Source organism: Eubalaena glacialis, chromosome 1 (genome assembly GCF_028564815.1).
Source record: "Eubalaena glacialis isolate mEubGla1 chromosome 1, mEubGla1.1.hap2.+ XY, whole genome shotgun sequence".
NCBI classification, from domain to species: Eukaryota; Metazoa; Chordata; class Mammalia; order Artiodactyla; family Balaenidae; genus Eubalaena; species Eubalaena glacialis.
The window spans coordinates 185,720,167-185,970,535 of NC_083716.1; the positions used below are offsets into that span (position 1 = coordinate 185,720,167).

The following is a 250,369-nucleotide window of genomic DNA, read 5'->3' on the forward strand; positions in this document are numbered from 1 at the left end:
TTCCTACTTTGTCTGCATTTCCAGCTGCCCTGCTTGCCAACAGCCTGTTTGTATGGAGGTTTGCATAATACTTATTACAAAGAAAGGCGGCTTTCTGGCATCATTAGAATAACAAGGGTTAGAGATTATTTGCCATGGATAAGGTTCCTTTGTATTTCATCTTGTGAATTTTTATCTTCAGAAGATTTTATTATATGATTTTTAATGCTAATATAAGATAAAATGTCATTTTGTAGTTATTGGATCAATAAAGTTCTTGCAAAAGAACAGTTGCTGAATGACAAAGGGAAAAGTTTATTTCATTAGCCAGCTCCGGAGCTGTTATTTCACAAGTATTGTTATTAAGTGAGTTCTAAATGGGAAAAGAGACATAGCAGGGAGCCATCAGAATACAGATTGGAAACTTTGAATTATGTACCTATTATTGTTTTGGTTTAAAGAAAAGTCATCAATTTTTCCAGCAATGCCTATAGTTAAAATATGTTTTAATTTCACTAGGTTTTTATTACGTTAACTGGAAATATATGCACACAAACGTTCTTGTCTATACAATTCTTTCTGTTCCCGTGTCCTCTAAGGAGGATAGGGTGTTAATTTTATGGTATAAAAAAGAGGATCCAAAGAATTGGATCTGCCAAGTCCTGGCTTAAACAAATGAAATTTCCACTGAACAGAAGGAAGAGCTATCTGGCCAAACACTGAGACTCCAGAATCAAAGACTTGTTCATCTGGAGGAGTGTCATGCATCCAACTTTCACCCCCAATTTTGGGTGGTTCATGATGTTATATAAACTCTCACCCACATAAGGAATAATGGTGTGGGGATTCTTGAGGAAAAGCCAAATTAGCAGCTTTGTGCTTTCCGTTTTGAGGCTGAATTCATGCACAGCTGATAACATTCAAATCTCATCTCATGTGAAGAGAGAGGAGACAATGAATTGTTGTTGCTTTGAGCAGGACACTGTTTCATTTCGTGGATGCAAATTTTTTGGCTCTTTGATGCAGCTGAAGATTCTGCTTATTATAAATGGAAAACAGTCTGTCATGCTTTGGCACTTGCATTGACACGCACAATATCAGAGTGTACTAGGAGAAGATATTTTATTTTGTTTCAGCTAACTTACTTCATGGACACACTTAAAACACTGTACCTACAACAGGAATGTCAAAAGCCTCAGATGGCAATTTCTAGTAAGGCATGGTCATGAATAAAAATAAACAAAGTGGAACAAGATGCAATATTTTTTCCTTCCTTCATTTGGAATTCAAATAGTCTAAATTTTTGGATTTGGCTGTTTTTAGATTTACACTTATGAATGAAAAGCCGGTTTTAAATAAGATCTGTTCACAACCGGATTACTGAGCCCCAGCTACAATAAAATATTGATAATTTGTGCAGTGTTCTAAAGAAGTACATAAATTCTGGTTTTGGCAGTTTGGACTTAGTCACTGAGAGGGGAGACACCCACTTCTCCACTTACACCTGATGATGATTTATACCTGATTATATCTGCTTTAAAATGTTGGGAAAACGATCCTGGATTTTGACTCTTCTCTCCTCAGTATTATTTTGACTGCTAGAGCCAGCCTATATCTTTAAGTTTAAAGTTTCAATTGGGGTGCAGCCCAGAGGCTCTAGAGGATTCTCACTTAAGTTTCGTAGGTTAGATGAGGTTAGAACCTGATTCTGACTGGTCCATAACAAGAAAGAATAATCAGGCGACAAATAACATCTTTCTCTTTTGACATTCCCCGACCCATCTCTCCAAAAAAAAAAAAAAAAAAAAAGAGAGAGACAAAACAAGCTAGGCTTATCTTTGCTTACCTCTGACAACAATTCAAGAAATATTGAGTGTGACTATGTCTTAAGTGCTGGGACTATGATGACGAACAGGGCTGTCACAGATTCTGCTGATAAGGATCTCTCCCTCTAGCCAGGAGACAGATGCTCACATGTGCGATTCCAATGCAACTATTAAGGGACGTGACATGGTCAGCTCAGGTGCTGACAGGGCACATAGCAGGAACATCTACACTGGACTTGAAGGGTCAGAAGGCTTCCTGGGAAGGCTGTGTCTCCAAAGGACCTGGAAGGATAAGCAGGAGTTAAGCCACATGAAGTTGGGTAGAATAGAGTAAGGGAGTTCTGGGAAGGAGGACTGGAGAGAAGTAAGAGCATGATAGGGTAAAACCTGAAGTTTAAGTATCGCTTTATAGGGGCATTGGAAGGGATGAACAGAGACTGGGAATGGAAGCATAGGTACTAAAGGACCTTGTGTGCTACTTGAAGAAATTTAAGGGTGAAGTGGTTAGGAGGTTCTTGCAATAATTTATTTTAAGCCTGTGTCTTAACTATAAGTGATGGTTAGCATTATTGAATGAAATAGCTAAATTTTCCTGCTTCTTTTTCCAAATACTTTAGATATTGTAGAATATGCAAAGATTCAAATGTCAGGATTCCTATGGTAAATTTCTCCTGGAATTGAATGTAAAAAAAACTTTACCATCAAATGTTTATACAACCTTTTATCAGAAAATAAAAACTGGAAAAAATAATTTTGCCTTATAGGAAGCTCAGAACACATTTTGAGTTGCATTCCTTCAAGGTATCGAGTATATATTCTTTAAAATTTCTTTTGGTCATTTTCATTTTCTTGTTGAAAAGTGTTTTTATATTGCTAACTGTCCAGAATTTACTCTAGAAGTAAACAGGTATAAATCATGTATATATCTCAAAATAGAAACATCAGGTCCATTTCCTAAGTTTTTCATTTTTAACCAATACTTTTGGTTCATACTTTCATAAGGGGAATTTTTGATCAAGACAAAAATGTTAACAGAAAGGATAATCACACTGAAGTCTTTGAAATTAAAGTATAACCAAAAGAATAACTGAATAGCTAATTATTCTTCACTGTTGTGGGGATTACTAGATAGTCAATAGCCTAGAAGAATATGTAGGTAGGTAAATGGATGGGTGGATGGATGGATAGATGATAGATAGATAAACAGATAGATAGACAGATACACAGCTATCCGAACTATAACGTGAATATCAGCATAACGCTTTATCCCAACATTTGAGCTCTAGGTGTGTATGTATACAAATATATGATATATATAAGGTATATATATAAGATATATATATCAGATATACGTATAAACCTTATGCTTGATATAGAAATCAAATATATCAGGAACTTTATATGACTTCTTTGGTCATCACCATGGATATATGTATATCCCATCCTGCTCCCCAAAGGATTAACATCTACTGGCATGCAACAGGTAAAGCAAACCAGTAATTCCCAGCCCCCAACAACCCCAAACCAAAAATTCAGCCAAGCTGGAGTTACTCAGTTTTCCTGGGTCTCTCTGATGTACACATGTTATTAAACTTCTGTTTGATTTTCTCCTGTTAAAAAAAACTCAACCAAGCTGACAAAAAGGGATGGGAGATCCCACTAAATTAACAAGAAAGAGATAGAGTGAGACAAGAATTTGTTACCTGGTCCTGCTGGCCCTCTTTGGACATAAGTAGGTTTTACTCTTTAGCTTCAAATGGGAATAGCAATTTGGCAAGATATGCACAATACTTGAAACTGGACGAAAAGGACAGGAGAATTAAGAGACTATGAATTCCCTAGGATGCTGTATATATAAGCTTTTAATAGGTTTCTGTCAAAATTTTTAAGAAAATTAAGAGATTAAATTTTTTCATTAAATTGAATACACAGCACAAGAAAAATATGCCAACTTTTTACTTAGCCACACATTTCACATCTTCAGTTAATATCCAGTAACTTTTTAATACCAACTTGAATATATTAAGTTTAAATATTTTTATTATTTGTAGACAGGCTTTACAGCAACATAATTAATGCCTCCCCTTCATCAAAAATCTATAATGAATATTCTTTCAACTAAAGATTTTACCCTAACATGACAAGACTACGTTTAAAATCTGAAAACAAATGCCTCTCTTATACATGTTTATTTTTTAAAGGAACTAAAATGATGATCCTCTTTTCTGAATAATATATTTCAGAAAGGCATAGAACATTCTTCAATATTACAGTGATAATTATAAGGATAGAATTTATCTTATGTCATCCTATTATATACTTTTTCTACCCCAAGATCTTACTAAATGTATCCCCCTGAGTTTAATTTCAAGTCTTTGAAAAAGATATAGTCTTAAGAAATTAGAAAGGAATTTAAGCTCCAATTCAGAAAACATCATTTTCCTACATGGAAATAGTTGGAAATCACATACTCACACCATCCTTTAATTTAATATTCAAAAGAAACAACATCTGAAAGAGAAACAGTGGGCAGAAGGCAGTGTGATGACAAATTACAGTAAGCAATACAATTACCCTTAGTCTTCATAGAGTACTTTCCATTTTCCAGATCTTTACAAGACATGAAATGAAAACCTTCAGTTGCCCAAGAGGTAGATGATGAACCCATTTGCCAAATGGGAAACTGAGGCACTACTATGCCTTCCCACAGGTTGTAAAAATGGTCAGCAACAGAATCAAGATTAGAAGCAGGAGGAGCCAGATGCAGCTGTATACACGTGGCTGCCCAAAACATGTCAACGGAAGGACAGGAATACTGTTGGTCCACCCCTGCGGCTATGCTCTATCTTGCTCTGTGACACACACAGCTGATGGAAGTTTCAAACTCCATTTAAGGCTAACAGCACATCTATTCTCTAATGTCAAACCCATGAGATCAACAGGAGGAATGATTATTTGCAGTGCCATCCTCAGACTCAGGAATGTAGGCTATGTTGAAACTACATAGAATGTATTTCAATAAATGAGATCAAGACATGAAAAGCAAAATTAAAGGACATCTTATGCAATAATGAAAATTACAATTTTAGTTCAACATTTCTACTCTTATTCTACAGAGATGTTTATGCGTACAATTAAAAATAGATTATCAAACAATTGGATTTGAAATAAAACACATCTGCATGCTGATGTGAGACTTGATCTGCATGCTCTCAAATTAGGAGGGAATAAACATAGTATAATTTGACTGTGTTTTATACTGAACACATCTCTTTTGAGAATACAGAAATGTATCCTTATTCACTGCTAATGATTTACTGAGCTCTTCAAATACATTAAAGCACTAAAGAAAATTTGATTATTTCACCGAGCAGTGGTATTCCAAAAAAGCAATACGGCCAGAATGGAGGTACACTTGGTGGGGGATGCTTGGTTGGGGATGCTTGGTGGGAGATGCAGGAAAATAAACAGCAGTACTGTTGTCCTTTAGGCTCATAAGAATGACGCCCATTGGTGCCAACCCCGCAGTTACTGTGTGAGTAGCCAGTACATTAGGGACACGCTAACATAGATGACACTCAGCAGGATCCAGTTTATTCTTGTGATGGGCGGCCTGTGGTTACCTGTCACGTGGAGGATGACATTGGAAGAGAAAATGCCACTAGAGTTTTGGGCCCGAGCCACATAGAGGCCCGCATCTGCCTCGCATACCTTTGGAATGAACACCGAATGTCTTGTCTCCTTGTGTAAAACATGCAAGTGCCCATCTGCAGACAATTTCTGGCCCTTCTTGTACCTGAAGCAGAGAGTCAGTTTTTAAAGTCAGGATCACTGTTTATTCACATCATTTCCAAGTTCTAATAAGCACTGCAATTCGGCCCATCACCACTGCAATATTCTCTAGCATTAGCAGGAACTCTGCAGCAACCACAAATTCCAGTGGGGTTGTTTATCCTTCAAGCAGAGGTTGGCAACTGGTAGCCATAGACGTGCTTGATGGGCTCAGACTGTGTTTTTTAAAAAGTGAATTTTTGGACATTTACCAATTAGAATATTGCATATGAAAATTCAGATATCCAACTCCTCTTAAAAAAACTGGGCCATCTGGTCACACTGGGCCACCATTTGCTCATGGCAACAATTACCTCAAATGGGAAATGGTACCTTCTATTTGACCTGTGTCATTCTTTTAGCCGCTATGAAACAGCAGCTTGTGACTCCTTGAAATCTATGGGAGCAAGATTCATCTTCCCATCAGACTCATCCCGCAAGATCCACAGGAGAATACCAATGTGCAGCTTTAGAGGAAGGTACTTACATAGCACTTCCTGGCGAGATGAGTTCATTTAGTTTTTGTGAATTAATTTCATTAGAAGAAAACAATTTCTAATTATAAAAGGCATTTATTCAATTGGATTATTACTGTTAATGACACGTTTCTAAGAGTTTCCTACGAATATGAGCACTTAGCTGCATCATTTTACAAAGCAAGTAATTTGTTTATTTTGTATACTCTAGATTCTTGTTTATTTATTTATCCCCATGTTCTTCCACACAAGAAGTGGTGGCAAACCTGAACCATTTTCTATTCCCATTGCCTAAGTGATAATTTTGCATTTTTCTGAGTGTCCTAAGAATGATTCCCTGATAGTTTGCCAGTTGTTAACGGAGCAAAATTGTTGTCAATTCGAGGGCAAGATATTTTTTCACAATACTGCAGCAGTTCTTCAACAGTAAATACTAATCAAGTCATTTTTTGTGTGGACCAAAACAAGAAACACTTCAGACAACATTTTTCTTTGCCGTGAACTAATATTTAATAATGAATTAAATGATGATATTAAATAATAAATTTACTGATATTTAAACTCATAAATACAAAATTCCTGATCTGTAAAAAACATGCAATTGTAAAAACAACAAAATAAGATGAAAAGCATAAATGGCTGCACAGTAAACCCAAGTGCAATTTCTTTTAATAATCTGAGAAACGAACATTTTCTCATAAACTCTTTAGAGAGCTGATCCACACTTCAAGTACCATCAACAGGCACACACAATAACTGAAAGAGTTAATTTAATGTTTACTGAAATAGTATGATAAATAAATGCTATTTTACTTAGTTTATAAGTATAAACTCATGCTCACGTATTTGTAACTTTGTCCTCAAATAAATATACTTAAGGTTGAAAAATTTCTAAACGTTTAAAAGTAACCCACATATTAAGAAAGTTAGAACTGCTTTTATGATAACAGTGATATAAAACCTGTGTTCTGCCGTTTACTTTTATTAAAACAAATTGGCTAAAAATAGTGATGTGTCTAGAGTAAAACCACATTGTTCACAGCTCAGTTATTACGTCACCTTTCAAAAATGGCTTTATTACCTGTCACTAGAAGCAACTGTGAAAGAAATATTTTTATTCCATCTTTCACACTGAAGAAATGTATAAAAAGAAATCTTAGTGAGATAAACAAATATTACAAAAGTGGCATGTGTGACTCTGTTGGAAGAGGGAAAAGATGGAATGAGTAAATGACAGAAAAGGGAAAAACCCAAGTGCTTATGTTTTTTAATTGAATACCAGATGTTAATGTATGTCATGCTTATGTAGGAATAAACAATAGGGAAGAAGTTCAAGCACAACCTTTAGAAATGCGGAATGTTAAACTGAAACCAAAGAATAGCGCAACTAAGTTGCAGTGCTTTTGGAGTTGGTTAAATCATTATTTTATATGGTTACCTTTTCTTTAAGGGTATCAGCCATGCGGCTACAAAAATGAGAGTTGGGGGTTGGATGTGAGATTGAATCATGCAGCGTTGCAGTGACCTAGAATATTAATCAGCTATCCCTAAACCTTTAAGTTAGTGCACACAGAATGATTTGCTCAGTGATTCAATTTGTTTCTGTTTATGGCTTGTCATTATAGGCTACCCACCATGTCAGTGTAGGCTCTGGAAATCCTGTTACTTCAACTTCCAAAGTCACTGGAGAACCTTCCATGACAGTTACATTAGACAAGAGCCTGGAGAAATTAGGGGCCTGGCCAGCTAGGCTGACCACGCTGTTCTTTGCTGAGGTACCTTTAATCTCTTCTCTGGGAATCATTTGCCTCTGACAGGCCTGGCTGGGGCCTGGCTGAAACCCGAGGCCCGAGCATGCATCCTGGGAAGCATGCAGCCTACTTCGGGTTTTAGTGACGTTATTATCAGCATGCGTTTTCTCCGGTGTTTCTAGCAAACTTCCCTGAGCCTGGGGGTGCTGTTGCAAAGCTCGCGCATGCACTTCACTGCACATGCTCTCTGGAGGTTTAACACTGATTCTGTGGAAGTCAGTACTCTCTTCCAGAAATCCTCGGGATGTTAATGGGGGCTCAGCTTGGAACTGGGGGGAAGGCTTCTCAAAATGACTTGAAAATGTTTCTCTCTTATCATTGCAAGCATCAGCAAAAGCAGCAGGTGGTGGAAGGCCAGACTCCGGGGCCTCCCCTGGACCACTGGCCCCTGTCTGCATCCCGTGGCCGCTTAGATGCCGGCGGAGGGACGGGAGGGCACCCGCCTCCAGCTCCATGTCGGATGGAGAGAGGAGGGAATTGGGGCTTCCCGGGAGCGGAGGCAGGGAGACGTCCTCGGGCGAGACACACTCATATTCTTCTCCTGAAAGCACATCCACGGGCAGGAGCAGGCCTTGGACAGCACCCTCTTTGCCGGGGACCAGCTGCTTCACTTCCCGTGGAAGCTGACCCTCTCCTGCTCCATTGACCACCAAGTCGTCCGCTGGCTTGGCCTGCTCCTTCAAAATGGAAAAGGCAAAGCTTCCAGTTAGTGGTTGAGTTTTCTTTTTCCAGATCTCAAAAGTCAACTTCAGAGAGACAACTTGAGAAGACCTGCAGTGAGTGACAGCTGGGGCCCTGGCTCTGGCCTTACAGAACTTGAAACTGTTTGTCTGCTTAAGCTCAGCACAGCCCTGTCCCATGACTAAGGAATCGGTGTAAACCGACCTCCAGCCTCTGAGTGCGAGGTGACAGACCTTGCGACATAGAAGAGAGAAAGCCCTGGTTCTTATCGCTCATGATGCGGTCTGGACTGGATCCATGTCTTGCCAATCATGATCTGAGGAGTCTTCCTCTGCCAGCAAATTCTGGTTTGGTTTATTTATCTGTCTACACTTCACAGGATTCGTGGTTCCCAAATATCAGATGTTCCCTTTTAGGTGATCCTCAGACCCTCCTAGAATAACCCTCCTTTTTTCTCAGGAAAGCCATTCTTTTTTTTTTTTAATTATTGTGGTAAAATATACACAACCTAAAATTTACCATTTTAACCATTTTTTAAGTGTACAGTTCAGTGGCATTAAGGACATTCACGGTGTCGTGAAACCAACACCATTGTCCATCTCCAGAATCTTTTCATCTTTCCAAACTGAAACTCTGTGCCCATTAAACACTAACTTCCCCTTCTCCCATCCCCCAGTCCCTTCTACTTTCTGTCTCTATGAATTTGACAACTGTAGGTATCTCATATAGAGAAAGCCATTTTTAATGACTGGTTTTATTTTCTAAAAGCCCCTTAGTTTTATTCTTACAATGAAAAATATCTATTGAGCACCTATTGTATACTAGGTACCGTGCTAGGCATTGGAGAGATAAATGGTGAGTAAAAGTAAATATAATCCTTCCCTCTTGGAGATGACAGCCTAGCAGGGAGGTAGATATTAAGGGAACAATCCCATGTTGTGGCCTTTCACAGGAGAACACACCAACATACAGTAGAGGAACACTTGCCACTTGTCTTTCTGTCCCATGTGGAGCATAGCTCATGCTAGGAGACTGGGAAAAACAGTGATCCATCTCACACTGTTCTAGTATTTCTCTCCACTCACTGACGTCCATCTCTGGTTTGAAAAGAGGTTCAAATAACCCTTCTGGCATAGACTCAAAAGAATATTGAAGCTGAAAGGGATATCATTGATCCCAACCTACATGTTTTATATCCACTTCATTCTTTGCCTTTCCTCAGCATTTTGGGCACATTTTTACTTAATTAACAATTACTGGTTTTTGTCCTGTGGCTACTACTTGCACATGAGAAAGTCATGTCTTGCCTTGATTTTGAGTTCTTCATTTGAGCCCATAGTCCTGTTCTGGACATATACTTTACAAGTGATTTTTGAGAAATAAATGTGTTTTCAGGTTGAAGATTAGAAGCAAACCAAAACAATGTTCCTTCTACTATCCCACAGATATGACTTACCCTCAGAGAAAGCATAATCCTAGCGGAGAGAAAGTGGTTTCCTTCAGCCATTTAGTAGAAGTTTAAACCCTGGGTCTAAAGCCAGAAGTTCTTAAAAGTTTTTCTCATTAAAAAAATTACTAATGGGATAAAATATTTGCAAATGATGTGATCAACAAGGGCTCATACAACTCAACAACAACAACAACAAAAATCTCCCAATTGAAAAATAGGCAGAAGACCTTAATAGACATTTCTCCAAAGAAGACATACAGATGGCCAATAAGCACATGAAAAGATGCTCAACATTGTTAATTATTAGAGAAATGCAAATCAAAACTACAATGAGGTATCACCTCACACCAGTCAGAAGGGCCATCATTAAAAAGTCTACAAGTAATAAATGCTGGAGAGGGTGTGGAGAAAAAGGGAACCCTCCTACACTGTTGGTAGGAATGTAAGTTGGTGTAGCCACTATGGAGAACAGTATGGAGGTTCCTCAGAAAACTAAAAATAGAATTACCATATCATCCAGCAATCCCACTCCTGGGCATATAACCAGACAAAACTCTAATTCAAAAAGGTGCATGCACCCCTATGTTCATTGCAGCACTATTTACAATAGCCAAGACACAGAAACAACCTAAATGTCCAGCGACAGATGAATGGATAGATAAGATGTGGTACATATATATACAATGGAATACTACTCAGCCATAAAAAAGAACGAAATAAAGCCATTTGCAACAACATGAATGGACCTAGAAATTATCATACTAAGTGAGGTAAGTCAGAAGGAGAAGGACAAATACCACATGATATCACTTATATGTGGAATCTAAAATATGGCACAAATGAACTTATCTATGAAATGGAAACAGACTCACAGATATAGAGAACAGACTTATGGTTGCCAAGGGGGAGGGAGCTGGGGGGGAGGGATGGAATGGGAGGTTGGGGTTAGCAGACATAGGCTATTATATATAGAATGGATAAACAACAAGGTCCTACTGTATAGCATAGGAAACTATATTCAATATCCTATGATAAACCAGAATGGAAAAGAATCTAAAAAAAAAAGAATGTATATATATGTATAACTGAATCACTTTGCTGTATACCAGAAATTAATGCAACATTGTAAATCAAATATACTTCAATAAAAAAATTATTAAATAAACACATATTCCATAGGGAAGGCCCCTCCTTCTTTTGGTTTTCCTACCACAGCTGAGTGCCTCTCCTTCCAGCTCTCCCTGAATGTAGAATGTTTCTTTTCCTTTTCTCAGGGACTTTGATCCTACAACCTCCTGTTCAGTCTAAGGATCTCCTCTATGCCATTCTGACAGCCTCTGTTTGAACACTTTTTCTGAATGGGTGCTTTCTTTGAAAAGAAGTTTATGCTTTATTTGTGTTAAGAATAACTTCCTGTATTTATCACAGATCTGTCTTCCCTCAGTATCCTCCAATACATCAGAATTGGCCTCTTGGGATGACACAGAAGATGTTCGACTGCTCTCCTCTTTTAACAGCCTTTTGACTATTTAGAGAATTGGTCCTGCAACCTCCAGGTCTTATTCTGCCTTAATTCCTGGAACTTTCTTCATTCTGGTCACCTTCGGAGGTTCCACTTTAATGAGCTACAAACTCCTTCATGGGAGGGCAGGGACATTTGTTGATCTGAGGGTCATGCAGGGGCAGGCAACTCCTCAATGACTTCTATGGGTAACATAGGCCCCTCTGGAAAAGAATGATGTTTAAAAATTGAAAATTTGTAACAGGCTTAGGAGAAATTTGGATAAAAGTCTGGGCTAGTCTCCCTACTCCTCACTCGCTCCTGGGGAGGAAGTGACTTACCTAATTGTGGGTTTGGAAGAAGAGACTGAGCCTGCCCAGCTCTGTCTCTTTGAGCCCCTCTCTTTTGGATGTGCCTTCCCTCAAGTGGGTGCATCCACACTGGCTCTAATGCATGAAAAACCTCTGTAAGGGAAGCCTGTGTTGTCTAGCTGTGCACCCAAGTGGCTGGGTAGACAAGTCTGTCTCAATCAGAGATGAAGTTTTGGGAAACCCACTAGAAAAGTCCAAGCCCTGTCCTCCAGTCCAGCTTTTACTGGTTACTGATTCCTGACTCCTGTGTCTCACTTTCAAATGGTGCTAAACTCAAGAAGGTAATCCAAGGATATTACTTTTTTTCACTCCCTAATTCCTGAAGTAGAAAAATACTTTCCACCAAAAATACACTACCAGATAACTTCCACTGACAATAAGAGAGAGTTTTCTCAAATCTTTTTCTAGAAACATTTCAACTTATGTTTATTTCCAGAATTTACTTACTTTTCAGGTGGAAAGTAATCAGTGGAATCATCATCTCCTTGATCTATATGATATGCTTTTATGAAAGTGACTTTATTAGTTCTTTGTTTGTTTTTATAAGAATCACATGGGACTATTGATTCACAAAGTTTTTAATCAACTAAAATGTCCTATTTCCTCTGTCTATTGATACCACTGATAAAAGTGTTGAACACTGCAGAGTTTAGGACAAAGCCAACTGTCTCCCCAGGGCAAGGCAAACTGTCTTCCAGGTTGACACTGATGAACTATTTAACACGCTTGGGCACAATTATAACCTGACCAAACGCCCATTCAATTCACATTTCTCCACTTACCTTAAGAGACATATCGTGAGTGTGTTTATCAAATGACTTCCTGAAATCACAATAAATTTTGTCTATGGCACCAACCTAGAGTTTTCTATTAAATAATCATCTCAGAAAGCAAAATAAGGTGAATTTAACACAAGTTTTTCTGAGTAAATCCATGTTGGCTTTTGGCACTTCTGTCTTTATTCTCAAATGCAAATAAGCGTTCAGTTTTTAAGTCACTATGGAATTTTACAAAAATCACTTTTAGAACTCATTGAGCTATAGTTTCCTGGATATACTAGTTTTCCTTTATGAAAATGGTTTCCAAACATTCACATATACCAACTATCTTTTATATTTCTCCACCATAAAGCCATTTTTTGCTATTAGCAGAAAAAAAGTGTGTGTGTGTGTGTTTCCAGAAAGGGGTAGATAAATCTGTGTATCTCAGCACAGACAGGGAATATTTGCATCAATCTGATGAGTTCTGGCAAAGTGTCTGGGAAACTGATTTAACTCACCAAAACATAGCTCATTCTCAATTTCTTTCTCTCATAGCCTTGGCTGCTCTGTCTTTGTTGATTCCTTTTTCTTTTCCCACCTTCTAAAAACATGAATGATGTGTAATCTTGTCTTTAAGTTCTCTAATCTTCTCTATATACTTTTCCACTCAAAGATCTCACCCACTTTCATATCTAATGATCATTAACTTTTAATTAATCCTAAATCTATAGCCTTAGATCATATCTCTGTCAGGATTTCTGAACTTTCATTTCCACTGATGGACATAATCACTTGACTCTACAATCATTGCCCTGTAGGCAAACAAAATGAGCATCTGGAAGAGAAAATATAATGATACTCTACATCCATTGAACTAAGTGTGTAGCACCAGTTCTCCAAGTCTGTAGGGTGGGGAGCCATGTTTGTGGTAAATTTAAGGGAATTCCACAAGACTTTATCTTCTAAAATATCTCCACAATAGGTAATCTTATCTTGGGGCAAATAAGATTTAATGAAGGTAAGTGGGAAGTGGATAAAGAAAGATATTGAACATAGGGCTTGGTCTATGAAAGGCTTTTTTGGGGAAGGCTCTTGGAAGGGGATTTGGGCAGTCAAGGGGTGACTTGGTACCTTTAAGTACTTGGGGAGGACAAGGTAAGAGAGAAGAGAACAGAAAGGTGGTGAAGAACACTTTTGCCCTTCCCATTATTTTCCAAAGCAAATGTCTCAAGAACATCTTAACTCCGCCTACCAGGTGATCGGGATTACTGGCAGAGGGCCCAGGGACTGTCCTCACGCACTTTGATAAGAGCACTCCACTGAATTGTTTGCTATGAAAGCACTTCCATGCTACTACTTTATTAATCACTGTGTAATAGATGAATGGAAAGAGGGAAAAAATTGGGCATGGGAATCTACAGTATCATTACAAAACAGCTTATTTATATGCAGCAGTTTCTTGGAGCTCCTTTTTGGTCTTGTGAAAAAAGTTACATGGCTGAAATTCAGGAGAATTGGGCTGCCTGCCCAGTTCTGACACTACTTCCTGTGAATTTTGGAGGGCAAAATATTTAATCTCTTTGGGCCTCAGTTTCCTCAACTGTAAAATGAGATTTGATCAGATGATTGTTAAATCTCTTCTAGCACTAGAATTCTGTAACTCTAAATGCTGGTATCATAAGCCTTACATAGTTCTGTGATTTTAGGCAAGGCTTTTAATACTCTGTGCCTCTGTTTAACCTTAGGGGTTTTTAGATATTCCGGTGGATTCAGCTTCAGTGCTCACCTTAGGGAATAAAACACCATCACTAATCTGTTAGCAGTGCAATGGGCACTGCATTTACTGAATTGCCTAATTCTACCAACTGTATTTTTTGAGTCAGAAAAATGAGAAGCACTTTACTATCTCCAGGAGAAAATCCTGTGATGAACATATTCTTGTAATAGTTTGGTGGAATTGTTCTTTCTGACTCAAATAATTTTCTGAGGAAGAACAATACCATTTAAGGGTATTAAAATTGAATGCAGTCATTCCCACATAAGCTTTTCACTTGGTGCTTCTTGCTATCTGCCCACATGGTGTTTCATGAACTTGTTACAGCTGACCTATAATATAAATGATAGAGACAATAAGAGGGTAAACGTGGTTGAGCTGTTTAAAAGTGAAGATTACTGCTGCCCTTTCATTTTGCCAATTGCACTAGAACATATACATGAAATGAGGTCAATGAGAGATCTTAGTGTAATTATGGATTTTCACTTTTATCTTAAATATCTGATGATCTATCATGTCTTTTAATTTACATTAAAGTAAAAGTGATTTCTCAATGAAAGAAAATCTTGCTTTTTTATTTAAAGGAATCTGTTTCTGTAATTTTTTCTAAGAAAAATAAATAAAAACAAGAAAGCCATTTTACTAAGTATAAATGAGTGTGTTTGCTTTGGCAGCAATAACTTTTGTTTCTAATCTTACTAAATGTTTGTGGTTGACAATGTAGAAAAGTGTGCAGAATTAAAAAAATAAATAATATGTTGGCGGATTTAGTATCTCTTATAACTTAGTTAAGAAAATGTGATGCATTTAATGTTATTCTTTATTATTTCGACTAGTTAGTCTCAGTCAAGGTTGATTTTGCTCCCCAGGGGCCATTTGATAGTTTCTATAGACATTTTTGGTTGTCACAACTGGGTGGAGAGCGGGTACTGCCGGCATCTAGTCCAGAGGCCAGAAGTGCTGCTAAACATCCTACAATGCACAGGACAGCACCCGCAACAAAGGATTCTTTGGGCCAAAATGTCAGTAGTACTGAGGTTGAGTAATCCTGGTTTAGACAATCAGAGTAACCAAAGATCATTTGATATAAGACTAAAGTCCAACAAGATGATCAAGGTGTGGCAGCTTTCCTTTGCCTCAGAGACGAATCAGGGTTTAAATGCTACAAGGCCATCCCACGTAAACGTCAGCTTGCTTAATTAATGGTACTTGCTGCCTGGTGGTTGTATAATTACACTAGACCTTGACATAGATTTAACCTGCAGAAAAGGACCTATAAAGAAGCTCTTAAGTACTGTATTTAGTTTAAGAAAAGGTAAGTCTTTCTCCATGAGATGACTGCAACAAGTGGGGAGAATTTTTTTAAACTCTCATGTCACAAAAAGTATATTTTATTTTATTTGGGAGCAGTTGAGAATAATGTCGACTCTGCTTGCTCTTTCAGTTCCTTGGGCTCTCACAAACATTGGAAGCAAAAGACTTGGCAAAGCATAAAGTCAAGAGCTAATTATAGTCCAGCAGCTATGAATAGATAGTGAGCAACTTATACCGAAAACCCATCATGATGTGATTTAAATAATGCTTTTGAAATGTATATGCATTTTGTGAATATTTGCAGTTCTTGCTACATGCTTAATTTATCTGTAATGCATAGGCTTTAAAATAATTTAACATTTCTCTAAATACTTTAGTATTTATATTTCAGTTGCATTCTATGTTTTAGTACATATGAAATATCATCTTAGAGGTAGATTCTATGGGAACAAGATACAATCTATCAATAATTTCATGTATTAAGGTTTTCCAGGGGTAGTGTAAAACAACAAAGTCATAACTTGGTGGTATGATAAAGAGGGAGAAGTAAAATTTGAAGTTGGGATTGAAAGGCAGCTAAAGATGGGAGAAATAAAAATAGTTTGGGGAGATGGTATGGTGTTTGAATGGCTGTCCCAATGCCACTGTGAAATGCTATGGCTCCAGTATTCAGTGGGAGGGACTCAGAGGGAAAGAGCACAGGTGAGAGACAAAGGACTAAGTAAGGGGTAGAAAAGAAGGGAAGAGGACACTCACATTTCATTTACACTGGAAGATTCAGATAGATAATAAGGCTTCAATTCATTTTTTTTTCAATGCACAATGACTCTAACCTCTAAACAAAAGTAATGAATATCTGAGGGTACATAGTTTTCTTTACCTTATTCCTTCCTTTATTGAATATTGTCTGCTCATTTCTCGCTGGTTCTTTTAGTAGGTCAATGCAATCATCGTGGAAGCCTTCCAAATTCAGGTTCATCTTTAAAACGTTTCCCTGATGTACAAAGTGAAGGTTAGTGAGAGCCCGGGCCAGGAAAGTCGGGGGAGCAGTGCCACACAATAACCACTTGGAAGAAAACATAGGCCACTCGCAATCTTTCAGTAAATGTATTCCTCAAGAGACTGGCGTACTCCCATGTTGTGATTTATAAAATTATCTCTTCAAGCTCACAGTTCCCTTCCTACCTCACTCCTTTGATAAAGGTCATTGCCGGTAAAAATTGGTTGTTCAAAGGCCCAGCCGGAAAAAAGTCACTGTTATAATAGGATGCACCTACAGGAGCATTCTCTAGAGAGGAAAATCATTGTGCGTGGCAGTTTAAACCATTGGAAAAATCTAGGGGAGCAGCCATGAGGCGGAAATGACTGAAGATTCTGATGGAGAACAAAGTAGGAAATTCAGAGTATTTAGACAAGCAAAATGTTTGGGAGACTCATGAAAAGAGGAAGGTAATATTATTGAGTATGGTAAAGAAAAAAAACAATTGAGAACAAAGGATGCTTTGTGGGTGGTGATATTTTGCACCTGCAGTTCATGGGGCTCCCCTTTAGTCATGGAAGTAGAGGGTGTTTGCTAACTGCTGAGGAGCCAGTGTAACAGCTTCGAAGACTTTGTGAAGGTGAAAGGAGCCACAGGTACACCAAGTGACAGGACACCAGTTTAGGATGAGGTTATAGGGCAACAGAAGATACTCTATACCACCTGGAATATAGGCATTAGATGGGCCTTAAAGAAACAGGCAGGCTTCTCAAAGTGTACATGTTACACCAACTTGGAAGATTTGGGGAAACATTTACTGGGGAGATTCAGCTTTTACTCCCAACTCTAAAACTTAAACTGGTTTGTATTACTGGATAAATTACTCTGCTTTAGTACACACTTGATACCTAATTCCAAAGTGGAACGTAAATTGGTACAACCACTATGGAGAACAGTATAGAGGTTCCTTAAAAAACTAAAATTAGAGCTACCATATGATCTAGCAATCCCACTCCTGGGCATATATCCAGAGAAAACTATAATTCAAAAAGATACATGCACCCCAAATGTTCATTGCAGCACTATTTACAATAGCCAAGACATGGAAGCAACCTAAATGTCTACCGATGAATGAATGGATAAAGAAGATGTGGTACATATATACAATGGAATATTACTCAGCCACAAAAAAGAATGAAATAACGCCATTTGCAACACTAAGAGAAGTAAGCCAGACAGAGAAAGACAAATATCATATGATATTACTTATATGTGGAATCTTAAAATGAACTTATTTATAAAATAGAAAGAGGCTCACAAGCATGGAAAACAAACTTATGGTTACCAAAGGGGAAAGGGGGGTGGGGAGAGGGATAAATTCGGAAGTTGGGATTAACATATACACACTACTATATATAAAATAGATAACCAACAAGGACCTGCTGTATAGCACAGGGAACTATACTCAATATTTTGTAACAACATATAAGGGAAAAGAATCTGAAAAGGAATACACACACACACACACATTCAGTTATATATATATAACTGAATCACTGTGTTGTACACCTGAAACTAACATGATATTGTAAATCAACTGAACTTCAATAAAAAAAATAAAAATAAAATAAAATAAACCAAATTGGCAGTTGTGGAAGGGGTACTAGATTTTGAATTATAACTAAGTTCATATTGCAGACCCACCACTACTGATTGTGGGTCCCCAGGCAAAGCACTTTTACCCTCTCTGAACTTCACTCTAAAACAAAGAAAACAACATCTACCTTATTACCATCAAAAGGTTGTTTGGAAATCACTGAGGTAATATTTATGAAAATCCTTTGTAAATCTCAAAATGCTATACAAATAGAAAGGATTATTATCACTGTCTCAGCCTTGACAGGTTTCTGGGTCTGCTTTTTAATAACCCCTTGCAAAAGAGAGCCACAGAATCAACCTTAAAAACATAAAAACCAGACATTTATGCTCTCATAGAAACACTTGTAAAGTGTTAGCAAGCATCACCTGACAGGCTTTTGTTTAGGCTGTAACTTGTAAGGGCAATGTATTTTTTTGTTTTGTTTTGTTTTTTAATTTAAAAAATTTTTTTTAAACATCTTTATTGGAGTATAATTGCTTTACAATGGTGTGTTAGTTTCTGCTTTATAACAAAGTGAATCAGCTATACATATACATATATCCCCATATCTCTGATGCCCACTTCTCTTGCCAAAGAGGCCATTCCTCATTTTTATGTCCACCCAAGCCAAACTTTTTTGAGCTATTGAATGATTTTTTTTTTCTGTGCCAATCCTTTGAGCATTTAATACAAATGCCAAAACCCTTTCTGGAGAACCTGTTTTAGGCAAAGCATAGTGTTAAATGTTGTGTGGGATGCTAAACTGAATGGGGTTTCCTCAGGTATAATCAAGGAGAGAGGCTGGGATGATCATGGTAGTTATATGTGATGATTATGGCAGGAAGGAACACAGGGGCTATAGCACAGCGATCCCCAAGCTTTTTGGTACCAGGGACCGGTTTCGTGGAAGACAATTTTTCCACGGACTGGGGGGTGGGGGATAGTTTTGGGATGATTCAAGCGCATTACATTTATTGTGCACTTTATTTCTATTTATTATTACATTGTAATACTTAATGAAATAATTATGCGACTCACCATAATGCAGAATCAGTGGGAGGCCTGAGCTTGTTGTCACTGGCCACTCACTGATAGGGTTTTGATATGAGTCTGCAAACAATTGATTTATTATGGTCTCTGTGCAGTCAAACCTCTCTGCTAATGATAATCTGTATTTGCAGCCGCTCCCCAGCGCTAGCATCACCGCCTCAGCTCCACCTCAGATCATCAGGCATTAGATTCTCATAAGAAGCGCACAACCTAGATCCCTCGCATGCACAGTTCACAGTAGGATTTGCGCTCCTATGAGAATCTCGTGCCGCTGATCTGACAGGAGGCGGAGCTCAGGTGGTAATGCGAGCGACGGGAAGGGAAGTGGCTGTAACTACAGATGAAGCTTCGCTTGCTCGCCTGCACTCACTCCTGCTGTGCGGCCCGGTTCCCCTGCTATAGCAGATCAGAGAGGAAGTGACACAGCTAAGGAAGGAATTGTGGAGGAGGCAGTATTTGGGTCTGGCTTTGAGAGATGAACAATTTAGGTCAGAGAGATAGAAGGCCATGCACATGAAGTACAGTGGCCCGCCCTTACCCATAGAGAATATGTTCCAAGACCCCCAGTGGATGCCCGAAACCATAGATAGTACCAAACATTATATATATGTACTATGTTTTTTTCCTATACATACATACTTACGATAAAGTTTAATCTATAAATTAGGTTGAGTAAGAGATTAATTAAAATAACTAATAATAAAATAGGATAAGTATAGCAATATACTGTAATAAAAGTTACATGAATATGGTCTCTCACAATTTAAAACTTATGAATTGTTTATTTTTGGAATTTTTCATCTAATATTTTCAGACTGAGGTTGTCTTCAGGTAATTGAAACTGAGGAAAGCAAAACTGTAGATAAGCGGGAACGACTGTAAAAGTTTAGAAGCAGGAGACCTGGGAATGTGGGGTAGGAGACCAGTGAGATAGGAACCTACAATGAATGTAGAAGCACAGTGGTTTGGAAAGACTATCCGCCCCAGAACATTGGAAGGCCTTGAGTCCGAACTTTTTCTGGTAAACAAGGAAGAGTTTGTAGTGAAGTGTTTTGAATGTAAAAATGACACTAGCAGGGTCATCTAGCACGAGTGAATAATTAGGAGGCTCCTGACTAGCAAAGAAGAGAATCCAAGTGATAGGTTGGGAATGAGAAAGAGAGGGTGCAATCCTGACCTCAGGGGTGTAGAAGGAAGGGGGAAAGTGGAAGGGGGCAGAGGGAGTAGAAACAGCTTTCATTAAGAATAGCCATGAAGGTGAAAAACTGGAAAGGGCTATCACTTTAAGAGAGTCGATTTTGTTAAGTGGAGCTCACTTGGAGATGTACAGCATAAATGGGAGGGATGCTGTAGATGACAGCAAAGAGTCAGAGGAAGCAGTCATTTTCAGGCTGCGTATCAGAAGTCAGGAGAAGAAACACATCCTCAGGGGGTGGGGTGAAGGTGGGGAGGAAACGATTAATGCTGAAAAAGATAATATAAAATATATGGTGCATTCATACATTACTGGTGGCATTATAATTGTAAAACATCTATGAAAAGCAAATAATTTTTGCGTAGGTAATAATACAAAAGAAAGAAAAAAGCTTCATGTACAAAGATGTTCACTACAGTGTTATTGAAAATGGTAAAAAATTTGAAAAATCTAGATTCTCAACCAAAGGAAAAGATAATTTGATTGGGTGCCCACTGAATTAAAAGCTTAGCAAACCATTTAGGGACTTCCCTCATGGTGCAGTGGTTGGGAGTCTGCCTGCCAATGCAGGGGACACAGGTTCGAGCCCTGGTCCGGGAGGATCCCACGTGCTGCGGAGCAACTGGGCCCATGTGCCACAACTACTGAGCCTGCACTCTAGAGCCCACGAGCCACAACTACTGAGCCCATGCACCTGGAGCCCATGCTCCACAGCAAGAGAAGCCACTGCAATGAGAAGACCGTGCACCAAAACGGAGAGTAGCCCCTGCTCACCGCAACTAGAGAAAGCCAGCACGCAGCAACGAAGACGCAACACAGCTATAAATAAATAAATAAATAAATAAATAAGCTTAGCAAACCATTTTGAATGGAATGTCACTCAAATTTATGACATGGAAATTCATACAGAAAAAATAGTTGCTGAAAATAAATATAATTCTGCTCCAAGCTGCAAGAGCACCATTATGTCTCAATACCAACAGCAATCACAACAATAATCATAGGTGTCTTCACATTCAATCCTCAGGGCTATCCTGTGATTAGCTTCCTCTATTTCCTCCATCTTATGGATCAGGAAACTGAGACTCAGGGCCATTAAGGAATTTACCCCAATTCATTCACAAATCCAATAATTTGGAGAGCTGGTATTCCTAGGGGGCTGTGTTTTATTCTAGAGCCTGTGCTCTTGATTACCTTGCCATTCTCTCCATCCTAAACAACCGGTTCTTTCAGCCAGTTGTGAAAACAGCACTAATGAAACCAGTTTTGACACAACATAGACAAAAACAATATATACATACATATATATGTATATATATACACACGCACACACATATATATATATACATACATTTCTCTCTTTTAACCGGATTTTACCTAGACATAGTCATAAACATATTTCCTCTCTATTTTTTTTACCATCAATTTATTTATTCCATGAAAGATGCCAGTGATTAGTTTAATATTTCCATGAAGCTAAATGTTCAATGACTATAATACCTGAAGATTAGTTTTATTTTCTCCAGGGCCACAATTTGGAGGAGAAAAAATAACTTATGTTCATTATTTATCAGCGAAAACGTAAAACTACTTAATATAGACTTTGATTTTAATGGCACACATTTATCCTTTAGGATATGATCCATGAAAATATAAACAAGACACCTTAATTGTTTAGTCCTTATTCTCAGCAATATTTTTCTCTGCAGTGATAGAAAAGAAACAGAATTAATTATCAGAAACAACCATATAATTATGTTAGAAAGCTTTGAAACAAATGTGCACATTATGTCCCTTGAGAATTTCCATTAGAACATCTTTGTACCAGAAGACACTTGATAAACACATTTTTATTTATATCACTTAAAAATACATATTCTGGTAAGAAGAAATTACCTTTTTTTCTTTAAGCTCTGTGAGAGAGCTACATAATTCAGTAACAGATTCAAGAACCTCTTTGTGTTTGGCCACTATTTTCTCAGCATATTTCTGCCCTTCTTCAAAACCTGGGGAGGAGAAGGGTTAAATCTATTTTTAAAGGTCAATCCTTAGCAGAAAAAAAAATCCCAGGCATTAATTGATCTCCCTTGTGTCCAGCACAAGGGCTGGTAAATAGTAAGTGCTTACTAAATACTTGCTGAACAGATAAATAAATAAAGGCATTATTGGAAAAACCAAGTATTCTAGAAAAATGGTTACATTTGCTGTGCCATGTCCCTCTTATGTAACCTAAATAATGTTGCTACATTACTATTCTTAAAGCTCCATTCTAACCAGTTTTCTCCTTTTCAGAACATTCAGTGGTTCTTCACTACCTAGAAAAGTATACATTCAAGGCCCTCCATAATATGGTTTTAACCTGCCTCTCTCAAAGGTATGTCACCCTAATTCTCTCACATATTTAATCTCTGGCCAAACTGAACCAGCAACTTTTCTCTCAAAACCCCCATAGCCACTGAGTATTCTTTTCTGTACTGGGAATGCCCACCCCATAACCCCATCTCTGCTTGACAAATCCTACCCACTCTCCAAGGTCTACCTGAAATGCCAACGTCTTTGTAAAAATGTTCTTAATCTTTCCCAACTGGATTTTACCTCTTCCTATTGGGATAATGATACAAATATCTATCACGTAGTGAGTGCTTATTATTTGCCTGTGGCTAGGCACTTTATATGCATTAGCTCACATAATCCTTCTCTGGTAGGTTCTACTGCATTTTCCAAATGAGGAATGCAAGGCTCAACAGAGCCTTTTCAGGTGACCCAGACAGTAATTGGAGGAGGAGGGATTTAAACTTGGACTACTGGACTCCACAGTTCAGACTAAACTAGTATTATACATTGTTATGGGCTGAATTGTGTCCCTCTCAAAATTAATATGTTGAAGACTCAACCCCCAGTATCTCAGAATATAACCATACTTGGAGATGAGGTCTTTAAAGAGTGATAAAGTTAAAAAGAGGCCATTATTAGGGTGGGGTCCCAATCCAATATGACTGGTGTCCTTATAAGAAGGAGAGACACCAGCAAACGAGGGGTGCTTGTGCACAGAGGCATGTCCATATGAAGAGGCAGCAAGAGAAGAGAAGCCTCAGTAGAAACCAACTCTGTGAGCACCTTAATCTTGGACCTCTAGCCTCCAGAACTGTGAGGAAATAACTTTTTGTTGTTTAAGCCACCCAGTCTGTGGTATTTTGTTATGGCAGCTCTAGAAAACTAATACACACATTTTATACCTTTCTCACTGCATTTACCATATTGTGATTTCTAGGTATAGACTGTGGATTCTTGAATGATGGAACTAGGTCTTATATGTCTTTATATCAATCACAGCTCCGAGTACATAATAGGTACTCAAATTTTTTTTGAGATAAATTTATTTGCATTAAAATTCTGGGTTCAATAATGCTACAAGAATTGATATACTATTTATAAATTATCTTACCTGATGCAAATTCTAAAAAATGCATAACTTCCATACTGAACAGATGAAGACTCATGCCATTCATTTATTTATTCAGTGATTCATTTATTCAGCAAATATTTGTTAAGCACTTAGTATATGCCATAATGCAGTGAACTCCCTTTTCTCAAGGAGCTTACACTCTAGTAAGGAGAGCCAGACAACAGACAAATAACCATACAATATGTCAGTTGGTGATCAGGGCCTGGAATACAAACAAAGCAGGATGTGGGATCTTGCATGATGGGAGGGTAATGTAACTTTTATGGTGTCATGTGAGTACTTCCCGTGTGCTGAAGTTGAGTGGCACTGAAACATAGTGATTAAATATACTTCCCTTACCCTCAAGGAGCTTATGGTCAGTTGAGAAGACAGACAAATGAAAAGGTAATTATGCTACAGTGTGAAAAATACAATAACAGAGGGAAACATAAACCATCTTATAGGAGCAGAGTGCCTCCAGAATTTTTTAGTACACTTATACGGTAACTATAGTAGGAATGAAACATCACATTACTTTTCTTTAATTTTTCAATCTATATTTTATTGTTTTTATGTTTCTACCCTTTTCTCTGGAAAATCATTAATAATTCATTCTCAGTAATGTAATGTTAGGGAGTGCAGTATATATTGTTCCACAAAATTTTTATGTCTATCCATGGATAGTGCTTCATGTAATAAGAGAAAATATCCATCTGACAGCAGCTGTGGACAGCCAAATGAAGCACCTGTTGCTACCTTCCTTTGGGGCTAGATTTGCCCTGTCACTAGGAATTACTCTTGGCCTTGTAGTTAACAATGTCAGGGAATTCATGAAACTTATTCCTTTGCACCCTCAAGGACTGTCAACCCCCAGGGGCCTTTTAAATGGGGGCCTCCCTCAGATAGAAAGACTTCTCAGACTGACAAAGTCATGGATAAGAGGAAAGCACAACCAGTGAGATGGTCGTTTGAGTTCTCCCATTTATTCCACAAGTGAGAGGAAGACAAAGGAAAATCTTCCAGCTCTTTCTTATATCCACAAACCATAACCCTCATAGAAAAGAGAGGGCTATAGACCTCAGTCTTAGCTTTCTACCTACTTTAAGTATAATATTATGGGAGTTTTGTATGTTTTTTGAGGACTCACCCTAGTGGAAATTAGATTTTTTTCTCTACATAAGCTGAGTATTGTTCTGGTTTTATTACCCTGAAGATGAACAACAGGAATGGGGGAGAAGGCAGAATTTAGAAGGAGGGTTTACAAATGGTCATTAAAAATCCACAGGCTTGGGCTTCCCTGGTGGCACAGTGGTTGAGAATCCGCCTGCCAATGCAGGGGACACGGGTTCGAGCCCTGGTTTGGGAAGATCCCACATGCCGCGGAGCAACTAGGCCCGTGAGCCACAACTACTGAGCCTGTGCGTCTGGAGCCTGTGCTCCGCCACAGGAGAGGCTGCGACAGTGAGAGGCCTGCGCACCGTGATGAAGAGTGGCCCCCGCTTGCCACAACTAGAGAAAGCCCTCGCACAGAAATGAAGACCCAACACAGCCATTAAAAAAAAAAAAAAAAAAAAAAAAAAATCCACAGGCTTCATCTTCTACAGCCAGGAGTTCCTTCCTCTATTCACTACTGTTCACTTTTGCTCTTATCTTTAAACTTTCCCTTGAATAGGTTGGCGTAGTAAGGACCCTGAGGGCTTGCCATGCTCTGCTTTCTGCTGGATTAGGTTCACTAGAGATGTGTTCAATAGTGAATCAGTGGGTATCTTAAAAGAGACCTCACCATATAAATGCTGAGCCAGGTCACTGATTTCCTGAATCCTTTCTTCTTGTTGAGGCACTGAAGGTGTGATAAACTTTTTGAACTGCTGAAGGAGAATCTCCACAGCTTCCTTGGTCTTGCACTCTGTGGAATATTTTCCAACTCTTACAACTGTGGCACTTGCATCTTCATACCAAAAGTGACACTAAATTAAAATGGGACAAAGCATAGATTAAAGAGACACCATCCTTCCAAAGTTCTTCATTTTGACCACTGAAATATCAAATTTCAATTTCCTCAAACTTTATATTCACATTAGTGTGAACTCTTTAAGTCCTAAGAAAGAAAACATCAGAAGGTGATCATATAATTTTGCACTTGGAAATTTGAGTCAGGTAAGAAAGCAGAAGTATGGAAATCACTCTAATTTTCCTGCCTTCTTAGATTTGCCTGAAGCATACTTCCTAAGAGGAATGCTGCAGACTTAGAAGAATAGACAGTCTAAAAAAGCATATGGGAGGAGCTTCAAGACGGCGGAAGAGTAAGACTCGGAGATCACCTTCCTCCCCACAAATACATCAGAAATACATGTACATGTGGAACAACTCCTACAGAACACCTACTGAATGCTGGCAGAAGACCTCAGACCTCCCAAAAGGAAAGAAACTCCCCACGTACCTGGGTGGGAAAAAGAAAAAAGAAAAAACAGAGACAAAAGAATAGGGACGGGACCTGCACCAGTGGGAGGGAGCTGTGAAGGAGGAAAGGTTTCCACACACTACGAAGCCCCTTCGCGCGTGGAGACTGCGGGTGGCAGAGGGGGGAAGCTTCGGAGCCACGGAGGCGAGCGCAGCCACAGGGGTGCGGAAGGCAAAGCGGAGAGATTCCCGCACAGAGGCTCGGTGCCGACCAGCACTCACCAGCCCGAGAGGCTTGTCTGCTCACCCGCCGGGGCGGGCGGGGGCTGGGAGCTGAGGCTCGGGCTTCGGTCGGAGCGCAGGGAGAGGACTGGGGTTGGCGGCGTGAACACAGCCTGAAGGGGCTGGTGCGCCACAGCTAGCCGGGAGGGAGTCCGGGAAAAGGTCTGGAGCTGCCGAACAGGCAAGAGACTTCTTCTTGCCTCTTTGTTTCCTGGTGCGCGAGGAGAGGGGATTCAGAGCGTCGCTTTAAGGAGCTCCAGAGACGGGCGTGAGCCGCGGCAGCGCGGACCCCAGAGACGGGCATGGGACGCTAAGGCTGCTGCTGCCGCCACCAAGAAGCCTGTGTGCAAGCACAGGTCACTCTCCACACCTCCCCTCCCGGGAGCCTGTGCAGCCCGCCACTGCCAGGGTCCCGTGATCCAGGGACAACTTCCCCTGGAGAACACACGGCGCGCCTCAGGCTGCTGCAACGTCACGCCGGCTTCTGCCGCTGCAGGCTCGCCCCACATCCGTACACCTCCCTCCCCCCAGCCTGAGTGACCCAGAGCCCCCGAATCAGCTGCTCCTTTAACCCCGTCCTGTCTGAGCGTGAGCGAAGAACAGACGCCCTCAGGCGACCTACACGCAGAGGTGGGGCCAAATCCAAAGCTGAACCCCAGGAACTGTGCGAACAAAGAAGAGAAAGAGAAATTTCTCCCAGCAGCCTCAGGAGCAGAGGATTAAATCTCCACAGTCAACTTGATGTACGCTGCATCTGTGGAATACCTGAATAGACAACGAATCATCTCAAATTGAGGAGGTGGACTTTGGGAGCAAGGATATATATTTTTTTCCCCCTTTTTCTCCTTTTGTGAGTGTGTATGTGTATGCTTCTGTGTGTGATTTTGTCTGTATAGCTTTGCTTTTACCATTTGTCCTAGGGTTCTGTCTGTCCGTTTTTTGTTTGTTTGTTTTTTTAGTATAGTTTTTAGCACTTGTTATCATTGGTGGATTTGTTTCTTGGTTTGGTTGCTCTCTTCTTTCTTTCTTTTTTTTTTATTACTTAAAATTTATTTTCTTTAATAATTATTTTTTATTTTAATAACTTTTTAATTTTATTTTATCTTTTGTTCTTTTTTTTCTCCCTTTTATTCTGAGCCGTGTGGATGAAAGGCTCTTGGTGCTCCAGCCAGGCATCAGGGCTGTGCCTCTGAGGTGGGAGAGCCAACTTCAGAACACTGGTCCACAAGAGACCTCCCAGCTCCACGTAATATCAAACGGCGAAAATCTCCCAGAGATCTTCATCTCAACGCCAAGACCCAGCTCCACGCAACGACCAGCAAGCTCCAGAACAGGACACCCTATGCCAAACAACTAGCAAGACAGGAACACAACCACACCCATTAGCAGAGAGGCTGCCTAAAATCATAATAAGGCCACAGACACCCCAAAACACACCACCGGACATGGACCTGCCCACCAGAAAGACAAGATCCAGCCTCATCCACCAGAACACAGGCACTAGTCCCCTCCACCAGGAAGCCTACACAACCCACTGAACCAACCTTAGCCACTGGGGGCAGACACCAAAAACAATGGGAACTACGAACTTGCAGCCTGCGAGAAGGAGACCCCAAACACAGTAAGTTAAGCAAAATGAGAAGACAGAGAAACACACAGCAGATGAAGGAGCAAGGCAAAAACCCACCAGACCTAACAAATGAAGAGGAAATAGGCAGTCTACCTGAAAAAGAATTCAGAATAATGATAGTAAAGATGATCCAAAATCTTGGAAATAGAATGGAGAAAATACAAGAAACGTTTAACAAGGACCTAGAAGAACTAAAGAGCAAACAAACAGTGATGAACAACACAATAAATGAAATTAAAAATTCTCTAGAAGGGATCAATAGCAGAATAACTGAGGCAGAAGAACGGATAAGTGACCTGGAAGATAAAATAGTGGAAATAACTACCACAGAGCAGAATAAAGAAAAGAGAATGAAAAGAATTGAGGACAGTCTCAGAGACCTCTGGGACAACATTAAACACACCAACATTCGAATTATAGGGGTCCCAGAAGAAGAAAAGAAAAAGAAAGGGACTGAGAAAATATTTGAAGAGATTATAGTTGAAAACTTCCCTAATATGGGAAAGGAAATAGTTAATCAAGTCCAGGAACCACAGAGAGTCCCATACAGGATAAATCCAAGGAGAAAAATGCCAAGACACATATTAATCAACCTATCAAAAATTAAATACAAAGAAAACATATTAAAAGCAGCAAGGGAAAAACAACAAATAACATACAAGGGAATCCCTATAAGGTTAACAGCTGATCTTTCAGCAGAAACTCTGCAAGCCAGAAGGGAGTGGCAGGACATATTTAAAGTGATGAAGGGGAAAAACCTACAACCAAGATTACTCTACCCAGCAAGGATCTCATTCAGATTTGACAGAGAAATTAAAACCTTTACAGCCAAGCAAAAGCCAAGAGAATTCAGCACCACCAAACCAGCTTTACAACAAATGCTAAAGGAAATTCTCTAGGCAGGAAACACAAGAGAAGGAAAAGACCTACAATAACAAACCCAAAACAATTAAGAAAATGGTAATAGGAACACACATATCTATAATTACCTTAAATGTAAATGGATTAAATGCTCCAACCAAAAGACATAGACTGGCTGAATGGATACAAAAACAAGACCCATATATATGCTGTCTACAAGAGACCCACTTCAGACCTAGAGACACATACAGACTGAAAGTGAGGGGATGGAAAAAGATATTCCATGCATATGGAAATCAAAAGAAAGCTGGAGTAGCAAGTATCATAACAGACAAAATAAACTTTAAAATAAAGACTATTACAAGAGACAAGGACACTACATAATGATCAAGGGATCGATCCAAGAAGAAGGTATAACAATTGTAAATATTTATGCACCCAACATAGGAGCCCCTCAACACATAAGGCAAATACTAACAGCCATAAAAGGGGAAATCAACAGTAACACAATCACAGTAGGGGACTTTAACACCCCACTTTCACCAACGGACAATCATCCAAAATGAAAATAAATAAGGAAACACAAGCTTTAAATGATACATTAAACAAGATAGACTTAATTGATATTTATAGGACATTCCATCCAAAAACAACAGATCAGGAACAAGGCAAGGAACAAGGCAAGGTTGCCCACTCTCACCACTATTATTCAACATAGTTTTGGAAGTTTTAGCCACAGCAATCAGAGAAGAAAAAGAAATAAAAGGAATCCAAATTGGAAAAGAGGAAGTAAAGCTGTCACTGTTTGCAGATGACATGATACTATACATAGAGAATCCTAAGGATGCTACCAGAAAACTACTAGAGCTAATCAATGAATTTAGTAAAGTAACAGTATACAAAATTAATGCACAGAAATCTCTTATATTCCTATACACTAATGAAGAAAAATCTGAAAGAGAAATTAAGAAAACACTCCATTTACCACTGCAACAAAAAGAATAAAATATCTAGGAATAAACCTACCTAAGGGGACAAAAGACCTGTATGCAGAAAATTATAAGACACTGATGAAAGAAATTAAAGATGATACAGATAGATGGAGAGATATACCATGTTCTTGGATTGGAAAAATCAACATTGTGAAAATGACTCTACTACCCAAAGCAATCTACAGATTCAATGCAATACCTATCAAACTACCACTGGCATTTTTCACAGAACTAGAACAAAAAATTTCACAATTTGTATGGAAACACAATAGTCAAAGCAATCTTGAGAAAGAAAAATGGAGCTGGAGGAATCAGGCTCCCTGATTTCAGACTATACTACAAAGCTACAGTAATCAAGACAGTATGGTACCGGCACAGAAACAGAAACATAGATCAATGGAACAGGATAGAAAGCCCAGAGATAAATCCACACACATATGGTCACCTTATCTTTGATAAAGGAGGCAAGCATATACTGTGGAGAAAAGACAGCCTCTTCAGTAAGTGGTGTTGGGAAAACTGGACAGCTACATGTAAAAGAATGAAATTAGAACACTCCCTAACACCATACACAAAAATAAACTCAAATGGATTAAAGACCTAAATGTAAGGCCAGACACTATCAAACTCTTAGAGGAAAACATAGGCAGAACAGTCTATGACATAAATCACAGCAAGATCCTTTTTGACCCACCTCCTAGAGAAATGGAAATAAAAACAAAAATAAACAAATGGGACCTAATGAAACTTAAAAGCTTTTGCACAGCAAAGGAAATCATAAATAAGACAAAAAGACAACCCTCAGAATGGGAGAAAATATTTGCAAATGAAGCAACTGACAAAGGATTAATCTCCAAAATTTACAAGCAGCTCATGTAGCTCAATATCAAAAAAACAAACAACCCAATCCAAAAATGGGCAGAAGACCTAAATAGACATTTCTCCAAAGAAGATATACAGATTGCCAACAAACACATGAAAGAATGCTCAACATCATTAATCGTTAGAGAAATGCAAATCAAAACTATAATGAGATATCATTTCATACCGGTCAGAATGGCCATCATCAAAAAATCTACAAACAATAAATGCTGGAGAGGGTGTGGAGAAAGGGAACCCTCTTGCACTGTTGGTGGGAATGTAAATTGATATAGCCACTATGGAGAACAGTATGGAGGGTCCTTAAAAAACTAAAAATAGAACTACCATATGACCCAGCAATCCCACTACTGGGCATATACCCTGAGAAAACCATAATTCAAAAAGAGTCATGTACCACAATGTTCATTGCATCTCTATTTACAATAGCCAGGATATGGAAGCAATCTAAGTGTCCATCAACAGATGAATGGACAAAGAAGATGTGGCACATATATACAATGGAATATTACTCAGCCATAAAAAGAAACGAAATGGAGGTATTTGTAGTGAGGTGGATGGAGTTAGAGTCTGTCATACAGAGTGAAGTAAGTCAGAAAGAGAAAAACAAATACCATATGCTAACACATATATATGGAATCTAAGAAAAAAATTAAAAACTGGTCATGAAGAACCTAGTGGCAAGATGGGAATAAAGACGCAGACCTACTAGAGAATGGACTTGAGGATATGGGGAGGGGGAAGGGTAAGCTGGGACAAAGTGAGAGAGTGGCATGGACATATATACACTACCAAATGTAAAATAGATAGCTAGTGGGAAGCAGCCATGTGGCACGGCGAGATCAGCTCCGTGTTTTGTGACCACCTAGAGGGGTGAGATAGGGAGGGTGGGAGGGAGGGAGACGCAAGAGGGAAGAGATATGGGGATATATGTATATGTATAACTGATTCACTTTGTTATAAAGCAGAAACTAACACACCATTGTAAAGCAATTATACTCCAATAAAGATGTTAAAAATAAATAAATAAAATAAAAATAAAAAGCATATGGCACTAAAAAGAATCCAAATATCAGCTAAAGGAAAGAAAAAAGCTCAAACACACAAAATCCAGCCTAAGTAATTGAAATCATTTACAATACATGGATAAAGTATTGCCCAAATAACACTAATAAATAACTTCTCTTTTAATAAGATTTAGTCTATAGATTGAGGAAATATCATTTGAAGAAGAGCATTTGACCTTTTCTTGATAGAAGACAGTCATATTTTCAAAGCACAGTGGAGAATTGAGAGTTTCTCACTGAAAATAAATAACTGTGATGGAAGAAGTGTCTGACCAAGGCTAGAAACACTTATGCTGAGTGAGAAATAGAAACACATGACTCTGTTAGGAGCTGGCTTTAAATAAGTGCCACAGAAGTACAGCGAACCTATACATCAGATATAGAAGAATGATCATTTCAATCCTCCTTAATGTGGTATTAAATCTAAAAGCTCTATTGCATTAGTGGGAGAGACATTTTGTATCTCAGAAGAATGGACTACAAAGAACGCTCAAGAACTTCAAGTGTAGAGCTTCTTCACTATGAAGTATGCCAATAATAACTAACTTGCTACATTTCATGTAATTTGTGCCTACTTTGCCATTTATCCTCTTGACAAAAATGAAATATCAATAACAATTTTTGTACCTGAAAAATCCAAGTATCACCTTTCTCTCTAAACATTTTCAAATTCTGTGAAAAAAATGTCATTTTTGAGTGTTTTAGCAGATAGCCAGCAGTGAACATAATTCCATAATGGTTAAACATATCTTGAGTTGATGAGTTTATGGAGAAATGAGAACCTCTCATATGTTGCTGGTAAAAAGAGTAAATTAGTAAAATCTTTCCAAAGAGCAATTGGACAATACAATCAAAACCTTGTAACATGCATCCCCTTTTGTCCAGCAATTCTGCTTTAGGAAATTATCCTAAGGATATAATCATGAAAAGAGGCATGATGCATGAATTTAATGACAATAATAGCCAATGCAGCATTGTTTTAAAGCAGCTGAGTAATTTTTAAAAACAACATTACAACACAGATAACATTACAACAATAAGAGGATACCTCTTCTATCAACTCCTGGAGATGCTCAGTCAGGTCCAAATTCTTCCTGTAATCTGTCACAACTTTGTCAAACTCATCCACATTTTTCTGCAAATCCCTCATGGCTTCCAAAAGGACATTCACTTTATTATTTGGATAATTTAAGAAAAAAGTTTTATTCTCAACTTTTCCCATTTTCCTTTTCAAAGCCTGTGCAAAAAAAAAATATTTAATGACATTCAATTTTTATTTATGAGGCTAGTTAGTGATTAAATATTGAGGGAAAAACTTGGAAAAACTTTTGTAGCTTCCTCCATTTAATATGTTAAAATCATAATTATTAAAATGCATTTTGGAAAGAATAGGTTTTCTTTCAGATAGTTTATTGATTCAGCAGCAAACATAGAGAAAATTTACTGCATATCAGGATCTATTCCATAGTTTGAGAATGCTACTAATGATTTTAAAAAAGACAGTGATCATAAAATCAAATATTTTATTGTCCTCAGTTAGCTCACTGTCTCCTGAGAAAGGCACTCAAATAATCTAGCCAGTATAAGTGATAAGGGGATGCAGGAACAGGGGAGGAAGCTCCTGACATAGGTGGGTACAAAGAAAGAAAGAGGGATATACAAGAGGGGGATGTGTGTGTGTGTGTATATGTGTGTGTGTGTGTGTGTGTGTGTGAGAGAGAGAGAGAGTGGAAGGGGAGAGGCTGGGTAGATTTGGCAGAAATCATTTTGGAGCTGCTTCAAGAGATATATCAATTAATTATGTATTTTACATGAAGTAACCAATTGTTATAAAAATTAAAGATGATCTTTTCAGTCCTAATGCTATAAAAAAGCCCAAGGGTTAGGCATCTAGAATTGAAATGCAAAATAATTTTGTAATAATTGTAGTAGCACACACACACACACGTACTTTCTCATTACCTGTAGTTTTTCAGCATACATATCTACTTGTTGAATTTGATATTTGAGAGCTTTTAGATTTCGAGCTTTTTCATTTTTCTTAGTGTAATTAAACTTCAAATTGTTGAATTTCTTTTTGATGTCTTTGAATGAGTCTTTGAGCTGCAGTTCAATAAAAAGAAACAGGTGATTTCCTTAAAATGAGAACACTAATATTCACTTGAAATAAATCAAGATATCTACACTTCAAAATATTCATAACCTTCGAAATGTATCCAGAGTGATTTTCAGTAGAAGACAGGTCTGCTAAGTGAATATATAATGTGAATTTAAACATATCCCCCAAATATAGGTAATTATAAATTGTTCTTAGTATTTTTTGATTTGTAATTTATAATTAGGATTACAGTTATAGAATATCCTTTGGCCTTCAAAAAAGAAAGTTTTTAACATATGATAGATTTTAAACAACTCTAATTTTCTTATTTGTATTTATTTATTTGACATCATTTTACAACTCATTCTGTTCTCTGTGTGCTAATATTTGTTCCATATTCCAATGCTCTTATAGCCATCATGAATAAATTTATTAAGCCTCCAAGGAGCTGTCCATGTTGCAGAGGTCAATGGAGTGTTGACATTTAGACCAACGAGGACATTAGTGGGGTGGAAGAGGAGACCCAGTATGACAGTCAGTAGGAAAAGGACTGTATTTGTCCAAATCCAATTAAAAATTATTTTTCATGGGCAGTTTCCAGAAGAGATTTACTTCTTAGATATAAGCCATTAACTTCAGAGGTCCTTAAAAAATGGAATGTAAGGTGACAGTTGTTGCCTGTGGTGGCAATGCTAACTTGTATATAAACAGAGTGTATGGCTATACACTGAAAACGGGGCATAGATGATGACTTTCTTAAGAACAAACAGTCCAACTTTACCAGTGAGCCAAAATTCTAAGCAGTCTAGTTCCATTAACAACAACGCTTTCTGTGCCCTTCTACAGATTCAAGAAGGATAAACATATTGACAGGCAACTTACTCTGTATTATCAGCAAAGAGAAGTACAGAGAAAATATAAACCGTCTCACATTATACGGAAGCATTTAACAGCCAAGAATAAACAATGTCATGGTTGATAAATTTGAGCTATGACAAGAAAAGTCAGGAAGACATTAAAATTCTTTTCAGTGACAGCAAGTAAATTATTTGGGAGGGAATAAAGGCTGGGCACATGCTGGATTTTAAACTTATAATGCAGAAAAACATATCTGCCCTAGAAAATGCTTGCTTTCTCAAAATGCTTATTTCAAATTCTGCATATTGTAAAAACAGAACCTTGACCTTATCTTTAACACTTTCTGAAGACAACAATCTATAAAGCCCTAGCCTATTTGCATACATGGAAATTATTATACTGATGCAATTTTTGCATTTGCCACAACTATACTTCATCAGTGTTGTTTATTTTATATGATAAATGAAATTGTTGAGCATTAGCTTTAAATTATAAGCACAGAGACCATGTAAAATATTTAAATTGATAAATCAGTAATATTATAAAGGAGTGGAAAGAACTGTAACTTCAAAATTTGAAAATGATTTCTCTATTAGAACTCAGAAAAATATTTAAAAGATAATATTCAGTTGGTATATTTATGAAATAAACAATTAATATTTAAATTTTTTGACATTTGATGTTTTAATATGCATGTATTTGTTATTAGTGGGAAAGGACAAATGAAGTTGATTTGATGGGATTAAGATACGGACTTCATCCTTAGTTAATCACATAAAACTTTGGCAGGAACTTTTTTCCCTTGAAGTCATAATCTGCAACAATAGGTGCAATAACTACCACATCTGAGGAAACCAGAGATTTTTGTATTAAAAAACATGTCCTCAATAGGGAGTTATTGTTTAATGAATACAGAGTTTCTGTTTGGGATGGTGAAAAAGTTCTGGAAATGAATAGTGGTGATGGTAGTGCAACAATGTGAACGTACGTAATATCACTTAACTGTACTCTTAAAATGGTTAAGATGGTAAATTTTATGGTATGTGTCTTTTACTACAGCTAAAAATACAATTTTTATTTTTAATAAAAATAAGGTAAAATAAAATGAAAGGAAAAAATACATCCAGTCACTAACATGTATCCACTGGAAAATAAAATTTTATATTCTTTTTTCCCCCTTACTGTAACATGACATATATTATAAACTTCAGTCTAAAGAAAGGAAGAGGGGCTCTGTCATCAACCAGATAACCACTGGGTTACACCCGCTTGTTTAAATGGGAAAAAATCAACATCTATTTGAAAACTATATGATAAATGAAGAAAGGCTGAGCCTTAACACTTTAATTCTAAGCCGTGACATTTAAAGTCTACTTTGGATTAAGAAATTTAAGACTGATAAATGATGAGTGCAAACTTATTTCTGTTTGCCTCAGAATGTAGGCACTTCCACTGACGATGATTTATAAAGCCAAAGATGTTCATGGCGATATGGGTATGTGAAATGGGATCAGTTTCTTTCTGACACATGAGCTCCTTTGACAAGTTGCTGGCACTTTTCTCTTTTGGTCCCACTGGAAATCCATTTTAAATCCTGTACCTTTCCCAGCTCAAATTCAGGACTATGCAGACACAAGTGGAAGGCAGCAAGCATGAACTACCTTCAGCAATCAGATTTTCAGAAAAAATCCAGCCATGCCTAATTTTCTTACCTGCACATTCCAATACGAAAACTTAACTTCCCATCTAATCTCCGCATAACTTGTGATCATATTTTTAAAGGAACTGAGTGCCATGGTTGCTCGGCTGTGGTATCATTGTTCACGCAGCTGTCTCTAACTTTAGTTAGCTTGTCAACAATGGGGAATGGTGTAGATGGCCAAGACAACTGCTCAACTGGAGCACAGAAGCAGGAAAAAACACCCAAAGCTTGGGGCAAGAAAAAGTTTACCCTATTCGAAATCTTTAAATGTTGTTATAATTCATACTGATAAAATTTCTGAAAGTCTTAAGATAATCAAGAGAAAGATATTTTTTCAAATGAACAGGGCAATTTTCCTATCTTTCCATATGTTCAGCTCCTACATATTTGCTGTGGAAGAAGCGGACTAATTTAATACAGCTATAATTAGAAAAAAAAAAATCATTAAGACTTTAAAACTGCAGTTCTTCTGAAACTAGCATAATGAGCATCTTCACCAAATTTCCCAGGAAGCAGTAAGCCTCTCTCAGGGTTAGGCATAAACAGAAACTTCTTAGAGAAGAAGCAGAGGGAACAAGACAGACAACAAGGGGGCTGGCTTGCTATTTTTAGTCTCGAGGAAGCCGGTTGAGGCAACTTCGGCACAAGAATGTATTATCTGTGAGTCTGTTGCTGGCAAGGCCAATTTAAGTGAGGGACATGAGACATTTCAAAACTAAGAAAATGTATTTAAAACAAGAGCTTTTCATTAGAACTATGGCACACAATTGTCCAGAAGCAAAAGTACAAAACAAATAGTCCATTTCTCTTAATGTCCCTTTCACGAGTTTAATTTCTTGCCCACCATTTTGCCTACTCCAGAAAAAAAAGCTTTCTGATTCTCATTTTCAGTAACAGAAAGAAGGCTGCAATGCTATCACTTCCCAGGGATGCCTGTATTTGAAATGAAGGGACCCAAATACTCATAACTTAACCTGAATGATTTGCTACAATTATTAACGGTAGAATATTTAGGCTTAGTGCTGGAGAGATTTTGGGACAAGACTTTCTTGGCCTCCATCTGTTCAGCAACCACATGGCTGTCTTCCCGTGCTTACCATCAGTCTTGTAGAAGCAGGAAATGGGGCTGCTTGGAAGGAGAAGACAATTGCTCCATTTTAAATTGCAGGTGGCAGCATATCTCAGTAATAGCTATTTTATCCACTCCGCAAGTTTTGTTTGTTCATAATATATTTACGTTTCATTTTCTGGACACGATAACCATGATTTTAAACTTTAGCTTTCTATCTTCTTCAGTAAGAAGAGTCATTTTGCAGATGTTACACACAAAACTTCTAACAGATTCTAACCCTATGGGATGGACATTTTCAGAACAAATTATAATCTTTCCTATCCTCTTACATATACCAATGAAACAGACTCACAGTGGGGCCTGGTAATGAGCAGTTGTGACTGTGAAGTCCCCTGGGCTTTAAGTTGCCTAGACTCTTAGTTTCCTGAGGACTTTCCTGTTCTTATGGCCTGGCACACAGTAGTCATATTTGTTGAATGATGATAATTTAGTTTTTTTCTTAAAATGATGAATTAAGGTCATCAATCTGGAAAACAGTAATTATCTGTACTATACCATAGTGCTGCCTCATCTATACCCTCTTTTTCTGCTTCCTTTCTTACTAGATGGTGGTTGTCCACAGTTATTTTGTCAATAGCAAAGCACTATACAATATCAGGAGGTTTAATGTTATTGGTTGTGTATTTGTCTAAGGCAGCAGCATTCCCCTATTCTACAATAATTTATTGCTGCTAATCTGCCTTATCTCCCTGGAACTTAGATGACCGTTTTATCCAAATTGACGAAAGAACAAAAGAATCTGTGTGACTAGAACAAGAGACTCTAACATATGGAATATATATATATATGTATATATACACACATACATATTTCTGTTTCCTTCCTGATGGGTAAGATGTTGCTACAGTGTAGAAATTTCAGGCTGAAGTAATATAATTATATGAAAGCTCCATTTACAAAATTTATTTTGGGAAAATGAATAGCAACCCAATTCTGTCATTACTATTCTTTTCATCAAAGTAATTGTTCGTGACCCATAATGAGACTCCAGTGACAAATTTCCATTAACATCATGTAAATGTAAAGGTAATTTTTTTGGTCAGGTTGCAAGAAGAAAACATGCTCGATATTAACTTATTACATTTCTAAAGAATAAGGAACTGGTGATGCTCTGTCATGCAATATAGCAGAGAATATCTATAATGCTTTGTGTATTAAAAGCTTATTTATATTGCCAGGCAAGAAAATGTACAGTGAGATTCAACATTCATGCATACAAATATATCTTTGTGTGAAATGAATGGGAAAAAACTCCACAAAATCTGACAGTCTGAAGGCTGTGTTTCCTAGTACACATGGAGAAAATGAGGTTTTACAATTAACTAACTATGTCTTATATAGTATATAAAATTAGAAAATAATAATATTTTACCCAAAAAGAATCAAGGCACAAAACCACGGTTCTTTGTCGTTAAGGAATATCACATCACATTAAAAAAAAAAATCACATTTAGAATACCTCCCTTTATTTTACCTTGAGATACTGAGTCCTTTTCTTTTTTTTTCTGTTATTTTTTGCTGCGCGGCTTGCGGGATCTTAGTTCCCCAGCCAGGGATTAAACCCAGGCAACAGCAGTGAAAGCCCTGAGTCCTAACCACTGGACCACCAGGGAACTCCTGAGTCCTTTTCTAAGGGCCTTTAGTGCAATTAAAACCATGCAATAAAGTAATTTTAGTTGAAATAACCAAATGAACTGTGCTATTATATCAGATCATACAAAGAGCTTGTAACGAGTATGTTAGAAAACAAAGATAGAAGAAGAAAGCATAGTGAAAGGATACATTAACATCAGACCATGCAGTGGTTGAATGGGTTCAAACATTAACTGAATGGTGAAGTCTGAGTTTAGCAGGTGACAAGCTGGTGCCCAGTAAAAGTTGGTCCCCAATAAATGAGCCTCTGGTCCAAAGCTGACTCCCTGAAACCCCACAGTCCTGCAGCACACTGCTCAAGTGAAAACTGTATACTCCTCAGTTTCCTCATCTGGAAAATGGAAGTCCTCCAAAACCAATTTCAGCTCAGATCAGTGAACTTCCAAGAAGCACTTTAAATGCACTGGATGCAAAATAATGCATTTCAAAATCAACTGAAAAAATCAAATGCTATGCTTGGTCTAGTTCCCTGGTGGGCTATCTGACTTTATTTTTTTATACAAAAAAAATTAGTGTAACATAAGCTTTTAATTTTACATAATTTTTAAGCACTTATACCAAATACTAATAATGATAATAATAATTAAAATATCAAATATTATTACAACTTAGAATCTGGCTCTGACATTCACAATACAAACTAGACCACACATCTCTTTATTTTATTAACGGGCACTGAAAATATTTCTTTGGATTATTTTCCCATTAAGCTTGTAGTTGGAAAATCCAGGCTGTGCATGATATACTGTGACATGCCTTGTATATCTCTACGAGGAAGGAAAAGGGAAAAGGGCCAAAATTTGTCAAAGATCCTTTGAATATGAAACTGTGACTTATATCAAACATTAGTTGGATTTGAAGTAGAAGCAAATGGGAAGAATCACTCTCTTAATACTTAAGATCATTTTAAAGTGATATTTGATTCCTAAGTGAAACCTGCACGTATCTGGTTTCTGGTTCCTGTTACAGTAAAGACAATCCTGGCGTGTCCCTACTATGACTGGAAGGGCCATCTGTCTTCCCAGCCTGCTGGCTCCCAGCAAAGGCTCATCACGAGGCAGCCCTGTAAACAGAACCACTGTGGAAAGGGCCTGAACAGGGAGACCCAGCTCCATAAAGGCCACCATGCTTCAGGAAGAGGGAAACTGAGACATAGGCAGCTGGGAATAGCCCTTAGCCTGCTCTCTTGTGCTTTCAATAAAATATGGTTGAACGTCACAGCAGAGAGAGAGAGATCTTCAGCAAGAAAAGTTTACAAAGAAAAAAAAAAAGGAAGAAGCGGAAGAAAAAGAAGAAAGAAAACAACTTTGGGGAAAGATAGTAAACAAAATTATTTCCATGGCCGTGAATCTAAATTTTATAGCCTGAGGAGAATTAAGATTGTTTTCCTTAAAGTGATCTGGCTGAAGTGTTGCTAACTGCAGTACAGGAACCGGAAGAGGCCGTTCTACTACACAGAGGGCAGGCTACACTAGGGGTTTAACACTGAGCGAATTAATGAGTCTCTCGCCCACAGTGACTCCTGAAACACAGACTCAGAGCAGAAACTCTACAGTCCTGTGGCACACTCAACTGAAAACCCTCCATGATGCTGCTTCCTGTTTCCCTCCCGCTGAATGGGATCCAAGCAGCCTCTCCTGCTCTCGCCCTCTTGCTTTCCTTCCAGCCACGCTCCTTTCCTGCACTTCTCTGTGGGCTATGAAAGGGCTAGACCACTTTCTAAGTTTAGTTACTCAATCTTAAGTCCATGCTCTAATGTTGTTTGATAATATTTGATACTCACTGGTCCTAAATTGTGTAAAGAGGGCATAAACAGAAAAATCAAGAAGGTTCACCACGTCTTTTTCCCTCCGCTCACCTTCCTAATGGGTTTGTGATTAATGAACTTAGAAACGTCTTGCTCTAAACAGAGATAAATCTGGAATTGTGGTGCCTTTTGTTCTGCTGTCAGTTCCAGTAAGGAACCAGGACCCTCACTAACCTATATTTTTCTCCTAGAACAAGTAAACCTTTAGATGGAAAGTTTAACTATGGGAGGGTGTGGCTCTAGTTCAGTATGTGTCTGGGGGTTGGGGGTTGGGTAGAATTGAGGAAGAGGAGGTGGAATTAACTGTGTACGGAGGAGGGGCATGGACTAGGAGGATACCTATCACCTGTTATTTCTTTTTCTCTAGGCGTTGTTTTGCCAGAGAAGCCACTCAGTTTGAGTAAATATGAAACCAGCCACTTGACTTTGGTGATAATACTTTGTAGCCTCTGAGGCAACAAGCCTGCTCCCCTTAGCACCCCCTTCATCATGAGTCAGTGGTACTTAAATAGCATCTCAGCAGGCGGGAGCTGGCTGAACCGGGGTGCTATCACTCTGCACTGACGATGTGTATCCACTCAAGCAAAACAACTGCTGTGAGGGTTTGGGGTGGGTGGGGAGGAGCAAACAAAAAACCCTAATACTACATTCTAGGTTCTTCCATGCGTTGACAACATACTGACCTCAAAAAGTTTGGGAGCTTAAAGTTTACTAAATCTTTCTGAACCCTGAGGCCATTGCTTGGTGGATTAAAGGTCAAGGGTAAAAAGAAAGTCTCCTGATTCACTGTGTGTGTGTGTGTGTGAGTATGTGTGCGTGTGTGTGTATGTATGCATGTGTGTGTATATGTGTGCGTGTTCGTGTGTGCGTGTGTGTGTATGTCGGCGTGTGCGCGCGTGTGCGTGTGTGCGTGTGTGTGCACGTGCGTGTGTGTATGTGTGCGTGTGTGTATGTGCACGTGTGTGTGCACGCGCACGTGTGCGTGCGTGTGTGCGCACACGTGCGTGTGTGTGTGCGTGCGTGTGTGTCTGTGTGTGCGTGTGTGCGTGTGTGTTCTCACCTCGCTCATCTCACCCCTTGCGGTACAGAACTCCAGGCTGTGGGTCAGGGCCCGCTCGTGGTCCTCAGCCTGGGCACGCCAGTTCAGACTGTCCCCCTCAAGGATGTCCAGCTGCTGCTGCAGGTTCTTTGCAGAGACGTTAGAGCAGTTCTAAAAATGAAAGAGAAGTGGAAGTGATGAAGGGAATTGGCAAAACAGCAATGAGAACAACATGCTATTTACCTGCCTTGTGAAACTCATAAATGACATAAAAAAATAGGCTCCTGATTTGTTTTACCTTAAGCTTCTTTGAATATAATGATTTCAGAAAGAAGCCAGACACCCAACACCCAATGTTGGGAAAGACAAACCCTTACATTTCCAGTCTTGAAACTTCAGTTTTGAAGATTTGCTCATCACACCCAACGCCTCAGAGACAATATTCATTATAAGGTATAATTTTTACTTCAAAAGGCATAAAATATGCATTAGAAACATTTGGCTTCTGCACTATAATTTTCCTGTCAACTTGAGCGTAACCTCAGGTTTATTATGCAAGTGCTCCAACCTTCACTCAGCGCAGAGGGCTGCCGAGGCCAAGGCCAAATGCGGACTGGAGAACAACTTACGTTATTTGTGCAAAGTGAGACGTCTTACTTGTTTTTTTTCTTTTAAAATAAATTTACTAATAAAACAAAACTCTTTAAAAAGAAAGGTCTTTCTTGGGAAAAACATTCTGTTAACAGCAACAGATATCTTGTATTTCTATGTCTTTCAGTTAAGAAAATACATTAGATCCATTGAATTCCATATAGTTTAGTGGATATCTTCAATGAACTTTGAAATAAAATTGGCCATTATGATTTTTATTAATGTTATATATACTGGATAGAATTAACATAATCTTTTCTTCCCTCAAATTAAGAATTTGGAGAAGGAGTTTTTTTAAAATCAGAGCCCAATGTGTTATTTAGGGAAATTTAATCTGGAATTATTTCCATCTCTTTTAGGGTCCTTTGGTAAGGTCAGTCCAGTGGAATAAAGCAGATCCAGTGATGAGTGCCCAGATCCCTGGGTGGAGCCAGGGTTCTTGGGCTTTTCTACCCTGGGGTTTTATGGATAAAGCGGCTTCTCTGGGATAAGGCTCTTCACCTATAAAATGAGGGTCCTGGGCCTGACGATCTCTCAGCTACGTTTTGGATCTGATGTGCTAAAGCAGCATTATCCAACAGAAATACAATGTGAGCCACATAAATAATTTTAAATTTCTTAGTAGTCATATTAAAAAGAAAAAAAGAAACAGTGGAAATTAATTTTCATAATATAGTTTGTTTAACCGAACACATACCCAAACATGTAACCAAATATAAAAAAACATTAATAAGGTTTTTTTCATATTAAGTCTTTGAAATCAAGTGTGTATCTCACACTTAGAGCATATCTCAATTGTTGCTAAATTTCTGTCAGAAATACTTGATCTGTACTTAAATCTCATAGAGTTTAGTAGACTCACATACCCAAATTGTTCCCAATATACTTAAAAGTTTTACAATTTGGGGTATCAGTTTTAAATTTAAATTAATTAAAGTTAAATAAAATTAAAAGTTTAGTCCCTTAATTGCATTAGGCATATTTCAAATGTGAAAAACTAACTGCCATTATAGATAGTACACCTCTATGATTTTTTTAAATTAGCATGAGAATAGATGTATCAAACAAGGCTTTTAAAATCAGATTTTTCTCCTGAAAATTTTTTTCTCTGGACGTGGTAGAAACTTACCACAAATAAGCAGCCCAATGGTTTAATATATTTTTTAATTTAACATATACCAGGCAATCTGCCTGGTTTCTTTCATACTACAGGCCAACTGAGAGCTATATTAGGTATAAATGATGGTGTTCTAAGTTGCTTACAGGCCGCTGAACTGACGAGATGACGTCCACCCCCAAGGAAAGAGCCAGTTTATACAGATGGTCTATGTGTGCCTGCTTTTCCCGAGAGCGACTGAGGAGAACCTGGACTTCGTGAGCGTCATCCATTTCCTTTGGCTGTTGTAGAAACTCCAGTTCTCTTGATCTGAAGAGTCGTCCCAGCTGAAATTTAGGCCATTAACAATTAACCTTCATATTTTTACGAAGACAGATTTTTAAAAGTGAGGTATAGTTGATGTACAATATTATATAACTGACAGGTGTACAATATAGTGATTCACAATTTTTAAAGGTTATACTCCATTTATAGTTATTATAAAATATTGGCTATATTCCCTAAATTGTACAATATAACCTTGTAGCTTATTGTACACCTAATAGTTTGTACCTCTTAATCTGCTACCTCTGTACTGCCCCTCCCCCCTTCCCTCTCCCCACTGGTCACCACTAGTTCTCTATATCTGTGAGTCTGCTTCTTTTTTGTTGTAGTCACTACGTTGTATTTTTCAGATTCCACATGTAAGTGATATCATACAGTATTTGTCTTTCTCAAAGATAGCTTTTTTTTAAAAAAAACTTATTTCCTATAACATATTTAACTAGCAGGTCAACACTGACAAGCCCATCTAAAATTATTAGTATTATAGACAAATAAGTGTTACAATGCTGCAATTCAATAGGGTAAAATTGAGGGACTAACACTGTCAGTTCTATTAAAGAAGAAAACACTGTTTGCTCACAGCCTAAAACTTTAGCAAGATGAGGCCTGCGATCTGAGTAAACTCAGAGGCTATTTTCAAGGGATTTCAATAAGTCTCCATTTTCTGTTAATAGAGGCTAAGGACTATGAAGTTTTACTGAGCACTCTACTGATACTTGAGATATAAAAAACATTGTTTTCTTCCCTCAAAGAGCTTACACTTGAGTTAGGGGAACAAAAGTAATTAAGAATCAAGGTGTTAAAAATGACAGATGTGTGGAATAAACAATAAGAGTTCGAGGAATTTTGAAGAGAGAAAAATCACTCCAAGGGAGGTGGATTGTTGGATGGAGGGACAGGGCCTAGACGGTAGAGAGGAGACAGAAGGACCTGTCAGATAATGGCAGCCCAAGAGTCAAGGCTTGGAATTAGGGATGTGGACGCCATTTTGAGGGACCAAGGAGAGCTCAGTTTGGCTGGAACATCGGGCAGGATGGGGCCCAGTGAGAGGAAAGTCAGGGGCCAGACTGAGGAAAGCTTCTAATATCAGAATAAGCAATCTGGCCTTTATTTATTACACTATCATTTATTTTTAATTTCATACTTTAAAACTGAGAGTCTTCCAAACATCCATGATAAGTCTTACCTCTTCTCTTACTTGGTGGAACTGGACAATCTTAGACAGGATCTCCTCGTAATCTTGGATTCTCTCTTCCTGGTTTTGATGGAGGTGAATTAGGTCCTTCAGCTGTTGAGACTTCTCCTTCACAGGGGCTCCTTTGCCACTTAACTCTTCTGACTCTTTTATAATGTATTGAACCTCATCATTCAGTTGCTAAAAAGTTGTAAGCAATAAAAGAAATACAGCTTTTAGAGAGCTTTTTACTTTACAACTGACTATATGAAGATCTCAATAACAAATCACTCTCTTATTTGTTAACAAATACTTATTGTGAGCCTCACCCCCATCCCTGCAAATCCAGGCATTGTGCATGATGCTAGGGATCTATTATTCCATCCTCACCTTCTCAGAATTTTTTTAAAAAATTAATTTAAATTAATTAAATTAAAAAATTTAAAAAACACAAAGAAGTGTTTCAAAGTTAGGTGGCGAAATGGAAAGTCATATACTTCTATGACATATCAAATATTCTGGTCATCTGTTAAGTAAATATATTCTAGATACTCTATGAGGCTGTGACCATCTGTGATATTTAATACAACCAGAATCAGGTGGTATGATAAGAACACCAAAAGAAGACAAGCATAAAAATATATTGGGGGAATTATTTGTCCTCTGTGATAAAGGAATGATCAGAATGAACCACCAGCTGAGCAGCACGGTAGCTATGCTGCTTTAAAAGCAGTCATCCCAGAATCCACAAATAGCCACCACTTGTAGGGAGGGATAAGCCACCTTCTTTTTACCCAGAACTGCTCAGATAGCCCTTATAGGAATCTAGATCCTGGTGCACAGCTTAAAGAGGAAGCTGCTATAATTTCAGGGCTGGATTTTATGTCAAGGATAACAGTAATGGAAATGATTTAGGCTAAGGAGATAACTTGCAGAAGAGTGACCTAGTAAGGGTCTTCATGTTGAAATCAAGTACGTGGGCATCAAATATACGCACATCACAGGGACAGAGCTAAAGAAGCTTGACAACAGTTCCTGATTTAGAGGAATTTACACACATACACTTACTCATGTGCAGGGGCATGTGCACACACGAAATGCAGATACATATGATACAGAGTATAACAAAGAAACCAACAGATAGGCTAGAAAAATTTTCTAAGAGTTTGGAGGAAAGAGTTCACTGTGGGCCACAATGGTGTGTGTGCTTTTTGTGAGTGCGGGGTCGTTATATATTGCATTAGTTTTGTCTTAAAGGAACATAAGTTAGATATTCCCTAAAGGAATCTTCAAACTTCTGTTTCGGGGTTTCTTTAAAGCCAATACTTGCAAAGTAGTGACAAACAGAAACACAGGTATCTTAACTTTGCAGCAAAGAACAAGAATCCAGGCAGGAGGATAACGTGATTGGCAAACTTTTTCGGCAGCTGTGTCAAGCTCAGGAATGGCAAGAGGTGGGGGGGTATGGAATGCACTAGCAATCAGGGCCTGGGAACATGACCCATGGTTTTTTCTCTCACATCCTGAGGGCTCTCTGAGAGGGAGAAAGGGAGAGCACAGCAAAATTCTTGGAATGGTGGTAGGAGCCTGGGGTGCCAGTGGGTGGGCACAATGACATCACAGTGATAATTTCAGGGACAGAGGACAGCAGAACCTCTGTGTCAGAGATTGCCCATCCTTGTTTTGAGATGTCTGAATCGAAAACATGTCTATACCCCTTAGGAAAAGAGTTAGAGTACATATATATGATAAATACATTAATAAGGAACTAATTTAAATTAAAATAATCTAAGATAAGAATATATTAAGGACCTTTGGTAGCCCGAATGTTTGTGTATCATCAAATATAGCACATTGCACTTAAACAGGAAGAAAAATGTGTTTTTAAAGTGGATTTTTAGACAAGCAATGCTTTTGTTTTTTAAAAATTGTAATTCATCAGACTGTAAAAATTAATTAGGTGAGCATCGACTGAACAGTTTTTAATACTTTTTCATTCACCCAAGGCCATCAATTTGTTTCTTCACCTGGAACTGAGGTTTCATTTCGTTCCATTTTTTTTGTAGACCTAAAATGGTCTGGAGACTCCCTCCAAGGTCAAGTGCAGACACAGGCATAAGTGCTTCCTGAAGAAGTTTTAAGTTGTGAGTAGTCTGAAATAGACATTAGATAGTTATGCATACGTACCACCAGCAAATACGTCATAATCATTCCAGTGATGACATGGTGTGTCATCAAACTTTTCAATGACCATGAAAGCACTCACTACCTAGAGTGAGCTTGTGGTTCTAAACCACCAATGAGCAAAAGCACAGGCCCTCTTTATATTGTGGTAAAATATTAACAAAATCTACCATTTGAACCATTTTTAAGTGTGCAACTTAGTGGCATTAGTACATTCATACTGGTGTGCCACCATTACCACCAACCATCACCAGAACTTTCTCATCTTCCCAAACAGAAACTCCGTATTGGTTAAACTCTAACTCCCATTTCACCCTCCCCTCAGCCCCTGGTATCCTCTATTCTGCTTTCTGTCTCTATGAATTTGACTACTCGAGGTTCCTCACATAAGTGGAATCACAATATTTATCCTTTTGTGTTCGTCTGATTTCACTTATGTTTCCAAGGTCCCTCCATGTTGCAGCATGTGTCAGAATTTCCTTCCCTTTTAAGTCTGAATACTACCCATTTGCCTGTTCCCTCACCTTTCTAAGTTGCTCTTTGAACGCTCCCCACTGCTGTTTCGTGGGCTTGCTTGCAGTGGCTTTAAGTTGCCAGGCTATCCGAAGGCGGCTGAGTTCTTCCCTTTCTGCCTTCTGGCTTTCCATAGTGTTCTCCATAATGTGTACTTCATTTTTCACATTTAATATTTCATTTGCTTTTGCCTGTGAAATTAATAATTGTATAATGGCTTTTCTTTCCCAAGAAATACAACATTTTGCATACAACTATTTGAGGAGGCAAACGCTTCATCATAGCCAAAGCAGAACACAGTTCTGATATCAAGACAAGTCTGAAAAGTCTGTGCACAGGCACAGCTGGGCTCTCAGAACCCATAATCTATGCTTGGATGTCAGCTCCCGAGTTCTTCATGACCCCACTGGTGTTTGAGTCCTCTCCTTTAGGATCTGTTCATTTCCTGGGGCTTAAAGGGTGACTGAATGAGCACAGGGGTCCAGAAATTTTGAAGTTGAGATTATTTTAATGCATAAGTTTTGAAGTGGATTCCACCTTTTATTTTAACACACATTAGAATATGTCAATATCTGAGTATCAGGGACCATGAGGGGGCAGATCGTTCTGGGTCTGTGTTTCTTTCTAAGCTATCCCATTGTATATATTGGGTGGGCCAAAAAGTCCCTTTGGTTTTTAAGTAAAAATAAAAGACACATTTTTCATTTTCACCAAGAACGTTATTGAACAACGTAATCACCCTTTTGGTCCACTACCTTCTGCCATCTTTCAGGGAGCTTCATAATTCCATCTTCCCAAAACTTTTTATCTTTTTGAGCAAAGAACTGTTCCAGGTGCCTTTTACAGTCTTTGAGGGAATTGAAATTTTTTCCATTAAGAGAATTTTGTAAACACCAAAATAAATGGAAATCCGAAGGTGCAATGCCTGGTGAATATGGCGGACGAATCAGAACTTCCCAGCCAAACTGTAACAGTTTTTGCCTGGTCATCAAAGAAACATGTGGTCTTGTGTTATCCTGATGGAAGATTATGCATTTTCTGTTGACTAATTCTGGATGCTTTTCGTCAAGTGCCGCTTTCAGTTGGTCTAATTGGGAGCAGTACTTGTTGGAATTAATTGTTTGGTTTTCCAGAAGGAGCTCATAATGGAGGACTCCCTTCCAATCCCACCATAGACACAACATCACCTTTTTTGGATGAAGACCAGCCTTTGGTATGGTTCATCTCGCTTGCCCCATGATCTCTTCTGTTGCACATTATTGTACAGTATCCACTTTTCATCACCCGTAAAAATTTGTTTTAAAAATGGAACGTTTTTGTTATGTTTAAGTAGAGAACCGCATGAGGAAATACAGTCAAGAAGGTTTTTTTCACTTAACTTATGTGGAACCCAAACATCAAAGCGATTAACATAACCAAGTTGGTGCAAATGATTTTCAACCCTTGATTTGGATATTTTGAGTATGTCGGCTATCTCCCATGTGGTATAACCTTGATTGTTCTCAACTAATGTCTAGATTTGATCGCTATCAACTTCAACTGGTCTACCCAAACATGGTGCAGCGTCCAGCGAGAAATCTCCAGCATGAAACTTCGCAGAACACTTTTGACACGTTCCATCGGTCACAGCACCTTCTCCATACACTGCACAAATCTTTTTTTGCGTTTCAGTTGCGTTTTTACCTTTCTTGAAATAATAAAGCATAATATGCCGAAAATGTTGCTTTTTTTCTTCCATCTTCAGTATTAAAATGGCTACACAAAAATTCACCAATTTTGATGTCTTTTTTTAAATGACGCTGATATGACAGCTGTCATATACAATCTAACAAAATTGTTTCAAATGAAGTTAAAGACAACTAAGTGCTTCTATAGCCGTCTTACAGAAAAAACCGAACAAACCTTTTGGCCAACTCAATACTACAATTATTTAAAATTTTCCTTGTGAGCAGTTCCTCAAGTTACTCCGTTTTGTGAGAACTGAAATGTACCTCTATATACAGTTGTCCCTCGGTATTCACAGCAGCAGGGTGGGAGGGGGGGACTAGTTCCAGGACTCACTGCGGATACCAAAACCAGTGGATGCTCAAGTCCCATGGTTGGCCCTCCATATCCGCAGGTTTCAACCAACTGTGGATGGTGTACTATGTTTAGCTCTGAGGTTGGTTGAATCCAGGGATTTGGAAGCTGTGGATATGGAGGGCCAACTGTATCTCTATATTTGTATCTCTATTGTGCACCAGAAGAACAATATCTAAATTCCAAGACTTCTCTTCCCAACTTTCGTATGTTCTAGATATCTGATTTGAAATCCTTTAAACAATGATTTTAAACTACTGGAAATTCAATCAGAGGCAGAAGGATAAGCGAGGTAAAGAGTAAGACAATGGGCCTTTTTTATGTCAAACATAAAAAAATGCAGAAGAATATTTGTTTTGCAAAACAGTAATTTTTACTTTGATGGCCAGCTTTTCTCAGTAAATCCTTGAATTTCTAAGGAGCAATTGCACATGAATTTCTACAATGGCAATGACAGCTGGGTATCTAAAAGTCAAGGGACCTTTTAGATTATAGTCAGAAGATAGTGCCATGAATAGTAACAGGATATTTTAAATCACAGGCCATCTTATTTTAAAATTATTTTCAATGACATTAATATTGCACATTTATATTTTTATATTAATGTAGACATTATAAAGTGTTGTTTAATTGAAAAAATACCTGCAGGTGCTAAATGTGACTTCTCCTATGAATTTGGGGATCTAGTAGTAAAATGATGTATTCTATAATTATGATGAACAAGACACACATATTATGAAAGGTATTAGACAGCCACAGCAGGCGCTAAAGCAAATCATATTTTTATCTATGCTATAAATAAAGATAGGGTATCTTTCACATATTATTAAGAAAATATTAATCAAAATGTTATATAATACACAATTTAATGTAAACTTGGAATTTGCAGCATGTCAATGACAACTACAATAGGAAGAGTATATGCTCTGAATGAAGCCTAGAAAAGAGAGCTATGGTAGGATTTGTTGATGCCTAGCTAGCAGAATTCAGGAAGACTGATTATGCATTTGGCAAACAAATATTTTGGCCACTCAGAAAGATTAAATAATTTGCCTGAGGTCTAGTTAGTAAACACACTACTCATTCTACTTCTGTATAAGGTCATTGGAAAATTTGCCATAATCTAGTCTAAACAGGGCACTAAATTATCCATTTTCCATGTAAATTCACGCACAATGAGTGGTCTTCTGACATCTTGCTTTTCAGATATCTTGATAACTGGAAGGCAGTATTCCATGTAGCATTCTTGGTATTTGCCACTATAAATTAGTAAATTGGCACTTTCATCAAGATGTCTGCCAGATTTCTGCCCTAAATCAGTTTTTCTGATTGTGATGATTTTTAGATGAACTGAAAAAATTTTCAATTTCAAGTTTGAAAATCTGAGCCTCGGCAACCCAATCAAGAGCAGAACACTCAGTGGAAAATGCCAGCTGGACTTCTTCCTTCTTAATAACCAAACTGGTTACCACATTTCAGCAATAATGTTTGTTTAAAAGCCTAATGGTCCGAAAGGTATGAAGAGAATAAAAATTGTGTTATACTGGCTTTACCAAATGGCTTTACCATTCATATCTCAGAATGTCACTGAACCAATAAAGTTAAGCATTATGTGGACCTTAATTCTTATCAATAAGGAGGAATTTATTTATCATATGACAGTGGTAAGGACCTTGGGGTAAAGTAGCCATGTTTATAATGTCAAGATACAAGACCACCAAGGTATGTAGTAAAATACACACTGTTGCTGAAAACTCTAAATGGACGTTTGAATATCATGAAACCTAAGTTTATTTAGACAAAGATACAAAAGATAATTTTGAATGGATTCCTGCTACAGATCTTAGATGAAAATCTGACTGTACAATCTTAAACATTCTAAATAAGTAATAAAGGACTTCTGTTTCTGGGTAGGATGGAGTAGCTAGTGGCAGAGCAGTGCTTCTGCCTAGAACAACTAGAAAAGCTGGAATAAATGCAGAAAGCATCTATTTGAAGGCAAAAAGAACTAAAGAGGCCAAGCCTCCAGAGAAGGACGAACCTGAGAGTGGTGAGCTCACCTGTCACCTCTCCTACCCCAGTCAGGGGCATTTCCCAATTCTGTATGCCGACAGGAGGCTGATCGTGAGGCTTTACTGGGGAACAGAGAAAACAATAGAACTTTGGACAGACTGTAGTGGGGATGGGGGTTCAAGCACACAGCTCATCTTCATCTCAGAACATTCACAAAATACTGGGGCTGAACAGGGCAGTGGATTAAAAAACCCAAGCAAAAGCCTCTGAAAAGCAGAGTGGAAGTTTTTCAGCTATCTCCCAAGACTCCCCAAATTGGAGACCTGCCAGGGGGAGAGACCTCAGAGGATGCACCAAGCTCTAACTTGAAAATGCTGAGAGCCCAAGGTCAACAGAATAGATGGAGCATTGACAGGACTGTACTCCGGACTCAACTCCACCAGCTCCTGATTGGCTTAAGTGATCTTCAACCAACACCCACCTAAGGAAAGAAGATAACACCATCTGGAAATCCTACAATTTTTTTATACATAATGCTTGGCATTTGATAGATATTCGCTCATCATCCCAAGATAGGACGACACAGCTGGAAACCGAGAGAAAAAGTAGACAATAGAAACAATTCCAGATCCAGATGTTGGACTTAGCTGACAAACACTTTAAAATACCCATGATTAATATGGTCACGAAAGTATAGGAAAGATGGAGAAAGAGAGGATAAAAAAGAGAATTTCACTGGCAATATAAATCTAATAAAAAAGAACCAACTGGAAATTCCAAAACTGAAAAATATAATTTCTCAAAAGGAAGTTAGTAAGAAAAAGGATAGACCAAAAAAAGTGCAGTTTGCAAATATGTAAACTCCCTTATGAGTGCAAATTGGAGAAGTACACAATGAAGAGTTGGGTATAAAGATATACTGAAAAAGAATAAAAATCTTAAAGATAGATAGATATGTTCTAAATGTTCCAAGTAAAAAATAACAATTTTTTTTTACAGTAAAGCACCAATATAACATAAGAACATAGGCAAAATACTCAGCAAGTTTCCTCTGATGCATATGGATAGTATTAGATACATTAGAATTATTTAATGCATATTTTGTTTCCATATAGATTTAAGAAGACTGGTCTTTAAACAACAAAGTTTGAAACAATGAAGATAAAGAGGAAATTGTAGCTCAAAGTAGATGAGGGTAGTTAGAGCCCAACTCTTCCAAATGAATTCAGGCTCCAGACTGAGATTCATCACATGTCAGAGTACTGAGAAAATTGCAGATGTCAGTCATCTTTGCAAATCTCCAGAAAATAGGAGAAGGGCCAGAAAATTAGAGAAAGGAAAATGCCCTGATTTTCAAATGGGGGAAAAGATGGCCTATGTGATTTACCTGTCAGTAAGCTTTACATTGAAAACCAGGGCAATAAAGTCATCATTGATCAAGCAGATTGGGAGCACTTTGGAAAGAACCCTATGATCACTAGGAGTCAAACTAATTTTTGCCAAATTATATTATACAATTGATAGGATACTAGGTAGATAGACCCTCCTTTGAGCAGTGTCTTCCATTATAGACTTAAGAAAAAGTGGTTAAAATAAAGTACTATTGGGAATGTCCATGACTGTTTAAAAGACTGGTTAATCAATTGACTGCTTAATGGACTGGGGTAGCAATCTGCCCCTCAGACACTTTTATTAAAGATCTAATTGCAGCCACAAGAGGCTTACTTATTAATATACAGAATTAAACCCAGGAGAGATGGCTAATGCAATAGATAGCAGGCTCAAAATTAGTTTAACAAGATGGACTCATGAGTCAAAACTAACAAAGTGATATAAAATAGGAATAAATATAAAGGTTCACATTTGTATGTAAAAGATAAATAGCGACATGGATATAAAATGCGAGAGACCTAGCTTGGCAGGAACTGCAATAAAAATGTAATGCAATTGCAGTTTTCCCATCACAGGCTTAATATGAACCAACAAAGTGAAATTATTGCTAAAAGTGCTAGTACAATCTTAGGTCTCATTAGTAAAGAATGATGTACACTTTGTACTCTGTGTTGAAGTTGTACTTTACTTCTTGTTTACATGTTATGAATGATATTGACAAATCATGGAAAATTCTGGGAGGGAGGATTAGGATGAAGAAAGAGAGAAAGCTACCTCCTAAATGATAGAAAGGATTTATATCTAGTTCACTGCAGAAAAGACTCAAATTAGATTTTGCAACTGTTTTCAAGGTTTGAAAAACTTTCGTGTGTAAGAGAAATGAAATATGCATACATTTTTTTCCCCTGTGGAGCTACAGAGGGTTAGAATCAGATATGAAGACAGATTCGACTTAACATTAAAAAAAAAAACCTTCCTAGCAGCTGGCATTTTCTAACAGTTTCGTAAGGAAGATACTTGAGATATTGAAGGAGAGGTGGATTAACCATCTTTCAAGAATTCTGTGGAGAACTTTATATGGGCCTGAGGTTGATATAACGATTCTAGGATACTTTACAGATATAACTTAACAACTAAAGTTTAGGGTACATTTCTAAATATAATGGAGCTTTGCTATGAAAAGATCTGGTATTGTAAGAAATTCTTCGAAATGAAGATTCATCCTAGATGTTTTCTTTTGCCTCTGGAAATCTTGTAAGGATCTTGTTGCATGCTTTCAACCTAACTCAGAACTTCTGGGTGATCTTCTGAGGACTCTATGTAATAATAATAATGTTACATTTGGATTATAGTCACTCTTTCTTGTTAATAGATAAAACAGCCTTCATGTGATAAACTCACAAGAGGTCTAGGAGCAAAGAAGCACATAAATGCTGGGCTTCAGCACTATTCTAGGTTGAATGGAGCTAAAAAGAACTTCCTAAACTAGCACGGCTGAATAACAGACAACTGAACTTTTAAATTTATGATTCTGACTTTGAAAAGTGATCCTTGAAGAAGGTGTGACTCATTTAATGTTATTCTCACCATATTTATTAAATTAAGGAACTTGAGCCCGAGGTCTTGAGCTAAAAAGCTCCTCTTTAAAAACAGCTGCCACTGCTTCTCCACTGAGTCAGAGAGACGCTCAACTTCAGCATCACCCTCTTCCTTTCGCAGGATATCAGTTTGGTAAAACTCCTTTAGGCCCCGACATTGCTCCTCTACCTTAAAAAAAAAAAAAAAAGAATATAAATGAAAGTTAAGAACACTTAAAAACATTTTTAAAGAGAAAAATACTAGATTCCAATAAAAGCCTATACAAAACTTAATTGGAACCTACATTTCAGAATTCTTTAAATAATTATTAAATATTGTCAACTTACTGAAAAGACATGAAAATCTATTCAGGTTGTTGACAGATCAGACTGACTGCCACTGGGTAGTAACTTGACCTGACAAGTTTATTATCCAGAAGCCCTGTTTACTGTAGCCAAAATCATATTTATGTATTATATATGTGTATGTTTTGCAATTGGAGACAGCTTATGTCAAAGACCAATGTGGTTCCATTTAAAGCTGAGTTTTATAATTCAGGAGAAAGATAAACATATACAATCAAGGAATACAAATCAGAAAGAAATGTAAGTCAGTAAAAAGTTATTCATAATTAGTAAATCACAATTTGCTTCTCATCAGTGATAAACCAGAACAAAAGAGTACAAATAATTATGAATTTTCTGTACATGTATTAATATTAAACTGCCTCCATGAGCAAATCTAACTGAGGTTCATTACTTCACCTCCCTAGAATTATATTTTCTCATTTGCTAACCAAGGTAAGCAATACTAGATTATTTTAAATCACTCTCTTTGGACAGAGCTTATATAAAATCAAATGTGCCTGCAGAACTAGATCATTCAACTGGGTATTGTAGAAATGGTAGAAAGTTTTTGACACAAGTTTTTATGCATTTTGAATAATACTTAATGGCCAATAGGATAAGACTCAAAGAGCTCATAACTACTGAAAGCAATATAAACGGCATAGAAATTTCAGGCAATGGTTAGTCACTATATTTTCAAGATTTCAATATCATTCTTAATTTAATGAGCGCTGCAAAGGGCACTTAGAAACAGAAGTTGTCTCCTCTTTTTCCATATTCCATTTATTCATGACTCTGTTTTCCTGATGCTTGTTTCCTCAGCCCAGGATGATCTTTCCTCAGTTTTCTGCTCCTACTTAATCCTTCATGAGACAGTTAAAATACTACCTCCTCCATGGAGTCTCCTAAGATTCCGTAGTAAGAATTAAGCAGCTATTTCCTTGGGTTCCCAAAGATAATTCTGGGAGAAAGAGAACCATAAACAGATTATTACAACACAAAGGCAAGTACGCCCACAGTGTTCTGGGCACACTGAGGAGGGACCACCAGCTCTACATAAAGTAAACAGGCAAGAATTTCCCAAAGGAAGCGACATTTGATCTGTGTCTTTCAGAATTGTCCAGGGTGACAGGGAACAGGAGAAGGGGGCCCCAGATGGAAGTAATAACGAGTGTGAAGGCACAAGTGTGAAACACTGACTGGTTCAGAGCACGATAAATGATCTTGGTGTGGGTGACATCCAGATAGCACAAGCTGAGTGGTAAGAAAGAAGTGAGAGTGATCATAGTGTTGGCATAAAGCCGTCAGTAGGTTTCAACTTGTTTGCTACTATACTCAACACAATGTGACACACTCTTGCTAGTTTGAAACAACTGACAGCTATCACAATGACTCGGAATCAGCATGACAGCCATCAGTACTTCAATGGGATAGTATGCTACAGGCGGGGGTGTCAATATCATGGGCTGTCGGTTATGTGAAATTCTTAAAACATAAACTTTAATTCATCCTCCTTTTCCAACTGCTCAAAAAAGCCTCCTTGAATGTAAGTGAGCATGATGTCATTATAGGAATTCCCTTGAATCTGGACTAGTTTCTTTTTTAAGTGAATTAATGATCAACTTTAATACATTACCCATTTTGGGGTAAAAGTTATAACTTGCTTCATAAATTACATTTGTCATATAACCTGAATTTCAGGAAGTGACATGATCAGATTTGCTTTAGAATGACCATTTTCTGAAAGGCATAAAGGGGAGAATTATAGGAGACAGAGAGAACAGGCAGATACAATTTCTTTAAGCTGGGCAAGGGATGATGAGGACCTGAACTGAGAAGGTGATGGTACAAATGAAGAAGGGGAATTCAGAAATCTCTTAGGTTGTCTCTAAAGACAGACATGGGATAGCATGGCCTTTGATGTTTGAAAAAACAAAAGGGAGGAGATTGGGAATTAAACTTCAGCTCTGATGTTTACTACCTGTTTGGTCTTACATACTTAACTTCTCAGAGCCTCAGTTTCCCTCATTTGCAAAGTAGGGATAATAGTAAATAAACATAGGGATATTATAAGGATGAAATGAGATCAGGAATGAAAAGTTCAGGGCCTAGTACAAAAATAAGTGCTCATTAAGAAAGGGATCGGAACAGACTTTGAGCTTCTACATAGGACTTCTGAAAGACAGTGGGGTCATTAATCCAATGCCAAAATACAGAAGGAAACACGTTTGAGGAAAAGATAACCAGTTGTGTTTTGTTGAGCTTCAGGAAGCTACAGAATACATAGGTAATTAGTATGATTGGAAGTTGAAAGCATTGGCCTGGAGCTCAGAAGAGCTGGGGTTGAGGAACCAGTTTTGAGTTACTGGTGAATTGAAACTATAGGTGTGTTTGTGGGAGGGCGGGTGATTTTTGTAGGGAACGTGTATAGAATGTACAAAAGAGGGAGCACAGGCAAGAACTCTGTAACCCACCACACTTCAGGAACAGAGAACTGAATCAGGAAAAAGAACAGATAAAGAAGTAGACAGGATAATTTCACTTATGTGAAATATCCAAATAAAGCAAATCTATAGGGACAGAAAGCAGATTAGTGCTTGCCTGAGGCTGGGGGCAGGGGGGAGGGAAGTGGAAACCAGGATTGACGAAGAGCATTCCCCAGGCCTCTTTTTGGGGTGATGGAAATATACCAAAACTGGAGTGCAGTGATGGTTACACAACTCTATAAATATACCAAAAATCATTACATCCTAAAATAGGCGGATTTTATGCTATGTAAATTATACCTCAATAAATCTGTTTTTCTTTAAAGTCAAAGGAGGTGAATGTGAGCAACTGGGTTAAATAAATATGGCAGAGGGATTAAGTGGGATAAAGACTGACCGTTTCACCTGTCAACTGGTAAGTAGTAAGTATAAGCTCATAAGAATGGAGTGAAGAGGTGCAAACGGCAGGATTGAAAAGGGGATAAACCAAATGGCTGTGGGTGAGGATTAGGGAGGATCAGCAAGAAGAGGAAAGAAATGTCATCTTCCCATCCCAAGAGTGCAGTTGTGAATGGAAGGAAAATTACAGAGTGGTAGCCTTAGTGAGGGCAAGACTATTTGGGCAGAACTGTAGACCAAAGAGAAGGAAGCAACGGAAAAAGCAAAGTTATAAAATTAGAGGATGGATGCTGAAGCTAGATTCTGAAGGATGTAGGAGCAGACAGGGAGGGACTGATGGCTGATTAGTACAGCACACATGCAGAAACTCCACTTCATTGGTGACAGTGGAGGAAGGGTGAATATGTCAGTGGGTTTGGAAGCTGAAGGAAGTCAAGGCAGTTAAGCTCAATGGACTCATTTTTTTCAGTCACATAGAAGGTAAGGGCGTAAGCTGACATTTAGGCATGGAAACTGCAGTAAGAAGTTTGCGACTCACTACTGAATGGGCACCAACTAGAGAGCATATGGGGGTCTCAGCTGAGCCAAAGACCCATAAATTTGTAAGAGCACCAATCAGCACAATTGTATGATTTTCCACAGGAGTGTCTGGAAGCTTGGAAAGAGAAGCTGAGTAAACAGAGTGTTGGAGTGATCTAGTATTGGGAGTTGGCAAGTCAGGGTAGAAGGCAGGGAGTTGAGGGCATGGGGAATGGAATGGAATTGAATAAGCACAAGCTGGTGAGAAAAGAGAGAAAGCCTGAAGGGGTAGGAGATTGACAGACTGAGAGCACTGCCAAGGTGAGGACACGAGGCTCTGCCAGGTAAGAAAATAGATTAAGTGAAAGCTGGGAAGATGAAAGGACATGAGGTCCTTCTGGGAAGGTTCTGTTTGCAAAGCTAAGGTTCCAGCCCTAGTCCCAAAACTCCTAGTCCCAGAGGCCAGAGGGGGCCATGGAAGTAGGCGCTGAGCTAGAAGCTAAGAAGGTACATTTTTGGCAATGAAGATGCAGAAAACCAAGCACTACTTTGTACCTTCTCCACCATTTCAAGTTGAGATAAAAATGTTCATCGAGGGACTTCCCTGGTGGCGCAGTGGTTAAGCATCCGCCTGCCAAGGCAGGGAACACGGGTTCGAGCCCTGGTCCAGGAAGATCCCACATGCTGCGGAGCAGCTAAGCCCGTGCGCCACAACTACTGAGCCTGCACTCTAGAGCCCACGAGCCACAACTACTGAGCCCACGTGCCACAACTACTGAAGCCCGCATGCCTAGAGCCCGTGCTCCGCAACAAGAGAAGCCACCACAATGAGAAGCCTGCGGGCAGCAACGAAGACCCAACACAGCCACAAATAAATCAACTAAATTTTTAAAAAAAGATTCTTTCTTTTTTTAAAAAAATGTTCATTGACAGAACAACCTGTCAGCTGTAATACCTCTGCCTAACCCTGAGAGTTCCAGGATAAGAAAAAATTAAAAAAAAAAAATCCAGAATAAAGAAAGATGTGGAAAAGGAGGCAGTGGTTCCCTGAGATTTCCAGGGCCTGGGCGTGGCCTTCCTCCAGAGTGGTGAGAACTCAGACTCTTAGAGAACCAGAGCTGGCAGAGGAATGTGGGCAGGCAGGATGTGGTCGTGCGAGGTAAGGGTGAGAGTGTTGGGAGGATGGTGGGAGAATGCTACCTAACTTGGGTTGGCTTTACCCCTGAGTGAGCCTTGATGGCTCTACCTCCCACTCAACCAGCAGCCCCTCCCTGAAAGGAGAGTGAACCATGCGCGCCTGGGTGCATTGGGACCAGAGTTAAATGAGGTGGGACTCCAGCGCTTTGCTATGACTGATGTCACCTTCAAGAACCTGGGACCTTTGAGAGATGGAATTCTAGTCTACCAGAGGGAATTTTATAGATTATTTAGTACAAATCAGTCAAAGCAATGCCTCAGAAAAAGCTCTCAGAGGAAAATTACTAAAAAGCATCAAACAAGACAGATCTGAGACTGGACCCAACAGCCTATAATTTCCAATTGTGTGGATTTTAAATAAATCACACAAATTGCTTAGGTATTCAAAGAGATTCATGACTTATTTTTAAATAATTTTGTTTTATGTTTAGGATATTGTAAATATTTGTAGGCCATAGTAAAAAGGGTTTCAACACAGACACTTTGCTTATTTGTCTGTATCTACACATACACACTTGTATTATGTTTTTAGTAAAATAACTTACTCTTTGAGCCTGTGTATGGTGCCTTGGAGAATAAAGGAGCTATAAGTGAGTACATGCACTGGGGTGGAGGATCTGGAACTACCCACGACGGTTCTATCCCCTTAGAAAGCAGGAAGATGGGCAGAGGCCATGCTGCCAAAGAGGTCAGCCCATAGGTACCGTACCTCCTCTGATGACTTTAGAAATGCCACATAAGTTTGCAGAACTTGTGACCTGGAGCTGATGCTTTGGCCAAGTATGTTTAATTCTTCCTCTAGCCACTTAGCTTTAGAAGAAAGCGATGCCACTTCATCAGGTTCAAAATCATTTTTCTCTGTCAAGAGTTTTGCAGCTGCTTCTGATTCATGTGATGTCTCCTATGAAAACAAGGCATAGGAGGTCAGAAGCTGACAGGGGAATCATGAACACTCACATTCCAATACCTTCTGTACAGCCATCTATTACGATTATTAATTGAACTTGTACCAAAACTCTCCTCAACGAAAAAGGCACGTATTTTAAAATTCGGAAAAAAAAGGCACCGTAAAATGAAAACCACCTCAAATTATTCTTTCAGTCTATCAGCTACATGTCTTATTTAGAACATTCTATTTTCTGTGTCACAAATAGAAGAAAGTTTGTTTAGTAAGAAAGGTTGTAAAACACATTGGCAGAAATGTTTAAAATAATTTGAATAAAATAATTATACATGATGATTGCTTTATGAAATTTACCAGTAGCTCTAGAAAATCCTTAAACTAATTTTGTTATATAAGAGATGACAAGTTTATAGAAATTGTTTACTCATTTTTTAATTTACAAAAAAATGCCATATCAAGTATACAGTCTTCTTAAAGTCTCCATCTACAGCAGTTTTTAAATAAGTGTAGGGAAAATGGTACAGATGAGGTGTGAATAACCTAAAGAGTCAGCGAATTTGACTTGCTAGGGTTGCTCTCCTACGTTTTCTTTTGAGTGCAATTTTTGGCACGTGAAATCTAACCACTGATTCAATGGATGAGTAGGTATTGTAGGCACTATTTACACAACTGCCACAGAGCTGTGTAAAATTGCACGTGAGACCAAGCTAAGATTCAAGCAAACGTGAAAGACAGAAGATCCACTCTCATTTAGAGCAAGGAGGGATTGCTGTCCTACTTGTATTTAACATGCTTCCCAGGTACTCCAGTGAATGAAGGTAATTTTAATTTACAGGCGCTGCTCCCAGAGAGCACTCTGGGAAGGAGGAAATGGAGGAGTTTCTCCCCTTGAAATTTCCTCCTTCCCTCTAAAATTTTTTAAATAAAAAAATGAAGGGACTTCCCTGGTGGCACAGTGGTGAAGAATCTGCCTGCCAATGCAGGGGACACGGGTTTGATCCCTGGTCTGGGAAGATCCCACATGCTGCGGAGCAACTAAGCCCATGTGCCACAACTACTGAGCCTGTGCTCTAGAGCCCGCAAGCCACAACTACTGAGCCCGCGTGCCACAACTACTGAAGCCCTTGCTCCTAGAGCCCGTGCTCTGCAACAAGAGAAGCCACTGTAACGAGAGGCCCGCGCACTGCAACGAAGAGTAGCCTCCGCTCGCCGCAACTAGAGAAAGCCCGTGCACCACAACGAAGACCCAATGCAGCCAAAAATAATAAATAAATAAATTTATAAAAAAAGAAAAAAGTACTTCTCTAAATAAAATATATGAGGCTTTCTTTTTAAAAAAAAATGAAATTGAGTTCAGGCATGCATTTCATTTTAGACATTTTAAAAAATGAATTAAAAACAGCCCATTAATAATTGGTTCATCTGTGAGTTTCAGGTGGCAGTGCTGTCTGTGAAGGAGACTCTTGGATAAATTAGGAGTTTTGGATTAACATATACGCACTACTATATATAAAATAGATAATCAACAAGGACCTACTGTATAGCACAGGGAATTCTACTCAATATTCTGTAGTACCTATATGGAAGAAGAATCTGAGAAAGAATGGATATATGTATATGTATAACTGAATCACTTTGCTGTACACCTGAAACTAACACAACACTGTAAATCAACTGTAGCCCAATATAAAATAAAAATTAAATTAAAAAAAAAGAAATGATGGAGTAGCGAGGCCGTTTCCTAGAGGCCTGGGCACTTGCCTCGCCTTCCTAACCACCTGCTGGGGCAGGCAGGGACTTCGTGCAGGTTTGGAGCTGCTAGCAGGAATATCTGAACCTAAGTCCCATGTGAAAGCGGTGAGAGGGTGCTAGAGAAGGTGCCAGGCAGAGGAGGGGGCAGTTTCTGTCTCTAAACATTGGGTGTGCAAACAAGATTGTGATTGTTTTGCCTCCTGGAATCTAGCACTGTTGCATGTTGCTCTTGGTAATTTTCTCTTGCAACTTAACTCTAGCAGAAAATCACAAATAGCCTTGGAGAGGCGCTCTCCCTGCCTCAAGGAGCTGCTAACATCTCCTAGGCTAGGAAAGAGGGCCAAATGAGTGTTTAGCACCAGGCTGTAATGCTGAGCTTCCCTGAGCTCAAACGCCCTAATAAATGCACCTGTAAATATAAATAATTTAGATACACAAAATGGTAGGCGTTTTTAAGTCATTATCTGCCAGAAGACTAATTTAGAATTGCAGCCCTCAAGGGACCTAGGATTAAGTTTTATAGCTACTGAAAATAAAGAAAAATCATATTTACAAAACCATAACCATAATAATAACTCTCATTTTATTTACCTTAGCTTGTTTATCTAGTTCCAGATATGTACTCAAAATCTTCTCTGATTCCGAAAGGCTGGAACCGACATCCATTGCATTAGAAATTACTGGGCTGATTTTCTGAATGGACATTTCCACCTTTAGGAATAAAGAATATATTGCACCCTTAGTAATATATATTGGCATATATGTATGCAAATGTGTAGAGGAGATAAATATTACTCTCTATATTCCCATTATACTTTAAATGTATATCAATTTTAATCTAAAAATAGCTTAATATTTCAGAATTTCATACTTAAATTCATAATGCTGCTCTTCATATGAGGTAATACTACTGACTCACCAATAGAGGATATATGTTTACAGATATTTCTTTTATTAACAGCGATGAGATGTAGGCAATAATCCACATTCTCTAAGAATTTATTATCTATATTACCTAGAAAGGATAATTCACTTGTCAACACATCAATAGAGATGAATTTTTCTGGTGTATTAAGTCATGATCATACACTGTACACTGAAAGGGGCCCAATTTACAGGTATATTTTGAAGCAGAGATCCAGCATAGGTATTAGATCACTTTATGGATTACTATATTTAGGGCTGAGGGGCCCCGGGGCAGCACCACATGCTGTACATGTGATAACAAAACACAGAAACACGCTTAGGCATTTAATTGATGAACGTGGGGTCTATGATTTGATCTTCAATACCCATGAATTAGTGAATATAGTGAGCTTTAAAGGGTTCTATTCAATTCAAGTTACTGCCTTGCTCTGACTAGAGTTCATACTTCCCAAAGTCAAATTGGCTCTGACTTAGCAGTAGCCACACAAGCAACAACAGCTGTTTGAGTTTCTACTGTGTTTTCCACCACCAACAAATTCGCTTGAATCTCAAGCTCCAGGGAATGCAGCACTACAGCTGCCGCCATGTTTGTAATCTCCCTGGACCCAAGCATCAGAACAAGGTTCAAATTCCCATCTCTGGATCAATAACAGGCGAGGAGGCAATTTAGATGGAGACTTGGTTATTTAATGACCTCTCCTGTGAAGTCTATTAATTCTACTTGTGTAAGTCAGGTATATAAGTCCATTGTAGCAAATGAAAAAACATCATTGAAAATTTGAGACCCAGCCTTTACAACATGGTTCATTAGCATTAATGTAGTTGAGATATTACTAGTTTTTGCTATAACCCCATCTACAGACAAGTAATTTTTTTTAATTAATTTATTTTATTTATTATTTTTTTTTGGCTGCCTGGGGTCTTCATTGCTGCACGCGGGCTTTCTCTAGTTGTGGCGAGCAGGGGCTTCTCTTCATTGCGGTGCACGGGCTTCTCATTGTCGTGGCTTCTCTTGTTGTGGAGCACGGGCTCTAGGCTCTCGGGCTTCAGTAGTTGTGGCACGAGGGCTCAGTAGTTGTGGCTCACGGGCTTAGTTGCTCCGAGGCATGTGGGATCTTCCCAGACGAGGGCTTGAACCCGTGTCCCCTACGTTGGCAGGCGGATTCTTAACCACTGAGCCACCAGGGAAGCCCCCAGACAAGTAACTTTTTATTTAGTCAAATAGTAGCTGCCTGGCTTTATCCCTCTTTGAAAATGGGAAATAAAATTCTTCAAACCACTATATTCACTACAATATTCCACTATATTGTAGAAAGGATTTTCACACATATGGTTTTATTCAGAGTAGCCATGTCCTTTGCACTGTCTTGGTTCAATAAATTATGATAATGGCAATTTATTCCTGGAACCCCTAAAACTCAACATTTTTGGTATCTATCTGCTGTTCTTGTGTTGTGTGGTGCCATGTTAACCAAAATGTGCATATTGGAACCATGCACAGAACCATGTAAATCAAGGAGGACACAATCGCAATATACACATGGTTCAATTAACACAGTTCTGTGCAAAGTGAGAACTGCCTTTGTGTAAACATGTTCTGGGCTGGGAGGCACGGAGGATGACACTTCTAGTTTTGGCAACCTGGGGCAGGGATGGTTGATGAGCAGTAGTGAATTACAACTTCATCCTGTTTGAATATAAAGCCTAATGTGGGATGAAGAGAATCCTAAGGAGACACACCCCTATCCTCCCACTGTGCCCACATGCTGCAGTTCCCATACCATCATCTATTATCACCAGGTAAGGAGATGCATCTAAATAGTAGCTTATGCATTAGATAACCAACAAGGATCTACTGTATAGCACAGGGAAGACATTTAGGCTCTCTATACACTCCACATTATGTAAAAACCTTTAATGGAAAAGAATCTGAAAAAGAGTATATATACATATATATAAAACTGAATCGCTGTGCCATACACCTGAAATTTACATATCATAAGTCAACTGTACGTCAATGAAAAAATAAAAATAAAAAAACTTATGCAAACCAAGAAATAAATAGTAGCTTAAGGAGGACACATTTTATGAAATTACCTTTCTTAAATAGCCCTCCACTGAGGCTGTTAATTGCTGTCTATTAAGAGCAAATTCCCTGTGCGCTGAACACTGTTCAGTCAGATGATCAACTCGCCTCTTGATGCATCCCATCATCTCATGGACACCGGTCACCCGAGAGCTGAATGGAACAAGCCAGCTGTTAGTTCATTCCACCCTCATAGAGAGGCCCCAGGAACAGGGAACATTTGAAAATGAACCTTTCATGATAAGTATGACTTGATAAAAGTTATTAAGCTTCAGGCTTTAGGATAATAGAAGTTAAGAAGCTGTAGTCCTGGTACAGCAGAGAGCAAAACCAAATTATGTTGTTTTGTTTAAGTCAGTCAGTCCCGAGGGAAAAGATGAGTTATGGGTTTTTGTAACCAGGTCTGGTCTACTCTTCTAAAGGTTCACTTTTTATTATTTCTTTAAGACATTCTGAGAAGCTTATGGCAAAAAACACAGTATGTTTGCCAAGAGTTTTCCTGGGGGTGTTATTTAAAAGCTTCATTTATCTAAAGATGCTCTTTGAATAGAAATGTAGATCAGCCAATTAACAAAACACTGAATGATCCAATAGGGTAAAGTATTTATGTAACACTAAGGTCCTTGTTCTGGATACTTATGAATGCTCAAGGCTGTAATCATTAGGTGAAAACCAAGGTATCACCAACAATGAGGAATCTGAGGTACTTGTTCATAAAAAGAAACCAAGCCTCACATTGTCATTTTGTACCTGTGCTGGCCTCATGAGAAAAAGAAAAGTGACATGACAGCTCATAAAATGAAAATGTCTTTAAAACAACAAATGAACTTTGAGTTGGACCCCATTTGCTGTGGTCTAAAGACACATTAGCAAGTCTCCTAACCATTTCCAACATAGGCTTACTAGCAATGCAAGACAATGAAAGGACATTGCTGATGCAGTGAGCACTTTAAAATTTTTCAACCTATCCCTGAGATAGAGCCTCTCCCAGCATATAAGAAGTTGAAGTCTTTAATTTCCTATCAGTCATTTCCTTCCAATACTCATAAAGATGAGCTGATAACTCTTACATTTAATTACCCAGAGCTTTAAAAGATCTTGGAACAAGATACAGATTTCAGTAGTTTTACCTCAAAAAATTAATTTATGACTCTGTAAAAATGAATTGAATTAGTAACGAAATGAGGGCAGGATCCCAACTGCCTGAGAGGGAACGTGACTTCACAGGAATGACAATGAGGCTGCCAAAGAGTTTAGAGGTCATCAGGCAGCTTGGGAATCTTGTTGAATGCACATAGGATTCAAGTGTGCCCTGTGGGACCACCGGAGTCCCAGAGAAGTTTAACTGGAGGGGAAATCTTATTCCTGACGCCTAAGGTCCCACAGACGTTACACTTGAAACAACTTGTTTCACATTTTAATAACTCAGAGACCGTGAAGAGTATAATCAAGAAATCAGGAGAGTTTAGCAAATAATCCTTGTACTTATATCCACAAATTCTGTAAAAATATTATATTGGTAACAGTAATCATATTTTAACTACATTTTAGACTTTGCATGCTAAAAAGGCACTTAAAAGCCCAGTTGTCCTATATATTATGGTTTTTCCATAGAACATGCAAATTTGGAATGAGAAAGATAAATAAAAAAGAAAAGGTGAATAAGCACTGTGGAAAATAGGTACAGAGAATAAAGCTTGTCAAAATAAATGGGTAAACATTTTCTAAAAATAATCCACTTACTGTGACAAGGAACCATTTTTAATGTTTTTTGTTTTGTTTTGTTTTTTATTTATTTATTTTTGGCTGTGTTGGGTCTTCATTTCTGTGCGAGGGCTTTCTCTAGTTGTGGCAAGCGGGGGCCACTCTTCATCGCGTTGCGCGGGCCTTCTCACTATCGCGGCCTCTCTTGTTGCGGAGCACAGGCTCCAGACGCGCAGGCTCAGTAGTTGTGGCGCACGGGCCCAGTTGCTCCGCGGCATGTGGGATCTTCCCAGACCAGGGCTCGAACCCGTGTCCCCTGCATTAGCAGGCAGATTCTCAACCACTGCGCCACCAGGGAAGCCACATTTTTAATGTTTTAAGTAATCTCTTCTAATTCTCATAACTACCCGATGGTCTGGCTGTAACTGTTATCTCTGTTTTGCAGATGAGCAAAGTGAGTACAGAAATGCTCAGTAACTTTCCCAGGTCACATTTATTAAATGGCAGGGTTGGGATTTGAACCTATTCATCTGATCCCAGAGTCCATACTCTTTACCACCTCATAGTACTTTTTCTGGGTCCATGACACATGAAGGGGGGTGGGGGGGAAGTATTCTAAAATTTCACTTTCCTTTGAACTCAGTGTTGATGGAAACAGGATTAGCCCGGCTGGCATGCTCTTTTGAAATTGGTTGGCTTCTCTAGGTAATGAAATGTCTGTCTGTAGTTTGCAAAGTGACCACTTGAGGGGCACGATATCTTGTTCAAATTCACATCTTGAAGGCCCCTCCAGCACAGAAAATGGAAACGGGGAGACAAAAACAAATCAAGCATTCCTTCCGTAAAAATATTGCTCTCTAGCAACTCACAATTTTAATTTAGATGAATCACAACGAGCCAAATAGGATCTCTCGCTGTCTTTGGATGGATCATTCATTTTTAATTTTCCAATGACCTAGGAGATCAGTCTTATTTTGTGGTGATTTATGCCTTATCCTGTATATCTATTGCATTATAAATTAAGGGAAAATACAACATTCTTTTCATTCATTTATCCTCTGTAGCCCTGAGCACATAGCCTTGTAAGAAGTAGATCAATGCATATTTTCAAATTAAATAAAGTACACTTTGATCAATATTTAAGGGAAGACAAGACACAGATTTAAGGAACAAGAACATATGCACAGATAGTTACTGTATTAAAAATGTCACTAGTAACAGTTTCTAATTGTTTTTAAACAAAGATGACTTTGCCCTTTGCCCAGTTATAGGAGTTTTAGGCTATCCAAAGACTGCCCAATTTCTTCTTTGATGGTTTAGGATTCATAGTTAGGTTGACTGATACTTCCCTCCGGTGTTTCAAGCCTTATAGGGACAGACTGAATTGCCTGTCCCATGTGCATTCCCTTCTTATTTGCGGCTTAGACCCCTTCCTTAGTACAAGAAGTTCTCAATTATCTTGCTTACCCTAGCCAGCTCCTATTTTCCTCTGTCCTCAGCTAGATCATCTCTGTCTGATCAGGTATTAATCCCTTCCTTCTACCTGATTACCAGTTGGAGTATATCTGTCACACTCCTAACCCCAGGGCCGCTCCCTCTCCATTCCTCCTTGGTGAAAACCTAGTCTGCAGGTTACAACCAGCACTATTCTATCATTTTCAGTTGGAAACTTGAAACACTGATTCCAGACATTTCTTCTGAACGTTCCAAAACATTTTAAAACATGTATAGCATGCATATTGCCAATTTCCTCAGAGCCTGAAATGCAGATGGTTTGATCAAAGGAAAAATATGACCTCACACTCTGCCAGCAATTCTTACATGAACTGAAAATAAATTAATAGAATTCCATCAGCCACCCAGAAATGAGTCCTATTACTTCACAGTAATATTAAATAAATGATGGGACAAGAACTGGGGGCGGATAACAGAAACTTGGTTGACGGGAGTGCCCGGGCATTTTGTTCTGACTCTGAAGCCACATTGCTCATGTGCTGCCTGATGGGGTGGGAGAGGAGCTGCCAGTGGACCAGCTTTCTAGGCCTAACAATCTGTGGCTCTGTAACTTGCATTGGAAACACTGCTTGATCTTTGGGCTGTCTGTCTATGAATGGATTAGATGGTTCCTGCCTGTAGTATGAGCATGGGGTACATCAGATTATTCCTGACATTGACTTTGACTTCTTCAAGCATCACAGATACTCTGGAGTGACAGACTGTGAAGGTTTCTTTAGACATTTGTTAGAAACTCCATCATGGGAGTATTTTCTCCCCTATTCATTGAGCCAGGAGAGGGGAGGGAAGGGGGAAAGAAAAATGATTGATTTTTTTTTCCCTCCCAGAGAGCAGAGACATATTGACTTCTGGCTCAAAAATAGACTGTTACATTTGCTGTATGGAAGCGGTTGCCCTGTCTTTGCATCTGTTACAAACTAGGGCTGGGGGAAGAGAGTAAATCCCAATGTTAATGTGTTCTAATGATTTTTTCCTGAGAGCAGCAAGTTGCTTTCAAACCTTTCATAAATTACTATTGGCGGCCCATCTGGATTAGGAGCTGAACCAGATGCTAAGCACACGCCAGCTCACTCTATCTCATCAGGAATCAGTTGATCATATTTTTCTTTCTGTCTATGGACAAATTATACTTTGAAAATGGGAAAAAACATCTTCCTTATCTCTTGACAGGAACGCTTCATGTTTATCATCTCTATTTTGGAGGAAACAATCGCCACTATCTAGTTTTCATCCCTACTTTGAAGAAATGCCATTCGAACTGTGGAAGTGATATGTATGTTTTTACAATAATTTTTTTCTGACTTAAGTTGTACACATTGAGAATCACTGCCCACCAAACATATCACACCCACATGTATCTCTTGTATACACATGACAATAAAGAAACAGCAAGTAGTAAGTGGGGCTGAAACTACAGGGTTCCTGGGTTCTGGTCCAGATCCATGCAGAGATGCCCACATGTTCCATTCCTATGAGGCCAGAGAGACCAAAACATATCCTACATGAAGGGTCCCATAGCTGGGATTCTCCCTGAAATCAGTAACAGGGATGGGATTCTCCCTCTTGTAAAAGGAGTTTGAAAAACGCTATAGCCCACTGCTGCTGAAGCCAAGGAATCAGACATAGCAGAGCAGTCAGGAACCCACACTGCTCCCCAACCTGGATTTCTGGCTGCACCTCTGAGAGCCCCAGTAGCTCCATGGGAGCTCGGGTGACCCTGATCAAATAGCAGAAGACTGATTCTGGACAGGAGACCCTGTGAGTTCAGGTGGAAGTCATTGCAAAGCTGCTAAGGAGGAAAGAAGAAAGAGGACAGAACAAAGCAAGGACAATAAAGCTGAAGAACAAGCACTTCCCATCCAGAAGGACAATCTAAAATTTCAAAACACATGAGGAAAATGAATCCTAAGAAAAGACACTCAACAACCAAGAGCTAAATGTACTCTACCGGAAATGAAAATAAGTAGAGCAATCTGAAAGTGACTTTATAAATATGTCTCACATCAACAGAAAGATAAAGGAAAAATGAATACCCATAATAAAGAAACAAGAAACTCTGAAGCAAAAGCAGTCAGAAATGAAACAAAATTGGATAGAAAAAAGAATGAGTTAGGAATCCTAGAAATGAAAACAAACAAAAGAATTCAATGGCTGAAAACAAAGGGAAAATTAACAAAAGAGAAAAATCAATATGAGGTATTCATTGGGAATGCAATGCAAAGAGATAAAGGAATGAAAAATATGAAAGACAGTTCAGACATCTAAGAAAGACTGGGCGCCTCCAACATTCTTCTACTGGGAGTTACAGGAGGAGAGAAAAGAGAGAAAAAGAAAATCAATATTTAAATTGCTGAACATTTTCCCTGATTGATGACATAAATCCTCAGATAAAAGGGGCACAGTAAGAGCTAACCAGACAAATATTCTCATTTGAGGTAATTTAGAGGATATAAAAATACATTTTAATGTATTTCCTTCCAAAAAGTTTTTCTCTTGGCAGTCCTTTCCACCCCTTCCCCTCCAAAGTTAGTAAGATGCCATATACGTGATTTGGATCCTACTTTATCCTCTTAACATTTTATTGTGAGGATACTCTCTGTCTTCAGATATTCCTCAAAGACACTCTTCTGCTATTGGCTTAGATTATTCCATACTGTGCTTGCCCTTAAACTATTGAAACAGTTTCCTATTTTCTGAAAATATTTAGGTGTTTTTCAGGTTTGCACTATTATAAACAACACTGTAATGAGCAGTTTATTCATATATTTGTCCACTCACATCTCTTCCTCTCTTCCTTCTGGTGTTCTTTCCTCTCTAAGCCCTCTCATTGGAGAGTACTCCCCCTCAGCTGTCCAAGGCACAGATTTCTGCCCCTTTAGTCAGGCTTCCTCTGTAGACCCTGCAGTTTCAGACCTTCTTACTCTGGGATCCTTGCTATTTCACATCACATCATCAGTATCATAAATGAATAAATTCATATTGCAATGAGTGACTCCTAGATATTTTACAAGAACCTAATCTAATTAGTCCTACATTTAATAGAAAGGGTAAACTTTGGGTGCATTCTATACTAAGAGTTTCAGAATTATACAAGCCTTAACAATGGTAACAGATCCAGATTGCAATTATGACGTTTACTCACTCCCTAAAGAGAACAACTTAATACAGACATGAAAATATTTGGAAAGTGGCTGAGTTAACACTGTCATAACTCAACTTCGCAATTTTCTAAATTTCAGTATCTGATATTTACCATCTAAATATATCATCAAACTCTTTAAAAGAAAGTTATTTTAAGTTCTTAAATGCTTGGTAGAATTCCTAGAAAATGTGACAGTAGATGACTCTGATACAAAGGGATTTCTGATTTTGCTTCTTTGTTTTGTTTTATGTTGTTGGAGGGTGGGGATTATTCTTGTTTGTTTTCCACGTAAGATCTTTTAAAGTATTTTTGCTATGACATAAACTTTCCTTTATGCCACACCAGCCCCTTAACATTTCAAATCAAGTCACCTAGTATGTAAATACTGAGATAAGGAGCATAAAAGAGGTTTCCTACATGGTTGACCTTGAGGGCTGACCTCAAGCTGAAGTCATGGTCTGGATGGGGAGATGATGCTGTCACAAGTCAAACAACTAAGAAATGAGTCAGAACACCACAGAGTAAAAAGTGAGATAGAGCTGACAAACACAAAGGAATTAAAAAACTATTGTGTGGTAGGTATTGATTAGGTTCATCCTGGCTGGAAGATGTAGACCCTTCACCCATCTTAGATTATCAAATTCAACAATGGTCTTCTCAAGTCTCACTCCTTCACTTGACCCATCCTGGTCACAGGAGCTTGGGATTGTGTCTCTCTTCTCTGAAGAGGTGGCCCTAACACCCACTGTCCCAGGGCTTCCTCAGACCTAGATCACACTCCTTTGACATGTCATTCCCTTACTGGCCGTTAATAAGGTTCTGAAGACTCAGGGCCAGGTTTATGTATCTTTGACTATCCTTGAAGCCCAGTGCTGGTATGTCATATGGATGCTCAATAATGTTTTAAATAAACAGAAAGAAAGAAAAACTTTGCAGGGAAGGTGAGACCTGAGTTGAAATTAGAGGATAGATGGAGCACATTTTAAGTGTGTTAGAATAAAAAAAAAATCCACATTCACTAAGTGGTCAGGCTCCTTCCTAATGACTGAAGTTGAAAGAAAGGAGACAGAGCTAGCAACCTAACATAGCAGTTCAGACCTGCACTCACTCTACCCCTTACCACTGTGGGGCAGGTAGTAGGTAAGTTATTTGAGCCTCTCTGAGCCCCAGCTTCCACACCTGCAAAACAGGGACAATGGTAATAGAAGTATCTGTATAACAGGGTGGCTTGAGGATAAAATTTGTTAATGTAGATAAAGCACACAAGCGTTGCCTTTATTGCCAACGAGCATTTGGACATAGTCTAACTTCCACCTAACTATTTTATCTTGTCTTATGCCTTTTCCCCTTGTCACCCTCTCCTCCACCCACACTGTACTTCTTTCTGCTACACCTTTGCTGTTGTTCTGCCAGGTCCACTCATCTCCCAGCCATTTGCATGGTAGGTCCTTCTCCTTAATCTTTCCCTGACTACAGTGTCTAAAATGGTCCCCTCCCCACAGTCACTCTCTATCCCATTTCACTTTTTATTTTTTTCATAGTTCTCATTGCTGTGTAAGAGCATCTCATCTGTTGATTTATTTGTTGGTTGACTGTTTCTTCCCACCAGAATATAAACAGCATGAGGGCAGGCACTTCACCTATCACATTAAGTCACTCTCTATCCCATTTCATTTTTTTTTTCATAGTTCTCATTGCTGTGTAAGAGCATCTCATCTGTTGATTTATTTGTTGGTTGACTGTTTCTTCCCACCAGAATATAAACAGCATGAGGGCAGGCACTTCACCTATCACATTAGATGCTTGGGAGCACCTGATCTACAAAGACACTCACTAATATTTTGGGAATGAGCAAATGAATGACTGAATGAACCATGCTCTGTCTAAAGTTCATTATCATTCACAATATTAACCAGGGTAAGTAGTGGTAGTCAACATAAATGAAAATCGTGAAAAGAGAATGCAAAATCCCAACTTACCCCTGTTTCTATTTCTCTGTAAAATATGAAAATATGAAGAATCAACATTAAGTAAATAACAATAAATGTTAGAGCAAAAGGGCAATACTTAAGGTTATATGAAAGCAAAGTATTCAGTCAGGATGAGGTTTATAAGCTTAAGTTCACCACAACAAGGTAGAATGAAAACTGGAACAGTCTTTTATGCAGGAACAGAAATTGAGTCAATGCTGAAGCAAGTTTACCTGTAAATCTTAAATTAATTTTAGCGACAGGAAAAGCCAAATGAATACTTTATAAGGTAGCCTGGTCTTAGTGAGTGTTTCTATGTTTTTGAGTTTTGCATCTTTTTGAATTATAGTTTTGTCTGGATATATGCCCAGGAGTGAGATTGCTGGATCATATGGTAGCTTTTGTTTTAGTTTTTTAAGGAACCTCCATACTGTTCTCCATAGTGGCTGCATCAATTTACATTCCCACCAACAGTGTAGGAGGGTTCCCTTTTCTCCACATCCTCTCCAGCATTTGTTATTTGTAGACTTTTAAAATGATGGCTTTCTGAATGGTGTGAGGTGGTACCTAATTGGAGTTTTGATTTGTATTTCTCTAATAATTAGCGATGTTGAACATCTTTTCATGTGCCTGTTGGCCATCTGTATGTCTTCTTTGGAAAAATGTCTATCTAGGTCTTCTGCCCATTTTTTGATTGGGTTGTTTGTTTTTTTTGTTATTGAGTTGTATGAGCTGTTTGTATATTTTGGAAATTAAGCCCTTGTTGGTCTCATTATTTGCAAACATTTTTTCCCAGTTCATAGGTTGTCTTTTGTTTATGGTTTCCTTGTTTTTGAGTTCTGAATTGGTAGCTCACTGAGAAACACAAAAAAGGAGGTTCCTAGTTTTTGTCCAATTATGGAAAACTTAACCCTCACACAAGGTCTCCAGCCCAGCACTTCCAATCACCACAGCTTCCTGTGGTTTAATAAATGCAGTATTCTGCTTGGCAGCAGGGTACCTTTGGGCTACCTTTACACTCGGTGCTCAGAGATGATGCCAAGCAAGGCCTAAGAGGAGGTGAGGGGGCCAGAATCCAGAGCTTTCAACCTCACTGTAAGCCTGGTTTGACCATTATCAGATCCCATGATAGGTAACTTGCATCATAACTAAATGCAAACGAATGCGCTAAAATGCCTTTGATGTTAAAGTGTACTTAGGTTATGTCACAGATATCACACTCTGAAAAGATAATAAACAATTTAACAATGACTCAGAATTATCACCTGAGCATTAGGGAGGAAATAGAAGGGCAAGGAAACATGTAAATAACCATCATTTATTTTGTGAGGCTGCTCCAATTTCAAAGGTATTTGATTCCAGGATAGAAAAACAGTGTGGATCTGTTCCTAAAATAATGACAAAGCTCTCAGATTTACTGGGAAGCTTCATCTTAGATAAATGTGAACTTCTGAAGTCCTATTTTATTAACTAACGGGAAAAAAATTAGATCTAAGGGTCTCTGAAATTCCTATCTGCCCCAGTACTAAATTTTGCCTTTATTACCTCAAGATAAATGTTTATCTGCTCTATTTCTAATATAACCTTCCCCAGTTAGTGAAAATGAATATGATTTGGTACAGCTGACTCTGCCGTAGTCATTTGAAACAACCATGTAACTCTTAGTATTTTGCTTTTAAAATTCTTTGTATAGAAGGTAAATAAATAAGTGAACCAATTATTTATCGGGCGCTCTCTATATGCCAGAGTGGTGTTATCGCATTTGATTAAAACATCCTCTATAAAATGCATACTTCCATTTTACCGATGAGGAAACTGAGGTTCAGAGAAGTTAAAAGTCATGGCATTATTTTGGCTCTCAGAATGCATGAAATAAAACTCCTTTGAGGGGCTTCCCTGGTGGCACAGTGGTTGAGGGTCTGCCTGCCGATGCGGGGGACACGGGTTCGAGCCCTGGTCTGGGAGGATCCCGCGTGCCGCGGAGCAGCTGGGCCCGTGGGCCACAATTGCTGAGCCTGCGCGTCTGGAGCCTGTGCTCCGCGGCAAGGGAGGCCGCGATAGTGAGAGGCCCACGCACCGCGATGAGGAGTGGCCCCCGCTTGCCGCAATTGGAGAAAGCCCTCGCTTTCTCCAACACAGCCAAAAATAAATAAATAAACAAATAAATTAATTAAAAAAAAAAAAAAACTCCTTTGATACTAAGTCCTAAGCTTCTTATCCACACCAGTTTTCAAATGTCTGATAGTAGGAATTTTAGTATTTTGTGTCCTAGTAGTGTGGCTGGCATTCAGAAGTCTAGGAAGCCATTGTGATGTTCAGTAACACATACTTTTCTCTGTGGAATTTATGTTTATTTCCATTGCCATTATTCTAAACTCCACCTTCACTCCAGCTGTGGCTGCAACTTGAAATCTCCTTCTGCTTCTCTCCCATGGTGGTGACCCAGGTCGTTGAACAGATAAATCATTAGATGAGGAAGGGAAGCAAGTCCCAAATGGAATGCATGGGATTGAGGTCAGTAACTATGTGTGGCTCTGGTTTGCGACTGAGATTCTAATGCGTTTCAATTCAGCTTCTAATGGATTTCTATTCTACATCTACCCTCTAAATCAAAAATGTCCTTTGCCCAGTAACAATTGCACTTTACCTTCAGTTCCTCCTGCAAAATGGAAATAGTATTGATTTGTAAAATACTGTGAAATCTCAGGGCAACCAAACACCTTGGAACTACTATGAACGCTCATATATCTAGGATGTTGACAGAAACCACACTGCTAATTTTTTTTTTTAATCCAGTTACCTACCATTAATTCAAGTTTCTTGAAATGGTCCCTAACTATTACTTCTTCTATTAAGACTCAGTCTGCAACCTGAAGAACAGAACTATAGATGTCCCTTTGAAAAACAATATATATGTAAAATTTAAGACTAGAAAGAGCAAAGAAGGCAAAAAGAATGAGACTAGCTAAGTAAATAAACATGTCGACCATTACAAAATGGATGGCCAAAAAGAATCACTAGAATCCTGAAAATAGACTGTAAGGTAAAATAAAAGCACTTCTCTTATATTTAAGTATTGAAAATAAAGCATTATTGATTAGAACAAACAGGATAGAGTTTAGCAGTAATAACTTGTGACCAGCTTTCCTACTCTTAAGACTTAAGCATGAAAACTGAATACGGAACTTCAGTTTCTGGTCAAGAAGCAGGGACTGGATTTATCCTCATGCCTTAAACAACTCAGACATTGAAGGACACGTAGCACAGGACAGTGATCCCTGAGAGAAGAGAAATGAATGAGGTGAGCCTTACGACAGCATCAGCCTGCTGCCTGGGAGGTAATTTCCAGACCAAAGCTCAGGGAAGTGGAACAAAACAGAGTCCAAAGGATGTACTGTTTTGAAGATACAGAGATCAGACTTAGGGCAGGCCAAGGCACCTAGAATTCCTGGGGCAGCGTATTGGTGGCAGGTCTTCAGATCTGGGGAGAGGTCTTTGGCTGCTTTCTGATACACTCACGCATGAAAGGAAACTGTCTAAGGTCAGGGAAAGCACCACAAGTAAAGAGTGGCCTGAACAGAGAAATAGTATGTATCTGTGCTTTGAGACCTACTTACTAAACTGACATGAGACCATTCCCCAATGACAACTGGAGACCTCACCACTTAATCCATCATCACATGACTCAGATCAATGTCAAACAGGTACACTGAGTCCAGGCACCACAAGTCCAGGCACCCCACAGGATATCTTCTGCCTGATCCAAGACTCTTATACATTCTAGAAGACTGGACCTGTAGCAGGGGAGGGGAGGAAGGAGTTCTCATACCCATAGGGTCCAGACATGAGCACACTGGTTCTCCTAGAGCCGAGTGGACACACCATTACCCGATGCATGATGTGGAGCCAAAGTAAGGAAACTTAGTAACTACAGCTATTGTTAGTTTTCCAAAGGTGAGAATTATTTGCCCTTTTCATAGCCTCAGCTTTTTAGCTCCTGCTGGAATATCTTGGATTATTTCTGATCGTGACTTTGCATGGTCCCATAGCAACCATCACAAGCCCTGGTTCAATGTATCTGTCTGGACTCAGATTATCTTCTGAAAAGAAAATTCCCTAAACCCAAACTTACCAAATCAACACTTGTAAACATGTCTAAAATAGAGCAGAATGAGGGTTTAAACAGAAATAAAATAATTTTTACCACATTTGACCTACTTCATTGTTCCTCAAATTGAATGTCTTCGAGTTTCAAGGGGATTGTGGATATGGAAGATAAAAACAGGGCTTACCCCATTTGCAGAATTTTTTTTGTCTCTCTCTGTCAAAACATAAGCCCTGCCATCATTTCTGCCTAGTCAGTATCTGTTCCATCATCTGCTCTTTCTGTCGTCTCCATTTTGTCTTCCAATCCCTATGCTTGATCATACGTTCTCACTGCATTCTCTTTCTGCTTCTCAAGGTCCTTCTCTCTCCTCATTCCCACCCATCTCTAAGATATATCACAGTATATCACACTGATATACTCACTGAATGTGCTCATAAAAACAACCCACCCTAGCACACTGGTTAAGAGCAGGTGGTCTAGGGTGCACTCGACCATTAATCTGGATCCATGCACTTGAATTCAAATTCTGGCTCTGCCACTAACTAACCAGCGGCATGACCTTTTGCAAGTTACTTAACCTCTCTGTGTCTCAGTTGCTTGTAAAAAGAGAACGTTAATAGTATATTCTATGACTTGTAGAGTTGCTGTGAGGATTAATGGGATAATGCTTCTAAAGCTGTTGAGACAGTGCCAGGCATGTGGTGGGCTCTCAATTTTTTAAAATGTAATTATTATTAATTAATAATAATGTCATCTTTTACTTAGGTTTTTGCTTGGTGAGCCATCAAGCTCATAAATGAAAGGGAATTCTAGAACATTATTTTTTCCAGAAAGGAAAAAAGGTACAGAGTAGACTCAAGGCTTACGAATTAAAAGGGAGGAAGAAATCCCACGGAGATGCTAGGATATAAAAAGTATACAGAAGGAAAGTTCTGTCTCTTCTTTTGTTCTTTCCCTCCTCCCTCCTCAGAAACTCATAGAAAGAAAGCTTTAGCATCTTCATGTCCTCAGGTCAGAATATAGCCTCACTTCTGGATGAGCAATGCTGTGTTCAGAATTACTGTTGACCAAATTTCAATAGAACCTTTTAAGCCATGTCATAATGCAGTGAAACATCAGAAGTAGGGGAAAAAATCATGCAACTTATTTTTTCACAGACTGTGGAAACTGTGAAAAAGCTTGTCACACTGAGGAAGAAATAGACTTCACTTACCTGCAGGAGCCTAGTTCGTTGATTAAGGCTTGTCCCTCTTGCAAAGCATCAGCTGTGCAGTCTTTAATTTCTCTGTGTAATTCCTCATGCCTCGCTGCCAAGACAGGAAGACTTAAACCCTCTGATTTAAGGAGCTTAAGGTAAGCTTCAACTCTTCCAAGTACATCAAATGCCTGCCAAAGAAAACATACTTTCATTTTCTGCTCATCTAGTTTAAAGTCTACATCAATGTGCACACACAATACTAGAGATTAAACCAGCCTGTTCAATTTATTGGTTTGATCATAACCAAAAACAACAATCTGAGTCTTAGAAAACAGCTGTAGAGCTTTAAGGCTCCATTTAGGGAAACTGATCGTAGTTTAGTTCAGCACAGATAAATGTCAACCCCATAAAATTACCAAAATGGTTTACACTGAGAATGTACCTATACAACACAGTTATAACTATATAAAATTTGGAGAGCCAGGTTTATTTTTTGCACATTCTGTACTGGATACAACTAACGGATGAGATGTTTTAAAAATATTATGCAGACTTTCATAACCTGAATATCTCTGTAATATTCTTTTAAAAAATTCCCAATAAATTGCACTTTGAATCTGAAACACCATGGGGAAGTATTCAAAAAATTGTGGGGCTTTTGTCCTTTGCCTTTCTGGGTAAAAGATCTGCTTGCTCCATCCAAGGCATCCGTCTGTCTATAGAGAAGATTGGAATTTGGTTCTGAAACAGTGCAAAGACTAAGACCAAGGTAATATTTAGCTTCTGACATGTAAAACAGGATTATGCAGGAAAAAACATCACCTTGCAAACCAAGATACTGTCTTGAGAGAAGATTTTTGAAATTCTTTATTTTCTTCCTTTATTAGCAGAGGTATGGGGGATTAAGCTTATAGAATTAACATAGAGTAGAGAGGAGCTATCCTTTTGGCCATTAAGGCCTAGTTGGCATTAAGAAGGGGGAATATATGATATAAAAGCAGTAAAAGAGGACTGTGGCAATATGAGGAAAAAAGAGATCAGAGTGCCATGGTCTTCATAGGTCTCCTGATAGCCCATCTGTGAACTTGCGCCTGGAGAGCAGGAGATGAGTTAGGTAAGTTGAAGAGAAGGTGAACAGCAAGGGAGCTCTTGCCACATTGCCCTCTGGCTGTACTGGAAGAAGCCACCTTACAGGGTGTTCCACACCACTCTGAAGAACAGTCCTATCCCAGGAAGCTTGACTGGGCCACAGTCAGCAGGGGCCTGAAGCCTAGCCTTCCTGGGTTGTTACAGTGGAAGCCAGTGAGCTCAGCAGGGGGCCACCAGGTGAACTAGGAAGACCCCACAGTGAGAGCAACGGTCTCGTGAGTCCACTACCACTGAAAACTGAGAGAGACCAGAGAGGGGAGCAAGGCTGGGTTGATGCTGAGGGAACACAGTTTAAGCCAAATGTAGAGATTACAGCCGTGGACCTGTGTAACAGCACCCATACCTCTGCACCTGGCCACTTTGAAGGGAGTGAGTTGTTTTTTTTTTTTTTAATTTATTGAAGTATAGTTGATTTACAATGTTGTGTCAATTTCTGCTGTTCAGCAAAGTGATTCAGTTTTATATATATATATATATGGTTTATCACAGGATATTGAATATAGTTCCCTGTGTATATAGTAAGAACTTGTTTATCCGTACTATACACAAGTTTGCATCTGCTAATCCCAAACTGCCAATCCTTCCCTCTTCCACCCCCCTTGCCCCTTGGTAACCACAAGTCTATTCTCTATGTCTTTGAGTCTGTTTCTGTCTCATAGATAAGTTCATTTGTGTCGTATTTTAGATTCCACATATAAGTGATATCATATGATATTTGTCTTTCTCTTTCTTACTTACTTCACTTAGTATGATAATCTCTAGGTCTATCTACATTGTTGTAAATGGCATTATTTCATTCTTTTTTATGGCTGAGTAATATTCCATTGTATATATGTGCCACATCTTCTTTATGAATTCATCTGTCGATGGATATTTAGGTTGTTTCCATGACCTGGCTATTGTAAATAGTGCTGCTATGAACATTGGGGTGCAAGTATCTTTTCAAATTATAGTTTTGTCTGGATATATGCCCAGGAGTGAGATTGCTGCATCATATGGCAACTCTATTTTTAGTTTTGTAAGGAACCTCCATACTGTTGTCCATAGTGGCTGTACCAATTTACATTCCCACCAACATTAGGAGGGTTCCCTTTTCTCCACACCAAAGGGAGTGAGTTTTAATGGCAGAATTGGAACTGGACAAAATTTGAATTTACAAAATGAAATCTTTCAGATACTGTCATATGACTTATATGTTGATATTCTGTTTTCCCACCAATGTCCTCATGTCTTCTGAATCTGCATTTACTGAGAGTGTATAAAGCAAATTCATTCCCATTTATTTAGTAGATGATAGGAAGCAATACAAATAATCACTACAGTTTAATGAGAACTATGTGCTTCTTCTCTACTTCGTGTTTCACAATTACTTTTCATTTCGTCAATAAATATTTCTGATCGACTGCTGAGTTCCAGGCATATTGTTCTTAAGAGCCATGGGAGGGAGCAAGAAATTATCCCCTTTATATGACTGAGGAAACTGTGTCTCAGAGAAGTTAAATAAATTTCACCAAGTCACACTTGTGCTGAGGGACAGATTTGGTATTTGTATTCAATCTGTCTGGCCCCGAGGGCTCTGCTCTTAAATCCTGGGCTCTGGTGCCACGTAGCAAAGGATTTCTATGGCAGGCTTATGAGAGAGGGGCATTTCCAAGAAGACCATTAATCTTAGGTGGAAAAGGTAGGATTTAAAAACTTACTTTTTGTAAATAGTGTCTACTTTTCCTTCTTACAGGTGAGAAAGGATACAGAGAAAGATTGAGCTATTTCTCTTATGTTTATAGGACTGTAAAAGAAAGATAGCTTTATTAAAGAAACTTTGAACCTGAAGAACTCTTCCTTATCTGATCCTTTTTCTTTCCTGCAGTTGGCAACAGAGCCAAATGTCTCAAGATGCTGATGTTAGAAAAGATGATTTGAATTGCTTCCTGGATCTTTCCATAACACACTGAAACACCACTAAAGATGATTTGAATTGCTTCCTGGATCTTTCCATAACACACTGAAACACCACTAGGCAATAACCACTGTTTCTGGAATTTTGTTTTATATTTTTAATTTTATTGCTTATTTTGAATAAATTGGAGTCCCTTGTTAATCAAGGGTTAGTTTTAAAGTCAGTGCCTAAAGCAAAAATCTGGTGTAGTCAAAATAATCATGAACTCCCTTAAATCATGCTTAAAGTTTAATATATGCTTATAGTAATACATACTCACACTTAGGACTGAGAGCCACCGAGCTAGGATAAAGGAAGAAATAAGGATAAATCTACACTTAGATGTCAGGACATTCACTTCATTCTTTCTTTAAGATAATTCTCAAGTTCTTACTGTGAATGGGGAAGGGATATAGACTTCAAAAGTGCTTTTTCTTGCCTGTAAGTTTAAGTCCATTCTATCTTAATATTAAGCCATTATAACCTTAATAAGTATCATGTTTATTGTTGAGAATTAAAGAAGGAAAACATGAAAGTAACAAGGGCACGATGGTGGAAATGTAGTAAGTACTCAGAAAATATTTGCTGGTTCTTACTCTAAATCTTGATTGATCAGACACATCTTTGAAAAATCACTGAGAAGACACGGCCACCTGCTGCCTGTCACTCATCCTATGTGGCTTTTTCTCCTTGTGTCCCCACTGAACAGCTGTTACCCTCAGATCCTTGGCCACTGGTCTCATCTTCATAGGAGTTAGATTCTAAAGCCACTTGTACATTAAACGCATGTGTGATGTGACTCCACCCTATTCCTGAAGGTTATCATAAAAGTATCATTTCCTAATGGCACGGGAATAAATTGAAGAGCTAAACATTCACTAGAAGGAGGAGGTGGTAGATCAAGGACCAGTATAGCCCATAACTTAGAATTAAAATAGCCAGATTTTCTTCCAGAGTTTTTTCTCAGAAAGATCAAAGTGTCAGGAAAGAATTTATGAATTGCTCTATGTATCACACTTAATAGAACTATAGCAGTAGAAAGGAGGTGAGTGATTTCTTTCCTTCATTAGCTCAACGAATATATTTACAAAGATCTACTATAGGTAAGATGGGCTGGATGCTGTAAGAGAGCTTATTCCTTACCCTTAATCCTAAATTAACCCTAATGGGAATAATCTACAGACACAGATACAGTTTAATTTCTTAATTTTAAGAGGAGACCTCTTTCAAGATTATACTGTCTGCGATTGTCTGAATCATATGCAAAGCTCGTTTCTCTTATTCCCACATAGAAAATGATCTAAGTATCATTGTTCTCACTTAATCTACCCCCAGAATAGAACTGAGTGCTTGTGTATTTACCAGATCCGTAAGGAACCTGATATACTGGATCCAGTCTGGAAAGAATCTCTTTGTTGCACACATGGTACAGAACAGGTTATTTCCAGCAAGAACACTGTGACCTCCACATAAACGCCTTTGGAATTAATATTTTACATTTAGGTTTTTTTCCTTCACATCCCCTCTTTCTTCAAACCTTGCGTGAAGGTCAAATAGAGGTTTTATGAGTGGACTGGAATAAACAAGCATATAGGCACAAGGATAATAATTTTTCCCTCTGGGTTCTAGCTCTTCTTGACTATTTTATATGGCACCACTCAGTTCTCAAGCAGACAAGGAGGAGACGAATCAGCTCTTTTGGCGCTGGTTTGGGAAAGAGTAAGGAGTTGCTTAGGTTTTGTGTTCTAAGATGCTAATAAATATCTTTCCTTTTTCCCTTGTTAAGCACAGGATCCCAAGCAGGCTGTACCAAATCAAACAGAGATGATATCAAGACTTGGCACATTTGATTCCTTTAAAAATATCTATGAGATTAATACGTTTAGCAGGAACCATGAATCATGCAGCATAATTCTTATATCGTGCTGTTTCACAAAGATGTTTAATAAGTAATATTGTTTACTTCTTGACTAATTTGAAGAGAAACAACATTAAAAGAAAGAAAACAAAAACCACTGTAGAACCCTGAACATTTCCTTTCATGAATCCCAAGGCTGGAGAATGAGTTTGGTCAGAACCTTTATAATTAGCAAGGATGCAAAACTTAACTCAGCTTCTAAATAGAGCACTGAACTCCACTATCTGCAGAGATTCAATTTTCCTCTGGGTTTAGTTTTTTAAAAGACCAAAAGCTTCAGTGTCTTTTCCTAAATATTACCTGAGATAACTTCTGGTGGCTCCCAGTTTGGCAAGCTGATTCCTAATTCAGGTCCTGTCCAAGCTTTCAAATGCCATGAAGACGGGGGCAACAGGGTGATGTAATTTTCATCTCCTGATAACTTGCTGCCTCCTACTACTGGTCTGGCTTATTCCTTGCCTCTTTAAAGTTGTTGCATCTGGGCCCCAGAACTCCCTCCGTGTTACAAGTGTTACAAGGTTGATCAGTGATGTTACTGAGAGGTGTTTAAAATCACAAGTATCTAAAGCAGGGTTTTACCTCACAATTTGAAAAGCTAAAAAAAAACACTGGACCAGAAGGCATTTGGGATTGAAAGTGGAGTGTATCTGAAGCCTTTGATTAACAAGGAATTGGAGGAACTTTATATATTGACCATTTCTTACTTTTTCTTAGATGAGTCCATCTTAGAGATATATAAACTAGACCCATAAGTAGAACTTTAGTCAGCTAGTCACTTTATAATTTCTGGTTTTCTTTTATCTAAATTGACCTAAATGGTTTTAGGATGATCTTGGGAATATTAACATGGAATACGTCCATTTGCAATGTGCAAAGCACTTTTTTTTCATTTATTCAACAAATGTTTATTGAAATCTGTGGAGCAGGTGTGAAAATGAACAAAAGCATTGAGGTCATGTTAGAGTGGCGACTGCAGTATTAAATGCATATATAATGACAAATAATGGCTAGCACATAGGAGTGCTTGGCCATTCCATGCACTAGTCATGTATTAACTCATTTAGATAAAGCAAGGACTCTGTGAGGCACATATAATTGTTATTTCTATTTTACAGATTAGAAAGCCAGATGCACAGGAAAGTTAAGTAACTGCCCAAGGTCACAGAACTAATAAATATCTGAGACCAGATTTATACCTAGGCAGCCTGGCTCCAAAATCCATTATATTATGTTACAAAAGTGTCACCCTAGCAAATGTTTCTATATATTCACTTAATACTCCACAATTCCATTTATTTATTTACACTCCAATTCTCCCCTGCAAAGATTCTGTACATTTATCACTGATTTTAAGAACTTTCATCACTTTCATTACTGAATGTTCCCCGAAGTAGAATTGTTAGACCATTTTATTTATTTTTATTTTTATTTTTTTTCCTGTTGGGTGATACAGTTGATTGAAAGGCAAACTCGCTTTCTCCAGGAGTTCACTTACATGGAGGTAGCTGCCTAAGAATATCTCTTCCCCATGACAAACCAAGGCAATCAAACCATACCCAAAAGCAGAAACCCAACAGAATAAGGCTATCGGCATTGTCAGATGACACTCAGAGCAGGACAAAAAATTATAAAGCTATATGATGATTGTCTCTTCAGCACTGCATTTGGCCACATACTTGTTTATTAAACTTTTTTTTTCTTTTTAGACTAGCTAAAGAAAATACTCTCGAGTAGGGTTAGTTCTTAAAGCAACAAACAGAAAAAAATACGTATGTGGGGTTTCCCTGGTGGCGCAGTGGTTGAGAATCTGCCTGCTAATGCAGGGCACACGGGTTCGAGCCCTGGTCTGGGAAGATCCCACGTGCCGCGGAGCAACTAGGCCCGTGAGCCACAGCTACTGAGCCTGCGCGTCTGGAGCCTGTGCTCCGCAACAAGAGAGGCCGCCATAGTGAAGAGGCCCGCGCACCGCGATGAAGAGTGGCCCCCGCTTGCCGCAACTAGAGGAAGCCCTCGCACAGAAACGAAGACCCAACACAGCCAAAAATAAATATACAAATAAATAAATAAGAATACGACTCTTGCCAAAAACTGTCCTTTAAAAAAAAAAAAAAAAGTCTGTGTATATAGTAAAATCAAAGAATGACAGCACATCAGAGCTGGCGAGGACCTTGAGCCCTGGTCCTCATCCGTGTCATCTGCCGCTCTGAGCACAGGTCTCTCAAGGTCACCCCGTCAAGGTGTTAGACCATTTTAGAAAAGAGTAAACTCAAGCTCAAAATGTAAATTGATTCGTCACATAGCCAATCATTTATTCATTCATTCAACAAAATGTTTTGAACACTAGGTGTCATACAAAGATGATTAAGACAATCTCTCTCTAAGGAGCACAGAGAAATACTATGGGAATAATAAGAAATAAGCAATTAATGCTGCGTGAAGACCTCTCAGAGGAGGTGATACGGGTGATGACAAGTCTCTTTCTACATCACTACCCTCCTTCTCAGATATGACACAGAGATTGAACTTGAAATTTGTGTTCCTGTTTATTAAAGTAATTAAGCTCTTCTCTTTCAAAATGATCTAATCCCAACTACCTTGGATCAATATAATCTCTTATGAACAATATAATGTAGTTAGTTGGCCTTGAAACTCCACAGTTTCTAATACTCCACTGCTTTAACTCGTTCAAATAATTATTGAGCATCTACTACCTGGAAGACACTGTTCTAGGTGTTCTGGTGAACACAAAGTAAAATTCACATGTTACTTACCCTGAAGGAATTTTAATTTAGCAAAGGGAAGTAAATCTACCCAGAAATATCTGTAATATAAGGAAGAATATATTTACTGCCAATGGAGGGGAGCAACAGTCTGAAATTATGCACAGAAGGGAAACCAATTAATACATTCATACCTTAGAATTCAGTTGATAGCTTTATTGTGAAAGATATTCATGAGTGAGTGACAACAAAACTGAGTGTCTTGATGATAAGACTATTAAATGTAGACTGAGTTGTGGGCTTTCATGAGAAATGTAAGATGTTACAGATATTCCTTGATTTTGATATTTTTTTCTATTTTAGATAGATATTTAATAATCGTATGTTAATAGTTTAGCCATCTTTATCAAATGTTTACTGTGGTTTAAATAGCCTGTCCCTCGAAGTGAGAGCGTGGCATTGACATATATACATTACCAAATGTAAAACAGATAGCTAGTGGGAAGCAGCTGCACAGCACAGGGAGATCAGCTTGGTGCTTTGTGACCACCTAGAGGGGCAGGATAGGGAGGGTGGGAGGGAGACGCAAGAGGGAGGAGATATGGGGGTATATGTACACATATAGCTGATTCACTTTGTTATACAGCAGAAACTAACACAACATTGTAAAGCAATTATACTCCAATAAAGACATTAAATAAATAAATAAATAAATAGCCTGTCCCTGAGCTCGAAAACCACGAGTTTTAAAACCATCCTCAGAGGGAGCACAGGAGCAGATTAAATTAAGATATCATCTGCGTCTACAGGAGGAGGTTTGCCTCATGATGATTTTTGCAAGACCTTAATATCTCTGCATATTTAAGGACAGGTTTAGCATAAGATAGAAACTTCCTAGCATGCTATTCAAGACCGTTCCTGACCCCTTGCCTCTTCTACCACTTTTTGCCTCTCACCACTCCCAGCTTATACCCTACGCTCCTGGCAAAATAAATTACCTGAGGTTCCCCAAACAACATTGTACCATGTAGCCTTCCCCTAATCCCTTCTTGCCCAGCCTTCCAAATTTAGCTCACTGGTCCCTCCTCTAAGAGAAGCCTTGCTTGACACTTTCCCTGGGTCTGGTTAAGGGTCTCTTCTGTTGTTCCCTAATGCTCTAGGCTTACTCCATCATGGCTTTTCCCACAGCACACAACACTTCTGTTTCCTTGTCTCTCCTCTAAACAAGGCTGATGGGGTCTTAAAGGCAAGGATTGTATCTTTCACTGCTTTAGCTCAAGTACCCGTATGACGCATGACAACATACTAGCTGAAGGCAAATGTGGAAGAAGGGAGGGAATAAAAGCAAGTTGCTTTTCTAAGAGAAACGGAAGTTGTTCTGGAAGTGAGAAATCGGAGACAGGCTGCTTAAGAATTATGAAACTGAAAGTAATTATACTTTCCTTGATGTCTAGTGACAATTAGCTTAATTTCTTGAATTCATTTCTGTCACTTCAACAAATTCCTTCTGGATAATATTTTTTGGATCTTCTACTTGGACAGGTTTCTTCTTTCAATCTGTAGTACAACTGGACCATTTTAGTTAATTGTTTCTCACATCTTGGCTAAAATGTATCTATTTTGAAAAAGGTAGAATAGTGTGTATATAAATTTTTAAAAATGTACCAAACTCAGAGCTTAATTATTTTGTTTTTGTCTGAAACAATAATGTTGCTGTAGGCATTACTGTTTTGTATCACTGTAAATATCTTGAAAAAGCAACATCATCTTTTTAAAAGACATCAACTTTTCAGCAGTGATGGCAGAAGCAGTAGAAGCCATAAAAATTATTATATTTCAAAGTGCTTCCGTTATGTTCCTCTGGCTGCCCCAACTTTTGCTTCACCTGTGCTTTCAGGCCGATCACCCAAGAACCAGACCATGTAGTTTTGACCTCGGTCTCCCCTGCTTGCTTTCCCCAATGAAATCATATGGCTGGGAATGGAAAGCATGGGAATGAAACTTCGTGACCCATCAGTCATGTTTTACAGCTTTAGGTTCAATCATCGTTGTCATATAAATACAGGCTCATACTGTTCTGCTCTTGAAATATATTATATATATTTATCTCTGATTCAAACCACATTCCCTAAACAATGATAAATAGATTTTGGGTTATCAATACATATTAACCAGAGCTTCTTTTTTGTGAATGTGCTAGAAATATAATAAATGAGATCATCTATAATCATGAAAGATGAAAATTTGAGGGGATCAAGATGAGTTATGATAACAGGTGCTATGTTCGCATTTCATGCATGTCCTCATAACTCTTAGCAACATCTGGTAACCAGAGAAACTCTTCTCCAATCAGCTATCATCCAGTGTTGACAATCAACCCATACTTGTATTTGTGGCTAAGTAATTTAGCAAATAGGTTCACCGAACGCAGCATATAACTCTAAAATGAAAAGGGAGTATCTCGGGTTCTTTGAGTTACATGGCTCAATCTCCACTTGAATCTGGTTTATGAAAAGCATCAGCAGCATTCAGTAAAGTTCCAGGATACAAAATTAACACAGATAAATCTGTTGCTTTTCTATACACTAATAATGAACTATCAGAAAGAGAAAGCAAGAAAACAATCTCATTTAAAATCACATCAAAAAGAATAAAATACCTAGGAATAAACTTAACCAAGGAGGTGAAAGACCTATACTCTGAAAACTACGAAACATTGATAAAGGAAAATTAAGATGTTACAAAGAAATGGAAAGACATTCCATTTTCTTGGATTGGAAGAATTAATATTATTAAAATGTCTATACTACCCAAAGCAATCTACAGATTTAATGCAATCAATACTCACGACATTTTTCACAGAACTAGAACAAATAATCCTAAAATTTATATGAAACCACAAAAGACCCTGAATTGCCAAAGCAATCTTGAGAAAAAAGAACAAAGCTGGAAATATCATGCTCCCTGACTTCGGACTACATGTTACAAAGCTGCGTAATCAAAACAGCATGATACTAGCACAAAAACAGATACATAGATCAATGGAACAGAATAGAGAGCCCAGAAATAAACCCACACACTGATGGTCAATTAATCTACAACAATGGAGGCAAGAATATACAGTGGATAAAAGACAGTCTCTTTAATAAGTGGTGCTGGGAAAACTAAACAGCTACACGCAAAAGAATGAGATTAGAACATTTCCTCACACCATATACAAAAATAAAATCAAAATGGATTAAAGACCTAAATGTATGACCTGAAACCATAAAACTCCTGGAAGAGAACATAGGTAGAACACTCTTTGACATAAATCATAGCAATATTTTTTTGGATCTGTCTCCAAAGGCAAAGGAAACAAAAGCAAAAATAAACAAATTGGGACCTAATTAAACTTAAAAACTTTTACACAGAAAAGGAAACCATTGACAATAGAAAAAGACAACTTACTGAATGAGAGAAAATATTTGGAAATGATATGATCGATACGAGGTTAATATCCAAAGTATATAAACAGCTGATATAATTCAACATCAAAATAATCTGATAATAAATGGGCAGAAGACCTGAATATACATTTTTCCAAAGAAGACATACAGATGGCCAACAGGCACATGAAAAGATGCTCAACATCACTAATCATCAGAGAAATGCAAATCAAAACTACAATGAGATATCACCTCACACCTGTTCAAATGGCCATCATCAAAAAGGCCACAAATAACAAAAGTTGGTGAGGATGTGGAGAAAAGGGAACCCTCCTACACTGTTGGTGGGAATGTAAATTGATACAGCCACTATGGAAAACAGTATGGAGGTTCCTCAAAAAACTAAAAATAGAACTACCACATGATCCAGCAGTCCCACTCCTGGGTATATATCCAAAGAAAATAAAACACTGTTTTGAAAAAATTCATGCACCCTAATGTTCATAGCAGCATTATTTACAATATCCAAGATATGGAAGCAACTTAAGTGTCCATCAACAGATGAATGGATCAAGAAGATATGGTATGTATATACAATGGAATACTACTCAGCCATAAAAAGAATGAAAGTCTGCCATTTACATCAATGTAGATGGACGTAGAGAGTACTATACTTAGTGAAATAAGTCAGAGAGAGAAGGACAAATACTCTATGTTATCACTTATATGTGGAATCTAAAATATAAAGCAAAGGAATGTATATAACAAAACAGAAGCAGACTCACAGATACAGAGAAAAAAACCAATGGTTACCAGTGGGGAGATGGAGGGGGACTGGCAAGATAGGAATATGAAATTAAGAGATACAAACTACTACGTATAAAACAGATAAGCAATAAGGATATATTGTACAGCACAGGGAAATATAGCCATTGTTTTGTAATAACTTTAAATGTAGTATAATCTACAAAAACGTTGAATCACTATGTTGTACACCTGAAAATAATATAATGTTGTAAATCAACTATACTTCAATTTAAAAAAAAGAAAAAGAAAAGCATCAGTAGCAACACTACTCCTGAGGTCCTGTGTGCTAACATCGCCACCTATTGCTCATTCCAGGTACAAACCGTCACACCTCAAGCCAAAGACTAGACATTCTCTAGGTAAGAAACAGACTCTTGAGCCTTGGGTAATCATTAACCCCTAGCAGGATTAAAAGGTAATCAATTTCACTCCTGAAACTACAGAGTAAAGGCAGTGGGCACTCTTGCCAATGTGGACAATTAGGTGATAATTATATTTTATTGAATTTCACATATTGGAATTACATTGGCTTATCGATTTTTTTTGTATGTTTTGTTCTCTGCTATATCCCCAGCATTTAGAACAGTGCCTGACACATAGTAGTTGCTCAATAAATATTTATTAAATAAATGAATCTGTAAAGAAAAAGGGTAATTATTCTCATAAATTTGCCACACTACTTATTTAGCAACTTCAATTTAAAAAATTATTGTGACTTTTTTCTAGTAAATAACAATGTCCCTAGATATTGATAGAATTGGTAGAGAGAGAGGGACAGGTGACAATAAAAGGAAAGAAGGGGAAAAGAGGAGGGTTTCCAGATGATTGCAACAGAAAATACCAGAAACATATGATAAAAATCTGGATGAAAAAGAAATAAATATGATATGGAAGGCTTACTAACAGTAGTCCATTCTGCAGATGAGATTATGACATTCATTTCTTTTTATTTTAACAAAATTTTAAAAAGTTAAAGGTTATCTTAAAAATCATATGTTTTACATTTTACTGAGCAAAAACACTCAAGCTGTTACATTCACTAATTCATATATTACCCATGGCACTAACATTTTTTCACACTGGTATTTGACACAGAAATTGAAGGATATTGACCTAGCTTTAACAAATTTGGAACAAGACGTTGTTTGCTAAAAAATGATTCCATTTATCAAGAGTGAAATTGGTTTTCGAGGTACGTTTCTTTTTTTAAAGCCCTGATGCTCTCTTTTTTTTTCACAGTGCTAACATCCCTATTTGCATGTGTGGGGTGAGTCTCCACTGCTCCTACCCATCTTACTGGTGTGTCAAGAATGCCTGACTCTGACCCCTCTTTATCTGGGCCATTCTCAGTGTTGGATTTGCAACCTTGAGGGTTGAAGGAACATCTTCCTCTGAGACAAAGAGCAGGCTTGCTTACTGTTTGCTATAAAACAGCCAATTGCCCAAGTTTAGGATTCTTTCCCTGCAGCGGTGCCCTCATCCATTGGGGTCCATCTGCATCGCCCCCTGGGGAACTGGGACTTGGGGAACTGATGTGACATGTGACACTCTGGTTACCTCTTTTGCTTTGAGTAATAAAGTCTTTCAAAACTGAGTCAGAAGTCACATGTCTTCTGTGAGCATCCATGAACGGTAGCAAGTTAATATGTCAGCTGGAAGGTTGGGTGAAAAGTCTCAGACCCCTCACAGCTGTTGGCAGCATGGCTTCATCAAGGATGTAGACTATCACAATCAGAAAAACCCAGCGCCCTCAAGGCACAATAAAGTGAATTCTCAAAAGGAAAGTTCAGTGCTTCGGAGATAAATTGAAGATGTAAACTAAAAATACTCCTTCACTAGTGAAAACAAAACTTTCAGACTAGAAAAAAATATTTTAAGGGATTTTGAATTTATATTAATACCTTAAATCCAGTGCTTTATTTTTTTTTTAATTTATTGATTTATTTATTTTTATTTTTGGCTGTGTTGGGTCTTTGTTGCTGCGTGCGGGCTTTCTCTAGTTGCGGCGAGCGGGGGCTACTCTTCGTTGCAGTGTGCGGGCTTCTCATTGCGGTGGCTTCTCTTGTTGCGGAGCACGGGCTCTAGGCGCGTGGGCTTCAGTAGTTGAGGCTCGTGGGGCTCAGTAGTTGTGGCTCATGGGCTCTAGAGCGCAGGCTCTGTAGCTTTGGCGCACGGGCTTAGTTGCTCCGTGGCATGTGGGATCTTCCCAGACCAGGGCTCGAACCCGTGTCCCCTGCATTGGCAGGCGGATTCTTAACCACCGCACCACCAGGGAAGGCCCTCCAGTGCTTTATTTTAACTAGGGTTATTTATGAGTGTTATGCCCAGAATGGGGTAAAATGGTAATTTTATAAAATTTGGAGATTCTACAATATAAATCAAAAAGAAAAATGCCATTTACAAGCCTTGAGAAGAATTTCCTTCTTTAATTTAAACGGATTTATTTACTATATTATTTCATCATTTATTGCTTCTTAATAATATGGTAAATAACTCATTTCAAGAGTCATGATTTAAACATCTGCTTTCCAAACTCCAGCTTCCATTTTTGCTGAGGTAAAAGTAGCCATCATCTTTCAAACTGAATTCTTAGATTTGGAGTTGGAAATTATTTCCCTGATGCTTTGAAAAGGGAAAATAAATTCTAAACCTTTCTAAGTACTACTTGGTTATAAAGAATTTTATAGTATGGATAAGTCCCAACTGAACTAATTATAATTTGAATGCCATGGGCATTCAAATGATGAAATGGGATCTAGAAGTCAAGTCTTTAGGGTTAAGAAACAGGATTTGTTAGGATTTGACCTTAATTACTGTATAAGCTTGAAAAAGTAACCACTCCGTTCTTCAATTTTTTAAAAATTACTATTGCAAGAGATATCATTCTTCCTCCCTCAAGGCCCAAGAATAATGTAAGAAGAAAAATTTCCCTGGCAAGCTACCAGAAAATGACAGCAGAGAAAGCAAGAGTGAGGGAGTGAGAATGAGAGAGAGAGAGAAAAATTCTCCATTTTGCAGGACTATAAAGTATAGGGCTTATGCTAGAAGCATTTTACCATAGCAACATGTTCTATAACTGTTTTCCTTAGAAACAGCATTAACTAACTGGAAGGTGACCCACTCATTTTGTAGAATGAGAGTGTAATGTAAGTTTAAAAATCTCTTATTCAAAAACAGGACTATTGAAGAGAAATTTAACCAGCACTTACCATTTACTTAGCTCAACAGCTCCAGAAATTATGTGTTTCTTCTCTTAAAACAAAGAAATCCCAAACAACAATAATTTGACAAATATTTCTTTGACATGTTTTTTTTTTCTACCATAATTCTAGCACCTCTCTTTTGGAACTTTACTATTCATGCTTTCCAAGTTTCCTATTAGTAAAAAATTCAAAATTAAGTAACAATTTTGATACCTACCAGGACACTGTATTCAGATTGCTGATGTTATGACTTTAAATCACAATATACCTACCCTCCGTGGGTTCCCCATTAATTTTCTGTCACAGTGCCCAGTTTTACGTCAGTGAAATTTAAGGTATGAATTCCAATAAGGCAGTTTGAAGGTGTATGTTCGATTGGGAAAGGCAGAAATTTTTTCAAACATTATCGCCATCCTCAGATACTCAAGTGATGTGAACACATGAACATTACCATGCAGTAAGAGCCACCTGCTACAATCAATCTTAAATGAAAATAGAGCACTTCTCCCACTCACGATGGCCTGGAAACAGTCCAAAGCAAGATCTCCCTTTGGCTGATTTACAAAGTGTGTGCAGAGAGATAAATTAGGAGTTTGGGAGTAACATATACCCACTACTATATATAAAACAGATAACCAACAAGGACCTACTGTATAGCACAGGTAATTATACTCAATATTTTTTAATAACCTATAAGGGAAAATAATCTGAAAAAAAAGATATATATGTATGTATAACTGAATCACTCTGCTGTACACCTGAAACTAACACAACATTGTAAATCAACTATACTCCAATTAAAAAATAAAAGGCAAACCAAGGCAGGGCAGTCAACCAGAGCCTTATGGTTTGCATGCCAAAAGCCTGCAATATTTATGTATCTTTACCTAATAAATGAAAGAGGATTTTTAAAAAGAGAAAGTTTTTTTGGTAAAAGTTTCAAGGGTTTTTTTGGTTTTTTCAAGGGTTTTTTTTCAAATTATTTGTCAAATATATCAAGGTTATATCAATATAACCTTGATATATTTTATGATAATTCCATTCCTCCAGGAGAAACACTACCATGTTGGCACAAATGTCCACCTCAAACAGAACAATGAGAGCTCTAAGATAAAATTCTCCTGTTTTTTGGTTTTTTTTTCAGTGACCTTTTACACGTCAAAGCACAGAATCTCTTAGTTTTGAGTACAAAATAATGGCCAGAGTAGGAATATATTTTAAAAGCTCCTTTTTGCTGCTATCAATTTTGAAACTCTAAGTGGAGTCGAGATTTCTGTGACGTGTTCCAGCCTGTTGAAGTCATGGGTCTCTTACTGGTTTGCCCTGATGACCTAAAATTACCAGCTTCACCTCACACTGACCTTGTTTGCGCTGTTAAAAAAGCCATTTGCCTTTTTTAACCAGGTTTTCCTTTCCACCATGAGCCGACCAAATTCCTCTTGAAGCCAAGTCAGTTTCTGGTTAGAGAGCTGTAGGTGTTCTTTCTCCACATCCTCCTTGGAGAGCAGAATCCCCAGTGCCTCTCTCTTCAGCTTCTCCACTGCAGAATTCCATTCCTGCAAGAGATCACGCTTCAGTTTATTTTACACATCCTCCCCTTTGGAATCTCTGGTAAGACTCAGAGGACATTTACATGTGTTGAATGTATCAGCAACCTGTCATTATTTTCAAATCATAAAGGAGTCAATGCTACATTCCAGGTTTGAGTATCAAGACGTAGGTAAAAAAAGAAAGAGACGGGTTTCCCTGGTGGCGCAGTGGTTGAGAATCCGCCTGCCAATGCAGGGGACACGGGTTCGAGCCCTGGTCTGGGAAGATCCCACATGCCGCGGAGCAACTGGGCCCGTGCGCCACAACTACTGAGCCTGCGCGTCTGGGGCCTGTGCTCCGCAACAAGAGAGGCCGCGATAGTGAGAGGCCCGCGCACCGCGATGAAGAGTGGCCCCCGCTTGCCGCAACTAGAGAAAGCCCTCGCACAGAAACTAAGACCCAACACAGCCAAAAATAAAAAATTAATTAATTAATTAATTAATTAAAAAAAAAAAAAGACAGAAAAGAGGCTAAAAAGGGAGAGGGGATGATAGTAGAAAGGGGCAGGTCAATTGGGATGTGTGACTGATGCAGGGTCTGGTTGCCCTGAATTCAGGTCACTTGCCATTTCCCTTAACAATACCTGAAAATATACCCAAAATATGGTCATCAGTGTTTTTCAATCTCTAACTCATTTTAACCTATTTTTATTCTTTTAAGTATAAAAACATTTCTCTCCTACAATTTAGTCTCACTGGCAATGTGGGCAAATATGCACAAGAAAGGAAGGGAAATCTCATAGTCTATGGTTGTTTGTGCATCTGCCTACACTTAGAACTGAAATTAAGACCTGTTACTCTGCACAAAGTTAATAGCTGTTATTGTGCAGTATTCTCTCCTTCCTGACCCCAGTTTCACCTCTCAATGTTTCACTATTAATGATTTATAAACATTTCAACAAAGGAAAAGAGGTAGTTTTTTACTTTCTATTGCATGAGGGTGAAAAACAGTAAATAGAGAAGAAAGAAAATAATAAGAGTTGAAGTAAATCAAACATATTAACATTCCATTTATTTGAAGGGAAATTCAAATTTCTTGCAAAAGAACTGAAGACAGATCTAGTTTCATAAAATAATGCTTATCTCTCACATAGGAGTCTTGTTAGCAAATTTTCTGGTACCCATCTCAGCTGAGACTGAGCAGTGAGCATATGCTGCTTGTTAAAGCATCAGAAATTTATCACCAAATTTAAAATATCACAGTCTGACTCCATCCTGGCTTGCTCCCCAGTGCAAAATGTCCTATTATTAAGTTACATTTGTTACATTATATTGTACAAAATAATACAATTTGAGTGCAATTTACCGCTATCATTTCCATTCATTTATTTCCCAAGACAACTAAATACTGTGTACCTGGGACCATGCTAGGATAGATGTCTTGGGGAATATAAAGAAAGAATAAAATATAGTTCTTTCCTTTAACAATACATAAACTGTTATTTTATGTGATTTTATATATACTGCATTATGAAGTGTATTAAATACATGCTGTTTCTACAAACACACAAATACACGTACATACAAAATGGTAGCATTTCAAATCACAGTTGGTATATGCTGAAAATAGAAATTGTACATATTATTTTATGGACATCATAGAACTTGTTCTAGTAATTGTGTAAGAGAAAAATATTTTGATCAATGGATGCAAGAATAAGTATGGTAGATTAAGGCATTGGCATTTTTTTGAGCACCAGTTATGAGCTTATGTTTTGTAAGTATAACCCTCACAAACTTAGGTTAGATGTTATTGTTTTCCTAGTATTTACACAGGCTCAGAGAGGTATGTTATTCAAGGTTACATATCCAGTAAGTGGCAGAACTAGGACTATTCACAGGTTTGTATACAATGCTACATTCCAGGGAACTGAGGGTACAGAGACTCCAGAATCTCCAAATTTCTCAGTGAGTGCAAAAGCAATACTCTTAGGCATGAAGATGGGCTACGTGAGTTCTCAAGATCCTTCATTTCTTAAACAGCTATTTGCCCCCATTTAAGGACTGCTAATATGTGCCATGACATTATTTCATAAAGCACTGTAAATATCCCTCCCACTTAAAAACCACTACTTTAACCTTATCGGGAAAAAGCAAATATTTCTAAAGCAGTTAGCATAATTTCTGGCATACATAACAGGCACTCACTAAATATTAGTCCCACTTTTCTTCCCGTCAGTTTTATCATGGTTCATTAGTGCCCCTAAATTTGTTCATTATTTATGGGAATTCCTGTTTCCCAGTTCTAAAATAACAACAGTGGAAGCCTTCTCCAAATGTACTGGTCAGTGTTATGTACTGATCAATAATATGAGATAAGCAAAATAAAGCAGGTTTCTTTACTGTAGTACTTCTTAGAACTTTTACTGTGTTAACATGCGCTGAGACTCCTAGAGGAAAACGTGGTGTGAAACGTTTTGGACAAACTCCTTTGACCAAGAAACCATTTGTTTGCTAATCATCTCAGGGGACCAATGCTCCGGTTGGAACAATGCTGAGAAACACTACAGCTGTGGCTAAAAGGACCTGAACCAGCTACGGGTTCATTTGCTTTCACAAGTCTTTGTTTCTTTTTTTTGTTTTGTCCCAATCCCTCCAGCTACCCAGTTAGTCCATTTCCTGTCTTTTGGATCCATTCTCTCAATTTCTGTCTGTTAAGATCTGTGGGGCATTAATCCTCAATGAACTCAAGTAAGAAATGCTCAATAAAAAATGAATAACAAACAAACACAGGACAAGAGAGAATATAAATCGGTGAAATCACTTTTATATTCCTTGTGCTAGAGCATTAGATCATTCCTTTTTTTTTTAGTTCAATTTAACTGCTTTACTCCATAATATGAATGTACCGTGACTTCTTTATCCAGTCCCTTGCTATTTAATTCGTTTTCAGCTAGTATTTTGCTGTTACAAAAAAGATTTTGTTAAACATCAAAAAAAAAAAAAAAAAAAAGAAATGCTCAATATGTGAAGACATAGAGTAAAGCAGGTAATTCTTTCAAAAAATTGGCATTGACCAGAATCTTCTGTGCTCGTTAGAGGAAGAACACTTAACAAATATGGAGAAGCTAGGGGAGGCCCAGAGAGCTGGGGGAAGGAAAGTGGAGAGGAGGTTAGGATATGGAGAGATAGGTTACAGCCATTACGTGCTCAGTCTGGACAAAACTAAACTCTACGGTGTTGGTATCTTAACTGTCTGCAAGAACGTACGGGTTGATTCTTCTTCCTGTATGCTAGCACTGTGCTAAATGCTTTACATATAGTATCTCACTTAATCTTCACCACACCCCTACAAGGTAGGAACTATTATTATCCTCATTTTACAGATGGGGTAACTGAGGCTCAGAAGGGTTAAGAACTTTCCCAAGGTCTCAACACTAGTAGGTGAAAGAGCCAGAACTCAAATTCAGGTAGTTTGAATCTAGAACCTGCTTTCTCAACCAGTATCCTGGCCTCAGCTCTGCAGAGAGGTGATAAACAGTGCTTTTTACACCACGGAAAGATTAAACACATTAACTTAGAATTACAGAGGTGAAACTTCCATAAGTTCTGGATAAGACCTGAAACTGATAAAAGTCCTTATATGACCCTGGGATTTTCTGATTTGAAATTAGAAGCCTTATTATTTCTAAATAAACACAATGCCTTACATATATAACTGAGAATTTACAGCCAAACTCAAGCTATATTTTGCTTAGCAACTGGACCAAAATAATAAAGTTCTTCTCTATGAATAAGAAGAGAAATACTTGTTCTCTAACAGAGTTCATAAATCTGCCTTTAGTATAAATTTTGCAAACAACATTAAAGAGAGACTTCTGGAGTAGAGCCAAGTCTTTGAAAACCCACTGTAACCTTGTGCTTCATAATGTGTTATATAAAGTGGGCTGTGACCTTCCAAGGAAACTGTAAAGGACCATTTTGTGCCTCCTATCTTTTCTTATTCTCCATCCCCAGTCTTTTTAATTACATTTTCACAAGAACTCTGTGGGCAGTAAATGAAGCTGGGTCCACTCAATACTTCTATGCAATCTTCTCAGAAAATTGGTTCTGTTTTCTTTGGGCGATCTATAGGCAGTTTCTGATGCGCTTCCATACTGTTCTGATGATGTTATTTCCCCAGCCATTTTTCTTAGGGGATGCTTCGCCTATTTTATTTTTGAGACAAAACTTTCCAGAGTCATCTGACTCCAGCATGCTATTTTAAAAACTTAGTTGTCCCTGTTGTCCAGGCTGGAGGAGCCCAACAGAGAAAATCTTGGTCCTTTTTCTCTAAGCCATTGCTGCCTGCCTGCTAAGTATTAAACCTCTGACTGGGTTTCAGTCACTTTGCAATAAAATATTTCCAGTACTTGTCCCCACCAGCAGAAAGCCAAAGTCTGCCACTTCCTTGGCTTTTCAGTTTGACAGATGGACCTGTGTATCTCTGAGCCAATAAAGATGTGGGGCACTGTGTGTTCCTGGGCTTAGGGTGTGTCCACAGGTCACTCCATTACTTTCCTTCTTCACTCACAGTAGTAACCCTTTTAAACTGTGCCTTACAGTATTCCATTTGCTGAGGAAATGGAGCTTCTCTTGCATCCCTTGATTGTAAGGGTACTTTTAAGAGGATTAGCACTGATAGACAAGAAGGCGAAAATGGTTTCTTCTCCCCCCACCCGTTTTTTTTTTAACAGTCCCAGGTTAGCTTTTCAAATAAAATTATGGATTGGTATAAAAATTATCCAGCCATTCAATTTAAAAAGTAAAAAAATATTAGCTACTCCAATGGAAAAGAAACAAAATACTCCCAATTTGTTTAGTAAGCTTTTATTCACTTGCAAACTTCCCTGATGAAGAGGATGGGGTGGGTTTAAATGACCCAGTACCACGTGGTAAATTATTTTCCTTATAAATTTGACTTCAGAATATAATTTTTAAGTGGGAGAAGATGGACAAGAAACAATAGGGAACATATTTATAAACTGCTAAGAAACTATCAGGTGTGGAGATGACTGGCCCAAATCACATGTGGCAGAAGCATGTGTCCGGCGCATGTGTAGGCCCCGTGCCATGGCCGCTTCGGAGGACATCTCATTAGATACAGCTCATTTCTCGTTCAGTCTTTTAAGTCTACAGTCCCATTTGGTTCAGCACCGAGGAGAATTAACTCACTGACAACAAATCATAGAATTTTACGTGACTGCATTAACAGATGGGACAAACAAAATAAACCTGGTGATTTTAATCAGAGAATATCTGAAAGTCTGCTTTGAGCAGAAATTTTTTGAGAAGAAATGTTTACGCTTTTGGAGAGTGGCAGTGAGCCCTTGAAAAGTGAAAGTCTCTGATCATGCCGAGCTGGATGGCCAGCTGGGCCACAGTTACTTCTCATGCTCCTTTCCCAGGCATTTCTCGCCGACATACACAAAAGCAAGGGTCATCTCACTCTTGGATGAGTACTGAGTTCAGTGTCCACAGGCCATCTGAACTCTGCCCTCACTGTGGTGTATTTCAGCAGAGACACAGACAGACTGCAAACAGGGAAGAACTGTGATTTTGTGTATCACCTAGAGATGAAAGAATTGTGGTGTTTCGCCTCCCGGCCATAAGGCAGAAATCATAGCTACTGAATCAAGGAGAGCCTGTGGGCAAGAGCAGAGAAATGGAAATACACTTTTTACTCCAAACTTAGTAAGTGGCCTCCGGCAGGGCATTTTGCTTTCCTGAGCCTTACTTCTCTGCAGTGCAGAAAGAGCCACCACCATTTCACATATGCTTCAGCTTCTCTAGTGAATCAGATGTAAATTCAACGGTGAATTGGCTGTGCTTCAAATTCCTGGATTTAAGGCCCTACTAAAATTTGGGTTTTTAGTTATATTTTCCATAATTACCCTACTGGATTTGGGACTGACAGTTTACAGCAGAAATGACAGATGTCACCAAAGCAATCTTTGAATAATAGTTGCTGCTTTCTTTTTTCTCAGTCCATGCAAATATTCCAAAAGATGCAGGAAAAAACAGGGCTTGGAAGCTTCTTGTTTCCTTTATTCTGTTCAGTGCTTGGCCACCAAGTGCAGCCTGTGGGTCAGCCACACAGAGCAGGGTGCTTGTTGCTAATACTGAAGCAAAAGGATGTGTGGCAGAATAAACTTTTTAAATCAAATAAAATCATAACAAATTACACTCATAAGCAAGTCTTCAAAATAACGTTTGGAGCAGAAATACATTTATTTCTTCTTCCTTGGTTCAACACAGTTTTTAGATAAAAATTTAATTACACAGGAAGTCGGGAAGAAATTGTCCCAAGATTTGTGTTTTCTGAGAATCATTATTTTTTCTTTAGTGTCTTGTCCTTATTTTTCTTAGATTTTTGTTCCTCTTAATCACATTTTCTTCAAGTTGATTAAGTAAGGAGTAGAGCCAGATTGGGGGCTATTGATGTTTCCAATTTTTAAATCAAAAGTAATAAAGTCTAGCTGGCCAAATTATTTTCATCTAACACAATTTTCCTACAATCAGAGTGTGCCACTGGCCGACTAGGTGATTGCAGTTTATATTAATGTCTTCAAAAGACTTACTTGTTAATTTTCTAGCGAATCTGTTGGAGATATCTTCAGGATCTCAACATGTAATTCAACCATGGGGAGAATTACTAGGTTTTGATGATCACTTCTTATGAAGATTTCCCTAAATCAAGCAGATTAAGTTGGGAAGCGGGTATCCATATATTTTACCCACAGGGAACATCAGATATAGATAAGAACAATGGGAGAGGATTAACCAAGATGGAGGAGTAGAAGGACGTGCTCTCACTCCCTCTTGCGAGAGCACCAGAATCACAACTGGCTGCTGGACAATCATCGACAGGAAGACACTGGACTTCAACAAGGAGGATACCCCATGTCCAAGGACAGAGGAGAAGCCACAGTGAGACGGTAGGAGGGGCGCAATCAGAGTAAAATCAAATCCTATAACTGCTGGGTGGGTGACTCACAGACTGGCGAGCACTTATACCACAGAAGTCCACCCACTGAAGTGAACGTTCTGAGCCCCACGTCAGGCTTCCCAACCTGGGGGTCCGGCAACGGGAGGAGGAATTCATAGAGAATCAGACTTTGAAGCCTAGTGGGAATTGATTGCAGGACTTCGACAGGACTGGGGGAAACCGAGACCCCACTCTTGGAGGGTGCACACAAAATAGTGTGTGCATCGGGAACCAGGGGAAGGAGCAGTGACCCTGGGGGAGACTGAACCAGACATAACTGCTGATGTTGGGGGGTCTCCTGCAGAGGCGGGGGCTGGCTCTGTTTCACCGTGGGGACAAGGACACTGGCAGCGGAGGTTCTGGGAAGTACTCCTTGGCGTGAGCCCTCCCAGAGTCTGCCATTAGCCCCACCAAAGAGCCTGGGTAGGCTCCAGTGTTGGGTTGCCTCAGGCAAAACAACCAACAGGGAGGGAACCCAGCCCCACCCATCAACAGTCAAGTGGATTAAAGTTTTACAGAGCTCTGACAGCCACAGCAACAGTCAGCTCTACCCACCTCCAGAGCCTCCCATCAAGCCTCTTAGATAGCCTCAACCACCAGAGGGCAGACAGCAGAAGCAAGAAAAACTACAGTCCTGCAGCCTGTGGAACAGAAACCACATTTACAGAAAGATAGACAAGATGAAAAGGCAGAGGGCTATATACTAGATGAAGGAACAAGAAAAAACCCCAGAAAAACAACTAAATGAAGTGGAGATAGGCAACCTTCCAGAAAAAGAATTCAGAATAATGATAGTGAAGATGATCCAGGACCTTGGAATAAGAATGGAGGCAAAGATTGAGAAGATGCAAGAAATGATTAACAAAGACCTAGAAGAATTAAAGAACAAACAAACAGAGATGAACAATACAATAACTGAAATGAAAACTACACTAGAAGGAATCAATAGCAGAATAACTGAGGCAGAAGAACAGATAAGTGACCTGGAAGACAGAATGGTGGAATTCACTGCTGCAGAACAGACTAAAGAAAAAAGAATGAAAAGAAATGAAGACAGCCTAAGAGACCTCTGGGACAACATTAAACGCAACAACATTCACATTATAGGGGTCCCAGAAGGAGAAGAGAGAGAGAAAGGACCAGAGAAAATATTTGAAGAGATTATAGTCGAAAACTTCCCTAACATGGGAAAGGAAATAGCCACCCAAGTCCAGGAAGCGCAGAGAGTCCCATACAGGATAAACCCAAGGAGAAGCACGCCGAGACACAGAGTAATCAAATTGGCAAAAATTAAAGACAAAGAAAAATTATTGAAAGCAGCAAGGGAAAAATGACAAATAACATACAAGGGAACTCCCATAAGGTTAACAGCTGATTTCTCAGCAGAAACTCTACAAGCCAGAAGGGAGGGGCATGATATACTTAAGGTGATGAAGGGGAGGAACCTACAACCAAGATTACTCTACCCGGCAAGGATCTCATTTAGATTTGATGGAGAAATCAAAAGCTTTACAGACAAGCAAAAGCTAAGAGAATTCAGCACCACCAAACCAGCTCTACAACAAATGTTAAAGGAACTTCTCTAAGTGGGAAACACAAGAGAAGAAAAGGACCTACAAAAACAAATCCAAAACAATTAAGAAAATGGTCATAGGAACATACATATCGATAATTACCTTAAACGTGAATGGATTAAATGCTCCAGCCAAAAGACACAGGCTTGCTGAATGGATACAAAAACAAGACCCATATATATGCTGTCTACAAGAGACCCACTTTAGACCTAGGGACACATACAGACTGAAAGTGAGGGGATGGAAAAAGATATTCCATGCAAATGGAAATCAAAAGAAAGCTGGAGTAGCTATACTCATATCAGATAAAATAGACTTTAAAATAAAGAATGTTACAAGAGACAAGGAAGGACACTACATAATGATCAAGGGATCAATCCAAGAAGAAGATATAACAATTATAAATATATATGCACCCAACATAGGAGCACCTCATTACATAAGGCAACTGCTAACAGCTATAAAAGAGGAAATTGACAGTAACACAATAATAGTGGGGGACTTTAACACCTCACTTACACCAATGGACAGATCATCCAAAATGAAAATAAATAAGGAAACAGAACCTTTAAATGACACAATAGACCAGATAGATTTAATTGATATTTATAGGACATTCCATCCAAAAACAGCAGATTACACGTTCTTCTCAAGTGCGCACGGAACATTCTCCAGGATAGATCACATCTTGGGTCACAAATCAAGCCTCAGTAAATTTAAGAAAATTGAAATCATATCAAGCATCTTTTCTGACCACAACGCTATGAGATTAGAAATGAATTACAGGGGAAAAAACGTAAAAAACACAAACACATGGAGGCTAAACAATACGTTACTAAATAACCAAGAGATCACTGAAGAAATCAAAGAGGAAATCAAAAAATACCTAGAGACAAATGACAATGAAAACACGACGATCCAAAACCTATGGGATGCAGCAAAAGCAGTTCTAAGAGGGAAGTTTATACCTATACAAGCCTACCTCAAGAAACAAGAAAAATCTCAAGTAAACAATCTAACCTTACACCTAAAGAAACTAGAGAAAGAAGAACAAACAAAACCCAAAGTTAGCAGAAGGAAAGAAATCATAAATATCAGAGCAGAAATAAATGAAATAGAAACAAAGAAAACAATAGCAAAGATCAATAAAACTAAAAGCTGGTTCTTTGAGAAGATAAACAAAATTGATAAACCATTAGCCAGACTCATCAAGAAAAAGAGGGAGAGGACTCAAATCAATAAAATCAGAAATGAAAAAGGAGAAGTTACAACAGACACCGCAGAAATACAAAGCATCCTAAGAGACTACTACAAGCAACTTTATGCCAATAAAATAGACAACCTGGAAGAAATGGACAAATTCTTAGAAAGGTATAACCTTCCAAGACTGAACCAGGAAGAAGCAGAAAATATGAACAGACCAATCACAAGTAATGAAATTGAAACTGTGATGAAAAATCTTCCAACAAACAAAAGTCCAGGACCAGATGACTTCACAGGTGAATTCTATCAAACATTTAGAGAAGAGCTAACACCTATCCTTCTCAAACTCTTCCAAAACATTGCAGAGGAAGGAACACTCCCAAACTCATTCTATGAGGCCACCATCACCCTGATACCAAAACCAGACAAAGACAGTACAAAAAAAAAGAAAATTACAGACCAATATCACTGATGAATATAGATGCAAAAATCCTCAACAAAATACTAGCAAACAGAATCCAACAACACATTAAAAGGATCATACACCATGATCAAGTGGGATTTATCCCAGGGATGCAAGGATTCTTCAATATACGCAAATCAATCAGTGTGATACAACCACAAATTGAAGAATAAAAACCATATGATCATCTCAATAGATGCAGAAAAAGCTTTTGACAAAATTCAACACCCATTTATGATAAAAACTCTCCAGAAAGTGGGCATAGAGGGAACCTACCTCAACATAATAAAGGCCATATATGACAAACCCACAGCAAACATCATTCTCAATGGTGAAAAACTGAAAGCATTTCCTCTAAGATCAGGAACGAGACAAGGATGTCCACTCTCACCACTATTATTCAACATAGTTCTGGAAGTCCTAACCAGGGCAATCAGAGAAGAAAAAGAAATAAAAGGAATACAAATTGGAAAAGAAGCAGTAAAACTGTCACTGTTTGCAGATGACATGATACTATACATAGAGAATCCTAAAACTGCCACCAGAAAACTACTAGAGCTAATTAATGAATATGGTAAAGTTGCAGGATACAAAATTAATGCACAGAAATCTCTTGCATTCCTATACACTAATGATGAAAAATCTGAAAGCGAAATTATGGAAACACTCCCATTTACCATTGCAACAAAAAGAATAAAATACCTAGGAATAAACCTACCTAGGGAGACAAAAGACCTGTATGCAGAAAACTATAAGACACTGATGAAAGAAATTAAAGATGATACCAACAGATGGAGAGATATACCATGTTCTTGGATTGGAAGAATCAACATTGTGAAAATGACTATACTACCCAAAGCAATCTACAGATTCAATGCAATCCCTATCAAATTACCAATGGCATTTTTTATGGAGCTAGAACAAATCATCTTAAAATTTGTATGGAGACACAAAAGACCCCGAATAGCCAAAGCAGTCTTGAGGGAAAAAAACGGAGCTGGAGGAATCAGACTCCCTGACTTCAGACTATACTACAAAGCTACAGTAATCAAGACAATATGGTACTGGCACAAAAACAGAAACATAGATCAATGGAACAAGATAGAAAGCCCAGAGATAAACCCACGCACCTATGGTCAACTAATCTATGACAAAGGAGGCAAAGATATACAATGGAGAAAAGACAGTCTCTTCAATAAGTGGTGCTGGGAAAACTGGACAGCTACATGTAAAAGAATGAAATTAGAATACTCCCTAACACCATACACAAAAATAAACTCAAAATGGATTAGAGACCTAAATGTAAGACTGGACACTATAAAACTCTTAGAGGAAAACATAGGAAGAACACTCTTTGACATAAATCACAGCAAGATCTTTTTTGATCCACCTCCTAGAGTAATGGGAATAAAAACAAAAATAAACAAATGGGACCTAATGAAACTTCAAAGCTTTTGCACAGCAAAGGAAACCATAAACAAGACGAAAAGACAACCCTCAGAATGGGAGAAAATATTCGCAAACGAATCAACGGACAAAGGATTAATCTCCAAAATATATAAACAGCTCATGCAGCTCAATATTAAAGAAACAAACACCCCAATCCAAAAATGGGCAGAAGACCTAAATAGACATTTCTCCAAAGAAGACATACAGACGGCCACGAAGCACATGAAAAGATGCTCAACATCACTAATTATTAGAGAAATGCAAATCAAAACTACAATGAGGTATCACCTCACACCACTTAGAATGGGCATCATCAGAAAATCTACAAACAACAAATGCTGGAGAGGGTGTGGAGAAAAGGGAACCCTCTTGCACTGTTGGTGGGAATGTAAATTGATACAGCCACTATGGAGAACAATATGGAGGTTCCTTAAAAAACTAAAAATAGAATTACCCTATGACCCAGCAGTCCCACTACTGGGCATATACCCAGAGAAAACCGTAATTCAAAAAGACACATGCACCCGAATGTTCATTGCAGCACTATTTACAATAGCCAGGTCATGGAAGCAACCTAAATGCCCATCAACAGACGAATGGATAAAGAAGTTGTGGTACATATATACAATGGAATATTACTCAGCCATAAAAAGGAACGAAATTGAGTCATTTGTTGAGACGTGGATGGATCTAGAGACTGTCATACAGAGTGAAGTAAGTCAGAAAGAGAAAAACAAATATCGTATATTAACGCATGTATGTGGAACCTAGAAAAATGGTACAGATGAACCGGTTTGCAGGGCAGAAGTTGAGACACAGATGTAGAGAACAGACATATGGACACCAAGGGGGGAAAACCGCGGTGGGGTGGGGATGGTGGTGTGCTGAATTGGGCGATTGGGATTGACATGTATACACTGATGTGTATAAAACTGATGACTAATAAGAACCTGCAGTATAAACAAACAAACAAAACAACTAATACTAAACTTTCATTGGGTTATTTGTATGGAAATATGTTAATATAAATGTTTCAGACATTACATGAAATTTCTAAAAATCTTATATGTTCTGGTATAATGTTATAAGTCATAATCCTAGTTATTATTTTAAAATGTATATCTCAGAAATAACTAATTTTCTTGTCAACTGCATTATTATGAACTTTCATCAAATCTTTAACCGTGGTTATTTTTAAGTCTTTTGTCATTTACAGACAGTTCTGGGTGTACTCTGATGCTTTTGTAAATATGTTCCTATAAAAGGGTTTCATCTTCAGGAAATTCATGGAAAAGACTCTGACAAGTACAGGTTTCTGGTACCTGACTGTACTGCTGAACTGAATGAATAAGCATTTTCAGAACTCTAATGAAAAACTGATTAGCTCATAAAAGTGCTAACAAAAGATCAAGATGGAAAAAAAAAAATAATTACATGGGACTGAGTGAACTGATGAGGATGAGTATAATTTTTGTGACTTTCTGTTTGAATTTAAAAAAAGAAAAAATCCCACAAGGACTCAGAGGCAAAGAATATACAAATCAATTTTCACTGCAAAGTAAAGGAGCTGTTACAGTGGAGGATTACTGGACTGAATGTCAATATTATGACATAGTATGAGTGTGTTTCATGTTTGGTAATTGCAATCATTGTTGCTTTTGTTGTAGTCATCCATGTACAATGCTTGGTGTCAGTCTATTTATCTCTTGTAAAAATAAAATACAGTGTGTGTGGAAAAAAAAAAAAAAAGGGTACATGATAGGAAGATAAAGGTAAATCCTATCATCCCATAAAGCACAAATAATCCCAAACATCTCCAACGGCACATGACTGAAGAAAAATAGTCTGGTGCCATACCAAATAATTCCTTAAGACACGAAATAAGCAAACAAACACTGTGACCAAACACTCTGCTGGCTGTTGTATTTGGCTTTGTTTGAAGAAGCAGAGCCCAACTCAAGCTGGTTCAAGTTAAGGGAGGATTATTTTATGGATGAATAGGAAGCAATAAGAAGGCTAGGATACAAGAGAAATGTGACTAGTTCTCATTGAGATGAGCTATATGTGTGAAATACACATTGGATTTCAGAAAGTCAGTATAAAAAAAAGAATGTAAAGTATTTTATTTTCATATTGATGACATGTTGATATGATAATATTTTAGATATACTGGCTTAAATAAAATGTATTATTCAAATGAAAAAAAAATAGATAAGAACAATGACTTTTAGTTGTTATGTACAAGATCAATGTAAGAAAACCAATAACATTCCTAGATAGCAACAATAGCCAATTATCTTTTCTAATAAAGATCCCATTTATAAGAGCAATAAACATTATGAGGCAGTCATTTGTTCAACTATGTATTTGGCAGGTCTAGTCTATGCCAAGCATTCTTCTAAATACGCCATCTACGCCAGTGAATTTAGCTCCAGTGTTAGTGATGGTGGTGGTCCACCACGTATTTTATTTTGTTTATAACCAATAAACATGGTAAGTCAGTACATTGTCTGGTTAGTTTGAAGACGACCACACTGTAGAACAGAGACAAGTAGAGCAGGTTAGGGGACTCTCAGGTGCCACGCAGGGCAGGAATTGTGTGCAGTATTAAATATGGTGGTCAGGGTGGGCTTTTTGAGTAGTGAGATTTGAGCAAAGATGGGCAGGAAGTGAGGGGATGAGCCAAGAGGATCTCTGGAGAAAGAATTTTCCAGGTTGAGGGCACAGCTAGAGTAAAGGCTCCCAGGTGGGAGTTTTCCTGCTGGGGTGGAGGAACAGCAAGGACACAGCGCGGTAGAGCTGAGTGTCCCACGGAGGAAGCAGGAGGAGAAGCAGTAAGAGGGGCACGGTGGGGCCAGAGTGGGAGGATCCAGAGGCAGGGCCTTGTAAACACTGAAGTCTTTTATTCTGAGAGAAGTGTGAAGCTGTTGGAAGGTCTGGCGCATAGGGTCTGACATAACTTTAAAAAAAACAAAAATAAAAGCACAGGGCTGTTGTTTGAGAATACTTTGCTGGTGGAGGGGTGCAGGGATGCATGCACAGTGATTCCTGAGGAAGCTACTGCAATTAGCCAGGAAAGATGGAGGTAGGTCATTCCCCAGGACAGCAGTGGAGATCATGAGAAATGATAGGATATTCTGGATCTACTTAGATGACACAGCCCAGGTGATTTCCTATGAGTAAGAGGAAGAAGAATCAAGACTCTTTTGACCTGAGTAACTGGATGGATTGAGTTGCCCTTAACTGAGATATGAAGAACTAGGCAGAAGAGATTTTGAGTGGGAAGAAGAAGAATTCAGTTTCTGACATCCTCTTGAGCCTGTCTCTCTGGAAAGGCTGTGCTTAAGCTCCTGAAGTCAGTACCCACGACCCACTTCTACACACACACACACACACACACACACACACACTCTCACAAACTCACATTCCATTAGCAAATACCCTCACAGATTCCTCCCAAATATGCCCTAAGTCTTTTAGACTAGAACAGTCTATTTAAAGGACTATGAAGAATAAAGGCTTCAAGTTGCCTATAAGGAAAATAAGATCCCAAACCTAAAGTAGCAAGAAGAAACTAAATACCCAGCAGTTTCAAATACATTTTTAAATGCACAGACATGCGTGTAACATACACAGCCAGTGGTTCTTCTTGTTTCTGGAATGCAGAAGCAAAATGACTACAAAAGCCAGCTACCATGAGGTGATGCTGCACCTCAATCCCAGGTAGTAGGAATGTCTCAAAGAAATGGTGTGAAGCCAGTAACATATTCAACACACTCAGTTTTCAAAAGTACTGCATAGTGATAGGTAAGAAGTGACAGTACTTTTCAAAATGTGAGGGTTCGGGTAAAACATACTGGTGACATCAAACAATTTCCCTTTACTGTTTCTTGTGATAATTCATACAAAGTGAGAGGTGTCTAACCCTTTCTGATTACTCCCTAAAAGCCCCCTTGTGAGCAGTTCCTTTATGTCTTTCTCAGTCTGGGTTCTCAGGGGCTTACTGAATATGTGAAGAAAAAACTTTGTCTCTTTATCACTTAGATGTGGAGTAAAAATGTCAAACTCATAGAAACAGAGTAGAAAAGTGATTGCCAGGGGCTGGGGGGTGGAGGAAATAAGGAGACATTGGTAGGAGAGTACAAACTTTCATCTATAAGATGAATAAGTTCTGAGGATCTAATGTAAAATGTGGTGATTAGAGTTAACGCTGTGCTATATAATTGAAATTTCTAAGGGAATACACTGTACTATATAACTGAAATTTACATATCCACAAAGATAAATATGTGAGGTGATAGATGTGTTAATTAACTAGATGGAGGGGAATCCTTTCACAACATATACGTATATGAGATCATTACGATAAACACTCCAAATAGCTTACAATTTTGTGTCAATTATACCTCAATAAAACTGAAAAAAGAAAAAGTTTAAATCTCTGGATTCATGATGCAGGGAATCCCTGTATACAACTACCAGGTTTACAAAGAATCCAAACAACCTGCATCACCCTTTCTGTGCCTGTACTCCCCATCAACACCCTGTTACCATCATGCGAGTGTGCAAGTGTGCAGCTTCAGAAGAGAAAGTACCGTGGTGCTTTGTCCTTAACAGTAGGTGCAACTCAGAGGCAGTGTTGGCTTTGGCCACTCTGCAGATCACTTTACTTTTCAACATTACCTGAAATTGCATTCTTGTGTTTGGGTTAATAAAACGTTCACTTCCAAAAATCGGCGGTGGGGTGGTGGAAAAGAAAAGAGAAAAGAAAAACAAAAGTTAAGGATGGTTAAGAAGTTGGCAGACATTCACACATTAGTGTGAATAGATTGCTTTCCTCTTAACACTTGAGAACTGCAGCATTGCGTCCACCATCATGAAGTTTTGCCCATTATTTCTCTGTTGCCTCAGAATCGGGAGAGTTCCCATAGAACTGTGTTTAGTTTGTAGTCTCGATGATGATCATGCAGTAGATAGAGAGACTCATGACTTCCTAGCCAAACTGAATGTCACTTATGAACAGCAATTTAGAAGTCCAGCCAGGGCTGACTCAGGGTAATATTTTGCTGCCAGGTTCCTGTCCAATGGAGTCATCCACTGACCCAACTAACACTAGCTGCGTTTAACTCATGTCCCAGACCCATCTACTGGGTGTTACAGGGAATCCAGAAATGAATACATCATGGCCCTTGTTTTTGAGAATCTCACAGCTGTGGGGAAATCAGACATGTGAACGACTGAAATGCCAGGAAGGCATTAATTGCTTTAATTGAGCAATAAGCAACACTCTAAGAAGGGAAAGACAAGTACTGGAGAGATCAACAACCATTTCAGAGAAGGAATCTGGACCAACGTTGAGCCTATAGGTCATCAACTAAAATCACTTCCTAGGCTGAAGTGGATACATAGAGCTTTAGACAGACCCTCTCTGCCCAATGTACTGACCTCAAAATATTATCCAGACATCCTGAATGTGGGTGCTTTGTCTTGCTTCTTAGCCAGTTTCTGTCGGGTCCAATCTTGAACTATATACCAAATTCTGTCCACGGCTTCTGTTTCTGCTTAGATTTTCTGCCTCAATTGCTAACACTTTGCCCTGACTTCTACTCCTCCTCCTCTTTGGTAACCAAATTGTGACCTCAGGCTTGCCTGATTTTTGGCTTTATTCTTCCCATGTCAACTCTAAGATTATAATTAGCAACTAACTTTGAAAAAGAAGAGGAAGAAAATAGGGGAAAAGAGATTCTCTGTGAGGGGTCCAACTAACCCAAGTCTCAGAGGTGAGAAAGTCTGTGGTACGCATGGGAGTGATAAGCAGACCAAGAAAGCTTAGATTCATGGAGACGTACAGGCTGGGGGGCAGGCAAAGGGCAGGTCATGGGGGGTTTTAATAAAAGTCACAAGAGTCTGTATTTTATTTTGTATCCAAAGGGCATTTTAGGAGATGCTTGAGAAAAAACTGGCCTAGTCTCAGCTTGTCCAAAAGTAACTTTGATGATGTCATAAATGATTAACTGCAAAACAGAAAGACTGGAGGCCCAGATGCCAGTTAGGCATGTGGCAGGATAATTTATTGTGTTCTTCCTATATTGTCCTATCTGCCCTGTTTCAAGAAGAAAGTCAATTATTTTCTATGCCCCTCTTGCCTTAGTGAAGTTTATATTAAGACCAAAAGCAGAACTTATCTGCAAGTCATTTTCCCTCCTGCCTTTTGCAAAAAGACTAAGTCAAATAAAGACATTATGAGAGATGTGGTAAAGGACAAGGAGATAAAGGTGAGGGCCATACGAAGACAGGGAGATCTGGCTGGCGCCGGAGAGAAGGCTGGATGTGAGGTGAGGCGTGTGGAGGAGATGCAGGGTCCTCTCAGGGCAGTGCCATGAAGACATGCACGGCTTCCCTGGGGACGGCTGTGTATTCCCTCCAGGGAGACTGGAAGTCAGACCAGCCTGGCACCTCAAACAGGCACAGAAGCAGCAGAGCCACTGAAACTGCGGCCTCCATACAGGCTGAGACAATGATTGCCTCAGAGGGAAGCCGAGTGAACTGATGACCACAGTGGCTTCCCCAGTGCTGTGGTGCTGTGTGGACCCAGGAACATTTACAGAACGCTGGAAAGGGGCTCCAACAATGACAGATTGAATGTGTTGCCAGTCATACGATGGGAGCTCAGAATCAGGCTTATGTTGACTAAAAAACCGTTTTTTAAACAAGCCAGCAATATTTCATACAAATATTATAGTTTGTAGGCTCAGATTCATAGTACTACACAATGTAATTGTAGTAGACCTAGTGAAAGATTCTGAGAAACTAAAGTAGGGCCTGGGAGGAGAAGGCAAGAAGGAGATAGAGGTAACAACTGACTAAATTTGAGAGATGATCTGAAGTGAGGGGAGAGGAAGAGTAATGTGACTTTGAGGTCTCTAATCTGGGTGACTGAAGGGCTGCAATTTCTTTAGCTAAGAAAGAAAAATGGGGGAAGGCTTGGAGGAGAAAATAATAATTTTAGTTGAGTTAAAGTGCTGCTAAGAAATCTATAAGTCAATCTTCCACAGGAACTTCTAAAAAGAAGACTGGAGTTGAGAAAAGATGTAAGAGTTGGAGATCTTTAAGTCTAGAAATCATTAAGATAAAACCTATATTATCACTGTGGGACTGGATAACTCCACATGAGCAAAGTATGAAATGAGAAGAGAAAAGAGCCAAAAGTTAAGCATTTCATGTAAAGGGAGACTGGAGGAAGAGATGGCATTGAAAGAGATTTAGAAGGAGCCAGGAACCATCAGACAGATGGGAGAACCAGAGAAGGTGGTGTCTCAGAGGCCAAGTGCACAGAGAGCTTCAAGTCATCTGTTACTTGAGAAAGAGCAGCTTCTCCTAATGCAGGTAAAGGATTAGTGGGTGGGGAGGCCAGGGAGGCAGAAAATGAAGTAGTTGTATTCATTTCCTAGGGTTCTTGTAACAAAGTAAAGTTGACCCTTGAACAACATGGGTTTGAACTGCAAGGGTCCACTTATACACAGGTTTTTTTTAATACATATACTACTATGTTTATGATTTGTGGTTGGTTGACTCTGTGGATGGGGAAACCATGGATATGGAAGGCTGACTATGAGATTTGAGCATCCACAGATTTTGGTATCTGTGGGGGGTCTTGGAAGAACCAATGCCCCAAGAATACTGAGGGACATCTGTACAAAAGTCAGTGGCCTGAACAACAGAAATTTATCCTCTCACAGTCCTCTGATTTAGATTTTAGAAGTCTAAAATCAAGGTATCAACAGTGTTGTTTCCTTCTTGGGGCTGTGAGGATATAACCTGTTCCAAGCACCTCTCTTGGCCTTGTAGATGGCTGTCTTCTCCCTTTGTCTCTTCACATCATCTTCCCCTATGGGTGTCTGCCTCTGTGTTCAAATTTCCCCTTTTTATAAGTCATACTGAATTAGGGTACACTCTGATGACCCCATCTTAACTAATTACATCTGCAACAACACTATTTCCAAATAAGATCACATTCTGAGACACTGGGGGTTAGGACTTTAACATATAAATGTTGGTAGACACAATTCAACCTATTAGTCATGAAAAAGGTAGAATAGTGTCTTAAGGGTTGAGAAGCAGTGTTTATGTTTTCTATTTTATGAGAGACTAAATGAGGTATTAAGAATGAAGAGAGAGGGGCTTCCCTGGTGGTGCAGTGGTTAAGAATCGCCTGCCAATGCAGGGGACACGGGTTTGATCCCTGGTCCGGGAATATCCCACATGCTGCAGAGCAGCTAAGTCCGTGCGCTACAACTACTGAGCCTGTGCTCTAGAGCCCACGAGCCACAACTACTGAGCCCACGTGCCACAACTACTGAAGCCCACGCACCTAGAGCCCATGCTCCACAAGAGAAGCCACCGCAATGAGAAGCCCGCGCACCACAACGAAAAGTAGCCCCCGCTCACCACAACTAGAGAAAGCCCGCGAGCAGCAACGAAGACCCAATGCAGCCAAAAATAAATAAATACATAACTAACTAAATAAATAAATAAATTTATTAAAAAAAAGAATGAAGAGAGATACAAAATGAAGAGATGGAAAAGGTAGGACTTAGAAGAATGGATGAAGGCTTAAATTTGGAAAAGAGGGGAATGGGAAACACACTGGGAGAAGAAAAGTGAAAAAGAGCCAAAAAAGGACAGAGAAGAAAAGAGTCAAGTTATTTCGCTTTGAATGACTAAGTGACTGTGAAGTTAGGTTCAAGCCTGGTTGAGAATTTTAAAAGAGCCTGAAAGTTTTGTACTGGTTGTTATGGGGACAAAATAGGGAATTAATGGCTGATAAAGAAAAGAATTTGTAAGGCTAACTGATAATAGATCATTTGCTTTTTAAATAGATCTAATCAGAAAAAGTGTGCTAATTGTTTCATCTTCTTTGAGAAGTAGGAAGAAACAGAGAAAATGGGTGATTGAGTTTACTCACAAATAGCCTTGGTCCATGCTGAATCGTACAAGGAGGGAAACCAGGAAAAGGTGAAAGGAAAGGGGGGTGGGATGAGAGCACTTTTGGGTGATACCATGGAAACATGTGTGGCCACAGGAGTGGAAAACTGAAGTAAAGGCCTTTGGAGTAATGAATGTCACAGAAATCTAAGGCCACTGCACTGAATGCCACCAAATGCATGCTAAAGAGTAGCACAGGAAGGTTGTAGGGATTTAAGTTGTGACTGTATTAAGACATAAGAAAATGCCTTTTTAGGTGTCCACCTCAAAGACTCAACTTCACTATTATTATTATCATTGTAATATTACCTTGAGTTGTGATAGCAACTATAAGAAGCCATGTTTTGTGGGAATTTTTATTTAAGGGCTGACAAATGACAAGAAGGAGGAGAAGCAGGAAAAGGAAGAGGAGGAGGAGGAAGAAGAAGGGCAAGAAAAAGAAAAGGAAAGAATATATATGAAGAATTTTTATAAAAGTCATAACTAAAAAAAAAAAGAAAAAATTTTTCTAAGCATTTAAACTTAACGAGCTGGTGAAGGTTTCATAAGCAGGTGACAGCGGGTAGATTTAAACTTAGTGATCACAGAGTACAATATTCTCTATTTGTTTTCTGAACTCATCCCCTTCTTAGATGGGCATAAACATTCTGAGAGACTCTCTCAGTTAAATTTCCCTTGGAAATGAAAGCATATGGTTCACTAAGCTTTAAATTAACCCATAAGTTAAGGCTGAAGTAGGGTTACCAAGTGAGAAATCCCATCATTTTATAGATTTTTCCCAATGCTTGCAGGCAAATTCAATACTATTTATACATATTTTGCCTGCTAGTAATAAAATTGTTTATAATTTATGTTCTGTGAAAAACGACATCTGCTTTTAATTGGGAAGTTCATTAAAGAATCAGACAAGTAAAACAAATTATTTGTTAAAAGGAAGACAGAGGAATTGAAATGCACTAATGCAGATGTCTCTACTGTTCAGAGACTCAGTTAATTTCTGCCTTGAGACATTTCAGATTCAGACCCCATTTTATTTTTTAAATTGGATGAAACATTATAAAAGTAACAAACTCTGCTTCATTTTGTAGATTTTCCTTATAATCATCAGAGATGCTGTGAGCTGATTTACTGAAGCAATATGTTTTAAAGTGGTTTTGCCATTTTTTCGCATACCTTCAGTGAAGGAATTTGGGGATGTAATGGAAGTTCAAATATCAGAATAGTCAGCTTCTTTATACAGGTTAATACATACTGAAATGAAAAGAAAATCACTCAACAATGATTGTGAAATACTTTGAAAATATTTGGACAACCTGGGAACTATAATTATACAAACTCTAGATATTGCTACACACTTCCTGAACCACCCAAGAGACCTACAAGTAGCTCCTTTTGTACTAAATAGTTCATGTAAGTGCTATTCCTGTGGAAATATTTCTACTTCAAAAAAAGGAACATTTGAACAATTTAAACACTTGTCTTTTGATCTTCAATTACCTGAGTAATAAATACAAGCAACAAAAATAAATCAAGTTCTAAGCTCAGACAATCATGTCCACACCTTAAGAGACTCAAAGATTTATTTAGACTTAAACCTTCCAAGTTCTTACAATGACCCAATATTTCAACTCCATCACTTAAACTCTCTTTCATTCTTCTCCAGTTCTCTCCTCCATAACCTTTGTTACCCAAAGGGTGGTCCAGAGACCAACAGCATCAATGTTACATTGGAGTTTGTTAGAAATGCAGATACTCAAGCCCCACCCCAGACCTGGTGAATCAGAATCTGCATTTTAAGGTCCCTGGGTAATTCATGAGTACACTATAGTTTGGGAAGATCTGGTCTACAATACACTGAAAGAATGGCTTTTTATAATCAGATAGATGAATGAGAGAAAAATGATTATGGAAGGGGAAATTTGCAGATGGTATGATCTTATACATATGGAATCCTTAAAAAACTATTAGAGCTAATAAATTAATTCAGCAGAGTTTCAGGATACAAGATCAATGCACAAAAATCAGTTGTGCCTCTATAGACTAGAAATGAATAATCTGAAAAGGAAATTAAGAAAAAACAATTTCATTTACAATAGCACCAAAAAGATTAAAATACTTAAAAATAAATTTAACCAAGGGGGTTCAAGACCCATACACTGAAAATTATAAAACATTGTTGAAAAAAATAAAGAAGACCTAAATAACTGGAAAGACATCCTGTGATCATGGATCAGGAAACCTAATATTGTTAAGAAGGCAATACTCCCAAAGTCATCTACAAATACAATGCAATTCCTATCAGAACTCAATGGCCTTTTAAAAAAGAAATGGCAAAGCTGATCCTAACGTGTAGAACTGCAAGGGAATCCTGAATAGCCAAAACAATCTTGGAAAAGAACAAAGTTAGAGAGCTCACAGTTTCTGATTTTAAAACTTACTACAAAACTACAGTAATCAAAACAGTGTGGTACTGGCATAAGGACAGACATATAGATCAATGGAATAGAAGTGAGAGTTCAGAAATAAACCTATACATCTGTGATCAATTACTCTCAATAAAGGTGCCAAGACCATTCAATGAAGAGAATAGTCTCTTCAACAAATTGTTCTAGGATAACCAGATACCCATATGTGAAGAATGACCCTTACTTAATACCATACACAAAAATTAACTCAAAATGGAGCAGGGCTTCCCTGGTGGCGCAGTGGTTAAGAATCCGCCTGCCAATGCAGGGGACACGGGTTCAAGCCCTGGTCCAGGAAGATCCCACATGCCGTGGAGCAACTAAGCCCATGCACCACAACTACTGAGCCTGCGCTCTAGAACCATGAGCCACAACTGCTGAGCCCACGTGCCGCAACTACTGAAGTCCGTGCGCCTACAGCCCATGCTCCACAACAAGAGAAGCCACCGTGAGAAGCCCACACACCACAATGAAGAGTGGCCCCCGCTCACCGCAACTAGAGAAAGCCCGCGCACAGCAACGAAGACCCAACGCAGCCAAAAATAAATAAATAAATAAATAAATAAATAAATAAAATTGATTATTTAAAAAAAAATGGAGCCAAACCTAAATGTAAGAGCTAAAGCCACAAAATTCTGAGAAGAACCACAGGAATAAATCTTCATGACCTTGGATTTAGCAATGGTTTCATAGCTTTGACATCAAAAGCAAAAGCAAGAAAATTTAAAATAGATAAATTGGACTTCATCAAAATTAAAAACTTCTGTTCATCAAAGGACACTACAGGAAAAAGGGCTGAACAGACATTTCTTCAAAAAATATATTCATATGACCATGAAAAGATCTTCAACATCATAAGTTATTAGCTATTAGGGAAATGCAAATAAAATACTACCACTGATAGTACTTTACACACACACTAGGATGGCTAGAAAAAAAATTTTTTTTAATATAAGAACAAAAACAAAAAGTAAGTTTTGGCGAGGATGTGGAGAAATTGAAAGCATTGTACATTGCTGGTGGGAGCACGAAATGGTGCAGCTACTGTGAAAAACAGTATAGTGACTCCTCATTAAACTAGATGTAGAAATATCATACGACCCAGCAATTTCACTCCTAGGGATATACTCAAAAGAATTTAATGCAGGTATTCAAACAAAAACTTCTATGTGAATGTTCATAGCAGCGTTATTCACAATGGTCAAAAGGTGGAAGCAACCCAAACGTCCATCAACTGATGGGTGGATAAACAAAATGTAGTATATTTATACAGTGGAATATTATGCAGCAGTAAAAAGCAATAATGTACCAATACAGGCTACAACATGGATGAACCCTGAAAACATGCTAACTGAAAGAAATCACACACAAAAGGCCACTCGTATGATTCCATTTATGACATATCCAGAATAAGTAAATACATGGAAAGTTGATTAATGATTGTCAGAGGCAGAAGCAGAGAGAGAGAGGAATAAATTGACTGTTTAATGGGTATGGTGTCCCTTTTTAGGGTCATGGAAATGTTCTGGAACTACAACATTGTGAATTTACTAAATGTCACTGAAGTTAGATTTTATGTTTATTTTACCATCATTTAAAAAAAAGCCTCTATTATGTTGTGCTTGTATGAGGCATTGTGCTAATTGTGTACTGCATGAGAATACAACTAATCCTCACAACGACTGCATGAATTAGGTACAATTATTACCCTCTTTCACAAAAGGGGGAACCTAGGCTCAGATATACAAGAAATTTGCCCAAGCGTACATCAGAAGTAAGCAGAGATGCTAGGATTTAACTCTAGGCCCTGGGAGTGTACCATTCATTCCACTGCCATATTCTGAGATACTATGTATTGCTGCCTGAAATAATGTATGATATATCTACACAGTTTAATAACATGTAATCATTAAAAATCCATATTTAAAATATGCATTTGAATGGAGAAATGCTTATGACATAATGCTAACTGGAAAAATTACACTGCAAAACAACACATACACAACTTTGTACATGAACACACACCTACAGTGTATACATACACACATACACACACAGGTTTGGAATACTCAATTTTTGTATGTTTTATATTTCCTTCTCATTTTCATATACACCCATGCACTATGGGTGATTTTAATTTTCTTTAGTTTTATGTATTTTCTAATTTTTCCAAAATGAGAATGTATTATGTAATCAGAAAAATAAAACAATAAACACATTTTTAAAGAGCCACATTCCTGTAGTGGTTCTGTTGATGATAATTATGCATTTAAATTATTCAAATAAGCTTGCAAGAGACTCTTCTACTTCCTTATCTCATAGTTATAAATATTTTGTAACTTTAAGCTTGACTTTTTCCTCTGAATAAAGTTTGCTTGGGACCTAAGCATTGGTATTTTTGTAAGATCTCCAAATAATATTATTTAAAGGAACTTGAGGCTAAGGTCACAAATCCAATTTATGAAATCACTCAGCAACAACTGGAAAATATTTTCAATGACTTGGAAAATCGGATTAGATGATGAATCATGGAAGATTATTTTAATCTTGAAGCTGAGGAATGTGAATTCTACTATAGTAAAACATTGAAGATGATGTTTCTTTACACTATTTTCAGTTTGTTTCTCTGGCAGAACTTCAAAGATTATTTGTTAATCAAGGACTTTACAAAAAATATATAGCTATCTATGAAAATTAAGGAGAATATGGACATACATGAAATATATGGGAAAATCCTCTAAATCAGTGTCTCTTAAACTTTTGTGTCCATACAAATCTTCTGAGAGAAATTTGTTAAAATGCAGATTCTGACCCAATAGGTTTGGTGGGTGGAGTCTGAGATTCTGCACTTCTAATGACTTCCAGATGCTGCTGTCTGGGAGCCACAACTTGAATAAGTCTTTATGTCGCCTTTAAGCCTTTTAAATGGGCATTAATAACCTCCATCTCAAAAGATATCATGCCATCTAAAGTTACTCTCATTCAAACTTCAGCAGTTTTCTAAGAGACTATTCTGTCTTCAATATCACTTCTTCCCATTCTTATCATTCACATTTTTTCCAAGGTAAACTTCTAAAATGCAAATCGGTTTAAGCTACTACTCCACTTAAATTGCACCTCACTGCTCATCAGGTCTCAAACCCAAATGCTTACAGGGGACAGGCACGTAATGTAAATGAGTGAAGCAAAGGTGGAAGAGGAGGTAATGAGGAATGGTGGGGACTGTGGCAAACCGAAGTACACATGCCTTTTCTCAAGGAAATAGCTATTGCTGGGCTCCAGCCAAGAGCTGCTATGTCTATAAGGAAAGATGAGCCTGACAATGCCAGGTCTTCAATTTTTTAGAAGGAACAGGAAATCTGGATTTCATTTTGATGAAAATGTCAATATCTTAAGATTGGCAGTGAATCTTTTTAATCCCGATTCCCCAAACAAACTACATAAAATCTCTGGGCATGAGATCCAGATGTCCAGAAGTTGAGACACAGATGTAGAGAACAGACATATGGACACCAAGGGGGGAAAACTGCGGTGGGGTGGGGATGGTGGTGTGCTGAATTGGGCGATTGGGATTGGGATTGACATGTATACACTGATGTGTATAAAATTGATGACTAATAAGAACCTGCAGTATAAAAAAAACAAACAAAACAACTAATACTAAACTTTCATTGTATTATTTGTATTGAAATATGTTAATATAAATGTTTCAGACATTAAAAAAAAAAAAAAAAAGAAGTGTGGGGATTTATAGTCCACCATGGTGGTATGAAAATTACTTTAAACTGAAAACAGCTAAACAATTAGCAGCCACAGAAAGAAATACTACCTAAACTTAAGTGGAGCCTCCTGAAAATACAGTTGCCATTGATCTCTTCCCAGGGAGTTTCCTGACTTAAAGAAGACTGATACTTTGCATCAGGAAGTATAAATTCCACTGCCATACACCTTCCCACTGGGAAACCTCCAGCCAGGAAGAAGACAGACTGCTCATTCCTTTATCATCAAGAAGCCCAGTAAAACCTTCCATACTCTCCCACTGAAGCCCTAAAAACTTTTCTTTTGTTAAACTGATCTTTGTAAAACTTTACTTTGGGCTATTCCATGAGTCTTCCATTACTGGGACCGCCCACGTATACTGTGTGAAAATAAACCTTGTCTTTACTCCTGTTAACCTGTCTATTGTCAGTTAATTTGCAGGGCCCCAATCACTGGAACCAAATTGGAAGAGGAAAAGTTTTCCTCCCAACAGAAGTAAAGGTTGGCTCCTGAAGGCAGTTCTTGGATAGACATTATTTCTGATGTGCAGAAGAAGGAATGATTATGTCTCCTCAAAGGAGATAATAAGGAAGCATTTGTTAACATATTTTAATACAACCTACAACCAACTCTGAACTCCAGACTTTGCATTCAACGCTTGGAGCATCAAATTGATACAGGATAAAATCTAAGAGTATTTAAGGTTCTTAACCGAAGGGTCGCTTATAATCATCCATGTCTGTTGTTTCTTTAACTGTTACATATGTAAGAGGAAAATATTTTTTCATATTCAGTAAAGAAAGTATAATTTAATACAAAATTACTCATACTTAAAGGCTGTATTAAAAAATCTTTTAGTTCAGTTCTTTCAACACACTCTGAATAAGGTATCACAATTATTAAGAGATATAAAAGTTGCCATATTTCTTATTTGAATGCATTCCAGTGAGAAATGAGAGAGGAATTTTCAAAGATTATTTAGAAGGAATTTACTGAGTAGACTAACAAACAATACAGAACAGCTTGCTACCATTTGACTTAGCTTACCTTCTCTTTGTTACCAGATTATTTATATGTGTCTCACTAATGAATCCCCAGCTTGAGGCCTTATTTCTACTTTAAAACTTCTTTGAAAGAAACAATCCCCCTTCTCCTCATACCCACACTCAAAAAAAAAAAAAAAAAAAGTGTAATATGCTGCTTCCTGTTTAAGGAGATCTAAAATTGGATTCCTCCTCCAGGAACAAGGAATGATATTGTTGAAAAACCACAGATGAAAACTATTTGAATGTTTACACCATGGATGGGAAAGGAAACATTTTTGGAGGCACTACTAAAATGTGGGCGCCTTCACAAATATTTTCTAATTGAATTATTCATGACTCCTCTTTACAGGTCAGGAAGGTGAGGCTGAGAGAGGTCAAGTGTACCCAAGACTGCAAAGTGAGTGACAGCAGGAATTCAAACTTGTTTTTTCTTATGTAGATATAACCTGATATACTATTGTAATCTTTATTTTTAGAAAACTTGCTAATCCAGGTAGGAAGAGGTTAGTAAAGATGGTGAAGGAAAATGTTTGCAGCAAGGTTTCTAGGTCCTTTCAAAAATCCTAACATTGTAAATAGGACCAGCATCATGGGCAAGTGATCTGTATCATCACAGCAACATTTGTTTAGAAGTCCCCATGCTTGGTTTAAGGTTCTGCTGTTGCTGTATTGAAATCTCAATACATTTTTAAGAAAGGCCTCCATATTTCCATTTTAAACTGGGTCTCACAAATTATGTAGCTTGTCCTTCCTGCAAGGGCCAACAAAGTGACGGTAAAGTTTATAGATAAGAGAACCTTCCTTGAGGAGACAACAGGTGGTTGGCTCTCAGTGTCAGGCCCACATGACTTTGTGGAGTAGAATAAGGTCGATGCCTTAGACAGGAGATATACTAGGGGATAACTTTCCGGGTGTGTTGCTTTCTTTCCCCATCTGCCTGGTCATTGTTTGTCAATGTATCTTTTCAGGAAAGAAAATAGGAGCCCCAGCCCATACCAGCCAGAGGAGAGAAACAACATCAGGGTAGCACTGGAATCTGACCAGGCGGACAGCTAATACATGAGAGGGAAGCAACCTGACCTGTTTCTCAGTGCGCCCTCTTCAACTCTCCATCAAGTGAGCTGGGAAGAGTATGGGAAATGGGTCTTGGAACAAAGCAGGGTCCAGAGTCCAATCAGTGGGAGGTTCTCCAAGGGGTCCCCCTCCTTTGTGTGTATCTGGGGTAGAGGGGCAAACCAGAAATGGTGGAGCCCTAATTCTAACAGCAGAAGCACTCAGGGGCATCTCCCTGCACCTTGACCCCAATTCACCGAGAAAAGGACAAGTTAGAGAACTGGCTTTCACACCTCCCATGCCTTACCAAGTAAAGTTGCTGGTATCCAAGGGAATATTAACTCACAGGGAAAAATAACATCTGATGAGCACAAGCAACACACCGAAATACCTAAATCAGAGGACACAGAATTAATGCACCAGACAGACCAACAATTTAATAGATGAACAAAGCACACCTTAGGGTATAAAGAAGGACGTTAGACAGATGCAGCAGGAAAAAAGTTATGAGGAAGAATCAGTGTGAGGAATGGGGTATGAAAAACGTAAGAGCTGAAGTGAGGAACTCAGCAGAAGGGCTAAATAGAAGAGTCAGCGGACTAGAAGCCCAGGTATTATAAGGGATAAAGAAATGGGAGGCCATTAACATTATGAAGGATAGAAGTAGGACATCAATATCTACGTAATAGGACTTTCCAAAGCTATGCTGCATCTAGGAATTACCATAGTGAAGATCACAAACAGCTACTTAAGATCACAAACAGCTACTAGATGCAACCAGTGCTGTGGGAAGAAACCCAATGAAATCTATGCCTTCATACCATCTATGCAAATTGAAAACATGTAATTCTGTATATATTTTAAGAATGGGAATATGTCTAAAGACACATATTGAACCCATTAGAGTAGGTGCCTGTGAGAATGGGGATGTGAGGAAGATAGAGAATGAAGGGGGAAATAATAAAATAAGCCAAGAGAGTAGCCGACCCAGAGATCTAGGATGAATTAAAGAGTTTGTGTAACTCTACACTGAGGACCAAACATTTAAAAATAAATAAATAAAGATAATGGATGGCTAGGTAGGCAAAAGGAGGCTAAAAGTCACTATCTAAAGTCAGTAGAGAATCACAGAAAGACACTAAAAGAATGTTTCTTTCTTCTGGAAAGAGGATTTAAAAAACAGACATGAATCAAACATCCTTTTTTTAATACCAGGCACTGTCCTAGGTGCTGGGAATACCAAGATGAGTAAGATACTATTTCCACGTTTAAGAAATGTTGCTATGGGCTTCCCTGGTGGCACAGTGGTTGAGAATCTGCCTGCTAATGCAGGGGACACGGGTTCGAGCCCTGGTCTGGGAAGATCCCACATGCCACGGAGCAACTAGGCCCGTGAGCCACAACTACTGAGCCTGCGCGTCTGGAGCCTGTGCTCCACAACAAGAGAGGCCGTGATAGTGAGAGGCCCGCGCACCGCGATGAAGAGTGGCCCCCGCTTGCCACAACTAGAGAAAGCCTGCGCACAGAAACAAAGACCCAACACAGCCAAAAATAAATAAATAAGTTAAAAATAAATAAATAAATAAAATAACAAATGTTCAAGTACAATTGGTGTCTAAAAAAAAAAAAAAAAGAAATGTTGCTATTTTCCCAATCTAGTCCTATCATTTCAGCCATCTCTGAAAAGGTGTTTTTCACACTCACATTGCTTTAAATTTAACAAGCATAACAGTTATTATAATCTAAATCCTGTCTCTTTTATGAGACTGAAACTTAAAGGAAGTTTTAAGGTCACTTAGGCCCACCTTCTGTGGCCTCAGAATTCTCTTCTATTTTCCAACCTGCAAAGTTTACTTCCCTGTAATGACCATGCACTATTAGCATTTCTTCTCTAGGGAATGGCTGCGGTTAAGTATGACCTCTGAGACAACTCCCGTTGGTCTCTCGTCTCTGGGTTGAACGTTGCTAGGACCTTTAACTCTCATCACAGACAAATTGGTCTGATCATTGTTTTCCCTTATTCTACCTTATTTAGGAATGATCACCCTTGCCTAACCAACCACTCATCCTCCATCCGCCTGCTCAAACCCCACCCTTCTGGAAAGCCAACCTGGATCACCCCAGAACAGAGTGTCACTCCCTCTTCTGCATTTACACTGATGGGGTCTCTTTCAACCCATGTGATTCAGGGACCCCTGCTGCCTTGAATAACCAGCTATCTTGACATTGGACTATCTAGTGTCCCAAATTGATGACAATTGTCTTAAAAAACCTTTTTATCAATAAGTTATGTTTGAGCTTTCATCTCTAAATAGATATTCAATATTTGATAATCTCTACAGATGCTATTGAGATTAGGGGTTCCAAAGGCCAGCCCATAGTTGAAGGAAAATCTTATATCATACAGAATGCTTCGTGGGAAGTAATAAAACATGATCTCCCAGCAAAGCAAACATACAATTTTGTTTTTTTTAGAAAATAAATTTATTTGCAAGGATGCTATGGAAAAATAGGTTTCTCTGCCTCAGTTTCCAAAACCAATTCGGCCCCAAAACTACTTACTGAGTACATGGGGCAATACTCAGCTTCTGTATGAGATCTGTAACTGGTTCCTGAGTGGCTCAGGACCCTGAAAGGAAGTAGTCATCTTGTCTGAAATATAATGGTGTTTATCAGGAATTCATACCCTTTTCAAACAATATTTGCTTGGGTATTCATATGGCTTAGCTTATACATATAACCAAAATGTGTAACTGCCATATAAATTTATCCATATAATGAAATATGCTGCAGTTAAAGGATATTAGTTTACATAGGAAAATATTTATGATAAAGTTGTAAATGAAAAAAAGCATGACTCTAATGCTATGTTTCTAGGGCTGTGTATGGAAAGACTAAAAGGGAGTGCACAAAAATACTAATAACGGTTATCTTAATAATGATTATCTTTGGGTTGAAGAATTCACTTTTATTTTCCTTTTATTTTTCTTATAGTTATGAAATTTTCTATGATGTACTTTATATAATAAAATATGTATTATTAAAAATTTATTTCTTCAACCACTTACGCGTACAACAACATAGGGATAATGATGGAAAGAATATCTATGTTTTTCTATTTATACACATCATCAGAGCTACAAAGGTAAACTGTGAACTATGATATAAGCTAAACTGAGGTTATACATTAACAAATATTCTACTCCAAACTGTCCTCAGGGCTGTGAGAAACCATAATAAATCCACAGTTACAGTAAATATAACCCCAAAGTATGTCCAAGTTATGTGAATATACCATTTTTATTTATATGTTTTAAGGAAGCAACCATCCTATGCAATTCAGGTCATCTCTTGTGCTTAGCATTTAGGAATTTTTATAGACTTTGCATTGATAAAACTTGAGTATCACACGCACAGAATAAAATGCTATATGACTTCAATGAAAAAAAACTAATTTCTCAAACAGATAAACCAAATGCTGAAAAATTTTAAAGAATTTAAAAAATCATCAGCCATAACAGTCTTTTGTAACCGAATCTTTATCAGTCAGGCAAATATTCAAACCATACACTTTGAGTACCTATGTATCCTGTAGTGTTCAAAGAGAAGCAAAAACCAGCAAATGAAAACATCATGATCCCTATGAGGAGATTTTGGTCTAGATAAACGCAACCTGCTGCCTCCCCTTCCCCCACCCCTCCAAATCCCATCCTCCCAAACATGTAAATATTTATTTGCTTTGTATTCCTTACGTTCAACCGTTGTCTATTAGTGTTGGCCCACTGTTTTCCCGAGCTTCATGACCTAGCTGTACATACAACTATCAACCACCCAAGATATTAACAACAGAAAGTTCTCTAAATCTTGAAACTGATTAAAGTATTCACTGTTCCCACTCAATCTACTACAACTGGACTTTCATTTTTCTGCAGATAAAAATGGAGCACCTGTAAAGAACTTTGGAAAATATTTATAGACCCCACATGTACAAATGAGTCAATTTCCAAATAACAAGACACAACGGCGAGAGGAGCACTGCTATGTGGCTGTTCTGCCTCTCCTGCTCTCAGCACTTTACGGTTCCATTGTGCACATCCACACACCTACAAGTTGTTGCCTGGCTGGTAGTTATTATTTTTTGCAAAATTAAGGAATGTGAAGCAAGTTAAGGAACTAGGGAAATATAAATGGGAAAAGCAAGCAAACTATACAAAGAGAGTTTTTTAGTACTCCACTAAATTACCTACAGAAGTGTATTCAAGAGAAGTCCATGCAGTTTTCAATTATTTTCTTAATGTGTCTCTTACCTTTGCTTTTATTATCAGTTCCTCGTGCTTACGAATTAGCTCCTCATTGTCTGAAAGTGATGAACCTAGACTTTGTTCCTGTAAATCTCTTATGGTTTTCTGAAACCAACAAGTAACCTAGGTAAGAAGCAACAAAGAGGTCAAACTTCAAATGATTAGAATAAATGAGTAAAAATCCAGAAATCCTTCCCTAAGCTTTCAAAACTTAAGCTACTTCAATTTCTTTTTATATAAACTCATGTGTTAAGTTAATATAATCAGGTTGTTTTTCTTCATTTCAATCTCTACATGCTTAAGAGAGAAAACAAAATAATACCCCAAAATCATGAGAACAATATATCATTTCATTGGATTACATAGCATGAAGAAAACAATTCAAAATCTCCTAGCAAAGAAGAACCAAAATAGATTCCCACACAGTCTATAAACCATGCATTCTTTTAGAATATAAGATTATGAATCTGAGTGTAGTTACATAGACTCACATGAAGATATTAAATAGCATATGTAGAATTATGTTTCTACTATTAAAAGACAATGCAAAAATACTTATTTTGTAGCAATGGCTGAAAATCCATATTCAGAAAATGAAATGGAGAAGTTATTAAAATTCCATTGACATTATAAATGTCTAAGGGCATAACTCACATTCATTTAGACTTGATTTACAATACGTGCCTTACACAGTGTTAAAACAACAAATAACAAAAGACTTGAAAGAAGCTGTGCTTTTAAAAATGATGATGTAAGTTGATGTGAGACTGATAACATGTGGCCCCTGGATGCAGATTCCTTATCCCAATTAAAGGAAAGAGAGCTGGATTTTTACTCTCAAATCTTATACAGCATTATTCTCATGATCACATCATAGCTACCGATTCGTAAGAACCCCACTACATGCTAAACAGTTTGCTAGTTGGTTTTCGGGCATCATCTCTTTTTCTCTCAACAACTCTATAACAAGTATGATATCGACACTGCAGAGATGAGGAGAGGTTAAGCAGCTTATCCAGGGCCATACAGTAAGTGGCAGAGCCGGGATCTTCCCCCACACCTACATTACTCCAAAGTCCATGCTGTTTCCACTGTGCCCTGCTACCATCCCTGGGCAACTTAAAGTCTTTGGTCATCAGGGGAAATTACTTCACATCTGAAAAATGAATCCCGGCAGCCCACTCAAAGTGGTGGCACTGCCCAGGATACACACTAGGTCTTTCTCCAGCCTAGCTTGTCTTGTCTGCCACAGCCTCAGGATTTCTCTGAACTCTTATAACGTGGAGAGACATGTGAAGCAGGTGGCCAAAGAGAAAGCTATGTTAGTCCTGAAGCTCCACACAGCAAACATACATCACAGGGTTTCCCTGGAGGTGCAGTGGTTAAGAACCCGCTTGCCAATGCAGGGGACACGGGTTCGAGCCCTAGTCTGGGAATATCCCACATGCCGTGGAGCGACTAAGCCTGTGCACAACTACTGAGCCTGCGCTCTAGAGCCCGCAAGCCACAACTACTGAGCCCACGTGCTGCAACTACTGAAGTCTGCGCGACTAGAGCCTGTGCTCTGCAACAAGAGAAGCCACCGCGATGAGAAGCCCGCGCACCACAAAGAAGAGTAGCCCCCGCTTGCCACAACTAGAGGAAGCCCGCGCGCAGCAACTAAGACCCAACGCAGCCAAAAATAAATAAAATAAGATAAATAAATTTATTTTTAAAGAGACGGCAAACTTAATGGATAAATGTTAAAAAAATAAATAAACATACACCACAAACACACACACACACACACACACACACACACTACACACACTACACAGAAGTCAAGTTAGGGGTTACGGAGAAGAATGCACTCCTTTACCATTACAGGGCTCATATCACAAAGCTGATTATGAGATCAAATGTCTATACCAACACTTAGCATTTTCCAGCATGGAATAGGCAGTAAAATAGGCAGCAACAGGGTTTCTCCAGCTTTCTGCTAATTGGAAATCTTTGTTGACCAGCATTTTAGGCTACTGTCAGTGCAAAGAAAAGAATAACGGTGACCCTGTAGCAGTTTTCATGTGAAGTACGCCTCATTCTCTTCAGAACATTTGGTGATCTGTGCACAATACACATATTAGCCGGTCCCCATATCTCAAGTACGGTGTTTATGTGTTTACAATTATTTGAGGCTGGTTTGTCTTTCTGGTATCCCAATTAGAACTAAATGATATGTATTATGTGCATATCAGAACCCCCAGAGAGTATTTTATCAAGAGCTATAAAATTTGTACATTATTAAATTTTTATTAAAATTTCTCACAAAAGATGCAGTAGGCCCATATAAAAACACAACTACAGGAATGATTTAAGGGTTTCATCAAAGAAAAATGGATCCTGAATATAACTAACTTTCAGAGATCCTTTATTTTATTAAGTACTGGGAGTGAGCTTTATTTATTTTTAGCTAAAGTGGTAGGAACTCAAAAATCTCAAGAATGCTTTAATAGGGAAAGTTAATACAGAATCTGAGTGAAGAAAACATGGATACAAACAGGTGTTCACTAATCTCTAAAAACAGGTGAGAAGTCTGAACCCTCAGATAATCTTATTAAATTCTGTGAGTCAAAGACTTGTCATCTAACATATGCCAGCAGTGATGAAAGCTGGGAAGGAGCAAGATGTTTTGATTTTTTAAAGGTATTTACTGACCTCATCCCCTAGATTTGGCAAATACTATTTCAGCTCCCCCCAAAAGGATACTATTCCTTTGGGCATGGCAATACTAAATATTACCTATAAGAGAATGTAAGATCTATGGTGGTATTCCATATATCCTGATCACATACCTGCCTGATAAAGCATACTGACTCTCTAGATCTACACATTTTTACTACCAAATGCACCCTGGGAAGAAACATAAAAACAGGTTGGCATAACACTCAGAAGAAAATGGTTCATCGTTGGGGTGTTACATCTCATCATGAGGCAGTCACATACACGAGCAGCCTCTTAGATCAGATTTACTTTGTGTGCTGGGAGATGCACGCAGAATAGACTCTCAGAGTCCATCTGATGTAAAAGCAAGACACCCTAAATAACCGACAGCATGTCAACCATAATGTAAATCAGTCATTGCATCCCGTGAGTAGCTATTGCAGACAGCTGCACAGATATTCCAAGAGTACTTTTTATAAGCGTTTAAATTATATCAGCTGCTGTTCAAAAGCCTCAGTGATAAGTACAGTAAATGATGCATCAGGACATTCTATTCTATAGAACATGGTCCCTGCAAAAGGATAAAAACATGAGCCAAGGGTTGGGGGCATGTGGAAAGAAAGGAAGAACAAAAAGCACTCAGAGTATGCACTGGAAATTAGTTCTGGGCAATGATGGATTAAAAGGGAAAATGAGAATATTTTTACTTTCTCTTTCCAGTTCCTACCTTTAAGATTGATCTAAGTGATATGTTTGTGGCCATCCCACCTGTCTGACATGACATTCTAAGTACTCAGTACTCAGAGGAGGTAGAACTAAGGTAGAGAAGGAGTGGGGTAGATCTTTTTTTGCAGAGGGGAGGTGGGGATTGGAGGGGAAACACTTACTAGAGGTTGAAGGGAGCCAGAGAGAAAGGGAAGGGAAATCAACAAGGACACAAAGAAGGAGCAATCAGGGATGTTCATTGAAAACCAAGAGCTGCCTTGGAAGTTAAAGAGAGATGCCAGGAAGACTCAGTCAAATGGTGTAGATCTGCTTTGTCCTATACTGTAGCTACTAACCACATATGGCTACTGAGTACTTGGAATGTGACAAATCCAAATTGAGATGTGTTCTAAGTATAAAATAGCTGATTTCATAGACTTAGTATAAAAAATAATGAAAATATCTTGTTGATTGTTAATATTGATTAAATGTTGAAATACTGTTTTAGATATGTTGGATTAAACAAAATATATTATTGCTTTTCTTTTTTTTTTATGTGACTTTTTTCTCTTTAAATTTTTTTCACTTTTTTAATGTGGCTATTAGAAATTTAAAATCACATTTATGGCTTGTATTATATATTTTATTGGATGGTTCTGTAATTCAAGGATATTCAGAATATCCTTATTTGTTAAATGTAGATCTAAGGACTGAGTATTAATTAAGGGTAATTTAAAATAGCAGAGTCAAGAGAACGGTGGGATGAGATTATGGTTGGTAAACATGAATAGACCACTGAGTGGTGGTGAGGAAGTAGAACTAATGACTCTTTCAAGGAAGTTTATTGGATAAGGAAAGGGGGGATCGGTTGACAGCTTCGAGGAAAGCAGAGGTAACAGAGGGGTTCTTTCCAACTTTTTCATTTGATTAGATGCGACGTAAGCATTTTTTGTAGGTGCGGGGTACTGAAGATGCATTAAGGAAAGTTGAGGCAGGAATGTATTGATACCAGAAAGAGTGGGAAGGTTGGAAGAGAGCACTACTGATCTTATCAGCTTTGGGCAAGAAAAGGCTAGTTTTTGCTTGTTGAATGATCCAGTCTCACCTTGACCCCTGCTGGGAGATAAGAATGAGGAAAGTAAGAGAAGTGAATAGGACCTTCCCAGAGCGGTGTCAGGTACTATAGGCAGGTCTCAGGTTACCTCACCCAATCCTTATACCTCCTATGATGGAGGCAGTTGCTTTTTCAACAGATAAGGAAACTGAGCCCCAGTCAGGGTAAGCAATTCATCTAAGGTCACACAACCAACAAGAGGAAAGTCCTACAGGTTGAGGCAGAAACGCCATAGTCAGATTTCATGCTTCCCTGTCTAGTGTTTTTTCTTCTCATCATATCCATCTGTAGAACCAAAGGATTCCAGGGAAGAGGAATGTTTCTTATTAGGCTATGTTCACGAATGTTCTTAAGATAAAACTAAAATGCAACGCTATAGTTACAGAATCTAATTCTAACATGGAAGTAAGCCCTGTGAATAATCGCGGGGGTTCAGTGGACATACTGCGTTAGAGAGGAGAACGGACGTGTGGGCCAGGTCTGCCAGAAGGAGTGCCTTAGAGGAAGAGGCCGGCTGCGGGCAGAGGAGACAGCAAGGACAAACTGAGAATTCCAGTTCCCAAACAGCACGTGCCAAAGACAGGACTAAAACACGGCGAACACGAGCAACAGAAAAATGCTTTCTGACAATCAAGGATAAACAACTCAGGTGGCAAGAAGTTGAACTTTTGCTGCAGCCCAAAGCTAGGCATCACACTGCCATAAACCATCACGGTCTCTTTTTCTGCAATTTGTTCTACAATCCAAGATCAGATCTTATTTTTTGATCTTTGTTTAAAACTATGCTGGGGGAGGTGAACTAGCAATAAGTAATTCAAACACCTTAACAGAAATGCTTAAGGGAAGATGAAAATCTCTCCAAATCACTTTCATTTTCTTTTCCATGTGCAGAACAGTTTTTGACGAATAAACAGTTACTATTAGAGACAAAAAACTGATAAAGGAGGAAAAAGACATCAGTTATGTATCTTCTTTAACTCAAGATGTTTTGATAGTCTCTCTTCCAATTATCAAAGATGCACACATATACAAAGGTCTTTTCGATTATAGTTGATGGCCTCAGGTGACAGTTCTAATGTCTACTTTGATTTTGAAGGCATGTTAGTATTATAACAACCATTTTAGCTCCCGTAAGGTTTTGTTCTTTTTCTTTTTTACAGTAGGGAAACCAGTTGTCATTATTTTGTATTAGGAAATCTGGTCAAATGTGCTCTGTATTTAACTAGGCAATAACCAGACTTCAAATATCCATTAGCTCCATTAGGTGATAACGCATATTAGGAGAAGAGGCATGGAAACGTGTCTCTGATGATTGTACTTAAGGGCTTGGGAGCAGAGAAAGAAAAAGAATTCCTGCCAAAAGCATGGCTTGGGATGTATTCTGGGACTGATCTAATTATTGGCTTGTTATTATTTGGACTTCATCTCAGAGACTCTAGGAGGGCAAAGCTCACAATCTTCTTTTGTGGAACTTGAAAGCCCTCCATGACTTACTGAAGTCAACTGGAGGGTATTAGTATCTCCTCAACAAATGATCAGATCCCAGTATTCTCTATTGATGAGCAGTAGGAAAGCTAAAATATGTTGTTTGTCTTGAGGCAAAATTTTTGTTACTTTAACAGCTTCACAGATAATCTATCTCCGTGTCTGGAACCATAATTTTATGTATTTAATTATTCTACTTGTGCTAACATATTTGTCTTCTGATTATTTTGACTTGTCTTAACATATCATTTCTCCTCTCACATCTATATTTCAAGAAAAATGGCACTAAGGACTTCTTCCCTTCCCAAGATTGCCCTCAACTTTTGTTTGTGTTTAGGCAGTTTCTTAACCTCCAACTACTTAAACAGTCGAAACTATTTAGTCCAATGAATAAAATCAATACAGTAGTAGTCTCCGGACCTAAATTCTATTTCTAGCATTAACTCTGAGTCATTGGTAAGAATCCTACTAGCAGTGGAAGGAAGTCTTTTTTTCAAGAAAGGAAACCGAGACCTAGCCGAGTGTCCTGGTGATGTGCATCTCTGCCTAAGATATCTAAGGCATGGTTTTCCCAGTATAACTTAGGGTTCCACCCTAAATGATCTGGAGCCATTCACTCTGTGTGTGTGTGTGTGTGTGTGTGTGTGTGTGTGTGTGCATGTGTGATAGAGAGAAAGAGAGAGGGAGAGAGAGGAACATACAGGGCTACTTGGGAGTGAGACCAAAGTCTGACATTTTCATATTATCATCCCAGATCCTAGGTCATGCAGCCTAAGGGAGTTCATACTGAAGCTTTGGCCTAAACACCTAGTTGTCAGAAAAAATAAGAGCCAGAAACTATCATATTGACAGGATAAATAACTGTTACATTTTAAAGGATGTTTTAATCCTTTTAAAGTGTGCCATTTAGTTTGTTTGCTTATGAGTTGCCCTATAAAAAGCATTAAAATGAATTGGGCCTCTTTGCTTGTCTTTGGGAACCATGAAAATGAGGGTAGAGGAGAGAATGAGTCCCACTCCCTGCCCAGTATGGGGTGGCAGTGGTGTTGAGAAAAGGAAAGCCAACAACCTCCAGCACCAGAGGCAGGGAAGAAAAAGAGCTCAGGATGGTGGAAAGATACACAGGCAGCCCTGGGGCTTAGCAGACAGCTCAAGTAGCAGCTGTTAACTTTGTCACACAATGGAAGGTGCATACAATGGGAGCAGTGAAGAGCCTTTTCCAGGCAGCACACACATCAAACAGCTTTGTCATCAGTCTTATCACTGCTGAGAAGGTAATTTAGTCACAGTGTGTGTCCCCCAACCCTCTTACCAACTTAAGTAACTGTGCCCAATTAAAATGTTGTGAAGCCATCAGTCCAATTGAATGGTACACTGAAGTGAAAAACTAAGCTTAATGAAAATGTAATCAATTACAATAGGTATAAATGAGCTAAAGAAATAGCTAAAGGGTGGAGAAAGGGAGAGGAAAATTGATTTTTAACTTAATCTTACAAATAAAGTTGACCTTTTGAATAAAGTAGGCTGGATACCAAGCCATGAAATGGCATTTATTCCCCCTCCACATAATTTTAGAAAGCTAAGATTATCTAGTGATTTAGAGAATTGGTATGGGATCTGGCTAATATGTAGGATTTTAATGTGCTGGTGATTATCCAGTAAAGCTCAGAAACTAACCATCGAAAGATGTAGTGATATGGTGAACATTTATTGAGCACTTACCATATGCCAAGCCATGCTCTAAGAATATTTACATATATAATCTTGTTTATTTTTATAACAAATTTATAAATAGATACTATTATTATTCCCATTTTACAGAAAAGGAAACTGAGGCACAGGGGCTGAGTAACTTGCCCGAAGTCATAAAGCAAGTAAATATAAAAGTTGGGATTGATATCCACACCATCTGTACCAGAGTCCTCTGTTACTTCCTTTGACATGCAGTGTCATTGAAAGTAATGGTAGTAGCATGCATTCTAATTAGGAGGGGGTTCTATTGCTTTCAAAATCACATGTTTCTTCTACAAACACTTTAAGATACATTGTATTTACCCTGGCATAACTTAGAGTGAATTCTAGGGACAGCCTATGTGCTAAAATGAAATTCTGTGATAAATTTTAATCTATGAGTGGTTGGAAAGTCATGTATATCTGTTACTGGATTGAACTATCAGATGCCAGTATACAATAATAAGATAATTCAACCCTTATTTAAGTCTTATGCCACCCAATGTTAAAAAGCTATATTCACGGGAAGGGGGGGAAGATAAATTAGGGGTTTGGGATTAACATATACACAATACTATATATAAAACAGGTAAACAAGGACCTACTGTATAGCACAGGGAACTATACTCAATATCTTGTAATAACCTATAATGGAAAAGAAGCTGAAAAAGAATATATATATATATAGAGAGAGAGAGAGAGAGAGAGATAGATATACACACATATATATAAAGATATACACACATATATATAAGTGAATACCTTTGCTGTACACTTGAAACGAACAGAACATTGTAAATTAACTATACTTCAATTAAAAAATTAAAGCTAAATTCAAAGAAAGATAAAAAAAAACCTTGCTATGTTGTAGCCACTAAGCTAGGCACTTTTGTTACCTCATATTAATTTAAGCTGGTCAACCATTCAAGCTCTAAATCCTAGTTAGAAGGTAGCATCATACAAAGGAGAATATACATGCATGTGCACACAGCTGTGAGCACACACACACACAGACACACAGAGTTTTACAGTTGCCCAGCAGGTACAAGACTGGTGCCCTGAGGCTGTGCTTATATGTGTCATCACTGATATCATTTAAATTGCCTATTAACAAAGAATATGATAACATATGGTTACATGATTATGATATACATGGTACTCAAATTATAAAAACTTCCAAATGTGAATTCTATTACTCATTTTTCCTCCCACAAAGATGGGTATCTTGTAAGCATATGCGATTTGGGTAGTAAAAATATTATCTGCCCTTATGTCTTATTTAATTCTCCTAGGTGTCCTTGATACTGTCTTGTACAAAGAGACCATGAATAACCTAGTTTTAATTTATTTGTTTGTCTCACTTATTCCTGACTGGAGCAATTGAGAAAAATTACATTCATAAATCTTCTTGCCAAGATAATTAATTATGAACGAAATACTCCAAGCTGCTTCTGATTTTCATTAATGAAGCAGATTATCTGCAAAATAAGACGAGGCTGGAGTTGGGAAACAAGGTCAGCTGCTCATCTTTAAATGTAAAACAAGTGCACTTTTTTACATCTGAAAACAATGATAAAGAGAGGACATGCTATGATTATGTTTTTCAGGCTATCACATCCCAATTAAGATAGAAGAGTATGTGGTCTTCATTTGCTTTTTTTTCTGCAGTTGATGTAAATCTTAAGTCGCCATCATTCTGGTCACCTAATTTCTTTTCCAAAGGAGAATTAGCTAAACTATTATAGTTCAAAAGCATTAGGCTATAAGCATTTAGAAACAGAGAAGCACTAAATGCATCTTTTAAATGGCTCTTATGAGAGAAGATGCATTAGATATTCAGACATCCACATTATTATTCATTAGTAATCTTTGCTCTAATTCTCCGTTTAATTTTCCTTCTTTTTACATGGTTAAAATGATTGAAAAAGCCGATATTTTATTAATGGAAGGTTTGACAGCTTCTATGTTCCCTTAAAAAACAGTACAGAACTGACAAAAATATCTTTACCCTCCAATGAAGCATGTGCCTCTGTGGTTCCACAATGTTCTAGGCTTATCAGGTAGATCTTCCGGGAAAATGATAATCATAGAACTCAAATTACTAACAGAGTTACACTCAATTTGGTGTCCCTGCTGCTATTCTTCCCCATTGTATCATCAACAAAACTTTAAAATAGAACATTCAGGAAACACTTGAAAACTTAGGTAAGTTAATTATGCTCGTACCTATCTGGATTTAAAAATATTTCCTTGCTCACATAATTACCAACACAGTAAACATTAATTATTGTTTCTAATATTGAGAAACTTCATCAGTAAGATATTATTTAAATTGTGCTATATTCAAATAGTGACATACTACATGAAAATTATCTATGGTACTTTTGACATAAGACTATGTCTATGACGTGTTCAATTTGATATTAGGTAATAAGATAGTATGCGTAGGTTAATTCCATTAGTTTTTGTTTGCTTGTTTTGTTTTTTCTTTAATAAATGTGTGTGTGCCCGTGACTATACTCATGCTTGGATAAAGGTCTAAAAGGTGGCAGCATGTCAAAGGCTAATCGCAATTATCTGTATGGATAGTAATCTCATCTACAGTTTCAACTCATTAATAAGTGAACATTATTAAGTCACAAGCAGAAAATAATACAACTATATTCTTGTCTTAAATCATTAATTGAGTGCCCATTGAACAGCATGGCTAAGATTATAAAAGTGACTTTTATTTGATCACACCTTGTGAATGCAAAATAAATAATGAAATTAGCCTTTAATGTAAGTCTTTATGTGAGCAAAGAAGGGTAGGACTGGGGGAGTATGTAATGGGTTGGGCCTTCACTGTTCTTTTCAGACATAATGATAAAAAATGTTAATACTAATATAGCAGTTTCCATGTGCCAGGTACAGTTCTAAGCACTTGACATATAATAACTCATTTGATGATTCTAATAACACTATGGTGTAGGTACTATTACATCGCATTTTACAGAAAACAACCTCAGGGAGGTTAAATAATTGCTCAGTTACTCAGCTGGCAAATGGTGCAGTCAGGATTTGAATCCAGCAAACAATCTGGCCCCCGGATATGTGCTCTTACAAGCACACAGAAACAACAGTGATAGTGATTATTTACTTGAGCTGCTGTCACTGGTATTAGCAAAAGAAAGTGTAACATGGGGTGTTTTAAAATTAAGAGCCTTAAATTTTATATTTAAGGAAATGACTTATTTATTGACCAATTTTTAACATTTATTTATTTATTTGGTCTCATGATCTTTTTAAAATTTTTATTGAAATATATTTGATTTATAATGTTGTGTTAGTTTCAGATGTATAGCAAAGTGATTCAGTTATATATATATATTCTTTTTTAGATTCTTTTCCATTACAGGTTATTATAAGATATTGAGTATAGTTCCCTGTTCTATACAGTAGGTCCTTGTTTATCTATTTTATTAGTAGTGTGTATATTTTAATACCAAACTCCTAATTTATCCCTCCTCCCCCACTTTTCCCTTTTGGTAACCGTAAGTTTGTTTTCTGTCTGTGAGTCTATTTCTGTTTTGTAAATAAGTTCATTCATATCATTTTTTTAGATTCCACATATAAGTGATACCATATGATATGTGTCTTTCTCTGTCTGACTTACTTCACTTAGCATGATAATCTCTAGGTCCATCCACGTTGCTGCAAATGGCATTATTTCATTCTTTTTAAGGCTGAGTAATATTCCATTATGTATATGTACCACATCTTCTTTATCCATTCATCTGTCGATGGACATTTAGATTGCTTCCATGTCTTGGCTACTGTAAATAGTGCTGCAATGAACACTAGGGTGCATGTATCTTTCTGAATCATAGTTTTCTCCTGATACAGGCCCAAGAATGGGATTGCTGGATCATATGGTATCTCTGTTTTTAGTTTTTTAAGGAACCTCTATACTGTTCTCCATAGTGGCTGCACCAATTTACATTCTTAGCAACAGTGTAGGAGGGTTCCTTTTCTCCACACCCTCTCCAGTATTTATTATTTATAGACTTTTTGATGATGGCCATTCTGACTGGTATGAGGTGATACCTCATTTGTAGTCTTGATTTGCATTTCTCTAATAATTAATGATGCTGAGCATCTTTTCATGTGCCTGTTGGCCATCTGTATGTCTTCTTTGGAGAAATGTCTATTTAGATCTTCTGCCCATTTTTTGATGGAGTTGTTTGTTTTTTTGATATCGAGCAGTATGAGCTGTTTGTATATTTCTGAAATTGACCAATTTTATTTAAAATAATATTTATCCTTAAGATTATTACTAAATTGATTTTGGTTCTAGACTATTAGGAGTAGAGTCTAAGTGAAAGCCTGGTTCTTTTAACCACAACTGTGCATCTTAAAGCCTTGCTATACCTATGGCAGCCTCCAAAAACTAAACTGTATTAAGAAACTTAGACATGTACAACAACAGTAATGCTAAACCCAGGAGAAAGAATAGGAACCGAATGAGAAAGAATTCGTAAGTTGTAAGGTTTAACCAAGCAGAGGGAGGACAAGGAAACTAATATTTATTAAGCATCTTTTAAAATGGTAGGCATTGTACTACATGTTTTACACATGTTATTCCATTTAATCCTTAGAACAACTCTGCGAATTAAGTGTTATTATTTCCAATTTAAAGATGAGACTTATTAAAATAACAATGAGGTACCACTATGCACCTATCAGAGTGGCCAAAGTCCAAGACACTGATAACACCAAGTGCTGACAAGGATGTGGAGCAACAGAAACTGTCTTTCAAAAGTGGTACAGCCACTTTGGAAGGCCGTTTGGCTGTTTCTTATAAATATACTCTTAGCATATATCATCCAGCAATTGTGTTCCTTGGTATTTACCCAAATGAATTAAAAATTTATGTCCACACAAAAACTTGCACATGGATGCTTATAACAGCTTTATTCATAATTGCCAAAACTTGGAAGCAACCAAGACGTCCTTCAGTAGGTGACTGGATAAATAAACTGTGGTCCATCCAGACAATGGAATATTATTCAGCACTAAAAAGAAATGGCTATCAAGCCATGAAAAAACATGGAGGAATCTTAAATGCATATTAATTAGCAAAAGAAGACAATCTGAAAAGGTTACATACTGTACAATTTCAGTTATATGACATTCTGGAAAAGGCAAAACTATGGAAACAGTAAAAAGATCAGTTGTTGCCAAGAATTAGGCAGGGAGGGAGGAGAACAGAGGATACGTAGGGTAGTAGAATTATTCTGTATACTGCAATGGTGGATACATGTCATTACACATTTTTTCAAACCTATAGAATGTACTGCACCAAGAGTGAACCCTAGTGTAAACTATGGATTGGGGGTGATAATGATGTGTCAATGCAGGTTCATCAATTGTAACAAGTGTCCCACTCTGATGGGGGATGCTGATAATGGGGGAGGCTGTGCACGTGTGGGAACAGAGGGTACCATGTACTTTCCACTCACTTTCTCTGTGAATCTAAATCTGCTCTAAAAAATAAATTCTATTTAAAAAAGCACTCCCTCAAAAAAAGAGCACACACTTCCACCAAAACATGAGACCCCGTAAGTTAGAAAACTCACCAAGTCGAAAACCTTCTGTAATACCTTACTTTAGTTATTATCAAATCATCTTTCTGATTCTAGGGTTGGCAAGGTATCTAGATCTCCCTCAAGCATATGACTGGATTAGATAGTTCATTTTGAATCTTCATGTGATTTTTTTTTTTTTACTGCAGAGGATAAGTGGATGAGTATTGCCACAGTCTTGAAGCAGAATGGCAAAATTACTACCTTAAAACTAAATAAATAAAACTTACTGTAGCTGCTTTTTCAATCTTGGGAAATTGTCCTGTGTTTGGGAAGCCTCTTTGCAGATAGAATGTCTCTGGATAAGAGAGGTCGTGGTTTAAAAGGGATAAACTACTCTGTATGATGAAGTAAGAGGAGTTTTTAGTGTATTCTTGGAAGCACTAGAGGCAGGGGTTGGGGGTTATGAATTCAATAGAAAGAAATAAGAGGAAGGTTCTTTTTAAGGGGACAGCAGCTCTGGGAACATGGTGTCAGGTCAGGATTAGGGGAGAGAGAAAAGGACGAAGAGAGAGAAAGAAAGAGAGGGAGAGAGTGCCATATGATACAGAGGACAAGGCACTTTGGAAATAGTTGTCTGATAAACAACTTTAAGTTTATTCTTGTCCTGAGCATTAGTTCTCCTTTGTTATGCCAGAATCATCAGTTAAAGACTATTGCATTGGATAAATAGCATTCTGGGTAATGAGCATATGAAGGTGGGGGGGGGGAGAACTAAATTGGGGAGGCGCTATGGCTTGGCAGGCAAAGCACAGAAGAAGCAGGACAGTGAATGGTAGTAGTCAAGACAAAAGGGTTGAAGGTGGAGGTGGGTTGGAAAGTATATAGTGACTTAAAGGAGGAGATGACAAAATGCAAGCTGACTGTATGTCTGGAGGTGTCTGCATTTGGGTGTCTGCTCTATGTCACCTCCTCAGAGAGGCCTTCTGTGATTCCTTCTCTGATTAAAAGTAGACCAACACAAGTCAAAATTACTGCCCTAGTTGATCTTCTTTAGGCACTTGTCATTGTTCATTTGTTTATCATAGGCCTTTCTCATCACACTAGAACAGTGGTTCACATCTGGGGGTAATTTTGGCCCCCAGGGGACAGTCAGCAATGTCTGGAGACCTTTTTTGGTTGTCACAACTAGAGTATATTCTACTGGCATCTGGTGGGTAGAGGCCCTGGATGTTGCTCAACACCCTAGAGTGCCCAGGACAGCCTCCCCAAAGGAATTACCTAGCACTGGCTATCAATGGAGCTGAGGATGAGAAAAGGCACTAGAAGGAAAATTCCTGGAGGAAAAGGACTTTATCTTGTGTGTTATGTATCCCTAGTACTTATAATAGGATCTGGGTACATAGTAGGTACTCAATAAGTATAAGTTGAAAGGTTAATCATTTAAATCCTCATTTTTCCAGCTTGAAAGAACCAGTTTCTCCTGGACTCATATTTGCTACCAGCTGTATGTCTAGCTCTCCAGTTCGGATCAGGGCAATAATATAAAATATATGAAGAGACCCCTTTCCTATGCATCCAGACCAGGAGATGTCCTTCCACATCATTTCTCTCTGAAAATTCCCTCCAGTTAATCTGTACAGATTAAAGCATGGGCTTGGGGCAGTTATAAATATAGCCATAAATATCCTACCTATTTGAGTTGGGGGTTTGCAAAGAGAGTTCTATCCACTCTTACTCTCAAGTGATTGGGACACAAGGAACGCATAGCAAGCACATTGACAACTGACCAGAGCTGGGCCTGCAGTCTGAGTAATGAGCTCTAACAAGCCTGCAAACTCATCAACCTCCCACCCCAAAGCCCTCTAACCTCTGAGCATCCAGACATAGGCCAAGGTCATATTTCTTCATTGGTGCCAGGCTACTCTTCTAAGAACATTATCTCTATTTCGGGCTGACAGACTTTTCACTGGCATTAGCAGCATCATGCCTCCCCAACATTCAAGAAAATTGCAATGAACTTTTCAGAATTTCAAAGAAATGTAACTAAAGGTAGTGACCTGGACGGAAGCACGAAAGAGAATCCAACAATAGAACCTAGTCATTTTCAAAACTGCTAGCGGGTATTCTCCCATTTAAAAAATCAGTATTATAATGAGAAGAAATAAAATCTTTGTTTTTATATAACTTGCTTGGGAAAACAACTTGGTAGTCTGAATCAAAGACCAAAAGATTTGACCATGATGACTGAAAAGCTGCCCCAGGAAATGGCTCATCCACATAACAAGCAAACTTCATTAGACAAGGTCAGGACACCATCAGTGCCCCTTTGGGTTACCTGACTTTCTTGTTGGTCCCACTGACATATCTGCAGAACCTGACTCAATTCCTGCTGCTGTTGCTTCAGGTACTTGTCTAATTGCCGTCTCCTGTCTTGGAGAAGTTCAAGAAGACTGTCAATCTTCAGGCAGCTGTTTTGAGCTCCCTGAATCATCTCGGGATTCACATTAAGTCCATCACACTTGATTTTTTCTATGAAGTCAGTGAGTTGTTGACTTTTGTTTAAAAGGGCTAGAGATCGTTCTAAGAGTTCTAGAAGAAAATTAGAAAAAAGAATACTGATATGAGCAAGTTTTCATATAGTAATATTTGGACTCATCATATAATTTAAAATATATGTAACCTTCTATTAAAAATAAGGAATTCAAATGTGTAAACATAAAAAGCCTCCAATACAACTGGTCAAATACCTTGGCCTAACAACTGCTACGGCGCTAACTGCCAAATGGTAGGATGCTGAAGTTCAGTGATGGCATAAGTCAGTACAGGGGAGTGGAAAGACTGTGAGATTTGGGCACTGGTTCAGTTGGTTTTTAGTGGTGATATGCTGGTTAAGGTGCCTACTCTCCTTGTAGCGCTCTACATCCTGAGGTGACTGGACTAAATCTGAGGTTTAAAGGTTAATGCCTGCAGTAACCAAACAAAAGCTCAGTGAATATGCGGGCCAGGTACCCAGACGTCAGGGACTATGGCAAAGTGGAAAATACATGCCCAGTCTCACAGGATCTGCTGTCACCCAGTGCTGACCAACTGTGGACATGAGGGAATACAGGGTCAGTGTTGATGGGGCTTCCAATTTTTAAAGAATTATGAACACGGATTTTTATGTGAAAGCTTCTGATTTTTAAATGTTTTGTAATTGGTATTTTTTAAATTAAAAAATACTGAAGGATCAACAGAACATGGCTCTCTGGCAAATGGGCCACCTGTTTGCGCTCTCTGGAGTAGACAGCATTATTGGTGTGGGCAACATCTGTTAGAAATGGGAGCTTAAGCCTGAAAACTGAAGGACTACCAAGGGAGAGAGTATAGACGGGGGAGTTGAGAGTAGCACTTTGAGGATCCCCAACTTCACTTGGGGATCCATTGGAAGAGCCCTTGGGAAACTATCCATTCCCCACAAGCCAGAAAACGTCATCTGTTTCCTGGATTTGTGCAGTCACCTCTTAATTGCATCTCCTCTCCAATCCATTTCATCCATTCTCCATGTATGAGAAAGATCATTTCTAAACACTCTCTCTCTCACACACACACACCCCAATGGCTTCCCAGTGTCTTAGAATTAAGGACAGACACCTTAACATGATTTCAGTTCTGGCATGGTCTGGTCCCTATTTTCCCTTTCAGATTGTCTCAATCTCTTTACCTCCATCCATATCTTCTTTAAATACCTCACACATGGTATACTCCTTGTTGCCCCAGAACTTTTTACTACGTTCTCTGCCAGGGATACCATTCTCCTCAACACATTCCTTCTCCACCTTTATTCTACTCATACTTCAGGTCTTAGTCAATTGCCAATTCCTCAAAGGACAAAGCAGACTGGACCAAATCCTCCTATTAAGTGTTCTCATAGCACGATGTTCCTCTCATTCACAGCTGTTATTACAGCTATAGTTCTACATTTATGCATTGGGTTAGCTGACTAAAATCTGTCTTTGCCACTAGGCTCCAATGCAAATATGAGGACAGGGACGGTGACAGTATCCTCAGCGCTAGCACAGAGACTGGCACAGGGGAGATAGTCGATAATTTTGTATATGCTAGAATGAAATCAAATGTATTAAAAGAGGGGGAAGAATCAGAGCTATAGGTGCTAGAGATCAGCAGTCTGCCAGAGATGTAAAAAAAGAGATGTTGGGAAGACTTGGGGTTTTGTGACGGGTAAGTGATAGAAACAGAAGCCAAGTTACCAGGTTGAGAAGTGGGAAGGCAGTGATGAAGTGAAATCAACAGGAAAGGACAATCTTTGAGACATTTGTTGTTAGAAGAAAAAAAAAGGATAGACTATCAGCAGGGTTGAATACACTGCTTTTTGTTTTTAGATGGGAGAACTATGAAGAACACCCAGAAAATAAGTATGTCACACTATTAGAAATGGACTTATCAGTGCTAAAAGCCATGCATTCTGGTTAGTAGCTCAGTGTTCTTCCCACTGCGCTGTGGCACTCTCTTTAGCATTCTAGCATCTGACAGTTAAACAACACAGCAATGACTGTGGTATTTGGGTCCATTGTCTCTTTAAACTGACACCTTTTTTTGAGAGATGAAGAGAGACTGAGAAAAGGGAAGATGCTGTAAAGAGATATTTTGAAATAAAAAGGAAAGAATTTCAAACAGTTTATGCCATATGACCTAGATCTGTCCAATAAAGTATTAGATGGTGCTACCTGCTCAGAGTAAGAAAGGTGTGATTAGGTGCACTGGGCAATTTGATTGAGGATTGATAATACAAAAAAACAAACAACAAAAACAACCATATTCTTGGAAGCAGCACAGGGAATGGGATAAGTCAAGCAGAAGAAGAAAAGTCAGGGAGAGCATTCAAATTAAAGTGAATCTCTTAAAAGGAGAAGTGGAAACAAACACGAACAAGATGAGAGGGACAGAGGCAGAAAAAACCTATCTGTCTAGAAAAAATTCTTATGTGGAAGGGAAAGAAATAACTTGAAAATGAGGTGAAAACAAGTTATAGAAGTCCTTGGCTATCAAACTGAAGAGTTTTGATTTGTAGAGTCTTAATGTAATCATCAGTATAACTGATTCTCCATATGTAGGTATACATATTTCCTTTACATTCAAGAATGTGTTATGATATTGTGAACAGTTACATACATACATACACACACACACACACACACACACACACGTGCGCGCACACACACACACACACACGGGAAGTATGGTCAGGTGGCAGGGTTTCCACGTAGTACTTCTTTTCTTCCTTTCATTAACTACCTCTTTCACAGTAGACTTTTCAAATGAAAGAGGGAAGCACAGCTTTCCATGCTCAGGGTATTGCAGACTGACAATGGGTCAGGCCAACCTGTTCTAGTCCCCACAAAATACATATAATTAGCCAAAATTTCCATTTGCAATCTTTTTCTGGTTTTCTGCTTCAACTTTTGTCAAAATGGTATAACCACCACCATGGTACCACCAGGCATGCAGCCTCCTGAGCCCAAGTTAACGTGTAAAAATGCACCCAGCCAATGGTCAGCCTATTATCTGCTACTACAGTGGTGCTTAAAGTGGATCAATTGTTCTCTAAGTTTCCTCTGTCAGCTTCTTATATGTTACTTTTTTTTTTTTTTTTTTTACTGTTTATGCTTTCCTAGCTATTTATTCCGTCAGTTGATCGTACAAAGTGATGTATTTTTCCTCAAGGGTAAACTATCTAGATATATCATGAACTTCAAGAAATACAAAATCTCTACAGTGCATTTATTTTAATGATTGTATTTTTCTCCATATACAAACCCTACTTATGACATAATATCTTGTGATGTAAGGCTAGTAGATAGTCAATAAATTTTTGTTTAACTGTTTTAATTGTAATTATATCTAAAAAATAATATTAAAGTATACTTTATATTAATAACTTTACAGTTTGTCATCAATATTAAGTATAAATAACAAACTTAAGATGGATAAATGAGGGATGTACACAAGTCAAAGTGAATTTATAGCTTGCTAAATAACCTTTCCAAATGAGTATTTTCTAAAAAGCATCAAGGTCACATTTTGACACTGGGAACATGGGTGATATTTCTTCCAAATACATTTTTAAATATTCCAAATATTACTCAGTGAGATGGTATTTCTTAAACTCATTAATGGGTATTTTAAAATATACACAAACATAGAGAAAATAGTATAACAGACCCCAAAGTACCTATATCTCAGCTGCATTTAAAATATACATAGAACATCTAAGAAAAAGGAAGTAATAATATGATTATTCCTGTGAGGAAGCTTCTTAGGCGCTATGTTCATTTTAAGAAGGCCATTGGAAAACTGGAAGGTGCAATTGTGATTCTTCAGGGCTTAGAACCAATTTTCTCCTCCTTAATGTCCCTGTAGTACCTTGTTTATTTTGCATCTGCTACTGAGTCTTAAATTGGGATTATATACAAATAACACTCAATAAACATACTTTGAGTTGGATGTTATTCTAAACCTTGGAGATTCAGAGATGTAATAATCCCAGTCCTCCAGAGTCTCATAATCTGGTGATGAAGAGCAGGGAAATAAATTATTACTACACAGTGTGCCGGGTGGTGTAACAGAGGGACCCACAGAAAGAACAGAGAGAATTCACCAATAAATGTATACATGCCCCATCAAATTGTAGGCTTCCTGAGGACAAGGGCCATGTACTCTTTCAACACACATGACTCTGGTTTTCTTACCTGGCACGGGTTCAGAAAATATTGTTTAATTATGTGTTGTTGAATTGAAAGCAACCAGTCTGATAAGTAGTCTGGAAACTATGTTTGCTGGAAAAGACTTTAATTAACTAGGCATGTTGCACCCAAAGGAGAGAAGACTAGAGAGGACACGATAGTCTTCAACTATTACAAGGATTGTCGCATAGTGGAGGGAATGAACGTATTCTGTAACTTTCCAGAGGGTAAAACCTTCAACCCATTCATCCTGGTTCTGAACTCTGAAGTGCTACAGAATAAGCCTCTGACATGCAACATAGCCTTAGCATTGCTGAAGAAGAAAAAAGTATAGATTTTGACATAAATTGAAATACCGTGAATATTAGGGATAAGTTTGATTATAGTTTTTCCAGTCATATTATTAACCTTCATTATCCTAACATTCACATTTTGTGCTACTCACTGATCAACATCTCAGACACTTATGATAATTGCTAGCTGTAGTTAGAGCTATAATTTATTTCCTTAAATTTAAAGATAATAGATATTGCTGTGATCTGAATGTGTGTCCCCCTAAAATTCATATGTTGAACTCCTAATGCTCAATGTGATGACATTAGGAGGTGGGGCCTTTGGGAGGTGACTAGGTCATGAGGATGAAGTCCTCATGAATGGGATTAGTGTTCTTATAAAAGAGACTTCACAGAGCTCCCTAACCCCTTCTGCCATGTGAGGACACAATGAGAAGCCTGCAACCCAGAAGAGGGCCCTCACCGGACCATATTGCACCCCGATCTCAGACATCCAGCCTCCAGAACGGGGAGGAATAAAATTCTGTTGTTGATAAGCCACCTAATCTGTGGTATTTTGTTAGAGCATCCTAAATGAACTGAGACAGAAATGACATCCTTAACTGAAAATCAGAGTTTTGTTCTTGAATATGTATTTCAAATCAGGTAATCTTAATCATATTCCACTGAATTAGTTGATTAATAAATTTCACCGACTCCCATATTATGAAAACAAAGCCCTTGAAGCTACCCTTGGGCATATGAATTGGGAGGCAAATATCCTGACTAGAGTCTCCTGCAATCCCTGTGCTTCACGTATCACATAGAGGGACACAAAAATGTCATGATAAACATGCCACCAGGATGGAAGAATATTTTGTCATCACAAAAACAAACTATGTTTCCTGTCTTTGGCTAGCACTGTTATCCATCTTTCTAGATTAAGAGGAGGCCCCGTGGACTCCCCTGAAAGGGAGGGCATTGGTCCCACCATCAGCTGGATGCCAGGGCCCTGTAGCCTAAGCCCTCCAAACAAAGCAGCATGTGCCCCATGAAAACTGCCTCACTGAGTCACAGCTCCTAGTAATTGAAGGAGCCAACATTAACAACAGCATTTAAGCATTCCCCGCTTCAGCTGCATCCCCAAATATTTATGGAAAAGTCCCTACTTCCACAACCTCCCCCTCCAGTCCCTCTGGAAAATGCTTTCATTTGACTGCTTCAGTACTGAACCTCTTCACCAAAAGCATCAGTCACTGTCAGGTTTCTGGAGGTGAAATTGCTTTGTGATGATCTTGTTGGTGGGATGAAGATTGAATTGAGGCCACAGAACCCATCTCAGTGGCCTGGACTCAAGTCACTTTCCAGTCTCCTAAGAGGAATTTCATGTGCTTCTGTTTACCCACTTTGGGCCCAGCTAGATTGCTGCCGCTGTATAAAAATGGGCAGGCCGCTGCTCTAATGCTGATAACTTTTGATGCTGTTTATAACCCCTGTTAGTGATAGGTCCTACAGAACAGTAATCTGTTAAAATTATAGGTATATAGGTAGTCAGATCTCAAAAAATTTACACAGGAAAGATTGAGTCCTTTAATCTTTGAGTTTTAGAAAAATAATGATCTACTATCTAGGGTCCTTTGGAGGGTGATATAAACACAATCTATCTGTGGCTTTAAAAACACCTTTTGTCCCTGTCTAGCATGATCAGGTTTGTGAAGCTAGAAGGTGAGTTAGAACTAAGACAAATGAATTCAGGAAGCCATCACTTGTACTCAGCTCTATTTGGCAGTAATAATTGGAAGAACCCATTAGGAAGAAAAGAAGTGATTGTTCCTATCTATTTATCTAATCTGCTTTCACGGAAAAAGATTACAGTAAACAGCTGTTCTTCCACAAATGCCTTTCCTACTGCAGCCCTGGTCCAGCCCAAATTCTGGTGGAAAAGTCCTAGCATACAAATTGTTGGTTAACAACTAGACTATCTTTACAGTTGTTTCGGGGGGAGTTGAAAATAATTCTATATAGTGTTTTATTAGATTTTTATCTGGAAAAAGTTCACTAATCCTTTTTTTTAAAAAAACTCCAATAGTGAAAGAAAATTTCCTTATTCAGAGCTGTTATTGGAAGGGTGACCTTCATTTCCTGACCCTTAGAAGGAACAGTCACTGAATTCAACCATTTATTCAATCAAGAAATATTTCATGAGGGGCTTCCCTGGTGGCATAGTGGTTAAGAATCCACCTGCCAATGCAGGGGACACGGGTTTGAACCCTGGTCTGGGAAGATCCCACATGCTGTGGAGCAACTAAGCCCGTGCACCACAACTACTGAGCCTGCGCTCTAGAGCCCACGAGCCACAATTACTGAGCCCACGTGCCACAACTACTGAAGCCCACGTGCCTAGAGCCCGTGCTCTGCAACAAGAGAAGCCACCACAATGAGAAGCCCACGCACCGCAACGAAGAGTAGCCCCTGCTCGCCACAACTAGAGAAAGCCCGCGTGCAGCAATGAAGACCCAACACAGCCAAAAAAATAAACAAATAAAATTAATTAATTAAAACTTTATAAAAAAAAGAATATTTCATGAGGATACACCAAGTGCCAAGACCTCGCTAGATGCTGAGGATATGTAAGGATGAGCGAGGTGGAAATGGTTCCTCCTCAGGAACTAAGATCTAGCAGACTGCATAACTGAACCTCCCAGAGGCTCTTCCTCTACCGCCCCTTAGAATCATTTACAACCAGTTCTTTCTTGCAGAACATGACCAGAAATAAAGCTTTATTTAACCTTACTTGGAACAAGTTGAGGTATACATAATCAGATAAATTAAAAATATACTGTCATGCATGAGCATTCCCATATTAACAGCTTTAAAACCTTTAAAAGCTTATGTGAGGAAGAGATAGTTCTTGCCTTTGGTATGATGTTCATGAAGCTGAAGGAGTGATTTCAAGGACTCGGCACTCTCAAACTCCTGAGTGTTCTGGAGGAAATCTTCCGTTTGGTCTATTTTAATGGCAAACTACAACAGAAATGTAGGGGAAAGACATATGAAAAACTAAAAAACACTGTGCCACTTTTAGTTATTTGTAAACATTTTTCATGAATTAATGGCCTAGCTGATTGTGTATGTGTTTGTGTGATAAGCTCTGTGTTTGTGTGAGCATGTGCTGGCTCACGTGTTTGTATGAGGTTTTGTGTTTGCATGTAGTCAGTTTACAAAGTACTGGGATAAGAACTTTCTTCTCTTTCCTTTGCATTCTTTTCATACCTGGAAATATGTTATCTATGCTGAAATAAACCAATTTGTTTACTATTCTAATGTGTATTGAAATTTTAAACTAAAATTATTGTGTCCCATAATACAAATACAGCCACTGTCAACATCCTAAAGCATTTTCTCAAAGAACAACCAGAAAGTTTGTTAAAAGAAACCAACAAAAGTTTGGTTAACCAGTAACCTACATAATTATTAGTAAATTTAACTTAAGAATCCACTTGAGGTTGAAATATAGTTCATTTTTTTCTCTATAATTAGACCTAGAACTAAAAAATGTAAGTTTCAAAATAATACATAGTCTAATCCCATCTCTACACTTGATTTTAGCCCAAGTGCCGAGAAGTAATGTGTAATCCTATTTCTTATACAAAGCAAAAATACATATATTTGTACAGAGAGTGGTGCAAAAAGATACATAGCAAAGGGTTACCTTTACGAGAATGAATAGGATTAGGGATAGGTGAGGGGTGGTAAACTTTTAGCTTTTAAATCTATAACTTATAATTTTGTTTGCATTTTTATCAATGATTTATGTACTTTTATAGAAATAAAAATGAAATTAGATGTAGCAAGAATGAAAAATGGAAAATTTCTCCTCTGTTTCAAGAAAAAAAGGAAGAGCAATTTGACACCCTAAGTGGTAAGGAACATGACCAGTCTCTCTTTTTGTGTTTCTCCATAGAGGAAGTATGAAAGGGAGATGCTTGAAGTGATGTCAAAATTCTCAGGGGAATAACCTTAGATACAAATTTTAGAAAAGGGCAAAATAGACTTGGTTATGCTAGTATAGTATATCCATAGTAGTAGACAAATAACTGGTTTGTTTTAGCACTATCGTTCAAAGGAAATTATTATCATTTATAAGAGCATTTAAATCAACACATTCACCTTTGGATCAGGTGTAGAATAAACTCATAAAGGTGAAGTACCAGTGAGAAAGACACAGAAGCCTATCACAGTGCTTGTCACCTTTTTTCAAGTTTTATCCAAACTCTCATCTTTGGATTTAGTGATATTTAATATTTTTATGTGACTATTTGATTAACAAGATTTACTATATTTTGATTATTACAATAGCCATATAAAATCCAGTTATAAATGTCCTGAAAAGATAAGAGAGCAACTGATGAGCACATCCCCTTTTGAAATGCAGAGAAGGCTTCTACCATCCTGTTAGAACCAGCAGATGGACACCAGCCACTGTCACTTGGGGATACTGTTTCTAAATTGAAGCACAGTGTTTGAGAAGTCTGTGAGCCTGAAGCCATCTTGTACTATCAACCACACAATAAGAAGTCATTTTGTATTTCTAAAGAACTCCTGCATGCACACAGTTCAGTAAGTGGATCCTATCTACATATCGTTTACATCTCTAATTCATTCTATTTCTAATAGTTGATTTTAAAGACATTCTTTGAAGAGAACTTCAAAGAAAAAAGAATAAAACAAAACCCTGGTGGGCAGTTTGGTTTTCCCTGTAGATCACTACAAGAAGTTTTGGAGTCACTGTGTAACTTATACCTATATTTCAACTGATTTGACACTTTTTAAAAAACAAACCAATAAATAAACAATGCTTTACTCAGAAAAAGCTTCCTTCAAGTTCTATTAACTTTTATCTCGGGGATATTTTCTTTTCCCTACTTTTCTTCTTTCTGCAGTTAGTACAGGATAGAAGTAGCAACAAGGGGACACTTTTCAAAGACACTATTCTTAATTTCACCCTCATTCTTTTTTTTTGAATCACTAATGAAAATTGCTTTGGCATACACAAGGGGCAGGGAAAATCACGTAGGAGTGTTCCATCAGCTAAGTATGAAGTAGTCCACAAAATTGGAAGGAGGATAATATATGAAACTTCATCTTTTCATGAGGAATCAGAGTGCTGGGTTGAATTACGGGTTGACTTATACTTCCTTTTATTTCATGTAATATCTGGAAGTCATTTCTCATCATATAGAAAATCAGCTAGTATTAATGCTCCTACCCAGTGAGAAACAAATATTGGACTTAATGTTTAAAAAAAGATAACTTCCTATGCTCAAATGACCTGAATTTCAAGGGCACTAATACTTACACCCCACCTACTAAGACGAAATGAATCAGATGTATCTATAATTTGACCCTTGCAGGTGTATTTCGCTTGGTTTATTTCTTTTCAGGAAAGAAAACTGTGTGTGGAACTTTTCCCTAAGATGATCTGTGAGTTGGACTTCAGTGTTCAAATTGTGAAAAAGAAACCTTGAAAGTTACAATAAGATTTTTGCTCCTCCTTTTAACTTTTAAATGAGTTCATGATGCATGAAATTGTCTACCTCAATTTTAATGTTCTATTACTAATCTTTCCTTCATTATTTTGGACTTAAGTCCTGAATTTTCAGTTTGGAAATGTCATATTTTTCAAAGCTAGTGCTTTATCATAATGAAGCAGTGCTTTCACATCAAAATGAATGTACTGTCACTTGACAGAGAAGTTAAAAGTGAAATTTCCAATAAGTATCTTACACTAAATATAACACCTCTTTTGATAATGTTCTTTGAGTCTCACATTTTGAAATTGGGTTCCTCAAAAAAACTTAGGCCCAGGACTTTTTCCTTCCCTTATATTTTAAGGAGCTCGAACTATAGAAACTCAACTATATGCCTTAGGAAAGTACTCTATCATATACTATGCTTACAAGTCAAACATTCTATGAAATATTCTGCAATTTCCTTTTCATAAGCAGTAGAAGAAATTGTATCCTCCAACTTTCAGTTAACAAGAACACGCTAGACCAGCATTTCCTAGTAATCCTATCATCGGGGTAATTATTTGATTTAGTAATTGTATTACTATTATCTAAAGAGGGAAATATATCAAAATGACTTATGGGTAAAAGATCCCATTTTTACTTAATATTTATGAATTTTAATTAACTGTACTTAGTTTTTGTTTGAAGGCCTACATTTAAAATATTAACAATTTTATTTTTTGAAAATTAAAAATTAAATGTATATATCTTGGTTATTCTACCATTTTTTGAACTGACTACAATATCTATTTGCAGAAAGAAAACATTTTCAGGAGTGCTCTGATGTGGAGAAGGGAAAAGTTTTTTTAAACACAAACCTCCAAGGCATTTTCAAAAAATTCAGAGGTCAACCTGAGAAGCTCCCTCCTTCTCTCAAGCATGGCGACCAGGGCTGCCCATGCTTCACCCAGAGTTTTGGCCATGGCATCATAGACCTGACTCTGATCCTTGTTCTCTTGAGCCGTCTTGTCTGCTTCCTGCAGGAGTTCCCATACTCGGTCTTCCAAAGCCTAAGTCCAGGCAAGAAAAGGCAGAGTGTCACTCAATGTAAGAACTTGGGATCATATTTTAAACATTTGGATTTTTGAAATTATATGCACTCTAGTAAGGTCTAGAAGAGAATTTATAAACACAAATTGCTGTGCAGTCAGGTAGATCAAGCAGGTAGGAGGGAGCAACGGAGATTGTGGTGAACTGTGGAGCATGGCCAGGCTAAAGACATCCACATTTAAACATTGTTCAAACACTGTAGAGATTTATCAAAAATATACAACTACAGGGACTTCCCTGGTGGTCCAGTGGTTAAGACTCCACGCTACCACTGCAGGGGGCATGGGTTCAATCCCTGGTTGGGGAACTAAGATCCCACATGCCACGGCACAGCCCCCCCCACAAAAAATACAACTACATACCCAGGGGTACAGAATACTGTGTTGACCTCACATTTCAAAAAAAGAGAACTAACTGGAATACATCTAGAAAGGAGTAATCATGAAAAAACTATTGTGAGAAATGAACCCAGTAAAATTTATTATTTATTCTAAATAGTTGTTATTGTTAATATATTTGTGAAGCTTAGTGTAAATTTATGGGTAAGTTCTTGAAAGTGAATAGTCATAATGTAAAAATTAGAATATCTGTAACCAACACTACAAATTGTTTCAACAAAGTATGGAAGATGAAGGGCAACATGTGCTTCCATAATTGTCTCATGTGCGGATAGGAGAAGGATCCCACAGATCCTGTTTTGTTCTTGATATTGGCACCAAAATCAAGGCACAATTTTAAAATATAATAGACTAACAATAACATGAATAAATTCTAAAATGTCAACAGAAAAGGAAAATAAACATGTGATAATGCAAAATACAACAAAGAAAACAAAAGAAATAAGAACACATTTATTTGGGCACACAAAAAACCAAAACATAATGATAGGAATATGATTAAATATCAGTTAACACCCAAAAAATGGATGTTAACTTTTCAATTAAAAGACGAACATTAACAGATTGAGGGGGAAAAAATTCAACCAATTTATGTTTGCTGAAGCCATAAAACTAAACTGAAAAGACATAACATTTGAAATAAACTGAAAAGACATAACATTTGAAAAGACATAACTGAAAAGACATAACATTTGAAAATAAACTGAAAAGTCATAACATTTGAAAATAAACTGAAAAGTCATAACATTTGAAAATAAGGAGATGAAATATATCAGGCAAAGACAAAAAAGTAAAGGAGAATTAGCAATGTTAATCTCAGACAAATTAGAAATCAAAACAAAAATCACTGTGATTAAAAAATGGAACTCTAGAGCTCTACCCACCATCAGAGCCTCCGATCAAGCCACTTAGATAGCCTCAACCACCAGAGGGCAGAGAGCAGAAGCAAGAAAAACTACAATCCTGCAGCCTGTGGAACAAAAACCACATTCACAGAAAGGTAGACAAGATGAAAAGGCAGAGGGCTATATACCAGATGAAGGAACAAGATAAAACCCCAGAAAAACAACTAAATGAAGTGGAGATAGGCAACCTTCCAGAAAAAGAATTCAAAATAATGATAGTGAAGATGACCCAGGACCTCGGAATAAGAATGGAGGCAAAGATCGAGAAGATGCAAGAAATGTTTAACAAAGACCTAGAAGAATAAAGAACAAACAAACAGAGATGAACAATACAATAACTGAAATGAAAACTACACTAGAAGGAATCAATAGCAGAATAACTGAGGCAGAAAGACGGATAAGTGACCTGGAAGACAAAATGGTGGAATTCACTGCTGCAGAACAGACTAAAGAAAAAAGAATGAAAAGAAATGAAGACAGCCTAAGAGACCTCTGGGACAACATTAAACGCAACAACGTTCGCATTATAGGGGTCCCAGAAGGAGAAGAGAGAGAGAAAGGACCAGAGAAAATATTTGAAGAGATTATAGTTGAAAACTTCCCTAACATGGGAAAGGAAATAGCCACCCAAGTCCAGGAAGCGCAGAGAGTCCCATACAGGATAAACCCAAGGAGAAACACACTGAGACATACAGTAATCAAATTGGCAAAAATTAAAGACAAAGAAAAATTATTGAAAGCAGCAAGGGAAAAACGACAAATAACATACAAGGGAACTCCCATAAGGTTAACAGCTGATTTCTCAGCAGAAACTCTACAAGCCAGAAGGGAGTGGCATGATATACTTAAAGTGATGAAAGGGAAGAACCTACAACCAAGATTACTCTACCCGGCAAGGATCTCATTCAGATTCGATGGAGAAATCAAAAGCTTTACAGACAAGCAAAAGCTAAGAGAATTCAGCACCACCAAACCAGCTCTACAACAAATGCTAAAGGAACTTCTCTAAGTGGGAAACACAAGAGAGGAAAAGGACCTACAAAAACAAACCCAAAACAACGAAGAAAATGGTCATAGGAACATACATATTGATAATTACCTTAAACGCGAATGGATTAAATGCTCCAACCAAAAGACACAGGCTTGCTGAATGGATACAAAAACAAGACCCATATATATGCTGTCTACAAGAGACCCACTTCAGACCTAGGGACACATACAGACTGAAAGTGAGGGGAGGGAAAAAGATATTCCATGCAAATGGAAATCAAAAGAAAGCTGGAGTAGCTATACTCATATCAGATAAAATAGACTTTAAAATAAAGAATGTTACAAGAGACAAGGAAGGACACTACATAATGATCAAGGGATCAATCCAAGAAGAAGATATAACAATTTTAAATATTTATGCACCCAACATAGGAGCACCTCAATACATAAGGCAACTGCTAACAGTTATAAAAGAGGAAATCGACAGTAACACAATAATAGTGGGGGACTTTAACACCTCACTTACACCAATGGACAGATCATCCAAAATGAAAATAAATAAGGAAACAGAAGCTTTAAATGACACAATAGACCAGATAGATTTAACTGATATTTATAGGACATTCCATCCAAAAACAGCAGATTACACTTTCTTCTCAAGTGCGCATGGAACATTCTCCAGGATAGATCACATCTTGGGTCACAAATCAAGCCTCAGTAAATTTAAGAAAATTGATATCATATCAAGCATCTTTTCTGACCACAACGCTATGAGATTAGAAATGAATTATAGGGAAAAAAACGTAAAATACACAAACACATGGAGGCTAAACAATACATTACTAAATAACCAAGAGATCACTGAAGAAATCAAAGAGGAAATCAAAAAATACCTAGAGACAAATGACAATGAAAACACGACGATCCAAAACCTATGGGATGCAGCAAAAGCAGTTCTAAGAGGGAAGTTTATACCTATACAAGCCTACCTCAAGAAACAAGAAAAATCTCAAATAAACAATCTAACCTTACACCTAAAGGAATTAGAGAAAGAAGAACAAACAAAACCCAAAGTTAGCAGAAGGAAAGAAATCATAAAGATCAGAGTGGAAATAAATGAAATAGAAACAAAGAAAACAATAGCAAAGATCATTAAAACTAAAAGCTGGTTCTTTGAGAAGATAAATAAAATTGATAAGCCATTAGCCAGACTCATGAAGAAAAAGACAGAGAGGACTCAAATCAATAAAATTAGAAATGAAAAAGGAGAAGTTACAACAGACACCGCAGAAATACGAAGCATCCTAAGAGACTACTACAAGCAACTCTATGCCAATAAAATGGACAACCTGGAAGAAATGGACAAATTCTTAGAAAGGTATAACCTTCCAAGACTGAACCAGGAAGAAGCAGAAAATATGAACAGACCAATCACAAGTAATGAAATTGAAACTGTGATGAAAAATCTTCCAACAAACAAAAGTCCAGGACCAGATGGCTTCACAGGTGAATTCTATCAAACATTTAGAGAAGACCTAACACCCATCCTTCTCAAACTCTTCCAAAACATTGCAGAGGAAGGAACACTCCCAAACTCATTCTATGAGGCTACCATCATCCTGATACCAAAACCAGACAAAGATACTACAAAAAAAGAAAATCACAGACCAATATCACTGATGAATATAGACGCAAAAATCCTCAACAAAATACAAGCAAACAGAATCCAACAACACATTAAAAGGATCATACACCACGATCAAGTGGGATTTATCCCAGGGATGCAAGGATTCTTCAATATACGCAAATCAATCAACGTGATACACCATATTAACAAATTGAAGAAGAAAAACCATCTGATCATCTCAATAGATGCAGAAAAAGCTTTTGACAAAATTCAACACCGATTTATGATAAAAACTCTCCAGAAAGTGGGCATAGAGGGAACCTACCTCAACATAATAAAGTCCATATACGACAAACCTACAGCAAACATCATTCTCAATGGTGAAAAACTGAAAACATTTCCTCTAAGATCAGTAACAAGGCAAGCATGTCCACTCTCACCACTATTATTCAACACAGTTTTGGAAGTTCTAGCCACGGCAATCAGAGAAGAAAAAGAAATAAAATGAATACAAATTGGAAAAGAAGAAGTAAAACTGTCACTGTTTGCAGATGACATGATACTATACATAGAGAATCCTAAACATACCACCAGAAAACTACTAGAGCTAATCAATGAATTTGGTAAAGTTGCAGGACACAAAATTAATGCACAGAAATCTCTTGCATTCCTATACACTAATGATGAAAAATCTGAAAGAGAAATTATGGAAACACTCCCATTTACCATTGCAACAAAAAGAATAAAATACCTAGGAATAAACCTACCTAGGGAGACAAAAGACCTGTATGCAGAAAACTATAAGACACTGATGAAAGAAATTAAAGATGATACCAACAGATGGAGAGATATACCACGTTCTTGGATTGGAAGAATCAATATTGTGAAAATGACTATACTACCCAAAGCAATCTACAGATTCAATGCAATCCCTATCAAATTACCAATGGCATTTTTTACGGAATTAGAAAACAAATCATCTTAAAATTTGTATGGAGACACAAAAGACCCCGAATAGCCAAAGTAGTCTTGAGGGAAAAAAATGGAGCTGGAGGAATCAGACTCCCTGACTTCAGACTACACTACAAAGCTACAGTAATCAAGACAATATGGTACTGGCACAAAAACAGCAACATAGATCAATGGAACAAGATAGAAAGCCCAGAGATACACCCACGTACCTATGGTCAACTAATCTATGACAAAGGAGGCAAAGATATACAATGGAGAAAAGACAGTCTCTTCAACAAGTGGTGCTGGGAAAACTGGACAGCCACATGTGAAAGAATGAAATTAGAACACTCCCTAACACCATACACAAAAATAAACTCAAAATGGATTAGAGACCTAAATGTAAGACTGGACACTATAAAACTCTTAGAGGAAAACATAGGAAGAACACTCTTTGACATAAATCACAGCAAGATCTTTTTTGATCCACCTCCTAGAGTAATGGAAATAAAAACAAAAATAAACAAGTGGGACCTAATGAAACTTTAAAGCTTTTGCACAGCAAAGGAAACCATAAACAAGATGAAAAGACAACCGTCAGAATGGGAGAAAATATTTGCAAACGAATCAACGGACAAAGGATTAATCTCCAAAATATATAAACAGCTCATTCAGCTCAATATTAAAGAAACAAACAACCCAATCCAAAAATGGGCAGAAGACCTAAATAGACATTTTTGCAAAGACATACAGATGGCCAAGAAGCACGTGAAAAGATGCTCAACATCACTAATTATTAGAGAAATGCAAATCAAAACTACAATGAGGTATCACCTCACACCAGTTAGAATGGGCATCATCAGAAAATCTACAAACAACAAATGCTGGAGAGGGTGTGGAGAAAAGGGAGCCCTCTTGCACTGTTGGTGGGAATGTAAATTGATACAGCCACTATGGAGAACAATATGGAGGTTCCTTAAAAAACTAAAAATAGAATTACCATATGATCCAGCAATCCCACTACTGGGCATATACCCAGAGAAAACCATAATTCAAAAAGACACATGCGGGCTTCCCTGGTGGCGCAGTGGTTGAGAATCCGCCTGCCAATGCAGGGGACACGGGTTCGTGCCCCGGTGCGGGAGGATCCCACATGCCACGGAGCAACTAGGCCCGTGAGCCACAATTGCTGAGCCTGCGCGTCTGGAGCCTGTGCTCTGCAATGGGAGAGGCCGCGACGGTGAGAGGCCCGCGCACCGCGATGAAGAGTGGCCCCCGCTTGCCGCAACTGGAGAAAGCCCTCGCACAGAAACGAAGACCCAACACAGCCAAAAATAAATAAATAAATTAATTAATTAAAAAAAAAAAAAAAAAAAAAAGACACATGCACCCCAATGTTCATTGCAGCACTATTTACAATAGCCAGGTCATGGAAGCAACCTAAATGCCCATCGACAGACGAATGGATAAAGAAGTGTGGTACATATATACAATGGAATATTACTCAGCCATAAAAAGGAACGAAATTGAGTCATTTGTTGAGACGTGGATGGATCTAGAGACTGTCATACAGAGTGAAGTAAGTCAGAAAGAGAAAAACAAATATCGTATATTAACGCATGTATGTGGAACCTAGAAAAATGGTACAGATGAACCGGTTTGCAGGGCAGAAGTTGAGACACAGATGTAGAGAACAAACGTATGGACACCAAGGGGGGAAAACCGCAGTGGGGTGGGGATGGTGGTGTGCTGAATTGGGCGATTGGGATTGACATGTATACACTGATGTGTATAAAATTGATGACTGATTAAAAAAAAAAAAAAGAAAAGAAAAAATGGTACTCTATATTGATAAATTACACAGTCTGCAGGGAAAATAAGGTACTTATGATGTTTACATTTATGACATTTAAATATTTAAAGTAGGTATACCCAGTCAGATCAAAACGCAATAAAAGTAGAAATAAACAACAAAAGGCCAGATGATAAAACAAATCTCTTAGAAATTTTAAGAAAACTATTTAAAGAATAATTCCTAGATCAAATGAAGGGAAAAAACTACAATTACAGACTATTTAGAAAAAAGTAACAATGAGGCTACTATGTTTAAAACCTAAGATATACAGATAACTTTATGCTTAGATGAAATTCATAGCATTAGACAACTTTGTTTATAAAGAAAGAAAAAATATATTAATTAAACATTCAAGTCTAAATTATAGAAAAAGATTCCTAAAATAAAACAAAAATTAAAGGGGATTAATTGATTAAATACAAAATCAGAAATTAACAAATTAGAGAAAAATATAAGGATTTTTTAAAAATGTTGATTCATTGAAAAGCCAAATGAAATATAAAAACATCTGGCAGGTGGGATCAAGATGGCAGAGTAGGAAGATCCTGAGCTCATGTCCTCCCACAGACAAACCAAAACTACAACTAGATATAGAACAACTCTTTCTGAGAAAGACCTGAAGAACAGCTCTTCCAAAATTAAGGACAATTGTTAAAAACCACATCAAGATGGGTAGGAGGGGCAGAGATGTGATGTAGTCAGGACACCACACTCACCCTGGTGCAGTGACCCACAAGTGGGAAGGGGTATCACAAACTTGAAGGTCCTCTCTAAGGAGTGAGGGGTTCGAGGCCCACACTGGGCACCTGAGGCTTTGGTACCAGCACTGGGAGGACAAGGCCCCTTAACTAGCTTTGAAAACCAGCAGGGCTTATGTAGAGCTAGAGGGCTGTAAGAAACAGAGTCTTAGAGGGCTTGCGCACAGACTCACTCATTCTGAGTCCCAGTGCAGAGGCAGCAGTTTGAAAAGTGCCTGTTGCTCTAGCCAGCCTGCCAAGGTTGCCCCAGCATGCCCCTGGCCCATGCCTGCTCCAGCTCCAGCTGGCCTGCCAAAGCTGCCCGGCACATGCAGTCTACATAGAAGATGCTCCTACTCAAGAGCACACCTTCAAGACTGGGAGAAGTAACTATTTTGTCTAATCCATAGAAAAAAACACAGAAAACCAAACAAAATGAGGAGACAGAGGAATTTATTCCAAACAAAAGAACAAGATAAAACCTCAGGGAAAAAAACCCTAATAAAATGGAGATAAGTAATTTACCTGATAAAGAGTCAAAGCAACAGCCATAAAGTCGCACAACAAACTCAGGAGGAGAATGCAGGAACACAGTAAGAACTTCAACAGAGTTAGGAAATACAGAAAAGAACCTATCAGAGCTGAAGAATACAATAACTGAAATAATACACTAGAGGGGATAAACCACAAATTAGATGATACAGAACATACACACAGCCTGGAAGACAAAATAGTGGAAATCACCCAATCAGAACAACAAAAAGAAAAAAGAATTTTAAAAAATTAGAATAGTTTAAGAAACCTCTGGGACAACATCAAGAGTATTAACATTCAGACTTCCCTGGTGGCACAGTGGTTAAGAATCTACCTGCCAATGCAGGGGACATGAGTTCGATCCCTGGTCTGGGAAGATCCCACATGCCGCGGAGCAACTAAGCCCATGCGCCACAACTACTGAGCCTGCACTCTAGAGCCTGCAAGCCACAACTACTGAGCCTTTGTGCCACAACTACTGAAGCCCACGCACCTAGAGCCTGTGCTCCACAACAAGAGAAGCCACTGCAATGAGAAGCACGTGCACCACAAGGAAGAGTAGCCCCCACTCACCACAACTAGAGAAAGCCTGCACGCAGCAATGAAGACCCAATGCAGCCAAAAGTAAATAAATAAAATAAATAAATTTATATTTAAAAAAGAGTAATAACATTCGCATTATAGGGCTCCCAGGAGAAAAGAGAGAGGGGCAGAAAACTTATTTGAAGAAATAATAGCTGAAAACTTTCCCCAAACTAGGTAAGGAAACAGAGCTTTCCTCCAAGATCAGGAACAAAACAATGATGCCCATCCTCATCACTTTTATTCAATATAATATTGGAAGTCCTAGCCATAGCAATCAGACGAGAAAAAGAAGTAAAATGTATCCAAATTTGAAGAAAAGTAGTAAAATTCTCACTATTTGCAGATGACATGATACAATATATAGAGAAAATGCTAAAGACTCCACCAAAAAAGCTATTAGAACTAATAAATGAATTTAGTAAAGGTGCAGGATACAACATTAATATGTAGAAATCTGTTGCATTTCTATACACTAATAATGAACTATCAGAAAGTGAAATTAAGAAAACAATTCTATTTATAGTTGCATCAAAAAGAATAAAATAAACTAGGAATAAATTTAACCAAAAAAGTGAAAAACCTATACTCTGAAAATTGTAAGACACTGATGAAAGAACTTGAAGATGACATAAATAAATGGAAAGACATAACCATGCTCATAAATTGGAAGAATATTGTTAAAATGTCCATAATACCCAAAACAATCTACAGATTCAATGCAATCCTTATCAAAATACCCATGGCATTTTTCACAGAACTAAAAGAAATAATCCTAAAATCTGTATGGAATCACAAAAGACCCTGAATGGAAAAAGCAATCTTTTTTAAAAAATAAATTTATTTATTTATTTTTGGCTGCACGGGGTCTTCGTTGCTGCGCACAGGTCTTCTCTAGTTGCAATGATCAGCAGCTACTCTTCATTGTGGTGCATGGGCTTCTTATTACAGTGGCTTCTCTCTGTTGCGGAGCATGGGCTCTAGGTGCATGGGTTTCAGTAGTTGTGGCATGTGGGCTCAGTAGTTGTGGTTCACAGGCTCTAAAGCACAGGCTCAGTAGTTATGACACACGGGTTTAGTTGCTCCGCGGCATGTGGGATCTTCCCAGACCAGGGCTCGAACTCGTGTCCCCTGCATTGGCAGGCAGATTGTTAACCACTACACCACCAGGGAAGTCCCAGAAGAAGCAATCTTGTGAAAGAAGAACAAAGCTGAAGGTATCACATTCCCTGATTTCAAACTATACTGCAAAGCTATAGTAATCAAAACAGCATTGTAATGGGCACATACCCTGAGAAAACCATAATTCAAAAAGAGTCATGTACCACAATGTTCATTGCAGCACTATTTACAATAGCCAGGACATGGAAGCAACCTAAGTGTCTATCGACAGATGAATGGATAAAGAAGATGTGGCACATATATACAATGGAATATTACTCTGCCATAAATAGAAACGAAATTGAGTTATTTGTAGTGAGGTGGATGGACCTAGAGTCTGTCAGACAGAGTGAAGTAAGTCAGAAGGAGAAAAACAAATACTGTATGCTAACACATATATATGGAATCTAAAAAAAAACAAAAAAGGTTCTGACGAACCTAGGGGCAGGAAAGGAATAAAGATGTAGACATAGAGAATGGACTTGAGGATCTGGGGAGGGGGAAGGCTAAGCTGGGATGAAGTGAGAGAGTAGTATTGACATATATTCCCTACCAAATGTAAAATAGCTAGTGGGAAGCAGCTGCATAGCACAGGGAGATCAGCTGGGTGCTTGGTGACCACCTGGAGGGGTGGAATAGGGAGGGTGGGAGGGAGACGCAACAGGGAGGAGATATCGGGATATATATATACGTACAGCTGATTTACTTTGTTATACAGCAGAAACTAACATTGTAAAGCAATCATACTCCAATAAAGATGTTAAAAAAAAAAAAAAGGTGGGGCCAACTCTATGTAGCTTCTCAAGTCTCCTATCCCATTTGTGTGATATTCTGTCTGCCTCTTATGCTCTTCCTCATTTCATTCCTTGTAAACTGCTCCTCCTTCAAGGAGGCCACCTTTTTTGAAAAGCTCCCCCCGGAGTCCCTCAGGCAGACTTTGGAGCACACTTCTTATGGTTCCATTTGTTTAGATTCTGCTCATCACGTTACATTTAAGTTATCAGTCTACAAGCCTATCTCCTTGTCAGACTGTGACTTTTGATTTTGTATTCCCGGCACCACTACATTTCAACCTTGGCTGAATCCCTAGTGCCTACAGTAGTAATTTTATTGAAGACATTCAAAAGTTATTTGTTGAATGAATAAAAAGTTACTCCAAAAAATGAGGGAATCTAAATTGCTAATGATGAAAAAAAGCAATGTTTCAGAACATATTTTACTTAGGGATTGGCCACAAACTAGCTTAGGCAAGTTGCTGCATTTTCAAGGGAATTAGCTTCTTCATTAGTAAAATCAGGATGTTGGTTAATGATGATATTCTATGTTCTATGACCAGTTCTATTTCAGCAATTATTTTATTTCTGGATTTAAATAATTATTTTGATTGAAAAATAAAAAATGGGAGCCTGAACCAAGATTGCGGAGTAGAAGGACGTGCTCTCACTCCCTCTTGTGAGAACACCAGAATCACAACGAGCTGCTGGACAATCATCAACAGGAAGACACTGGAACTCACCAAAAAAGATACCCCACATCCAAAGACAAAGGAGAAGCCACAATGAGACAGCAGGAGGGGTGCAATCACAGTAAAATCAAATCTCATAACTGCTGGGTGGGTGACTCACAGACTGGAGAACACTTATACCACAGAAGTCCACCCACTGGAGCGAAGGTTCTGAGCCCCACATTAGGCTTCCCAACCTGGGGGTCCAGCAACAGGAGGAGGAATTCCTAGAGAATCAGACTTTGAAGGCTAGCAAGATTTGAATGCAGGACTTTGACAGGACTGGGGGAAACAGAGACTCCACTCTTGGAGGGCACAAAGTTGTATGTGCATCGGGACCCAGGGGAAGGAGCAGTGACGCCAGGGGAGACTGAACCAGACCTACCTGCTAGTGTTGGAGGGTCTCCTGCAGAGGTGGGGGGTGGCTGTGGCTCACCGTGGGGACAAGGACACTGGCAGCAGAAGTTCTGGGAAGTACTCCTTGGCATGAGCCCTCCCAGAGTCTGCCATTAGCCCCAGCAAAGAGCCCAGGTAGGCTCCAGTGTTGGGTTGCCTCAGGCCAAACAACCAACAGGGAGGGAACCCAGCCCCAACCATCAGCAGTCAAGTGGATTAAAGTTTTACTGAGCTCTGCCCACCAGAGCAACAGTCAGCTCTACCCACCACCAGTCCCTCCCATCAGGAAACTTGCACAAGCCTCTTAGATAGCCTCATCCAGCAGAGGGCAGACAGCAGAAGCAAGAAGAACTACAATCCTGCAGCCTGTGGAACAAAAACCACATTCACAGAAAGATAGACAAGATGAAAAGGCAGAGGGCTATGTACCAGATGAAGGAACAAGATAAAACCTCAGAAAAACAACTAAACGAAGTGGAGATAGGCAACCTTCCAGAAAAAGAATTCAAAATAATGATAGCAAAGATGATCCAGGACTTTGGAAAAAGAATGGAGGCAAATATCGAGAAGACGCAAGAAAGGTTTAAAAAAGACCTAGAAGAATTAAAGAACAAACAAACAGAGATGAACAATACAATAACTGAAATGAAAACTACACTAGAAGGAATCAATAGCAGAATAACTGAGGCAGAAGAACAGATAAGTGACCTGGAAGACAGAATGGTGGAATTCACTGCTGCGGAACAGACTAAAGAAAAAAGAATGAAAAGAAATGAAGACAGCCTAAGAGACCTCTGGGACAACATTAAACGCAACAACGTTCGCATTATAGGGGTCCCAGAAGGAGAAGAGAGAGAGAAAGGATCAGAGAAAATATTTGAAGAGATTATAGTCAAAAACTTCCCTAACATGGGAAAGGAAATAGCCACCCAAATCCAGGAAGCTCAGAGAGTCCCATACAGGGTAAACCCAAGGAGAAACACGCCGAGACACATAATAATCAAATTGGCAAAAATTAAAGACAAAGAAAAATTATTGAAAGCAGCAAGGGAAAAATGACAAATAACATACAAGGGAACTCCCATAAGGTTAACAGCTGATTTCTCAGCAGAAACTCTACAAGCCAGAAGGGAGTGGCATGATATACTTAAAGTGATGAAAGGGAAGAACCTACAACCAAGATTACTCTACCCGGCAAGGATCTCATTCAGATTCGATGGAGAAATCAAAAGCTTTACAGACAAGCAAAAGCTAAGAGAATTCAGCACCACCAAACCAGCTCTACAACAAATGCTAAAGGAACTTCTCTAAGTGGGAAACACAAGAGAGGAAAAGGACCTACAAAAACAAACCCAAAACAGTTAAGAAAATGGTCACAGCAACATACATATCGATAATTACCTTAAACGTGAATGGATTAAATGCTCCAACCAAAAGACACAGGCTTGCTGAATGGATACAAAAACAAGACCCATATATATGCTGTCTACAGGAGACGCACTTCAGACCTAGGGGCACAAAGAGACTGAAAGCGAGGGGATGAAAGAAGATATTCCATGCAAATGGAAATCAAAAGAAAGCTGGAGTAGCTATACTCATATCAGATAAAATAGACTTTAAAATAAAGAATGTTACAAGAGACAAGGAAGGACACTACATAATGATCAAGGGATCAATCCAAGAAGAAGATATAACAATTTTAAATATTTATGCACCCAACATAGGAGCACCTCAATACATAAGGCAACTGCTAACAGTTATAAAAGAGGAAATCGACAGTAACACAATAATAGTGGGGGACTTTAACACCTCACTTACACCAATGGACAGATCATCCAAAATGAAAATAAATAAGGAAACAGAAGCTTTAAATGACACAATAGACCAGATAGATTTAACTGATATTTATAGGACATTCCATCCAAAAACAGCAGATTACACTTTCTTCTCAAGTGCGCATGGAACATTCTCCAGGATAGATCACATCTTGGGTCACAAATCAAGCCTCAGTAAATTTAAGAAAATTGATATCATATCAAGCATCTTTTCTGACCACAACGCTATGAGATTAGAAATGAATTATAGGGAAAAAAACGTAAAATACACAAACACATGGAGGCTAAACAATACATTACTAAATAACCAAGAGATCACTGAAGAAATCAAAGAGGAAATCAAAAAATACCTAGAGACAAATGACAATGAAAACACGACGATCCAAAACCTATGGGATGCAGCAAAAGCAGTTCTAAGAGGGAAGTTTATACCTATACAAGCCTACCTCAAGAAACAAGAAAAATCTCAAATAAACAATCTAATCTTACACCTAAAGGAACTAGAGAAAGAAGAACAAACAAAACCCAAAGTTAGCAGAAGGAAAGAAATCATAAAGATCAGAGCAGAAACAAAGAAAACAATAGCAAAGATCAATAAAACTAAAAGTTGGTTCTTTGAGAAGATAAACAAAATTGATAAACCATTAGCCAGACTCATCAAGAAAAAGAGGGAGAGAACTCAAATCAATAAAATTAGAAATGAAAAAGGAGAAGTTACAACAGACACCGCAGAAATACGAAGCATCCTAAGAGACTACTACAAGCAACTCTATGCCAATAAAATGGACAACCTGGAAGAAATGGACAAATTCTTAGAAAGGTATAACCTTCCAAGACTGAACCAGGAAGAAGCAGAAAATATGAACAGACCAATCACAAGTAATGAAATTGAAACTGTGATGAAAAATCTTCCAACAAACAAAAGTCCAGGACCAGATGGCTTCACAGGTGAATTCTATCAAACATTTAGAGAAGACCTAACACCCATCCTTCTCAAACTCTTCCAAAAAATCACAGAAGAAAGAACACTCCCAAACTCATTCTATGAGGCCACCATCACCCTGATACCAAAACCAGACAAAGATACTACAAAAAAAGAAAATTACAGACCAATATCACTGATGAAAATAGATGCAAAAATGTTCAACAAAATACTAGCAAACAGAATCCAACAACACATTAAAAGGATCATACACCATGTTCAAGTGGGATTTATCCCAGTTATGCAAGGATTCTTCAATATACGCAAATCAATCAATGTGATGCACCATATTAACAAATTGAAGAAGAAAAACCATCTGATCATCTCAATAGATGCAGAAAAAGCTTTTGACAAAATTCAACACCGATTTATGATAAAAACTCTCCAGAATGTGGGCATAGAGGGAACCTACCTCAACATAATAAAGTCCATATATGACAAACCCACAGCAAACATCATTCTCAATGGTGAAAAACTGAAAGCATTTCCTCTAAGATCAGTAACAAGGCAAGGATGTCCACTCTCACCACTATTATTCCACACGGTTTTGGAAGTCTTAGCCACGGCAATCAGAGAAGTAAAAGAAATAAAAGGAATACAAATTAGAAAAGAAGAAGTAAAACTGTCAGTGTTTGCAGATGACATGATACTATACATAGAGAATCCTAAAGATGCTACCAGAAAACTACTAGAGCTAACCAATGAATTTGGTAAAGTTGCAGGATACAAAATTAATGCACAGAAATCTCTTGCATTCCTATACACTAATGATGAAAAATCTGAAAGCGAAATTATGGAAACACTCCCATTTACCATTGCAACAAAAAGAATAAAATACCTAGGAATAAACCTACCTAGGGAGACAAAAGACCTGTATGCAGAAAACTATAAGACACTGATGAAAGAAATTAAAGATGATACCAACAGATGGAGAGATATACCATGTTCTTGGATTGGAAGAATCAATATTGTGAAAATGCCTATACAACCCAAAGCAATCTACAGATTCAATGAAATCCCTATCGAATTACCAGTGGCACTTTTTACAGAACTAGAACAAAAAATCTTAAAATTTGTATGGAGACACAAAAGACCCCAAATATCCAAAGCAGTCTTTAGGGAAGAAACGGAGCTGGGGGAATCAGACTCCCTGACTTCAGACTATACTACAAAGCTGCAGTAATGGAGACAGTATGGTACTGGCACAAAAACAGAAACATAGATCAGTGGAACAAGATAGAAAGCCCAGAGATACACCCACGCACCTATGGTCAACTAATCTATGTCAAAGGAGGCAAGGATATACAGTGGAGAAAAGACAGTCTCCTCAATAAGTGGGGCTGGGAAAACTGGACAGCTACATGTGAAAGAATGAAATTAGAACACTCCCTAACACCATACACAAAAATAAACTCAAAATGGATTAGAGACCTAAATGTAAGACCGGACACTATAAAACTCTTAGAGGAAAACACAGGAGGAACACTCTTCGACATAAATCACAGCAAGATCTTTTTTGATCCACCTCCTAGAGTAATGGAAATAAAAACAAAAATAAACAAATGGGACCTAATGAAACTTCAAAGTTTTTGTACAGCAAGGAAACCATAAACAAGATGAAAAGACAACCCTTAGAATGGGAGAAAATATTTGCAAATAAATCAACGGACAAAGGATTAATCTCCAAAATATATAAACAGCTCATGCAGCTCAATATTAAGAAAACAAACAACCCAATCAGAAAATGGGCAGAAGACCTAAATAGACATTTCTCCAAAGAAGACATACAGATGGCCACGAAGCACATGAAAAGATGCTCAACATCACTAATCATTAGAGAAATGCAAATCAAAACTACAGTGAGGTATCACCTCACACCAGTTAGAATGGGCATCATCAGAAAATCTACAAACAACAAATGCTGGAGAGGGTGTGGAGAAAAGGGAACTCCTTGCACTGTTAGTGGGAATGTAAATTGATACAGCCACTATGGAGAACAATATGGAGGTTCCTTAAAAAACTAAAAATAGAGTTACCATATGATCCAGCAATCCCACTACTGGGCATATACTCAGAGAAAACCATAATTCAAAAAGACACATGCACCCCAATGTTCATTGCAGCACTATTTACGATAGCCAGGTCATGGAAGCAACCTAAATGCCCATCTACAGATGAATGGATAAAGAAGTTGTGGTATATATATACAATGGAATATTACTCAGCCATAAAAAGGAACGAAATTGGGTCTTTTGCAGAGATGTGGACGGATCTAGAGACTGTCAAACAGAGTGAAGTAAGTCAGAAAGAGAAAAACAAATATCGTATATTAACGCATATATGTGGAACCTAGAAAAATGGTACAGATGAACCAGTTTGCAGGGCAGAAATTGAGACACAGATGTAGAGAACAATCGTATGGACACCAAGGTGGGAAAGTGGCGGGGGGGTGGGGGTAGTGGTGTGATGAATTGGGCGTTGGGATTGACATGTATACACTGATGTGTATAAAACTGATGACTAATAAGAACCTGCTGTATAAAAAAATAAATTAAATTCAAAAATTAAATAAAAAAGAAAAAGAAAAGAAAAACACTGGATAGAGAACATATTGAGGTCATTGCAGGAATGAACAAAATGACCTCAAACCCCTAATAGAAAACGAAAAGCTATTTCTGATTGAAGTGGCTACATGACATGCCAGTGAGAATTTCAAAACATAAGATATTTAAATATTAATCCAAATAACAGTGATCTACCTCCAAGGAACAAGTATGTTAGAATACATTTTAGAAAGAATTGTTCTTTCAGAAAAATTCTCAATTGTTCATTTTGTCCGTAAATTTTACACTAGTTCCCTATGGGGCAATGATTATTTTTTTTAATGTATGAAAACAATTGTATGACACATACAGATGAGATGGACAGTACAAACATTTGCTAGTTAAAATTGAATGTAGAAATGTAGCAGACGTGACAAAGGTCTATGTTTTGTAAAGTTCAAGTCAGCATTTTGGACTTCATGGTAAAACCAATTGTCTCATTAAATTGAGTCCATTAGTTTCTGATACCCATGTTTAAGTAAGAATGCATTCTGGGATTTGTAGTTCCCATGGGCTGAGGACTGTATGAATGACTAGGAAGATATCAACATATTCCTTTTTATGCATCTGTGGGGCATGCCTCACTAAAACAAAGTACACATGTGAAAGCAAACATGTTCTGTCATTATCACAACCACATTGCCAATGCTGATATAAAATGTATTCTAAATCAAAGTTTATAGTGATCTCCTGCTGTTTCTTCTAATGCTAATAACTGTCCTGACAAATTTGTTTCAAAACTCATCATACGGGTTTCCCTGGTGGCGGAGTGGTTGAGAATCTGCCTGCCAATGCAGGGGACACGGGTTCGAGCCCTGGTCTGGGAAGATCCCACATGCCACGAAGCAACTAGGCCCGTGGGCCACAACTACTGAGCCTGCGCGTCTGGAGCCTGTGCTCCGCAACAAGAGAGGCCGCGATAGTGAGAGGCCCGCGCATCGCGATGAAGAGTGGCCCCTGCTTGCCGCAACTAGAGAAAGCCCTCGCACAGAAATGAAGACCCAACACAGCCAAAAATAAATAATAAATAAATAATAAATAAATTTTTTAAAAAAATTAAAAAAAACCAAAAAACTCATCATACAATCCATACTAATGTCCAGTTTTTTAAGAATAATTGCCATTTGCTGATGGGTGAGTTGTGTTTATCTATAAATATAACAGTCTTTGAATTAATAAATATTACAGTTTACTGTCAATCTGATTCTAATTCTACTGCCAAGCATTTTGGTTATCAGATTACATTTCAGAGTCAGGATGAAGATACCATCTGAAATTTCTTTCCTACAGATGAGATCTGAATATTGATTTTCTGAAGTTTCCTTGAAACCACACCTTGCCCTCTCTGTCAGGTAATTTAAAATACATCCTAAGTAAAGAAGAGCATAAAATCTAGTTTTAAAAGCTAGAGAATTTCTTTTGGCTTCTTTAGAGTTTTGAAATTACCAAACATACAAAAATTCAGAGAATATTTTAGGGTATTCTATTTAAGTCAAGAACAGAACAAAACAAGTTAACCCAAAACTGGGATGTATTTAGAGATTGCCTACATGTTGGATTTATCTATGGAAAAAATAATAACAAGAAAAAAGTAATACTGCAATGAACAAGCACAGCACACAGCATTCTAAAGAACTTTCATTACAAGAGGTAACAAATAATACAAGAGGAATGGGATGTTTGCTTCCCATCCCTACCCCTGCTTCAATACAGTGTGTGTTTCTTAATATAAGATACTTCTCTGGAATACTTTGTACTTTCCTATCTTCCAGATGAGCAACACCTCATTTCCCTCTTCTCTGTAACCCCAGTGAAAATACACTTCCACCAGCCACAAGGAAGCCCCCCAGCTACTGGCCCAGATGTCAACTACGCAGTATTACCATTACTGCAGCCTTCCTCTCCGACAGTTCCAAGGCTGCCCTTGAGGGGTCTGTTCCTGAAATAATGCCCTGTGGCCTCCTTCTCTATCTCTCTTCAATCAATTCCTTGGCCAGCATCCTCCCCAAATTTCCAACAATGTCCAGCTTGTTCATTTGAGTTTCATGGCAGGTAATATTACTTGAGATATCACTTAATTATAACTTGTAACTTAATTGTAACTTGTTATTTGTGTTTTACATGCATGGGGCATGGGTGGAGAGAGAAAAAGAAAAGAAATTAAACAATGTGAATACACCTTTGTTCAATGTTATCAGCTTCTAAATACTTTATAAGATGTTAATATACAGCAAAAAACCACCCTGAGAGGAAAACAGTGGGGATTTTCATATGAAATTGTTCAAATAGTATTCAATGTCCACTCTCCAGGATATTGTAAGGGATCTCCACAACCATCTAAGAGATTAACTAGATGACTTTTAAGGTCCCATCGAATTCCATGGTTTTGTGATACAATAATCCATTAATTCACTCAACTTTATTGAGTACCTACCACTTGCAAGGTACAAGGAGCAGCTGAAATCTAGAAACTCTGTATGCAAAATGTTCAACTTTGTTTTCTACCACATTCCATACAAAGGGGTTAATATTAAAGTTGGTGTTGGTAAGAGGCTTATGATATCCAAGTTCTTATTGAAATACAAAAATAAAACCATTGTTCGTACTATTGAAGAAATGTATTTTTTCTCTCTTGATAGGACATAATTTGTTTTTGCTATTGAAGACTTGACTTTTTCTTCCTTTCTTAGACACACAAACACTAATGAGAAAATTAAGTTGCTATGGCAGGCTTGTTGGTTTTTTTTTCTTTTTGCCAATAGAATAGCCCTTTTCTTCTCTGTCAATAGTACCCTTCTTTCATGTGAGAAACCCGTGATATGTGACTTTAGGAAGGGCCAACCCTGCTTCCTCACCCATTGACAAGGGAAGGCAACGACATAGGGCTAGCTCACAGGAGTTACCCACCCCAGTTATGAATTGGTCGATAGATGCAAGGACGAAAATGTGATTGATTCATGGATGGAAGATGTTCCAAGCCTGGAAAGGCCTATTCCTCCAGAGTCCTTTCTGTGGGAGCTATCTAAAAAGACCTTTCACCAGAGTTACTAAGTTGGTAGAATGTGAGCCTGAAGTAGCTGATTGGCCATCCTACCAGCCATGTGTGAAAGCTCGTCCAAGAGATGGAGAGACAAAGCCTTGAACATTACTGTGTTCCTGATGCAGCCGTGCCCGATCCTCCTACCTACACAAATAAACACATTCAGAGATTTAGTTCACATTTCTCACGGCTTCTCCAAACTGAACCTACTTAATGAATACATGAAACAAACTAAAATCACCTCTGTCTTTGAACTGAGGGTTAGCAAAAGAACTGTATATGATAAACATCATTATTTAACCACTTTAAAAAACATGTTACTCTGGAATATGGTTTTTGAACAGAGTGAAGTGTCAGTCCCTGAAGATCAGTTATTTTCCCCAGCACCCCCTTTCTGACTGCCCATTCAGCCCCTCACCACATCCACAATGTCTAAATAAAACTGTTTTACTTTAAATAGTTGAGGATCAGAAATAAAAGACTTAAATTTTTAAGGTCTAACAAGAATCTTGGTTTTGACATCTATAATGAAACGTTAACTAATAACTGTGCAGTAATACTATCCCTCCTTTTAGCAAGTAAAATGATAAAATATTTCATAACACTTATTTCAAAACACTTTTGAAATAAACATCATGGGATCACTGTCAAGTTCAGTGTTGAATGATTTCTCCTGTCTCCACTACTTAAAATATGTCTGGATTGACTATCATTTATTACCTTCACCTGTCATCACTTAGCTTATCTGTCACAATCACACAGTAATGATAACTGATTCAGAAGGAGTCCCAGGGAATACATTTTCTTAGCTTAGCCCATAACATCTCAGTGTGGCAGTATGCACAAAGTGACTGATGTCATCTTCTGTATTCTGTTATCTTCTTCAGAGCAGGTATTTTATCAAAATGGCTGAGTCTTGATTTAAAAAAAATTAACAGTTGCTGAAAAGTCTGAGTAAACATCTGGGCTTTAGGTTATCTATGTCATTGATTTTAATAAGTTGGTATTTTTAGTGTTTTGGCCAAAGTTACATAACATACTGCTAGCCATCTCCTTTGCTAACATTAGGGTTGAGCAATGCTCATTCATCAGATATTTGTGGAGCCCCTACCATGGGCCTGACTTTGAGACATTTGCCAAGGTCACAGAGAGACACATGACATGGTGTCCTAACAATGCAGGCTGGTGTGATGTATATATTCCCATAGCATTTGGTAGGGTTGTCCTGGGCGTGAACCAGTTCTAAGCCCTTTGCAACCACCCCTGCAGCTGAATCCTCCCTATCCTCCCTCTACTGCTCAATGCTCCCAAACCTCAGGCAGTGAACTGGCTGCACAAGCGCCACCTGGGGGAGATTTGGGAAAATGCAGGTTCCCAGGCCCTGCTTCAGAGGAATCTGACTCCATAGATTTGGAGTGAAAAAATGGGGAACTATGTTTCTTAAAAAAAACTCCCCCTTGAGTATGATGTACAACCATGTTTTGGAAGCACTTTTCCACATATCCATTCTTCTGAGGATGGAAAATAGGACAGCTATTCATGGGTCAGTATTAGGGCTTTTATTTATTTATTTATTTTTTATTTTATTTTTTTTTTATGTCTGAAACATTTATATTAACATATTTCCATACAAATAACCCAATGAAAGTTTAGTATTAGTTGTTTTGTTTGTTTGTTTATACTGCAGGTTCTTATTAGTCATCAATTTTATACACATCAGTGTATACATGTCAATCCCAATCGCCCAATTCAGCACACCACCATCCCCACCCCACCGCAGTTTTCCCCCCTTGGTGTCCATATGTCTGTTCTCTACATCTGTGTCTCAACTTCTGCCCTGCAAACCGGCTCATCTGTACCATTTTTCTAGGTTCCACATACATGCGTTAATATACGATATTTGTTTTTCTCTTTCTGACTTACTTCACTCTGTATGACAGTCTCTAGATCCATCCACATCTCAACAAATGACTCAGTTTCAGTATTAGGGCTTTTAAAAACCCACCAGTTCCCAAAATACTTCTGTCACTGGACTCATCAGGGCGCCTGATAATTTCTCCTTGATAGTAGTTCTTTTAACTTTAGGCAAAGGTCATTCTCTACCTAAAATATAGCAGTGATTATTCATCAGCCATAAGATAAAGAGAAACCTCCTCTCTGTGGCATACATGGCCTCCATGATCTGGCCACTGCCTGCCTGTCCATCCCTATTTGTCTCAGGATCTTTTTCTCAATTCCCTTCTCCCCTGCCTGTAGCCCAGTGATGCAAAATTGCTCACTGCTCTCCTAAGGCTCCACACCGGCTCAGCTCTGGGGCCTTGGTATGTGCTCTTCCTATTGCTCAGCTGTCTGCCCACACCTTTTATACCTAGAAAATAATCTTATGAAGAATGCCCTGATTCCTTCCTATACTCTCCTTTTTCCCTGTAACTATATTTTATACAGGTTTCTGCTGAAGCCTCTCTAAACTTACTGGACTTAACTTGTTTAAATGCCCATCTTTTGATGTCTGAAACTTAACTTTAAATAGTCCCCTCCCTCTCCCAAAAAAAGAAAAGGTGAGAGCGAGAGAGAGAGAGAGAGAGATAGAGAGAGAGAGAGAGAGAGAGAGAGAGAGTGAGTGAGAACTGCAATGTTAATGGAAGAATGTTAACAATTAGTAAATCTAGGTGAAGGATCTCTGTAGGATTAAAATTTTTCGAAAGGAAAAGTTAACTACCCCAAATGGCCTACCTTTGTGTAAGTTTCTGGAGTATGGGAAGCATCATAGTCATCTTTTATTGCCCACATCTCATACCTGCCTTCATTATCTACTGAATGAATCAGTGAGTGAAAGGAATAGCACATTAATATCTTGATCTCTTTTGATGCATGAGTTAAATTTTACCTTGTGGAGAATAGTTTGAATTCCAGCTGAGGTTGGAGGTGGTGGGGGGGAGTGGTTGGGATTGTGGTGGAGGGTCAGGAGCAGAGGAGGCTGGAATTTCTAAGCTGCTGAGACTGTTTCTACAGGGTAGAAGGTGCAAGAAATGGTGAAGTTGGGATGAACTGTCCCCCAGGCAAAACTTGAGGACAAAACGTATTCCCTATGTCGGGCCTCGTGCTTTGAGAATTCTTTTTTTTTTTTTAGTGGGGGCTGAGGAAGATTTTCCACACGCATAAAAATGTAGCTGTCTATTCATTTGGAATTTCAATTTTCACACAGCAGAAATACTTCTAAGTTACAATTATCAAACTTTTAATTTTATCAGACATTTTGAACTTCTTAATTATTACTTACAACAAAAATAAGTGCCTACCAGTGACCTATTAGCCCAACTTTCCCCACATATTACTTTCTTGATTTGTATAGAAATAATAGTTGACCTTTCCAAAAAAAAAAAATAATAATAATAATGACTGTAGTTCTATCTTTTTACAGTGTTAGCTGTGCTAAGGAGACACATTATTCCCTTGTAAACTGGAGGACCCATCCTACAAATGAGCTTCCAGTTTCTACTTACGTCTTAATTTGGGAGAAAGTTGCCCTATCAGGGTGTTCCTGGGGAGTAAAAAACACCTGGGCCCTCACCTCATGAGTCTTCTCTGAGCCCTTCTTTACACCCTCATTCCCTGTTACTTGCTTTAGAGTATAATAAAGCCCTCCCTTCACCTTGGTGCCTTCCTTAAATTGGAAGAAAGTGGCAGGTGGGTTACACAAAATATCACAGAGAAAAATTTGTTAGACACTATCTGAAGTGCAAAAAAAAAAAAAAAAACCACTTCAATTTTTCAAACTATAAAGAAAAAAAATCCATTTCTTGTCCTTACTTTGAAAAAAAAAACCATATTCTCAGATATAAAAAATCCATTCTCAGGTTAAAGAAGCCTCAGGGCAGTAACCAAATACAACACTTAGATTAACTGACAGTAGCAGTAATAACATGTTTTGGTTTTGCTTAGGTTTTTTTTTTTTTTTTTTAAAGCTAGTTGTTAAACAGAACAAAATGGAATGCCCAGTTGACAGTGTAAGCAGGCTTTGTATTGACAATGAGATATGGAGCTTCTAAGATGATCAATCCATGAAAAATAGCTTGCCTCAGGACTCAGTCAAGGCCAGCTTAATTTAAGTTTTCCTCTCCCACTTGTTTAGTCATTAAAACTCAGGAAAGTATTTTGGAATTGGATCTGAGAAAAAGACACTCTGGCCAACATCATAAAGCTGGTTATTTAAAGAGATGCTAAAAGGCACTACTTTCCCTTTGGGTTCCAAAAGAATAGGAAACCAAGGCTATTCTGAGATACCTGAAAAATGCACTCTTTTTAAGTGTAGCTTTGAAATCGCTGGTTTTAACTATAGCATATTTTATGGACATTATACCACCTCAACTGCCATGCAGCACACAAAAAGGATTATGGATTTTCTCTTCAGTGGAGCATTAAATAGTCCCCAGAATAGCAATTTTCTAAAAGAGCAAATATAGGTGGCGTATCCTGCATATGTTTTCCTGACACTGCAGTCTATCTGTAACACACACTGCACGATACAGGTAACAGTTTCTGGTTCATAGAAAAAAAAAAAAAAACCTCAGTTTTACCACTAAAGTGAAAGCAATTAATTTAGGATACTTAAAAGCAAAGAGTGAAATTTTTGGAAACTTTTGAGAATAGTAGATTGTTAAGTTCATTACTTTTGTCAGTCTCCTGCACATAACATCACAGATTTGTTCTGGCTTTTGCTGTTCTTTTTAGCTTACTTTGTTCTTGTTCTTTTTAGAATACTTTACACTTGTCATTTCTATCTACCCACAACCTCTTAGCCTTCACATCCCAATTCCAATGCTGCCTCTTCCGTGAAACCTTTCTATTCACCCCAGCCAAAAGCAATTCCTCCTTCGCCTGGATTCCTTTGTCACTTTATTTTCACCTTTCTAATTTGCATGTTACATTTCACTCTATAGTACAGTTGTGAAAGAGCAAGTTGTAAATTCTGTCGATTATAAACCAGATGAGAGCACGGACTTTCTATAGGACAGTACAATATTTCTTTTTTTCAATTTGTTCAAGTTGAAGCTACCGCAAAAGGTAAACAGCAAAAAAATAGTAAAATCAGTGCCTCAAAATTCATATTCTGAAAAAGTTTTGAATTAAAAAGCCAACAGAATTAGATGTTCCATGTGCCATTTTAGTGATTCATGGGCTTCTTATAAAGTAGCCCTTTGTGTTTAGAAGAGTAAGATACTAAAACAGTCATTGAGACGTTAATGAAGGATGTTTGCTTACAAATGCTGATGAATCTGCAGTAAAGAAGGTAGGTCAGGTACTTTCCAATGACACCACCGCTCGACATAGTCAGGTACTGGCTAATGATACAGAAAGCCAATTCAGAGAACAAATAAAGCTAGAAAATAGGCTTATTGAAACTTGATTATTGCACAGATATTGCTAACATGATAAATTTTTTTTACTATACATGCAATGTAAATATGGTGATATGAAGGAAGAATTCCTTTTTTCTGCTTTATTGTTGATAAACACAACTAGCTCTGAAATGTAGAAAATTAAATTGGATTGCATCGTCAACAAATATATTTTGAAATTTAAGTTTTGTGGGGGGTCTATGTTCTGATGGCACAACTGAAATGACAAGAAAATATCCTGGACTCATACTAAGGAGCTTTGCTGGAATGAAAATCAACATCACGCTTCCTTCATCAAGAAAGTCTTACTGTGGAAAAGAAACTACAACTGCAGTAAACAGTGTGCTTAGTGACATAATGAAGATCGTAGATTTATAAAGGTTAATGCATGACATTTGATATTATTTTCTTTATTACGTGATCAGATGAAAGCTGGTGATGGTCAACCACTATTGCATGCTGAGGTACGATGGTTACTGAGAGAAAAATTTTTTTCAAGAACGTATAACTACAAAGTAAACTTCCAGTGATTCCGTAAAGTAAAAATAAATAAATAAATAATAAAATAAAATTAATATCCTGAGAAGAAAGGTCATTAAAATTTTCTTTCAGATAATAATTCCTTAAAAGCCAATTTAAAAAAAAATGCAGTTTCCATTAGATTATAAGTCCCAAAAGCCAGACCATGCCCCACTTTCTTTAGCCTCCCACAGCTCCAAGTTCAGAACCTTGTGGTTTGTCAGTGTTAACTATTATTTGGTGATTCAAAAATACTACTGTGTCTACCGAGCCAACACTACACAGTTTACATGGCTCTATGTACTTGACATTTTAAGATTAAAGTCTCCTTGGATCCCAGTACGTAATACAAATCCAAAAATGTAATACATATCCCAAATATTTCTATCATCTTGGTGTGTGTCTTCCTAGAGACTTCAGGAACTGATAAAATATATTCATGATCTACACCACTGATGAATGAGGTACCTTCCTATTTAGAAAAATAAATGACTCTTACAGCCTTATTTTCATATATGCAGAATATTAATGGTGAGAGAGATGCATTCATTACAAAGACCTATCAACACTAAGACCTCACTACTGTATACTTCGATTACTCAATACCACACTTTGTCTTGTGTCAGTAATTCTAATTTAACTACGTAATGCTTTTAGCAGTGTTCAGGTAGGCAAAGCTACTCAAAACTATTACATATTTTCTTTCTCTATTTTCTTTATTCACACCTTGCTTTATATCAAAAGTAAAATGATTATTCTACAGTAGGAGACTACACTTTAATAACTGCAACACACTCAACAGAAGAACTAAAATAAAAAAGTAATGCAATACTAAATGCTGGTGAGGATGCAGAAAAACTGAATCCCTCAACATTGCTGGTAAGAATATAAAATGGTACAGCCACTCTGCAAAACAGTCTGGTACTTTTATATAAAAATAAACATAAAATTACCATAAGACTCAGTATTTATCCCAGAGAATTGAAAACTTCTGTCCACAGAAAAGACTGTACATGAATGTTCATAGAAGCTTTATTTGTAATACCCCAAACCTGGACACAGCTAATATGTGCCTGAATGGGTGAATGATTAAACAAACTGGTACATTCATACCATCGAATGCTACCTAGCAAAAGAAAGGATGAGCTATGTTACATACAACTTGGATGAATCTCAAGGGCTTTATGATGTGTGAAAAAGACCAAGTGCAAAAAGTCAAAACTGTATGCTTCCATTTATATAAATAACATTCTTGAATAATGAAATTATAGTGATGGAAGACAGATTTGTGGTTGCCAGGGTTTAGGGGTTGTGCCTGGGAAGAGATGCAAATGAGTATAAAGAGGTAGCAGAGGGAGAGCTTTGTGATAAAGGAATTCTTTGATTGCAGAAGTGGTTACACTAAATCTACACATGTGATAAAATGATAGAGTACTATGCAAATACATTGTATCAATATCAAGTTCCAAGAGGGAGGGGCAAGATGGCGGAAGAGTAAGACGCGGAGATCACCTTCCTCCCCACAGATACATGAGAAATACATCTACACGTGGAACTGCTCCTACAGAACACCCACTGAACGCTGGCAGAAGACGTCAGACCTCCCAAAAGGCAAGAAAATCCCCACGTACTTGGGTAGGGCAAAAGAAAAAAGAAATAACAGAGACAAAAGAATAGGGACGGGACCTGCACCAGTGGGAGGGAGCTGTGAAGGAGGAAAGGTTTCCACACACTAGGAAGCCCCTTCGTGGGCAGAGACTGCGGGTAGCAGAGGGGGGAAGCTTCGGAGCCACGGAGGAGAGCGCAGCCACAGTGGTGCGGAGGGCAAAGCGGAGATTCCCGCACAGAGGAGCGGTGCCGACCAGCACTCACCAGCCCGAGAGGCTTGTCTGCTCAGCCGCCGGGGCGGGCGGGGCCTGGGAGCTGGGGCTCGGGCTTCGGTGCTAGCCGGGAGGGAGTCCGGGAAAAAGACTGCGGCTGCCAAAGAGGCAAGAGAATTTTTCTTGCCTCTTTGTTTCGCGGCGCGCAAGGAGAGGGGATTCAGAGCGCCGCCTAAACGAGCTCCAGAGACGGGCGCGAGCCGCGGCTATCAGCGCGGATCCCACAGCAACAGGGACGCAGAGGGAAAAACGGAGAGATTCCCGCACAGAGGCTCGGCGCCGAGCAGCACTCACCAGCCCGAGAGGCTTGTCTGCTCACCCGCCGGGGCGGGCGGGGGCTGGGAGCTGAGGCGCGGGCTTCGGTCGGATCCCAGGGAGAGGACTGGGGTTGGCTGCGTGAACACAGCCTGAAGGGTCTAGCGCACCACAACTAGCCGGGAGGGTGCACGAGAAAAAGTCTGCAGCTGCCGAAGAGGCAGGAGACTTTTTCTTGCCTCTTTGTTTCGCGGCGTGCAAGGAGAGGGGATTCAGAGCGCCACTTAAACGAACTCCAGAGACGGGCGCGAGCCGCGGCTATCAGCGCGGACCCCAGAGACGGGCATGAGACGCTAAGGCTGCTGCTGCCGCCACCAAACAGCCTGTGGGCGAGCGCAGGTCATTCTCCACACCGCCCCTCCCGGGAGCCTGTGCAGCCCGCCACGGCCAGGCTCCCGTAATCCGGGGACAACTTCCCCGGGAGAGCGCACGGCGCGCCTCAGGCTGCTGCAACGTCACGCCGGCTTCTGCCGCCGCAGGCTCGCCCCGCCTCCTCCGTACCGCTCCCTCCCCCCGGCCTGACTGAGCCAGAGCCCCCGAATCAGCTGCTCCTTTAACCCCGTTCTGTCTGGGCGGGGAACAGACGCCCTCAGGGGACCTACATGCAGAGGCGGGTCCAAATCCAAAGCTGAAGCCCGGGAGCTGTACGAACAAAGAAGAGAAAGGGAAATCTCTCCCAGCAGCCTCAGAAGCAGCGGATTAAAGCTCCACAAACAACTTGATGTGCCTGCATCTGTTGAATACCTGAATAGACAACGAATCATCCCAAATTTAGGAGATGGACTTTGGGAGCAGGATATATTAACTTTTCCCCTTTTCCTTTTTTTTGTGAGTGTAGATGTGTATGCTTCTGGGTGAGATTTTGTCTGTATAGCTTTGCTCTCACCGTTAGTCCTAGGGTTAGGTCCGTCCGTTTTTTTTTTGTTGTTGTTTTTTTTTTTTTTTTTTTTGGCTTAAAAAATTTTTTTTCCCTAATAAATGTTTTCTTAATAATTTTTTCCTTATTTTCTATTTTTAAAAAAAATTTTTAATAAGTTTTTTCATATTTTTTATTTTAAAAAATTAAAAAATTTTTTTTCTTAATAAATTTTTTCTAAATAATTTTTTCTTATTTTTAGTATAAAAAATTAATAAATCTATTTTTAAAAATTAAAAAAAAATTTTTTTTCTTAATAAATTTACTCTTAATAATTTTTTTCTTATTTTTTATTATAATTGCTTTATTTTATTTTATTTTATCCTCTTTTTTTCTTTCTTTCCATTTTTTCTCCCTTTTATTCTGAGCCGTGTGGATGAAAGGCTCTTGGTGCTCCAGCCAGGCATCAGGGCTGTGCCTCTGAGGTGGGAGAGCCAACTTCAGGACACTGGTCCACAAGAGACCTCCCAGCTCCACGTAATACCAAACGGCGAAAATCTCTCACAGATCTCCATCTCAACATCAAGACCCAGCTTCACTCAACGACCAGCAAGCTACAGTGCTGGACACCCTATGCCAAACAACTAGCAAGAGAGGAACACAGCCCCATCCATTAACAGAGAGGCTGCCTAAAATCATAATAAGGCCACAGACACCCCAAAACACACCACCAGACGTGGACGAACCCACCAGAAAGACAAAATCCAGCCTCATCCACCAGAACATAGGCACTAGTTCCCTCCACCAGGAAACCTACACAACCCACTGAACCAACCTTAGCCACTGGGGACAGATACCAAAAACAACGGGAACTACGAACCTGCAGCCTGTGAAAAGGAGACCCCAAACACAGTAAGATAAGCAAAATGAGAAGACAGAAAAACACACAGCAGATGAAGGAGCAGGGTCAAAACACACCAGACCTAACAAATGAAGAGGAAATAGGTAGTCTACCTGAAAAAGAATTCAGAATAATGATAGTAAGGATGATCCAAAGTCTTGGAAATAGAATAGACAAAATGCAAGAAACATTTAACAAGGACGTAGAAGAACTAAAGAGGAACCAAGAAACGATGACAAGCACAATAAATGAAATTAAAAATACTCTAGATGGGATCAATAGCAGAATAACTGAGGCAGAAGAACGGATAAGTGACCTGGAAGATAAAATGGTGGAAATAACTACTGCAGACCAGAATAAAGAAAAAAGAATGAAAAGAACTGAGGACAGTCTCAGAGACCTCTGGGACAACATTAAACGCACCAACATTCGAATTATAGGGGTCCCAGAAGAAGAAGAGAAAAAGAAAGGGACTGAGAAAATATTTGAAGAGATTATAGTTGAAAACTTCCCTAATATGGGAAAGGAAATAGTTAATCAAGTCCTGGAAGCACAGAGAGTCCCATACAGGATAAATCCAAGGAGAAACACACCAAGACACATATTAATCAAACTATCAAAAATTAAATATAAAGAAAACATATTAAAAGCAGCAAGGGAAAAACAACAGATAACACACAAGGGCATCCCCATAAGGTTAACAGCTGATCTTTCAGCAGAAACGCTGCAAGCCAGAAGGGAGTGGCAGGATATACTTAAAGTGATGAAGGAGAAAAACCTACAACCAAGATTACTCTACCCAGCAAGGATCTCATTCAGATTTGATGGAGAAATTAAAACCTTTACAGACAAGCAAAAGCTGAGAGAGTTCAGCACCACCAAACCAGCTTTACAACAAATGCTAAAGGAACTTCTCTAGGCAAGAAACACAAGAGAAGGAAAACACCTACAATAACAAACCCAAAACATTTAAGAAAATGGGAATAGGAACATACATATCGATAATTACCTTAAATGTAAATGGATTAAATGCTCCCACCAAAAGACACAGACTGGCTGAATGGATACAAAAACAAGACCCATATATATGCTGTCTACAAGAGACCCACTTCAGACCTAGAGACACATACAGACTGAAAGTGAGGGGATGGAAAAAGATATTCCATGCAAATGGAAATCAAAAGAAAGCTGGAGTAGCAATTCTCATATCAGACAAAATAGACTTTAAAATAAAGACAATTACAAGAGACAAAGATGGACACTATATAATGATCAAGGGATCGATCCAAGAGGAAGGTATAACAATTGTAAATATTTATGCACCCAACATAGGAGCACCTCAATACATAAGGCAAATACTAACAGCCATAAAAGGGGAAATCGACAGTAACACAATCATAGTAGGGGACTTTAACACCCCACTTTCACCAATGGACAGATCATCCAAAATGAAAATAAATAAGGAAACACAAGCTTTAAATGATACATTAAACAAGATGGACTTAATTGATATTTATAGGACATTCCACCCAAAAACAACAGAATACACATTTTTCTCAAGTGCTCATGGAACATTCTCCAGGATAGATCATATCTTGGGTCACAAATCAAGCCTTGGTAAATTTAAAAAAATTGAAATCGTATCAAGTATCTTTTCTGACCACAACGCTATGAGACTAGATATCAATTACAGGAAAAGATCTGTAAAAAATACAAACACATGGAGGCTACACAATACACTACTTAATAACGAAGTGATCACTGAAGAAATCAAAGGGGAAATCAAAAAATACCTAGAAACAAATGACAATGGAGACACGACGATCCAAAACCTATGGGATGCAGCAAAAGCAGTTCTAAGAGGGAAGTTTATAGCAATACAAGCCTACATCAAGAAACAGGAAACATCTCGAATAAACAACCTAACCTTGCACCTAAAGCAATTAGAGAAAGAAGAACAAAAAAACCCCAAAGCTAGCAGAAGGAAAGAAATCATAAAGATCAGATCAGAAATAAATGAAAAAGAAATGAAGGAAACAATAGCAAAAATCAATGAAACTAAAAGCTGGTTCTTTGAGAAGATAAACAAAATTGATAAACCATTAGCCAGACTCATCAAGAGAAAAAAGGAGAAGACTCAAATTAATAGAATTAGAAATGAAAAAGGAGAAGTAACCACTGACACTGCAGAAATACAAACGATCATAAGAGATTACTACAAGCAACTCTATGCTAATAAAATGGACAACCTGGAAGAAATGGACAGATTCTTAGAAATGCACAACCTGCCGAGACTGAACCAGGAAGAAATAGAAAATATGAACAGACCAATCACAAGCACTGAAATTGAAACTGTGATTAAAAATCTTCCAACACACAAAAGCCCAGGACCAGATGGCTTCACAGGCGAATTCTATCAAACATTTAGAGAAGAGATAACACCTATCCTTCTCAAACTCTTCCAAAATATTGCAGAGGGAGGAACACTCCCCAACTCATTCTACGAGGCCACCATCACCCTGATACCAAAACCAGGCAAAGATGTCACAAAGAAAGAAAACTACAGGCCAATATCACTGATGAACATAGATGCAAAAATCCTCCACAAAATACTAGCAAACAGAATCCAACAGCACATTAAAAGGATCATACACCATGATCAAGTGGGGTTTATTCCAGGAATGCAAGGATTCTTCAATATACGCAAATCAATCAACGTGATACATCATATTAACAAATTGAAGGAGAAAAACCATATGATCATCTCAATAGATGCAGAGAAAGCTTTCGACAAAATTCAACACCCATTTATGATAAAAGTCCTGCAGAAAGTAGGCATAGAGGGAACTTTCCTCAACATAATAAAGGCCGTATATGACAAACCCACAGCCAACATTGTCCTCAATGGTGAAACACTGAAACCATTTCCACTAAGATCAGGAACAAGACAAGGTTGCCCACTCTCACCACTATTATTCAACATAGTTTTGGAAGTGTTAGCCACAGCAATCAGAGACGAAAAAGAAATAAAAGGAATCCAAATCGGAAAAGAAGAAGTAAAGCTGTCACTGTTTGCAGATGACATGATACTATACATAGAGAATCCAAAAGATGCTACCAGAAAACTACTAGAGCTAATCAATGAATTTGGTAAAGTAGCAGGATACAAAATTAATGCACAGAAATCTCTTGCATTCCTGTATACTAATGATGAAAAATCTGAAAGTGAAATTAAGAAAACACTCCCGTTTACCATTGCAACAAAAAGAATAAAATACCTAGGAATAAACCTACCTAAGGAGACAAAAGACCTGTATGCAGAAAATTATAGGACACTGATGAAAGAAATTAAAGATGATACAAATAGATGGAGAGATATACCATGTTCTTGGATTGGAAGAATCAACATTGTGAAAATGACTCTGCTACCCAAAGCAATCTACAGATTCAATGCAATCCCTATCAAACTACCACTGGCATTTTTCACAGAACTAGAACAAAAAATTTCACAATTTGTATGGAAACACAATAGACCCCGAATAGCCAAAGCAATCTTGAGAACGAAAAATGGAGCTGGAGGAATCAGGCTCCCTGACTTCAGACTATATTACAAAGCTACAGTAATCAAGACAGTTTGGTACTGGCACAAAAACAGAAATATAGATCAATGGAACAGGATAGAAAGCCCAGAGATAAGCCCACGCACATATGGTCACCTTATCTTTGATAAAGGAGGCAAGCATATTCAGTGGAGAAAAGACAGCCTCTTCAATAAGTGGTGCTGGGAAAATTGGACAGGTACATGTAAAAGTATGAAATTAGAACACTCCCTAACACCATACACAAAAATAAACTCAAAATGGATTAAAGACCTAAGTGTAAGGCCAGACACTATCAAACTCTTAGAGGAAAACATAGGCAGAACACTGTATGACATAAGTCACAGCAAGATCCTTTTTGACCCAGGTCCTAGAGAAATGGAAATAAAAACACAAATAAACAAATGGGACCTAATGAAACTTAAAAGCTTTTGCACAGCAAAGGAAACCATAAACAAGACCAAAAGACAACCCTCAGAATGGGAGAAAATATTTGCAAATGAAGCAACGGACAAAGGATTAATCTCCAAGATTTACAAGCAGCTCATGCAGCTCAATAACAAAAAAACAAACAACCCAATCCAAAAATGGGCAGAAGACCTAAATAGACATTTCTCCAAAGAAGAGATACAGATTGCCAACAGACACATGAAAGAATGCTCAACATCATTAATCATTAGAGAAATGCAAATCAAAACTACAATGAGGTATCATCTCACACCGGTCAGAATGGCCATCATCAAAAAATCTAGAAACAATAAATGCTGGAGAGGGTGTGGAGAAAAGGGAACACTCTTGCACTGTTGGTGGGAATGTAAATTGATACAGCCACTATGGAGAACAGTATGGAGGTTCCTTAAAAAACTAAAAATAGAACTACCATATGACCCAGCAATCCCACTACTGGGCATATACCCTGAGGAAACCATAATTCAGAAAGAGTCATGTACCAAAATATTCATTGCAGCTCTGTTTACAATAGCCAGGACATGGAAGCAACCTAGGTGTCCATCATCGGATGAATGGATAAAGAAGATGTGGCACATATATACAATGGAATATTACTCAGCCATAAAAAGAAATGAAATGGAGGTGTTTGTAATGAGGTGGATGGAGTTAGAGTCTGTCATACAGAGTGAAGTAAGTCAGAAAGAGAAAAACAAATACAGTATGCTAACACATATATATGGAATCTAAGGGGAAAAAAAAAAAAAAAAAGAGGTCATGAAGAACCTAGTGGCAAGATGGGAATAAAGACACAGACCTACTAGAGAATGGACTTGAGGATATGGGGAGGGGGAGGGGTGAGATGTGACAGGGTGAGAGAGTGTCATGGACATATATACACTACCAAATGTAAAATAGATAACTAGTGGGAAGCAGCCGCATAGCACAGGGAGATCAGCTCGGTGCTTTGTGACCACCTAGAGGGGTGGGATAGGGAGGGTGGGAGGGAGGGAGATGCAAGAGGGAAGAGATATGGCAACACATGTATATGTGTAACTGATTCACTTTGTTGTAAAGCAGAAGCTAGCACACCATTGTAAAGCAATTATACTTCAATAAAGATGTTTAAAAAAAAAAAAAAAAAAAAAAAATCAAGTTCCTGGTTTTGTACTATACTATAATTGAGTATGTTATAACCACTGGAGGGAACTGGGTGAAGGATACCCAGGTCCTTTCTGAACTAACTTTGCAACTTCCTGTGAGTCTAAAATTATTTCTAAAAATGGTTAAAATTAAAAATACATAAAAATAAAATAAAGAAAATAAAATCTTGTAAATATGTAAAACTGGATGGAATTCAATGACAGTAAGCATATACTAGGACTCTTCTGGGCATCTGGGTCTATATTGTTGCTCCATATTTATTTTTTAATGTTACTTGTATGTTATCAGTCTTCCTCTAGATTGTAAGTTTCAGGAGGGCAGTGATTTTCATCTGTTTTGTCCACTGATGAATCCCAAGAGCTTAGATCAGTGTTTGCATACATAATGTATTCAGTCAAAATCTGTTGAATGAGACAAGTGAGACAGTAGATCTATTGCTTTAGCATGTATATGCAATAACTTACGGTAATAGATGAAAAGATACTCACAGTCTCAGATCCTGATCATGAGAATTGTAATAATCATACCAAAACATCTTTTTATCTCCTTAACTTTCCATTTGATCTTCTCTTTCATTTACTCAAGTAAGTGCAGACACACAGTTACTCTGTTGCTTATGTAAGTTCTCAGTAAACAAAAAATGCCTTGTTAGCCTTGAAGTATATAACTTGACATTGTAAAGCACAAAAGTAATTTTAAAAATATGAAGTTCTATTATATTTAAAAATAATAATAATAGTTAGGACTTCCCTGGTGGCACAGTGGTTAAGAATCCGCCTGCTAATGCAGGGGACACGGGTTCAAGCCCTGGTCCGGGAAGATCCCACATGCCGCAGAGCAACTAAGCCTGTGTACCACAAGTACTGAGCCTGCACTCTAGAGCCCGTGAGCCACAACTACTGAGCCCACGTGCCACAACTACTGAAGACCGCACGCCTAAAGCCCGTGCTCCACAACAAGAGAAGCCCCCGCTCACAACTAGAGAAAGCCCATGCACAGCAACGAAGACCCAACACAGCCAAAAATAAATAAATTAATTAATTAAAAATAATAATAATTAACATTGACTTTAAAATGTTGTAACAATATAGTTCAATATATCAGTATAGCTCTTAGTCTCATAGTGATGGGAAGATTATTTAAATACATAAGACATGAGAAAATAATTTTGTGCTATTTTATCATTAATAATAAATAACTTTATTATAATTATAACAATATAATAATAATAATACTTTATTATTATTATGATCACTTAGAATCCAAAGAATTCCATAGAAAGCATTTGCGTGTCTCAATACAAGGCTGTATCTTGTCCTGCTACTCTAACCATATAAGGATCTTTAGAACTAAAATATAAAAGTTTAATTTTACCTAATTTTGTCCTTAGCCTGTATGTGAATTATGTGACGTCCCCCACCAGGTGTTCCTCTGGCCAATCCACGCTGCCTCCGCCAGGGGCCCTAAGGATCTGCACACCAGAATCTTCCATGCTGGCACAGGACAAGACTTAGGTCACTTTTCCCCATTGGGGACCAAGGCATCTTCATTGTTGGCTGTGATGTAAAGCACTTTTTGTGAAATCAAGTGTACACTTCTAGATAGGATGAGGCCTGAGTGCTCAGCTTGTGCCAGGAGACCTCAGGATAGGGCATAGTGGAAACACCATGACAAACTGGATTTTAATCAGAGTGGGAGTCCCAGCTCAGCCAGTTACCCGCCCTGAGCAAGTCATCAAACCTCTCTGAGAACAGACTGGTGGCTGCCAGAGGCAATGTGCTTTCCTCATAATACTGTCATAATGACAAAATGAGATGATGCACGGCAAGTGTTTAGCCCAGTGCCTGGCCACTGCAGTCTTCTATAAGGTTAGTAACTGTTAGCAGCAGCATCATTACTGACAGTTGCCAAAATGTAAGATAATGGTAAGGTCATAAATGTTTTGGAAACCACGTACTTCCTTTTACAGGCAGTTTACGCCTTTATTTCACTATCAACATAGGTTATATACCCTCCTCTGTAAATCATACTTATTGAATTTAAGTTTTAGTTTATACATACAGTATGGAAACAAAATGGCTTTCTGGCTTAAAATATTTTCTGATGCAAGAGAAAGGAACATGCCATACCTAATTCCAGCTGTGAAAACCTGACTGCACATGCCTGTTGGATGGTGTTATCACCCTGCCCTGTTTGTAAGGGCTGCCCTTAATCCAGACTGGCGCACACATAACGGAACTCGATGTCTGGTTGGCTTCCAGTTTGAAACAGAAGCTGCAGCTAATGGGCTGCTGAAAACCCTGAGGGCCACAGCTGTCCAGGGTGGAAATAGCCTCTAACTGAAAGCTTGCCATGGCCCTCATTCAGTTAAGAATTCTTGGGGCAACTCTTTACCTTTCAGTGGTTCCTGTGCTAAAACCAAATTAGTAAAATATCAGATGGTTCTGTTGTTGCTAGGAAATGTCAGTAACATAAGCCATGACAGAAATAGACAAAATTAAGAAAACTAACTTGGAAAATTCTGACATTGTATTGAATCAGTCAATGTGGATTCAAAAAAACAAAATAAGCAGGTCTTTTTTTTTTTTTGGTCACTTTTCAAACCAGAGCCATTTTACTAAACGCCCATAAAACATCCATTTTAGCAGAAAATCTGCTCAAAAAGGAAATGCCAGAACCACCTTTCCCTTTCAAAGTTACAACTTATTCCCTTTATAATTAAATGTAAACAGAATCAGATATTTTCTTTTCCTCAGTTTACTGCGAAAAAATTTTTGTACAAAGATTTCTTTTGTACAGACCCAATAAAATATGGTATTTTAAAACGGATTTAAAATGTACCCAAAGAGGCTTTATGAATGAGGCATAAAAACACTTGCAAGTGATGGATATGTTCCTTTTCTTGATTTTGTTGGCAGGTCCATGGGTATATGCATATTTCAGAACTTAAATTGTGTTCTTTAAGTATGTGCAGTGTACCGTGTCCGTTACATTTAACAGAGCCATTAAAAAAAGGCTAAGAACAGACGTTTGTCTCAACAAATAAATGTAGCAAAGAACAGAAAAGTCAAGTAAAAAAAAAACAAAATGTACCCAAAGAGCTCTACAACATTATTTTTCGTAAATGAATTTTCTTAACTTTTCCTTCTTGGGTATTTGCATATAAATGACTCTTCCATGTCTGCTCTGTGAAATGACATAAATAATATAATTAGAAATAATCTACAGGTGCATGGATTAGATTATTAACAGTGGTTTCTGTTGTTTGAGGGATGTGTCTGTACCCTTGGATTTGTTTAGATTTTACTACCTTTCCCTCAGATCTGTAGCTTTTTATGTAGCTGAAAAAACAAGAGTCCTGGAGGCTTATCAAGAATGTCATTGTGTGTTTTACTGGAGAACTTGAACTCTACCATGCTTGGATAAAAAACCGAAATAACAACAAAGAGAATGACACATTCCCTAAGACTTGATGAAAGCTAGGACATTGGGAAGTTTTTGTACCAAACAGAAGGATAAATAAATACAAGTACTAAACTAACATTTGTTCACAGGATGAAGCCAAAGTAGAGGAAAGAGACAGCTACTTCTGTCTTAAAGAGTTAGCTCTCTTCCCTGCCCCAGAAACAAAACTTCTCACACCCAATACTCCCACAGCCCCATATTTCAAGTTTGACCTTAAATTCTACCTTCTCCATGAAACTACTCCAGCTAAATCAATTTCTCTTTTCACCTGAACTTGCCTATTTTACTTTCACTATCATCAGTTTTCATCTGGGGACCTAATTAATCATCCAGTGCCTTGATGTTGTGATTTCACTGCTGCATGGTTCTCCTAGGGTCATTTCCCCATGTTATTACATATTATAAATTTCTAGAGGCCAAAGATGTCTCTTCCGTTTCTTTTGTGCCTCCCCACCCTGCAATGCCAAGTACAGAGCCAGGAACACAGCAGACAGGGAGGCCAGTCCAGCAGAGCAGAGCCATCATGGTGCTACACAACTAGACTCCTGCAAATCCTCTAAGATCCACGGCTGTAACATTGATAAGAAATTACAGAGTGGTCCTTTTCAGTCAATTGAGAAGTCACATCCTTCCAACTCTCGAATGAGTGGGATTTGATACTCCAGCTAATGGCCGAGGCATGCAGCATGCTGAGTACAGACACGGCACAGAGGCACACCACGGCAGTTGGAGTCCCAGCTCCACTGCTTCCCAGCTGTATGGCAAATGGCTTGTGTGTTCATTAGTTTCCTCATTTGTAAAATGGGGATTAAAAATAATAGTAGCTGATAATCATTCAACACTTACTATGTTGTGAAGCACTGTTCTAAAGTCTTTAAATGTTTTAACTCATTGAATCCTCACACACACCTTATTAGGTAGGCACTATTATTATCCCATTTTACAGGTGAAGAAACAGACAGAGAGAGGGCAAGAAACTTTCCCAGAGTTACACATCTACGCAGCAACCCTGGGATTCACATCTAGGCAGGCAGAGCTTACATGCTCACCTGCAAGGTATATTGCCTCTCATAAAATTTACCCCTCATGATTATTTTAAGGATTAAACAAATTAATAGTTTTAAAATATTTATTAATACTTGATGTTAGATATTAAATATTTTAAAGTGGTTGACACATAGTAAGTGCTCAATAAAAGTCCACGGTATCATGTTTATATGTATGTCATAATTTAGGCTTCAAAACTCTACAACTAATTTACACAAAAATGATCTAGATAATAACTTAATATATGCTGACACAATCTCTGCCCAGAAGGAAGCTTACACTCTTAGGAGAAATATATATGCATGTAGAAAAACTAAGCAAACCGATGTTAAAAGTGACACTAACTGGGCTTCCCTGGTGGCGCAGTGGTTGAGAGTCTGCCTGCCAATGCAGGGGACGCGGGTTCGGGCCCTGGTCTGGGAAGATCCCACATGCCGCGGAGCGACTGGGCCCGTGAGCCACAACTACTGAGCCTGCGCGTCTGGAGCCTGTGCTCCGCAACAAGAGAGGCCGCGACAGTGAGAGGCCCGCGCACCGCGATGAAGAGTGGCCCCCGCTCGCTGCAACTGGAGAAAGCCCTCGCACAGAAACAAAGACCCAACACAGCCATAAATAAATAAATAGATAAATTAAAAAAAAAAAAAAAAAAAGTGACACTAACTGATGAGGAAGAGCCCATTAGACCTGCAGGTGGCAATTGTGGCTTGCCCTTGCCCTATCCAGCGTCTTATCACGTAGGGCTCTAGGTAGCTCCTTTTAGCAGGTACCGAAGATGATTCTGGTGTAAATACTCATAAACCACACTTTCAACACATTTATATAGGCCACACTTGAACAGGTACCATAATAGAGTGTGAGACTATACTTATATAAAGAGGTGCTGATTGAGAAGCCCAGTGGAAACAAGTGGAGAGAGATGGGCCCGAGGTGGGGCTGGAGCCCAGGGAATGCTTCCCAGAGGAGGGGGACTTAGCATTCTAAAGCAAGGACATCAATAATTCACTCGGAAACTCATCCCCCAGCTCAGTTAAAAGAAGAATAATGACACAAATCAGAAAAACTAAAAGTATGAATAATTTATCAGTTCCACCCTGTTCTCTTAGGAGCCCAAATGTTCTGTACATTAATAACTGAGTCTTCTTAAAACCCTCAGAGCTGTTGTGAGGAAGAAGAGCACGGTATGTGAATACCATTAAATCATCACTATTTTCTTTACCACAGTCCTTTTTTACACGTTTCTTTTTTTACGACACAGAGATGAATGGTTCCTGAAATTATGTAATGGATACATGTATTCATTCATTCACTCATTCATTTATTCACTCATTCTAAAAACACAATTTGTTGAATATCTAATCTACACACAGTGCTATAGGTCCTAAGGGGAAACACGTTCAACAGTCTAATGAAGAAGACAAAAATGAAACATAGACGGTTTTCCATGAAACAGATAATACAGGAGAGGTAGGTAGGCTACAAGTTGCAGAGGGGCCTCAGAGGAGAATGTTGTCAATAGCATAAACGGGGAGGATTCCAGACAGGTTTCAGAGAGCAATAATAACTTCCTCACTGTCAAATCTCACGGCACATTCCTCAAACACGCTGCTGGTTCCAACACTCTCCAAAACTGTCTTGAAATTTCCTTTTGCCCAAATTTTGAGATGAGACTCTGATTATTTTTGCCTCTAACCTTCCATGGCCTTTTTCCAATTCCATTGATGGCACCTCTGTTCAAACCTTTTAATGTGGTTGTTTGATGGTAGTTGTTTCTTCTGGTTTGGGCCAGAGTTTCTTATTCTTTACTGTGCATGAGAATTATTGCAAAATCTTTTTAAAATGTACAGGTGTCCCAGCATTCCCTTGACTTGGGTTTTGGGGCCTGGATATATGAGCCATGTGCTTTTTTTTTTTTTTTTTAAAGATTCTTATGCCAGTCAGGATGAGAACCACCTACGTAGGCCTGCCTACCTCTAACTGTCCCATGTGGAGACTATTCATTTTCACGTCATTCCCTCTCACCGGCTTCCTGAACTGTCTCAGTTCTGGGCCTGGAAACAGTCCTCAGACTGAGAACCGTGGAGCATGAAGTCACCGTCCCAGACTTCTCCACCCAGGATACCATTTCTAAGACTACTTCTACTGAGACCATGTGTAATCTGAGAACTGCCTCCCACTCCTCTTGCCCTTGGTCACTTGTGAAAGACTCTCTGATCATCTATCCTCTTTATAACCCTCTCCCTGATTCCTTTCCTTCCAAACTTCACCACTGTATCTCATGGAAATTCAGATTCATAGCAGACAAACTCTTCACTAATTCTCACACTCCACTACTTAAGTGAAGGTTGCTCATCTCCCCTAACACTGGTCTCTCCCACTGTAACGAAATCACCTCTCTCAATCAGCATCACCTTCTTACTTCAGTCAAATTTGTTGGAGAATGGCCTATTCTTGCTATCTCTGATTCTCCTCTTTACATTTGTTCATTCATTAAACAACCACAACTTGGTGTCCAGCATCATTGCTCCCCTGAAACTACTCTAGTAAGTGATACCAGTAACCTCCAACCTGTCAAATAGCAAGAAAATTCCAATTAAAATGGCACTCCTTTGGCAATTACGTAATAACATCAGGAGGACATCTACTTTTCCTATCTGACAGGCTTTAAGGTTTGGGATTATCATGGACTTTTCCCTCACTCTCTACATAAAATAAATGATCTGATTCTATAATATCTCCTTTACAACTTATTAGTTTAATTCATCAAAAATATATTTCTATTATACATAACATACTGTGCTACCTGCCAAAACAAGGACTTTTATTTATTTATTTATTTATTTATGTATTTTAACATCTTTATTGGAGTGTAATTGCTTTACAATGGTGTGTTAGTTTCTGTTTTATAACAAAGGGAATCAGCTATACATATACATGTATCCCCATATCTCCGCCCTCTTGCGTCTCCCTCCCACCCTCCCTAACCCACCCCTCTAGGTGGTCACAAAGCACGGAGCTGATCTCCCTGTGCTATGCGGCTGCTTCCCACTAGCTATCTATTTTACATTTGGTAGGGTATATATGTCCATGCCACTCTCTCACTTCATCCCAGCTTACCCTTCCCCCACCCCGTGTCCTCAAGTCCATTCTCTACATCTGCATCTTTATTCCTGTCCTGCCCCTAGGTTCGTCAGAACCTTTTTTTTTTTTTTAGATTCCATATATATGTGTTAGCATACAGTATTTGTTTTTCTCTTTCTGACTTACTTCACTCTGTATGACAGACTCTAGGTCCATCCACCTCACTAGAAATAACTCAACTTCGTTTCTTTTTACGGCTGAGTAATATTCCATTGAATATATGTGCCACATCTTCTTCATGCATTCATCTGTCGATGGGCACTTAGGTTGCTTCCATGTCCTGGCTATTGTAAATAGTGCTGCAATGAACATTGTGGTACATGACTCTTTTTGAATTACGGTTTTCTCAGGGTATATGCCCAGTAGTGGGATTGCTGGGTCACATGGTAGTTCTATTTTTAGTTTTTTAAGGAACCTCCATACTGTTCTCCATAGTGGCTGTATCAATTTACATTCCCACCAACAGTGCAAGAGGGTTCCCTTTTCTCCACACCCTCTCCAGCATTGATTGTTTCTAGACTTTTTCATGATGGCCATTCTGACCAGTGTGAGGTGATACCTCATTGCAGTTTTGATTTGCATTTCTCTAATGATTAGTGATGTTGAGCATCCTTTCATGTGTTTGTTGGCAATCTGTGTATCTTCTTTGGAGAAACGTCTATTTAGGTCTTCTGCCTAAATTGGGTTGTTTGTTTTTTTGATATTGAGCTACATGAGCTGCTTGTAATTTTGGAGATCAATCCTTTGTCAGTTGTTTCAATTGCAAATATTTTCTCCCATTCTGAGAGTTGTCTTTTCATCTTGTTTATGGTTTCCTTTGCTGTGCAAAAGATTTTAAGTTTCATTAGGTCCCATTTGTTTATTTTTGTTTTTATTTCTATTACTCTAGGAGGTGGGTCAAAAAGGATCTTGCTGTGATTTATGTCATAGAGTGTTCTGCCTATGTTTTCCTTGAAGAGTTTTATAGTGTCTGGCCTTACATTTAGGGCTTTAATCCATTTTGAGTTTATTTTTGTATATGGTGTTAGGAAGAGTTCTAATTTCATTCTTTTACATGTAGCTGTCCAGTTTTCCCAGCACCACTTATTGAAGAGGCTGTCTTTTCTCCATTGTATAGTCTTGCCTCCTTTATCAAAGATAAGGTGACCATATGTGCGTGGGTTTATCTCTGGGCTTTCTATCCTGTTCCATTGATCTATATTTCTGTTTTTGTGCCAGTACCATACTGTCTTGATTATTGTAGCTTTGTAGTATAGTCTGAAGTCAGGGAGCCTGATTCCTCCAGCTCCATTTTTCTTTCTCAAGATTGCTTTGGCTATTTGGGGTCTTTAGTGTTTCCATACAAATTGTGAAATTTTTTTGTTCTAGTTCTGTGAAAAATGCCATTGGTAGTTTGATAGGGATTGCACTGAATCTGTAGATTGCTTTGGGTAGTAGAGTCATTTTTACAGTGTTGATTCTTCCAATCCAAGAACATGGTATATCTCTCCATCTGTTTGTATCATCTTTAATTTATTCCATCAGTGTCTTATAGTTTTCTGTATACAGGTCTTTTGTCTCCTTAGGTAGGTTTATTCCTAGGTATTTTATTCTTTTTGTTGCAGTGGTAAATGGGAGTGTTTCCTTAATTTCTCTTTCAGATTTTTCATCATTAGTGTATAGGAATATAAGAGATTTCTGTGCATTAATTTTGTATCCTGTTACTTTATCAAATTCATTGATTAGCTCTAGTAGTTTTCTGGTAGCATCTTTAGGATTCTGTAAGTGTAGTATCATGTCATCTGCAAACAGTGACAGCTTTACTTCTTCCTTTCTGATTTGGATTCCTTTCATTTCTTTTTCTTCTCTGATTGCTGTGGCTAAAACTTCCAAAACTATGTTGAATAATAGTGGTGAGAGTGGACAACCTTGTCTTGTTCCTGGTCTTAGAGGAAATGGTTTCAGTTTTTCACTATTGAGAACAATGTTGGCTGTGGGTTTGTCATATATGGCCTTTATTATGTTGAGGTAAGTTCCCTCTATGCCTACTTTCTGGAGGATTTTTATCATAAATGGGTGTTGAAGTTTTTCAAAAGCTTTTTCTGTGTCTATTGAGATATCACATGATTTTTATCCTTCAATTTGTTAATATGGTGTATCACATTGATTGATTTGCGTTTATTGAAGAATCCTTGCATTCCTGGGATAAACCCCACTTGGTCATGGTGTATGATCCTTTTAATGTGCTGTTGGATTCTGTTTGCTAGTATTTTGTTGAGGATTTTTGCATCTATATTCATCAGTGATATTGGCCTGTAGTTTTCTTTCTTTGTGACATCTTTGGCTGGTTTTGGTATCAGGGTGATGGTGGCCTTGTAGAATGAGTTTGGGAGTGTTCCTCCCTCTGCTATATTTTGGAAGAGTTTGAGAAAGATAGGTGTTAGCTCTTCTCTAAATGTTTGATAGAATTCGCCTGTGAAGCCTTCTGGTCCTGGGCTTTTGTTTGTTGGAAGATTTTTAATCATAGTCTCAATTTCAGTGCTTGTGACTGGTCTGTTTATATTTTCTATTTCTTCCTGGTTCAGTCTCAGAAGGTTGTGCTTTTCTAAGAATTTGTCCATATCTTCCAGATTGTCCATTTTATTGGCATATAGTTGCTTGTAGTAATCTCTCATGATCCTTTGTATTTCTGCAGTGTCATTTGTTACTTCTCCTTTTTCATTTCCAATTCTGTTGATTTGAGTCTTCTCCCCTTTTTTCTTGATGAGGCTGGCTAATGGTTTATCAATTTTGTTTATCTTCTCAAAGAACCAGCTTTTAGTTTTATTGATCTTTGCTATTGTTTCCTTCATTTCTTTTTCATTTATTTCTGATCTGATCTTTATGATTTCTTTCCTTCTGCTAACTTTGAGGGTTTTTTGTTCTTCTTTCTCTAATTGCTTTAGGTGTAAGGTTAGATTGTTTATTTGAGAAACAAGGACTTTAAAATTTCAGTCTCTTTACTCTCACACTCAGAACTCTAATCCAAGTTCCAATGTCTCCATAGACATCTCTTAACTCCAGTGGTTTTTCCATTCAAGTTCACCCTGTATATTGTTTTAAAGATAACCTTTCTCAAACTCCATTTTTAGCAAACTTTCCCCTACTTTAAGAACCCACTCTTGGCCACAATCAAATCTAACGGCATAGCCCAACATGTCCTGCCTTTCAGCACAAGCCCTTATCCTCCATACAAGTTTTGCCTCATCTCAATATTTCCTGGCAGTGTTCTTCATGTGCCTATGTGTATCTTGCTTACACTTGTCTCAACAGCTTTGCTAATCCATTCTCTGATCTGGAATGTCATTTTGACTCCCAATCCTTACCTGTCACTTGCTTTGAGATCCAAATAATATTCTCATCTCTTGGGCTGGTAACTCTTGCATGACCCATCTGTCAGCACCTTGTATATAGTTTTTCATATATTGATATTATCTGGCAATGGATATATTTTGAATATTAATCCTACCTCTTTAAATAAATTAGAGTGGCAGTGATACATAGTGACATAAGCTATTGTGGAACTTGGGCAAAAGCCACTACTGAACTTGTTTAATCATCTGGTAAATGTGAATTATCCTTGATGTAAGGATTCAATACCTAATGCTAGTATGATGACTGGCACATAATAGATGGCCAATAGGTAGTAAACATTATTGCTTCTGCAAGCCTTTCAAGGGGTAGGAACTTGTCCTCATTTTGTAATGTTTCATGGCCATAGCCCTTTGGGCACCCAATTCTGACCTGTGTACACAGAGGATGACCTATAGCTATTTATTGGGTCCCTAAGTCAATGATGAAAATTCTGATAAGTATGGTGAAATTCTATGTGTAAGTTTAGCTAGTTGTCTTGTAGAAATATAAACCTGAGTTATTAAAAGTAATCTCTCACAATGACTAATGAATTAGCCAAAATGGGAATTTCAGGATTGAAAATGTTGTTTGGTATTCCTGTGTTTACTTAAACTTTTTTGCAGGCCAGTTGTAAGTCTCAGATAATATGGAAAACCTTATTATTCTTGAAAGAGAAAGAAAATCCAGAATTTATAATTATTTGTCTTCCTCATCTTGATGAATTATCCAACACTTTTTCCAGGGGGGTGGCTTAGTTCTGAAAAGCAGGACTTACCAGAGATTTAAATCTTTACCTCATTTATATAAGTAACCATTTACAGACCGTGTATGCCCTTCTCCAAGTACAAAACACTAAATGACAATAAAAACTGGTGGACCACTCAAGTTACTAGAGATTGTATTTTTTCAGTAACATTTGCATCCTCTCTTTTGTTTATTATTCAGAATTTAGGACATCACCTACAACCATAAAGGAAAACTAGTCATATGTGAAATACTTATAAATGAATTAAGCAACACAAAGAAAAATTCTTTGTTAGTCCAAGTTTTATAAATATGCTAACGAAAAGTATATCCTTGCTCTATATTCATCACTCAAGTAACAAAATATATAATCTTTAATGACCTGTTAACCAACATTAAGGAAAATTAACCAAGGCATATTAACAGAATTCTTTCAGCTGTTTTTAGAATCTGAATTGCATTTGGCCTCTCATGTTATTAGCACTACTAAGCAACAAAACCATAAGAAGTCCACTGAGCAATATCTGAGCAATGGATGAACAATGAACAACAAACTAATGCATATAAAATCATTAACGAAATGTGAAATAATGCTTTCAGAACTCACAACCAGACAATTCACCATTTAATTACTGCCTTCTACTGTCAGCCTTTCAAACTAGATTAATATTGATACAAAGCTTTCTTTTCATTCTTTCAAAATGCTTATGTAATTTGTTTTAAAGAAATTACTCTTTCAAGTAAAATCAGTTGTAGTAGCTAAAACACATGTGCAAATGCAATTACACTCCTACATTTTAAAAAATGTTACACTGGGAAAAATATATCTACTCCTGTGAAAGTATCTAATAACACTGCTTTATTAATCACCTTCAAAAAATTGCCATTAGAAATATTTTGGCCTACTTTTCTTTCATTTCTTGTCCCTGAAAGAAATCTCATCTCATAATTATCCTTTTCAGATTCTCCATACATTGGCTTCATTATAAGCAGACTTCTCCTGAGCTAAAAAATAAACTATTTTCATTCCCAGAAGATTTAACCTCCTTTAGTCTCTAAATATTCAGTCTAATACGGTAGCCACTAGCCATTTGAAATGTGGCTAGTTCAAATTGTGATGTGCTATAAGTATAATGTACACACAGGATTTTGAAGATTTAATACAAAAAATTAAAATATCTCATTAATAGTTTTTATAATGATTACATATTGAATGATAATTTAGATGTATTAGAATAAATTAAACATATTACTAAATTAATTTCACTTTTTTTTACTTTTATTATTGGGTGAGTTTTGGTAATTTGTGGCTTTCAAAGAATTGGTTCATTTCATTTAAATTGTTGAATTTATGTGCACAGAGTTGTTCATAGTATTACTACATTATACTTTTAATGTCTGTGGGGTTTATAGTGATGCCCCATCTTTCATACCTAATACTCGTAATTTTTGCCTTCTCTCTTTTTACCTTTCTCAGTCTGGCTAGAGGCTTATCAATTTTACCGACTTTTTCAAAGAACCATGTATTTCTCTGTTATTTTTCTGTTATCTGTTTCATTAATTTCTGCTCTTATCTATTTTTTGCTTCATTCTGCTTGCCTCAGTTTTAATTTGCTCTTATTTTTCTAGTTTCTTAAGGCAAAAACATAGATTGTTGATTTGAGACATTTATCCTTTTCTAATGTAAGTGTTTAATGCTCTAAAATCTACATTAGGCTATTAGAAAATTTAAAATTACATATATGTTCAATAAATGGTGCTGGGATAATTGGATATTCACATGTAAAAGAATGAAACTGAATCTGTATCTTACACCACTTACAAAAGTTAACTCAAAAGGATTAAAGACCATGAAACTCCTAGAAAACATAGGAACAAAGCTCCTTGACATGTGTCTTGGTAATAATTTTTTTGGATATGACATCTAAAGCACAAGCAACAAAATTAAAAATAAACAAGTGGGACTACATCAAACTAAAAAGCTGTTGCACAGCAAAAGAAACCATCAACAAAGTGAAAAGACAACCTAGGGAATAGGAAAATAATATTTTCAAATCATATATCTGAAAAGGGGTTAATATCCAAAATATATAAAAACTCCTACAATTCAATAGCAAAAAAACCCAAATAGCCCAATTAAAAAATGGGCAAAGGATCTGAATAGACATTTCTACAAAGAAAATATATGAAAGGCCAACAGGTACATGAAAAGATGCTCAACATCGTTAGCCATTAGGCAAATGTGAATTAAAACCACAATGAGGGGCTTCCCTGGTGGCGCAGTGGTTGAGAGTCTGCCTGCTAATGCAGGGGACACGGGTTCGAGCCCTGGTCTGGGAGGATCCCACATGCCACGGAGCAACTAGGCCCGTGGGCCACTACTACTGAGCCTGCGCATCTGGAGCCTGTGCTCTGCAACAGGAGAGGCCGCGATAGTGAGGCCCGCGCACCGCAATGAAGAGTGGCCCCCGCTTGCCACAACTAGGGAAAGCCCTCACACAGAAACAAAGACCCAACACAGCCAAAAATAAATAAATAAATAATAAAAATAAGTAAATTAAAAAAAAAAAAAGAAAATCCAAATATTCAAAAAAAAAAAAAAAAAAACCACAATGAGAGGGGACTTCCCTGGTGGCGCAGTGGTTAAGAATCCGCCTGCCAGTGCAGGGGACAAGGGTTCAAGCCCTGGTCTGGGAAGATCCCACATGCTGCTGAGCAACTAAGCCCGTGCGCCACAACTACTGAGCCTGCGCTCTAGAGCCCGTGCGCCGCAACTACAGAGCCCGTGTGCCACAACTACTGAAGCCCGCGTGCCTAGAGCCCGTGCTCTGCAACAAGAGAAGCCACCGCAATGAGAAGCCTGTGCACCGCAACGAAGAGTAGCCCCTGCTCGCCACAGCTAGAGAAAGCCCACGCGCAGCAACAAAGACCCAACGCAGCCAAAAATAAAAATTAATTAATTAATTAATTTTTTTTAAAAAAGAAAAAAACACAATGAGATATCACCGTACACCTGATAGAATGACCATCATCAAAAAGTCAAGAGATAATAATGCTGGCATGGATGTGGAGATAAGGGAACCCTTGTGCACTGTCGGTAGGATTGTAAATTGGTACAGCCACTATGGCAAACAGTATGGAGGATCCTCAAAATGTTGAAAATAGAACTACCAAATGATACATTTCTGGGAACATATCCAAAGGAAGTGAAAACAGTAACTCAAAAGTTATCTGCACGCCCATGTTCATAACAGCATTATTTACAATAGCCAAGACACAGAAGCAACCTAAGTGTCCGCTGATGGATGAGTGGATAAAGAAGATGTGGTATATACATACAATGGAATATCATTCAGTCATAAAAAAAACAACGAAATCCTACTATTTGCAACAACATGAATGAACCTTGAAGGCATTGTGCTAAGTGAAATAAGTCAGAGAAAGACAAATAGCTGTATGATCTCACTTACATGTGGAATCTAAAAACAAAACAAACAACAAAACTGAACTCATGGATACAGAGAACAGATTGGTGGTTACCAGAGGCAGAAGGTGTGGAGAAGGGGAATTGGAGAGAGGTGGTCAAAAGCACAAACTTCCAGTTATAAGATGTAACATACAACACAATGTCTAGAGCTAACACTGCTGCATGATACGGGGGAAAGTTGTTAAGAGAGTAAGGGAGTTCTTATCACAAGGAGAATTTTTTTTCCTTTTATCCTTTTCTTCTTTCTTTTTTTTATTGTACCTGTATGAGAAGATGGATCTTAGCTGAACCTAATGTGGTGATCATTTCACAATATATGTAAATCAAACCATCATGCTGTATGCCTTAAATTTATACAGTGATGTATGCCAATTATCTCAATAAAACTGGAAAAATAAATAAAGTAAATATGAGATTGCATTTGTGGTTCACGTTATATGTTTCTATTTATTGCTGCTCTAAGAAGTATAACACACTAGCAAAGTATTTTCTGTCCAACACATTAATAAAAGTTTAATAGCCTATGGGAACACTGAAGCAAAAATCTCAGGCTTTCAGAAAGCAGTTGCAACAGCCTTCAGTGGTTTGGGTTTCTCTAGTTCCGATTATGTAAATACTTCGGATATGTTTTGAGCTGAACTTAAAGTCACAAAAAACATGTCCTACAAAACTGAATCTAACAGCTCATGGTTCTTTAGAGTTCCCTCTCTACTGACAGAGTAATTAGGATTTCTTTAAGAAAATCAGCCATCTGTATAATGTGAGTTACTGGGCTGAACGGTGAGACTGCTCTCTCACCTTCTCTGTCTTCTCATTTCACTGGCTTGACCCAGTGCCTGAAATTTGTACCACAGAAGCCCCCTTACTGGTCTTCTGGCCTGAAACCTGGGGCTTTGGTTTCCTTCCCACCACTGTGTCTGCCGGACCAAGCAGTGGGGAGAACAGAGGGAGGAAAACACCATGTGAATTTACAACAAGCTCAGGGACCACAGGTCCTCTGATCAGAGAGGACTCCCTCTCTCAGAGATTCAGGCACCTGCCTGTTGCCTCCATCTTCACCATCACTGGGGGATAGCCTGGGCTGGGGCAGAGAGAATAGAAAAGCACAAAGCAAAAGCAAAAGCAAAAGCACAGTATTTCCTCCCTTTCTGTCTGACTCACAGAAGTCCTCTTTCTAGTGCTCAGATCTGAAAGAGAAGACTTTTCTGGAACTTTTTCTGTCCATATCTGATGCATACTTCAGAGTGTCAACTTGCTTTTGAATCCAAGCTGGGTAATACTGAAGAGAGAAAAAACAATACTGCTGGCTTGGTGGTCTTTGGAATTCTGGTCTCTTTCCCTAATCTATGTGCTAGTCCCTCATTTTCAGCATCCTCAGCACACATACATACTGCCAAGGTTTATAGTTGCATTTAATGGAGACAGGGTGGAGGGTATTTATTCCATCTTTCCTGGAACTGGAACCAGTATCCAATTTTAAGACATTTAAAAAAAAAAGACAAAAATTCTAATCTCACTCAAGTCCCTGAACTTCAAATATGTGTTAGGTGGGAGATGGAGGATACAGGTAATTTGAAGATCAGAGCTAACCACAGAATCAGAAGTTTGCTGTATTCTCCTGAGGACTAATAGCTAGATGAACTTGTCATGAGAATGATATAGCCATGTTATTTGAAAACATCTTGAGTTTTACACATTTATACTTATAGTATATCTAAGATAAGTCTAGAGTTTAGAAAAGATGCATTCTGGCTAAGGCTAATCAGGTAGGAGTCGTACTAGACTTAAAACAAATAAACAAAACAAAATCCCCTCGTTCTTGGTTAAGTACAATACTTACTTATGGCTCTTCTGGAGCAGAAGTATCTGTTGCCTTCTGGATAGAATGAAAAAGGTATATTTTTACCCTGACATTTAATCTAACTCAGTATATTGAAGATTGGGAGTGGGGGTGAGTGGGTCCTATGGTACCTGCTACCATCTTACCTCTGCTACCCCTCACTTATATTTCTTGAACTGTCAGAGTTCTGCCTTGTCAGTCCAAATCTTGGACCAAGACCCTCTTTTCATAACTAATAAGGACTATGGGTTCTACTTTCCATTAAAAATTTTGCTTGTAGATTTATATTTTAAAGGAATACTTTTAAAATAATTAACAGCTTGGAAACTACAGGCCTATGATCTCAAAAATGTTAGTTGTGATCCTGACTTTTGACCAAGTTTTCAAATAGGAATATGTTGGTGACAAATAACATAAAGCCCAACCAACACTGGTTTAAACACTCACAAGTTCATCTATGTCACAGCAATAGTCCTAGGGCTCAGCATACTCTTCCACAGTATAAAAGTAGCATAAATAATCAGCTTATAAATTTATTCCCCTATTGTTGGATATTGTTTTGTTTCCAGTTAGGTTATTCTACCAAAAACATGTGAAAAGATGCTTAATATCATAGCAAAGCATCTTCATATCTATATCCTTATTAGTGCTTTCATTTCCAAGGATGAATTCCCAGAGGTGAGGTTGCTGAGTCTCAGGATGTGAGCATTTTACATTTTAATGCTTGCTAGTTACCCAAATGATTGTGTTCATCCAAATTCTCACCAACAGTATAGTAGAATGCCCTTTTCCTGACATTCTCACCATATATGAATGTTATCAATATTTTAAACTTTAATGGTGTATAGGCAATTAAAAATTTATCTTTTGATCATTATTTAGTTTCATTTCTCAGGTCATTATTGACCTTGAGCTTCTTTTTACATGTTTATTGGCCATCTGCCTCTCTTCTGTGAACAGTCTATTTTTTATTTATTTATCTTTGGTTTATTTGTCTTTCTTATCAACATGAAGGAGTATAACCCTTTGACTGTCATATAAATTGCAAATATTTTCCTTCCAGTTCATCGTTTGTCCTTTAAATTGGTCAGTGGTGTCTGGAAAACTCATATTCACCTCCAGGACAGCTCATAAATCACTTTCTCTGTCAAGCTTCCCCTAGTTTTCCTGGCAGAATTAGTCATTCCTTCCACAATATACCCATAATATTCTGTGCACACCCTTGTGTGCTGAATTATAACTACAAACTTTTTCCTCCTGATCAAGAAAGTATATCAAAATTCAAGTCAAAGAGACTAACATTATAATAGATATCTTTGCATCTGCTTTTCAGAATCATTTTTCCAAAAGTAGATCACTCACAAACTTCAAAATTTTCTTTTTATTTATTTATTTACTTATCATACCATCTTTCATTTTAAAGAATCTTAGTTCTGCTTCTCAACTGTCTCTCCATGAAAACTCTTGTTTTCTTCTGCCTGTCTCTTTTCATTCATGAGTGTTGCCTTCAAAATCCCTAGAGGATGCCACCATTGCTCTTGCCCTCTGTTCCAGTTATCTACTGCTGTGTGACAAGCCACGGTACATTCTAAAGACCTAAAATAACAATTATTTATTGTGCTCATGATTCTCAGGCAGGGCTCAGTGGGTAAGACTTGTCTCTGTTCCGCATAGGTCAGGTTGGAAGCCCAACCAGGTCTGGAGAATCAACTTTCAAGATGGCTCAAATGGCTCACTCACAGGGCTGGCAAGTTGGTTGGCTGTTGGCCAGGATCTCAGCCAGAGCTGTTGCTGGGACCCTCAGTTCTTCTCCACATGGGCCTCTCCATAGTGCTCCTTGACGCACTCAGTTGGTTAGGTTCCAGGAGCAACTATTTGAAATTACAGGAAGAGAAGGCGGCCAGTCTCTTGAGACTGGACTGGAAACTGGCACCACATCATCTATGCTGTATTCTTTTGCTCAAAGCAGTCCCAGAGTCTGACCAGTTTTAAGGGAATGAACATAGACCCCACTTCTCATTGGGAAGAGTGCCAAAGACTTTACGGCCATCTTTAATCTACCGTAATCTTCTTGTATATTGCGTCCTTCTAGAGTTGTCAAAAAAGTTGCCAGTATCTGCTATAACCAAGCCCTGCTCTGTTCCTTGAAGAAGTGTGGAAGATGCTTCTCTTCTTGTGGACTCTGTGTCACTTGGTGTCCCAGCCACAAAGCAATACGATGAGTGCTTCATGTTTCCCACAGGCCCTTCAACTTCAGCCAAGGAGCCCAACCTTGACTGCTAAACCAAGACAGGGATAAGATAGAGAGCGTCCTTTCCAAATTTTGTACTCTTCAGGCTCTGTGCCAACAAAATTTTCTCCTTATAGAACTCCTTCCCCTCTAGTAAATCAACTCGCATCAACACTTCATTAAGTATGGACATCCTCTGAACTGCGGCTTAGCCCAAACTAGTAACAAATTATTTGTGATATCTGCAATCTTAATGTGCCTTAACTCCATGTCTGAGAAGCCTATCTCACGGACTCTCTAGCCTCTTAAACCAACCTATCTTATAAAAACAATATTTTATAAGATTGCCCATGGCACTTTCCAAATACAGAGAATGCTATTCGAATTTTATTTCACTCCACAGCTCCACACTATTCACTGGAACTGAACATCTGGGAAAAGAAATACCCTGTACACTAGGAAAGTGTTAAGTCAGCCAGGGAAAATCACTGAGAAGCTTTGCTGTTTCATAGTTGTGAGAATACTATTTTTGTTTTTTAAATAGAAAAGTTCTCTATTCTCAAAAGTCTAAAAGAGAAATTATACCGTCCACTAGTTCCCACTCCCCCAGGAACCCTGCATTGTTCCTACATTGTTTCAGTGACCTTTGTCAAAATGATCAGTGAAAATATGCCAGGTACTTTACATGTATAGAACACTAAGACACAGATCCCTTTGAACCAAAGATCAATTAAGTGTTGGAATTTGGAAGGTGCCAATTAATTTCACCTCTCTCTCCTCAAGATTCCAAATCAACTGAGAAATAGATATCAAGGTCAGATATGGATCAAAATATCTGCTCTTATTACTGGTAAAGCTGGACTGGAGGGTGGGTTTGATTTGACTTTCTTTTTCTCTTTAAAAATCTAGTTCTTGTGACCTGCCTATGGAGACAACTGGGTCTGAGGTATAGACACATATTTGGCTGCTCTGTGTAGGTTGGATTGTGGCCTTCCTCTTCCACATAGGGACATCTGGCCAAATCATGCAGAAGCAGAGAGAATAGAGAACCTGCAGCCCATGGGTAGTCAGAGTCTGCAGAGAGAGCCTTTGAGGCTGGCTTCCCCATGATGGCCACTTCTTCCCCTAGTCTCACCAACTGGGTAACACACCCCCCTCACTCCTAAAGGAAGAGAAGGGAAGAGAAGACATGGGTGAAAGCATCGTCCGCAACATTTCTGAGAGAGTAGAATTCCCTAACTTGTGGGTCTATAGGAAAACACGAAGGAGAGAAAACGAATCTCCTATATGAAGTAAACATTTAGGGTAAAACACTGCTATGACATAGATAATGTAAAATAGGTTAGTCCTCTTCCAATACTGTCCTAAAGGGTTCCATCACATTCACAACACACATGCTATAAAATTTTCTCTAATATGTAAGTATATATAATTCAAGTCACACAGACTTACTTTATTAAAATACATTATTAAGACCATCATCAAGAAAGTGAAAAGATAATCTACAGAATGGGAGAAAATATTTGCAAATCCTATATCTGACAAGGAATTAATATCCAGAATATGCAAAGAACTCCTACAACTCAGTAACAAAAAACAAACAACCCAATTAAAAAATGGGTAAAAGACCTGAATAGACATTTGTCCAAAGAAGATATACAATTGTCCAGTAAGCACATGAAAAGATGTTTAATGTCGTTAGTCATTAAAGAAATACAAATCAAAACCACCACAAGATACCACTTCACATCTAATAGGATGGCTATAATTAAACACACACACATACACACACAGAGAAAATAACAAGTTTAGCCAGGATGTGAAGAAATTGGAACACCTGTACATTGCTGATGGGAATGTAATATGGCACAGCTGCTGTGAAAAACATTTTGGTGTTTCCTCAAAGAGATAGCACAGAAATGCTATGACTAGGCAATTCCACTCCAAAAGAATTGAAAGCAGGTACTCAAACAGATACCTGTACACCAACATTCACTGTAGCATTATTTACAATAGCTGAAAAAGTGGAAATAACCCAAGTGTCCATGGACAGATGAGTGAATAAATAAAATGTGGTATATCCATATATTTGAAAATTATTCATTCATAAAAAGGAATGAAGTTCTGATACCTGCTACAATATGGATGACTCTTAAAAACATTATATGCTAAGTGAAATAAGCCAGACACAAAAGGATAAATATTACATGATTTTATTTACATGAAATACCTAAAACAGACAAATTCATAAGGGCAGAAAGTAGATTAGAGGTAACCAGGGAAGGGAGGAGTAGGAGTCTTTGCTTAATAGGTACAGAGTTTCTGTTTGGGGTGATGAAAAAGTTTGGGAAATTGATAGCTGTGATGGTTTCACAACATGCTGAATATAATTAATGCCCCTGAATTGTACACTTAAAAATGGTTGAAATTGCAAATTTATATTATATATATTTTACCACAATAATAATTTTTTAAAATAATGTATTCACACTAAATATTCCAGTTTACAGCAGAAAATCACACTATTCCTTATTTAAGGAATAAGTTTTAGTTAAGACTTTAAACTTTACTACTAATATATTTTGACTATTCATTTTTAACTAAGTAAAGAGAAACAGGACAAAAATAAACATTCACTGGGTCAGAGATTTAGTCAGAATCAGGGAGTCGATAGATTTATGAGTCAAGTCAGAGGTGAAATTTTTCAGTTTTTTATACTTTAAAAGGTCATTCTTCACTGAATGCTAATATCATGTATTAAATACAAATACAGGAGCTAGGGTCCAGAGGTTTTCTTGGTTCTTACAGTTGTAATTCCTTTGCACAATAGCAATGTAGTTACTTGCAAGATGGATACTAAGGGATAGAAAGTTCTCAGCAACATTCGTAAGGCATTTCCAACCCCTCTTTTCCTCCTTGACCACCTGAGGATACAGTGTTGACAGTGGCCACAGACAGATCTTTGTTACCTGCTTACATCTCCCTCTCCCCTCTCCTGAACTTCTTCTTTCTCATTAAAAATAATCGAGTCTGGTTTGGGACTCTAGATGCCTTTAGGGAATGAATGCTTTTTCCACATGACTATGTTTTCCCCACCGAAAATAGGGAAGTATTTTTTCTCTGGACACTCTACAGGAATGGTTAAGTACCCTGCTGAAAGGAAAATAAGATCTCTGGGGTATAAGACATTACCAACATTAGAAACACTCATAAAAATTCTGTGTTTCCAGAATTTTTCCCTTTAGTCTAAATTATTATGGTCTGAGATATTTTTCAATGGAAGGCAGAAAATAGCTTTTCTATCAAATTAAACATCCAAATTTCTCTGATATATTAATTATCAACAGCAAGCACTTCTATAAATCTTTGCACGTCTCCCCCAGATTTCCTTTTTAGGTGTTTAAGGGTATCTGTTATTATCATAATTTTTCAAATAAAGAACCTGAGACAAGAGAGTCTATCTGCTTTGCCCAAAGCAGAGTGGACTCAGCACAGAACTCCTACACCCTCCCGACACTCCTAAGAGTACATTCTTCTTTATAATTAGAACAAATCCCAGGGCCCTGTGCATAGGAAAAGGACTGGAATGAACATTAAATATGAAATATTATTGGCTTATTGAACTACTAATGTTCCTATCATTCAAAAAGCTCATATTAAAAATGACTTGGTACAACAATTTTCTGCTACAGGTTAAGACTGTACCTACCCTAACAGCATAATAACTAGTACATTGATTAAAATAGTGCTCTATGCATTTGCAATATGGAATTCACATTTTTCTTATTTAAAAAAGTATTTTGTCAGCAGATCTGAAACAGACTTCAGACTCCTTGATTTTTTTTAACCAAAACGATGTTACTACTTAAAATTTCTTGGGGGTAAGTGGCTGGTTTGTTGGGTAAGGTGGGGCGGGAGAGGGTATGGGAGATAGACATTAAGAGGTCATGGTTAGAGGCCTGCGTGAAGCCAAAAGGCCTTTTTACTTGAGACCTCATGTTCTTAGATCCACGTGCAGAGAGGCAGAATGGTCCCACTATTCCATTGCTTGTTATGGTAAGATCCACAATAGATATGAACCTTTGATTCATCCTCTCCCAATCATTTTTACAGATAAAAGCGTGAAGTCCAGAAGGCTAGTCCATGGCCAGAAGACTGGCATTAAAGGACAAGACTTTAAAATTGAGAATCACAAGCACCTTCTAAAGATGGATCCTGTTAATGGAAAACACTTTTCCAGCTGAGCTCCTGAATGGATGTAGGTATGCAAATTTGAGCATAGTTGTTAAGTAGAGATGAACTGCTCTGCTTACGAGAAAGAATTCTCCCTGGAGTTGTGGGCCTGGACAGGAATAGGGTTGGGGGGGAAAGAGGTAGCCTGAGAGACCCAGACTGCTGTGAGCTTCCCCACCACTCACAGTTCATCAGTGTACCCGAAAGTGCTGGCTGGGCATGAAGTGCTAGCGGGACCTGGGGAAGGGATGTAGCTTCAAATCCAGGTTAACTTTAGAAACAGTCGGCACGTACATATGAAGGGGCTGCGGACACAGGAGACCTTGAGAAAGTAAAACTCTGTGGATGGGCAAGAATTGCAAGGAAGTGTTGGGTTTCCACAATTCATAATATTGAGCTTTTTGTGTAGCCTTGAATTGTAGGCCAAACGACACTAGTTAGCAGCACAATTAGTGCTAAAACATAGGTCTTTTGATTCCTGGTTCAATGACTGTTCACATCATCATGTGTTTTTTAAGATATACAAAGGACTTCCTGGTCACCAGGGATTTCTACCTTGAAAGACAGCCCAGAGCCCAGAGCAAGGAGCTGTCTACACAGGAGAATAAATTCTGGATTCTAATAGCCCCCTGCTTCAGTACTAATTCTTTCTTCAACTTCTCCGTCTGATTTTCCCTTTTACTTTTACTACTGCTGTTGGTATATGTCAGAAGCAGAACAGATCTGCCTCTAAATCTAGGAAGCAAGTGGAAATTCCAGGCTAGATGTTCAAAGAAGCCAGTAATATTAAAGTACTAAAGACACAGAACATCTAGTCATTGCAGCCTTCTGAATCAAACCTCTTTGATCTTAGTGATGACATTCATTTGCCTAAGAGGGTTATTACTCACAGAGTTGGCTGCTGCACAGGGCTCCATTCTCAGACGGAGAAACCACTTGGAGTTTAACGTCTTACCTGTCACTGTCTTGAAATTCTTAACAATTTTATCTTTGACTGTGTGCTTTATAAGTGAAGCCCAATGGGACAACAGAGGAAGTGCTGGGGGATGGGAGCTTCATCTCGTGTGTGGTCCTGCCCTTCGGGGAGAGAATCTCTTTGCTATCCTGTCTGCTCCCCCGCCCCTGCTCAGTGACCTCTGTCATCTGCCCTGGCAGGGGTCAGGGCACAGCTCGGGAAGGGGTGGAGTTAGGCCCACACCCTCTGCACCGAGCCAGGACTGAGGCCCAGTGCCTGTGAGGGGCTGCACTCACCCCACATATATCCCCATGGCTGAAGGAGACAGACATTAAATAGCAGATTTAAAAAACACCATGACAGGCCAAGAAAAAGCTTTTTCCTGCTTTTTGAACAGGGAGTCCCACATTTTCACTTTGCACAGGGCCCCACAAACTACATTCTTGTCTCTGATTAGATACCTTACCTGGCAATCTCAAACCAATACTGTTTTTAGATTCTTAACTACATAACCACAACATATAGGTAATAATAACTCTATTTATTAAAACCATTCTTTGGTTTCAAGAACTCTTAATATTAAATATAAAATCAGATATTTTCAACAGTTCAAGAGGGAAAAAGCCTCTATATTATTTTTGCCAGCAGGTCTCATTAACAATAGGAAGTTTGGATCTGTTGTTGTGGCTTGACAGTATGTTGCATGAAATGGAAAAATGATGGAATTTTTTTTTTTTTCCACTGAGGCAGCCAGGAAAAAAAAGGTACTTATTTCTCCACAGTGAAAATATTATCACTCCATATTTTCTATCACATTAGGGAAAGTTGAAAAAAATCTTGTTACTTCTCTCCAATGTTGGTGTTTGCCCATAAATAACTATAGTGTTTTTCCATTACCTATCTGGCACTATGTTAACATGGCCATAGGCCAGTGGCACCAGGGGAATCAAGAGGAAGTGTAAGAAACAGCTTTTTATCTCTTTTTAATTTTGTATTTGCTTCATATCTTAATACCTTACCTTGAGCTTGGCCAAAAGAAGTTCATGATCATGAAGAAGTTTTCTGGTTTCATCTTGATTGCTTCCAATTTCCAGAAGATTGGGCTGTGATTCAGCCAATTGAAATTGTACCCACTTGCCACACTAAAAATAAAAATGAAATAAAATGCACTTTTAGTTCCTCTTGTTCCTTCCCTTTCACCCTTCTCCTTTTTTTTTTCTTTTCTTTTTTTAAGCTTCCAGTTACACTGTGAACACTTTATTCTTTCCACAGAGATAGACAGGCCTTACGTAAATTGAAATAGAACAGGTCTAACATAAATCCATGCCCTGACTTTCCTTCTTTTTTTTATGCTTAGGGATAAATTCCTTTCTCTTAGCATACTGGATTTAAATTAAAAATTCCCAAATGAGGAATATACACAATAGATTATGTATTATTGAAGAGTACCAAATTATAGAATAATTCACACACTTTTACATTCTCTCACTCACAAAACTGAACTCTATAAAAATAGTGATTTGAGCAAGTAGAGTGCAAACTTCACCAAAGGGAAAAGGTTTCATAAATGTAATTTAGGCTGATTAGTGTCTTTACACTGGCCTTGCTGATTCAACCAGAAAGAATAAACAGCAGATGAAGCAACTGATTTTTCACTTATTCCAAAGTTAAAACAATATTTTCCAAATTTTGTTGTTGAATATTCAATAAAGTATGTATAAAAATGTCAGTGAAATTAGATGTGTGACAACTGCTACTTGAATGCAGCCAGCTTGTTTTCCACACTTAGGACCCTTTCATTGCTCCAAGATATAATTCATCATTGCATTTCCTAAGGAATTGCTTTTCTAAGAAGAAACAACCGATGAAGCAAGAGGAACCGCTATCAGGCATGTGCACGTGGCTAAGTGAATTGCTGAAGAGAAATGAGAAACCACATGTCTATTCTAGATCATCAGTGCCCTGAGACTGTTTAGAAATGAGAAGTCCATACAGAGCAGACACAGGCACTTCTACTCCCTTCAGATGGACCTCCCACTTTGAATAGCTTGGGTTTATTCCATATGGGATGGCAGTGAACTAAGGGAGCTGGGGAGGGAGGACGGAGGGAACATTCTTAGAAACACAGTTCAGTTAAAATAAGAGTTTCCAGTACAATTTTAGAGGTTTTATTTTCTTACTGTCAATTTACCTCTGATTCTTTTATCATTTACTCTGTATGCATTCTTCCTCATCCTACTCTAAGAAATGTTTCATATTTAAGGGAAAGAAAATTTAACAACTTTTTTAAAAAACAGTAATTTTTCCTCTTTTCCCTCTCTGCTGAAATTTGCAGTTACTCAAAGCATCATAAAATCAAACACAAATTATCAATTTTGCTACTTTTGCTTCAGGGTTCTTTCCATGTCCACTCATTGCCTTTGAAGAGAATAGAGGTCAAGGGACACAGCAGAGGTTCTGTTTATGTAGACCACGTCTTAAGAGCCCTGGGGAATCGGCCTGGGTAGGCACACTTTGCATTCAGTGCTTCTAGAGTGAATCATTTTGCTCAATGTCAAGTGCTGCTTTCCTGTTACGAATTTTCACATTAACATAAAGTTTGCAGCAATTAAGTGAAAGTAAAGAGGCCTGTCCTCTATGCTTCTTACAAAAGGCCAGAAATGTCATTCAATTAAGCTTGGTGGGGCCCTGAAAGTAACAGGCTGCGGTGAGCACCAGCTTGTGTGCTGAATTCCCTTCATTAAACACTGAATTCCTGAGGTGGTGAGTTGCCTAAATCCCAGCATAAGGTTTCAGGGATTTTTACAGGACATATTCATAGGAAATAAAATCATGGATGCCTTCTTCAACCTAAAGATGTGTGGTCACCTTTGCAAATGAGCAAACTGTTTGACATAAAACATGCAAAAACCTTTAAGCCCCAAGTGGCTTCAACTTCCTGCTGTTAGGGGCAAATTTGACACATGCCCTCAGCACTTTCCCTGGTAGGGTCTTTATTCCCCCCAACCATGTGACAAGGATTTACTAGTGTTTTTACCATGTCAGAACCAAAGCTGCAGAGGGCACGTGTCACAGTCTCTTATTAGGTGTTCCCTGCGCTCATCATGCCAAAACATGCCACCCCTTATCTGCTGGGACCCTCCTCTTCCCTCCTTCATCACATCCACTCTCAAAAATCACAGACATTTCCCAGGTCCACTGAACTCCAGCCTGGCAATAACGAACTTTTAATCACAAATGCTTTGTCTTTAAAAACCAAACTGAAAGTATATGGTAGAGTTTGTTGTTGCTTTTTAGAAAAATCAAGCTGCTTATAGATGTTTTCTGGCTAACTGAAAGAGAAACTCTAGCAACTGGCTGAAACTTAGAGATTTTTCTCTTAGTTGCAATTTAAGAAAGCAATAAGATGTACGTGCTGGGTTATTTTCTATATGCTGTGTACTGCCGATTGTGTGGAATGTTCTTTAGGATTAACAGCACACAGCAAGAAGCCCACAGCTACACAGAAAAAAGGAAGTTGTCAGCTTACCTTTATGATGGCTATAACGATTTTGGAGTCCCCAGCCTGCACAGCTACTGAACTGACTGTTGTCGTAGAAAACTCCTCACCAGGACTTCCTTGGCTGGACATGGTACATTAGAACCAGAATTTATGCTTTGGGCAGCCTCCGTACAGATGTGTGTCTGCTGGTCATTTCAGAAGGCAACCACCGGGGTTACTTGGATTCATTCAGGGCAAGAGCTCCCCTCGCACTGATTACTCTGCCAAAAGGAAAGAACAGGAGGTTAAAAATAGACAACCCCATTGAGTTTATCATGAGAGAGAGAGGAAAGAACTGGAGAGAATCGCCACACCCCTAGTATGGTAACACTGAACGCCTGTTATTTTGGCCATTATCTTAAATGCAGAGGGCAGCTTCTAGCTCTCTGACTATCAGCTGATGTTTGATAGCAAATGGAAAAAGAATTACATCCTCACAACCCAAATTACTTTAGCCACTGAATCTATACAGTTTTGGTGGGCTTTGAAACCAGCCAGTCATTAACCTGGGTATCAATCTTTTCAAAATTTTTGAAGTCTCCTCCATGCAAAGAAAACTCCCAAAAATGTACTTTAAAAATAAGTTCTGGCATTTGTTTTGGGATTAAGCCACAAAATTGTTTGTAATATCTTTTTGGATTAATCTGTTTTCCTAAAACTTACTGCCTTTTGTCAAATGAAGTTTATATGAAATGGTCACATTTTTCTCAGAGTCTCAGATTTCTTAGGGACATTTAAAAAATATTTCAATGAGCAGTTATCAATAGATATCTACCAAGTCAGGATTTCTTTAAGACCATCTATTCCACTGAACAGTATTTTCAAGTTCAGTTGCCACAACTACTAGGAAGTAATATACTTTGCTGTTGCTTTTAATTGCAGCAGGAAAATGTCTTGGGTTTTTTGGATTAAAGGTTAACACTATGTATATTTTGCTACACTTTTTAAAAAAAGGATAACATTGTACTTCAGATTCGGGTTTTACTTTTCCCCCATGCCTTGTGCAGGAAAATTATAGACAGCTTAAATCAGAGCCCAGGATCGGCAGATTAATCCTATTGCTAGAAACTCAGTGTGTGTTACAAGTTGTCGGTGGTATTAAACAGCAGCTGTTGGATTCCCTGTCAAGGAACAGCTGAAAATAACCCTGAAGCTTAGGTCAGAGGTCAGATGCAAACACATCAGAGATACTGACTCCAGAGCTGCTGGAGCCATCGGAAATCTCTGGAACAAAGCCAGAACAGAGGATCTAGCAATAAACAGAGTTAAATGAGTCCACTCGTTGTTTAAACCCTTAGCTCAATTTAAAAGCACGGTCAGGTTCAGGGGCAATATTCAGAAGCCTGAGTCAGCACCACTGTTTTGTTCTGCTAAGGTTCATGATAATATTCTTGAATCAAAGGGGAAATAGTGCTTTTACATATACTTTGGTTTCAGCAACTATTTTTTTTCCCAGAGCATGCCCTGGCTGCTCTGCAGTTATGCAGCCATGACCTAGTTGCCTGCTGTTCCAGGGAAAGGAAACCACCCTGGATCCCAGTTCCTGGGCTCTGGGAACTTTACCTGAGGCCAGAAAGGGAGCATTTGGAACAAGCTCGGGAGAGCAGATGACAAGAGACACCGTGATGTAGGAAATATTGTAAATGGTTTCATTTTCTGGCGGGGATGGAGAGCTTGCAGAGAACCAACCCAACCTCTCTGTAGGGGCTGCCTCCGTGTTGAAGGTGGGCTCCTTCTGCTTTAGCAAATAGTTGGTCCAAACAAACCAAAACAAATCGAGTGAAACCAGTTTTCAGCTAATTGCCCTGAAGGAAAACCAAGAGTTGACAACTGTGTCACATAATCTCCACACCCTAAACTAAAATGCCCAAAGGAGCCTTGCTTAAGCCTTTGTGTACAAGGCAAACCAGAAGAGCAAACAGTGACCCGCACCCAAAATACACAGTGCACTTTCGCCCAAAGTTAATCCTACTGTTAGAAACTCAGTGTGTGTCAAAAGTTGCCTAAAGGCCCTCAGGAGGCAAAGGGAACTTTTGGCAGCAGGCTGCACAGACCACGGCTAGAAATGAGTGGTTATGTCCACAGAGCCCCACTTCAGGTGGATGATTATGTAAAGGGTGTGGAGGGCAGTGTGGGCTGTGTGGAGTCACCGGCCCATAGGAAGGGAAAGGAAGGAGAGAGGTGGGGGAGGAGAGAGAACACCGCTGAAAGTCTGATAAATTCCAAGGCTTAAGGGCAAAAGGAATTAGAAATATTTAAGACTTTGTTAAAGATTAATCCAACAGTGCAGCAGCAAAAGTCGTATGTTTCTGTGTATAGATGACCTTTCTTTCCAAGCAGTCCCAGAGTGTTTGTTGCACAGAAAATGTTTTCTGCATTGGTGGACATGAGCAATAATGTAAACTGCATATACGAATTTAAGTGGTTTCTAACTAATTTTCTTCTAAGTCAAATTCTTGGCTTTAAAATCTTGCAAAGACTTGAATCACTTTTCTCTCCCCTTCCCTTGCTTTCTATTTCTTTCCTCTTCAACTCTTTAGTCCTTCTCCCTTCAGAAGCTCTGTTTTTCAGACCTCTCCATCCACATCTAGCTCATTTAGAACCTTGGTCTATGTCCCTTTATCTAGCATAACATTTAATTATAAGTTGCATTATTAACTCTGGGAAATAGTTTGGAGAATAGCAAATATAAAATATATTGTACTAAAGAAATTGCTACACTATAATTAGACTTTTTAAAGCTTCTTGAGCTTCAGTTTGTTTATACTCCACCTCCCCTATCATCACCAAAAAAAAAAAAAAAAAAGACAAAACAAAACAAAACAAAAACCCTTACAGGCATTCTCATATTCTTTGAAGTTTACAGAAGATCTTGCAGAGGTTATTATGTCTTCTCTGTTTATCCCTCTGGGAAATGTGTTTTTATACCAGCTGAATTTTAGTGAAAAATCCTCCGTGGGGAATCAAAAAGCTATAACTGAATTCTGTAGAATTGCAAATAGCACTTCTTTCCCCCAATTTTTCTTTCTTATTGTGGTAAAATACACATAACAAAATGTACCATCTTCACTATTTTTAAGTGTACAGTTTCAGTGATATTAAATATATTCATAATGTTGTGCAACCATCTCCAGAACTCTTTTAATCTTATAAAAACTGAAACTCTACACGCACTAGACAATAATTCCATTCCCTACTCCCCCAAACCTCTGGCAACCACCATTCTACTTTTGTCTCTATGATTTTGACTACTCTAAGTATCTCATATAAGTGGAATCATATAGTATTTGCCCTTTTGTGACTGACTAATGTTACTTAGCATAATGCCCTCAAGGTTCATCCATGTGGTAGCGTATGTCAGAATTTCCTTTCTTTTTAGGGCTGAATAATATTCCCTTGTGTATATATTCCACATTTTGCTCATACTTTCAGCCACTGATGGACACTTGAGTGGCTTCCATGTGTTAGCTATTGTGAATAATGCTACTATGAACATGGGTGTACAAATTATCACTTTGAGACCCTGCTTTCAATTATTTTGGGTATATACCCAGAAGTAGAATTGCTGGATCACATGGTAATTCTATTTTCAATTTTTTGAGGAAATAACACATTGTTTTCCACAATGGCAAATAGCACATTTTAATGAAATACAGGTAACTGATAGTATGAAAACTTTACCATATGATTATTTTTTAGCTCTATCTGTGAGGATGCCATTAAAACAACACATTTTCTTTGCTGGAGTATACGTGGGGTCTGCTCATCCTGAGTGTTTGTCTTAATCAATACTATTATTGATTAAACTGTATTTAACTTTATAAAGACAAATTAGATAGACCTAATATAAATAACCCAAAATAAGTTTATTTATCCAGATTAAAAACTTAAGGCAAAATTTTCTCTGCTATTATTATCAGTAAAAATAATAGCTACCATTTAGTTAACAGCTAATTGTTTACCAGGAACCAGGATTAGTACTTTATACTCTTTATTGCATTAACCCACATGACGTAATGGCTGCAAAGACTTATTTTTCTGACTTTATAAATCACACACACACACACACACACGCACGCACGCATTCACATATAGTGGTTCACTGATTCCTGCCACCTCGGGTCTAACCTTTTCTGCCTGGGTTTCAAAGCTGTCTATGGTCTGGTCTCTTCTACCTGCCTAATAACGTATACCATTATTCCTAGGCCCCAAAGATCATCTTTGTTCTCTACCTTAATTCAGTTGTTCTATCCAGAAATATCATTGTCTTCTTCCCTTCATCTATCCGATTCCTCCCCTTGCTTAAGACCAAGATAAAGTATCAACTCCTTTTAAAAGTTGAAATACCTACTTATATTCCCCTTTCCTCAAAATTTAATTGTAATTCACAATTTAATAATTGCTTGAATTATAAACTTGTATTGTTTTCTATTTATTTCACTTCTATTGGTATTATTTCTTAATTAGATTTAAGGCTCCTTACATAAACGAGTTATGTCTTAATGTCTTTTTTTTTTTTTAAATCTTTGCAGACCACCTCAAGGGGTTATCGTAGAGAGTAAAAGAGTTGCTTTACGTAAAGCACTTAGAAGAGGACATGACATTTAGCAAATACTATACACACACACACACACACACACACACACACATATATAAATAGGTGTGTGTGTGTGTATTAGTATATATATGGAGCACAGTACTAGGCACAGAATTAGTGCTTATAAATACTGGCTGACTGATTGAATCACATTAGTCATATAGAAAAAGTTTTGATACAATTCACTCATTCAGTATTTACTCATGCCACCAATAGTTATGAGCATTGCTACATACCAGGCACTTACACATTAGGAATATAGCAGTAAGCGAAACAGGTCTCTACTCTCGAAAGGGTGACATTCCAGTGAAAAAAGACCATAAACAATGAAAAACATAACCAAGATAGAAATCCACAGTGATAAAAGCTAAGGGAAAACAACTGGTAGTGGTTAAGTAGACTGAATCACAAAAGGTTTCATTTAGAATTTGACAGAGAAATCAGGGGATACTTTCAGGGTATTTCTATTGGAATACAGAGATTAACAGGAATAATAAACTGATAGTGATTCCAAAACAACAACAAGAAAAAGTAAACCATACAAAATGGCAAAGGCAATGGGTTAGGGGCTCTGAAGTCAGACCGCCTTTACCTCTTTGTGCCTCAGTTTCCTCAATGCAAATTGGAGATAATGGGAATACCTATGTCATATAGGTTTGTTGGGAGGATTAAATAAAATAACATTTGTAAAACACTTTAATGCCTGGCACATAGGTGGTGTTCGGATAGTTATACATGATCATTTCTAAGACAACATCTGTTAAGGGATTTCCTAAATCTAGTAACTGTCACAAAATTTGAAATAACTTTTTAAAATTAAGTTGAATTACAACACTTGGTGGGCAACCCAAATGGATGAAATATATTAGAAAGACATAAAATATGCATTACCAGGGAGGAAATATTTCAGTATAATCAAATGGTAAAAAATCTCAATGAGTCAGCATTTCTCTAGAATACTGTATTTAACCATTCACTTTAGACAAAATTTTCCCTAACTCATTCTTTGTATTATGTAATACTCTTCCTGGCACCTCTCATTTATTACTTAGTTTACAAGCACTGTCACTTAACATCCATAAGTAAAGTGAAGCTGCTCTTTCCTCTTAAAACAGCCTCCATTCTGGCCATCAACTTATTATTCTTCTATGTAGGTATTCATTTGTTCATTCACTGAGTAAGATTAAATATCTAGTAGGTGTGAGGCACTGTTCTAGATGCCAGGCACACAGCAATAAGCAACACAAAGTTCATCCACTGATGGAGCTTGCCTTCTGGTGGGGGAGGCACAACCAACTAGAAAACAAACAAACAAGAATACATATATAATTATGTAAAGATGTAATAAGTGTTATGAAGAAAAATAAGGCAGAATAAGAAGTGAGAGTGAACAGGGGAAGAGGGATACTACTGTAGGAAGGAGTCAGGAAAGTTTTCCTGAAGAGATGAGATTTGAGTAGAGACCAGGATTAAGTTGAAAAGAGCAAGATATGCAGATATCTTAGGGAAGAACATTCCAGGTAGCTGGGCACACTTGCTATATCTGAAAAACATCCAGTAGGTCAATGTGGCTGGAGCTAAGTGAGGATTGAAAGAAGAGGACACGGATAGAACATGATATCTACCAGGTAGGGGCCTGGTTTGCTTGGACAATCATGGTTTACACCTGTTTCCCTGGCACAATTACTCTGAAGGCCCCTTCCACTCTTTAAAGAGTTCTGTTTGGATGATAAATTATGTGGTAACCCTGCTATTATGCCAAGGTAAGGACTTTGGATTTCATTCTGAGAGAGATGGGACATTATTGTGAGGTTTTCATCCAAGGAATGACATCATTTGACTTAACATTGTTAAAGAAGCTCTTCATGGAGAAGAGACTGTAGGAGTCAAGAGTGAAAGCAGAGGTAGGATGAATTCCATAGCACCCAAAACACAAATGCCAGTACAATTCTCCTTCGGGATGTTTCTTTACAGACACTTAAGTTTTACTTAAGAAATATCATGACTCTTTTTGAACAGTTTTACATTCTGTGTACATTGACTGCCATAGAATTCCTTACAATTAAATGTATGTAATGACATAAATCCTTAGCTTCTCCATAAGACCTGGGAGAATAATTATAAATAAGCAACTTCAATATCCAGCAAATTTCCCTTCTATAAGTAGTAAGGAAAACAAAGCAAAACAAAACTTGGGAAAGTTCAAAGAATACCTAGCGTGGTCAAAGATCAAAGATGGCTGTATTTACTATAATTTTAAGCCATAGTTTACCAAAATGATGTGTGAAATGATAGCAATATCTGTTCAACTATCATGTACATATTTTCCTAAAATTCTCTATTTAGACCAATGTATGATCTGGAAAACTGTCAAATACTTGTGTAGAGTTTAGTTAAAATAATCAGCAAATGTGGCTATGATTGATTTGGCAAAACTTTCTTTTCTGAATGGGAGAGATGTATATGATACTTCAAGCCAGAAAAGATTTTTAAAAAAAAATCACTGAAAAGCTTTCATGTAGAAAGTTTATTTTTAAAATTTAAACTCACAAGGCTTTCTACCTGCATTGGGCTGTGCATCCAGGCTTCAGTGTAGCAGGGTTCTTTCTCTGATATAATTCCAGTTAACATAATGAAGTGTCCTGAGAGTTACCCTTTAGAAGGGAGGGTGAGTAAATGAGAAGACAAGAGTCTTAGTCAACTTGATTTTGGAAAATTACACTTCTTTTGTTTTTCCTTACTGTTGCTAAACTCCAGTTGAGGCTGAGAATTTCCATCCCAGAGTAATCCCCAGGGAGTCCTAAAAAGCAGCAGTCCTTCCAGCTGCTTGGGAACCCAGCAGTGACACTAAGGGTGAGCTGCCACTTCTCCATGCAGCTATAATTTTTGCCAAGGAAGGAAAAATAATATAAAACTCAAGAACATAAAGATCACATTACCTCAACAAGATGGTGTTATCCATGGATTCTAAGCAGGAAGTATGCAAAGAATTAAAAAAAGAAAGTTTTTTTTTTTTAAATGACATTTTATTAAGAAATACTAAGACCTAAAGAACTTAATGTATATGAGCATATATCTTGTATAAAATATACATATGTGTGCAGATGATTATATGTAATAAGACTCTTTTTATAGTGTTATAATGGGCTTTCTCAGTTGTATGAGGTGATGTTTCATCATTTACTGACAGTTTATTGGCAACAGTTTAATGACAAAGCCATTTTTAATAGAATTCCCCTGTAGATTATGTTTTTAAAAACTTACTTAACTGAGTTTCTATAAATTTACTGTATGGTTTTTGAGATCTGCATCCTCAGTCCAAGTAAGAATGCCTCACACCAGCATTCATACAGAAGTCCCTTGCTATCGTTACCTTCATTTTTGTCAATACATCACTCACCCCAGTTGTGGAACCCACCTGAAAGGCAATGATTGTTGAGAATGTCCGGAAGGATAAAGAAGTTACTAACACCTGCAGGAAAAAGGATATTCATATACTCAGGCTTTTAGGAAAAACAGGAAACAAGATGAGAGAAACTCAGAGAAATCTGGAAATCAAAAATGGAAACAAAAGTAGCAGGTCGTTTGTGCCCCACCCCATACAACTCACACCACTCTGAGCAAACCGGTTTCCTATCACAAATTCCACTCTCACAAAGGAAGGACTTCAAAAGCAAAGTCAATTTACTTTATGCAGAGTTTAGATTCTGCTCTGGCATGTCCCTGCCTTTAGCTCCTGCTATCAGGGTGAGTTGAAGGCCTCACCACTAATGTCTCTTGAGCACCTGCTGTACACAGGCCCTGATTCCCTTTATCAGCCCCATCCTCATTAAATCCCTTTAGGTTTGTAAAATTTATAACCAATTAATCTGGCTGGACCTCTCAACAACCTTGTACAGTTGGCCCTCCGTATCTGAAGATTTTTATATAAGGGACTTAAGCATCCGTGGATTTTGGTACCCACAGAAGGTCCTGGAAGCAATCCCCTGTGGATATCGAAGGATGACTGTACTATAGTCAGGGCAGGACTGTTAATTCTGCCATATGAGTTGGAGAATTGAGGCTAGAGAAGTTAAAATGGCTTATTCAAGTTCATGAAGTGAGTGAGTCTAGAACCCAGCCACTTCCCTCTTACTCTCTTGCTCCAGTGCCACAGGGAGTAAGTTCTATCCTAATGTTGGATGAAAAGTTATACAGATGTCCATACAAACCAGCTACTCCACAAAAGTTGAGCATTTTCTGACAAGAGCCCTCTGAGTCAGAACCCTACACCAACCACCCTTAAAAGGCAACAACAGAAGTACAAAGCCACATATCTATTCTCAGCTTTCCCTATTAGAAAACTAAAGATAAAATACACACATGAAGCAATTTGGCCAGAAAAGCTTTATAACATAGGAAATATACAAAACTAAAATGTCCTGTAAACGACAAGAACCCTTTTAAAGAATTTTCCAAATCAACGTGAGCAATCATTAGACAGAACAGCTTTATGCATGGATGTAAATTAACATTATAATAAACCTGATTTGGGATTGTGTCATAGTTCTTTTTCTGCTGTTGTTAAAATGAAATCACATTAAGGATTTATGATATAGACGAATGGAAATCAATTCTTTACTAACATACACTGTAGGATTGTTTAGTGATTTGTATAGCCATTTATATGAATTATGCATTGATATTCATCTTTCCTGGACTTAAAACATGAAAGTATCTGCTTTTCAAATGTCTGTTTAAAATCTATCTTATGTACTTCCAACTTCTCAGGTTCCTAATTCTATTTTATTAATTTCTCCATACTTTAAACAGCTATGTGTAAATATAAATAATTAAAATAAGATGTGGTTTCCTTGGATTTTCTTCTTTCCATGTACCTCATTGATATTTAAGAAAAAAAATTCATGGGGAGGGGAAATAGCTGTTTTGAGCATTCATTTTGAAATTTACCAGTATGTTGAATATTCAATCTATCTTTACTTGCCATTTCATTGGATTATGTTAGATAGATAGATAAATTTAATACAGATAAAAAGTAGAGGCATATATGACCATGTTTAAACACGGGCTGACTCCCTGAATATCTGAATCCGCTAACTTTGGCCTCTCCACTAGTTTTTCAGAACATATTTTGATGTAATGATTTCCAACTTTTAAACTACCACACTCTGGTCTAATCTGTGAAATTACTAACACATCACTTCCTTCTTCTTGCCAATGGCATATCATGGAGAAAATTGTGTTGTAATATTAATTACGTTTTAAAAGATGTTTTGGGAAAATATTTATATTCCTGTGGAGATGTTTAAAGATACTTTGAGGTATCACAAATTTTAGGCTTAGAAACATTAGTATTCCAACTATTTATTTTTTCCAGGCTTACTGAGATATACTTGACATATACCCTTGTGTAAGTTTAAGGTATACAATGTGTTGATTTAATATATATACATATATATATTATTAGACACCCAGAATTCATCTTCTAACTGGAAGTTTGTACAATTTAACCAACATCTATCCATTGTCCCAATCTCTCAGCCCCTGGTAACTACCATTCTATTCTCTGTTTCTATGAGTTTGGCTTTTTTTTTAGATTCCACATATAAGTGATATCATACAGTATTTGTCTTACTCTGTCTCACTTATTTCACTTAACGTAACATCCTTGAGGTCCGACCAGGTTGTTGCAAATGACAGGATTTCCTTCTTTCTCATGGCAGAATAATATTCCATATATATATCACATCTCCTTTATCCATTCATCCATTGACAGACACTTAGGTTCTTCCTGATATTGGCTATTGTGCATAATACTTTAGTAAACATGTGAGTGAAGATATCTTTGAGATCTTGGTTTCGTTTCCTTTATATATACACCCAGAAGTGGGATTGCTGAATCATATGGTAGTTCTATTTTTAATTTTTTGAGGACCCTCCATACTGTTTTCCATTGGCTGCATTACTTCCATTTCTACCAACAGTGCGCAAGGGTTCCCTCTTCTCCAGATCCATGCCAACATTTGTCATCTCGGCTTTTTGATGATAGCCATTCTAACAGGTGTGAGGTGATATCTCATTGTAGTTTTGATTTGCATTTCTCTAATGATTAGTGATGCTGAACATCCTTTCATGTATCTGTTGGCCATCTGTATGTCATCTTTGGAAAAATGTCTATTCAGTTCCTCTATTTTTTAATGGGATCAGTTTTTTTTGGTTTTTTTTTTTTTTTTTGCTATTGAGTTGTATAAGTTCTTTATATACTTTGTATATTAACCACTTATCAGACATATGCTTTGCAAATAACTTCTCCCATTCCATAGGTTGCCTTTTCATTTTGTTTATTGTTTCTTTCACTGTGCAGAAGCTTTTCAGTTTGATGTCACCCCACTTATAAATTATTGCTTTTTGGTGCCATATCTAAAATTTGTTGCCAATACCAATGTCAAGGAGCTTTTCCCCTATGTTTTCTTGGGATTTTTATGGTTTCAGATCTTATGTTTAAGTCTTTAGTCCATTATGAGTCATTTTTTGTGAAGGGTGTAAGATAGGAGTACAATTTCATTTTTATGCATGTAGTTATCCCAACATCAACTATTAAAGAGACTATCCTTTTCCCATTGAATCTTCTTAGCTTCCTTGGCTTTCTTGTCAAATATGGGGCAGTTTATTTCTGGGCTGTCAATTCTGTTCCATTGGTCTATTGTTTTGATTACTATAGCTTTGTAGTATAGTTTGAAATCAGGAAATGTGATGCCTCTGGATTTGTTCTTCTTTCTCAGGATTGCTTTAGTTATTAAGGGACTTTTGGAGTTATACAAATTTTAGGGTTGTTTATTCTAGTTCTGTGAAATATGCCATTAAAATTTTGATAGGGATTGCATTGAATCTACAGATGGCTTTGGGCAGTGCGGACATTTTAACAATATTAATTCTTCCGATCCATGAACACATATCTTTCCATTTTCTTGTGTCTCCTTCAATTTCTTTCATCAAATCTTGTAGTTTTCAGTGTACAAATATTTCACCTCCTTGGTTAAGTTTACTCCTAAGTGTTTTATTATTTTTGATGCTATTGTAAATGGAATTTTCTTTTTCAGAACAACAAAGTTGTTGTTCATGTATAGAAATGCAACTGATTTCTGTATGTTGATTTAATATCATGCAAATTTACTAAATTTGTTGATTAGTTCTCATAGTTTTTCTGGTGGAGTCATTAGGGCTTTCTGTATATAAGATAATATCATCTGCAACAAAGACAATTTTACTTCTTCCTTCCCAATTTAAATATTTTTTCTTTCATTTTCTTGCCTGATTGCTCTGGTTAGACTTCCAGTACTATGTTGAATAAAACTGGTGAGAGTGGGCACCCTTGCCTTGTTCCTGAACTTAAAGGAAAAGCTTTCAACATTTCACCACTATTATGTTATGTTATGTGGGCCTGTCATATATGGCCTTTATGTTGAGGTATAGTCCTTCTATATTCAATTTGTTGACAGTTTTTATCATGAAAGGATGTTGTATTTTGTCAAATGCTTTTTCTGCATCTGAGATAATCACTTGATTTTTATCTTTCATTCTATTAATGTGGTGTATCACATTTATTGATTTGTATAGGTTGAAATTTCTTGCATTCCAGAGATAAATCCTGCTTGATCATTATGTATGATCCTTTTAATGTGCTCTTGAATTCAGTTTGCTAATATTTTATTTAGAATTTTTGCATTTATATGCATATTTTTATTATTATATAAATTTCAGGTGTACAGCATTATAATCCAGCATCTGTATACACTGCAAAGTGATCACGACCACAAGTGTAGTTACCATCCTTCACCATACAAGTGTGACCCCCTTCACCTACTTTGCCCACTCCCCAACACCCTTCCCCTCTGATAAGTACGAATCTGATCTCTGTACCTGTGAGTTTGTTTTTGTTTTATTTTGTTTGTTCATTTGTTTTGTTTTTTTTAGATCCCACATATTAGTGAAATGATACGGTATTTGTGTTTCTCCATCTGACTTATTTCACATAGCATAATACCTTCAAATGTTGTCACAAATGGCAGGATTTCATTATTTTTTATGGCTAAATAGTATTCCATTGTGTGTGTGTATGTATATATACACACATCTTCTTTATTCATTCAACCACTGATGAACACTTAGGTTGTTTCTATATCTTGGCTATTATAAACAATGCTGCAATGAACATAGGGGTGCATATATCTTTTCAAATTAGTGTTTTCGTGTTCCTCAGATAAATATCCAGCAGTGGAATAGTTGGACTATACGGTAGTTCTATTCTTAATTTTTGAGGGCTCTCCATACCATCCTCCATAGTAGAAAACAGTGTATGAGGGTTCCCTTTTCCTCACATCCTCTCCAACATCTGTTATTTCTTGTCTTTTTGATAATAGCTATTTTAACAGGTGTGAGGTGGTATCTCACTGTGGTTTTGATTTACATTTCCCTAATAATTAGTGATGTTGGTCATCTGTATGTCTTCTTTGAAAAAATGTCTATTCATATGCTCTACCCATTTTTTATTTTACTTTATTTTATTTTTCTACCCATTTTTTAATCTGCAAATATCTGCAAATAGTAACAGTTTTACTTCTTCCTTTCACTTTGAGCTTTTCACTGTTGAGTATGCTGTTATCTCTGAGTTTGTCATATATGGCTTTTATTATATTGAGGTATGGTCCCTCTATAACCACCTTGTTGAGAGTTTTTATCATAAATGGATATTGAATTTTATGCATCTATTGAGATGATCATATAAATTTTATCCTTCATTTTGTTAATGTTATGTATCACATTGATTGAGTTGCAGATCTTGAAACATCCTTGCCTCCTTGGAATTTAAATTCCACTAGAGGGTGGTGTATAATCCTTTTAATGTATTGTTGGCTTTGGTTTGCTAATGTTTTGTTGAGGATTTATGCATTTAAGTTCATCAAGGATACTGGTCTGTAATTTTCTTTGTGGTGTCCTTGTCTTGATATCTGGGTAATGCTGCCTTTGTAAAATGTGTTTGGAAGCTTTCCCTCCTTTTCAATTTTCTGGTATAGTTTGAGAAGGAGAGGTATTAACTCTTCTTTACATCTTTGGTAGAATTCTCCTGTGAAGCTGTCTGGTCCTGGAATTCTGCTTGTTGGGACATTTTTGATTACTGATTCAATTTCAACATTAGTAATTGGCCTGCTCAGATTTTCTATTTGCTTATGATTCAGTTTTGGAAAAATGTATATTTCTAGGAATTTATCCATTTATTTTAGATTGCCCAATTTGTTGGCATATAATTTTTCATAGTAGTCTCTTGTGATTCTTTGTATTGCTGTGGTATCAATTGTAACTTCTCCTCTTTCATTTCTGATTTTATTTATTTGGGTCCTCTCTTTTTTTTTCTTGGTTTGGCTCACAAGAGGTTTGTCAATTCTGTTTATCTTTTCAAAGAAAGCAGCTCTCAGTTTCATTGATCTTTTCTAATTTTTTTCACTCTCTATTTCTGCTCTGATCTTTATTATCCCTTTCTTCCAATAATTTTGGGCTTTGTTTGTTCTTCTTCTAGTTCTTTTAGGTGTAAAGTTAAATTGTTTATTTGGGATTTTTCTTGTTTCTTGAGGTCAACCTGTATTGTTTTGAACTTCCCTCTTAGATACACTTTCACTGCATCCCATAGATTTTGGTATACTGAATTTGTTTTCATTTGTCTCTAGGTATTTTTTTATTTCTCCTTTAATTTCTTTAATGACCCATTGGTTGTTCAGTAGCGTGTTGATTAACCTCCTGTTTTGTGTTTTTTCCTGGTTTTTTTTTTCTCATGATTGATTTCTAGTTTTATATCATTGTGGTTGCAGAATATGCTTGATATGATTTCAATCTTTTTGAATTTATTGAGACTTATTTTGTGACCTAATACATGATCTATCCTATAGAACATTCTACGTACACTTGAGAAGAATATGTATTCTGTCTTTGGATGGAATGACCTGTATATATTTACTAAGTCTATCTGGTCTAATGTGTAATTTAAGTCCAATGTTTTCTTATTGATTTTCTGTCTGAAGGATCTATCTATTGATGTAAGTGAGGTGTTAAAGCTCCCTACCATTATTGTATTGCTTTCAATTTCTCCCTTTAAGTCCATTAATATTTGCTTTATATATCTTGGTGTTCCCCTGTTGAGTGCATATACATTTATAAATGTTATATCTTCTGCTACATTGACCCCTTTATCATTATGTAATGCCCTTCTTTGTCTTTTATTACAATCTTTGTTTTGAAGTCTATTTTGTCTGAGTATGGGTAACTCAAGCTTTCTTCTTATTTCCATTTGCATGGAATCTCTTTTCTATTCCTTCACTTTCAGTGTGTGTGTCCTTTCTTCTGAAGTGAATCTCTGGTAGGCAGCATATAGATAGATCTTGTTTTTTTAATCTATTCAACCATGCTCTATCTTTTGATTGGTGAATTTAGTCCATTTACACTTAATTATTGACAGGTATGTACTTATTGCCATTTTGTTAATTATTTTCTCACTATTCTCATGGTTCCTTTCTGTTTCTCTCTTCTCTTTATCTCTTCCCTTGTGTTTTGGTGGTTTTCTTCAGTGTTATGTTTAGATTTCTTTCTCATTTTCTGTTGTGTATTTACTATAGGTTTTTTCCCCTGTGGTTACTATGAAGTTTATATACAACACCCTATGTAAATTGTAGCCTGTTTTAAGTTGGTAGCAACTTAAATTTGAACATTTCCCAAAGCGTTACCTTTTTACTACCCCCCCACACACATTTTATACTTTTGATGACACATTTTACATTTTTATTTCATGCATTCCTTAACTAATTATTATAATTCTGGTTAATTTTACTATTTTGTCTTTTAAGCCTCATGCTTGCCTTAAGAGTGATTGATCCATTATCTTTATTATATATTTATCTTTTCCAGTGAGATTTTTACTTTTGTATGTTTTCTAATTATTAATTAGTGCCATTTATTTTTTAGCTTAAAGAAGTTCCTTCAACATTTCTTATAAGGCCCGTTTAGTGGTAATGAACTTCTTTAGCTTTTGCTTATCTGGTAAACTATCTCTCCTTCAATTCTGAATGATAGTCTTGCTGGGTAGAGAATTCTTGGTTGGACTGTTTTTTCTTTCAGCACCTTGAATATGTCATGTCACTCCCTTGTGGCCTGTAAAGTTTCTAATGAAAAATCTGCTGATAGCCTTATGAGATTTCCCTTGTATATAAGTTGTTTTTCTCTTGCTGCTTTTAGGATTCTCCCTTTATCCTTAACTTTTACCATTTTAATTATAATGTGTCTTGGTGTGTTTCTCTTTGGGTTCATCTAATTTGGAACTTTCTTGGATTCCTGGACCTGAATGTCTGTTTCCTTTCCCGGATTATGAAAGTTTTTGGCCACTAATTCCTCAACTGAGTCTTCTGATCATTTCTCTCTTCTTCTAGAACCCCTATAATGTGAATGTTATTCCTCTTGATGTTGTTCCAAAGGTGCCTTAAGTTATCTTCACTTTTTAAAATTCTTTTTTCATTTTGCTGCTCTATCTGGTTGAGTTCCATTGCTTTGTCTCCCAGCTTGCTGATTTGTTCTTCTACCTCATCCAGTCTGCTGTTGAACCAGTCTGTTAATTCAGTTCAGTTATAACTTCCGTTTGGTATTTTCTTATATTTTCTATATCTTTGTTGTAGTTCTCACTGTGCTAATCCACTTTTCCCCTGAGTCTAGTGAGTATCTTTATGACCATTACTTTGAACCCTTTATCAGGTAAATTGCTTATCTTCATTTTGCTTAGGTCTTTTTTTCTGAGGTTTTGTCTTATTCTTTCTATTGTAACATATTCCTCTGTCTTCTCATTTTGTGTAATTCTCTGTGTTTGTTTCTGTGTATTAAGTAAATCAGCAATCTCTTCCAGTCTTGAAGGAGTGGCTTTATTTAGGAGATGTCTTGTGGGGCTCAGAGGTGCAATCCTGCCTGTACACCAGAGCCTGGTGCTCAAGGGGTGTCCCCTCTGAGGGCTCTGTGTGCCTTCTTGTTGTGGTGGAGCCACAGCTGCTGCTGTGATGCACTGGTGAGTGGTGCTGGCTCCCAGACAAGCTGCAGGGCCCAGCCATGGCTGCTGCACTTGATGGTAGGTGGGGCTACTGGTTGGCTGGCTGAGAGGACTAGCTGAGGTGCAGAGGTGGGTGATGCTCTCAGTGGGGTATGCCTACTGGCACTAACAGGTTAGAGGGAGAATTTCAAAATGTTGCCTGCCAGTGCTGCATTAGCAAGGTAACCTGAGGTTGCAAAAATGTCTGCAGGGAGAATTCCAACTGGTTCCTGCCTCTCTGGCAGATGCTTCAAGATTAGTAAGTGGGTCCCCTTCACCTATGATCTGTGCACTTTTCAATCTGGTGGGTTTTTTTTTTTTTTTTTGGTGGTAGTGGTTTTCAAGTTGAGTGAGTCTGCAGGTAGGCCCCTTAAGAGTGAGTTTTCCATTCTCTGCAGTCTATAGTTTTCTTGGACATATTCCCTGTTGGTTTTCAAAGCCAAACATGTTTTGGGGGCTCATTTCTCCGGTGCAGGATTTAAGGGTTGAGATGCCTGGTGTGGAACTCGAATCCCTCACTCCTAATGGAAAAGATCCATAATGTTGTGATCCCTCCTGATTGTGGATTGCTGTGGCTGAGGTGTGGTTTTTTCCCCTTGGTGAGACCTTATCTCAGTCCTCCTACCTGTCTCAATGCTGTCCTTTTATCCTGTGTTGTGGAGGCTCTGTCCATTCAGTTTTCAGGTAACTTTCTGAGGGAATTATTCCATATGTAGTTGTAGATTTGTTGTGTCCATTGGGAGGAGGTGAGTTCAGGATCTTCCTATGCTGCCATCTTGAACCCTCTCCTCTTGCATTTATATTCATCAGGGATATTGCGCTATAGTTTTCTTAAAGTGATTTTTGCAGTATCCTATAGATTTTGGTATGTTGTGTTTCCACTTTTTTTTTTTAGGGCATTTAAAAATTTCCCTCTTGATTTCTTCTTTGACATTGGTTGTTCAGGAGATTCTTCTTCCTACTTTTAAAATCACTTTTGTCTACTTTGGTTTGTAGATACCTGGACAAGACAGGACGGTGATTTGGCTGTATCATCAGCCACCCATAGGTCACAGGTAGATTTGACTGAATGGGCCAAACAGTCCAGGTCAAACAGGTGGTAGAACAAATAATATGGTTAACTTGAGTTATTACTCAACTCAGGAAATTTGAGTTATTACTGCAATGTGATATCCCCTCTCACCATTAGCATCCACAGACTGGTTAGGTTTGAGGACATATGAGTTATGTATTTGGACAGTTTCCTTAATTTTCTCCTTCATGGCTGTCAGGAGGCCTGGATAAGTAACATGGCTGAAGCAAAGGCACATTTTAATCAAACTGAAGTATGAATTCAAACTCATTTCTTTAAAAACAGAACTTTGAGATTAAGGAATTGGAAGGAAGCTTTTTGGTTCAGAATGTATGCTCCAGAATAATCATGAATAGGGTGTATTTTATTTAGAATCCCTCCACAGAATTCCATCTCCTAAGTATATTTGGATTTGAAAATTTTGCAGAATAAAACAGGCAGACCAGCTCATGGGGAATTGCAAGGTAGAGGTTTTTGTACCCTCACAGTCTCTGCTCCTTCCTGGTCTCCTCTGCACACCACCTGCCATGGGCCCCTTGCCTCAGTGCCATCCACTCCTGCCCTTACCTCGTTATTAACCATTTCCCATCAGGGGGTTCTTAATCTAATGTGTTAGTTGATGCTGACTTAAACTATGGCTCCTTTTAGATGAAGCTGCATTGAGAGGAGTCTCTTGACAAGAAAAGATGGCATTTTTACATTCAGAGAGTAGACCCTCAGAAAGCAAACCTGTGGTCTTGTCCTCTCTCTCTCCCCTATCATCACACTTGTATCCCTTATAGAAAAGCCCTGTAAAATGGTCAAATGGGTTAAAAACAAAACACAACAAAAATTTGATGGCATATTAGATTCCATGCAAATATTCATTTATTTTTTCAACAAAACACTTCTGATGTTTCAGGCATTGATTTAGGCACCAGCAAAACAATGGGAAGGAGACTCATGGGATCTTTGCCCTCAAGGAATTTGCAGTCTAGGAAGCTCACAGAAAAAAATTTCAACATAGGGCACTGCTCATGTGCCAGCTAACCTCTTATTAAAGAGTTTATGATTTCATATAATTACCAGAGAAACACTTTCAGGTATTTCCTATTATTAATCTCATTTTCCTAGGAAAATTGACCTAGATACATTAAATAACTTATCCAAAATTATGAGGTTAATATGGCTTAACTCATGTCAACCCAACACCAAAAACAAGACTGTTAACCACTGGCTCTGGACTGTAGAGCCAAAGCTTGTATAACTCCAAAGCAAACTTACAAATTGAAAAATTATACAGTTAACCCATAAACAACATGGGTTTGAACTACATGAGTCCACTTACATGTGGATTTTTTTCAATAAATATGTACTACAGTATTACAAAGTCAGCACTTGGTTGAATCCACAGATGTGGAACTGTACATATGGAGGGCTGACTGTAAAATTATATGCGGATTTTCAACTGCAGCAGAGTGTTGGTGCCCCTAACATGCATGTTGCTCAAGGGTCAACTGTATATTAATAATTTCCGGGTAAGCTCTACACTTGCAAATTCTTTTTACCATCAATCTGACCACAAGAAAGAATTGGTTGTGGTTTGCTAGTCTGGGGACCTGGGTTCTTGTTTCAGTCTATTTCATCTGTCATTAATGTTGATACAACATGTTGTTCTTGTACATCTTTATTTACCCCATGGGTTGGGCCTTGTTATGTGTGTGCTTTACACTTTATATGGAAATATTCTACTATAAATATACTTTGTATATTTATACTGTAATACCACAATAATTATTCTCTTCTTCTTGCAAAACTTCATGTTGTTTCTCCATTTTCTCCTACCCTTCCATTTTCACTATTTTCTGGCTGTTTTGTACTTCTCTCTTATACTTTTTCTTCTCTGCATTCTGCATACCATCTTGTTCTCTCTCTCCATGCTGTATACTGTGCCCATTCAAGTAATACAATCTACAGCTACTGCTTCTTCACTTCCCTTCTTCTTTTGTCTTAATCATCTTTAAGCATATAACCTTTTCTCTTCATTCCTTTAAATCTGCTGACACCTATACTCATCCAGGGATTTTTTTCTTCATTTACTTATGCCACGACAAAAATTCTTTCAGTACAAAAGAGCTGCTTCTATGTGATGCTACTAAAAAGAACTTTTGATTTTTGTTTTGTTTTGAAAGCAGTCCTAAACGCAGTGTGGTACTGGCAAAAGAACAGATACACCAATCAGCAGACAGAACAACAAGCCCAGAAGCAGGCCCAGGAAACTTAAGAACTTATTTTCAAGGGAGTATGAGAAATCAATGGGAGAGATAGATTAGCCAATAAGTAATGTTGACAACATTTGATGTTTGGAAAAATCTATCATATTAGATCATTATCTCATATAATGTGCCAATTCTTTTGGATTTAAAAGTGAAAAATTAAAACTGTACAAGAGGAACAAAATTTAAGCTGAAGGAGCAGGATTTTTTTAAGCTTTAAGGCAATGTAAGAAATCAAAAAGAAGATTGGTTAATAGATTTCACCATAAAAATAAACATACTAACGTCACCAAAATTCATAAAGATTTTAAAAAATGACAAACTAGGAACAATACTGCTCCAAGTATGATAAAGGATTATTAAAAAACTTCTACAAACAAATAAGAAAAAAGGCTAAGACTCCAGAGGAAAAGTACACAAAAATAATAACAGGCAAATCATCAAGAGGAAACACAATAAATAATACCAAATTATTAAATTATTTTCAGCCTCACTGGCAGTTAAAGAAATGTAAAATAAAATGCTTTTTTGAAACATTTGCAAAGACTTTTAATAAATAACACTTCGTGCTGGAAGGAGTGCCGTGAAATGGGCACTCTAGCTTTTGATGGGAAGCATAAATTTGCTTCTGGAAAGCAATTTAATCATAGCTATCAAAAGTCCTAAAATATGGATACATTCCAATCCAATACTTCCACTTTAAGGAATCAATCTCAAGGATAGACGCAATCACAGTTAAATACAAGAATGTTGACTGCAGCATTACTTATCAAAGCGTAAGAAAGAAAGAAAGAAAGAAAGAAAGGAAGGAAGGGAGGGAGGGAGGGAGGGAGGGAGGGAGGGAGGAAGGAAGGAAGGAAGGAAGGAAGGAAGGAAGGAAGGAAGGAAGAAAAAGAAGGAATGAAGTAAAATGTTTTGCCTAATAGTAATAATAGTTAAATTATGGAATCTACTTATCATTGAATATTACACAGCTATTGACTTGCACTGGGAAAAAATTAATAAAGGGAAATTTTTATGTTACAATGACTGTAAAAAGCAGAAAATAAAGTTGAATAATTGTATAATATTGTTAGGTAAAATACAATGGGAGTGCATCAAATATAAACTGTATATTTTCTGCATTGCCAAATTATGGGCAGTTTTTAATTTTTAATATTTTTCTCTATTTCCTAGGGTACTTTTTAAAAACAATAACTATACTTTATTCTTATATTTAAACAGAATTTTAAAGAATAAAGCAAAAAGGGACAGTGGACCACAATCATCACTCAGTTTCCAACTAATGAATGAGATATGTTCTAAAAATCTATTGGTAGGTCAGTTGTTCAGAAATTGCAACATACAATAATATTAATACTAAGTTTCTAGGTCATCCAACAGAGTAACTTGCTTAATCCACAATGTAGCTGAAGAAGACCAATTGCATTTTAATCATTTTGGTGGGAAAATATGTCCCCAGTTCTAAAAGAATACTCTAGGAAAGCCTGGTCTTGTCATCACTACAGGACTTCCCTGAAGATTCAACTGTGTAGACAAGTGGGTAGAGCAAATAGTCCTATTCTGAGAGTGCTCTAGATACAAGAATAAAACAGATTAGAAAGACAGGAAAGTCAAAGATTGCTGCTGACTCTTTCATGTTCCCTCCCAGACTTTATTTTGACTAAGGATAGACACCGGCAATATTACTTATCTTCAGGGATTTGGAGGAACGCATCATCCTGGGATTGAGGTACTTGACCCTTCCAATACAGGCATGGCTTCATTAGCATCAACCTGCAGCAACAGAGTTACCATTGAAATCTTCAGAGTATTTTCTTTGCTTACCCATTCTTAAAATGGATCTTTGTCCTATACAAAATAATTTGTTTGAAATAGACCTGAAGAGAGGGATGTAAGCAGATTTCAATGCACATTGTTTTCTCAAGGTATTTAATCCCATGATGTTATCTTCTACATATCTAACATATTAAGACTTCAATGAGATTTACTTTTTGTAGCATTTTGAAAATAAAAATGGTATATTGAGTTTTAAAATTCTATCCCCCCAGATTTTCATATTTTTTCTTTCCTACTTCACCTTTGTTGCAACAGATATTTCAGAATATACTTACTAATACTTGCTAGGAATTGAATATTTAGAAGCTCTTTAAAAATACCCATTTTAACAACAAAAAAAAAAAATCAGAAAATAAAAGTAACAAACATAAGAAAATTATGATGACTTATTAATTCCACACCTCAAAGATAACTTATTCAAGTTCTAAAAAGTTATTTTTATTTTTAAAATGGAATAATATTTCTATAGTTTTGGAACCTGCATGTTTTCACCAATATATCATAACTATCTTTCTTTTCAATAAATAGACTTTTACCAATTTCAAAAAACATACTTCTATAACAACAACATAATACTCTAACTTTACAGAATAAACTTATTCAAACCTTTGGATTGTTTGCAATTTTTTATTCTTATAAACATATTTATAATTAAATCTTTTCAAGAATAGACTCTTGAAGTGGAATTTAAAATTCCAAAGGTAGCTAAGTTACAGTTTGGTGCAGTGCAAGGCTATTTAATAAGGGAGTATGATTTACTAACCATTACATTTTATTTAATCATGGTTACAAACTAGCTTTTATGCTTATTGTTCACTTCTTTTCCAGTTTTTCCACCTATTGTTTTTAAGATACTTTTTTGACTTCTTCATATCACTGTAATTCTCTTCCTCTTAGTCCTGGCAAAAACTGGGTATTTCTTGTGCTTATTTTAACTTTCACATAAGAGTTTATGCTTATGAGAATACTTTTGGGTAGATTTTATGCAGAAGGTGGAACAACTTTGTGGATACATGTGTCTAATGGGAAATCTAGAGATGAGGGTGGACACTGTAGCTAGTAAAATGAAAATATTAATAATAAAGATACATTCTTTTTCACACACATATTTTGCTTGTATGTTGAACTGTCACTCAAATGTACTTAACTTCATTGGACAAGGTATAAGGCATGCCAACTTCCAAATTCTGGCAACTCTAAATTCCTGGTAGCCATTCTGGAGCTGCTACTATGTATAGCATAATATGATTAATTGTGTTATTTTAAATACAGCTAACTTTGTTCTATTATGCATTCCCCAGCCCCAAATACACATTCACCTTTTCAGTCTTAAAAATGGACTTCTTGAGGGGCTTCCCTGGTGGTCCAGTGGCAAAGAATCCGCCTTCCAATGCAGGGGACGTGGGTTCGATCCCTGGTCAGGGAACTAAGATCCCACATGCCCCAGGGTAACTAAGCCCGCACGGCACAACTACTGAGCTCGCACACCTCAACTAGAGAGCCTGCTTGCTGCAAACTACAGAGCCCACGTTCCCTGAAGCCTGCGCACCACAACTAGAGAAGAGAAAACCAAGACGCCACAACTAGAGAGAAGCCGGTGCGCTGCGGTGAAGAGCCCGTGTGCCGCAACTAAGACCCAACATAGCCAAAGATAAAAATTAAAAAAAAAAAAGGACTTCTTGGTAGGAACAAAAGAAATTTAACTACTACCTACTGTGATGAGAACCTAACAATTTCTGACAAAATAGGACTTAGAGAGAGCCCTGAGTTTCTGTGCCAAGTCTGTGGGAAGGTAGGATGGGGGCTATTGACAAGGGAAGGAGAAGCACAAGGGAAAGTGTGCTTAGCCTCTGTCTTCTAAGACTCCAGATTATTTCAGAATAAAGGAGTTACATTTTTGTTTTAATCAAAGATTTTAGAGAATATTGCTAGAAAAAATTTAAAGTTAAAAAAAACTAATTTGAATAGATTCAGAAACGCACAATTCATCAGATTATGTTATACAGACCAGTATGACTTAATTCTCCCTAGACGGGATGAACAATCTTTATTAACAGAAACCAAATTTATTGTCCAAAGTGATAACATACAAAGAAATACATATCAAAATCTGTTGCCATGAATTATAGTTTTTAACATTTTTATTACATTTACAGTGTGTGTGGAACATTATAAGGATTTACAGTAGAAGCCAAATATCCCAGCCCTTAAAAATCAAATAGGAAAGATTGGATGAATCATACATAAATATCTTTGAACACAAGCATTGGAAACATACATATGATTATAATTTTATAGCCTTATACAGGTAACCACTATATGTAATAGAACAGGCAGGAAGGGTAAGACAAAGGGGATAAAAGTCACTGGGGTGTGAAATAACTATAGCTGGGTGGTACAGAATAAAAAGACAATATTGAAAATATGATTTGTAAAGGCTAAAATGTCCTGCAGAAACATAGCTATCCCCTACGCACAACTGTGAGGTAGAATTCTCCCCATCCCGTTTTCTGGTTTCTTGACCACCATTTGGGGGATTTTCCTGTCCAGATGGTTCTCTCTCACACTGCTGGACCTGGGAATGACTAGTAGTACATGTTCTTTACTACCGCCATTGAACAGAATCTTTTCTGTTCAGTTATCAGTCTTATTTTACCTACTGAAAACGGGTGGCAAAAGTTAGTAACATAAACTAATGCTGTTTCTTCTAGTTAATATATCACCATGCTTGGGTAAGTACTTTAATCTTTCAAGGAGTTAAACTAGTTCTAAAATTTCAGGGATGGGAACAATCTGGGGAGCTGTTCCGGGCAGACAGGCATTTGCTTCCCTCAACACCAACTGCCAACCGTGAAGAATGCCATTTCTATCCCAAACCCACTTCTCATACTTCAAATATGGGTCATAAAAATAGTTTACACCTTTCTACACATTCAAAATATGGTGAAAATCCAGGACACAGCACAACCACAATGAAAAAATGTATGGCAGTTTCTTTTAAAACTACCCTGTGACACAGAAATTCTAATCCTAGGTATTCACTCAAGAGAAATGAAAGATTATGTTCACGTAAGACTTACGTTAAGAATAACCATAGCAGCTTCATTTATAATTGCCAATACTGGAAACTGCCGAGGTATTTATAAATAGGAAAGTGAATAAATAAACTGTAATATAGTCATAGAATGGAATACTTCTCAGCAATAAAAAAGGAACGAACTATTGAAACACCCAGCCACATGGATAAATCTCCAAAACACAGTAAATGAAGAAGCCTTCTAGAAAGAGTACATGCTGTGTGACTCTATTTATACAAAGACCTAGAAAGCACAAATCTGATTTATGGTAGAATAAAGAAGAGAGGTTGCTTGTGGGGGGCTGGGGGCGGGGGGAAAAGGACTGACTGGAATGGCCATATGGGAATTTTCTGATAACATTTTATATTTTGATAGCAGTGTATGTATTTGCCAAAACCCAGCAGATACACACTTAAGATTTATGCATTTCACTGTATGTTAATTTTACATAAAAGTAAAAATGTAAGCAAACGTTGAATTCTAGTTAATGATATGTATGCTAAAGTATTTAGTAGGAAGTGTGCAGATTTCTGCAATTTAAAATGCATCAAAAATAATCTGGATTGATGAATTGATGGATGGATAGATAGGTGATAAAGCATAATGCTAACTAGCATCTGGGTGGTGAGTACACTGTAAAATTTTAACTTTTTTATGTTTGAAAAATTTTATAATAAAATGTTGGGGGAAAAAATCCAGGGTGCAATGCTTGCCAAATAATGTCACTGAGAATTTCATCACTGATCTCATAGCAACATAACCATCAAATTCATCCAAACAGTGTCAACTTAGAAACTTAAGAGTTTGTGAAAGGATATTCCTGAGTGTGAGGTGAGCAATCAGTTTTCAAATCTATGCTGACTGAAAATTGTCAAAGGGATATTTCAATCTCCTCGTACTTTAATAAAAATAATACATACATTGATAGTATATTCTGAGCAAGTTTGTTGGCTGTGTAGACTAACGTAAGAGTTAAGATGAAAAAACATTAAGGGAAAAACCAAGCATAGACATTTTTACTGACTTCTGAAACTAAAACAACCAGGGTAACAATAATAGAAAAGATGTGTAGAACCAAAACGTGATGTGAGGCTTGATCATAGTGAACAGGTCCCTTTTTCTGAACGGAAGGACATCTGAACCATCCTCCTGTCTCTCCAGGGAGCAACACATTTGGGGACACCCTAAAGAGATGGCATTTGACTTGTAAATACTTCTAAAGTGGCACCTTGAGATTCACCAAGAATGGCTTCAGAATTTAGCCTTTTGACAGAAATAGTTTTCTACATGCCATGGATCCACAACAACACTGCTCATAATACCTAAAGCTGGTAACTATTTTTAGTTATTTGCTAAGAATTCCTGTATCATGATACGTGGGTATTATGTGTATTGCCTCCTAAGAGTTTTCTAACAAAAATAATTTTGATTCTTTTAAAATTTTACTTACTGCTTTCACACTACGTAGTCATGGTTGTGGCTTTCCTGTGATCTCTTAAGTTCTTCATGTTCTAGTACAGGCTCTGCTTTTTCTTGAAGCACACGGGCTAGTTTTGACATGCTTTCACGTCTGCTTTAAAATATTACGGTCATGTTATTCAGCATCATATCTAGGAGGCTTTTCAGTCTTAAACATTCCCCCGTATTTATGCTATTTCATGGAGCACCCTTAGTTCTATCAGCCTCTATTACAGGACCAGTCTTTTTCTGTTATTATCACTGCCCAAGTTTACCAGGATTGCTCTTCTCTAACCATAACAGCACTAATGGTGGTCAGATTCATGCTCTTGTTTCTGTAGGTTGGTGCTGACTCACTAAGATCCTGAGTATGACTTTTACTTACTTTCTTGCTTATTAATGGAACTGTGTCGTGTCCTGTCAACCTCAAAGTAGATGATACTCATTTGTCCTCCATCTGGCTGGCCTATCATCCTGTCATAAAAGAGTTAATTTGTCAGATTTAAACGGCTTGCTATTTACTGCCAGGCTCATTGACCCCACCCTTGGCATTTTCAGTGTATACAATGGAGGGAAACGGAGCGTTGGGAGGTGAGCAGACAAGGTTCCCTTTCCCCCAAGACCCCATGCTTGCCATCTGTGACAAGAGCAAGATTAAAGAATGCTCCATTTTCTATTTTGAAAAGATAATACCTTCCATTCTGAATGACATTTTGGCTTTCAATACATTTTTTAACATGATTGTACTTCATTCTTAAAATTATCTGATATGATTTCCCTGTTTTACAGATCCAGAGAAATTTAGTGATTTTTTTACCAAGGTCAGTAAATGGCAAAGCCAGACTTTGAAGTCAGGTATTTAAACTCCAAACTCTTTGCGTTATATTCACTACAGTTGTTATTTTAGCCTTTATGATCTTTCCTCTACTATTCTTGCCATTATTCATGTATCTTAGCTAAAACTAGATTTTCTGTAGCACACACTAAAGTCAAATAATGTCAGGTGTTATATCTGTACTTCATTTTGCCTCATCAAGGTATTCATTGCCCTACACACCAAGAGCGTATTTTCCACTCCCATCTGGAGCTTTTTATTTTTAGAACTGAAAGTTAACACTGGTTAAGTTTGCTAATTAGGTTAACTGGTCAGCTATGTTCCAGCCCATCTTCTTAATCCTAGAGAATTTTTTCCTTTCAAGGTTTAAGCAAAGACACCCCAATCATAGAACTCTTGTCATTGATGATATTTACTGATGTTAATTTCCTCTACCATTTTCAATAGGCTCAACATGGGGAGGACTTTAGCAATTATAGTATGCTTGGTTTTTAGTAACCACAGTATTTATTATGGTCCTGTGAGGACAGGAAAAGTACACAGTAATTTCCAATCTCTCTGGCAGAGAACTTACAGTGTAGTGGAGAATTCTGAATTCTTTCTCCAAATGCAGATGGTACAGTGACACAGGTTCACAATCAATCATGACATTTGTTACAGTGGGTTTATGTATGATTTACTCAGCACCATCAGAAAAGTAACTGTCACGTTCACATTAAGGAGAATGCACTAACCATAATAATAATACACTAAATAGCACACCCCACACATGAACTGACAGGGTAATGAAACAAACAACAAACGCGTTAATACTAGGTAACGCTTTGGAGCACTGACCAATTTAAAGGCCTGTGAAGTGAAAGAAATATCCAACATTCTACACAGCAAGAAAGCCTAGAACTGCCATTGATATCCTAGCTGGCAGGCTGAGCAGTTTCATCAACATCACCAATGAGTTACCATAGTAGAACAAGGTCACCAACAATGAGGACTGGGAATAAAGTCAATTTCATCTGAAATGAAGTTATCATCTTCGCACATCAAAACTCTGCCGGGTTAGACATGTGTGAAGAACAGAGGCCAAAACTGTCCTTAGATATGGAGCTTACACGGGAACACATACATGACATGAAGACAAACGGAAAAAAACAAAACAAAATGAAGCTGGCCCAATTAACCTTTCAATAATTCCCTGAGATGAGCTAAAGTAATGTGGAAAGTTGTAGCATATACCAGTTAGAAATGATGGTTCTTTCTCCGTTATATCTGTGGGGCTAATGTTAACTTATGATGTACAAAGAACTTGTCATTTCAAACAGACTGCAGTCACTTCCTTCACAGGTATTCCAAGTGAACTATGACCCTATGAAAAAAATCACATTAGGGCACTGCTGGGTTTTCATTCATAACTGTCTATGTGTATATGGATACACAAATAGAAAGTAGCAGCAAAGTTACAAATGAAAAGCAACAATATTTATTATGTGATAAAAACATATTCATCTTCATTTGAACTACTCAAATTACAAATATTTCCAGATGTGCCTTATTTCACACTTGCTGTAGCCAGGATAGCTTAAGGCATATAAAATTAACTCATTTGACAGTGAGTAGGCGAGTTGATGGTAGAACTAAAGAGTCTCTTTACTTACAGTCAAGTTCCTTTCTGGCAAAGTCTTAATAAAAACATTCGAATTCTGTGAAATTCAGTAGGAGAAAGAGATATTGAGTACAACTAAATATCTAAATTAGCCAGTATTTAAAATACCAAATGACTTCCTGATGAATAGATTCACTCATAAGTCAGTCCTAACTTTAGGAAATCTGTTTAAAACATACTTCAGACTACAATACAAGAGGGATTATTACTAATGCCTACAACGGACCATTCACATACAGGGGAACTGAGAAACTATTATGCGTGAGCAAAAGGCTGGGAACAGGAGAAGTCAGGCCCAAAAGATTCCTTCCCTCAAAAGAGCTTATAATGTAGCAGGTACAGACATAAACAACTGTAGTGCATGGTTAGCACCATCATGAAGACTGAAATGAAGAATCACAAACGTTCACACTCACAAAAGTTAAGCCCTAAAAGACTGAGGATTATCGAATATAGAAAAACCTTCCTGGATGTTCTCAGAGCAGTGGCAGCATGAGAGGGAACAGCTGAACGTGGCTCCCAGATTTTCTGGCATGTCTGACTATTAAAAAAAGGCTGCATTTTTTACCAAAATTACTCCAAGAGGAGAAAGGTGGAAAATATGATAAATAACTTCACCTAGGTTGGAACGTCAAGTAGGTAGCTGAAAGTACAGGCTTAGAATTTTGGACCAGATACGTAACCCAGGACACTAGGATAAAATAGAAGCCCTAAGGATGAGATACTTCCAGAAGCATTCTGAAGACAGAATCAGAGAGAGCACATTTTAGTAGATGCATTTTAAGTAAGAGTTATGTGACTGGACTCAGTTACAGCAGAGGATAACATCTTCAAGGGAGGAGACACTGTCTAGGAAAGGTTGCTCAATGGTATAAATGCTGCAGAGGCAAAGAAGGATAAGGGATGCAGACTGAGAAAAAAAAAGTCATTCAATTTGGTAACTGGGAGCCCATTGAGAACCACTGCATTGCAGGGCTGTGTAAAACCAGACTGCAAGGTGCTGAGCAGTGAGTGATGAGGGTGCAGGGTCAATGGATATGGATTTCTCCAAGAAGTCTGGCAGTGAAGAAGGCTGGAGAAACCAGCAGGCTCAGAGGGAGCTTTTTGCATTAGAAGATACACGAGCATTTCTGTAGACAATGAAAGGAACCAGCATACAATTCTTTGCATAATTTTGTATTGATCACAGACTACAAATTGTTTTTCATCTTTCTCAAAAACATTTTCTGAAATAAAAATTAACAAAAAATTATATGTTTTTACCATTTAAACTTAATATAAACTTAAAAGCACTAACATTTTATAAATTTTATTTCTAAAAGAGTTGTACAATTTTTGTTATTATACTACTTCAGAATCTTGCTTCTCGTCTATCTTGAGAAATTAAATTTTATTAACAATTGCTATTTTAGTTCCTGAAAGATTACTCTGATATAAAGGATTACACTTAAGTAACTATGTATGCCTTCTTCCCCAGCCCTCCTCCCCCAGAAACAAAATATCTTCAGGGTA

The 250,369-nt window shown here is 38.0% G+C and overlaps 1 protein-coding gene across 1 annotated transcript; it reads right to left on the reverse strand.

Annotated features, from left to right (window-relative positions):
- Nucleotides 1–5,115: 5,115 nt before the first annotated feature.
- Nucleotides 5,116–220,151, reverse strand: CCDC141 (coiled-coil domain containing 141). The gene is made up of 24 exons (XM_061202688.1): nucleotides 219,938–220,151; nucleotides 217,428–217,550; nucleotides 156,486–156,677; nucleotides 153,010–153,118; nucleotides 145,415–145,668; nucleotides 129,784–129,900; nucleotides 96,285–96,479; nucleotides 79,778–79,950; nucleotides 66,137–66,278; nucleotides 63,704–63,823; nucleotides 61,166–61,357; nucleotides 55,518–55,697; nucleotides 48,458–48,637; nucleotides 47,777–47,902; nucleotides 45,762–45,950; nucleotides 44,398–44,577; nucleotides 42,505–42,654; nucleotides 34,157–34,297; nucleotides 33,243–33,431; nucleotides 25,867–26,050; nucleotides 22,535–22,644; nucleotides 16,656–16,769; nucleotides 7,747–8,600; nucleotides 5,116–5,601 (listed from the first exon to the last, which is right to left on the reverse strand). Exons 1-24 carry the CDS (start codon nucleotides 220,037–220,039, stop codon nucleotides 5,334–5,336), a joined length of 4,584 nt encoding a protein of 1,527 aa, XP_061058671.1. The 5' UTR covers nucleotides 220,040–220,151; the 3' UTR covers nucleotides 5,116–5,333.
- Between the last annotated feature and the right edge of the window lie 30,218 nt (nucleotides 220,152–250,369).

What these genes read in the sequence shown, in the direction of transcription:
- CCDC141 (XM_061202688.1), bottom strand. Translation starts at nt 220,039, where the DNA reads ATGTCCAGCCAAGGAAGTCCTGGTGAGGAGTTTTCTACGACAACAGTC. An exon ending in TCGTTATAGCCATCATAAAG is followed by an intron (nt 217,551 to 219,937) that starts GTAAGCTGACAA and finishes TTTTATTTTTAG; the next exon opens with TGTGGCAAGTGGGTACAATT. An exon ending in AACGAACTAGGCTCCTGCAG is followed by an intron (nt 66,279 to 79,777) that starts GTAAGTGAAGTC and finishes TGTTCCATTCAG; the next exon opens with CTCTCGGGTGACCGGTGTCC.